General features: G+C 40.6%; 2 protein-coding genes and 1 long non-coding RNA gene across 54 annotated transcripts in view; 2 read left to right on the top strand and 1 right to left on the bottom strand.

The window, feature by feature from the left end:
- Positions 1-74,199: 74,199 nt before the first annotated feature.
- AKAP7 (A-kinase anchoring protein 7) lies at positions 74,200-208,769 on the bottom strand. 13 transcript variants are annotated; one of them, XM_070557131.1, is made up of 9 exons: positions 208,615-208,769; positions 204,192-204,323; positions 189,968-190,107; positions 181,663-181,799; positions 175,457-175,617; positions 150,060-150,172; positions 129,776-129,923; positions 76,005-76,214; positions 74,200-75,342 (listed from the first exon to the last, which is right to left on the bottom strand). In XM_070557131.1, the coding sequence occupies exons 1-8, from the start codon at positions 208,631-208,633 to the stop codon at positions 76,018-76,020; spliced, it is 1,047 nt and encodes a 348-aa protein (XP_070413232.1). In that variant the 5' UTR covers positions 208,634-208,769; the 3' UTR covers positions 74,200-75,342; positions 76,005-76,017. The 13 variants fall into 13 exon arrangements, with proteins under 13 accessions (XP_070413232.1, XP_070413237.1, XP_070413235.1 ...); XM_070557136.1 differs by lacking the exon at positions 208,615-208,769 and adding an exon at positions 208,257-208,470; XM_070557134.1 differs by lacking the exon at positions 208,615-208,769 and adding exons at positions 206,778-206,825; positions 208,257-208,411 and having other exon boundaries at positions 74,200-76,214.
- Positions 208,288-227,665, top strand: LOC103549627 (uncharacterized). 3 transcript variants are annotated; one of them, XR_011522114.1, is made up of 5 exons: positions 208,288-208,386; positions 214,612-214,751; positions 216,176-216,420; positions 218,336-218,483; positions 224,426-227,665. It is a non-coding gene; the product is annotated as an uncharacterized lncRNA (long non-coding RNA). The 3 variants fall into 3 exon arrangements; XR_011522113.1 differs by having other exon boundaries at positions 216,292-216,420; positions 224,426-227,663; XR_544576.2 differs by lacking the exon at positions 216,176-216,420.
- A 21,411-nt stretch (positions 227,666-249,076) lies between these two features.
- The window catches only part of EPB41L2 (erythrocyte membrane protein band 4.1 like 2), a 204,878-nt gene continuing 188,163 nt past the window's right edge, over positions 249,077-265,791 (top strand). For 12 of the 38 annotated variants that reach the window (XM_070557127.1, XM_070557123.1, XM_070557118.1 and 9 more), the window contains exon 1: positions 249,077-249,296. The gene's annotated coding sequence lies outside the window, so the exon portion shown is untranslated. Of the gene's footprint in view, positions 249,297-254,324; positions 254,411-265,173; positions 265,491-265,791 lie in introns of those variants that run through there. The other 26 variants (XM_070557116.1, XM_070557109.1, XM_070557105.1 and 23 more) reach the window with 12 other exon arrangements.

Here is a 265,791-nt window from a genome sequence, read left to right as displayed (position 1 = left end):
GTAAGGCTCGGTCCCAGCAGCTCTCAGTGACTTTGAGGATTCCAGGTCTCTGCTTCTATCATTGATTTATTTTGAAAACGTGATTTGTATTTTTTTAATGTTTAGTAATTCTAGATCCTTTTCCCTCCTGGCTTAGATTATCAGTAATCGCTGTTTAATAACCGTTTGCCTTTTTGATCAATGGAGTCAAATGGAAAGGTTGTTATTCTATGAAAAAACAAAGTGTTTAAGCTCAAAATAACTTCAGCTTGTCTTTCAGTTCTAAGCATGAGAAGAGGACTCGAGGCTTCTCAGAAAGAGATGTGTCATCACGTCTGCATGTTTATAAATAAATTGCAGGCATGGGGTGTGTGTGTGTGTTTGGAAATAAATCCTCAGGCTTCATGCTCCCTTTTCAGCTCAGCTGAGAAACTGCTTCAGAAAGCTACTATGGCTGAAAAAATCAGCCATTTTATGTTTTGTTGGGTATTCAGCCTTTTTTCTGGGTCTAAACATGTCTAGAAAGGAACTCTCAGGACAGCTTGCTTCTTCACCGCTCAGATCGCCCCAGCATCGTGAGCGGACATAAACCAGAGATCCCCAACGAGGCCAGGCTGTGGCAGCCCAACCCCCGTTCTCTGAGGACAGCGTCCCGGAAAGTTCAAGGGCAGCCACGGGTGTGCGGCCACATCCTCCGTGCCCCGCGTCACGGCGCTCGGTGTGAGCAGCCTGCAAGTGTGTTTGGGGAGTCAGTTCCCCACTCCCCTTCCAACCACACAAACAAGAATGTCTCCTGGTTTCCTAACCTGCCATCCTCCTCATTCATTCTCCCTGCAAACCCGGTAGGGACAGAAACAAAGCAGAATGAATCTTCCCACAATTATGAGCAGAAACGTAACATTTTAGAGTTAAAGAGGGCCTTAAACATGACTTCTTCTGTGCTTTGCGTTTCACCCTGGAAAATTCTGCTGTTCCGGGCAGGCACGCCATCGTCATTTCTCTCCCTGTGCTCCTGGAGCAGGTGTGCTTTGTAGCCATTAGCAATGCAGCTTCTCCCTTTGCACAACTTCAGTAGTGATGTAAGCCTACACACGCATGCACACACATGCACACACACACATGCACATGCACACACGCACACACACACTGACTCGGGAGGTGGGAGTGGGAGGCATTATGAACTGGAAGGGAGGATAAAGTACGGTGATGAATCAAGTCCAGAGTCAGCTGAGTAACACTTTGGGTCCCATGGAAGATTCTAGAAGCACCATGTTTATGGGTTGGAGAGGTGACTGGCCAAGGCTTCAGCTGGAGCAACAGCTGGAGCAGCCCGTCACCCCAGGGTGCTGCAGAGTCTCCTTCCTGCTCCAACACACAGCCTACCCCTTTAATTACACAAATTTAAAGTAAGTGCACATGAGTCTTTAAGAAAATTGGTAAACAACTAGAAGAACAGATGTTGTAGCCTGAAAGGAAGTATTCATTTTGGTAATTTGTGTGTATGTGTGGCCAGAGCTAACTCTCAGCAGATTTGGTTTTCGTCTTCTCCAGGACACTATTTTTCTCTGTGTGGAATTATTGCTTGTTCCTGGCGAGATTCCACTGTTCACTTATATTAGTTTGCTAGGGCTGCCATAACATAGTATCACAGACTGGGGGCTTTAAACAACAGAATTCTTTTTTTTTTTTTTTTAACAATGCTGTTGTTTTGAGACGGGGCGGGGGGTGTGTGTGGTTTTTTTTGTTTTTGGTGAGGAAGATTGGCCCTGAGCTAACATCTGTTGCCAATCTTCCCCTTTTTGCTTGAGGAAGATTGTCACTAAGCTAACATCTGTGCCAATCTTCCTCTACTTTGTACGTGGGATTCCATCACAGCATGGTTTAATGAGTGGTGTGTAGGTCCAAACCCAGCATCTGAACCCATGAACCTCAGGCCACCGAAGTGGAGTGCATGAATTTAACTACTACACCACCAGGCTGGCCCCTGGAAATTCATTTTCTCATGATTCTGGAGGCTAAAACTCTGAGAGATAAAGGTGTGGGCAGGTTGGGTTTCTTCCAAGCCCTCTCTGCTTGGCTTACAGGTGGCTGTTTTCTCCCTGTGTTTTCATACAATCTTCCCTCTGTGTGTGTCTGTGTCCTACTTTCCTCTTCTTATAAGGACAGCAGTCCTATTGGAATTCGGGTCCACCCTAATGACTTCACTTTAAATTAATTACCTCTTTAAAGACTCTATCTTCAAATACAGTCACATTCTAAGGTACGAGGGGTTAAGACTTTAAGATATAAATTTCAGGGGGACACAATTCACCCCATAATGTGGCCTGATACATGCAAAATGAATTGGACTGGGCTCATGGCATCTCAATCTAGACAATGAGAAAGAGAATTGATAGTCCCATCCTATAAATAGGGGTGTGATTTGTGACCAAAATGTACTAATGCTAGGTCATTATATTCTGATAATTTTTCTGTTGAGCCAGAAGATGTTGCTTTGGGCAGAGGTGGGAGATTCACCTGAAGGGGTTGAACATGCTCACTGTCGGTCACCTAGGAAGTGGTTTCTTGTAGAACAGGAAGTGAAATCCAGAGAAGGAAATCATAGCCCAGGAGAGCCTCAGAAGAACTGGGTCCGAAGTTCAAGACGTGGACTCAGATGTGCCACACTCCCGCGCCTGGTATGAGTCACCCTGCTCCATGGAAGAAGCCCTGTGGCATTTCTGCAGATTAGAGCAAAATTTTTGCTGGTTAGAGCTATTTAGAGCAAAGCCACTGGTAAAGAGAGCTTGTCAGCAGCTTCACTTTAACCAGTGGGATTAGCAGTCACTGGCCACATTTGCCCAGTCACTGGCATGGGGTGGGCAGGGGGTGAGGGATACGGGCAAGGCCCTGGACCACAGCCTTGCCAACAACTCTGCTTGATTTTCATCTACTCCCTGGGGTGACATAGCTTTTTTTTCCCTAATTTAAAAAAGTTTTAAATGTAGTAAAATATACATAGCATAAAATGTATCATCTTAACCATTTTCAAGTGTGCAGTTCAGTAACATTAAGTATGTTCACATTGTGTGCAACCAATCTCCAGAACGTTTTCATCTTGCAAAGCTGAAACTCTGTCCCCATTAAACAATAACACCGTTTCCCTCTCCTCCCAGCCCCCAGCAACCACCATTCTACCTTCTATTTATAGGATTATGACTACTCTGGGTACCTCGTATAAGTGGAATCACACAGTATTTGTCTTTTTGTGCTGGCTCATTTCACTCAGCATAATGTCCTCAAGGTTCAGCCATGTTGTAGCATGTGTCAGAATTTCCTTCCTTTTCAAGGCTGAATAATATTCTACTGTGTATGCACACCACACTTTGTTCATCCATCCAACCATAGATGGGCGGTGGGGTTGTTTCTATATCTTGGCTACTGTGAATAATGCTGCAATGAACTTGGGTGTACAAATGTCTCTTTGAGACTCTGCTTTCCATTATTTTAGCTATCTACCCATAAATGGAATTGCTGGATCATACGGTAATTCTATTTTTAATTTTTTGAGGATATGTATTTATTTTTAAACCAGGTAATACATTACCTGGTTCAAAAATCAAAATGATATAAAATGCTTTAGGCTAGGAAGTCTCAATCCATGCCCTTTTTCTCATCTCAACCACATATATCATTATCTTCTGTATCATCGTGGTGTCCATTTATGCAAATATGTGTATACGTTCTTATTTCCAAGACCACAGGTAGCTGTGGTAAGCAGGATTTGGGCCCCCATGGTCTTCACCCCCTGGTGTCATGTCCATGAATATGTTAACATGTCATGGCAAAATGGACATGGCAGAGGGAATTAAGGTTATGGGGCCTAAAATAAGGGGATTATTGTGGGTTATAGGAGTGAGGGCCAAGCTAATCACTTGAGCAGCATAAGAGGTGGGAGAGGTTAGGCAGAAATGGAAACTGGAGATTCAAGCATGGGAAAACTCAGCGCACCACTGGCTTTGAAGATGTAGAAAGGGGGCCATGAGCCAACGAAGGCAAGCAGCTTTAGAAACTGAGAACAAGGCACCTTTCCTCACTGACAGCCAGCAAGGAAACAGGGACCTCAGTTCTACAGTTGCATGGAACTGAATTCGGCCAACTACCTGAACAAGCTTGGAAGCAGGCTGGGTATGGAAGTACCGGGGGTGAGAGGATGGGTGTTACTGTACATAAGGTGCTGTTGGAGCAGACGCCTGAGGAAGGATAGCTGGATATTTGGAGGACAATGTAGTTCATCTCAAAATGCTGCTCCAATTCATTCCTTAACGATTCAGCAAATGTTTATTAAGCACCCACCGTATACCCAGCACCAAGCTAAGTAGTGACACTGAAAAAGAGCATGTGACATAAGGTGTGGTCTTGGGTCTCCTCCGCCTTTTAGGAGTGCATAGACTGGAAGGGAGAGATTAGCATGTAAACCAATAATTACCCAACCAGTTCAATGTGCTTTGGGCAGAGCTCCACGTCCGAGAGGGGATACAGGAACAATGTGATGGTTCCTCTGAAAAAGCTTCAGAGAAAGTGTCACTGGAGTGGAGTCTAAAAGGAGAGCAATTGTTTCCCAGGAGGTGGGGAAGGGCATTCTGGGCTGGAGGGAGCAAGCTGCTGGAGCCGTAGGTCATTCAGCAAGGATGCGGCAGAAGTTCCAGAGGGGATTGTCAGAGGATGGGGGTTGGGGAAGTCAGGGCCCATGTGGAAACCCTTAGATGTCACACTAAGAGTTCACATCATGATCTGTAGTGGATGGGGAGCTTCCAAAGGATTTTAAGTGAGATAATAGGATCGTAAAAATTACTCCAGCGATGAGATTTGAGGCTGGACTTAAGGGAATCAGGCAAGAGAACCTAAGCAGAAACTTCTGTTGGCTTGACTTTCCTCTAGATTAGTACTATGGATGGAACCAAAATTTGAGAGAGAAATATTTAATAGCAATATGGGGAAACCTCTATGCAGGAAAAATTATTAAAATCCAGCTTTACAGGTTCTCTTCTTCCCTTTGGCTACACAAATTTGATCAAAGATACATTTACAATTACCAAAGATTTCATGCCATCACAGTTACCACGTCATTGACAGTTACCAAATCGGATTTCCTGTGCCTTTCGTTCTCAGGTTAAGCTCAGTGAATAGCGTCTTCTACTCTGGATTCTTCAACAAAAGACAAAAGCTCACGAACATGGATGGCGTCCTTAAAGAGTCATCTTTTGAAGTGCTTTTTCGTATTGTAAATGTGTCTTTACAGGAGCAGTTTGCTGTGTGTCTATAAAAAGTATTGAGCAGGAATCATTTCATGCTTGATAATTGGTTTTCTCTTAGCCTGATGCTCAATCTGTTCCTTAGCAGAGACTACCTATACTTTCAACTGAAAGATGATGTTCAGGACACGGTTCTGTTGGGGTGGCTTTTAAGCCAATAATTCTTTCCACACCGGTCAACACACCAAAGCTTCGTGGTGGAGAACTCCATCTGCACTTCAGTTATTTTTATTTTATTTTGTTTTCTCTCTCAGAATGAGACCCTTTAAAAAACCATAGCTGGGGGAAGCAGGTTGAGAAGCCTACGGTGTGTGACACATTTGGGTAAGTGCTATTGACTGTTCCGACCCCAGCAGAGGCAGAGGTCCTGGATCTAGTGAAGCCACTCGCCACAGCCTCTCCCCAGGCTCTGCACCCCATTTTGCACTTGTACTTTTCTGTCCTTGAAGAACAGCTCCAACTTCATAAGAGGCAGACACTGTAAGACCCAGACCCATTGTCAAACCTCTGTAAATCAGGCCACTGCAGCCTGGGGGTGAGGTCAGAGACAAAAGAGTATTTTCCTAATTCCATAGCAACTTGTTCTGCAGTCATTTCAGTTCCCCCAAACTTCCTTCCAAATAGTTCCAGAAAGTTCCAGGAGTATCTCCTATATGTTTCCCAAGCTAATTCCCTGAGCAACGAGAGTTGTCTTTTTCCTCCTGCCTGTTCCACCTCACAATCGAGGTGGGTCTTGTCGCTGTTGACAGGAACAGTTGCGACTCTTGCCATTGATGCCAGCTCCACTGCTGGTGCCACCAGGCCGGGGTCAAAGAAAGCAGCTCAGGCGCCAATGAGGAGAATACTACTCAAGCGTGCCGGCCCCTCACCTCCCATCACCACCTCCTGCAAGGTGCTTTCCTGGTCATAGCCCTTTTCATTTTTACACGCAGCAGAGTGCAGCCGGCTCACTATATGCCTCGGGCGTGACGCCGCAGGGCTGGCCGGGAAGTCCCCCTAGAGACGGACATCAGCCGTCTTCTAAGCAGCTTGGGTCCTTCTTCCCCACCACGTGTTCTTTCTCCAGAGGACCTTTGACCCTCAGGGAAAAGACACTGCCAGAGAGCCCACTGCAATAGGCTTATGTAGGCGTTTCCAGGGATGAAATCGGGGGAACAGAGGAAAGCCATGGAACCCCGCCTGCCATCCCCAGCAGTCAGAGGCCAGGCCTCATGTGATGGCTGCGCCCCTGGGCTCTGCACTCAGCCGTCTGTGTTCTGACCATGCTGCTGCAACCTTGGGCAAGTTACTTAACGCTTCTGTGCAGCCGTACCCTCATCTGTAAAACTGGGATGAAAACAGCACTATGGCACCGGGTTGCTGCAAGAACTAAATCTGTTGACTCATAAAATGGTTGAGAAACAGTGCTTTATGGAGAAATTACAGGAATTTAGGTCACTTGATCGAAGCATGGAATTAATTTCTATTTTTAAATGGTAATTCCGCTGTTTGCTTAGCATTTATTTCCTTTATGGAGTAATCGCAATACACATACATAAAAAAATTAAAACATTCAAAAGACACAGAGTGAAGACAACCATCCTTTCTCCCCCATCCCAGCCAGTTAGATCTCCCCGCCAAGACACAATGTTACCAGTTTCTTGCACACCCTTCCTGGGGTGCACTGTGTGACCACACACCTCTATGTGTTTTTGTGGCGTAGGTTTACTAGCTGACCTTTGGTTTAGAAAGGTGACTGCACGGACAGTGATCAACTCTCCTACAACTTGCCCTGGGAAGCCGACCATCTGGAGGAAGAGCAGATTAACCCCAAACCAAACGGGGCAGAAAGGAAACAATGCTGCTACCAGGGAGCCCGGAGAAGGGGAAGTGGGGGAGGCAGAGGTGATGCTGGCTGGCTGGAACAGCTCTTAGAGAAGCTCACAGAGGCTAAAAGAGGGATGTAGATCCTTTTATGTCTGTGTCTGTGCTCCAAACCATTCAGAATCTGATCCAAAAGTGTAAACATTGCAAAGAAACTTGGTGTTGTCAGGATGATTTTGTTCTATGATGTTGGATATGTGCAAATTAACATTTTCTTTTTCTAAACTAAATTAAATTAAGCGCTGGGCCTAGAGGATGGTGCCTGAGATCTGTCATTGTCACAACATCCCTCTTCAGGGAATATTTGAGACTGTTTGAAAAAGACCTTCTGGTCTCCGGGCTGCCAAGGCCCCATGGGGATGCCCATTGGTCCATTTACATGGAGCCCTGCTCCCTCCATGCCTTGGCCAAGGGGATCTGGTTCACGCACGCAGACAGGCTCAGGACCCACGCCACCTCCATCTGGGGTTCTCTGTGCACACAGAGCCTGAGTCTCCACTTGCAAACACAGGACAACTCCCCACCCCTCCCACTGAAGGCTTTCTCTCCAGTCTCGGCTCCTTCCATGCTGTAGTCCCCATGGCAGCCAGAATATCCTTGGCCGTTCTTGTTGGTTGTTTGCTTGCTCTTTGTTAAGGCTCACATCAGTATAACCCTGCTTTGAGAAAGACATTCATATTGGTTAACATAATACAATTTATTTCAACTTACCCTATGCAATTTGAATGCAAACTTCTCCATGACTTAGGTTTAAAATGAATAAACAGGATTTGGTTTATTTTTTACAAACATTTAAAATTCTTCCCTCAAAAGCTATTAAAACAGGCAGGGAGAACCATGAGAATTTACCTTTGGTTTACTAAAAAAAAAAAAAAAAATGAGAGAAGAAAACTGGTGCAAACATTGGTGCAATAAAGCAGTTTTGAAATGTTTTCGAGCCAGCTTAAAAAGTGTCCATAATTACAGTGTAATCTGGGGGCGGGAAGCCTGTTCACGCCCATGTACTAGTTTCACGGGGCCGTCGTAACAAATCACCACAAACTCAGTGGCTTTAAACAACAGAAATTTATTCCCTCACAGTTCTGGAGGCCAGAAATCCAAAATCAAGGCGTCCGCAGCACACCATCCAAAAGTCCGAAGGGAGAATCTTTCCTTGCCTCTTCCAGCTTCTGGAACCTTCTGGTACTCCTTGGCTTTCAGCAGTATTACTGTCTGCCTGTCTTCCTGAGGCCTTCTTCTGTGTCTTTCTGTATCCAACTCTCCTTCTCCTTTCTCTTAAAAGACACCAGTCTTTGGATTTAGGGCCCACCCTAAATCCAGGGGGATTTCAACTAGGGATCCTTAACTACTTACATCTGCAAAAATCCTGTTTCCAGTAAGGTCACATTCTGAGGTTCTGGGTGGACCTGGAATTTGAGAGGACACTATTCAACCCTCCACAACCCATGAAACAACTTCCTTAGCTATCTGTATTTGGTTAATATTGCATGTTGAGTGTTAACCTACATAAACCAAGATCCAAGTAATTTCCTGAATCTAAGTTAACACCTTCAGTTCATTTCGTCTGCTGAGGTCAATAAGAGAACTCAACACGCTGGCTGGCAGTATTCCTGATTTTTATTTTTTTAAAGATTGACCCTGAGCTAACATATGTTGCCAATCTTTTCCTTTTTCTTCTTCTTCTTCTTCTCCCTGAAACCCCCCAGTACATAGTCAAATATTCTAGTTGTCGGTCCCTCTGGCTCTGCTATGTGGGACACCGTCTCAGTATGGCCTGATGAGCAGTGCTGGGTCCACACCCAGGATCCAAAGTGGTGAAACCCCAGCCTGTCAAAGCAGAGCACACGAACTTAACCACTCGGCCACGGGGCCAGCCCCTGATTTTTATTTTTACAAGGACATTTTTATCCTAGTTTCTCCAGGTCCAGACAGGTAATTAATTATAGGACTAAGAAGTATACCTTCAAACACGGACAAAATAGTGTGCCATGGAGTCTGCCTGGGTTTCAGTTCGTATGCATAGAATAAGCTAAAACAAATTTGGTTGTCTCACATCCCTGGTAAACCCAGCAATAATATGCTCATTGCTCCTAGACAAAGACCTAACAGTAAACGTGAACTTGCATGGTCTGACCCCCGGGTCTAGCCAAATCCCTGACAAGGTCCCCCACAGTTCCATGCACCCCTCTTTCATCTCTCCTCACACACACCTGTGTTTTTACATCTATTTGAAAGATTATCTAAATAATGGCAGTGAGCCCAATGAAGGTGGAGACCAGGGCTGTTTTCCATGTGTCTCCAGCACCCAACACAGAGTACAGCACACAATCGATACTCAGTGTACATCTTTGTTGAATGAGTTAATGAATGAAATGATTACCTTGCCCACCTGTACTTTCTCATCTCACTTTGTTGGGCGGTCACCATAGATACAATCCCAGGCATACCTGAATTGGAGTCAGGGCAAAAAGCCTTTGGTAATCAAGGCAGCCTTGTTCCCACTGAGAAAATAATAAACCTGACCAAAAGCTGAACCTTGAGAAATAAGGACAAACACTGCTTTTGTACAGTCAACAGAGATTTTCACTGTGTGCTCTCACTTTTTTTCCCCTTTGGAAAATTAGCAATCTGCTATTGCCCAGGTGGGAGGTACGCAATGGAGAGAAACGACCAGAAGCTGGGCAGGGGGCCACGACAAGGAGCAGGGTATGATATCAGTTGCTGACTTCTGAGCCGGTCCTTAGAGGCCGCCTGCCAGGTTGTATTTGAATTGGTCACATCTTCCGGAGGGCAGGCATCCCCTTCTGTGCGGGAGGCTGACAGAGCTCTGTGCTGCACTGCTGCCTCCAGCTCCGAGGAATCCTTTGTTGGCCAAGCACCAGGAAGTCCTGGTTTCTACAAGGCAAGCAACCCGCTGTTTAAATTTATGTTGGCCTTCAACTGCCATGAAGGCAATCAGCTAAAAAGTTTATTTCAAGTTGAAATGCAAAGGAAACATCTTAAACGAATCCAGCTGTTTGTTTCAGTTCTCATTTTTTAACTGGTTGAGCCAAGCACATTGATTTTTCAGGGGGAAGAAAAAGGCTGCAGAGGTCCACAGTCCAGGGTATTGATTTTGGAGGGGAAATTCAGTCAAGTAACCAAAACGTCATTTCTGGGCAAGCGTCCCCATCTTTTCAGGTTTTAATTGGGAAATAATGAAGCCCTGCGGCTGAGGGAGGAGAGACCAGGAAATGATTTCCCTTCTTCCTGTGAGGGAGTGGTCCATTAGAAGCGGGATGCAGAGAAACCCCTGAGGCATTCAGTTTTGGTCTCTGGACTGTGAAGGAAAGTGGAAATGTCCTTTTCATAATGTAGAAAATTCTAGCTCAGTGGTTTTTTAAAATGCAGATTCCCAGGTCTCCTAACGTCTGATCCTGACGTAGCAGACCCAGCATGGGAACCAGGAACCCACACTGAAGCAAGAATCACATCGAGCTCCCTGAGAGAGGGACGTCCTGCTCAATAGCCATCACAACGCTGCACCAACTTGTTTGTGTCATGGCACACATTACAAATGGCAGTCTCTGCACAGCACACTGGTTTTTTGTTTTTTGGGGGTTTTTTGAGGAAGATTAGCCCTGAGCTAACATCCATGCCCATCTTCCTCTACTTTGTAGTGGGATGCCTACCACAGCATGGCGTGCCAAGCAGTGCCATGTCCGCACCTGGGATCCCAACGGGTGAACCCCTGGCCACCAAAGCGGAACATTGGAACTTAACCCCTGCGCCACCGGGCGGGCCCCAGCACACTGGTTTTTAAGGAGGTTAAAAAAATAAAAAAATAGTCCCTGATTATTATGGTAATTGTACTGATAATTAACTGAATTCTTCAGAGAAGGGAGCAAATATTTACTAGCAAACATTACCTCTACCCCACCTACCCCCTCACAGGCATCTACACCTAAACCGCTCACGAGCCAAGTCTCCGGGATTACTGGCTGAAGGTGCCCGAGGGCTGAGGCTGACCCAGGGGTGGGCCCCCAGCAGAGATGAGATCCAGTGGACTGTGTGCAGACCAAGAGCACCCAGGTGTCACTGTGCATTGGTGATTCTCAACCGAGTGACTTTGCACCCTCCCCTTGGTCCCCACCCCGACTCTGCCGTGCCAGGGGATATGTGGCAGTGTCTGGAGACATTTTGACTGTAGCTCCCAGAACTAGCGCGTCAAGGCCAGGGATGCCACTAACCGGCCTTTCACGTACAGACCAGCTCCCACAAGGAAGAATTACTCGGCCCCAAATGGCCATCCTGCCGAGGCTAAGAATCTCCATTGACAGGCAGTGAGAGGAGAGAGCATGTCCAAAAGAAGGAGAATTGTTTGTTTCCGTGAATGACGGTGCCTGGTCAAAGAGACCGTACTTCATAAAGGTCGAATTGGAAAGAAATATAGATGTAAAATATTGTCTGCTGGTAAGTGTTTGAACATCAGAATTGGTGACTCTGAGGGTCTAATCGCAGACCATTCCGCCCAGACCCGGGCACATCAGCCCTACAGCAACACGCGGAGCAGTGGGAGCGGGCGGTGGTGGGGTAACGCCGTTCTTTGAACCAGCAGCACTTTCCCTTTCACAGGAAATAAACACGAAAGCTGGTTGCAGAGAACATGTATCCTTTTTTCTCCTAGTTTTATTGAGATATAATTGACATGTAACATTGTATTTGTATAAGGTACAGAACATAATGATTTGAAACGTGTAAATTGCAAAATGATCACCACAGTAAGTTTAGTTAACATCCATCACCACGCACAGTTAGACATTTTTTTTCTTGTGATGAGAACTTTTAAGATCTACTCTCGTAGCAACTTTCAAATATACAATCCAGTATTAACTATAGTCACCAGGCTGTACATTTCATCCCCAGGCCTGATTCATCTTATAACTGGACGTTTGTACCTTTTGACCTCCCCTCACCCATTTCCCCCAACCCCACCCCACCTCTGTTCTCTGTTTCTTTGAGTTCAATTTTTTTAGATTCCACGTATAAGTGAGATCACACAGTATTTCTCTTAAGAACGTGTATTCTTTATCCTAGCTTATAACCTGATATTTATCCCATGCCACTTAGTGCTTCTGAGACATTATAGAATTCCTTGTTTTCAGAGTAAAGAGATAATGGCTGCAAAAGCAATTTGTAACAGAGAACTCCACTTGCTGAATTCATTAATAAAAACAGAAACGTATTTTCACAGGGAAAAGCAAAAGCATTCCATTAGACTTACAATTTCCAAATCTAAATTCCAACGCTGACTCCTGTGCATCTTCCAGGGTCTTCCATGCACCTGGAGCCCTCAGTCCGGGGGACACTAGCAAATTCCCAGCCAGGCCTCGCCCTGCCATGAGCAACCTCGAGGCTCAGGGTTGTGAAATTGGGCCCCTGCCTCTGCCTAACCACACCTGCACCAAGCTTTTTTGATAGGACTACTCAGGACAGGGCAAGACCAGCCGAGGGTGGTATTTCCTTCCAGTCTGAACACAAATGGAAAAAGAAGACACTCTGTTGTCAGGCTCACCCACTTCCCTTCCCTTTGAATTTTTGCCTGAGAAGGTGGAAGAAGAAAACTAAAATTCTGCTCTGCCGTTTTCCTCCATTTCCATTTCCCGGTTTTACTCCTCAAGCCAATTAGCATGGGCTGCACTTTCCCTCAAACCCTCTTCTATGAGCAGATTCTTCTGCTACTCTGCCCAAGGTCAGGAGGACAGGCTGTGGCCCTTCTTTCTTCTTCCCCACACCAGCCTCAAGGCCAAACTTAATGACATAGGGACAGCAGGAGAGAGAACCCGTAAGAGGACCTAAGAGGAGAGACAGTCTTTAGTATTATATCTGTTATATTAGGTATGGCTCTCACTTATGAAAATCACTTATTATCACTAAGTCAGAAGGACATAGTTACGTAGTTAGCAGGTGGTGGAAGCAGGATACAAACTCAGTTCTCTCCCACCAAACATGTACTTCCTGTTAAATCTGTTGACAAACACCAGTGGGAGAATTAGAGTCTGCCTCTCATGATCTGTGTCACCCCTCTGTGCCTCAGTTTTCTTATCTGTAAAATGTAGATGATTATAATCACGCCTGCTTCTTGGGAATGTTATAAAGATCAACCAAGTTAATACACAACAGCGTAAAGCATGATGCAAATGGCAGGAGGAAATATTGCTGTGGTCGATTCTGCACCCACTACATTGGTGATAAGAAAACTCACTGTCACATACGGTAATCCTGGGTTCTTTTCCTCCATTGTTTTCAGAAATTATTCTGCCTCATTAAAATCTCCATTAACTGAATGAGGGATTGGTCTCTGAGGTCATTATCTGAAGAGATATTGCTATTTCCACGCTGCCTTTCAGACTCCAGTCTAAGTGTTTGCTCAGAAAGGGTATCTCCTCGTTCCTAATAGCTGCAAGCTGGACTGGTCTCGTCATGGCGATTACCCCTAAAAGCATATGTCACCAAAAATTATTTGTCTCTGTGAGTATAGTGTGAGTTTTCTTAGAAGGAGATTTACTTTCCAACTAGGCTTCATTTAATGTATTATTAACAGAATTTTATATTACCCTGGGATATGTCATCACCGGTCTTCTCTGAGGAAACTGTGCTAGCAGTCCCATTGTTACTCCTGTCTCTCCTTTGTATTCATCGTCTATACTGTGCAGTTAATACTTAAGTCATCAGCATTACCTCCCATAGTGGACACCTGATGAGCACCCCTCTCCTTCTGCCAACCCCTCTTCTGTTCACAGAACACATTTTCACCAAGGGAAATCCTTTTCAAGAGGTTGGGGCTGGATCTCCAACAAAACAGAGCCTTTTGCAACAGTGACTGGCTCAGTGATGGGCACATGGTAGAGCCTGGGGAGTAAGGGTCTTCCCAGGGACTTTTCTGCTAGAGATTTCCAGAGAAACATCTCCAGGGAGTTCCTAAACATTAGGGTGGGAGCCTTGATTTCTGGAAGCCATTTTGCCAAGCACCTGGGGAACGCCTGTCCAAAGAATGAAGCCCAGCAGAGACAAGGTGAGACAGAAAGACTGAGCCAGACTACAAGTCTAGTATTTTGACGCCACAGACATAACTATGGTCAGTGGGACACCATCAGTGAGGGTGGTCTCGACACTTGAAGTCCCCACAGACTCGTTGCCTGCTGAAGGAGAGTCATGGCACAGGGATGGTGTTAATAACCCCTCATCCCTTCTTTCTTTAACTCTTTCATGGAGGCTGACCTTGTTTTCCTCTTGGGTTTGAGTAATAGCTTGCACTTCTACAGCCCAGGGGAACCGGAATGCCTGGATCCTTGTGCGACACTGGAAAAATCCCTTATGCTCATTTAACTTCATTTTCTTCATCTGTCAAATCGGAGTGATGGACACATCTTGGAAAACCACTGTTAATCTTATGAAATCGCTCTGATTCTTATGTCCTCATCATTCCCCGCCTTTGTCTCATCCTCCTGCATAAAGCATATGCTCTTTATGTGCAGAAATAACACTTTAAACTTCTTCTGTGTCTTCGTACATTTGGTTTTGCATCTCTCAGAGTACTTCGGTTGGCGAGATTAAAATTTTTTTGAAACAAAATTACTTTTTTATTAGTAAATCAATTGACATAGAGTGGTTAGAAAGTAGGACCGGGTTGAGGAACTCAGAAACTTCCAGTCACTAGAGTAAACTTTCCCAGACTGCACTAATAGCTGGAGCAGAGACGCCATCAAAAGTACAAGATAAACCACAGAAGGATGATCAAGGATAACAATTCCTTAGCACAGATTACCTAATATAAATCCTTTAAAAACTTACAGTGTTTCCTCATTATAGAGATAGCAACAATTTCTTTAAGGTTTGGAAAATATTTTTAAAAAGAAAAGAAAAATTTTTCATGATAATTTCATGCAGAAAAAATTTAAATATTACAACTTGATCTATTCTTTTCAATCTTTTTTACTATTGTTTTGTTAGTCCCCAACTAAGGAGCAAATGGTATGCCCTACAATTTTTTCACTTAATATTATGAACACTTTTTCATATTAGTGTTTGAAATGATGATTTTTGATAGTTACGAAATATTCCACCGTGTAGGCAAACCATAATTTATTGAATTTCCCCTGCTATTGAGAGACATTTATTTCTGATTTTTCCTTATTATAAATAATACTCCAATGAGCATTCTAGTATATAAATATTTGTGTGCATCTTCTCTTATTTCTTTAGTTGGTATTAATTAATTAACTCATAAGGATTATGATCATGATGTATGGTTAATTAATTTAATTAATCTACCCAAATGAAAAAAAATTGAGAAATTTAATGGCCAAACTTCTTGAAAAGGGTTTCAGAGCAAATTCAGAAGCAGTTTCTACGCTATTTCTTGTCAGGAACCTAATTTAGAGCTGTGTGTGGAACATTAATGAGCAATTTAGTAGACAATTTTGAGAGAGGCCTCAGGGACGTTTCCTTCATTATAGGCCTACAGAATCTGGTGGAAATATCCTCAGGATTAAATCTCAAAATGCTACGGATGCTCAGAAATGTGCTGTCTGCCCAATATTCTTTCTTACAAGAGTTTCACCATCTGATTTTATGATCATGTGACATTAATAAATATTTCACCTGTATACCTTGCTGTATAATTTACCAGTCAATTTCTCATGCACTATTGGGTTCCTACAACAAATGTTATAGCAGGAAGATTGTATCTCATTCCCAGGTGAAATAACTGAGGATCAGCATTATCTTTCAGAAAAATAAATCTATGTCAAATCCAATCCCCACTTTTTGAAAGTCTCTGTGATGCGCCACTGTGTTACATGTATTTTCCTTTCATGGTGTAATCCTCCGTGGTAAGAGCACTCCTCAGCCCATAGCCTGAGACCCTTCCCAAGGTGGCCCCAAGCCCCCTCTCTACCCTACTCTCCTACCTCTTCAACTTCTTGTCTCCTGACCCACCACACCTGCTCTCTACACCTCCTGGTGAGCCCTTCCTCATGCCTGGAGGCCTCTCCCTCCTTCTCCTGATAAACTACTCTCATCCTCTTAGACTGTTTCAAATGGTACTTTTGCAAAAAACTCTTTGAACTCTTGAAGGCACATGTTTTTCAATTAGAGTCCAGAGCCTCTATTCGTATTGTCCCACTGTTACAGCACTTACGCATCATCTTTGCAATGTATCTGATTACACGTGCTTTTCTCCAACTAAATGCAGCCTCTTTGGGGAAAAAATCATGTCTTCTGTATCTCTGTAATCCCAGCACCTAGGCTACTGCCTGGCACACAGTGGGTGCTTTGTTGAATGAATGAGTTTGGGGGCAGGGCCTCAGGTCCTCAGTGTCTGCTGATATCGTCCACGGATCCAGCGGAAGCTCCCAAACCGCTGCAAGAATAACAACACTTGCAGAAAAGCAGCAATGTACAAACACACAGCAGCGTTCTTCTGGTTGCATGCTCCTGCCCTCCATCAGAAGTTTGATAATTTGAAGCAACGCATTTAAAGTTAATTCTTAAAGGAATAAGAAAAAGGATAAAAATCCCAAAGCATAATTTCATATGGCATGTGGTAGAAGGAGTCCTGGGCTGGAAGCCACGATGCTTGGTTTTTGTCTTGGTGTGGCCACTGTCCAGCAATTAACGAATTAATTGGCAAATGCAGCACCTTTCCAGACTTGGCTTCATCATCTGAGAACAAAGAGACTGCATGAGGTGACTCTAACACGCCTCCAACTCTATTAATTAACTATGAAAACACTCTGATGTGCTCCACATAAAATCAGTCAGTTTATATTATTCTATGATTTGGTTTTCTCATAATTTTTTGTCACTGTAAATTTTCACTAAAATTACCTAATTCATATTTGGTAAAAGTTTTTCTATGTGTGAGGGGGAAAACAATAAAGTACTGCTTCCCAGAGTCTCCATCTGAATTTTCTAAAGCATTTCCCTCTGCCCAGGCCAGGAGGCTAGGTCCTTCAGCTTACATGTGTGTGACACGGATCAGGTGTGGCTCGAGTTCAGAGGCGCTTCCTCTAAGAGAAAGAACAAATAATCCATCAGGCAAGTCTCCTTTCCCTGTATATTAGCCAGACCTGCCAACCTGCTATATTGTCACAGAGCCAGTTATGGGCCAAGTGAGCTTGGGAGCTGCCCAGGACGCTGATCTATAAATGACATGAAATCATTGCAGAACAATTGAAATACGCAGCATAACTGAAGCAATGAAAATTGGCTCCATCAGAACTGAAATGGACAGTGCATTTATGTGAGGAAAAGGAAAACCACTCATCAAGCATTTTTGCAGTGCACCCAAGAAACTGCACTGTGGGCCTCGCCATCTGCAGGCCCCCCCATCACACTAAGTCAGCCAGTAAACGCTTACCTGTGGTCAGCAGAGTCAGCTGACATTCTGAAAGATGATGTTGTCCACGATGTGGTACTGTTTACAGGGATGAGTCATTTATTTTAATATTCCAAGTTTGGACAATTTACTACGCCTGCAAGTATTTGCCTGGTTTGGAAGAATTGCACATCATAAATTTATAAAGGCATCAAACTTTAATAAATGTAAAATTGGTTCCTCAACATCACGTGATGGTTACCTTGATGTGTCAGTTGGCTGGGCTATAGCGCCCAGGTCTTTGGTCAGACACCAGTCTGGATGTGGCTGTGAAGGTATCTTTGAGACATGGTTAACATTTAAATGGGTAGACTTGGAGTGAAGCAGAATACTCCCCATCATGTGGATGGGCCTCATCCCATCAGTCAAAGATCTTAAGAGCAAAGACTGAGGTTTCCTGAAGAAGGAATTTAGCCTTAAGACTACGACATAGAAATCCAGCCTGTAGGTTTTGGACTCAAGACCGCAACCCCCAACTCTTTGAATTTCCAACCTACTGGCTCGCCCGACAGATTTCAGACTTGTCAGCCCCCGCAGTAGCATGAGCCAATTCCTTAAAATAAGTCTCTCTCTCTCTCTTTCTCCCCAGATATATATGTGTATGTGAATGTGTTTGTATCCTATTGGTGCTGTTTCTCTGGAAAACCCTAGTACACTATACCTCTAGCAAGTTCCATCTGAAATAATATTTAAAGAGTGCCCACCTGCCAAGACATGAAGAAAGACTCTGCACCAGTGGAGGAGTGTGGGGTGCAGGAGGGGGAATGTGAGATGGGAGGCAGCCACTCTGCTTGAGGATCAGGCGCTAAGGCAAATTTTGTTAAGAAGAGGTAGCTTTTAGGCACAGCCCCCCAGGGTCAGGATAATCCATGCATCGATGTCCAGCGCATAGCCGCAGTCCCTGCTGAGCACGTTCCCGAGGCCAGGCACAGCTCTGAGCTCTTCACGGATATTAACTCTTAATCAGGACAGCAGCCCCAGTGGAGGGAGGAAATAGTTGTTTCCCGTAACACAGATGAGGAACGTGAGCCTCACGGAGCCCAAGTAAATTATCGACCTCATTATGGACCCAGGGTCTAGACTTAGACGTCTGACTCCAGAAATTAACCTCTTCGCCGAGATGCTAAAACTTCCTTCCTACAGACAAAGAAACGGTGTCTGCTGAAGAATCAACCGAAGGCAAAATAAACATTTGAACTGCAAAGAAATTAGAAAGTGTAATCGCTCTTCTGGTATTGGGGCCCAGAGGGTGCTCTTGGCTTTCTCACTGGTTCAGAGGTCAGGATACGGAAGAGGACAGAGAGTAACACTCACTGAGTGTGCTATGTGCAAAGTGCTTACGTCTATTTTCCCATTTAATCCCAACAATAGTCCATGGGAGTGGGGGAGCCATATTTTTTCCCATTTCCAGATTAGAAATCTGAAACTCAAAGAGATTCAGCAATTTGCTCCAGGATGAACATGTTGGAGTAGCAGATCTCAGGCTCAAACCCAGGTGCTCCCGACCTCAGTTTACGCATTTCCCAAGCACTGCACTGCCCCCCTCCTACAAACAAAATGTGCAGACGAGCACAGTTCACCATTGACTGTGGCGTGAGCATTCCGAAGTCTGACTGTGGTGTCTCAGAGTGTGAGTTTCTTTGGGTTTGTCCTGCTTGGAATTTACTCAACTTCTGAAATCTATAGACTTATGTCTTTTGCCAAATATGGGGGCTTTTCAGCCCTTATTTCTTTGAGTACATTTTCAACCTCACTCTCTCTCTCTTCTCCTCCCAGACTTTCAATGAAATACACGTTAAATCTTTTGTTATAGTCCCATAGGTCGCTGGGGACTATTGAATTTGTGTTTTCCAGTCTATTTCTCTCTGCTATTCGGATTGGGTAATTTCTATTGTTCTGTCTTCCAGTTCACTGATTCCTTCCTCTGTCCCCTCCTGTCTGCTCTTGAACCCATCCACTAAGTTTTTTATTTCAGTTATTGTATTTTCCAGTTCTAAAGTTCCCATTTCATTCTTCTTTATACCTCCTGCTGCTTTGATGAGACTTTTAGGGTTTTTTGCTGAGACTTCACTTTTTCATTTGCTTCAAGGTTGTTCATAATTGCTCATTGAAGCATTTTTTTGATGGCTGCATTACAATCTTTGTGAATAATTCTAAAATTTCTGACTTCTTGATGTTGGCTTCTATCAGCTGCTGAAATATGTTCTCCGGAATTCATTTGTTGAAGTCCCAACCTTCAGTACTTCAGAATGGAACCATATTTGGAAATAGGACCTCTAAGGAGGTGATTAAGGTTAAATGAGGTCATATGGGTGGGCGCTAATCTGTGTGACTGTATTTAGAGATAGGGCCTTCAAAGAGGTGGCTAAATTAAAATGAGGCTGATAGAGTGGAGCTCTAATCCTATATGATGGTGTCTGCATAAGAAGAGAAAGACAGCAGGGATGCATGTGCACAGAGGAAAGCCCACGTGAGGACATAGAAAGAAGATTAGCCATCTATAAGCCACCAAGGGAGCCCTCAGGAGAAACCCAATCTGCCAACACCTTGATCTTGGACTTCTAGCCTCAAGAACTTCAAGAAATAAATTTCTATTCTTTAAGCTACACAGTCTCCAGTGTTTTGTTATGGCAGCCCTAGCAAACTAATACAGCATAGATTTATTGCCTTTTTCATTAAGTTTGAGATCTCCCTAGTTCTTGGTAGAATGAGTGATTATCAACTGAAACATGCTCCTTTGGGGTATTATGCTATGAGACCCCAGCCCTTATTTAAACTTTCTGTTTTAGCTTGCTTTCATTAACACCGATCCAGCATAGGAAGGGGAGGCATGGCCTCATTACTGCCAGGTGGGGGAAGAAGTCCAAGTTCCCCTCTTTGCCTCTGTTAACATCTAAGAAGTCTCTTCATTACTATTGGCCAGAAGGGTGACCCAGCTCCCCACTAGGCCTCCACTGATACTGTCCTGGTTGTAAGGGTTGGATTGCCTTGTTACTGCCCACCATGTTACTTCCACTGACACCACAGGGAAGGGGAGTCCTTGTCACTGCTGGACAGCAGTGAAAGGCCTGCCTCTGCACTACACCTCCTCTGCCCCCACTCTAGCAGGGAGGGGGTGAGCGCCTCCTCACTGCTGGCCTGGGTGGAAGTCTAGGCTCTCCACGTGGTCTTCACTGATGCCACTGCGGGAGGGGGGCCTTGTTACTAAGAGGGGGTGAAAGCCTGGATTCCCTACTCAGCATTCTCTGGCACCATCTTGGCAGGGACAGTGGCGCATTACAGCCTAGCAAGGGTGGAGTCTAGAATCCCCACTCGAGCTGCTGGATGGGTGGGGGGAGGCTGGAGTAGAGTGAGTATGGTCTAAAAGTCTTCTATTTTTCAGGCTGCTCCTTTTCTGGTTCTTGGGCTAGAGAGACCAGGCTTTTGGGGGCCTTTTTTGTTGTTGGCTGCACTCATGGACATTTCTGGGATGATGGCTCCTTCAGTCCCTAGTCTGGGTTATATGAAGCTAAAAGAAAACCCAAAGAATTCACCTGTGTCTCCTGTTCCTTGTGTCCTGAGGCCCCTCAGCGGTCTGCCTTCTTCTCCCCACTCTTCGGGGTCTGCTTGTGTTTGTCTTATAGATAATGTCCACGGCTTTTAGTTTTACTCAACAGGAGGAATAGGAGGAACTATGTCTATGCCATCTTCCTGGAAGCAAAATCTTTGACCCATTTTTGAGCACCCAAAAAGCCAGTTTGTCAAACCATTTTACAAGACTTTAAGTGGAAAGGTAGTCACCACAAGTCTTAAAAAGGTTTTCAACCCATCTGTGGGCACCTTCAATCGAGTGCCACCTGTCACTGTCTTTTTGGATTTCTCTCTCCCTTTCCATTTTCTTTTCACTAGTCTTCCCCCTTCCCATTTAGAGCAAACCCAACAAATTATCTCGCCTATCCTTCCCCTAATTATTGGTGAAGTTTTTTGAGCATCTGCCATGTGTCCAGCTCAGCAGAAAGGGTCCAGCTAAAATCTTTCGTGACTCCAAGTGGAGAGAAGCTGCTGAAACATTCTTATCCTGCTGTTACTTAGGTGACCCTGACTCATTTCTAAACTAAGTCAGAGAAAATGATTATTTCAGATTCATTCCACATAATCTTGTAAAATGTTTCCACTGTAGAAGAAGCTACTGTGTGCTCTAAAAGATCAGCCACTCTAAGTCATCTTCAGAAAAGTGGCAACAGAAAGGAGGCAAAGGACTTCAGATTTGTGCTCGGCATCTTGTTGCTCAAGTAACATAATTGAACTAATGGGTTAAACTTTGAAATCTTCAGCAATAACATATTGCTACTGAAAATAATGGCTATTAGTACTGTTTAATTTCTTTGGAACATATTTAATATATTTTTCCTCTAAAATAAGTGGAGAATCTAGCATAACAGTGATTAAATGTACAATCTAATCTTTTAAGCACTAGATATAAATTACATAACAATTACCAATTACATAATAATTACCAATTACATAATAATTCTGAGTCATTTCCTATGTACCACAAAGTTTATCTAAGAGTAACATCTAGAAAGATGTGTTTGGTGAAATTCAAAAATCTGTATTCAAGTTCTCACATTTGAGCATTTTAACAAGAAAAACACTTCAGAGTTCTTACATGAAAGAAACATCTAAGGGTTTAAAAAAAAAAACAAACCAGATAATCAAATACTCCTAAGAACAGTTGAGGTAAAATTGTAAAACATTCCAATTAAATTTCCCATAAAGATAGGTCAATTTTGAAAGTGAGGGAAATATAATAGGAAGTGAAAGATACTTGCAGAAATTTCAGATCTTATATGTTTAAAAATCTCATTCCAATGAATGCAGAAAAGCATTCCTGGGAAGTCTACCCAATGCCGGCTCAGTCTCACCACTGAGAGTGACTGGGGACAAGACAGCTCCTGCTTTGTACTAGGCGGGGAAGACTGAAGATATGTATGCAAACAAGTTGGCAAGAACGTTCCAGCGGGTGCTAAGAGCTATGAAAAAATAAGAGAGACTGATGTTCTGGAACACAACTAGGAGAAGCGGAGAAGCACCATCAGAGATGATGGCCCAGGAAGGCCTCTTGGAGGAGATGGCTTCTAAGCTGAGGCTTGAAGTGTGTGACGACACCTTCTAGGCAGAGGTAGGAGCAAGTGCAGGGCTTTGGAGGGAACAAGCATGACGTGTTTAGGAACCTGAAAGACGCCAGTGCCCTAGAGCCCGGTGAGCAAGGTGAGAGGGGAAGGCGACGGTCCAGAGAAGGAAGCAGGTGACATCACCACGACTCTTCACACCACTGTGAGGACTTTGGATTCCATACTCCACACCATGGGAATCCACTGGGAAGACAGGGAGAGAAGCAGGTTAGAGAGATCCCAGGCGTTCTGGGATCCCTGGGTAAGCCTGAAGTGTTTTTAAGCATGTGGACGGAGATTCAACTAGGAAGTTGGGTGTATGAATCAGGAGCTCAGGGGAAGGATCTGGGCTAGAGACACTGATTAGGGACCTGAGTGTAAGGTGGCTATTTGTCTTGCTGTAGGTTCTCCCAGAAGCAGACTCTGAGACAAGCACTGGATGCAAATAGATTATGTGGGAAATTCAGGAGACTGGTAGGGAAAGCGGGAAGTGGACCAGGTAAGGGAAGGTGGTCACTTAAAGAGGCACCATCAAGCCAGTTACCAGAGTGGGTGCTGACCAAGATACTGGGAAAAAGTACAGAACACAAGGCCGGAATTCTCCCATCTGAAGACTAACTGCAAACGTCACCTGTCAAGGCTCTCCTCCAGCCTGCTGCACACATGAGCAGGACAGACTCCAGGATACAAGGCCCAGTGCTGAAGACACTGGCAGCTGGGAGTTGGCCAAGCTTCACTGAAGGATCCAAGGGATGAAGGAGGGTCTCTGACAAGGTCTGCAATATCCTTTCAAGACCGTGAAAGCTGGACCATCTGCATTTGAATCCCAGCTCTACCACCTGTCAGCTATGCGATCTCGGACAAGGTCACATGTAACTGAACCTCTCTGAGCTTCCTCATCTGTCACATGGGCATAGTATTAGCAGGATTCTCCAGAGAAACAGAAGCAATTATATATATATATATATATATATATATATATATATATATATATATATATATATATAAAGAGAAAGAAAGAAAGAGAGAAGGAAAGAAAGAAAGAAGAAAGAAGGAAGGAAGAAAGAAAGAAAGAAAGAAAAGGAGGGAGGGAAGGAAGAAAGAGAGAGAGAGAGAAAGAAAGAGAGAAAAAGAGAAAGAAGAAAGAGAAAAGGATGGAAGGAAGAAAGAGAGAGAAAGAAAGGAAGGAAGGAAAGACAGAAGGAAGGAAGGGAGAAAGAGAGAAAGAAAGGAAAGAAGGAAAGAAAGAAGGAAAGAGTGAGTTCTTCTGACGGATTGGTTCTTGTGGTTGTGGAGGCTGGAACGTCCCATGGTCTGCCACCTGCAAGCCGGAGACCCAAGAAGGCCAGTGCTGTAACTCAGTCCCAGTCCGAAGGCCTGGACCCCAGGGAGCCGATGGTGTCCATCCCAGTGCAAGGGCAAGAGAAGACCCATGTCACAGCTCAAGCAGGCAGGCAGGAAGGAAAAATGGAGTAGACTCTTCCTTCCTCCACCTTTTGATCTATTCAGACCCTCAACAAATCGGATGAGGCCCACCCACCCTGGGGAGGGCACTCTGCTTCACTGAGTCCACTAATCCAAACGCTAATCTCATCCAGAAGCACCTTCCCAGACACACCCAGAAATAAGGGTTAATCTGGGCACCCCGCGGACAGTCAAGTGGACACACAAAATTAACCACCACAGGGCTAGGACCACCTACCTCACAGCGACTGTCATACCTTAAATTATTTAACATACGTACACTGCTTGAAACAGTGCCTGGGGGCCGTCCCAGTGGCATGGCAGTTAAGTTTGTGTGCTCCACTTGGGCGGCCCAGGGTTCATGGGTTCAGATCCTGGGTGCCGACTTACACACCACTCATCAAGCCATGCTGTGGCAGCATACCACATACAAAACAGAGGAAGACTGGCACAGATGTTAGCTCAGGGACAATCTTCCTCAAGCAAAAAGAGGAAGATTGGCAGCAGATATTAGCTCAGGGCAAATCTTCCTCATCAAAAAAAACCCCAAAAAACAATGCCTAGCACGTGGTGCTAGAAAAATATTTGCCATTATTATTACCATCACCACCATCATCATTATTATTACTATTATATTATGTGTTATTTGGGGGTTGATCAAGATTACCTAGATCATTCATTTGAGAATGCAAATAAAGAAAAGATGACAGCACAGGGCTGAGAGCACTCCAACATTTAGAAAAGAAAAAGCTGAAAGAAGAATGAGAAGGAGGGATCAGGTAGGTAGGAGAAAACCAGGCAAATATGGTGACAGAACCCATGAAAAAAAGCATTTCAAGAATAAGCGAAATTCCCATGTGTTGAATCATGCTGAGAGTTCAAGCAAGATGAGATGGAGACATGATCCTGGAACTTAGAGCAAATCCTTGTACATTTGGAGCAGTAGGGTTCCACCCCGTTTGCTAGTATAGACCTCCCTTTAAAACATCTATCTTAGTTGACCAGGTCTTTGTGTAGACATGCCCTGGTTTTGACTGCCGGGCGTCCCCTCTTCTTTCTGTTGGCAGCAGCATCCTACTCTTCTTGTGAGATTCAGTATATGGACCCAGTGAATCTGTCCATTATGATGCTCTACCCTTTTCTACCACAGACATGGGCCAGCTCATCAGAATCCTCCCTGAAAAGGTACATTTCAGAATTTTGGGGAAATACTGTCTCTTTGTACTCTTGTCGTTAAGCTGGTGGGACATTAGTCTGGGGTTATAGACAGACAACTATCCTGCCTGGGAAATGGAGAAACCCACTAAGGGAGGCAATTATAGAGTCCTAATTAAACTGTTGGAGCACCCAGATGTAGCCATGCCTGAAGCCAGGTTCATCCTCAGGATTCCTAGAATTCTTAAGTTGGCATGAGCTAGATTTCAGTCACTGTCAGCCAAAAGCATTTTGACTCTATCATAAATATTTTCACAGTGATTATAATGTAAAAATGTCAAGTGAGATTTATATTTTGGCACATCCAAAGTCTATGCAAAGAAAATTGGAAAGTCAACAGCAGAGGAAGGGGGAAGCTGTGGAATTCAATTGGTGCATGTGTCTCATTGACAAGGCCACGCTGTCCATTCCCAAGAGTGAGCCCTGGGTTGGAGCTCTTTGTCGTTCTTGATCTTTATAGTCATACCTGCAGCTGCCACTTGCTGCGTGGGGGTGACAGACCAGGGGATATCAAGAAACCAGTGACATCAATTGGTCTAGTAGAATGTAGTAAGCAAGGCTCAGTCACAGGGTGGAATCTTAGGGACAAAATGTTAGTTCCTGGGGAACAATTGTGAGGGGGAGGCTTTTGAGAATAAGGCAAGCAGTGCTCCTGGGAGGAACTGGAGAAGAAGGCAGTAGCTTAATGAAAACTAAAAGACAGAAGGTCTGTTAGCAGTCAGATCAGCTTGAGTTCATCTTTCCAAGCAGCAGAAACTGTGTCTAGCTAACCTAAGCAGACAGGGGGTTTACTAACATGGTCTTGGCTAACTCACAGACTCTCAGGTAGTCCAGAAAATCAGGCTTGGGGGACATTGAGGCAGGGCCACATGCCGAATCACAGCACGGACCTGCTCCAGTGAAGATGCCAAGAACTGCTTCTGCCCTCAGACACCACCGGCTTTGGACAACAGAGGCGGCTGCCGCCTGCACCAGGGCGCACTCTGCACAGCCTCTGCTTCCTTATGTCACCAGCTTTCAAAGCAAAGTCTGTGTGAGCAAGGGCACCGGGGCCGGGGGGTGGCGGGTAAGAGGGTGGGGAGTGGAACATGACCGGCAGAGCCAACTTCATGTGCCCATGCCCCGGCTGCAGGGGAGGCTGTGCAAGTGAATATGGGGCATTGCCAGCCTCCATTGTGGCACATGAACTCTGGGAAATAATGTGGCGTTTTCTCAAATATAAGAAGGACGCTCAAATGATGAGTGGCCGAAAATAATGGCAAATACACCAGCCCCATTAAAGTCCAGTGTGGGCCGTGACTCAGAGTGTAGGCTTTGGAACAAGACGGCCTGGTTCACGTTGACAGTCTAATGTTTCCATCCTCTTTAATTTCTCTGAGCCCCATTTTACTCATCTGGAAAGTGGAGGTAAGGATAGAACCCAGCCCAGAACGTTGGTGTAGGCATCAAAGAAGGTGATGCTCATGTGGAGAGACAAGTTAGGACCCTGACGATGCCCAGCCTTTCTCTCTCCCTGCCTGGAGAGAAGATTCTGGAGGTGGCTTCTCAGTTTATTTTGCTCCCTTATCCTCCAAGGAAGGCTCTGTTACTGTCAAAGCTATTCTTAGAGTGTTTGTGATTCAGAATTGGGATAGAAGATAGGAAGGGAGACAACCCAAGAGGTGCGGAAGCTAGGACGACTGCTAGGGAAGAATTTTTCAAGGACTTTGGAGGAAGAAAGACTGGAGGATCCAGGGCCACTAGGAAAGTGGATAGGAGAGGAAAGGGGCTTTTTAGAATACTGCCCTTAAAAAGCGTATATATACATACAGATAGACAGATAATCTTACACGTTATGTATAATTTCTTACGGAATAGAGGAAATGCTAGTAATGAATATAGTAATTTAAAAATTATGTTGTGCCGGTTGGACCACGTTTCTTTTAGGTAACACTACCTTAAGACTGGATCAAGTGGATCAGAGAGTCATTAAGAAGGAAATGAAAATACAAGTAAACACGTTGCCTAGTGCCTGGCACGTCGTGGCCCATACACGGTGGCTGCTGTTATTATCAGAGCTGCATCAGAAAGCCAGAGAGAGACTTACAGCAGGAGCGATGAGACGTGAGCAGCCACCTGAGCCATTGAACTGGGACTCTGTAGGATCCTCTGAGGAGAACAGGATTGACGCCAAACCGTGAGGCAAGGTTGGGCGGAATCTGCTGCAGGCAACTGCTGCTCCCGTATCCTCATCTCCCAGCTCCCTGCTAGAAAGCAGGACTCCTTGTTAGGAGCTGAACTGTGCCCCACCCCCACCCCCGCCATCCATATGTTGAAGTCCTAACCCCCACTACCTCAAAATCTGACTCTACTTGGAGACAGTGCCTTCAAAGCGGTAACTGAGGTAAAATGAGGTCATACGGGTGGGCCCTAATCCAATCGGAAGGGAAAGAAGAGATTAGGTCACAGACTGATGGGTACGGAGGGCAAACCACATGAAGACAGAAGACATCCATCTACAAGCCAAGGAAAAAGACCCTCAAAAGAAACCAACCCTGTCGACCCTTGACCTCAGACTTCTGGCCTCCAGAACTGTGAAGAAATAAATTTCTGTTGTTTAAACATCCATCTGTGGTACTTTGTTGGCAGCCCCAGCAAATGATTACACCTCTAAATCAAACCAGCATCGTGGAAATTTTGGAGCATAGTCAGTGTGCCCCCACGGTACCTAGCCTGCAAGCCTGTGAGGCAGAGCGTAGGAGCTCAGTAAATACTGGAGGTGTCACCCACGTTGGTCAATGTCAATCTGAGGAAACAGTCTTCCAGAAACTAACTGGTAGAAATGAGTTTGACCATGCTTACTGATAATCATGATCACTAAGTAATAGAAAAGTTCTTTTTTTAAAAAAGAATGACACCTGAGATAACATCTGTTGTCAATCTTCTTTTTTTTTCCCCTTGGTCTCCCCAAACCTCCCCAGTACATGGTTGTACATTCTAGTTGTAGGTCCTTCTGGTTGTGCTATGTGGGACACCACCTCAGCATGGTCTCATGAGCGGTGCCATGTCCACGACCAGGATCCGAACCGGAGAAACCCTGGGCCTCGGAAGCAGAGCGTGCGAACTTAACCACTTGGCCACCGGGCCAGCCCCCAAAAGTTCTGATACAGGGAATATATATATATATATATATATATATATATATATATTTTTTTTTTAAGTCATTAAGCAAGAATTAATAATAGCCAACACCTATAGAAGGTTTTAACATGCTAGAAGCTGTGACTTTGCTATATTAGCTCATTTAATCCGTACAACAACCCTATCAATATTAAAATATTCATTGTCAATGTGAATATGATCACCATTCTAATATATCCTTATGCAAAACCCTTTGCACAGATAGATAAGACACAGAGAGGTGAGGTAGTTCTCCCAAAGTCACACAGCCAGTGATTGGCAGAGTCAAGATTTACAACGTGAGTCTACCTCCAGCATCTGCACTCTTTCCCATCATTCTAGGCTGCCTCACCAGACAATGTGTTTATTGCAAGATATTTAGAAAATATTGACAAAACATAAAGGAAGTAAAAAATACCTGAGTCTCCAAATTTGTGTATGTGTCCTTCGGCGACCTTGACAAACTGTAAAGTAAACCCCCACTTTCTGCCTGTTGACTCCTTGCCCAATCAGAGCTAAGTATTGTTAATGACATTTTGCCCTAATAAATATCAATGTGACTTTTATGAATGGCCAAGGGTTATAAAAAAAAATCATTGTTTGCTGAGTTTCAATGATCCTTGCATGTAACCCAATTCCTTTGTCATCCTTCCCTCAATATTAAAATTCTCATTATTAATATGAATATGATTAGCACTCTAATTATATATTTACATAAAAACTCCATTTTTCCATTTTTTCCCACCCACAGTTTTCAGGCTTGGCAGTCTCAGCGCTGAGGGTCAGGGTTTGAAAGCTGCTCGGGGCCCCCCACCAGCTTTATTTACAACCACACACAGTTCCCACATAGCTCCAGATGGGTCCTTAGGCCCTAGTCTACCACAGATTTCTCTCTGTAGTGCCTGAAGAGTGACCCAGATTTTTTAAATGCCTATGATCTCCTCGGAAATAGCAGCTGCTTCAAAGGAAGGATTTATTGTGGCGAATACAAACAAACTATTTCAGCTGGGAGCTGCTCAGAGATTTTATAATTTGCCATTAAACAGGATTCTCGGCGTTGGCAACGAGAAGGTATTCTCCCACACTGAACCATTTCAATCGATCAGAGTCCACCATGACGTGGCTGAGAAGCCAGAAATAATCTAACCATCCATCTAGCTCAGTAGATCAGAGCGCTTTAAATACAACGGGAGCGCTAAGCAGGCTGTGATAGGAGATAAGACCTCTGCACCAGCTGAAAACAGTGCTAATGTTTCCGAGCCTTTGGTCAAAGCACTTTTTCTATGTACTGTCTGAGGGCAAAAGCTCTATTTCTAGATTTCTTCAGGAAGTGTGATATAAAAAAATACCTATCTTATTGGAAATGTTATTGTCTCTTTCTGGGACACTCTCTGACTTACAACAGTGTGATATACCCTTAAGACAGATCAAATTTGTAGACCATGACTTTCTCAGCTTTATCTACACAACTGTGTTGGGAATAACACCTTGAATTCATTATGTTTTCAGATTAAATTTAAAGCCACAAATTTCTCACGCATGCTGTGCGAAACAATCTACTCCATGACACTTATTTGTTAAATAGTTGCACTGTGCTTGCTGGAAATCGCAGAGGCAGGGTTGTTGTTCTTGACTAGTACAAACAGATTTTTAGAGTGAAAAATTGAGATTTAAAGAGACCAAATAGGAAAAAAATAATTATTCTCCATTAGGCACTCAAGCCCACTGTTCCTATACAGACTGTATTAAAATCATCTTTAGTATAAGCACCTTCAAATTCTATTTAGTATTTTACATAAATTTTAATACTCCTAATAGTTTCATTAGGGAAAAACAATCTTTGGCCTAATTTGGCAGTGGCAGATAAAAGCTGTGAAAGTGGCAGGTGAGGTGGCATCAAGTTACTCTGCCTTAGAACGTGACACAGCGCCTGTGTCTCGCCCCTGCCTGGGGCCGCCATGTCGGGTCTCTCCTTCCTGGCTCTGTCCTTGGCCCAGTGTTAGCCACATCTGCCCTCCAGCTTGCTTTAGGCTTAGCCTGGCTCCCACCCCAGCCCTCAGGGAGGGATATCTGGGCAACCACTCCACACAAACTGACCTCAGGCCCTGGGAGAACTCACTCCGGCTCCCCTCAAAAGCAGGCCTCAGTCTCAATGCTCCCGCCCCCCCACCGGCTCTGCAGTCATCCTCCTCATGCAAGGGACTTACTGCTGCGAAGGAGTGAGAATCTGGAAAGCAACAAAGAAGCACGTGGATCAGAAATCACTGGTGGACATTTTCTCTTGGACGTCAGGTACAGGTTGTTGAGCTATGCCTGCTCCTCAGTTTGCAGCACATAATCATCAACCATCTACACAAGGTGTCCTTTTCGTGTTGCTAAAAAAATTAATTGAATCAATAGTTTACTTGTTATCTTGTTCTCACAGCCAATTCCCTTTCCTCTATTGCCCCATAGAAAACTATTCTGATGTGCTTATACATATTTTTTTGATTAAATCTGTTGCTGCAAAATGTTCATTGAGGGGTGTGTGTGTGTGTGTGTGTGTGACAGATCTCATTCTGGTGTTTCTCTTCTCACTCAGATTATTTTTAAGATTCATTATGTAGCGATGTATAACCCAATCTGTTACTTTTACAGCAGAATTCTCCACGTGCCCATTCTTCACATTGTATCTATTTCCTCTCCTAGTGAGCTTGCCTAGAACTCCCCGACACCACAAATAATGCTGCAAAGAACATACTCACACATGTCCCATGAGGAACTTCACGATCATTCCTTTAGGTCTGCACCCAGGAGTGGAATTCCCAGGCCATCCCGCATGGCGGACTCCATCAGTGCCATACCCATATCCTCCTGGCCTCCCCATCACTCACATAGAGGCATACTCAACTGCCCACGGCCAGCATCTGCCCTCCTTTGCCGGTGGGCTTTCTCAGCAGCCCTCAACCAACTCCTGATGAGAGTTATATAAAAATGCTCCAGCTCTTTCACCCCTTGTGTGCGAAAACTGTGAAGCTCTTATTCTGCACTGGCTCCTGGAGTCCCCCAGTCAAGCTCTATTAACCCACAGTGGTAACATATTTGAAAGCATACCCTTTATTGAATGCCTTAGCTTCTCTCTCACTCTTCCACTCTGTCACCAGAGTTTCCTGGGTTCATCCCCTAAATAAACCACTTCCCTTCAAACCCTCATCTCAGGGTCTGTTTCTGGCAGAACTCAAGCTAAGACGTAGGGGCTGTGTCTATCCGCCTTGACTAAGTCGTAGCAGGTTGCTCTGCAGAATGACTGCACAGATGTCACTCCCAACAGCAGTGGTGAGGGTGGCACCCATTTGCCACATCCTCCCCGACACTGGTGTTCCCCAGCCCGCTCACTTACCTCATCTAATTGCTTTAAAGTGATAGCTCATCGTTGCTTTAATTTCCATTTCTCTGATTACAAATCATTTTGAGCTTTTCTTCGTTTGGTGTGCTTCCATCTTCACCTCACCTTCACATTCTACAGCAAAGATGAATGATACCACCTAAAACTAGATCATCCATGTATATTTGAAGAGACCATATTCCAAGAGCTCTCTGTATGTTAACTCATTAATCACGACGCCAACCCCAGGTACTATTCTTATCATCACCCACATTTTGAAGATACACCAAAACACAGAGATGCTAAGGAACTTTCCCAAGATCACAGAGCCAATAGGTAACAGAGCCTGAATTTAAACCCACACTCAGGCTGAGAATCTGTGCTCTCAACTCCCTCACTTTGCTGCCGTTCCAAATTCAACATGTCAAGAACCTTTTTCTCTTCCATTCCACAGTTTCCTCTGAACCTGATTCCCCTTCCAAGCAAATCAATAACGCAGGGGTTGAGCCAGCATGGCTGCCTAGTGGTTGAAGTTCATCATGCTCTGCTTCGGAGGCCTGGGTTCAGTTCCCAGGTGCGGAACCACACCACTCGTCTGTCAGGAGCCATGCTGTGGCGGTGACTCACACAGAGGCACTAGACTTACAATTAGAATATACAGCTATGTACTGGGGTTTGGGGGAGAAAAAAGAGAGGAAGATTGGCAACAGATGTTAGCTCAGGGCAAATCTTCCCCAGCAAAAAAGAAGAAAAAAAGAATGCAGCAGTTAAGTCCTAGAATTGGGTGAGGGGTTCATTATTTAAGGAACCATAAATTGAGCCCCTTCAACTGTACAGTACAAAGGACCCTTGGTTAGCACAATCATTATGGAATGAAATATTCTGTGTAACTAAATATTCTGGTCAACCGAGGATTATGCATGGCTACCACATTGAAATGTAAAAAGTGATACCCTAAAATGATAAACTCTAAATTAGTTTTCTATTGCTGCTTTAAAAATTACCACACACTTAGTGGTTTACAACAATGCAAATGTATTATCCCACCCTTTCCAGGCCAGCTCACAAAAGCTAAACCAGTTCCTCTGCTTTGGGTCTCAGAAGGCTGCCCAAGCGCTCATCTGAAGCTGCCTCACCTGGGAGGAGAATCTGCCTCTGAACTCGCTCAGGTGGTTGGCACCATTCTGCTCCTCGAGGCTGCAGGGCTGAGCTCCTGTTTCCCCAACGGCTGTCAGTGAGAGTGTCTCTCCACAACTTACTGCCACCTGGGTTACTCGTCATGCCGTGACCTCCATCTTCAGACCAGCTATAGAGCGTCAGGTCAGGTCCCTTCATGCTTCTGATCTCTCTGACTTCTGCTGTGGCCTCTCTTCTCCAGTTGGAAAAATTCTCCGCTTTTAAGGGCTGATGTGATTGGACTGGACTCACCTAAAAAATCTGGGATGAATTCCCAATTTTATGGTCTATAACCACAATTACATTTACAGAGTCCCTTTGCATGTAATATAACATATTCTTAGGTTCCAGAGATCAGGGCATGGCATCTTTTATTTTGGGGGGTAGAGAGGGGGTATTGGTCACCACAAGATCCTGGCAGGCATCCGGGGTCACATTCCAAATTTCAATGGGAGTAATAATAATAGCTACCTTCTAGGGTGATAATGAGAATTAAATAAGTTAACAACTGTAAAGTGCTTAGAGAGTGTCTGAAAAGTGCTGTATAAGTGCTTGTGAATGAATGAATGATGAATGGAGCTCTGACTCTACTGGAAAGATTGGGAGTCTTGGTGATGAAGCTGAATGTTGTTGCTCATCGGCAAGATGGAAAGTTGTTGGTGGGTGGGAGGGTGGGAAGGGAGGAGTTTGAGAAAATCCCTGCTAGCAGTTTTGTTTAGCTGTCATTTGTTGTGTTTTGTTTTGTTTTGTTTAAGATTGGTACCTGAGCTAACATCTGTTTCAAATCTTCTTTTTTTCTTCTTCTTCTTCTCCCCAAAGCTCCCCCCAGTACATAGTTGTATATTCTAGTCGTAGGTCCTTCTGGTTGCGCTGTGTGGGACGCCACCTCAGCGTGGCCTGATGAGACGTGCAAGGTCTGTGCCCAGGATCTGAACTGCCAAAACCCTGGGCCGCCAAAGCAGGGTGTGCGAAGTTAACCACTCTGCCCTGGGGCTGGCCCCTAGTTGTCATTTGTAACAGGCCATGGTACCCATTATTTAGTATATTCTGGTTATTTGGAAGGTTACTAAGAAGGTAAAAATGTGACAGTGGTTGCTTATATAACCAATTTATTTTAGGGCCCAGTTATCAATAAATCTCCGCTCTGGCATGGGCTTGGCAGCAGACAATCCATGTGTTGCATCACACGCTGTGATGTTGCTACAGAGCCCCTACGCCCTTGCCGTGGTGTCCCAGGAAACAGAGATTTCCTGGCAAGAGACCACCATCCTGGAAGCTGAAAAGTGAATACAGGCTTTTCCCTGCACTCGATGGCACCTCTCGATCTCCACCTTCCGGTTCCTCTCTGCAGTCCCTGTTGCTGTGCGCAGGATAGGAGTAAGGAACAGAAAGCCCGTCTGTAATAATAACCCTTAGGTACCCTCCACCTTCAAAGTGGTTTCATTTCCTAAAGAAGCAGCACAATATGGTGGCCTCGACTCTTAACTTGCTACTTACTGGTTATTTGATTTTGGAAAACTTCCACATCCTAGGTAGAAAATGCGGTGAGTAATAACTGTCTTCAGCCACTGTTGGAGTGACGGCCAATGTAACTGAAGCACCTAACGGTGCCCGACACATGAAAAGGCACTCAGCAAATGGCTACCATTATCGCATATTATTTCTGGGGATGCCAGAAAAAAATAGGACACCAGGTAAATTTGAATTTCAGATAAATAATAAATTTTTTTAGTGTTTGTATGCCCCAAATATTGCATGGGACATACTTATATTGACATTACTTTTATCTGCTAAGTCTGACAGTCCTAATTCTTTCACTTGATCCTGAGGACAACCATCCAAGTAGGTATTGTCCCCATTTTACAGAAGAGGAAACCAAGGCTCAGAAACAGTAAGTGATGAGAAATGGTCACAAACACATTAAGTGGTAGAACGTGTTTTGGTTTTTTTAACATTGATTTTTTTTCCCCTCAAATTGAATACTCTTTAGTCTCTATTCCTTTCCACTCTCTTTATTCTCATCTCACCCCAAAGTGCCTACCACAGTCACCTAAACATGGGTGTTCCACGCCTGGACTGTTGACACGAACCAAGAATAAGGGGGCATGGAATTGCTGTGCTCTCCTTAAGTAGATGGACCCTCCCTCACTCCAAACAGGAGAACTGACTTTAAATACGTGGACTGAGATGGGGTCCATTAAAAACAAAGATGGATATGATTCTCTTATTGCTCGGTACTGGTAGACTACATGTTGACTTCCAGGCGATATTTAGTAAAGGTCTGCCGTGTGTACCCAGCAACGAGCTTGCTCAGCATAGATGTGATGTCGAGGACAGAGAGACACCTTCAGTAGGTCATTGAGATCCTCAAGGTCAGGAAGCAGAACATTTCCTGGTGTTTTGTATCTTATCCACCTATCCCCCACCTGCATCATTTTAACTACGTCTTGCTCCCCATGGCCTATCAGCATCTTCATCAAAGAGGGAATAGAAAAGAGAAAGTTCAGACTAAGTACTGACTGTTAACAAATCAGCACAGCTGAGGGTTAGGTTGTCTGTGGGATGTCACTAAGCCAGGTCAGTTACAATAACCACCAAGAGTTGGCCTTACCAATAACTATATTAAGAAGGAGCTGGGAGAAGAACTTAGAAATCTGCCTTGAATTGCCTTCTTTGGGGGACACATCAATTTTAAAACATCCATCATAGACCTAGAGGTCAGGAAGGATAAACCTCCTGGAGTCCCATGGTAGGGAAGCTCCAGGACAAGTGTGACCTCCATAAAGTCTCCTGCCTTGGGTCCTTTCCTGGCCTCTTCAGAAGAACTCTGATTTCTTATTTCTGCAGCACACCAAAGAATTTTTTTTTTTTGTATCTTGAGTATATACTCAAAAAAAATTAACACACTGGCACTTATATTTGGTGTCAGCTCAAGTGGCTAAAATAGAAACCCTCCCACAGAGGGGACAGAGTCCTGGGGGCCTTCAGATTTCGCGGCACCCATAAGGCTGACCCTTCATTTTCTACAGAGCGTTTTGCTGACTTTTTCACAACTATCCCCATGGCCTCTTCTTTGTGTACAGTGGCGCCCTTTTCTGCCTATTTTAGCTTTTATTTTCATTGATTTCCTTGGTTTGGTGGAGAGGCTGAACTTGGGGTATTATTTTTAATCTGCATGAAAGATTCTCCTTTCTCTCCTCTCTTTATTTACAGCATTCTTATTTGGCATCTCCAAGAAGGAAATCACTCTCGGGTGTGGAAAATGTTGACGGCATCCTGGAGAGTGACGGGCTCACTGGGCCAAAAAACTGCTATTGACGAGACCTGCATCTCAGCTCGTTTCTGCACACACAGACTGCAAATGTCTGCCGTGAAATTTCGATTGTTTGCTCTCAAATACATCTGCAAATTGCTTAGCTCAGGAACCAGTTTCCTTAAAGCAGTGTTTCTCAATTTGTGGGGCCGTGGACCACCCGCATCAGACGCACTTGAGGTTCTTCTGGTCAATTTCTGGGCCCTGCTGCAGATCTACTGAGGAATCAGAATCTGTAATTAACAACGATGAGTTTTTAAAACCTTGCCTTAGAGAATGTATAGATGTGATTTGAATGGAACCGTATGGTTTATTTCCTCCATGGGCTGCTAGTGTGGTCCAGTTAATAACTGCCTGTGACTTTATCACTTCCCTGCATTCTCTGGCTCATGCACCTAGGTCAAGAATGGATGAGAACGCCGCGTAGTGACCACATCCCAGAGGAACACTGGGCAGTGCTGAGGACCCAGGCTGGGCAAGGCCAGCAGTCTGCTGCAGCCCCAGTGTGCCTGACTCCCTGATTTCTCCATAACAGGTTCAGTACTGCAGGAGCCTGTCGACTGAGCTTCCATCTGATCTTCGCCTAAGGAAGGAGATACAAATGCATAATTGCACACAATAAATGAGAATTACATAAAGCTTATTAAAAAAGTAACTGAAGCATGAATATATATGCTAATATATTGAAACTACAAATTGAATATCCTGTGGTTTTTCTATTAACTTTCAATCCCTCTGCATTGAGAATCACTGAAATCATTAGTCAGATATGATGAAAGGAATTATGTTCTTCCTGGTCTGGTCTGGATTTTTTTCTTTGTCTCCACCTGCATTGTGGTCTGCTCCTCTTCTGTTTGAGGCTGGTCTCATTGGAATGCTCATTTCCTCATTATATGACCCTTAATGCCAGCATCCCAACATTTCCAGGCTTCCTGTAATTGTTCAAGGTCTGGCTTTTAAACACTGAAACAGCATCAATTGGATTTCTGTGCTCTATCTCACTCCCTGATTACACAGAATTAAATCTGTTCTCTCTGAGTCCCAATCTCTTCGAAAAATGTCTTTCCCCAGAGAAAAACGTGCAGTTCGCAGTCCGCCCCTCGGCTCTGAGCTTGCTGCTGGTCACCTGTCACAGGAGGCCTGCGTGTCTCCTTAGTCTGGCAGGTGAGAAGACCTTCTAAATGGAGCCCCCTCCCCTAGAAAAATGTCCTGTCTACACAAAAACTCTTCATTTATCATCTTTCCTGTTACCAAGCGCGCTGAAAGTCACTCGAGGTGTTCCTGCCTCTAATGCATAGGGCACACTGCCGTGGCCGGCACAACCCTCCCAGCCTGTCTGCAGGTGGGAGAAGAAGCGAGACTTTCCCTTCCTGAAGGGGCCCAGCCTCTGCCGTGCACCCAGCTAGGACGGTTACACAGGGAGTGGGAAAAGCAGAAGCTCATAGGAAGCTTTTTTATCTAGTGGGTATTCTTCCCAGGAGGACAGGCGCGGGTTCATGATACCTGCAGAGAAGACACTACTCCCGTTCGCTGTGTGAGTGATGAAGAACTCACCATCCAGGGAGATTAGTAATAGTGCTTTGGCTGCATAAGGAAGAGGCAATGATGTTGAAGGAGGCGTCCCTCTCCTCCTCCCTTGAGAATGAGTATAGTTAATAACCACACAGGTTCAAATAGAGAGAATCATACGGGTGGGAAGAACCAGAATGTTCATCAAGAATTAAGCCATCATTGTAATAAGATGGTAAAAATAACACCACGAGTGGAAACACGGATGCATACTAGGGTACGCTGTAGGTACTGATGGATTCATAACGCAGTCCTCCAAAGCAGGAAGTTGAATTTTAAACTGTTCTTGGATTTTGTTCAAATTCAATTTTCAAAAGGATGAGGTGCTATAATTGTTTTAATCACTCCAGAAATTAATCTTTCTCAAGAATGGTCTATTCCTTAAGGAAAACACTCCATAATGAAAGGCAATAAAGATCTATAATTGCATGAAATGAGAATTTTCTAATCAATTTGGGCAGAGAACTGAATCAAGTGAGAAAATCTGTGCTGCAAATCTTTGTTCCTCCAATGGAACAAAGCAGCAGGAGGGCCATGTGCATTGGGTTTCTGTTTGGGGTTTTTTTTTTTTTTTACTAGAATCATTTTAACGATACTACGTAGGCCTGAATTACCAAAACAGAAAGTTGATTCACTGGAATAATCTTCCTCATGGGAAGAACAAAAAGTATCATCCCCATGACTTAAAAAAAAAAAATGGATTTAACTATGAAAATCTCAGGTTTCCCCTAAGCAGGAAACAGAGACAAATGTAAGTGACACAAGGGATCCAGGATACTCATTTATTCATGCAAGAGACATTTATTTGTCCCAGGAGCTGGGCCAGCCAACCCATGTAATGGCCATTCCTTTTCTTTAGTCTTTTGAATCAAACACCAACGCGTGCTTGCAGAAATATTTTCAAAGATAAAGATATTTATAGAGTAAAATTCTTTCCCCTTCCATCCCACCCCAAATGGGCATTAACAACTCTTGGTTAATGCCACTAACAATTTCAGATAAGTCCCTCTGTACTTCCTTTACTTAAGTAATCATATGCACATATCTTTTTCATTTCCTTTATACTACACATATTATAAACAATAGTATGTATGTATACATATTATTCTGTAACTTTTTTCTCTTTATTATAATTGATATATGTCTAAGACAATATATAGAGATATACCTCATTGTTTTACTTAATAACATAGTATTCTATAGACTAAAATTCTATCATTTAAAAAATTCAATCATTATCTTATTGACAGAACTTCATTTTCTTCCAGTTTTTGTAAATAAGATTGCCATAATAAACATTGTATAGTGTATACATTTGTATGGAAATAGTTCTTTTCTGTTGAATACATTCTCAAAGATGTCATTGTTATGTTAAAGATATATGCATTTTTTCACAATGTAGGTATGTATCAAATCACCACGATGTACACTTTAAATATCTTACAATTTTATTTGTCAATTATACCTCATAAAGCTTAAAAGAAAAGATATATGCATTTTGAATTTTAATAAAAATGCAGATGACTTTTATAAATTATGGCAATTTACAATCACACCAACAATGCACTTGTGGTCAGCACTTCATTCTATCACTATTTTTAATTTTGGAATCTAAAGGTTAAAACTGGTAGCTCATTTTTGTTTTCATTTATATTTCCCAGATAAAGTTTTGTGTATTTATTGGATTTTCTGCTTCCTTTTCTATGGACTGCTTGTTGATATCTTAAGGCCATTTTTCTATTGGATTGTATGCAATTTGCTTGCACATTTGCTAGAAGCTCTTTGAAATATAATCCTCTGTTATATGTATTGCAAACATTTTTTTCCAGCCTATTTGATTGTTTCTCTTCTGACTTTTTTTGTTTTCTTTTGCCATCCTGAAGCTTTTAATTTCTCTATTAAAAATTCTCTCAAATTTAATTATTTATTCCTTTTTTTCTGTCTTAAGAAGTTTACCCCCACTACAATTTCCAGCCCAAAAATATACAGACATTCTCTGCGTTTTGTAACCTTTGCAACTGTGGGTTCCTATGACATCTTTCAGAGCCAGCCTTTGACTATTTTTTCCCCGAATCCTTTTCTACATACTTCTGCATACTCTCTTCCCATGCTCCATTCTCTGAGTCACCCTGGATTTGGGAGGAAAGGAGGTTTTCCTTGTTTTTGTCTGAAGACTTGATCTATTCTATCAAAGAAGAAAATAACACAGGCATATTATCAGCAGGGGCACCTTCACTTTACAAACGGGCTGGAGAGAAGGACGTGTGCCCTGCAGGGAGGGTGAAGTCATGACCCACGGCCCCATCACTCATCACCTCCTACCACACACCCCCCACTCCCACACAGTAAAACATCACAGCATTCCCATACACCATGGCATGGACTTCAATTCCTTCTCAATAAAGCACCTGTGGCAGATGATATTTCTCAATGGCATGACTGTGTCTCCCATCCCACATGCTTTCCAGAACCTTGTTGCTCCCCACCAAGAGATGGAGTGCAGCTCCCCTCCTCCTGAGTCTGGGCAGATTTGTGGCTCACTAGTAACCAACAGAACATAGCAGAAGCAACTCTGTTGGCCTTCCAAGGTTAAGTCAGAAAAGATGATGCAGCTTCTGCCTTCTTAGCTGAAATACTCACTCCTAAAGGTGGAACACGTGGCCTTGAAGTTTCAGACACTCAAGTGCCCTGAGGCCACCATCCTGTGAGGGAGCCTTGCAGAGAGACCACAGATATATAAAGGAAGAGAGAGACAGACAGATGCCCTGGCAGTCCCCAGCAGCTCCAGACCTCCGCTGTCCCAATCACGGTTTGACTATTCTTCATGGGAGACACTGAGCCTGAATCACTCAGCTGAGCCCTTCCTGACTCCCTGAACTACAGAAAGCAATAGTCATCATAAAATGTTTATTGTTGCTTTAAGCCACTAAGTTTTGGGAGGGTTTGATAGACAGCAGTAAATAATTAGAATGGCCTACTAGATAGTGACGACCAAGGGAAGGGAGTTGTTCATGAGCTCAAACTTACTAACCATCTCTTGCCTAATTATACGTGAAATTTTAGTCATCTATAAGTGAGATATTTTTAAACAGGGAGCTTTTATGGGTTCCTCAAATCACTCAGTGTTTTTTTTTCACCCTTAGATAGAATGCTGGCTCTGCTAATTTTCCAGAAAATTATTCCCTACCTTACCACCATGCCCCTGGCCCCAAAAAAGCATAAGAAAACTGAAGAAAGGATCTAGACCTGTGTCCTGGGGCACATGGAACTGCCTACATATTGTCTTCTGGTCCACATCTGTCCCTCACTTGACATGCGCAGGCAAAACCCCTTTCAGCAAATGTCAAGGGATTGTCTGCGCTAGGTAAGCCCCTTAAAAAGTGTGAAGGAGACATAATTTCTTTATAAATCTTTTTATATTCTTAGAGGCATTCAAAACTCTGATCGCATACACACTTCATCTTATTTTTTCTTCTTCCCCCACATACACCATCTCCAAGGTAACCCATGTTAGCCATTTACATGTATCCATGTATCCATCCATATTTTTATCTGTGAGCAAATAACGCTATACAGTCAGAGGTACACGTCCATTAGCATATAAGAAGCAAATGCTTTGAAACTTGTGAATCACACAGGCTGTGTTAACTACCGTAGAGCTAACAGCGAGCCACAGCTCCAGGCCTTGTTCCTCCCCATGTGCACCTCGATGCAATTTCCCCTGACTTCGCTCCCTTCTCGCAGGCCTGACTTCAGTTCAGGTCACTTGAAGCCAGGACAGTACTACTTATGTTTTCATCTCTTCATCCCTCTTTCTTTCCTTGCATCATGTTCTTCCTAGTAATGTTTATTGTTATTCTTTTGATTTCTTTTCAGAGATTTCAGGCAGTAAAACAGGTAAAAAGGTGGATACTTAAGCAGGAACGTGAGAGGAGTAGTTGGCAAAGACCCTTGTCCTTGATTTGGAGAAGAGGCAATGCCTCACTGATGGGCCCACTGACTTCTCCGTCAGTAATCGCATGGCTGCTGCTGCCACGTCCGCTACACACATTCCAGGAGGAGAATAAGAAAAACATTATTAGTTTTTCCAGCTATCATTGTCCTATTGTCACCATAGCGACAGATGTTCTGTGAAATCAGCTGCTTTATTGTGAAAACAATGTAGGTTGAAAACTGGCCTTGGGGAAGTTGCAAAGAACAGGAGATTCAATTCTGTTGTTCTCCCCTGTGGGTTTTCTTTGCTATATTAGCTTTTCTTTTAAACATACTTTACTGCAAGACAATACAATAAAATAAAATAAAATAAAAAGTCAAAGGGTCATCTTTTAAATGTCTTCAGTGTTTACTTGATTCAACAGTATGAGAACAGGTCTGGGTGGGAGACTTGAAAGCAAAATCAAATATGTACAAATCCAAAAAACTCCAAAGCAGCCAAAGAAACGATAATGGTTACCATGCTGTGTATCGAACATTGGCTGACGCAATTTTATCCTTCTGAACATTAAATTCTATTTCTGAACCAAAATTAGGAATAAAAACACATACATCTGGAATCTAATAACCATCCCTTTAACTAATTAGAGCCCTGATTCATTGTAAATGAGATCATTCAGAATCCAAATGGCTGATAAATAAAACCAAATAATGGCACAATCAACCTTCTAGTCCCAAAAAAGATATATACATATCCAGGAGAGAATAATACAATGGCATGAAAAGAAAGGAGTAAGAAATCCGTGTTATCATCACCAGTCTGCGCCAACAATGAATTCAGCAGACATGTTACCTAGTAAGCATGTTTTTACAAGTTGTTAAGAGTGTTTCATTCATTGAATAAGTCATCAAGGTCAGAGAGACGTCTAACAAGATTTGATTTCAAAGACGTATGAAAAATTCCTGGTCCTTTGCATGAAATTACCCAGGAGAGAGTGAGGCAAAAGACAAAGAAGTTCATCCCATCTGGAAACCTTAAGAACTAGAACATAATTAGATGGTAGGTAGACACAAGCGTAGTTTCAGTTTCTAATCGTGTTACAAACTCAAATTAGAATTTAGGTATATTGCAAAGACAAATTTATGAACTTCTCTAAAAAGTTATGGATATCAAGTTGAGTACTCGCACCGTCTATCAGCCTATGTTCTTGATGCTAAATATCACCATATATGGTCATTCATACAGACAAAATTTTAAATTAGGAAATCAGAAAATTTTGAAAGCCAAAGAATGACATCTAATAAGCCTTAAGGAAATATAGGACTACATTTACATATTTGTTATTCTAAATCCAGCTAAGGAGACTTTCTGGGCTTACAAGGCACTGGCACCAAAAACCTAGGTTTGAACCTTGAATCTGCTCCTCACTAACTGTGTGATTTGGACAAATTCCTACACCTCTAAACTTCTGTTTCCTTATCTACAATATCCACCTCACCATGCGTTGTGAGGGTTAAATGAGAGGATGCACGCAAAGAGCTTATTTCAACTCCTGGGACACAGAACTGTTGATACCAGCTCAACACAAGGTTGACATAAGGGAAGCCATGTTGCGGAAAAGAGACCATGTTGTAACTTTGAATGACCTCTGACTAACTAACCCAGCTGGATATGCACCCTCTGGAAGATCCACCTGCTCTGTAGATTTTATGACCTCTGCTTGTGTATACACCTCCCAGCTGCAATAAGATGATAACTTCATTCTTTTGAGTTCCTTAAGAATGTGATGAACCACGAACAGAGTCTATGCTGATGGCCATCATCAATGAAAATTGAAAGATCTGGTGTGGCAACTCCTGGGTCAACATTCCTAACCCACGCCCCTAGAACCCACAGGTCTACATAACTGCTTCAAGATTCTCTGACCCCCCTTAAGATAGTTCTTTTGGACACTGGCCGGCCATCTTCCCTCTTGCTAGCAAGCTGTAGTAAAACACCCTTTCTCTGCCACCATCTTGCCTTTTGTCTTTTGACGAGTAGATTGTGCCCTTTGTGCCCTATAACATTTTATTAGGGTTATAGCTGGCATTCAGCTGTGCAATCACCTAACAATCATAACCGCTTTTTTCAAACCTTAGGAATTTCTAGCTAACAATATCCTCTGGGCTTCACATCCACACTAATGCCAAACAAGGCCTGAAATCTCTATATTTCATTATCTGGTATTTCTGACCAGGATTAGAAATTATCATAGAAAATACTTAAATCTGAAAAGAGTTTCTTTTGAGAGTTTGCAATAGTCTGAGAGATATCAGAACAAAATAACCTAACAAGTAACAAGAAGAAAGAATATTGGAAATAAACTCATGTGCTTAAAATACTTGTGTCCATGATAAATATTAGCCTTACATCTATAGCATCACATTAAAAGAATATGAATGTCAATTTATTTGGAAACTAAGTTGCCTAGGATTTAGATCCATAAGTCAATGTCATGAGTGAATGTGCTCCTTCAGCGATCTGAGGAAGAAGAACAGTAATTGGGAAATAGTGAAGAATTATACAATTATATTACATTTATTTAATCTAGTGAAGTTGACAGATAACTGTTTATCTCTGAAGTTGGTTTCTGAGAAATGAAAAGAACACAGGGAACATGTAGAAAAATCAAATTAGGTTTGGTGAAGAGCTTTTCAAAAGACAGGCTACTTCCGCGCACAAAGCCCTCCCCATCCTGAGCCTTATTATTTCAGAGCCGCATCTCACAGGGTGTGAAGGAACACAGTTTGGAAACAATGTGTCTCAGAACTTTTGAATATTACAATTTTCAAAAGAGTTCCTGGAATGTCCTCTGGATGAAACAGTCCACTCATCAGAAGACATCTTTGGCATTTTCTGCTGATTATCACATCAGATCTTAAAAGGTTGAAGAGACGACATTAGGAAAGCGCCTGGAGATGGTGGTCCGTCTCCGGTTCACATACCCAGGATGCTTCACTGCTTCCCACGCCCTTGGCTGGGGACACTTCCCCCGCCAGCTCTGACCTGGAGGGCTTTTCTGTGACACCTGAGGACTCTTGACCACAGTCCACTTCTCCACCACTGCAGTCTGCAAAGTACCATTTAGCTTCCGTCCTTCACACTTGTTTTCTCCATTACCAGAAAGGCAGTAAGGGATATGGCAACCGTGAAATCAAGTAATTGTCCAGCTGTCTAGGGGTAAAGTTAAATCCCACGTCTGACCTAGGAGAAAACATACTCAGACACCTGTTTTGAAATAAGCCGTCTCAACTTTATCCCCTCTCTCACAGAGGCAAATCCCACTCTTCTCTAATCCTGGGACAAATAACTCCATTTCTGATATCGCCAGGATACAAACTCATTATATGCAATCCCATTCAGGATCTGGATTAGCCCAGTGTCTCCTCGAAAGGGTCTCTTCTTGTGGCTATCCCACGATGCTACTGCAGGCTGGTGCTACAATGGCAACACCCAGCAGACCCATAACCATGGCAGCTCCAGGATTTCTCTGCGCCCCCTACCACCTGTCTTACCTGAGACGTTACCCAAATGAGGGGCTGGAACACCGACTGGTCTTTGGGATGGAGACGTGAGATTCCTGTGAATATCGAACTTCAAGGAGAACGGATTTCCTTAGGAAAGTTAGACAGAGAAGCTTGGGAAAATCATTACGCTGTGCCCCTCTCTTTTCAATTAAAATGTTTTTCTTGGGAATATTGGTATGCAGAGTACTTGGAATTAACGTGCTGGGGAAAGCATGAATTCTGAAGCTCAGTACATGTTTACTCACTGACCTAATCTGTTCATTGCATTAAAGCTACACTCACGTGTCCTAAAACTATATTTTATACTACGCAGAAAGCTCAACCCTTCGAACTCTCTTTGCCTTTTAAGACTTACTCTGGACTCAGTTTTAATTTCCGTCCAGACTTGTCTTTTTGTCTTGAAAAATGTCTCTATTAGAAATAAGTCTTTAATATCTCAGACCTGAGATCTGGCCCTTTTGCCAAAGAGAATATTCTTGAACTAATTTCTAAGAAAGCCTTTCCCCAAACACCCATAACCTGTGCCAAAGTGGTCTGGCTCACTGGGAAAGATTTCTGGTAAACATTCCCCAACATCTGGATATTTGAGCACCAAGGTTAATGAGTTTGGCAACACTTTTGTCATTGTTCACCTTAATGGTTATGAAAATCTGGACCGTGTTAAGGACCAGTAAAAGCTAAGTGCTTTTAGCGGAAATTCAGTAAACACAATAAAGGAGAATAATACGCAGTTCCCAGAAATGCATAACATGGGTATTTTTCCAAACACAGGTCTGATAGCAGGTTTGGAATCTGGTGAGACGCGAACACTGCTCCCTGGATTCTCTGATTCTTCAAGGATCACCTGTTTCCCTTCTCCACCTCTCTCTGTCTGGTTCTCACCTCCCTGGGGAATCCCAGGGACAGGGGCAAAGGCCGCCTAATTCACCATCAGACTCCGAGGTCTGTTCATGTTCAAGCTTACACTGATGGAGCAATACTGACGAGATGAGCTAGTTAATATACATATTTCCCTCCCAACTCAAGATCACTCTGAGCCTAAACAGGAAGCCGTGAGGTGTTCAAGACAAATTGTCAGTGCTTTCACCGTATTAGAAATTCTCTGGTAGCAAGAAGAAAACACATTTACTTTGTTTCTGGAAGCAGTGGATTGTCCTCCCCACGTCTGTCCTTCTTCCTGCTCTTAGTTCTTTGAGCCCTAAATAGATTTCCAGCAACCCACTCTTTGTCTGGACTTAGTGACATCTCTCATTAAATAAAAAACAGATATTCATAAAGCACTGAACGTTTGTAAAACTAGAAGTGGTAACAGCAATGCTATGGGACTTCTCATAGTTAACACTAAGAAATCACAAGTTTAAAGAATTTATATTTTTGATGTCTTGAAAGTAGAATTAAGTTCTAGATGGATAAGATAAAAGAAATGGCATGTTATATGTACTCCAAAACATGTATTGACCAAAATCTTTTAAAATTCACTCAGCTTTTTTCTTTTTTCTTTAACTTCAGGAAATAAGTTTTAACTTCCACTATAGAAATAGATTACGATTATCTAAAGGAAACAATATTGCTGTAAGTCAGATGTTCTCTGGGTTATTTATTTGTGCAAGTCCATTGTGTTCATAAAAAATGTTGTGAATATTTTCCATACTGAAATTAGTGTTGTCATGCTTTGTGACATAAAAATTTATGGCTTTAATTAGCCATTTATATTTTGTAGAGCATCCAGATATGTTTTCTGGAAAGGAAGGAAAGAAAGAAAGAGGAAGGGAGGGAGGAGGGAGAGACAGAGGGAGGAAGAAAAGAAGGAAGGAAACAATAAGGAAGGAAGGAAGAGAGGGAGGGAGGAAAGGGATTTGGTTCTGTCTGCAAATAATCCATTGCCCTGTCTTTCCACAGAGCGGAATTAGGCAACTGTCCAGGCACACTCATTAGATTAGTCAGGAAATAAATATTGTTAATCCTTCTCATTGATTCCTAAATCATATAATCTGTCCTTAATATGTAATGCATCAAATTATTCCCAACTCTAAGTTCTCTTTGTTCAAAATATTAGTTATACATTTTCATTAATTCCTCCTTTTTTATTAGGCACATGAGTCACTTTTGCTGGGACTCACCAGGGAAAAAAGGGATCTGAATAACGCAAGTGGATATTCTCGTTTCTGTTAAAGTATAAACTCGTACAAACTTTCTGGAGGACAAATGAGCAATGTCTACCAAAAGTCTTTAAAATGTGAATCGTTGTGACCCAGAAATTTCATTTGTACTATTGTAATTGAACAAAATGTGAATGTTTAGCCACATTATAGTTACTATCACATTTTTTTTCTTAACAGGAAAAATATTGGAAGCAACCTCAACATCCTACAATGGAGGCAATCAGTTGAGTAAATTGATTGTAGTCCATGCAATAGAATAATACACAGCCATTAAAAAGCTACAATATAATATGCTTAGTGTTAGAGGATGACTTTCAAAGGGTTAAAAAAGTGAATGCGTCAAAGGTTTTATTTAACTCATTAGTTAATGAGGGAACAGTAAGATGTTAAAACTAGTCCAAAGGGCATTTGAGATGGTAGGCATTTATAAGCAATTTAATAAGCGAATGTTCAGATAAGAGTGCTGGGTTAGAAACAAAATTAGTTAATGTCCAAGAGAGCAATGAAACATAGACTTTGTGATTATCACTACCCCACGCCCCTAACCCACCAGCCCAATAGAAATTATTTGCATCTCAGCACAAATCTACAAGCTAACCTCTACCTCTACTGAGCTGTAAAATAGTCTGTCCAGGCAAGAGAAAATCAGTCAAAGTTGCAAGCCCAGCAATGCCCTGGAAAGAGGCCCACTTCACTCTTTTACCTATTTCTAAGTTTCAGATAATTTTTCTGATACTATCTCTTAGTGTTGATGTGAGAATCGTGTGTGTTTACACATGCAAAGCATATAGAACAGTGCCTGGCACAGAGCAGTCATTGGCTATCATCATTAACATCATCACAGCTGTACTTTTGGACTTTTGTTTATTAATTAAAAATCATTTGCTTATAAAAGGAAAGGAGACAACATGGATGACAGAGGAGAAGTTTTCTAATGAACCATATGCGATATATTGAAAGTTAAAAAAGTCATCACAGGACTGAGTCTTTTCTAAAAGAGGAAATTACAACATTCTTGGGGAGTGCTATTTCACGCTACTTGTCTCTAGAACATTGTGGGCTTAAGAGGTGGGAATCAACAACTGCTAGTGACAAAATTTAAAAGGTCTTGAACATTTGGACCAAGAATGAGTCAAACTAGGCAGTGGGAGGCAGGGAGAGAGAAAGCTTTCTGGAAGGCATATCATTAGCAGTAAAGAAAATGAATTTGAAAGCAGCTCAATGGGGGTTGATGAATAAGCTTCTCCAGGTAGAAATGGTACATGGAAATTAATTTTATAATACCGTAATTACTCTTTCAAGATTTATAAAATGTCACTTTCGCTTGCTTTGTTTAACGTGTTGCCTCAATTAAGTTGTTTTAATAAGTTTACAGCCTATTATAACAGCCTTCATGGCTTCACTTGCATCCTCAATTCCCCTGACTCTGTTTTCCCATAAAGTCTTAGGCTCCTCAGTCACGAACTCTTCTACCACAATGAATTCAAGAACCCTCATGGTTTGGCAAGTCTCATTTACACTTCAGGATCTGTGCAGGAGATCATAGCCTGCAAATCTCTACTTCCCAATTTCTATCATAAACATGAGTTGCAAGAAATAGTCTTCATGGAGGGTTGGCTAAAGGTTAAGAAAGCTGTTCACTCCAATTGCTCTTATTTTAGCAAAATAGACTCCTAAGAATCTGAATAGAGTTTTGGGCCCTAGAAAAAATGCACATATTCTCATACATACAACATTTTGTGTATAATTCCAGGAGGGCTATTGAGCCACTGAAATCTCTCTATGGGTCACTTGAGCCTATGTTAAGAACTGCTGTTTTAGTCTTGTTTGTTTAATCTTTTATTACAGAGAACTTCAAACACACAAGAGTAGACAAGAATAGACAGAATGGTAAAATGAACCTCCTTGTATGCGTCACCCAACCCCAACAGCCGTTCGTCCCAGGCCAATTCTGTGCTGCTTCTGTCTTAATTTGTCCTTAAGTCAAGCTAGACCATCAGATAACCATACATCTGAGATACATGATTGGCCCCTAGACTACTTTCGCCAAATTACCCTCAGGCATGATTATAACATTGGAATGCCTTGATGAATACTCCAAGTGACTCCTAGAAAAAATTTGCTTTTATACCTCTTATAAATTCGTGTCAGGGAAGTTATCTACTCCATGCCACCCCATCTCCTTCCGGAGCTCATTACTGGGACAATCAATGCTTCTCCTAAACTATTTCCGTGGGATTACCTTATGAATATTACGAATCCTGTAATTGATCACTTGCTGTTAACGTTTTTTGGTGGGTAGTTTAAGTATTGGTTGTGACTGTCAGTGTTACTTCTTTTTTCATTATATTAAAACTCATTTCTGGCACAAAGGTTGATTTTTGGTGTGATTATCATGTATCCTACCATTTTGTTGAACTTTAAAGTTAATTCCTAGAACTTTTCTGTAGAGTCTTTTGAGTTGTCTATGTACGATAATGTAGGATTAGTGTGTAATAATGTTGTCCAAATAGCAACGTTGAGACTTCCTTTTTTTTTTTTAAAGATTTTTTTATTTTTTCCTTTTTCTCCCCAAAGCCCCCCCAGTACATAGTTGTATATTCTTCGTTGTGGGTCCTTCTAGTTGTGGCATATGGGATGCTGCCTCAGCGTGGTTTGATGAGCAGTGCCATGTCCGCGCCCAGGATTCGAACCAACGAAACACTGGGCCGCCTGCAGCGGAGCGCGCGAACTTAACCGCTCGGCCACGGGGCCAGCCCCGAGACTTCCTTTTTATTGTATCTTCTTATTAATCCAGTTTCATATCTTATAGCATTGACCAGAAATTCTAGTGTTATTAAATAATAATATTGATAAAGGATCACCTAATATGTGTCTGATTTCAAAGGGAATGTTTTTGAGTTACACCACTAAATATAGGCTCTAGGTCGTTGATTTCAAATTGATAAGCTTTGTCACATTAAGGAATGTTCCTTCCAAATTTACTTCACAAAGAGATTTGTTTTATTTTATTTAAACAAAAAACGAGATAGGCCTGGCTCAGTTGTGTAGTGGTTAAATTTGCAGCCTGGGGTTCCTGGGTTCGGATCCCTAACGTGGACCTACACACCATTCATCAAGCCATCCCACATACAAAATAGCAGAAGATTGGCACAGATTTTCCCTCAGCAACAATCTTCCTCAAGCAAAAAGAGGAAGATTGGCAACAGATGTTAGCTCAGGGCCAATCTTCCTCACCAAAAAAAAAAAAAAAAAAAAAAAATCAACGACCAAGATGGCAACAAATCCTTTCCTTTGTTACATGGTTTCCAATTCTTTGCTTTCAACAAAATTAAAAGAGACCTAATCAAACTAAGAGACTATTTAAAAAAGAGAGAGAGAGAATTCTCTCAAATACTTATGTGACCTGCTTTTAGATGAACATATCCATTTTTAATTTATTCACTAGTGTTGTTATTTCAGTAAGTTTCCTAATATTAGATTTAACCATTATTGTATTCCTAGAATAAACCTCATTGCACATGGTAGGTTACTATTGTACGTACTACTAAATTTTACTCAACTTTTTGTTTATGGTTTTTCACATATATTTCAGTAAGTGCGGTTGGTCTACAGCATCCTGTCTGTATCTATTTAATATTGAACTGATATTTATTTCATAAAATGAAGTGAGCAATATTTAATCTTTTTCTCTATTCCAAGTTCTTTTTTTTGCATGGGAATTAACTGATCCTTGAAAGTAGGAAGCAATACACCTATAAATCGATCCAAGTTTAGGGTCTTTACAGGAATATGGATAAGTTTCTCAGTTGATTCTATATTTGTGTTTTTAAAAATCGCTCAATTTTTTAAAAAAATCTTAATAAGTGGTTTTACTTTCTAACTTATGCTCATTTTTGTTAAAATGTAAAGACTTAAACTATGCCCTTAAAATGGGTGATTTTTACAGTATATAAATTATACTTCAATTTAAAACTTGAATCACAGGGAGGAAGAGTGTAGAAGGAAAAATCAGAACACTTTTGGATTTCCCAATGCTTAAAAAAATTTAAGCCTTCACATTTAAATGTAGTCTGATAGATTCATACATATTTCATTTTTCTTCTATGATTTAAAAAAAAACTGGGAAGATTGTTGTTTAAAGTAGTTATAATAAATTTTGCTGTAAAAAGCCAATTTTGTCTTGTGCTACGATAATGAAAGCAGCATAGAGACTGGGATGTATGAGTGGCCAAACGTTCACTGTCATTTATTCGTTACTGTAGCATAGAAGAAATTGTAAATTTGGTGCCAAGTTCTAGTGTGAATCCTTCTGAGTCTGTGCTAAGGTATATTATGTTAAAATCTACAGTACATGTTATTGTGTTACATTGTGTTTGGTACATAGTGATTGTGAATTCTATTCATTTTTTCGCATAATTTTGGTGTCCTATTGAGGAACCTATTATCAAAATAATCAGTAGGTTGTCAAGGGAAATGGAAAAACTAATTACTTTCTTTGGTAAACACAGTGTGAATCATTCAGAGAAGAGGGACATCCTAACTTGTTCTTTCCACATTCATGCCAAATTTTGAAAAAGAGAATTGATAACCAGATTGGACACATAGCAGAATTCTGAGTAAAAGAAATTATATTAACTGTGTGTCTGGTGCAAGATTTTGTATCCAGTCTCTGCTCAATCTAATAGAATCCAGGCCTCAACCATGATTTAAGGAGTCAGAGAGATAGTTAAGAAAACATTTGGAAGAACTTCGAAGCCTTCTGAGGACTGAGGACGTCATTCAGAGATGATCTTCAGCATCACTCCATCACTGAAGAACTCCTGCTGCCAATTCGGTCTTGGTAACTGAATCATTATAGAAAATAGATGCTTCGTTACAGACATAAATGTTGCCAAAACTTTGTGACATCTTTTGCAAGATTGTCAGTTGACATGCAAAATTCTGCCTTCCTAACATTTTATAACTAATAGTAATAGCAAACAAGATTACCCAGTTCACTGAAGGGTCTTGTTATACCTTAGCAAAGACTTGGCTAGATCTGAGAATAAGACGAATTGAGATCAAACTTACTGGCCCAATGACAGGGGCAAGCAGGGCCCGCCAGAGAGCTATGTCCAAAAATGGCAGTCCGTCACTTTGGTGTCTAGGAAACCCACTTCTGCAGGAATCCGCTAGGAAAATCTCAGACTACCACCTCCTCGTCATCATCCGGCCGTGGTTTACAATAGAAGAGTGTGCCCCTTCACCGAAGGCCAGTCCTTCCTTGTGTGCTTCTTATCCCATACCTCAACCAGCGAGAAGCCCATCCCTTCTCTATTCTACGTCTCCAAGCTTTGCCTCTCCAATCTGTCTTTTCTCATCAAAAACAAAAAAGAAAATCAACAAATTTCTTCTCCATCTATTCCCCTCTCTCTCTCTTCCTTTCATAACCAAATTTCCCAAAATGGTGCCCATTCTCATCATGTCTGTGGCCTCATCTCCCCAAGGATCCTCTCCTGTTCTGCTGTGGCTCCCACCCTACCACTCCTCCAGAGGGGCCTCAATCCAGCTCAACAATGTTACTAAAGCCAAAGGACATTTTCAGACCGCATCTTACTTGTCCTCTTGGCTGTGATATGTCTCTCAGCCACATGACCCTCTCCCTCTCTCTCCGAGTTCCAATCACACTGGCTTCCTTCTGGTCCTCCAGGTCTACATTTCGTACTTGCTGTCCTTCCTTGAACTGAGCCCCTGCTAAGAGAGCTTACCACTAACTTATAAGTTTTGATGCATAAGAGTTTTGTGCATCCCATACCCCCAGGGCCTTGCACACCAGAGGCATTCAATATATATTTGTGGAACAAATAAAATATTCTAGCAAGAAGCGTTATTCCAGTAATATTCTTTGAGCACCCTCTTTGTACACAATTCTTCAATTTCTGTAAACTCACCACCATAATTGGACATGAAATCTAAGGAAAATTGTCTTTGAGTAATGGAAAAGAGAATGGTGGTTTTAGATGGCAGGATAAGGTCAAAACCCTAAAGCTAAAAAGTCCTTAGAGGCCATACAACACACACCCCACACAAACACTGTTGGTCAGCTGTGGAGAATACTGAAGTCTGGAAATTTAACTAGGTTCCATAAGGTCTACTAGATACTGGGTAGCAGACCTGAAGCTCGAACCCAGCTGCCCAGCCAGGGCTACTTCCACCACGCACAATCGTGATGATGTTTCGGTGATGGACCACTGCAGGGGGATACTGACACAAACATTGCATTTACAGTCACTGTGTGTTTCCCCTGACAGCTTTGATTTAAAACTTGGTCAGTTTCAACTCTGTATGGAAATGGAATTCCAAATATGGAATCAGCCAGGTGTCATCCACAAAACAAGAGGTCTAAAGTTGGTTTTTTAGTACCATTTTTTGGAACTTCTTCATCTCAAGATTTTGCTATTCGGCTGAGCAGCATCAGTTTGTCTCCAGATCTGCTGCCAGGAGCCCTAATTCTGCTTTGGCTTCACTCTGGTCTCTCTATAAGACCTGAAGCATACTACCGCAGTGTTCATTCACATGTCCATTCTTCCGCTTATTTGCTCACTCCGCAGGCCTCTTCTGAGCACTTTGTATTTGCAGGACACTGTGTTGGGTGCTATGGAGGACACAGCAATGCGTGAGATGTTGTCTAGTCCTCAACAAACTTGGGAAACAAATGATAAAGGAAAAAGCAATTTGCATACTTCAGGATGTAGATTAGCATGTAATCCAAAGATCTGTAGGAAAAGAGGGAGACACGGAAGAGAGGAAATCCTAAGAAAGAAGGAAAAACGACTCGCTGAAATGTGTTCATCCTGGATGAGTAGTTATCCCCAAGGTCTGGGTTATGGTGATGTGACCTGAGAGTGATCAATGAGATTCTTTAACTGTAGCGCAACGGAAAGAGCAGAAGGAGACCAAGATTGAGTCTCGTGGCTGTCGCACACTTATTTTGCACCCATTTGGCCAGTCACTTAACCCCTCACAGCCTCAATTTCTTCTTCTGTAAAAGCTGGTTAATAATATACTATTTTACAGGATTGCTATAATGTATATAAAGTGGTCTTTAAATTCTAATGAGCACATACATGTATTATTTCACACCTTACCCTGCTTTCCCATGGGATATTGTTAGAACCAGCTTCCGAAAAGTCTGCTAACTATGAGTCAGGGACTACCCTTACAAGATTATCTAGGCTGAGTTTCGGGAGAGTATACATTGGTTTTTCTTTACTATCTAGGAGGCCTTATATAAGGTACTGGAGTCACTAGACTCTCTCTTCTTCTGCAAAATAAAAGTAATAATACCTATGGTACTGGATTCGTAGGGTTGAAATGAGAATCAAGAAAAGTAATATGTTTGGAATAATTTAAAAGGGTAACTGTTAAGTATTAAGGAACAGAAAGAAATTCACCTGCCCTTAAAATAAGAAATGTTATACTTCTAGGTCTACTCATTTTCCCCCAGAATGCCAACACTATGAGATAGCACCATTAACATTTTGATGACCATCTTTCAGGAATCTCTTTACGCCTCTAAAGCCCCTCACGCACCCTTTCCACACACACACATACACACACACACACACACATTATTTCACATAAATGGACTTTAACAATATATGGCTTTAAAATACACGGTCACCTTCCCTTTATATCTGACCCTCCACAATGCATCTTCCAAAAGTAAGCTCAAGCTGAATCTTCTCTATTGAGCCTCTCCGAAAGACTGCCTTCACCAGGTAGTTCTTCTTAGGCTCTGGGCTCCATAGATCCCTCCACGATGGCACCCATTGCTTTATGGTGCTTCCTTCCTTCGTGACTGTTACATTCTTAAAAGCAGGGACCATTTTTTATCACCACTTCATGTCCTTGGCATTTGGTATGGTACCTGATACACTGTAGGCATTGAATAGAGAGTCGAGCAGTGAATGAGGGAACAAATGGATTAATGAATGAATGATTGAATGAATGAGTGAACTGGTACCTAGGATGCACACCAAAAAAATTTTAAATAGTTCCTTTCTAAATTAGAAGGCAAATTATAAAATTATTTTTACTAAGTCCCAATTATGTGTACAGACCACACTAAATATGTATATGTATTTAAAGCATATATATGTGTGTATATATATATACTATATATATAAAACATATATAATTTTAAATTACACGTATAGTCAAATCCAAAGTGTAAGGCTTGTGAAACCTCAGTAGCATTTTAATTGGGAATCATTCTTTCTGGTTCTAAATCTTGTCGGGGAAAATAGCGGATCAGTTATTGGAGAGTTCACGTATTAAGTTTGAGAAGAGCAGTTGTTCTATGAGATTTTAATCCTTGTTGGTGACATCCCTGCTATTTCATTCTTCTCCAGGACAAAATCTACCAGCCAAGATTAGCTCGGGGCTTTCTAATGGAGAATAAATGTGCAGCACTTCTAAAGTTTTACTGTACATGGCAATCACCAGTGAATCCTGTTCAAACGCGGATTCTGACTGAATCGATCTGGGGTAGGGTCTGAGGTGCTGCATTTACAGCACATGTCCTGGGGTTGTCTGTTTTTGTGAACCATGGACTACCCTTTGAGAAGACAATAGAGAATAAGAAAAAGTAACTGCTGTCAACTTTATTTACGATGACAATATCCCAAGTCTTAAATCACTATCAACTTAACCACCGCCAATTGAGACCTCAGTTATTGGATTTGTTTTATGAAAAGGAGGAATGAAGGTATGTTTTAGCAATTAGTGTAACAATTGACCTTGAAATAACTGAGCTCAAATATTTATTACTAGTTCACTCACCCTTTTTATTTCTTGAATGGTTTCTATGGAGAACTAATTTAAAACCAGAAAATCTTACAAAATTTAATTTCGAAATATCATCACCTTTGCTACCAAACAAAACGTTCTATCCAGACAAGCATATTTCCAGAACATCAAATTTAATGTACAAACTAGTAAAAAAAATATCATATTCTACATGCAGCACAACTCTAGAGACTATGAGCTTAATTAACACTGGGTTTCCAGCTCAGCAGAACATACAGACAAACCATCTCAAAGGGAAAATTCCTTCTGTCTAAACTGAAAGCAAATGCTTCCTAAAAAGACTGTATTGAATCCACAGATAAATTTGTGGACAAGTGATGTCTGAACAATATTGTCTTCTAATTCATAAACATAGTATATCTATTTACTTAGATCTTTAATTTCTCTCAGTAATGTTCTGTAGTTTTCACTGTACCAATCTTATACCAATTTTATAAAATTTACTCCTGAGTATTTCATGCTTTTGGATGCTATTATAAATGATTTTTTTAAAATTTTAGTATCTAATTATCATTGCTAACATGTTAAAGATACAATTGAATTTTGTATACCGCCTCTGTGTTCTCCGATCTTGCTAGTGCGTTTATTAGCTCTTCCAGCTTTTTAATAGATTCTGTGGGAATTTCTGTGTATATAATCACGGCATCTGTGAATTCAGATCATTTTAAGTATTCCTTTCCCATTTGTATTCCTTTTATTCTTTTCCTTGCCTTGTTGCACAGGCTAGAAGCCCCAGTACAATGAGAAACAGAAATTATCGTGAGAGTGGACATCTTTACTTATTTCTGATCCTATGGGAAAAGCACTAAATATGATGTTAGTGGTAGCTTTTTAATAAATGCTCTTTATCAGAAAGTTCCCTCCTTTTCCTAGTTTACTGAGAGATTTTTTCAATAATGAAAGAGTGTTGAATTTTGTCAAGTGCTTTTTCTGTGTCTCATGAAATGATCATATGGTTTTCTCCTTTATTTTGTCAGTGTAGTAAGTTACATTGATTTTCAAATATTAAACCAACCTTTCAATCTCAGTGTAAACCGTACTTGACCATGCTTAGTATATACACAGAAACACACACACACACATACACATACATTGCTAGATTTTATTTGCTAAGTTTTAGTTACTTATTTTGTGTCTGTCCATGAGGGATATTGATCTGTAGTGGTTTTTTTCCTTACATATTCTTTGGTTTGGGTATCAAAATTATGCTGGCTTCATAAAATGAGCTGAAAAGCGATCCCTCGCTTTCATTTTTTGTAAGAGTTTGTGCAAGATTGGTACGACTTCTTCCTTAAATATTTGCTTGAATTCGATAGTGGAGCAAAGTAAGCCTGAATTTTTCTTTGTGGGAAAGTTTTTTAATTATGAATTTAATTTCATTAATAGATATGGCACTATTCCATTTTCTATTTTTCTTGAGTCAGTGCTCATAATGTGTATCTTTCAAGGAGTTTTTCCACCTAAGTTTTCAAATTTATTGGCATGCATTTTTCAATTTTCCTTTATTATCTTTTGAATATCTGTAAGATCTGTAGAGATGTTTCCCTTCACTCTTAGTATTGGTAATTTTGCACCTTCTTTCTATTTTCTTGATTAGTGCAGCAAAAGTCTTATCAACTTAATTGGTTTTTTTCATAGAATGAGGATTTGCTGTTTTTTAAAATGTTCTCAATTGTTTCTACATTTTCTATTTCATTAATTTCTGCTCTTGCTTTATTATTTCCTTCTACTTAGTTTGGGTTTAATTTCTTTCTCTTTTTCTAACTTCGTAAGGTGGAAGTTTAGATCATTGATTTGAGATCTTTCTTTTTTCTGCTGTAACATTTAAAACTATAAACTCCCTTCTAATCACTACTTGAGACATAGCCACAAACTTTAATGTGTTTTATTTTTATTTTCGTTCAGTTCCAAATAATTTATAATTGCTCTTGTAATTTCTTCTTTGATCTGTGGATTATTTGTAAATTTGTTGCTTAGTTTCCAAATATTTAGGCATTTTTTCAGACATCTTTCTCTTATTTCTTTCTAGCTTAATTCCCCTCTGGTCAGAGAACATACTGTACAATATTTAATCCTTTTAAATTTATTGAGGGGTTTTATGGCACAGAATATAGTTTATTTTGGTGAATCTTTCCTATGTATTTGAAAAGAATGCTTATTGTGTTTTTCTTGGGTGGAATATGCTATAAATGTCAATTTTGTCAAGTTGGTTGATAGTGTTAATTCAGTTCTGTTCATTTTTGATTCATGTATGTTGGAGCTGTGTCATTGGGTCATACATATTTAGTATTATTTTGTCTTCTGGGTGAATTTTCCCTTTTATGAAATTTCCCCTATTATAACATGACCCATTTCATCCCTGACTATCTTTCTTCTGGAGTCTACTTTGTCTAATAGTAGGATAGCCATACCGCTTTTCTCATATGTAGTGTTTGCATGGTATATATTTTCTCATCCTTTTACTTTTAATGTATGTTTATGATTAAGGTGGGCTTATTGTAGACAGCATATCATTGAATCTTGCCTTTATATGCAATTCAATAATATTCACCTTTTAATTGGAAAAATTAACTTTAATTGGAAAAATGTGTGTTTATGCATACATTTACCATTTCTTGTGTTCTTTACTCCTTTGATTAGGTCTGAGTTTGTATCAGTATCATCTTCCTTCCACATGAAGAATTTTCTTCAACATTTCTTATAAGGCAGGTCTGAAGGCAACTAATTTTCTCAGCTTTTGTTTCTGAAAAAGTTTCTTTTTGCCTTAATTTTGGGAGAATATTTCTGCTGGTTATAGAATTCTATGTTGACAAATTTTTCTTTTGGCACTTTGAGAATGACTTACATAGTTTCTGACCAGAAGTCAGCTGTCATTCTTGTCTTGTAACTGGTTTTCAGAAATGTATATTTGCCTTGATGTGGGCTTAGGTGTGTGAAGGTGTGGATATGTGAGTATTTATTCTGTTGAGGTTTGTTGAGCTTCTTGGGTTTGGGGGTTTATAGTTTTCATCAAATTTGGAAACTTTTTGGACGTTACAGTTTTATTTTTTTAGTTCCCTCACCTAACTACAGTGTTCTTCTTGGACTCCAGTTACAAGTATCCCAGACTCTTTGATATTGTCCCATAGGTCACTAAGCCTCTGCTCATTTTTTTCTGATTGCTTTTTTCTATAGATTTCATTTTGGATGTATTTTATTGCTGTCTTTAATTTCACTAATCTTTTCTTCCGCAGAGTCTAATCTGTTGTTAATCCTATCTAGTGAAATTTTCACCTCAGATATTATATTTTTCATCTCTGGAAGTTCCATTTTTTGATCTTCCTTTCAATCATTATGTTATGTTTTCTTTTACATACTTTACATGGTTATAATTCCTGTTTTAACAAGCTTATCTATTAATTTCATTTTGGGGTCTATGTCTCTTGGCAATTTTTTTCATTGTCATGGGTCACATTTTATGCTTCTTTGCATGTCTAGTAATTTTTTATTAGATGCTGAACTTTGTGATTATGAGGGTGTTGAGTATCTGGAGTTTGTTGCATTCCTTTAAAGAGCATTGGTCTTTATTTTGAAGATAGTTGGTCCATTTGATCCCTTTGATCAGAAAAACAAGCTTTGTTTCTAAGCTTTGCTAGAATGGTTCTAGTATAGGCTTCATTCAAGAGATAGTTCAGCTCCACTACGAAGGCATCACCATGTTGAGATCTCCACTGGGTGTCTCAGGTGATCACTGAGGAAGCTCCCCTCTGCCTGGCCAGAGTTTAAACTTCTCCCTGTCCTGTGTGAACTCTGGGGGTTGTTCTGCTTACAGCTCTCCAGCCCTTCTTAACCTTGTGGAGTTTCACTCTACCCATGTGTGGCCTAGCACTTATCAAAGACTCAAGAGGACCCCTATACAGATTTCTGGAACTCTTCTATGTTAGCTCCTCCTTTTCCAGAACTCTGTCTCACAACTTCCAGCCATCATAGCTTCCCTGAACTTTGAGCTCCATCTTCAACTCAGTGAAGCCACCAGTGTTTTGCCAGGGCTCCCTTCATCTGGAATTTGCCTTTGGGTGAAAGCTGAGACATTTAGGATGTGTTTCTCTCCCCTTAAGGATCACAGCCTCATGCTGCTTGTTGTCTAATGTCTGAAAGACAGTTGTGTTATATATTTTGTCCAGTTTTCAAGTTGTTTATGGGAGAAAGTTATGTCTGGTCATTGCAATTTCATCACGGCCAAAAGTGGAAGTTTGAAGTAGTTTTTCACGAATGACATTGTGAGACCAGGCAATGTGTTTAGAAGTCCAGATGATAAATTATGCCTCTTATGTCTGAGAGGAACAATCCTTGCTCTACCCAGTGAGGGCTGAAGGGAAGGCAGCACCATTTTGTCACCTCAGTGGTTTCCACCTTTGGGATGGAAGAAACAACACCACCTGCCTCAAGGAAGCATTCTTTCAAAGGAGCAGCAGAGGCATGCATGGCAGAGCTTAGGGAGCGAGTGGTGGAGCCTCAGAAGCTCTGCCAGAAGAATGGCAGAAGAATGGCAATAAACAGCATCTAGGGCAGCAAATACTGGATGAGGCCTCTCAGCAATTCCTGCAGTGTAGGGAGGGATGATCTGGCAAATAACTGACTTAGTTTTACAACAGACTAGATCTCCAAACCTTCACTTCCAAAGCCATAGTATATTGTCTTTTAGGTCTAGAAACCATGGGAAAACTATTATTCTCAATATGTAAATATTTATTCAGAAATATTTATTGAGCTTTTATGTGAATAAAGAAGAAGGTCCTGTCATTGAAGGCTTCCAAGACACCTGAGGGAGAGACAGCTGCATTAAGCCGATGATTATGAGTGTGTTCAAGTTGTAATGAGAGCATAAAGAGGAAGCATTTACCGCTGTTTGGATAATGGCCAAACTATACAATTCAAAATCAATCTTTCATTATAAGAAAGGGGTCATACAGTCAGAAGAAATATGGTCAATTTGATTTGCCCGGTGAGGTATAGATGACTGTCTGCCTATTTTTCAGTCTTTAGTGCAGTACTGTATCTTTTTCCAGGGTGAATGACAAACCAGTGAAGGCTTTCCCCGTCTGCTGAGCACAATGGTGATATAAATAGAAAGCACATTTCAATGCTTCTTGGTTACTGAACTACTCTGCTTCTTGGTCACAAACTTTTCATTATATCAGACATGAAGTTTTTAATAAGCAAATAGAGAACACAGTCAACCTCAAAGAAAATGCAATCGAAAATTAAAAATGAAAACAAATCCATTTGTAATTATATCATGTTTTAAAGATAACTCTAGGAAGCACAGAATTGAGCCCGTTAGAAAACCTGATCAATCCAAACAGCTTGATATTAACAATTTGAAGAAGCCAAGCAAGTTTTCTATAGCCTTTCTCCAGGCTCTTGTCCATCTTATACACCCCACAGCACGTCTGCTTCTCTATGGGAGCACACCATTAAAAACACAACTGCAAGCCAGTTTGCAATGTAGATTGTTCCCTGACAGCTACCTCTTCCCAACCCCCACAACACATCTGAGTGTGAATGTCTGTGTGTATGTGTGTGTGTGAGAAGGATAGCTAGAAATGGAGAATGCTGTTTCTATTGGCTCAGCAGGTATGGAACTCTCTATCTGCTAAATACGTTTACCTCAATGGGAATTCCAAAGCACAATGTTAATTCCCTCCCTACGTAATGCTTTCCGTCATATGAAAGAGCAGAACTCAGCAGCAAAGAGAAGGTATTGCTTATAATAGAAGTGGGAGCACATTGATGGAAGCTGGAAATGCCCCTGAGGCAGAAAAATATAAGCCGTGGCTCTTCTCACCTCTTACAGATCCAACTCCATTTAGTATTGCACATAATTGTGCTGTGCAGCACAGCCTGCACTGAATAAACCATATGACAGCTTGGAAGGTCAGCAGTTTTCCAGGGAACAAGGAAATATGCTGCTAAGGATTATTTTACCAGCAATAGAAGTAGTTCGAGTGCCCAACTAACAAAAAAAATTTAATTAAAAACTGGATAATTCTGTTTCCATATGCAGAGACTAAGGGAGGCTGTGGGGAGGTGAGATTTCTTCCATCATGTTCTAGGGGACATATACTTGAACATGCCCAAAATAGAAAAGGCAAATCAGAATACATATGCTCTAAATAGATGAAGCTCTTGTTATAGCTGACGGAAAACAGCGTTTCAGCAGTGTCTCCATCACTGCTCCACTTCTGTTAGGGTGTCAAGATGCTAGCCATAGAAGTTCTGTGGAACGAGTCCTTCCTATCTTCTACCTTTATCTTGTATTCAGCAAAGATAAATGTTCTTCTACAAATAAAAAAATTATTTATGTATTATGTTAACTGAAAGGAAGCAGACTTGAATGGGCACATACTGTGTGATTCCATTTATGTGACTTTTTTTTTTTTTTTAGACAATAGCATTCTTTTTTTTTTTTCAAAGATTTTATTTTTTCCTTTTTCTCCCCAAAGCCCCCCGGTACATAGTTGTATATTCTTCGTTGTGGGTCCTTCTAGTTGTGGCATGTGAGACGCTGCCTCAGCGTGGTTTGATGAGCAGTGCCATGTCCGCGCCCAGGATTCGAACCAACGAAACACTGGGCCGCCTGCAGCGGAGCGTGCGAACTTAACCACTCGGCCACGGGGCCAGTCCCTATGTGACATTTTGGAAAGAGCAAAAATATAGGAACAGACAGCAGATAACTGGTTGCTAGGGGTCCAGGGTGGAGGGAGAGTCTGAATACAAAGGGAAGCTTGAAGGTATTCTTTGGGATATTAAAATTATTCTGTATCTTGTGTGTGGTGGTGGTTATAGGAATACACGCATGTGTAAAAACTCATAAAACTGTACACTAAGAAAGCGAATTTTGCTGTGTAGAAATTTTTTAATTGGTTTATAAATTACTTGAGTGCCTGTTTTGTACCAATACAACAATGAGATTTTCCTTGCTATAATGACGCTGGATTTTCAGCATCTCATATACAGTCTTAATCAGCTTCATTATTGCATTGTTTCTTCAGCATCATTAGAACATTATTACAGCATTATTATTTCCAGCATCATTACGGCATTGTTATTTCAGTGTCAGCTATGCTTCCTAAGCCTCTGGCCTAAGTAAGAGAACTCAAACTAGAGTAATTAATGGTTGGTGTGAAGCATCCACTTTTCCCATTTTCCTGACTTTGACTTTGTTTCTCTAGCTTTTGGGCCACGGTTTTAAATACGCAACTAGCAAAATACATAGTGAGCAAGATACGTAAAGAACAGGATATTGTTATCTTATACCAAAGATATGCCTCACCACAAATTCCCTTAATTTTTCCTTCTCTCTTCCTTCTTTAAAAGAATAAGCAGAAATTGTAAGGAAATTTTACTATTTGTATACTTTTGAGAAACAGTTTGTCCTGTAACTGGGTATCGATGCCGTGACTTGAACTTGGAGGACATTATGCTAAGTGAAATGAGCCAGACAGAGAAAGACAAATGCGGTGTGGTATCACTTATAGACGGAATCTCTCTATTTTTTAAAAACCTATTTCGTAGAAATGGAGAATAGAATGGTGGTTGCCAGGGGCTGGGGGAGGGGGAAATGGGGGGATGTAGGTCAAAGGGTGCGCGCTTTCAGTTGCAAGCTGAGTAGATTCTGAGGATCTAACGGACAGCATGGTGACTATAGTTACCATTTTCTGCTTTGCTGTTTCTGGGCACTGGAGCCCAGTCCTGTGAATCCTGTATTAATAGCAAATCCCTGAGGTAAACCCTAGGGGAGAAGCTCTCCTCTCACGGTGTGTCTTGTTGTCTCTCACTAAGGATCTCTGGACTCCTTCCATAACTCGCTCTTCAAGCTTAATATTTGCGTCTCTGCCCTTGAGAGCAATGTGTTCCTCCCTCTTCCTAGTTGCCCTCCACCGCCTGCTATGTTGTTTTTGTCCGTCACGGTGACTCCATTGATCCCCTGCTTCAGAGACTCAGAACTTTTCTTGAAGGCTTCCCTGTTCTGTCTTCTGCCTTCCAGTTTCTTAGTCTCTGACATTGGCTGAGTCCCTTAGTCTAAATGTTGCTTGCATCTCCCAGTGTACACTGACATATCAATATTCTTCCAGAACCTTAGTCATACTCTCCAAAGGAAGCATCTTCAATGATTTCTTGGGTATCCTTCCAGAAGTTCCCCTGTGTATACATGCTTTCCACACACACCTTTGCAAAACATACTTCTGAACAGGCACATATTATTCATATTGGCCTGTGCTTTGCATTTTGCTTAATATACTTACTGCTCTTTTTTTTTTTTTTAAAGGTTGGCACCTGAGCTACCTGTTGCCAATCTTCTTTTTTCTTCTTCTTCTTCTCCCAAAAGCCCCCCAGTACATAGTTGTGTATTCCAGATGTGAGTGCCTCTGGTTGTGCCATGTGGCACACAGCCTCAATGTGGCCTGATGAGCGGTGCCATGTCTGCACCCGGGATCTGAACCAGTGAAACCCTGGGCTGCCGAAGTGGAGCATGCATACTTAACCACTCAGCCACAGGGCCGGCCCCTGCTTACTGCTCTTTATATTCCAAAATAACTGTATCCACTTGATAACTTTTAACAGTGGCATAATTGATATGGACGATAACTTATTAATCAGACCTTTATTGACGGAGCTTCAGTTGTTTTCTTTTGTTGTTATCGTTGCCATCATAAGCTATGGTGCAGTAAACATGCTTGTCCTTGCGTGTTTGCAAACACATGCGAATATAATTATAGAAAAATTCTTGAAGTGGAATTAATTGCTGGGTCAATACTTTCAGTTTATTTGTCTTCATAAATTTCACCAAATAGTACCCCCAAAATGTTGTATCAATTTATATTCCTACCGAAAGGATGCAAGAGTTCCTGGTTCGCACAACTTCACCAACCTCATATATTATCAAACTTTAAAATCTTTACTTAAATCTTTACTCTCTGATAGGGTAAGAAAAAAGATACCTCACTTTTGTTTTAATTTGTTTTATTTAATTATTAGTGAGGTCCATATCTTTGTGTATGATACATAATTTTGGCTAATTTATATCTTTTCCTCTGAGCTGGTTTTGCCCATTCTGGGATTGGTCAAGACCTTCCCATGGTGCTCTGGGTCCTCAGGAAACCCAGCAGGCCGCGGGGCACAGGCTCTCTTGTGCCTCCTCAAGCCCGAACGAGCCCCACCACCGTTTCTACTCTCACAGATGACCTTCAGGACAGCAGCCAAGGGTCACTTCTGTCCTAGGCTGGCCACCTCTCTGGCACTTCCACCAGAAATGGCACAAAGGATGGCTCTACTCTCAGATTCCCCAAACTTAAATAGAGAAGAGATCTGTGTCACCCCAACCAGAGACAGACAGGGGAGACATGGAGGACACGGCCCTGCCTACGCCCCTCCTTAGTATCCACTGTGTCCCCCCCTCCCCACCTCTACGTTTGCCACTCTGGGCACTTGCACTGGGCTGAGGGGAGGGGAGCCGGACTCAGTAAATCATCTTGCTGTGATCAGTTTGTTGAACCAACAGGACTGGTGACATTATCCAAATACAGCTTTGTTTTTGTTTCCCATCCCTTTAAACTGTATTCAGCGCGGGAAATCTTACCCTTCCCCAGATAAAATTCCCAGCAGTCCCTCGGATTTTTTTTTCCCTTTTGTATTGTATATATTCTCAGTCACTTTAAGTAATACACACCATCTCTTTTCTGTCATCAGAATGTCCAGTCCTGGCAACAAACTCCACTGACCAGGCGGTGACTCTTCTCCTGGCCCCTGCTTGGGGCATGGGGGCTCAAGGCCTGGAGTGGGGAAGGAGGTGTGGTCCTCCCTCCTTGTCCTCCCACCTCACCTCCTCCTTGAAGCCCTCACTGCTCTTTCACTCCCTGTAACAGCAGAAGCTCCGGCAGGGAGGACCCAGAAGGGGAGAAAACACTGCTTCCTTGGCTGGGTGGCTTCATGCTCTCAGGACCCAACACTTGTTTCAAGCCAGCATTTCTGAGTGAGAAAACAGGTGATGGAAGTTTCCCCTTTCTTTGTGGGCTCCTCAGGGATTCCTGCTAAGTCCAGCCCTTGACCCCAGAGGATGCAGCTCTGCTCCCAGGGCCCCGTGCTCCTTGCCCACTCCTGGTGAGGCCTTCCCTCTGCTTTCCAGCCCCACAGCAAGCCCCCACAGGGAGCAGTCGGGCACCCTGAGCCTGCAGGCCGGTCCCCAGCAGCAGCACCCGCTGAGGAGCGAGTGCACACTCACTCTGGATTTATTTCCCAGGAGGGAGCCATAGCAGCCACAGCAGGTGTGGTGGTCTCAGATGCTGAGGCTTCATCCTCTGTGTCCCCAACCAAAGGTAGCCCAAGGTGAAGGGGCAGTGTCACAGAGAAACACAGCTGGACAGAAAGCAGTAAGCAGAGGTCTTATGCAGTAGCTGCTGCCACATGGAGAGAGCTGAGCTCCAGCCAGATTTGCACGGAGGTAACTGGGTGTGTGAACCGGAGAATGAGGGAGTGGGAGGCGGAGCAAGCAGGGGCTTGAGCAGAGTCAGGGAGGTAAAAAATTGCAAAGAGCCGCTAAGACAGCGGGTCAGTGTAAATTCTGTGTCTGCTAACTGGCCCCATGGAAGTTAGGTTCTACCCTCTCAAAGAGGGAAGGAGACAGAGGCCCTTTCCTCCCTGATGGTTACATTTCCAAGGAACGGCTTTCAGGTCCTTGAGAAAGACACTCCTGGGCTGTAGGTGATACATCTATTTCTCAAAGGGACGGAGGGAGGATTTACAGTTGTAAGCTTTTCTCCGTAAACGCTCTAAGAGAGGGAGGTCAGGGAGCTGTCATCAGGTGTTGGCTGGAACAAATAGTAAAATTCTTTTGGCAGCCTTGACCTTTTCCAGACAGGAACTCAAGGGCAGCTAGGTCATATCAGACAGAACCCTCGGCTGCTGGAAGCCATAGTGGAGTCTGGTCAAGCCCCTTAGTGCAGGTATTTTGGCTGGAGTCATTCCTGCTGGAAGTCCTTGCAGTTCTCAGCAGAAGGAAAGCACAAGATAGAAAGCACAGCTTGCTCCATATATGTCCCCCTCACACAATTCTTTCTTATCTCTTCCTCGTGTTCACGACCTCACTGAGGGGTCTGGGCATCACTCCCATGATACATGTGACTATGGGAAAGGGTCTGTCCTACACACACATCGATTTTCTATATCTAGCTTCCTGGTGCCCCAGTGGAAACAACAGTAGACAGAACCCGGTTCCAATATCCTGGTACGTTGCCAGACCTATGGTTTATACCATGAATGGGACCATTGGGAGCTCAAAAGCCAAGAATTTGAGAATCAGCCTCCTCTGCTTCTCTTTCTATTTTGGTTGTGGCCTCCCACCAAAGACAAGGTCTTATTGAAATGAGGTGAGTGATGGGGAAAACAGAGATTATAGAGAAAGGAATGAATTCACCTATATCAATGTGCTGTGTATCATCCCATCAGATGGGTGTTTTACATACTGAGCACACAGCCCAGTATCTGGCTAATAGGAAATGTCAATAAATAAATGAATGAATGTATGGGCCCTAGAGTACTGCAATGTTTGTGCTATACTTCGTTCTGGGTGCAACACAGTGAGTTGTCTGATATCTGAATAGTTTAGTTTTTTATTTTAAAGCATCATTTCAGATTTGATTTATAAGAATAAATGTTTATTATATGACATTTCGAAAATACTAAAATGCACAAATTAGCAAGTTCACTCACTTGTAATCCCAATCTCAGAACTCATCACTGTTAACATTTTATATACATAGATAAACAAATATTGTGTATATTATTTAAAAACAAAAATACTAAACTGTGTAATACTAAACTAAATTATATGATGTGGATTCATATCGCCCAAAATGGTACATCCTCCTGGATACCACGGTGTTTCTTTTTTAAGTGCAAATTGGCTCAAGTTTGCTGCTGTGTTTCAGTTTGTTTTGTAGGTCCCACACTAGTCAGCTGTTGCCACATAATGCTGTATAACCAAAACCCAGGTGGCAGAGAACAATGAGCACTTATCTCTCACTTAAATGTCTGTAGGGGCAGGTCTGCCGGTCACAATTGCACGTGGCTAGGCTTGGCTCCGGGCTGCAGGTTTGGTTCAGCTCTGCTCCACGACTCCAAACTTGAAGCATTTTCTTGCTTCACATCCACATGCATCCCACCGGCCAACACAAGTCACGTGGCCAGCACACCATCAATAGGACAGAGACATATACTCTGCCTTTGGTAGCATTAACATAAAGTCATACGGAAAAGGATACAGGAAGGGAATTGGAAACAATATTCCAATCTACCCCAAGCCTAAACATCCTTATTTACACCATTTCCTTCTAGTTAGGTCTAGGATATTTAATGATTTTTTTTTTTAACACTTCATTATGGTAAGCAACAAACTGTAACATTCATTTAGCCTGAGCATGGAGGATAGACATTCTGGATGCATTAAGGACTGGTCATTTCTCTTAAAACATAAATTCCGAACCATCCACAATCTACAGTGAACGTGACATGCTCATTTTCTTCTATTTTTCAATTTTCTTTCATCTGAACACTCCATTGAACTTTTCTCTGTATTTCCATGTGTGTCACTGAACTCAGGAAGCCATCTTTCTCCAGGTGTCAGTAGAGCCCTACAGGAATAGGTCTTTCCTATTTCTCCAGCTGAAATCTTTCTACTATGCCTCTCAGGGAAAATGAATATTTTTCTTATATTAAAACACTTCTATATTTCTAACATATTGCTAATATTTCTTATATTAAAATATCTCTACATCTGTTTATCATAAGCTTTCTATCTTAAGCATATAATGTGAAATATTTAACTTATGTTTTAAAGAAATGACCAAGAAATAACCCTGTTATTATATTACCCAATAATAATGTTAATTATGTCATATTGTTTTAGAATTTGAAGGTCATCTGTTTTCAATCTCTAAGTCTGCCCAAAGAATCAATAAACCAAGAAAATTCACAACTACCATCGCGATTGGTCCATTCAGCCATTTTCCACATGTTGTAACTAAGTGTTTGGATCCATGTCACATAAAATACACAGGTGGTTTCATCTTCCTATTTCTATCTGATAATGTGTGCGACGAGCCCCAGGGGGGCTGGCCCCGTGGCCGAGTGGTTAAGTTCGCGCGCTCCGCTGCAGGCGGCCCAGTGTTTTGATGGTTCGAATCCTGGGTGCAGACATGGCACTGCTCATCAAATCATGCTGAGGCAGCGTCCCACATGCCACAACTAGAAGGACCCACAACGAAGAATATACAACTATGTACTGGGGGGCTTTGGGGAGAAAAAGGAAAAAAAATAAAATCTTTAAAAAATAAAGAGCCCCAGGGAGCACGTCCTCTTTAAGACCTAAATTACCTCTTGATAGAATGGAGATAAGAAAGAGCATTAACTCTGTTATGTGCTAAGAGAGCACTATTTAAGAATGTGCCCCCCAACTGGGGGTTATGTTGCCCTCATCTGGTGGGGGTTTGGGAAATGTGTGGGGCATATTTAGTTGTCACAATAACTGGAGTCTGCTACTGGCATTTAGTGCCTGGAGGCCAGGAATGGTAACTTCCTACAATGCCCAGGACCGTCCCACACTACAGAGAAGTGTCCAGTTCAAAATGCCAATTATGCCTTGTGTTGAAACACTGATTTAGTGGAGTGTAGCCCGTATTCATCAGGATTTTTAGTTGCAAACAACAGAATCAACTTTAGCTAGTTTAAGTGGAAAAGGAACTTTACAGTAAAGGATATTCAGTAGCTCACAGAATCTCCATAAGATCCAGAGAATCAGGCTGGATTGCCAAGTAGCAGGAAAAATGCCCCCTTACATGGCCAGCTGCTCCAGGGGAACCCTGTGGCCACTCCCTATGCTCTGCAGCGTGTACTAAGTACACAGCCTACAGGATCCCCAGAGAGCACCTTTGCCACAACTGTCTCTGAGAGCTCACTATCTCTCCACCATCCCTGAAGAATGGACTGATTCCATGTAGGGTCTCCCTTTTGCTTGGTGGAACCCAGGCCACATGTCTGAACCCCAGTGACAAAGATGCTGAGGATGTGGGTTCTCAGCCTCCACCTCAGGGCCTCTACTCTGGGGAAGCAGGGCTCACAAGGTAGGAAGCTCCCCAAACGTAGGGACGGTGTTCAAAAGGTGCTGGGCAGTCACTAAGTGTGACAGATGTCCACAAAATCATCCAAAGCCCTCATCACACTCCCCTCCATCAGACATTACCCAAGCGTGGACCTGCTAAAAATAGCTTCCCAATTTGCCTTCCAGGATCTTAAGAAGATATACTTAGTCTCTCCCCACTGTTGCACATTCATTCTATTTTCTCTACCTAAATTACCATATCAGATATTTTTTGGATTGGTACATACACATCGCTTCTATTTCTTTTTTCAGCCCTGTAATTCCCGTCCCGCTATAAGACTCTTATTTCTCTGTCCTCTCACCTCCTATAACTTTACGTATCCCACAGGAGCATTTGCAAAAAAAAATTTTTTTGCTATGGGTAAGATAACATATATGTGGTTAAAAAAAAATTAGAAAGTACAGCGCACTTTGATTAAAAGACAAAATGGTGGCAACATTGTACCCAAGCGGTTTTGGGCAGGAAGTGTGGGGAGTAATCTGAAGAGTAGTACCAATCTGCTATCCGGTTCTTTAAGAAGAAGCGTTCCATATACCATAGAGCTGCTTGAGTTGAAAGACTGAAAGGAGATGTCCCAGAATATAACACATAAATACAGGGCAGTGTCATTAGATAGTGGCTTTTCAGAAACAATGTGAACCACTATGGGGAAAGCAACTTTACTGGACACGATGAATTGATATCTCAGTTTTGTTGTTCCTGTCTTTGATGCTATAACAGAACTTCACAGCCTTCCAATAAGAGATTAACGACAGAATACAAAGAGGAATAAATCTGCAGTTTGAATTTTAAAATCATCCCAAATTGCCTGAATTTATCAGTTATGGATGCAAATAAGAGGTTTTGAGGATATTAAACTAGAGATGATAACAGCACCTTCCTCCAGCTCTCAAATTACCTTAAGATAAACAAGCCTATTATCCCCAAAACAGTGATCCAGGAAAGAAGTGCAGTAGCTAGTATCAGAAGTTTAAGTTCACTGACTCAGAGTGAATTGCTCTAATCTTCATTTTTCCCATGAATGAAATAATCCAGGGGTTTGTCTTGTTAGCATGAGTGCTGCTACCAAATTCATGCAGGGAGTAGGAAACATTTGTTTTTAAGTACACTGGGTTTATTTATTTTTTTATATGAATTCTTTCCACCTGGAAAAATTGGAGTTCAGGAATGCACCTACAATTTGTTCAAAGATAAAATGATTTTAGATGAGATTTGAAAGTAATGAAAATAACGGATGATGACAGATTATCCATTCATCAATTTATGTTTGGAAATACTATAGGTTTGTTGACTTTGATTCTATGATGAAATAAATTCTTACTTTGTTCCATATATGGTAGCTGGTTTATGCATCGGAGACCCAGTGCAAAGGTGCAAACACGTCCTATTGGTCATGTCTGAAATGACGTCTAGAATATGAAGTCAAAACTGCATTAATTACCTTCTCATTGGAATATATGGCTGCTAGAATGACTGAGTGGAGGCACATTTGGGATTTTAGAGTGAACAGTTTGAATCTTAAGTATGCTCCAGATACAAATCTAGATTATCTCAAAGGTCTGTAGTTAGTCTAGACGGAGAAGTAGATTAATGCAATAGTAATCTGATTCTACAAATGAGACCAAGTTCGAAGCTGACAGAATCTTGTCCTGCTCTTGAAAATATTACCTTTTTGACATCCCTTAAAATATTTATATAGGATCTACTATTTTTCCAGTCACTGGAAATGTTGGAATGAGGCTATAAATGTGAATACGTGCCACTGGGGTTTCCCTCCTAAAGGTGACAGCCAACACAAGTGAAACAGAATGCAAAGTCTTCTTGAATTCTAAGCCTCTTGCTGCCAACAGTTGCACCAGAGTGGCCCAATCAAGAAGGCCTCCCACATGGGTAGATAGCTGAGATGGTTGGATCAGAATGCATAGCATTGTCATATAGTCACAAAGAGTCTAGCATCCTAGGAAATTACCTGGCCAAATCAGCTGGCCAAACTATTTCAAATTATAGATTGGCACCTGAGGCCCAGAAAAGTGAATTGGTCTGCAAAAGATGACTTGTCAGTGGTGGACCCAGGTCTGGAAGCCACTCCACCTCCTGGACCAATGCTCTTTCACCAACCATGCAGAGCTTCCTGTCAAAAGACAAGGCTACATAACACGCAGTACCAATTTAGGACAACATATTCTGGCCAGGTGACCCAAGAAGCAATTGTTCTGTGACTCCGATTAATGAGGAAAAAGTCATTTTGAATATTTCAGATCCCAAACTTTGATTTTTGCAAATTAATGTCTTCTTAGATTTTTGAAATGGAACCATGAAGAAAATTTGTGTTATCATATAGTTCCCATAAATAAACCTGCTTAAATGAAGATTTCATTGATAAGGATTAGAATCTTTAATCCCTAAATTCACTATCTGGGTTTTTTTTCCCAGTCCCATCGCCTTAGCTGACCGCTCTCATGTATGTTCACAGAACTCCAGGATTGCGAGGGAGCAGCTTGTTACACATCCTCAACTTGTGAAACGTATTGTCTTGTACTTGGTAGAGAGAGGAAGTGTTGCTTTGTGGAAAGGGTGTGGCTTTGAAGTAGAACAGACCCAAGTTTAAACTTACGCCTACCTTTTTTTTAGCTTTACAGTCATTTCGCTTTATAGCCATTTAGCCATGTAGAGCCCCAGTTTCCTATGTGTAGAAGAGTACTAGTAACTTCCTAACAGGGTCACTGAAAGGAAGAAATGCAACAATGAGCCCAAACATCTGGCAGACAGCCAGGTGTTTAACAAATGGAAGCTACGATGAACTAAAGTACCAGTAAGACATGTAACCCCAGACTGCAGAAAGGATACTGTCTTAGCCTTTCAAAGAGCATCCTCGAGGAAGAGCTCCTTAAGGATAAAGATATTTATAGCCATATGCTGAGAAGTGCTATTCTCCTGAAAAACTGTTAGCTTCAATTTTAGGAGAGTGAAAACAGCCCTGGAACTTTGAGACGGAGCCTGGGGCGTAGTTCAGGTCCAGTTCCCCAACAGCACTGTGGATAAGGCACTCAAACTCCGTGAGTCTGTGTCCTCATTTGAAAAACAAGGCAAGCCCCCAAATATCCTTGCCTCCTCCCTTAGGGTTTCCATAAGGAAGGTGTCTGTAGACAGCGGAGCCCTCCACCCCTGAAAGGGGCTCCATCTGAGCAGCGCCAGGGTTTGTGCATCTGGATGGACCTGCTCCTTTCATCTCTGCCACGTCGCCACTTCAGCGACACAAGACTAGCAGTTCATGAGATGCTCTCTAGATCTTCTTTGCATTTAACGTTCTATTGTTAATTCTCTGTGAAGCTGACTGATGTGAAGTGATTTAAAAATCTAAAGTTGAAGGTGCTCTGACAACTGTGCTAAGTTACCTTGAAGGATGAGAACAGAAAGGTGAAGAAACACTGACACTCCCAGAGCTCTTGTTCATGACGTCATTACACCAACACAGAACCAACAACTTCGAAGAGCCAGGAAGAAAATGAGCAAAGGCAACAAGGGAAAACAATACGTTTATTAAGAGGCATGAAAATGCATAAACTCACTTATAAATAAATGTAGTATAATTTACCCAGTGAAAAAATAGTTAAAATCCATGAATAAACTGGATTTTATATTTGAAATGACTACATATTTGATTTCCAATAATTTCCCCTCCATCATGATCTCTTGGTAGCAGCAATTTTACAAATGACTATAGAGAAAGCTGTTACCAATGATTATTACGTGGGGGGAAATTTTTCAAGAATTTTATTTAAAAATGAACCAGTGCAAACAAATTCAGATTATAAGGAACATGGTAAGACCTGGGGCTTATCTTCAGAAAAGTAGAAAGTAAAAATCCTAAACATTTATTCATTAAGAAATGAAAAAGCAAACTACATTTTGATCATTAAAAAATAATACATACGGATATTATAAAACATTCTTAACCAGTGATTGCAATAATTACATTTATAAATTTTCATTCAAGTACTAGATTCAAGAAACATTCAAATTCCCATTAAAAGTAACTCAAGATATAGACACATGTGGACAATGCTTCTTTTGATTTAATAACAAAAACAATCATGTCAACAAGAGGCAAGTGATCTTTAAAATACTGTATCTTTTTATCTGTAAATTATTTTTCACAGTCTGTATATTTTATATGCAGGACCCAAAGAACATCTCACAACAGCTAATTAAGAAGTCCTTTCTATAAATCAACTCTTGATATTACAGAAACAAACATTCCAAAACACAAATTTAGCTTAAAAAATAACAGGGCAGAATCAGTCTTCTTTGTCAAGAAATTGTTAATTCCTTACCAGATGTTGGTTTGCCGCTCTGCAGACACTATCAGAAAACTCCTTTGGTATTTACCAAAGAGCTATTTAATAAACTGAAAAGATTTCATAAACTATGGAACCATGATAGCAATGCAGAGCTCATGTCAAAGCTGTACTGAAATCAACGTCACTTCCTTGATCACTGCTGTTAAGGGATCTTCCTTCCAAAAGCTCCCTCCTAATTTTGGCCTGAGTCTCAGGCTTCAGTAAAAGTTCCTTTATCTGTTTCACTTTGGACTTCAATCTCATCCTTTCTCGACGCAAAGCTTCATTAAGTAAGTCCAGGATTCCAATAGGTTTCTTGCCTATGGGGAAAAAAATTATATAATACATTTTACATAGAAATGCCAATGAAGAACATTAAATATGACACATTGACGTATCAAAAGAGGGTCAAAAGAGAGTTAAAAAGAAACCTTGAAAATGTTGCCCACATTTTATAGAAAAGGTTGCATTTCACCAAAAATATATCATTTACATGAAACAAATTTACTGTAAAGAAAGATCACTGCATAGCAACAGCAAACATAGGACAAACATGAAACACTATGGACAATAATTTCAACAGTGATTATTTTAAATTTAGCACTTGTTAGCTGTGTGTTTTGGCCTCAGATATAGTAGTCAAATGCCCTGCTGAGTAATATAAATGGCAGTATTCCATTTACGGCAAGGCCCCTTCCACGGCCTTTAATTTGAGTCCACGAGGCAACCCAAAGTCCCCTCTCCCTTGGCCATGGCTGAGGGCCAGTGAAACTTGGGCTGTTCTTTCACAAATAATTTCCTCTGCTAGTCTCGGCTCTCCATTTCTCTTCTGTTGTTTCAGAAATGCACACACATCGCTCATGAAAGTAGCAGGCAATCTCCACACACTGGACAAGAGACACTTAAACAGCACAATGCAAATTAGTCCATTGACTCAGCAGAGGCGGGCAGGGACGCTTCTCCTGGAGCAGTGGGGGCCTGCCTGCATTCGGGTCTCATTTCTTGTTGTTGTCACTGTCAGTGCCATTCCTATCAGCCTCTTCCGTTTTCACAGAGCTCCCATCCCCTGGCTTGTTTTTGTTCTGTGTTTCTTCCAGATACTGCTGGACAGCCTTGAGTACCGCATTCTCCACCAGCCTCTTACTGAGTCTTACCAGTTCAGCATCATCAGGCTCCCCTCCATTCTTATCACCTACATTCCACAATAGAGAAGAGAGGTCACTGAGATCATATTGCCATGGAAACCCAGCATGCAAAGGCCGGCTATTTTAGTTAGTTAAAATGAGCAAGTGTCCTTCAGTCTGGTAAATTGGGTCTATAAATCCAAGGATACTGGCTTGGCATTTCATTTGGTATTTGCAGAAGCAGGAGACTGCCTATTCCTGAAGACGTCAGGTTGAAAAGTAGTTCATTAGCCCCGGTCTAGAAATACTTTACCTAGCAATGCTGGAAGTTCCCCAGTTCTACATGGAATTTTTGTTTGTCTCGTCCAAGGCTAACTCCTACTATTAAAGTCCATGTGCCCAGCACCTGGAGCCTCAGACACGTGAATTCACCAACCAGATCTGTGTCTGCTTCTCCTTCTCCACCACCAAAAGTCAGGTAATCAAAATTTCCCTATCAGCTAACTACTTAGGATCACTAAATTTAAAATGTTTAGCCCAGAGGTTGGTTGTTAATAAACTTTCAGCATTCCCATGAAGACAAAGGTTGTTACTACTGCTAGGAACTGGTTTAAAATAAGTTTGTAAAACTAATCACAGGCTATCACTGCAATTTAACAAGTAGGAAATTGTTCAAGGAAGAGTTAGGATTACGAGAGTAAGTTACTAGATATTGATATTTTACAGCCATTTTGCTTCCCTGCTCGTGATGATCAAGGTTTAATTATTCCATTTTTCATTTTACTGTAAAAGGGCTGGGTCTCATCTATTCTCATGCTACACATTTCCCTCATTCTCTTCCCTGTCTTCCTTAACTGAGGAATAGAACAAGAGGGCTCATCTCTCATGTCCATTCAGCCCCTCAACTATTTCCACCAAGCTATGGCCCCAGAAAGGCAGATGATTAAAGGCAGAGATATCTGAGCACTTAAATATTAAGCAAATAGTAACAAATCTCAAGGGAGTGACAGACAGCAATACAGTAATAGCAGGGGACTTTAATACTCCACTTTCAACAATGAATACAGGATCCAAACAGAAAATCACTAAGGAAACATTGGACTTGAACTATACTTTAGACCAAATGGACCCAACAGACATAAACAGAGCATTCCATCTAACACACCAGCATACACATTCTTCTTAAGTGCACATGCAACATTCTCCAGGACAGATCATATGTTAGGTCACAAAATAAGTCTCAGCAAATTTTGAAAGACTGAAATCATACCAAGCATCTTTTCTGACCACAATGGTATAAAACTAGATATCAATAACAAGAGGAAAACTGGAAATTCACAAATATGCGGAAATTAAACAACATGTTCCTGAATAACCAATGAGTCAAAGATTAAATCAAAAGGGAAATCAAAAAATATCTTGAAACAAATGAAAATGAAAACACAACATACCAAAACTTATGGGACACAGCAAAAGAAGTGCTAAGAGGGAAGTTTACAGCAACACATGCCTAGATCAACAACAAAAAAAATCTGAAGTCAACAACCCAACTTTATATTCCAAGGAACCAGAAAAACAAGGACAAACTAAGCCCAAATAGCAGAAGGAAGGAGAGAACAAAGATCAAAGCAGAAATAAATGAAATAGAGAATAGAAGTATAATAGAAAAGATCAACAAAACTAAGAGTTGGTTTTTTGAAAAGATAAACAAAATTGACAAACTTTTAGCCAGACTGACCACGAAAAAAAAGAGAAGACTCAAATAAAATTATAAATGAAAGAAGAGACATTACAACTGATACCACAAAAATACAAAAAAATCATAAAAGACTGCTATAAACAATTATATGCCAAGAAATTAGAGAACCTGGAAGAAATGGATAAATTCCTAGAAATACTTAACCTTGCAAGTCTGAATTATGAAGAAATAGAAAATCTGAACAAGACCAATAACAAGTAAGATTAAATCAATAATCAAAAACTTCTCAACAAAGAGAAGCCCAGGATAAGATGGCTTCACAGGTGAATTTTACCAAACATTTAAAGAATTAATGCCAGTTCTTCTCAAATTCTACCAAAAAACTGTACAGGAGAGAACACTCCCAAACTCATTTTATGAAGTCAGCATTGCTCTGATACCAAAGCCAGATAAGGATACTAGGAGAAAAGAAAGCTCCAGGCCAATATCCTCATGAATTTAGATGCAAAAATTCTCAGCAAAATACTAGCAAAACAAATTCAAAAGCACATTAAAAGGATCACACAGCACAATCAAGTGAGACTTAATCTCTGGGATGCAAGGATGGCTCAACATATACAAATCAATCAATGTGATACATCACATTAACAAAGTCAAGGATAAAAATTGTGATCATCTCAATAGATGCAGAGAAAGCATTTGACAAAATTCAACATCCTTTCATGATAAAAACCTCAACAAATTGGGTATAGAAGGAACAAAATTAAGGAACATAATTAAGGCCACATATGACAAACCCACAGCTAACATACTCAACAGTGAAAGATTGAAAGCTTTCCCTCTAATATCAGAAACAAGACAAGGGTGCCCACTCTCACCACTTCTATTCCACATAGTAATGGAAGTACTAGCAAAAGCAATTAGGAAAGAAAAAGAAACAAAAGGCATCCAAATCAGAAAGGAAGAAGTAAAATTGTCTCTGTTTGCTGATGACATGATCATGTGTGTAGGAAATCCTAAAGATTCTACCAAAAAACCGTTAGACCTAATAAATGTAATTCAGTAAAGTTTCAAGATACAAAATCAACATGTAAAAATCAGTTGCATTTCTATAACAATGAACTATCAGAAAAAGAAATAAAGATAATTCCATTTACAATAGCTTCAAAAACAATAAAATACTTACGAATAAATTTAACAAAGAAAGTGAAAGATCTACACACTGAAAACAGTAAGACACTGATGAAAGAAATTAAAGGAGACACAAATAAATGGAAAGATATCCCATGTTCATGGATCAGAACGGTTAATATTATCAAAACGTCCAAACTACCCAAAGTCATCTACAGACTTAATGTAATCCCTATCAAAATTCCAACGGCATTTTTCACAGAAATAAAAAAAATCCTAAAATTCACATGAAGCAACAAAAGACCCCGAATAGCCAAAGCAATCTTGAGAAAGAACAAAGCTGGAAACATCACACTTCTTGATTTCAAACAATATTAAAAAGCTATAGCAATCAAAACAGTACAGTTTTGGCATAAAAACAGACACAGACCAATAGAAAAGAATCAAGAGCCCACAGGGCCAGCCCTGTAGCCTAGTGGTTAAGTTGACGCACTCTGCTTTGGTGGCCTGGAGTTTGCCGGTTCAGATCCTGGGCATGGACCCAGCATGACTCATGCAGCCATGCTGTGACAGCATCCCATATAAAGTAGAGGAAGATTGGTACAGATGTTAGCTCAGTGACAATCTTCCTCAAGCAAAAAGAGGAACAGATGGTAGCTGAGGACGAATCTTCCTCACACACACAAAAAAAGAGCCCAGAAATAAACTCATGCATATATGGTCAACTAATATTTGACAATGAAGCCAAGAATACACAATGTGTAAAGGATAGTTTCTTCAATAAACGGTGCTGGGGAAACTGGATATCCACATGCAAAAGAATGAAATTCAACCATTATCTTACACCAATCACAAAAATTAATTCAAAGTGGATTAAGGACTTAAACATAAGACCTGAAGTCATAAAACTTCTAGAAGAAAAACATAGGCAAAAAACTCCTTGGCATCGGTCTTTGCAATGATTTCTTTGGATATGACACCAAAAGAACAAGCAACACAAGCAAAAATCAACAAGTGGGACTATATCAACCAAAAAAGTTTCTGCACAGCAAAAGAAACAATCAACAAAACGAAAAGGCAATCTACAGAATGGGAGAAAATATTCGCAAACAATATATCTGATGAGGAGTTAACATTCAAAATATATAAGGAACTCACACAACTCAATAGCAAAAACACAAACAATCCAATTAAAATGGGCAGAGGACTTGAAGAGAGATTTTTCCGAAGACATACAAATGGCCAACAAGTACCTGAAAAGGTGCTCAATATTACTAATCATCAGGGAAACACAAATCAACACCACAATGACATATAACCTCCCACCCGTTAGAATGGCTATTATCAAAAAAACAAGAGATAACAAATGCTAATGAAGATGTGAAAAAAAGTGAACCCTTGTGCACTGTTGGTGAAAATGTAAACTGTTGCAGCTACTATGGAAAACAGTATGGAGGTTGCTTAAAAAATTAAAAATAGAATTACCATATGACCCAGCAATCCCACTTCTGGGTATCTATCTGAAGAAGATGAAATCATTATCTGAAGGAGATATCTCCCATGTTCACTGCAACATATTTCACAATAGCCAAGACATGGAAACAACCTAAGTGCCCATTGATGGTTGAATAGATAATGAAAATGTGATATATATATATATGTGTGTGTGTGTATATATATATCTCCCCACAATGGAATATTATTCAGCCATAAAAAAGAAGGAAATTTTGCCATTTGGAACATGGATGGACCTTGAGGGCATTACGCTAAGTGAAGTAAGTCAGACAGAGAAAGACAAATACTGTAAGATACCACTTATACGTGGAATCTAAAAACACCAAACTCATAGAAAGAGAGTAGAATAGTGGTTGCCAGGCATTGAGAAGGGGTCGGGAAATGAGGAGATGTTGGTCTAAGGGTACAAAGTTTCAGTTTTAAGATGACTAAGTTCTGGGGATCCAATGTACAGCATGGTGACTATAGTTAACAATCTGTACTGCACTTAAAAGTTGTTATTAGAGCAGAGCTTTAATGTTCTCAGCATAACAACAACAACAAAATTATAATTTTGTGAGTTGAAGGATGTGTTAACTAACCTTATTGTGGCAAACATTTCACAATATGTACTATGTGTATCAAATCATCACATTGTACACCTTAAACTTACACAACGTTACATGTCAATTATATCTCAATAAAGCTGAAAAAAAAAAGAGAAAGAATTAGAAAGCTCAGACATTAAGGTCAGCTCAGTTTTGGAACATGACTCATGCCCTGAAGAAGGCAAAAGCCCAAGGTTGCACTCGCACCCCTGGGTCTGGGACGGGAGGATACAGAGGCTGTGAGCTGAAACATGGACATTATTGTCTATCCTCAAGGACTGAAATACAAATGCACATATGCCAAGGGTGAAAAATGACTCCCAACCCTCCTTCCGAGCCCCACCACTTCTATTTAACATATCTGGGACCAATGCTGCTTATAAGCATCATTTTTAGCAACATCCAAGCAGAAGAGCGATGGGCTAAAGACCCACCTAGACACACTACCAGTGGGAGGCCTTAGCAACTGACTTCCCCTCAAAGACGGCAATATGACACCCCAGACCTATGATCAAAAGTCCTAGATCAAACACTTGCAGTGTAAAATATGCTTAGAACTGAGTAAAATTTAACTCTGTGATATCTATATAGAAGTCACTAAACATAAAAATGTCAGGATGTTATTGAAAGATAAAGAAATTCATTACTAACACCACCTTTTGGGGCAAGTTAAGACTATTTTTATTAGTTAGAATGAATGAGTATATTGCCTAATATTTGAAGGATTTTATCTTACTCTTACAACACAGTGTTTATACTATATAGATGACACCTCCAAAGGTGTCACCTGAAATGATTTGTATAAAGGCTTTTCAAATTTAAAAGGGAAAATCAAACTTCAAATGAAGGAATACTTGTTAAGTACCCTTCAAAGACACTGCACATGATTCTGGACATCTGCCTCTACTTGTGCCCTGTGTCTAGGCCAGAGGTTGCCTTCCTGGGGGTTGGTTCTGACCCTAGTCAACTGTAAGATAACATCAGTCATCACATTACTGATACATCATGAGTGAGATAACAGGGCTGTATCTGAGTCTGATCATAACTCAGTCTCCAAGCTGCCTCTCAGGTTGAAGATGCTGAGCTTCTGTGATTTCTCTCAGTCCACAATGAAGGGTCCCTGTTCCTTCAAACATGAAGAGATTTAAAACACAAAAGTCTTCCCACAAAAAATTAATTTTCTCTTCTGACTTTCCTATTTCTGTTCATGCTTTTACTATTATCCAAGTCAACCAAGCTCAAAACAAGACTGTCGCCATCTTTGACGCCTTCCTTTCCCTTGTCAACCCACTTAACCACCAAGCCTTACCAATGTGCCCTTCACATTTCCTCCCTTATTCAATGCATCTGGTAGGACACCTCTAGATTAAATGTCCAAATATGCATGTGAAAAATCTCCAACCACTTTGATTGATGAACCTGCTTGGTATGCCAAAATATCCAGTTTATGGGGCAAATACTGACTACCCACAATAACAAACTGATTAAACAATCAACAAAAAAAAATAAATAAACTTATAAATGAATCTTCCAGATCAGTCCAGGATTCTTGCCTTGCCTTAGGATTTCCACAAAGCTTCCTCAGACCATCACCATTCGCCTAGGGAAGAGCCTATCAGAAGGCTTGTCACAGAGCCCTGAAAGAGCACAGCCATTCAAGAAACGTGTATTTTCACCCAGTGAGACCTTACTTGTGTTCCCACTTTTAGCAGACTTACTCAACTTACTTAAAAAGAGGCGTCTGAAGGTTAAAGTTATACCTTATTTTCCTTCCGCCCACTACTTGAATAAAGCTATCTGTCGCCCACAGTGACCTCTATGACAAACCACCACCTTCATTTTCCCTGCAGCCTAGTTAACAATGGCAGTTCAACACGCTGCTGCAATTTTTTTTAACAACAAAAAATTATTTATTTGCAACACAGCCCAGTGCCCATCACTTCAAATCAGCACAGGGGTAGAAAAGAGTCAAACTACAAACAAGCTAGCTTCGCTATTCCAACAAAAGAGCACACAATCTTGAAAAAACTATTCTTTCTTGGTCTACCTAGGTTACTTAATATCATACCTACTTAAAATGACAGGTTAAACTTTGTCTTTGACATAGTATTTTTAGAAATCTCCCCAGAATATCTTCAATCAATTTCTTAGGAGAATACTGAAAATATAAAAGAAAGGTAATGAAAAATTCTGTTAAGTCCACCAAATATAGGACTATCTTTAAAAGAAGAAATTTAAGAAACTTTTCATCAAACTTCAGGTAAGCAATTCCACTCTCTGTAAGAGTTGTAACATTGTTAATCCCTGGTATGTACCCATGATTCTGTTTTTTGCTTCTATTACCTGGGATCTCCGAAACCAAGCCAGCGCAGAGATAAAATTTATTTTTGTGGTCATAAAAAATAAAATAAGTGGCCTCCTTTGTGGTATTAAGAATATTTTCTACCTACTAGGATAATTTAAGGTCAACATTAATGTGGTTCAGCTGACCCAATGTGCACCCTGATCAATTACTTAATTGATGTCACGTAAAGGGCTCCAGAAACCATCACCACCTCCACCCACTGCCAATATCTAGCTGCCTATTTGTCCTGATAAGAATAAATCATGCTAGTAGTTTGTAAAAGAAACCAAAAAAATCTTCATTACAATGCCACGGAAGACCAAGGGAGAGAGTACAACCACATTAAAACCACTCATCCCAATCAAAAGCCCAGCAAGTTATTTTGTGGGTATCAACAAACTGATTCTTAGGTTTATATGGTGAGGCAAAAAAAACCCAATAGCCAACCCAATACTGCAGGAGAAGAACAAAGTCAGATGACAGGCACCACCTGACTTCAAGACTTACTGTAAAGCTACAGAAATCAAGACAGTGTGGTATTGGCAAAAGACTAGACACATACACCGATAGGACAGAATCGAGAGCACAGAAATAGACGGACATCAATATAGGCAATTGATCTTCGAAAAAGGAGCAAAAGCTATACAATGGAGCAAAGACAGTCTCTTCAACAAATGGTGCTGTAACAACTGGAAATCCACATGCCAAAAAATGGATCTACACACAGACCTTACTCTTCTCACAAAAATTAACTCAAAATGGATCACAGACCTAAATGTAAAATGCAAAACTATCAAACTCCTAGAAGATAATGCAAGAGAAAACCCGTATGACCTTGAGTACGGCAGTGACTTTTTAGGTACAACACCAAAGGCACAATCCGTGAGAGAAATAATTGATAAGCTGGACTTCACTAAAATTAAGAACTTCTGCTCTGTTAAAGACAATGTCAAAGGAATAAGAAGATAAGCCACAGACTGGGAGAAAGTATTTGCAAAGAACACATCTGACAAAGGACTGTTATCCAAAACATACAAAGAACTCTCAAAACTCAACAGCAAGAAAACAAAAAACCTGATTTAAAAATGGGCCAAAGAAGTACATAAAAAGATGCTCGACATCACTAATCACCAGGGAAATGCAAATGAAAACCACAGGGATATATCATCCTATACCTGTCAGAATGACTATCATCAAAGACAAGAAATAACCAGTGTTGGCAAGGATGTGGAAAAAAGGGAAGACTTGTGCACTGTTGGTGGGAATGTAATCGGGGCAGCCACTGTGGAAAACAGTATGGAGGTTCCTCAAAAAATTAAAAATAGAACTATCATATGAATCAGCAATTCCACTTCTGCCTATTTATCTGAAGAAAATGAAAACACTAACTTGAAAAGATATATGCACCCTCATGTTCATTGCAGCATTATTTACAATAGCCAAGAAAGACATGGAAGCAGCCTAAGTGTCCATCGATGGATGATGGATATAGAAAATGTATACACACACACACAGGAATATTATTCAGCCATAAAAAAGAATGAAGTCTTGCCATTTGTGATAACATGGATGGATCTTGAGGGCACTATGTAAGTGAAATAAGTCAGACAGAGAAAAACAAATACCATATGATCTCAATGTACAATCTAAAAAAACCCACCAGGTTCATAGATATAGAGAACAGATGGGTGGTTGCCAGAAGTGGGGGGTGGTGGTTGGTGAAATGGATGAAGGGAGTCAAAAGGTTCAAACTGACAATAAGTGATGGGGCTATAACGTACAGCATGGCAACTATAGTTAATAATACTGTATTGCATATTCAAAAGTTGCTAAGAGAGTAGATCTTAAAAGTTCTCATCACAAGAAAAAATTCTGTAACTATGTATGGTGACAAATGTTAACTAGACTTATTGTAGTGATTACTTTATAACATACACAAATATCGAATCATTACGTCATACAACTGAAACTAATATAATGGTATATGTCAATTATACCTCAGTAAAAAAACGGGCCAAAGACCTTAATAGACACCTCACCAAAGAAGATATACAGATGGCAAATAAGCATACGAAAAGATGCTCCACATCAAGTGCCACAGGGAAAATGCAAACTGAAACAAAAGTAAGATACCAGTACACACATATTAGAATGCCCAAAATCTGGAGTACTGACAACACCAAATGTTGGCAACGATGTGGAGCAACAGGAACTCCCAATCGTTGCTGGCAGAAATGCAAAATGGTACAGCCACTTTGGAAGATAGTCTGGCAGTTTTTTACAAAACTAAACATTTTCTTAGCATACAATCCTTCAATCATGCTCCTTGGTATTTATCCAAAGAGTTGAAAACTTATGTCCACTCACAAATCTGCACACAGATGTTACAGCAGCTTTATTCATAATTGCCCAAATCTGGAAACAACCAAGATGTCCTTCAGCAGGTGAACGGATAAATAAACTGTGGTAAATCCAGATAATGGAATATTATTCAGCACTAAAAAGAAATGAGTTACAAGCCATTACAAGACATGAAAAAACCTTAAATGCATATTATTAAGTGAAAGAAGACAATCTGAAAAGGCTACATACTGTGTGATGCCAATTATATAACATTCTGGAAAATGCACAACTATGGAGACAGTAAAACGATCAGAGTTTGCCAGGGGTTGCGGAGGGAAAAGACAGGGATGAATAAGCAGAGCACAGGGAACTTTCAGGGCAGTGAAAATACTCTGTGGGATACCATAACGATGGAGACATGTCATTTATACATTTGTCCAAACCAATAGAATGTACAACCCCAAGAGTGAACTGTAATGTAAACTACAGACTTCGGGTGATGATGCCGTGTCAGTGCATCATCATCAATTCTAACAAATGTGCCACTCTGATGGGGAATGTTGACAAAGGGGGAAGTTATGCATGTGTAGGGGCAGAGGGTATATGAGAAATCTCTGTACCTTCTTCTCAATTTTGCTGTGAACCTAAAACTGCTCTAAAAAGAACAAAGTCTTAATTTTAAAAAAAAGTTCTCACTTGCTTACATCCCAACTATCAAAACCTTCATTTGGTATCTGAACTCAGGCTTCCTAAACATCTTCCCATCACTTGCTCAATTGGCCCTTCTTATTCCTGCAGTGTAATTGTTCCTCCTTAGAAGCAGAATTTTTTTAACTGAGCTTACCTTTTCTTTCATCTACCTGGATAAAAGGAGACACCAAATATAGATCATAGGCTATTCCAAAAGTTGGGGTGGCACACTCAGCTTCCTTGCACACCACCCACAACTCATCTGTGATGAGAGACAGATCAAGAATTGTCCCCAAGTGCCCATTTAAACTGACACTGTCCTTGGACCCTTGTCTGCCAAAAGCATTAGCTGCAACCCCCCAGGAGTGCCTGTGAGTGCCTGTAAATAAAGCTCCCCTCCTCTTGTCAAATACCAACCTCCCCACCTCTGACACACACACCAGAAAATTTTAGAATTAAAACATCAAAATCAAATTTTAAATATTTTCTAGAATATAAATTTCAAAAAGGAAAGAACCATGCCTTTGTAAGTTTTATTCTGGATTCAGTATCACAGAACAAATAGAAAAAGGATGATGCTTCATATACAAAGGATGACCCCCAGGGGTTCTGGAGACCACTACACTGCGTGGCCCTCCATCTGCCCCACGACACTGTTTTTTAAATTGGGGTGGGGGTGGGGGGTGGAATGCAGTTAAAACGAATATCAATAGTAGCCTTCAGGGGAAATGAAGGGAAGATACAGTCCCCAACAGGCAGTCCCCCTGCAGCCTGAATGGGCGGGATAGGATCCAGGCAGCCCCAGGCAAAGCTGTCATGATGACAAAGAGTTATAAGCCCTCTGGCCTTTTGTTAACACAGCTGGACCAGCACCTCCAGTCTTCACTTCCCTCCACTGTGCCCGCCCCTGATCCACACATCCTGGCAGGAACCCCAAATCACATGGCTTAGGACGATTCCTATGACTTGTCCCCTTAAGACTGTTCTTCACATAGTCACATCAGAGATGGGACAAGACATCTTCACTGGATGTTTGTAGGCCAACCAGCCTACCAGAGAACTCTCTCCAGACATCACTTAACAGCCTGCTCGGGAGTCTCTTTTCAGTCTGTCACGTCAGTTCCCTGAGTCCAAGTTATGATCCACGCTGTTCCCTGTACGATGTCGGCTGTGATGCTGTCATTTGTTACTGGAAACCTTGGTGATGTGATGGAACTACCAGCGGTGACGTGACAGAGCTCCTGATGTGAGTAAGCAGGGAAACATGACATACACACGAGTCTGAAATCTAGCTCTGCCGTTTCTGTCTGCACAGCCTCGTTCACAATCTCTGCAAACCGACACTTCCCTTCGACGGGCCACTCGTGAGGTAGCGCACCTTGCAGTGCTGTTGTAAGCATTAGAGACAAGGTGCAGAGAGTGCCTGACACTGTGTCTGGAACACAGCAGGCTCCCAAAACATCGCCCTTGCTTTATTAGTACATTTTATACAGGTGTTATGATTAAATCTGAGTCCAATTTATTTTAAGAAGAATGTGCTCAATACCTATTAAATGCCAATCAGTAATATACTCAAACACTTTATTAAGTGCCTACTATGTGTCATTACTAAGTATTTAAAAATAAAAAAGATATAGTCTCTGACGGACCACATAGAAGTCCGTCTGGGAGGATGACCAATAGACAATGATTGCAAACAACAGGCTAAGTGCTTTCACAGATATGTTCAAGGTCCAGTGGAGGAGACATTTCAGCTGCCAGTGAATAGGAGTTTCCAGGCATGGGGGTGAGGGGGGCGGGAAGGCTTTCTGACATAACAAAGGCATGAGTGTGTACACAGAACAGAAATGCTCCACGCATCTGGGGAACTGGAGGTACTTCCATGGGACTGAAATAAGGAATTCAGAGCATCAGGGGCAGGGTGGGGGTGGTGCAGGGGAAAGGTGGTGAGCGAGCAGCTAGGATGGAGGGCTCTGCGTACCGTGCTATGGAGTCTAGGTTCATTCTACAGGCAATAGGTAGCTATGGAAGGATTGTAAGCACAGCACATTTTAGAAAATTCACTGTGACAGAAATGTAGAATATGGAAGAAGAACTAGAAAGGGGCAAAAATAGAGACAGGTTTTTGCAAGAGACAAAAGGGAAACAATGAGAGCCTGAACCACGGTAGATGGAGTAGGAAAGTAGGGGGCCCATGACAGAGAGAGTTAAGAAACGGGAATACTGGACCACAGGGCCAGTTTAACTAAGGGGGAGTATTGAGGAAAGAGGAAGGGGAGGGCAAAATATACAGAAACGTATGAAGAAATAACGGCCAAAAATGTTTGAAATTCAATAAAAACTATAATCCTAAAATCAAGAATCTCAAAAAATATCAAGTATGAAGAAATGTGAAGAAAATCACACTTAGGAATGCCATGATCAAATTGCTGAAAATCAGTATTAAGAGAAAAATCATAAAAGCAGCCAAAGGAAAAAGGATGCATTACATACAGAGGAACAAAGACAAGAATGGAACCATGGAAGCCAAAAGACAATGGTACGGCATCTTTAAAGTACTAAAAGGCAACAGAGACTGTGCTACTCAAGCACATTATCTTTCAAGACAAAGGTGAAAGAAAGATTTTTTTTTTTCAGACATATAAATGCTGAGTTAATTCATCATCAGCCATCCAGCACTGGAAGAAACATTAAAGGAAAAGCTTTAGGCAGCAGGAAAATGATACCAGATGGAAATCTGGATCTATTCAGAGCCAAGAAGAGAACTAAAAACTGTGCAGATGTAGGTAAAAATAAAAGACTTTCTCTCATTCTTAATCTCTTTAAAAGACAAATAACTGTTTTAAACGGAGTTTATAAAATAGGTAGAAATATAAAGGATATGGCAATAATAGCCCAAAGACTGGGAGGAAAAATAGAAATCATTGTTGAAGGTTTCTTATGCTAAATGTGAAGTGGTACAATATTATTTGAAGGCACATCATCAGAGGTTAAAGATGTATATTTTAAAACTCTAGAGCAACCAATAAAGTAAACATAGAAAAGTGGCAGTAACTAAGAAACCAATAATGGACACAAGATGGAATCCTATAATTTTGTGTGTGCGTGTGTGTGTGAGGAAGATTGGCCCTGAGCTAACACCTGTTGCCAATCTTCCTCTATTTTGTTTTTCTTCCCAAAGCTCCAGCACATTGTTGTATGTCCCAGTTGTAGGTCCGTCTAGTTCTTCTATGTGGGAGGCTGCCTCAGCATGTCTTGATGCGCAGTGCATAGGTCTACGCCAAGGATCTGAACCGGCAAACCCCGGGCCGCTTAAGAGGAACACACAAACTTAACCACTATGACACCAGGCCAGCCCCCTATAACTGCTTAATACAAAATAATGCAGGAAAAGAGGAGAGAAAGGAAGAAAGAGCAGACGGGAACAACAAGCAAGGTGGGAGATTTAAACCCATCTGTCTTGAGAATCATAACACATAAAATGGTATAAACCACTTTAGAAGAAATCAAAGGGAAATTGGAAAATATTTTGAACGGAATGAAAATTAAAACACAACATATCAAATTGGTGGAACACAGTTAAAGTGGTACTTACAGGGAAATTTATACCATTAAGTGCTTATATTAGAAAACAAGAAAGGTCTCAAGTCAGTTATCAGACCTGCCACAGTAAGAACACAGAGGAGCAAATTAGCCCCAAAGTAAGCAGAAAGGAGGAAATAATAAAGGTAATAGCAAAGTGCAATGGAAAACAGATAAACAATGGAGAAAATCAAGGAAACTAAAGGCTAGTTCTTTGGGAAAAAGTCAATGAAATCAATAAATCACTATCCAGACTGATCAGGAACGAAAAATAGAAAATACATATTACCAATATCAGGAATGGGAGAAGGAACATTGTCCTCAATTGTACAAAGATTAAGAGAATAATAAGGAAATATGAACAATTTTATGCCAATAGATGCAACAAACTAGATGAAATGAACAAATTCCTTAAAAGACACAAACTACCCAATTGTATTCAAGAAGAAACAGATCACGTGAATAGTCCCATATCAAAGAAAGTGAAGTCATAGTTGAAAATCTTTCAACAAAGTAGCCCAGATGGCTTCACTGTTGGTAAATTCTAGTGAGTATTTTAGCAAGAAATTTTACCAATTCACAAAGTCTTCCAGAAAATAGAAGAGGGAACACTTCCCAGTTTGTTCTGTGATACCTAAACCAAACAGACATTGTGAAAAAATAAAACGGCAGACCAATATCCCTCATGAATAGAGACAGAAAACCCTTAAGAAAATACTACCACATTAAATATAGCAATATATAAAGAGTATAATTCATCATGACTAAGAGGAGCTTATTCCAGAAATGAAAGATTGAGTCAACATTTGAAAATCAGTCAGTGTGACTTACCATACTACAGACTAAATAAGCAAATGTGATCATCTATACATTCAGAAAAGGAATTTGACACAATCTGATACCCATTCATGATAAACATTCTTAGCAAACTGAAAAGAGAAGGAAACATCCCCAGGCTGAAAGAGCATCTAGGAAAACCTACAGCTAACATCACACTTACTGCTAAAAGACTGAATGATTTTCCCCTAAGGTCAGGAAAAAGGTAAAGATATCTGCTCAAACCAGTACTTCTCAGCATCGCATTAGAAGTCCTAGCCAATGCAATTAGGCAAGAAAAAGAATAAAAAGCCTCTTGATCAGAAAAAAAGTAGTAAAATTGTCTTTATTCACAGATGACATGATCATCTACCTAGAAACCCTAAAAAAAACTACAAAAATGGGGGGCGGCCTGGTGGTGCAGTGGTTAAGTTTGCACATTCCGATCTTGGCAGCCCAGGGTTCACCAGTTTGGATCCCGGGTGAGGACATGGCACTGCTTGGCATGCTATGCTGTGGTAGGTGTCCTACGTATAAAGTAGAGGAAGGTGGGCACAGATGTTAGCTCAGGGCCAGTCTTCCTTAGCAAAAAGAGGAGGATTGGCAGTAGTTAGCTCAGGGCTGATCTTCCACAAAAAAAAAAAAAAACTACAAAAATCTTTTTAGCAAGGTCACAAGATATAAAGGACTAAAGTTTAAAAAGTCAATTATATTTCTATACATTAGCCATAAATAACTGAAAATTGAAAATTAAAAAAAAATATTTTCAATAGCATAAAATGTGAAATACTTAGGGACAATTCAACCAAATATATGCAAGACCTAAACACTGACAACTACAAAATCTCCTGAAATTACATAAGACCTAAATAAGTAGAGACAAACTATGCTAATTGATTGAAAGATTCAATATTGTTGTCAATTTTCCCTTAATTGGTCTATAGATGCCAAACTATATCAATCAAAACCCCACCAGGCTTTTTCATAGAAATTGACAAGTTAATTCTAAAATGTATATGAAAATGTAAAGGAACTAGAACATCAAAAACAATTTTTTAAAAAGAACAAAGTTGGAAGACTTATGCTACCTGATTTTAAGACTCACTATGAAGCTATAGAAATAGAGACATGTGATACTGGCATAATGATAGACATATAGATCAATGAAACAAAACGTAAAATCCAGAAACAGACTCACAAACATATGGCCAATTGATTTTCAACAAGGGCGCCAAGACAATTCAACATAGAAAGAAGAATCTTTTCAAGAAATGGTGCTAGAACACCAGTACAGCCATATGCAAAAAAAAGAACCACAACTCTTACCTCACACCATGTATAAAAATTAATGCAAAACGGGTCAGAGACCTAATATAAGAGCTAAGAGTATAAAGTGACTAGAAGAAAATATTGAGCTTCTTAGCGACCTTGGATTAGGCAAAGATTTCTTAAATAGGACACCAAAAGCACAATCTACAAAAAACAAAATGACAAATTGGGCTTCATCAAAATGGAAAATTTTGTTCTTCTTAAGACACTGTTAAGGAAAAACAAAGCAAACCACGGACTGGGAGAAAATATTTGCAAAACATACTCATTAAAGAAGGCATATCCAGAATACAAAAAGCACTCTCCCAACTTAATAAGAAGACTAACAGCCAAATAAAGAATGGCCAAAAGAATTGAAGGTTACTTTAAAACAAAACTACAGATGGCCCACAAACACGTGAAAAGATACTCAACATCATTAGCCATCAGAGAAATGCCAATTATAGTCAAGAGATACGGCTACTCACCCACTAAAATTAAAATCACAAAGATTAAAAGATTGACAATATCGGGGCCGGCCCCACGGTCAAGTGGTTAAGTTCCCACGCTCCACTTCGGCAGCCCAGGGTTTTGCAGGTTCGGATCCTGGGTGCAGACATGGCACCGCTCATCAGGCCACACTGAGGCGGTGTCCCACATGTCACAACTAGAACAACCCACAACTAAAATATACAACTATGTACTGGGGGGATTTGGGGAAAAAAAACAGGAAAAAAGAAAAGATTGGCAACAGTTGTTAGTTCAGGTGCCAATCTGAAAATAAATAAATAATTTTTAAAAGAAGATTGACAACATCAAGTCTTGGTGGGGATATGAAGCAACTGGAACTCCTGTGGCTGGTGGGAATGCAAAAATGGTATAGCCAATTTGTAAAAAACATTGGGAAATTTTTTATAAAAGTTTTTCTTATGAAAGTTACCCATATTCTTACCATGCAACCCAGCTATCTCACTTCTAGGTAAAATTGAAAGCAAGTGGAATGCAAGCATATGTTAAACAAAAACCTATACATGAATGTTTGTAGTAGCTCTTTATTCATAATTGCCCCAAACTAGTGCATGAATCAATAAGCCGTAGTACAGCCACACCAAGGAAGCGTCCTCAGCAACACCAAGGAATGAATGCTGATAGACGCAACAGCACAGATGGATCTAACGTACATCACGCTGAGTGAAAGCAGCCAGTCAAAGGCTGCATACGGTCGATTTCATTTATGTGACATTCTAGAAAAGGTAAATAAAACTACCAGTACTGTAAACAGACCAGGGCTGGGCATGAGGGCAGGGGTTCACTCTAAGGGGGCACGAGAAGATTTGGGGGTAATGGAACTGTTCACCTCTCGACTGTGGTGGTGGTTATAGGACTCCTTGTGTTGATTAAAACTCAGAACTGCACATAAAAAAGTGAATTTTACTGTACATAAATTATACCTAAATTTTAAAAAATACTAAAGAGAACAGTTTCTTCCCCACGACGAGGGACCGTTAAGGGACCTGTTGGGGTCAGCCTGTGGACTCACTGAATGGACTGGCGCCCTGTCACTCTGCATCTGGCATGCAGCTGGTAACGAGGATGACTTTCTCAGCTCCACTCTCTGTTCTAAGATACACATCTCAACTGTAGATTCTGCAATGCCTCCCATCTGCAGGCCTCAGACCCTCAGCTGCTTTCCTTCGGAATCAAATTTTTCTGTTGTGCTCAATATCAAAATCTGACGAATAATTTCCAGTGAAACAGACTGGGGTGGTTTCCAAGCATGAATAAGACCCAAATTGTTTTAATTCTCCCCTTCAGTGTATCAGACATGTATCGTTTGCTCCAATCTGCTCAAACAGTGCCAACTAAATTGGTACCCAGTACTCTGATTGACAAGTGATCATCAACACTCTGTTGTTGACATTTCTTTCAAGGGCACGGTGTTCACTGTGTTTTGTTTTGCTCACTTGTTTTGCCTCATATGGTCTGTATGCTCCCCTCTCCTGTTCCCTATCATAAACTGCTCTCTCTTACGTACAAACCCAGGGTGTGTCCTCCCTGAATTTTGATTCCTATATTTGTCCCACTTGGAATGTGAGTTCTCAGGATCCCTGATTGTTTGGACCACTGTACATCCTTCTGTGCAAAGCTGACTGAGAGGTGCAATTTTGAGCACGGATTAAAAAAGCAGACATTCTAGACACAAGTCCTAGGCTAAAGGAGTATCAACGGAAGTATGACTATTGTTGAAAAATTATTCTTATGACAAAGAAGAAATACAGTTTCCAATGTGTCAAAATAAATTTTCAAGTCATCATGTTCTTGTCTGGCAGGAAAACAAGGAGGCCAGAAAATGAACATTGTTTAGAATCTTAAAAGTATTATGTTCACATAATGTATTATCATCTATTTTAAGAGACTTCTGCATGAAATTTAAAAGCATGACTAGTTGGAATTAATTTTCATTTGTTTAGCCAACAGACCTGCTTACAATAATATGTACTTTTTTTTTTGGCTGATATTCTGAGCTAGGAGTTGATTCAAGTAGAAATAAAACTCACTTTCCTGTTCTCAAAGCAATGTTCACCAATGAGCAGCGTAAACATTGCCATCAATCTAATCTGGTGCATAAATCACAACTGTAGATATCACTTTGCCTCTTTTATAAGTAATAAGGACACACGCAGATGGGAAGTTTCTACAGGCCGAGAAAATGCCCATGGTGCCAGGTCACTAATGGCAATAACAAGAATACTTCCTTCCATTCGTTTAGATAATGCTTCACACTTCCAAAGTGCTTTCAGAAACATTATCTCATTTGGTTCTCACAGAAGGCTTATGAGGTACAGGAGTTGTTATTTCCCTGATGTGACAAGTAAGAACAATGAGACACAAGAGGTTACATCAATTGTCTAAGATCACACAGTAGAGGTGACGGGAGTCTGCAGCTCTCCCTCGAAATCAGGAAGATTACCTCATCTAGGACACCCACCCCCGGGCAGATGCTCCACAGCTCTCTGGAGCACAGCCACCGTGAGGAAATGGAAGTACGCGTGAGAAATAAGACATAATTTAATGATTGGTTGATTGGGAAAGAAAATTTTGGAAGGTTTCATTCCCAGATTGAAATGTTTAGAGTAAATGATGGATATCAATTAATGCAGGACAATCCCTTCCTCCCTCCCTCCTTTCCTTCCTTCCTTCCTTCCTCTCTTCTTTTCTCCCTTCCATCTTTCCTTCCACACACACTCCCCGAGCATCCTCTATTTGTGACAAGCATTGCTGCTATGAATACAGAAATGAATCCGACATGGGCCCTGCCTTCAGGACTCCAGCAATTCAGTAGAGGTAGAAACACATGTTAAGAAATAAGAGATCAAAAATGCTCTGAAGGAAAGATGTACCATATAGAGTGGGTACACAAAGTAAAAAGTGGTCAATTCTATCCAGGGGAAAACATCGAAAGAAAGCTTCATGCAGGAGGTGATGCTGGAGCAGGATTTTGTAAAATGAGTAAGTGTTTATCAGGAGGGCCAGGGTCGAAATGGTACGGCAGGGAGGTAAGACCAGCCTGCTTGTTTGGGTAACTGTGGAGCTTGGTCTAAAGTGACTGATGAGGTGGGAGGGAAGGAGAAAGATGAGGCAGCAAACGTGTGCAGGGGAGAGGCTGTGAGGGCTCCTGGAGGACATACCGAGGAGCCTGCACATCATTTATTCCAGAGCGCCTACGATGATCAAATTACACTTCCAGATTCCGAGACGTACACAGGTTATTAAGGCTTGTCTTCAAGGAATTGCTTATTTCAACCCATGAGGTATAATGCTAAAAGAAAATTCGATTTTCAGGACACTGCTAATGTTTAAGAATATAAGCTTGGGCCTCAGAACATTCCTATTATTTTATAGGAAAACATCAGTGTGCCCCAGTGATTTTGCTCCACCTTGTTTCAGGTTCAGTTCAAATGACCAGGCACTACGCTTAGTGAGAGGGCCCAAAATACAAGCATCACTACAATGTGATCAAGGGTATCATAAATGTTTTAAATATCACAGGTTGAAAGAAATATTTTTTTAAAAGTATTCAAACATAGCTCTTTTGAACTCAGCTCTCTAATCCTAAACCAAACCCTTTTCGGATGAGCATGTGGAATGAGTTTTACCCTGCAAAATTTTCACGCTAATTATTCAACTAGCCAACATATAAAATAAGTTAAAATGGCACTGTTTGTTTTCTTTGATGGCTTCTGAAACCTAATTTTAAAGTCTGACCATGAACATCCAGGTGCACAGAACTAACTAGTTAGCGTATTTTGCTTGTGAATATGAGCAATCTGTGGACCGAGTCAATTGGGTATTATAAAAGCAATCCTAGTGAGTCAGGTAGAGAATGGAAAATGCTAAAGAAAACATGAAGAGAAGAGGATTAATCAGGAAAATAAAATCAAGAGAAAACTGATAATTTAAGGTCATCCTTTTGCCATTCTTCTCGGCACATAATAAAAATAAAGAAAGAAACCGAGCACATACTTGAGCACTGAGTTCTAAGCACTAAAACTCAGTTTTCCCACCTGTAAAATGGGGCCCATCATCATCCTGCTCTCCTGTCCCCATGGGACTATTGAGAGGCTCCAAGGAGGACAGTGTGAGTCCCTAGAGAGGGGAGAGGTCCCAGGGTCCGTGTCACTGCTCACTCCCACCCCCTACCACGGCCGCCCTCGCCTGTACTGCCACTTGTGTTCCTTAAACGCAGTCTTGTCACATTTAAAAGAAAAAAACTGAAGCGTGATGAACTCATAAATTTATTGCCTTAGCCTCAGGAAGAATGATTGAAGAAAGTAACTTAGGATATACGTTTATCTTCTCAGTGACCTAAGACCATCAATTTACTAGAGATTACAAAAAGCATTCAGACGAAAATCAAACGGTTTTAAAGTTCTCTTTGGTGATATCTCCTGGTCATTAAAGTTCTCTAAATACATGAATTCTTACTCTAGGAGATGAAACCAACATTTAAACCTGTTGAGTGATGCGCCGGTGGGATGCAAATGTAAATTCACTTCTTCCATCAGTTGAGTTTGGTTCTCAAGCTCTTGACCTCTAACTATGGAAGAATTGCCCCCAGTCAAAGGAATTTCAGGAATCGGTAAGAAACATGCACACGTGGTACCAGAGTAGACAAGGAGCAATCACTGTCACACTGGGCTTCCTCTCCAGGCCACCCGAAAGGCGACTTGATGTCCCAGGCAAAGCAGGGCACCGAAAAGATGGTTAGAAGGAAATCAGAGATGATCCCAGTCTTGCCCCCAATCATGCCCACTGTTTCTCTCTGAAGAGCCCGCCCCACTGCAGCTGCTTAGAGTCGCTTCCCAGGAAAGGAGGAGGCTGAGGAGCCACGCTCCTTCATCACCAGCGTCTTCTAAGACCCAGCATCCTGCATATCGAGTCCCAAGACTCTGCACACTTACGTTACGTTCATAACACAAAGAACCTAACACTGCTTTATTCCATTGCAATAATTGTATTTATGGATCTTTTTATTAATGACAAGCCTACCTAATATTAAGTGCCTATTATGTGCCTGGCTTTTTTTTCACACGTTTAAATCAAAAGCTCACTATTATTATCACTCTGTTACCTACGAGAAACCAAGGGTCAGCAAAGCCAAGAGACTTGCCCAAGTCTGCACAACTGAAACATGACAGAGTTGGGACTCACACCACACTCTTGCCATTATACCATGACGCTGCTGTACATCTGGCCATTGGAAATCTATTCCTATGATATTGTCTATGACATTTTTAGCTCTAAAATGAGACTTCCAACCAGAAAATATTTATAATGCGTCCTGTTACATTATCGAGTCAGAATACCTGGACTAGAATCCTAGCTCCTCCATTCGCTAGCTTAATCCTGCAAAGGCTCACTTTCTTTATCTGGAAACCAAGGATAATAGCAGTTCCCTACCATAGGGCTGTTGTGAAAATCAAATAAGGTAATAATACACAGCACTGAACACAGCGCTCCCCTTACAGTAAGTATTCAATAAAATTAGCTACTGCTATTACTGTTTTGATTTAAATGAAAGGGATACCACGATCCTCTTTCAATGTGTAAGATTACAAGGCTATTTGTTTATGAGCTCTCTGCTATACATCCCGGGAGCAAACAGGATATGGGCAAACTACCCACTTTATACAGTATGTTTCTTGAAACAATGTTGGAATAGTTGCAAACAAGAAATTTATGCACTCTTCTCTATAGCTTGCATGTACATTCTTCTGTGACTAAGTCATGTTCCTTCCTAGGTAAAGAGAAGAGCTACTGCTATTGATCTTGCAGAAGGCCTCCCAGCAGACATCGGAACAGATTGCAGCTCAAACAGTGAGATACAGACGGTTTTCAGTTTCTAGATGCACCAAACTGAAATGTGAGGTGTTAAAAATAGTGATTTTCTGTATTTGAACATCACATCTGATAAAAATAATCATATCAAGTTTAGTTTACATGCAACTTTCCAGGAACATATCTACTTCAGAACATACGTTAGGCACATGTGGTAAATGTCATACCCTTTGTGCTTGTTTCCATCCATTCACCCATTCATTGTCCAATCCCAACCAGATCTGAGATAATTAACGGCAAAAAAATGCAGTGAAAGATACACTATAAGTAAAACGTAAAAATCAGGACCAAGAAAAGACATAAATTATAATAGCAAGTAAAGAATGGAGGGAAACAGAGATCACAGAATTGCAGATTATGAGAGCTGTGGACTGGATTCTGAGTTTCCCAACATTCAGAGGGCAAGGGGAGGCATGGTGGTTCTCCTCGTCAAGAGTCAAAAAAGCAAACCATGGTTCCTCAGGATCAGTGACTACTCCACTGCTGACCACCCCCATAGGCTCCAGGCCACATCCACTTCATAACAGGTTGCCCCAAATCCCTTCCTCACCCACCCTCCACCCCTTCTGGTAAGAGCGTCCACTTCACTTCTCCCCTTCCAATAATGGCTCACCTTCTATATGGCTCCAGCAGGGCTGCTGGTCCACCAGAGATACCACTGGTCCATATGGTGCCCCATGTAAACATGTTTAAGGTGTCTCTTCCTCAAGACACTTCATTTCTATCTCTTGGGAATTTTGCATAATATACTGCCTTTGTTAGTATATAAAGGTATTTCATGCCATAATACATAAATTACAATGTCTTTGACATATATAGTATCCTCCAGGGTTGGGCAGTTTACAACCTATACCTTCTCTTAGATTTTATATATGGGAATTAGGAGAAAGAAACTCATCCTACTTGAATATTGAGCATTAAAAATGCTCCCCAGAGCTGCTGGAAGTCATATCCCTATCATTGAGCAAAGCCTGAGAGGTGAGAACACAGAAACTGAAAGGAGAGATGGAGGGTTGACAATGCCTGTAGGTCAGTCTCAAGGTCAACTCTACCGTTCTCATTGCTCACATGCATGAGCCAATAAGTTCTCCCATTTAATTAAAAAAGAATAAATTTGCCTTGATATATGTGACTTCAGACTCTATCCCCTCACTGCCTGGACTCTTGTTGCTGCCCTTTTCTATATCTGCTCTGATCAACTGGTTCCCAGACCTTTTTAAGAATTCTTCCAACTTTTCAGCTCCCCACCGAACACTCCACCAACTGCCTCGGCCTCCTGGCATCAGAGCCTTTGGTTTCCTTTAACCCCCAAAGCCGCGAGCGCTCAGCTCATCCTTTCCAAACCCTCATGTCGCCCAGGTGCAGGTTAACTCCATCCCAATCTCATACCTAACCTGTCCCTAAATCATACTTTGACAGGGAACATCACTAATCTGGCAGAAGAACTGGTTTAAAGAAATATTCACCAAAATTGTATGTCAATTATACTTCAATGAAACTGGGGAAAAGAAAGAAATACTCATCAAAAAATCACACTGTAAGACTGGCAACACATACTTAACAAACTTTAAAAGAATACACTATTTTTAAAGAATTTTCATATCCTGTTGATGAATTAATTTAAAATAATGTGTTCTTTTTAAGTTTGTTAAATTTATCTGGGTGGGATTTTCTTTAGAAACATCTTATCAACGATTAGTTTGAATTACTGTAGCATACCTATTTTTTTAACTGTATTTCTTTTGAAAGATTCACATGTCTATATAATTTATAAAAACTTGCGGAATTTTATACACCATTAATTAATATCATTATTATTTTTGTCCCAAAAGAAATAAGGGCCACAAATTGACAAAAACTAAATGCTTACCTTGGAACAATGGGAAAAAAAAAAAGATATTGTGAAACCAAAGCCCACACCTGTGTGCCAGGAACTAAACTACCGTCTCTGAGCTCTGAACCCACCTTCCCCACTAAGCTTTCTGATGCAGGAGCTGGAAGGCAGCAAACAGTCTCTCTCCCCGGCTAGCTAGATCCATCAGGTTCTTCCATGAAGGGGCTGCAGAGGGACCCTGCACAGCTGCACAAGGAAGAGGAGCTTGCCCTTGGGGATCTGCTCACTGCTCCCGTCCCTGGTGTGGCCCCAGCTATGGCTCGTCCCCCTGGCAGCAGCCAGTAGCTCCAGCAGCAGTTGGTTCCAGTTTTCATCTTTTTCCTCACTCCTGGAATCAGCCTCATTGCATTCCCACAGAGATAACAGCAAAGCTGGCCAGTGTCCCCTCCTTAGAAGCCAAATCCTAGCTTCGCAGGTCCCTTTCCTGTATTCTGGGGCTCCTCCTGGGAGACAGGAACTCCTCCTTGAAGGTCTGGGTCTCGGCTCCATGGGCCACCCCACCTCCAGTGACCCCAGTCTGAAGGTTTTTGTTGTTCTCAGTATTGCCTTTCACCCTTTATTCCTCGAAGTCTTGTTTAATTCCCTACGTTAAATTCTTTCTGTTAAAATCACTGGTGTAATTCCTATTTTCCCGACTGGATCCTAACTGACACAAACTACTTCTGTATTTTTCCCCCACAATCTCCTTTTCACAGAGGACTAAGACATGAATGACAAAGGCAAAGGGTGCAAAGCTGGGAGCAGATATGAGGCTGATTTTTTTTAGAAAAACTGTATATTTCATGAACTTGCTTCCCCATAAAACAATTTGTTTATGGCTTTTGATTTAATATACAAATTTCATGTAGTTCTATGTATACATTTTTAGGTTCTATAAAACCTAAAAGTCTATAAATCTAATTTACATTGAAAATTAAGTAAAGTATAGAGTATAGTATACAGTAGTGGGTACACGATAGCATCACAATGAATTTTTATCTTAAATTTACTACACTCATGTTAGAGACAATTAATTTAAAATAAATCTTAATTTGGACAAAATATTGTCATAAAAATTTTGTAATAAAGACAACCATACAATCGGCAACATACTTTAGCTTGGTATCTCTAGGACTTACTGATACCAACTGCCAGCTGTTACTATCAAGTTCAATAATCAACATTTGATGTGGTAAACAGATACAGCAATGTACCTAGACAAGAGCTCTAAGGTGTATACTATATTTCTGTTTTAAAGCAAGTTTGTTGATCCTTAAGGTACTAATTTAAAATATCCATTTAATAGTTATTGTAAAATAAGAAATAAAAAGAGGCATACAGGTTTTTTTTATATAAAAATTTTGGTTTTCTCTTTAAAGAAAGAGTTTGGTGGCTTAAAACAGTTTGAAAACTCTTCCTGAAAATATCCTCTTTTAGGCAATGTATTAAGAATTATTAATGCAAAATTTGACTATGATAACTTCTCTGTATTTTAGGACTCCATTTCAGTATTTTTATTATTTAAAACAAGGGTTATTGGGGCCAGCCCAGTGGCATAGTGGTTAAGGTCACGCACTCCACTTCGGGAGCCTAGGGTTCGTGGGTTCAGATCCTGGGTGTGGACCTACACATCACTCATCAAGCCACGCTGTGGCAGCATCCCACATACAAAATAGAGGAAGATTGCCGCAGATGTTAGCTCAGCAACAATCTTCCTCAAGCAAAAAGAGGAAGGTTGGGAACAGATGTTAGCTCAGGCCAATCTTCCTCACAAAAAAAGAAAGAAAGAGTTATTGTAAACATATTTAGAATACTACCCAGTTTAATGTATCTTTACCATTTGGCTTCTAAAATCACCACAAGAAAATGTGTTAAAACTAACACTCACTGTCCTGATTCTGCCCCCTGGAGCCAGAGAGAATAACTCTTCCTTCCTTCCACATTAAAGAATTCTCCAATTTTTTTTTTTTTTTTGAGGAAGATTAGCCCTGAGCTAACATCTGCCACCAATCCTCCTCTTTTTGCTGAGGAAGACTGGCCCTGAGCTAACATCCGTCCCCATCTTCCTCTACTTTTATACGTGGGACACCTGCCACAGCATGGCTTGACAGCTGGTGTGTAGGTCCACACCCGAGATCCAAAATGGCCAAGCCTGGGGCCACCAAAGCAGAGTGTGTGAACTTAACCACTGGACCACCAGGCCAGCTCCTCAAATATTTTAAGACAACTACTTCATCTGCCTTCTCTCCCCTTTGCTAAGCAGCTGGAGTCCCTCAGCGTCCCCTTAGGATGCAGTTTCCTGGCTCTCTCCATCCTGGCCTCCCTCCTTAGGAACACTCCCGCTCGTCAGACTCCTATATAAGGTCTGACTGCTACAGATCCAGACAGAAAGTCTTAGATTAACAGATCGTCTGCTTGCCAGTTTATTAGCTATCACAAACATCAATCATAACTCTGAAAAGCTGAGCTTCACAGCTAACTTTAGCTGAATATTTTAAATGCTTAGAAAGCGTGAATTTCATTTTTGCTCTAACAGTCAGATGTGAGCCATCAAATTGAAACTTGATGTAATGTACACAGCAAATGCCAACACCAACTATCTAACCACAAAGTCAGAGGAGTGGCGCCGGGAGGGGCTGCTGAGACACGTCACAAAGGTGGGTCCCCCTTCCCGTCAGATTCCGTCTTCTCTCTCTCATCAGCTTACCAGCTGGGCGAGCTCTGTTTCTCTTGGGAATGTGAAACTCTCTCTCCATCCACTACAAGCATCTGGTTTTTACATCGCTTTCTCCCTGGTGCTATAATTTTTCTGTATATATGTCTAAGGTCTACAAACGCCCTTGACTAAATTCATCAGTTTTGGGGGCAGTGTGTAGAAACAGAGAATTATAAGCCTCAAGTGTCTTCAACTCAGCCTTTAGTAAAATTAATATCATTTATATCCTAGTTAGCATAGATTTTAAATTAAAACCTTACTCATTCTTCACATTTTCATCACAGAGTTCAGTTTTTGCCTATGACTATTTGCTAAGGGCAAAGAACATTACTATATAACAGAAAGGCTGGTCTTAATAGTTCCAAGGTCTGTTAACTTGTACCACTGACATTATAAATGTCTGTTATAGGAAACTTTATTTGCTGTTGTAGAAACTGTGTTTGCCCATGTCAAGCGGTAACCGCTGCCTGTGATAGGAGCTTGAGGTAACTTCCATTCTGGGGGCGATTAACTCGCTCTCACTGGACTTGGCTGACGTAGCTACATAACTTCCCCGGGACGGAAGGGCTGAGACTGAGAGCATCCAGAATGTCTACCTTGGCTTTTTCGGTTCAGGACAATAATACACACTGGGATCCAACACACTCCTTTTTAAAAGTCACATAAATTAAAGAGAAATCCTCCAACAACAAGGACCATGTATCATCACGGTACCTCCCATTAACTTTACAAGTGCAACGTGCTCAGAATTTCCCAGTGGGATGTGCTCAACAACACTGATTGAAGGGAACTGATTTACTCTTCCTAACAGCTCGCACTCAAGGCTAAGTTTCACTGCCACTAAAATGGAACACGAAGCTTCAGAAGAAATCAGAGTTTCACTTCTTTACTAGGTTTGGAAATATTTGTTCCAGAATAGGTCTACTCTTACATACACTGAGTGTCCTCTAGAATAGTATCTGAAGCCATTGGGTTGTACAGGTGACAAAAATGTAGCTCAAGCAAGTTTAAGCAAAGAAAAGGGGAGGATTTATTGCTTCGTGTAAAGGAGAAGGTCTTAGTCATGGCTGAACTCAGAGGCTCAAACAATATCAAGACTGTCTCTTTCTCTCTCCTTCTCAGGCCTCTTTCTTCTGTGCTGGTTTCACAGTCAGGAAGATTCCCCCTCACTCCCTACCAACTAGAAATCTTACGCTTAAATCTTTCCCACTCAAAATCCAAAGGAAGACAGACCCTGTACAAATCTTAGGGAAGGCTCCAGTTAACTCTGCTTGGACCACAGGTCTCTCCTAGGGCAGGAAACAAGGCATCATGATAGACAGAGTCCCAAAGAGAAGGAGAGGGACCCCCCAAAGGAAAGGATGCTACACAGATAAATCTTGTCAGTCCACTCAACAATTCAAGATCAGAAATTCTAAGTCCATTTGTTCCCCTCCTGAGCATGATGAAAATAAACCCACGGTTCTGTCGAGCTGACGTCTAAGGTGACTACAGTTACACAGTGCACTCTCATTTGTTACAGAGAAATTATATTTACTGGGCCTATTATACGCCAACCACAGTGCCAGGTATTTTATAGACAGTGGCTTATTTAATTCTCACAATGAGTAGACCTTTGAGATGAGGGCGCAGAGGCTTAGAGAAGTTACATAGTAAATGTTAGAACCAAAGATGCAAGCTGAGTCCATCTGCCTCCAAAACCCCCTGCTCTCAGCACTGAGAGTTTGGGGCTCTTTTGAGTTTCTTTACTGTGGGTATCTGAAGTTTGTGGATGAAAGCTCCAAGACCTACATATTAGGCAGGGCCGACTTAATTAAACAGAAGGCAATTATCTACAGGAAGTGATTTATCAGATGCCCTGAAAGAGTTTTACTAGTTGCCGAAATTCCTCCGTTACAGATTATTTCGGACTAAGTCAATACCACTGCTTAATTTATCATTTTTACCAATACTTCCCAAGAGCACTTGGCATAACTTAGTCTCGTTAAAATGCAAATACCCCAGGAAAGGGCAATATACGAAGCTTTCTTCTATTAGCCAAAAGCTTTATGTACATCAGCTTCCCCACTCCTTTTTTACATGGCCCCCAGGAAAGAAGACACAGGGACAGCTCATGTCACTTGCCTGACAGGGCAACTGGGTGGAGCTCACAGCAACCAGGGACTGCACAAGGGGCTGGGAAAAGGTCTACAGTCTTGCTACTCCCAATGAAAGGTATTCAACATTTGACCACAGAATCCAGGCAAACTCTAAAAAGGTCTGAGAACAGCAACAAAAGGAAGTTCAGTCACCATATAACCTAGGAATTAACAAAGGGGCCCAGGGAGGTAGTAACCATTAGCATTTGCTTTCATCTTCCCCTACTTTATTTTAGAATCAAAAACCTCTTGGGTGCACATTATTTAATAAAGTAAACATCTAATCTTTAGTGACTATGACTAAATGTTTTATATTGCACACCGTCACTGCTGCTACCCCAACATTACCCAGAGAAATCACATGCAAAACTTAGTCTCTGGTTACACAGAGCACCATGATCTGGGTGCACTTCATAGCTCCAGAGGGGGGCAGCAGATAATGAGCAGCTCGGGGTCCCAGCCTCCTACCTGCTCTTGGCCCCACAGCACCCCTGGAGGACCATAACTGAGAACTCCCCCAAACTACTGGCTTTCAGCCACTTCCTCTCTTAAACAGGACAGTTGGGAAGTATTTATTTTCTAATAGTTTCATTTCATAAGCTGTTTTCCGAGTGATCCTGGCATAGCACCTGTCACACAGCACACACTCAATACATTAAAAAGAAAAGGAAGAAGAGGAGGAGGAGAAGGAGGAGAGAGGAAGAAGAAGGAACCGAATCATATCTATAATATTTATTTCCTAGACTCTTAGCTATAAGAGACAAATGGGGAAAAAACAAATAAACGTTCAAGCTGTTGGTAGTTTACCACCGCTTCTTAAATATGAGGAATTGGGCCCAGAGATGTCAGCAGCTTCCCAGTGTCAGACAGGATGTTGGTGGCAGAGCTGGGTTTATAGTCCAGGTCTCCCTACCACGAGTCCTGTGCTCCTTCTACAGTAAAAACCACCTTCCAAGGGATGGGCCAGTGGTTTTCAACAGGCAGAGCAGAACTAGAGTCACGCTCTGTCCCCTGCGTGCAAACACATTTCTACGGCAAAGAAGGAAAATGAGTGTTACTGCCCCTGATGGGAGGTTCCTCATCACACACTTCCTGGGGCCTGTGCTGTAGCACCCAAGTGAGAACCTGTTAAAATGTTTCTCTGGTACATTCAGTAACCAGAGTCATTCCAAATTCTGTCCCTTGATAGGCTGGACTTATACTGAAGTTCTCTCATACTCAAAACCTAACAGGAAATGTGTATCATTCTCTTCACTAACAAACATTTAGAACATGCCTCCTCTGGGTAAGACAGCATGTTAGGGTCTGGTGTTGCAAAGAGAGGTATACGACCTGGGTCCTGTCCTGTGTATGAGGTGTTTGAAATCTGAGGTGTAAGGAGATAGAGCACACACACTAAAGATAACCTCAAAGTCAGTGCATTGAAGCACAAATGAGAAGAGCAAAGCGTAAGGCTATAGGATTTCTAGGAAACCTTCTGGAGAATTGGAAAATCTAAATACAGACTTCCCTGAGTATAACTGAACAATAAGCACCATAGTAATTAAGGTTCAAAAATGGAAGTATTCACCAGACATGAAATTAACACTGTTTACCTCAATTTATATATTAATGTTATACCATCAAATTCCAAATCATCAGAAACAAACTATCTTGAGATTCCACTCACATTTATGAAATGGATACTATAAATGGTCCTGCTAAGTCATTCCACCCAAAAAGACTATATTGAAACATAATTTCATATATAAAAGTAAAATGTGTGCATTGTTAAAATACACACTTCTAAAATTAAAATATGTCTTGTTAAAATACGCACTAATACTATTTTATTTTCAGCGTCACAGAATGTCAGGGCTAGAAAGTCAAGAGCGGTCAGTGTATCCATTCACTAGCTACTCCCTTCTCCCCTCCAGCATCACTAGTTGTGGCTCCTCATCCTGTGCTTAAATGCCTCTAGGGACAGGAAGCTGACTACTTCATGAGGCAGGATGGTTCATCTCTGGACATTCACCTCTTTCATTCTACATAAAAGCAATGTACTCCAAAATGGGAAAATCTGCAATAGGAAAAGAGCAAGTGAAACGTTTTCTAATTAGTTATAGAGGTGTCTACTTCATCATTAAGTTTTCTTTTGAGGTTGACTTAATGAGATAGATAAACTGCTTTGGTCAGGAAGCCTGTGCAATAACATTCCTGCTCACGGCCATTCCCTCTAGGAAGCTCGCCTGGAGAAATTAGGTAATTCAAAGAAAACAAGTCTTACAAAGAATTCAGCAAAAACTACTTTGGAGAATATCTACAACATTGTTAATCCTACAATACCTACAGTAATGTTTAATGTCACAAACGTTCCTGTGTAGCAACAGAAAGAGCTTAATCTTCCAAGAAACATGTATTTATTGCCAGTATATTCTTACTTATTGTGGCTAAAAAGCATACAGTTTGAGAAAATGTTCAATTTCTTGAATTTAAACAATAAAGGCCTAGTTATTTCGTGCTGCATTAACTGATAAATAAACCATGACGAGCTCTCCTGCATGTGGCTCTTCACCCCATTATCAAGGTTCCTGCCTATGAGACAGTTAACTTCCCACACAAACTGAGGCCCCTGCACAACTAGTTGACCACAAAATCATTTGTTGGCTATCAGTGGATTAAAATAGTAGCACCAATAAATCAAATAAATGAGAATCCTTTCTATCTACCACCACCAGCAACAGGCAAAAGAAGAATAAAGTAGCAGCGGGAGGGCAGGGGGGGTCACTTGACTCTTACCACTTGGCCAGCTGGGTATGTCCTTTCTGTATTTCTGCAGGACTATAGAGGATGGGCTTCCAAGGTCACCTGTGTTTTGAGAATGACATCCACAAATTTAAACCTTCACCAAAAACTCATTTAATTCTCCATAACGTGACCCTCAGGAGGTACATTCCAGTGCCCTCACCTTTCATAGCAGAATTAGAAAGGTGTAGGCATTCACATTTTTGTCCTCTGCCCCTAGTAGGTCCTCAGCAAGCTCGTGGCTCAGAGTGGGGATACAAAGATGAATAAGACTCAGGAGGTTCCTGTACAATCCAGCAGCAAGATGAGAAAAATGCTGGCGCTCCCAGACATCTATTACGGATTCTTATACATGTTATCAACACAGCTTACGGACAGGATATCTACAGTTAGTGCTAATTTACATGTTTCCTGAGGCAGGCTAGCTAACAAATTCTCTGCCACTTTTTTTCAGGTCCCCTTTGTAAGTACTGTTGGACACGTATTACCAGCAGCACAGCAGTGTCTGGCAGAGAAACTTCTCTTTAGACCATCTTTTAGCAGAGAAATTAGACCCAGAATGAGAAAACAGCTGATGAGGTGCATGAATGGAGTGTGGAGCAGACTAGGAGGAGAAAAACAGTGAAGCAATGACAAAGCCAAAGAGATGAAAGAAGGATGAGGAGAGAATGGGGAAGCCCAGGGGGCCAGTGGGGAAGGGGGCACAAAGGCATTGATTCTACCCGTAATTGGCACTTCTGGACTAGAACTTCACTTCAAGCTCAGTGTCCTGTCTTCATTTTCTTTTTAAAATTTTGGCATTTGAGAAAGTAAACCCCCAAAGCAGTATATACCACTTCCTGTGAACCAATATGAAGAAGCACTGTGTGTAAAACACAAGACTTTGCACTCCAATGATCAGATAAGAAAGACAGACAAGAGCAAATTCCTCATTGAGTCTAAACGACTTCTTCAGTTGGAGCCAAGAAGGCTGCTCACTGACAGGGCAGGAAGAGGCACAGAAGGAAAGCAGGTGCTCCTGGGAAAACCCGGAGCAGAGGGATAGGACGTGGAGGTGGGTAAGGAAAGAACGCACTGTCCCTACATCTGTCTACATCAAGGGTTTTCAGACAGGGCTGGTCCTCAAGGAATGAATCAACCAACCCAAGCTTCCGGAACCACAGAGAAATCATTCTCACAGATAGCTGAAAAGTTTCAGGCTGCCAAACAAATGCCGATGCTCATTGTTAGAAAGTGAACGATTTGGTTGTAAAGTCATCCCGGGTTTTAAGATCAGGATCATCGTGTAATGCACAGTACCATTTGCACAAGTCAAATTCAGAGCACAGCTTATTGGCTCTTGCTAAACATCAGAAGCTCTGTAGTCTCCCAACATTTACTCCAAAGCATTCTCAGAAGATTTCTTGTAAAAACTGGCTGATTTCCCAAGTGAACTGGGATAGGATATGTATTAATTTTTGCGAACCTGTCCCTGGCTAGTTTCCTGAAGAACAAGCATCAGGAAATATGAACCAGATGTGGACCTCTGAGTAGCCGAAGCAGATACCATGAGATTCTGTAGACCTATTTAGATTTATTTAAATAAAACAGTGACGGGACAGAAACGGGGCTGCAAATTTAGTCAGTTACGACTGTAACCATTTTATTGAAAAAGAAGTAAAAATTCTATATTTGGGGGCAACTGGCATAAGGCAAATCACTCAGCACACGAATGAAAATGCAGGGACTGTACTGAACCGAGCTGAAATCAAAGTGAATGCACAGAAGCCAGTGAGGAAAACATTTTACTGCAACTGTCATCACTTTAAGTTCCGTTTTCTGGACCAAAAGCAGATGTGCAATCTGCCTGACAGCTGTTTAAAGATATTCACTGAGGTTTTTGCTGGAAGCAAAGTAGCCCCACTGTTCTGAGTGGTCTTACAGATACACCTGAATCCCCTCCATGGAGAACAAAGCAGAGGACACACGAAAATACCTGAAAATGCATAATATACATCATTTTAGAGCCAGCTTTATTCCTCCATATGTTCTTATTGAGCATTGCTCTGAAAATATCCCAATTTCAGATAAGAAAAATGAAGTCTGACTTGTACGATATATCAAATCGTATGCCATGACTTAAAGAAACTCAGAACCAAACTCTGACTCTAGATAGTGTGATAAAAATGACCTGTAAGAATACCAACACAAGAAAATCAAAAATGAGTTTTCAGTATTTTGTATTTTTAACGTAGCCTATTTATTGAGTTACTGTACTTTTACAGTTAATTATTAACTGCACGCCTACCAACCCTTTTAAGAAACACACAGGAAAAATCACAGCTCATTATTCTGCTCTTTCCCATAAGAAAAACACCAAACTAACCCTAGAAGACAGCTACACAGAATAATCCAGCCCTAGGATTCCGCACCGTGCATATCACACTTACTGATTTTTTCCTCATCTCTTGAGAAAGGAAAGCAGCAGAGCTGACCCATGGCACTGGCAGTGTCTTCCCTTCCCGGTGTTTCTCTCCCGGGGCACCCCAAACAGAAACTGCAGTGTATCCCACGGTCTGCGAGCACACCCTGCCTCTTCCACCCCAGGAGCACACCCGAGCTGGGGCGCCAACACACAGCCGGCGGAGACAGGAGAAGGGAGTCGCTGCGGCGAGCAGGCAGGCTCCACCTCCCAGGCGGTCCTCCAGTCCCGCAGCCGCTGCTCCGGACGGCAAGCAGGGACAGAAGTGGCCCTGTGCTGCCTGAGTCTCACCAGCTGTGAGCTCTGGGCCTCGGAGGCGTGCCACGTGCCCTGTGTAGATATCTGTGCGTGTCTTTAAGAAAGGTAACTGAGAACAGACCACACTGAGCGCTTTCTCCTACAGACAAATACAGTCATTACACAGGGTAATTCAAAGGAAAAAAACCCGTATTTTCTATCTGCTATTTATAGAGCAAGAGCTTTCCTTTATCCCCAGGAGATTCTTGTTTCTTTGTTCGTTTCATGTTTAGGGAAACTGACATTGCAGAACACTGAAAACGTAACATGTATGAAGTCCCACTACCTAACAAATGGCATGAACCGTAGAAACGACAGGCAAAGGGGGAGAGGGGAGAATATCAATTGTGATCTGCACTTTACAGTGTCTTTTAAAGCTAAATGTCTGTTTTCTAAAACACTGCCTTGTTCCTCTTTTAAAGCATTAAATCCATACTATAAATTCTGAAGTTATAAAGCATCAAATATGTCAACAGCCTAGAAAATTCCCCAAATCTAGAAGCATCACTGAGAAAAAGATCAGAGATAAGAGCATCTTTCTGAATGAAACCACAAGGTGATTAAGCAAAGTCAGGGACAGCAAAACAACTAATTTCAAGACATGATAATGTTCTGAACTTCATGACATGAGATAATTGATTTCATGTAATTGTTCAAAATCTGTTCTCCCGTGTAGGGAGCAGCCTTGCTTGATGACATCATGGGAATGAAAGACTGCTCTTAGTACCAGACGTTCCACCCAATTCCTTACTTTATCCTCTACTTCTCAGCTAGGCACACATGCCTAGTTCCCAGGAGCTGCAGGGAGAGGGCACCGTATGATAGGAAAACTTCCCATGGGCCTGAAGGCCCTGTGTTGACTTTCACACTTGTCTGAACAAAGAGTGTGCAGTTAGGAAGAATAAAAATTATCCATTTTTTTAATGCTAAACATTACCGTTTGTCTTAAAGAAAGAAACATTTGCCGTGAACACTCTTCACTGAGGAAAATGAGTAACTCCTGGCATTCCCCAGTCACCAACATGGGTGTTGTGATAAACCTTTAGAAGAAGAAAGCCAGAAGTTTGAGTCCCAGGTCTGTCAGGTATTAACAGTTATGAAACTCTGACCTCTTTGTCAGAGTTTTGATATCTTCATCTATAAATCAGATAAGTTCATGACAAAGTTTTAATTTGTTGTTGCAAAGTTGGCAGAGTGCAGGAGGAGGGGAAGAAGAGAATAGCTTGTCCACGCACTGAGTCTGCACGCATTTCAGTTTTCTCCACAGCAGCTAGCAAGCTCAGCTCCTCCTCTGCCAATTTCTTGCCCCGCTAGCTGCCATCTGAGCCACTGCCCATGTTATGCACGTGGCCTCCAAGCAAAAAGGCCCCTCACTCAAATGCAGCATCCAGGAAGAGCAATCTGTGAGGAACCCAACTGACTTCACTTTATTGATTAGTCCCTGTTGGCACTACTTCTGAAAACATGCAGTTAAGAATAAAATATATAAAATGTATCATTGGCTAAGTCACAGTGTCTATCCCAGGATAAGGTAGGCTATATAATGTTAGGGACTTTTTTTCATGAGCATGCAAGTGAATTAACCATACTGAAAGATTAGAAAACAATTGAGAAATTCACAATAGGAATTTCAAAAGTGGCTTTTAATTGTGCAAATACTTAGCACATCCTTTAACCTGAAGGAGGAGATAGAGTCTCATTTCATGATCCCTAGGGTTTAGCTCAGCTCTGAAAGGCTGTAATTTCACCCTGTAGGTTTATGGCTACTCCTAGCCCGGGACTTCCAAGAACAGTCTTCACACTGCACAGTTTTGACTTTTTTCAATAGGCATGATCCATTAAATACACAATTAAATGTGATTTCATTTCCACAGATTTCACAAGGTTTTCATATATAAATTTTCAACTTAAAACAAGTGAGACATTCAGGTGCCTGGATTTTTTCATTTAGAAAACAAACCATATACATGTTAGGTATACTGGTGGAAAAAATGGTTTTTTTTTCTGCCATTCCATGTCCCCCCTCGAACTGGAATGGTAATTCATAAGGACCTAGAAAGTAGCCATCCTTTACCCAATTATTCAAGTGTGTAATTTACCTGAATAGTATTCCTCTCTCACGAAAACAGTCAAGTAGTAAGTTGAATAAGAATAAACACTAACATGTACTGGACACTTACTATACACCAGGCACTCGCTAAGTGCTTACATTTGCTCATTCACGTAATCCCAGCCACAGCTCCAGGAGAAGGTACTACCACCATCCCCATTTTACAGATGAAAAAGCTCAAGCTCAGAAAAGTAACTTGGCCAAAATTTCTCAGAGAGTATGTGACAATAATGGGATTTGAACTCAATTTGTCTGGCTGCATAAACCCTGAGTGTCTGATCCCAGAGTTCTATATTGTTAAACACAATTTGTGTGTGGCATCAAGTATCTACTTGATGAAAGAGCTTACTACAATAACAGAATAATGTGCAGAAAAACGGTTATTTAACCAAGCTCTATGGTCATAGGTTTAAAATGGCTTCGCTTCTCATGTTTTGTCACCAAATCTCTTTATCAATGGTGCTAGAGTAATATAATCCTGTTTTAAAACCAAGGACCTAGGGGCCGGCCCATGACCAAGTGGTTAAGTTCGCACACTCTGCTTTGGCGGCCCAGGGTCTTGCTGGTTCGGATCCTGGGCGCAGACCTATGCACCGCTCATCAGGCCATGCTGAGGTGGTGTCCCACATGGCAGAGCCAGAAGGACCTGCAACTAGAATATACAACTATGTACTGGGGGTCTTTGGGGAGAAGAAGAAAGCGAAAAAAAAAAAAAAAGAAGAAGAAGATTGGCAACAGCTATTAGCTCAGGTGCCAATCTTTAAAAAAAAAAAAAAAAGCAAAGCAAAAAACCCAAAGACCTAAAGAGAGATCCGTTATTGGAGCTGCCAGCCATGCCGTGAAGAGAGATGCGAGCCAGAGTATGGAGTGCTCTGAATGCTCACCAGAATGGCTCCTGAAAACATTCATCTTCCAGGAAAAAGAGCAACCTGAACCATTCACAAGTAATCCCTGGAGTTTTATGGGGCTTTATTAGGGGACTAACAGAGTCCTTTCAGTAATACACAGAGATCTACCACAACTAGAAGATTAAAAAAAGAAGTAAGGTTAACTTCACTGAGAAAAACTATCTGATATGATATCATGTTCATAAATTGAAAACCATATCCTTTTCGTGTTTTCTTTTCTCACAGGCCTGGCCATAGACACATCATGATTAGCATCTGCTACAGTAATTTGGATTTGTATTATAAGTGGCAGGAATAAAACTAAAAAGTATGAGGGGGTGGCAGCTGCCTCTTCTCGGTGTACATTGAAATATCAGCTCTGACTATTGTCTCTAATGGAAAAAAATAATTCTTAACTATGACCAAAAACTCTACTCTCTGTTTCATAGGTTGGCCTTGTTTTCTACTTATAACTTAACACACATATATATTTGGATTTCTGAGCAACCTTGCTGTAAAGTCTGACTCGATAAAGAATAAATCTCACTGTAAGATTCTGACTATAAAGCTTTACAGACTACCAACTCTTCTGGGACCTCCAATTCATTAATTAAAGGAAATCTGAGTGTGACAACGTATGGAAACACATGAGAAAGAAAAGAAAAAGTAAACGCCCTTTTATTCAGAAGAGTGAAGAGAAAGAGAACATTACATCATGAAGAGTAAAGAGAGAGGAAAATTGCTTTATCCCTACAAATTCTGGAGCCAACCCCTGGGAGACACGCTTTTAAGCTCAAAAGAGACACTTCAGGAAGATTTCATTATACAGCAGGTTGCACACTTACAGAAACTGTTATGCCAAGAAATGTCACAGTTTCAATGAAAATGTATGCAAATTCAAGAAGTGCTGGACAACTTATGTTTTGGAAGGTGTCGCAATTTTTTATATTGCCATCAGGGTGCCAAAAGACAAACAATTATTCCGGGCCTGAGGAAGGTTGGATGGGCATATCCAATAGAGTTATTCTGTTTCTCTATGTTACTGTAAAACCCAATTTCAGTTCTCAATAATCAATTCACAATAAGCATACATCTTCCTCATGTCCCAAACCCACTAGATGCTCCTCATTGTTTAGCCACTCTGCATCTCTGTAGCCATTCTGTAAGCAACGGGCAAGTTCTGAAACTACATCATTAACTATTTGAAAGTGGTTCTTTATGAGTGTCTGTAAAGGAAAGAGTTTGAAAAATCATAACAAAAAACTTTAAGGATTATCTGTAAATCTCACTGTTAAAGTCATGTTTTTAATAACCAGGGAGAAGAATCTTGGTCTAAACTGAGAAATTTGGGCGCCAAGAATCTTTCCTTTTTTTTTTTTTTTAACCATTATTCCTACTTTAGTCCATATTTTCAACATAAACTTTTTACTTCTCTTTCCAGTGCTTTAAGTGTTTTTCTCTAAAACTGAAAGTTATGGGTATTTGTGTTTGCAATTGCCATATGCTATACAATTCCAGTATGTAACTGGAAAGAGAATGTATTTTTTCCTATAAAACAAAAGGAGAAAAAAATAACGCACCACACACAGTGTATGTGCATTTAGGAAATGGGAGGAAACAAGCAGATAACTAGAGCTACGGAAGTCCTTCGTTACCAATCCAGAACAGTCCTTCCTAAATCTCTGCAGGGGCATTCCTGCTTAGTGCCAATTTTCATAATGCCTCCTCCATGCTTATTATTCAGTCAGTTCTTTTCTATTTATTGGCCCAATCTTAAACAATGTTTGTAGCTGAAGCCTTTTCCTTAATTAGTGAGAAATAAATTAGGGAGGAGAATTTATCTCCCTGTTCAGAGAAAAGACAGCAGTAGCACTCACGAGGCAGGAGCCTGGAAGATGGGCTGACAAGTTACATCATATATTTGGACACCTCCAATTTATATTATACCTTTTTATCAATCCAATTTGATTCTAGGCACTATTTATTAAGCACTTAGTATGCGCTTCTATGAGAATCTAATCAGCTCTTGGGGTGAAGGAACTCTTGAGTGGAGGAGCACAGCCAGAGTAGGTGTGAGAGAAAGCCGGGGCCCAGGAGAGCAGGAGGCCCATGTTTGTAGGCATGCCCAGAGGGAGCAGGAGGGAGCTCAGCCTTCAGCCAGTGGTAAATCCCATTCGACAGTTTTATTAAGGCAATGAGTAACAGGGGAACAAAGGCCAGTAACAGTCATCTGTTCTAGACAGAGAGTGTTCAGTCCTGCTCTTTACAGTCTGTCCTTCTTTTCAGGCATTAACAATGAAATCACAAAAACTGACATGAGTTACTCACTCAAGGACAAGTTAAACGTTTGGATGTTAAAACCTATTTAAAAAAAATAAAAAGGAATACCAAAGAATACACTTAATCTGCTGGCCAGTATTTGTGTTATGTGGCATGGTTGCTTTCTTATTCAAGTGCCGTTAATCCTTTAAGGCCCTGAGCCTTTCAGAGAGAAAGCAACATCTTTCACAGGAAGAAAAAAATGAACTTCAGAAAAGTCAGTAGGACCCAATGAGTAGTTTATTTGCAGTTTAACAATGTAAACAACACAAAATTTGGTCCTATAGTTTCTAACTTATTGGGGGTTTTTCACAAGTCCTAATTATTCTGTATGTGGAATATCCTCAATCTATATTTAGCTCTGAAAGTCGTCCACTTTTTGACCTTGGGCAAGACAACTGTCAGTCACTAACAACAAAATAGCAGAAAGAGAAATCAAGACTATAATCCCATTTACAATCACAACAAAAAGAATAAAATACTAGGAATAAATCTAACCAAGGAGGGAAAGATCTATACACTGAAAACTATAAACATTATTGGAAGAAATTGAAGAAGATACAAAGAAATGGAAAGATATTTCTTGCTCATGGATTGGAAAAATCAACATAGTTAAAATTTCCATACTTCTGAAAGCAATCTACAGATTCAATGCAATCTCTATCAAAGTCCATGACATTTTTCATGGAAACAGAAGAAAGAATCCTAAAATCCATATGGAACAACAGAAGACCCCGAATAGCCAAAGCAACTCTGAGAAAAAAGAACAAAGCTGGAGGTATCACACTCCCTGATTTCAAAATATACTACAAAGCTATAGTAATCAAAACAGCATGGTATTGGCACCAAAACAGACACAGAAATCAATGGAACAGAATTGAACACCCAGAAATAAAGCCACACATCCATGGACAGCTAATTTTCAACAAAGGAGCCAAGGACATACAAAGGAAAAAGGAAAGTCTCTTCAATAAATGGTGCTGGGAAAACTGGACAGCCACATGCAAAAGAATGAAAGTAGACCATTATCTTACACCATGCATAAAAATCAACTCAAAATGGATTAAAGACTTGAATGTAAGACCTGGAACCATAAAATTCCTAGAAGAAAACATAGGCAGTACACTCTTTGACATCGGTCTTAGCAGTATCTTATTGAATATCATGTCTTCTCAGGTAAGGGAAACAAAAGAAAAACTAAACAAATGGGACTACACCAGACTAAAAAGCTTCTGCAAGGCAAAGAAACCATCAACAAAATGAAAAGACAACCCACCAACTGGGAGAAAATATTTCCAAATCATATATCCGATAAGAGGTTAACATCCAAAATATATAAAGAACTCATACATCTCAATAAAAAAAAAACCTAACAACCAAATTAAAAAATGGGCAGAGGATCTGAACAGACATTTTTCCAAGGAAGATATACAGATGGCCAACAGGCACATGAAGAGGTTCAACATCACTAATCATTAGGGAAATGCAAATCAAAACTACAATGAGGTGCAGAAAACTACACCTCAAGCCCATCAGAATGACTATTATTAAAAAGACAAGAAATAACAAGTGTTGGAGAGGATGTGGAGAAAGGAGAACCCTCATATGCTGCTGGTGAGAATGTAAACTGGTGCAGACACTATGGAAAACAATATAGAGATTCCTCAAAAAATTAAGAATAGAACTACCATACGATCCAGCTATTCTACTTCTGGGTATTTACCTAAAGAACACAAAAACACTAATTCAAAAAGATATATGCGCCCCCACGTTCATTACAACATTATTCACAATAGTCAAGAATTGAAAACAACCTAAGTGTTCATCAACGGATGAATGGTAAAGAAGATGTGGTACATAAAATGGAATACTACTCAGCTATAAAAAAAAAAAGATGAAATCTTGCCATTTGCGACAACATGGATAGACCTTGAGGGTATTATGCTAAGTGAAATAAGTCAGACAGAGAAAGACAAATACCATATGATTTCAGTCATATGGAAAATTTTTAAAAAACAATAACATAAAACAAACAGATAGACACAGAGAATAGATTGGTGGTTACCAGAGGGGAAGGGGAGAGAGCAAAAGGAGTAACAGGGTACATATGTATGGTGACAGATGGCAACTAGACTTTTGGTGGTGAATCTAATGTGAGCACAGAAGTTGAAATATAATGATGTATGCTTGAAATTTATATAATGTTATAAACCAGTGTTACCTCAATAAAAAATTAATTAAAATTTTAAAAAGACAACAGCCACATTTCCTACTATGTAAAATATTTGAAGACTTCAAATAAAAGGTACTTTAATACCTCATCACATTAGTATTAAAGATTTTTTTCCCTAATAACACTTACAAGGATAAGGAAGAATGAAAGTGAACCTCCAAGATAATGAAAAGAAAATTCACTTATACTAGATGAAATCCAGTCACATGACCCACATTTGGTGGGTCTCAGGATCTGTCATGACCCACCAGGGCCCAAGCTGACATCCGTCTGATAGACTCTGTCAGTATTCATTCTGGTTATAGACACCTCTAATTAGTTTTGGTAATCATCAGAACTATATATAAATACCCATAAAACCAAAATGCTGAGTCTACTTTCTGTTGATACATTTCTTCATCCACATCTGAAATGTCTACCTGTTAGGATGCATTCAGCTGCAAGTAACAAAAAACTCCTGATTCAAATAGTTAAAAAAATAAAGAAATGTCATCATCTCCTATAAGCTAAGATAGAGTGGCTCCAGGGTCGGTTAATTTGGTGGCTTAAGAAGATCATCAAGATTCACCTCCCTAGTCTCCCGTATTTGGCACATGTGCTTGTCGTTACCTAGTATCCCCGGTGGTGAGGATGGCTGCTAAGTCCAGGTATTATGTGTACACCCAGCTAAAAAATATGCCATTCTCTTCTCTATGAATCTCTATGGATCAGCAAAAAAACCATCCCCTGAGGTCCCAAGCCGATTTCCCCTCACCTGTCGGAATTGGGTCACATGTCCCTTCCTGAACTAATCACTGTCGAGAAGAAGGTGCCCTGAAGCCCACCGCCTCATGGGGAAGGGGGCGCTCTGCCAACAGGGAAGAAGGCGGGAGAGAAGTGACTCAGAACAGGCAAACCACCAGCATCCACTGGAGTCTTATATTTAACTTTTAACAAAAATGTGATATCCACTGTTTAGTCAACTAAAATTAGGAAAGTGATTGAAAGGGTCTATAAATAATTTTGTACAGCAAAAAAAAAAAAGGAAAAAGCTCTAAAAAGGAAATCATTGAAAAAGAGTGTCATGCTAGTTAAAAAAAGCTATCGTATACAGATAAATGTATGTCACACTTAGAAACTAAACTCCTGCTAAATGCATAGTTGGAGAACAAGCAGCAAAACTGTGAACTGCCTTTCTCTAAACCTGATTATGCTAAGACTGACTTCTTAAGCAGAAGCTTTTGCTTTGATCAGAGCTGTTAGCAATGAAAATGTATTTGGCAGCTATGGTCCCCTTGTATGAAATATAACACTTGTGATGATGAAATGTAGTGTTCTTCACTCATAGCCAGAATCATGACAAAATATTCACCTAAATATCCCAGTCAAGAGAAGATCAAATAGAACCACAATTCATGAATTGACACAATGTTGTTCTCTCAGTTACACTTCGTGTTTTAGGTATTGTATGTAAAACATATCCAAGTCAGATAACATAACAAAGGATTTTTATGACTTAATGAAAAAAGAGAATTTAAACGTCATGAAGGGAAATCAGTACACTCTGTGTTTTTTAAAGCCTCGTTATCCCTCTGTTTTTACCAGGACAAGTTTCTCTGTAGAAGCAGCAAACTTGAATAGCCAAGGAGCATTTTTATGCCATTGCTGTCCAGATTCCACAGACCAACAAGAAACAGCACACGGATTTGTCACATTTGCTTATACAACTTCCACAACCTGGGGCTGGCCCAGTGGAGCAGCGGCTAAGTTCACACATTCCACTTTAGCGGCCCAGGGTTCACCAGTTCAGATCCCAGGTGCGGACATGGCACCACTTGGCAAGCCATGCTGTGGCAGGTGTCCCACATATAAAGCAGAGGAAGATGGGCATGGATGTTAGCTCAGGGCCAGTCTTCCTCAGCAAAAAGAGGAAGATTGGCAGCAGATATTAGCTCAGGGCTAATCTTCCTCAAAAAAAAAAACCTCCACGACCTTTTCTCTCTCTGAGCCCCTTTCTTTAAGGTCTTCTTCCTTCCTCTACAATCCTTATCTCAGGTAACTAACTTTTTAAGTTTTTAAATGCACCAATGTTAATCACATGCCAATTTAGGAAAAGCATTAAGAAAAATGCAAATCCATAATAACCTGAAATGGGTGTTCTGATGTTAGGAAAGTAAGAATACTGTTGCAATAAGTATTCTAATACAATGAGTATTGCTATTAATATTAATAACTAACATTTTTATAACACTATATGTCAGGCACTGTGCTAAGCACTTTTAAGACACTAACAAGCATTTTTAGTGTGTTGGAAAAATGTACTCAGACGCAATTAAACAATGTGATGGGCTAGTTGGCCCTACCTTTTGGCAACTGGAAGGGTCTCCCAGCACGAATTTCCTACATCCTAATGGCTGTGTTTAACCGCAGACCCTGCACATCAATCATTTCATTTAGGTAGTTTTTCTTTTTATTTGGAATTCAATATTTGCTTTCAGATTTTCTAAAATACACTTAAAATTGAAGGCTCTACAAATAAACCATGAAATAACGTAAATTATTATTGCATCATTCCACCAGCAATGCTTAATTTGTCAGATAGATAAGCCCATCCCCGCGCCCCGCCTCTGTAATATGGGGGGTTCCTTGGGCAGCTCACAGACATCATAAAGTTTGAACCCGGGCCAACAGATGGTTGTATTTCAAAACAGCCTCAGCCACAGCTGCCCCTTGGTGTTAGCATCCAGATTAATAGCTGATACACCAGTTAAAATATAGTGAGCCATCACGAAGATTAATTCTCTCCCTTATCCTAAAGCTTCTTCTAACTCAAGCAAAGGGAAAGAAATAAGTTAAGATCTCCAACTATCAGTTGCGTTTCATTTTTATTAGGGGCATATCACAATGAAACGGGAAACACTTTCTTATTAGAAGACATGTTTCCACAAAGAAACACTGAAAAAGAAGACAATTAGATTACAAAAAGGAACAAGATCAGCATTTGAAATATAGTATTGGAACACGACCAAGGTTCCACTTTTAAGAACATCATGCTTTCTAGGTAGCAGGACGTTAAGACCCAGTTAAACCAGGAGGTTCTTGGTTTTCTTCTTTTATCCCCAGCACAGCACACTTACCAGTGTACCATTTGAATGATAAACTACATGGTCACTCAACTTCTGTGTCATAAAATACATAATTAAATACCCTGTACTCAGCTTTGATTAAATTACTTGATAATTTTTGAACAGAGAAAATTTTCAACAGCTAAAGTTTTCAAGTGAAAAAAAGAATGTACATTTCTCTCAGATGATATACTGTCTTTTCACTTTTCCCTCTTCTAACATGCTTGAAATAGATTCCTCTTAATCAGTCTAAGTAGAGATGAAATTTTCTTAATCATCTCCCTGTCAGCCTGTGCAAAAGAAAACAAGATAAATATTTTGGTCCTACCCACCACAAAAGAGACATTCCTATATTACACACGATCAATGTCACATCATAATGATTTTTACATGAGTCATTTCATATAGAAATGCTATTGTCCGTCTGGGGTATGTTTGCACTTGTTATATTTTTACCACAGAATGCCTAAATGGAAATTAAAGAGGGAGGGAGAAAAAAATTAAGAAGAGAGGAATCACAGGTTTATATTTTATATAGAGACAGCTGAGTAGCCATGAAAATGAATTTGTTGGAAGAAAAAGTTGGAAATATTGATCGAAATTAAGTTTGAAGAGTTGTCTAAGGATTAAATTTTTTCATGGCTTCCTTGGACCATGAGCTCAAGAAGCAGGTCGTAAGTGTTTAGGCCTCAGGACTTTTTCACACTGTTAAAAATCACTGACAATCTCCCCACCCCCAAGAGCTTTTGTTTATGTTTATCAACATTTTTCAATGTTTATCAATATTTACTGCATTCAAAATTAAAATAGAATTTAAAATTTTTTATTTATTAATTCATTTCAAAATATCAATACACTCCTTATAATAAATAAGTGAAACATTACCATAAATGTTTTTATGTAAAACAACTACATTTTTTAAGTTAAAAAATTTTATAGTTAGAAGAATGACATTTTACATTTTTGTAATTTTCTTTAATGTCTGGCTGAATCAAAGCTTCATCCTCATATCTGATTCTGCATTCGATCTGTTGCAATATGTTGTTTCATTTGAAGTATAAGAAAAATCCAGCCTCACAAAGATATACGGTTGGAAAAGGGAGGAGAATAATGCCTTCTCAGATAACTGTGGATATTCTTCTTTCATAGTATACCCAAACTCAACAAGTTGTAGTCTTAAAGTTTAGTCGTAATGTGGAATCTTAAAACTTATCAATGAACTTTCCATTCTCTTTACAGTCAAATCTTTTGGTCTATCTTGAACTTTTAACGGATCTTTTCTCCATGCGTGTCTTTATTACAACATATATTGGCCATTTAAAAAATATTGATTCATTAAGTTTTGCAGAGCTTCCATATTCTGACATATTTCCTTATGCAATATCAAAAAGACCGTATTCATTAATATCGGCCCATTTCATGAGGAAAGTCTCTAAGTATGGATTGCCCAGGAGCGCGAGGAAATTTCTGGGGGTGATGGAGATGTCCACATCTTGATGGTGATAATGGTTTCATAGTGTACACATATGTTAAAAACTCATCAACTTGTACACTTTAAGTATGTGCAGGTTTTGTATATAAGTTATACCTCAGTAAAGTAAAAATAGTATCATAGAGAAAAACAAGCTGGGGAAATGGAGTTCATTCTTCTACCCTGTGCTCTCTACCTTTATGTATAAAATTTTCCATAATAAAAAGCGGGAAACGTCTTTAAGTTTTAAGAAACTGTCAAACTCATGGTCATAGACTAGAGTTTTCCAAAATTCTTATTTTAGAAAATAAGAATATTTTAGAAAATAAGAATTTGCCTGAAAGCTTGAATTTTACCATTAGCAGTAAACAATGTCACTTGTCCTTGATGTGACAGGTTTATTTATTTTCAAGAAAATGTATGCCAAATACCCAAGTGTGAAAAGGAGAGCCTGTCTGTGAGTCATTCGTCAAGAAAAAACAGTGTTCCATGAAAGTGGCTACTGTAGCTTGTAGCCTAACAACAACGCAAGTGCTTTTCCTGCTTCAACACGCAACAGAGTGCTTCCTGCACACTTCTCATTTTTGCTACACAGAATATTAATAAGACACATATGGACACAGATTAGATCCAATTAATAATTCTTACTACTCAGCAAGAACATTCTTAGACAAAATTGGCTTTTTAAAAGAAAATTTTAACTACAACTGCCTTGATTCATACTGACCACACACAGTTTTACCCACCATTGTTTTTGTATAATCTATAAATGTTACCCAGAAGAAAAGGCAAATAATATCTTAGTATTATTATAAAAATAATTTTGCCCTCACAGACCCGTAAAAGTATCACAGGGAAGGGACTAATGAACCACACTTTGAGAACTACTGAACTAAAGCACATTTTAAAAGAATTTAAAACCCAACAAAAGTGTAGCCTTGTGAATTATTAGAACATTAAATCATTCATAAGATAAGCACAGTGAAACACATTTTTCTACAGCAAAAAGTAAATGATTCACACGAGAAAAATAAACATTCAAGTACATAATCTATTGCCGGTAAGTTTCTCCACTAAGTGGACCTTTGAGTGGGCACACGGCATTTAAGCAGTACAAACATTTTCAAACTAAACATTTAAAAAATTTATTATGTATCATTGATCTGACAAAGGTTGATATTTAAGGATTCTAGAAAGCTCAAAGATTTTTGTCCTAGCTATACCTTTCACCCAATGAAGAAAAATTGTCAACTTCCTTCTCCCTCCACCCCTTCCTGACACAACCACCAGTGGGTCAATTACACTGACAGTATTATCTTCCATAAAGACCCTCATGCCTACACACTGAACCTGGGCAAGATCCAGAGCTTCTGGAGCTCTGCCCTGGCCCCTAAGAGTAAAGAAGTATTGAAAATTAGGACACCAAAGTCAGAGCTGAGGGTCTCCCCAGATGCAACCCCAAAAGTCCTTTCCTTTTGGCTGAACCACCACCTAGATACAACGATTGGCAATCCCTGGGTGGACCAGGACAAGCCTTTAAGACTGACAGGATTGGTCTAAGCTGCCCAAGTCTCTGAAGGGTGAGTCTCAAAAAGCAGGAACACTGGGAGAGAATAAATTCATTGACTCAACTCACTCAGAATTCTCATAGTGTTTCAGCCCATAAAGTCTGAGTCTGGTTTCTTGTTGGCCTGACTTGTTTGGCACTGGATACAGACTGAAGTCACTATAGCTGTGACGATTGCAACTTACCTGACTATGACTCTTTTCCTCTTCTGTCACCATATCCTTGCAGACCTGCATGCTTCTAGCTGAGCCAACGGTTGGCCCAACCCTAACCCCTTATCACCTCTGTGCTACAGTCAGAAACTAACTGGACGTCTTATCTTTAGGATCCAATCGTGTGTCACTAAGCTGAGTATTAAACTTCACCCTCTTTTTATCCCACATCTATCTAACTCAGTCTCCTTTATTACATATTCACTGCCTCCCTATGTGTGACTAAGCCCATCTTCTTTCCTACATCCCTCACCAACTCCTCAAACACAAACCTGGCAACCTCCCCCTCTGGAGCTTCCTCAGCTAACCAGATGCAGGCTCAACCACCACGGTCTCTGTGGGGCGCCTCCTGTCACTAATAGTGCCTTCCTGCTGCTTCCCAACCCATTGCTTCCTGTCCCCTGTAAATCATACTTATTGCTCATGGAAAGTATCCTTTCTCTACTATCCATCTATCTGCTCCTCAGCCTCATCCTATTCTTTCCAGGCCCAGCCACTCGTCACACCCACACTTTTCTAGAAGGTAAAATTATAAGCTTCTTCCACTGCGACCTTTCGAAGCCCATTATTGTTATGGACAAAGCCCTACTCATCTATTCTTCCTCCCTCTCCATTTCTCAGAGGTAGTCTTAGCTCTCCAGTGCCTCTGTGTCACTCTTAAGGACTATGTCTTTTTTTTTTTTTTTTTTTTTAAAGATTTTATTTTTTCCTTTTTCTCCCCAAAGCCCCCCCGGTACATAGTTGTGCATTCTTCGTTGTGGGTTCCTCTAGTTGTGGCATGTGGGACGCTGCCTCAGCGTGGTCTGATGAGCAGTGCCATGTCCGCGCCCAGGATTCGAACCGACGAAACACTGGGCCGCCTGCAGCAGAGTGCGCGAACTTAACCGCTCGGCCACGGGGCCAGCCCCAGGACTATGTCTTATACTTCTCTGTATCTCATGATACCCAAGAAAGAAGTATACACATTGTACACGTTCAATAACGTGTGTAAATTAACGATGAATAATTATTATTAAGCAAAAAAACAGCTGGGATTCCCAGAAAATCATTGTTTCCACCTCTGCTTGCAAAAGTTATAAAGAAATACACTGGCCTGCAAAAAAGCACCTTCTAGACCTTTCCAAATTCCCCCATTGCCTCCTATAAGATATGTCTGACAGGTGAAAGTAAACCAGTGTTCGCAAGCACTAAATTGCTCATCAATCTTACAAAGGGTGTCATTTAGTCGATTACCCTCCCTAAGGAAATATAAATGGAACATAGCTGCCTGGGAAGAATTAATTCACTCAACTCCAGTAAGTAGCTCACAGAGAACAGCTTTCATCACCCTAGGCTATCTGACCCATATTTCATTCCTGTTCCACCAGGAAGAAATGGTTTTTTCCTTTTTTTTTTTTTTTTGGAGGGCGTGAAGATTTGAATTTTAGCTAATTGGTGCTGTTAGGTTTGTAAGGAGTTGCAGCCCAATATTAAGTAGGCATAATATCACCCAAAGTTTTGATTATGAGAGAATTAAAATGTAGTACTTTTTCTTATATCTAAAAATGTGAATGTTGCCTCCATATCCTAGCAAACTCCCTCAACTCTCCACATAAATGTGGACGATGGCAGCAGACGGAGAGGAAAACGCTCAGCCTGGACATGTGCAGCAGGCACAGGTAACAGCAACAGCTGGCAGGGGGCCCAAATTCAGATGCATTCGGGAGCCAAGCAGGTAGGGTCAACAAGTCCAGCAAATTGTATAAGAAGAAGAACAGAGCAAGGAGGGTGATAAAGGGCCAGTGTGCCTACCGCCCGTCCAGGAAATCGCTGCTAGGCAAGAATGTGGGATCAGGTGGCCACACTTCCTCTTGTTCAGAAGGCACCACAAACTCAGACATTTTTTACATAAAATCACCCCAATATTGGCAAGTTATTCAAATTAGAAAAACAAATGAACAAAAAACCCTCTGCCAGTCAAGCACAACATGAAAGGCCGCTAATTTTCCATCGTTGGAACATATACAGTAAGGTTGGTGGGGGGTAAAAAATATTATAAAAATCTGTTCCTAACACTAAATCCCTACTTCACACCCTCTTTTAGTAACTGGATTTCCGCGTTAATCCTCTGTGTCCAAGTAATCATATTAATGAACATACCAGGTCGATTAAAAGCTCAAATGCAACAACAACCAAAAACAAGAAGAAAATAAGAATGAATATGTATCAAATCTTTGGCTTAGAGATGACTTAGTCATAACAATTACAGAAATCACAGGAGACCTTTACTATTTACTTATAATTTAACAAAAATTCAAAACATTTAATATGAAAAATACCTTGTGACCAAAATTAAATGCAAAATAAAACCTGGAAAATATTTGAAGCCAATATAGCAAAGAAGTAATTATCTTTAAAAAAAAGCTCATAAATTGGTAAGAGATACAAGAATAAACTCCAACTCTTTATGGACAAGGATAATTTGCTGTTGCCCGTTCCTAACCCAGCGCAAAGCCTGCGGGACGAGGACTGAGACAGCTGCAAAACCACATGTGGGGTTCCAAGAGGGAAACATGCACAATAAGATGAACTCTGGAAAAAACTTAAAAAGCACCAGAGGAAATCCAGTGTCACAAAAGACCCAACAAATAGAAGAATTCATACCCAAGGAAACAGAAATTTAAAAAATAAGAAAAGAACATAAAAAATTAACTATATTGAAATCCTCCAAGAGATAAATGAAGGAACAGTACCTGTGAGACAAAGAATAGAACAGAAAAATATGAAAAAGAATCAACTGGAAATCTTAGAAGTGAAGCATATGGTCATTGATGATAAAAAAAAAACAAAAAAAGATGCCCTGAATGAGACAGTTGAAAAGAACATCAGTGATTTGGAATCTAGAACTCTCCAAGAATGTGCCATTAACAAATTAAGAGATAGGAAATATGGAAATCAAACAAATTCTCTCCCCAGAAAAATTCACATGTCCCTATATATAAAGTTTTATGAACAATTCCAGGAGGTTCCCAGAGTCCTTGGAACCCAACTTCTACCCTAGAACTCTGACTGCAAACTATCTCATGATCTGAAATCTATCCCACTCTATTAATGCACATAATAAATACTGGTTCAAGGTTCAGGAAACACACACTAAATTTGAGTTAGGATCAAATCAAAGAGAGGCTAAATCAATGTAAACCAATTAAATCTGATCAAGAAATGAAATTGACAAAGATAGTGTCCCAAATCCTGCTAAATATCCTCTGTAACAAAACTCAGGTAAGATCAAAAAACTCCATAGTTATCCATAGCAAATAAAAGAACTCTAATGTGTATTAAAATTAATTATAACAATAATTATTGTTTTACATGCAGATATTATTTTAAAGTTCATATTGGCATCACAAAATGCGACAGAAAAAATAGAGTATTATAATAGGCAAAACCCCATTTTTTAAAAATAACATTAAAGTCATCGGTGTGGGGATACAAGATCGGCGGAGTTAGAAAGAAGCTAAAATGCTCTAAATTAGAAAAAGGTGAGAGATAAAGAAGCTGCCAGAAAAAGCCAAAGAATTGACTAAAATAAGGGAAATTTTAGAGACTAAGCTGGAAAAGAGCAATAAAAGAGAAAATCCAGTGGCTGGAACCTAGTGATTCGGGGGGAGCTGAGCAGAGCTGCCTCATGGCAGTACAGGTGACGCAAGCTATTCCACAACATCCTCAGTAAAATCTACATATTGCTTGTTTATTTATTTATTTTTTAGTGAGAGAGGCAATGAAGCACTGAGTTCTCTTTCAAGGTTGACCTAAAGTAATTACAGAGAATATATGGAAAGCTAGCCAAAATCTCCGTTACACAAGAAGGGTTAACTTCGCCTTTTAGAATGAACCTAAGCAGGAATGCTTGGCCCTCATCAAAGCTTTGACGGAAGATAGCTCTCTTAGAGATTCTTAAAACATGAAAATTTTCCTTAAAATAGACTTGAAATGCTTTAGAACATAAAGTTCAAATGACATACTGAATATCTTCTGTTTAACATAGCTAAGATCTTTGGAAGGTAAAATGATGACTTCTCTGAAGATCTCTAGTGAGAATTTGGACATAAAATTGGGTCTCTTGAACATTTTTGTAAATGCTTTAATAAAGTGCAGTATTAAGATTCTTTCAGGATGTGCATTTCCACAGGTTTGTTTTCTTCAAGCTGATGGGGACAAAAATTATCTTGGTTGAAGACCTTGAAATATTTAGATACATGTATTTATCTTCTGTGAGTATTTTCATGTTACTTCAAAAGTATACAAATTGAGTGGTCTTGAAGCTCACAATTTTATAAGAATAGTGCCTGGTTTGAAATAGTAAATTTGAATCACAACAGATCAGGTTCCTTTGAAATACATTCACATCACAAATGATGGGGAATAGCCCTGTTCTGGTTAAAAAAATCTTCATTTGGTGTGTACACTTTCCACTTGGAAACACCATTGTGTATGAGTCTGTCTCATTGCATGCCATCTCCCTGAGAGGTGATGGAGGCATTTATGTATGAATCTTTGTTTCCCCTCAAAACATGTTTTCCTTAGGGAAGAAATTGAAGGACAGGTTTTCAATCTTTGCAGACCACCTGCAAAGGCTTCCTCTTCTCAGAGTGAAACTTTCTGGCCTGGAACATTCTATTCCTGATTAAAAGCAGCAGACATGACAGTGCCTGGTGTGGATGGTGTGGTCATGTAGGCCTTCACTGGAGAAAACGTTTTCTTCATATTCATGAAACAAAATTAAACTGAAATGCATTTTGAATCAACTTTCAAGTCTTCACTGTAATTATATTTCAAGCACAAAAGTATAAAAACTATAGGTACTAAAATCTTGACTGATAAATATGAATACTAAATATGTTCTACAAAATCTTCAATGTATGATTTCCAAAGCATAATATTCAGGAGGATATGTCATTGAGGAAAAAAAAAAGGACAACTAGCCCTAAATATCTGCCAAATAAAAATGATGTTAAAGAAACAAAAAATAAAGATAATAAATAATTTTGAAATGGCACTCACCAATCACAATTGAAGACTCACAGTGATAATAACCATTACTTTGTTTTTTCTTCAGCATGGAGCAAAGATCTATGCGATGTACCACTTCTTCTCCAAATCTGTGACTGATAAATTTTTCATAGAATTCAGGGTCTATTTTTTTCACTCCCTTGAAATGACAAAACAAAACCACATCAATCAGTCATTTCATCTAGGCAGCCAGTTCATATTTATATCACGTTCTTCAAACCTGACATTATGTTTTGGTATACAGTACTGCCTACTGGCATCTGAAAATGGATACCACAGAATTGTTGTAGAGTTGTTTTTAAAGTCTCTGCTTGGGATGAGTTCTATTAATAAAAAGTCATTAAAGAGTGTTGGGTTAAATTTGACAGCATTCAAAACTTCATATACTTTAAGCTTCAGAAATAATAAAGTATATCAACTTGAAGTTTGAGATATCAAGAGCAGAGTAATCATCTCCAACAACAATGGAGAGATGGGTGAACTTTTAAAAAGTGATAAGCATCCTAACATTTTATAGTGTGTAAAAGGTTTCAATAAGATGGATCCAACTGCGAAACTCCTTATGTGAGAATCATCTGAAAGACAAGTAAAGGTTATCTGAATTGGAGTAGGGTCGGTGGCTCTTCCAGGTTCTTCTCCACCTGCCCCTCCTGACTCTCAGTGCTTTTCAGAGCAGGCAGAGGGCTGCTGGCTGATCCCAGAGGAATGCCCTGGGACACTGCAGGTTCCCAGCACTTGGGAAAGAAGGTCTCCCCTCCCCTTCCTACACAGCGGTCCTTCATGGAGTCTCAGACCCAAAACAGTCTGTAAGATGGCAGCACAGTACTTCACAGGGCAAGGTCACTGGCTGGCCATGTGTGAACTTTTCCTTTTAATTTATAATTTTTTTTATATTACCCTGGCAATACTTGCCATTTGTTAAAAAGTTGAAAATATGAAGAATCTAGAAAAAAGAAAATAAAAATCACTTATGACCCTGCTATTTATGTAGCATACATTAACACTGGGGAGTACATCCTTCAAGTCTTTTACTGTGCATATATATTATTTTCAGAGTATATTTATATATCTTGCTAAAATGTAATTAGAATACATATTTTCCCTTTTTAGTCATGAAAATTTACTACAAAAAAATTTCAGAGATATAAAACCAAAAAAATTAAAATTAAATCACCCCAAACTCGTACTACTATAATTTTGTTATGTATTTTATTTCTCCTTTGCAAAAAAAGCCCTTTCGTCTTTTTTATAGGAATGTGGTCATGCCCTGAATACTGTGATAATCAGCTTTTTCTTTTCATGTAATACGTCACATCAATAAATAATACATAGACGTACAAAACATTTTTATGTCTCCATACTACTCCACTGTATGGAGATACCATAATTTATTCTTCCAATTCTCTACAATTGGACATTTAGGTTGCTCTTGATTTTTAATATTATACTTAACACGTTTTTGTTGATACACGTTTTTGCTCTGTGTCCAAACGGAGCTCCTGATCTTTCCTGACTGCTCCCCTCAGACTTTCCCATCTCAGTCAACAGTCGCTCCATCCTAGCTGATCAGGCGGAGAGCCCTGGGGTCATCCTTGACTCCCCTCTTTCTCTCAGCCCCACCTCCAGTCAAATCGTGGTGCTGTTCCTTCAGAACACATCCAGTCCTCACCAGTCCCTCCTGCCGCAGCCGCCCAGTATTATCCCACAGCTGCCGCTTCTCCCACTTCCGCCTCCTCTACAGCCAGTGAGCCTACGAAACACACATCAGATCAGGCCGCTCCCCTGCTCAAAACACTACACAGGGTCGCCCTTTTCTCCAAGGAAGAGCCAGATGCCCCAGCGCAGCCCAGCCGTGAGGTCCTGCTCTGCCCTCTCGTACTTCTCCGACCCGGTCTCCCGGGTTTCCCCTTCTCCCCTCTCCCGCTCCCTGCCTCCTCGCTCTTCCTTGACCACGTCAGGCACAAGCCCACCTCCAAGCCATTGCCCTGCCTGTTCCCTCTTCCTGATCGTTCTTCCCCCAGAGATGCCCAGGCCCATCTCCCACCTCCTTTCACTCCTTGCTCAAATGGTCCTTTCTTAACAAGGCCTCACCTGACCACCCCTCTTGGTTCCTACTCCTGCCCCAGAGGCAGTCCCCAACCCTCTCTACCCTTCTCTCTGTACCCATTTATGTCTATTTTTCCACAGCACTTACAGTCTTCTAACATACTGTGTAACTTACTTTATTCTGTTTATTTGTCATTGTCTGTCATTCTCCGTCTCTCCCCATTAGACTGTAAGCTCCGCATGGGACAGGATTTTTGCCTGAGTTTTATTCACTGAAATATCCTCAGTGCCGATGACAGTGCTCCACACGGACAGGGCTCGGTAAGTAACTGTCATCAAGGCAAAGGAGGAGAGTTTCAAGAAGAGGATGGCTAACAACATCAAATGCTGTTCATTCACAGTTCAGCAAGAATGAAACCGAGTGGGTTTCCTTTGCTATGGGGAGCAGAACGCCTCGAGAGAGCCGGCAGAGCACAACGCAGAGGGGCAGTCAGAATGTGAGTTCCAACCCTGCCTCTGCCACTTCAGCCATGTGGTTTCACTGCCGTTTCCCCACCTGAAGAAGGAGGTTAGCAAGAGCACCTACCTCAGAGTGTCAGACAGACTAAACAAGCGACTTTATAAAAGTGCTTAAAACACCAAAATACAGTTAATACTAAAATGCGTGTGTGTGTGTGTCTAATTATCATTAGTGAAATTTAGGGAATAATTTTTTTTAAAGATTTTATTTTTTCCTTTTTCTCCCCAAAGCCCCCTGGTACATAGTTGTATATTCTTCGTTGTGGGTCCTTCTAGTTGTGGCATGTGGGACGCCACCTCAGCATGGCTTTATGAGCAGTACCATGTCCGTGCCCAGGATTCGAACTGATGAAACACTGGGCTGCCTGCAGCAGAGGGCGCGAACTTAACCACTTGGCCACGGGGCTGGCCCCTACGGAATAATTTCAGGAGAGGTGAGATCTCAGAAATTTTTTTTAAAAGTTCTGAGTAAATGGAAACTGACCATTCTTATTTCTCTTTTAAATGATTTTTCATCTGTGTGTGTTGGTGGGCGTGGGGAAGGGTCCTTTAGACCACACAGGAGAATATTAGTGATAACTTAGCAGAAAAAGGGGGGCCTTCAGTTTTCAAGAGACCAGTGCCAGCACTGACTAGCCACTATAATCCCCATTTCAGTTGTGTAAGATGTCATTACTGTTTTAAGATAAGAAATAAGGGAAACATAAGAATCGCTCTAATCTCTTAGGCTAAGTAATTCAATTTTAGCAAAAATTAACACCAACTATTTTGCAAGAATTCTTCACAGATGACTTCCAATAAGAATCTTGAGTTAATTTTTACTAGAGAGTGAAATGGAATTAATTTTTTAACTCAATTTATAGAGAGAGCTGTGGTTCAAAGAGGCATGAGGCCTCAGGAGGCACTAATATTGTATGCCCTGGTCAGAAAACACCTGCAATAATAAAGAACCTAGAAATAGATGGGACTCTGTTTTGTCTGATATATAATATGATTTTCGCTCTCTGAAGAATTTTTGTTTGGCAATATATTTCTTTATTTTTTTTTTCAAGCTCTTTGTCCCATGGCAATATATCTCTTTTCTAGTAAAACCTATCTGAATCAGCCTCGCCATCCAGCTGCAGCAGGTGGTATTTCTCTTTCTTAATAAACAAAAGGACTATTGTTCTAAGAAAATAAATGAGTACATCAAAATTGGGTACCATTTAGGTTAGGCTGAGAAGCCTCCTACTTTCTGAATGAATCCGTTGAGTTGCCAAAATAGTCCCCAGAGACATCATCCTGCAAGGTTATATTTTAAAGCTACAAAGGCTGGGTGACAGCATTATTTCCAGATTTTGGATCCCCAAACTATTCTCTGGTTCCCTTCCTCATAGACTCTTCCCCTGCTACCTTGTCATTTAAAGATCAATAGAGGTCTAACATGTTAGGACAGCTCAAAGAAAATCACAAAAATGGTTAAAGCCAGGAAAGTCAGACCTGTAAAGGCTAAGAGAGTTGGGAATATTTCAAATGTAGAGAAACAATATGGAGGCTGTCTTCAACAAAACCATGCTAAGGGTGTTGCAACCCTGGAATTCTGACTATGCTTGGTGATTGTCTAGTACTGTGTGTGAAAATTATTTTTGCCTTGAACCTGACAGCGCCAGGGTATGTTTTTAAGGCATTCACCTTTACAATTGTACCCAATATAATGGACATATCAATTATGCAACATAACATTGACAGAGAAAATAGGAAGTTAAATACAGGATATCAGACTTTGAAACAATAAATTAGTGGCAAGAAATATCAAACAAAAACCTTTTACAACTATATTAATTAATCACCAGAAATGAGTGATGTTTCACTTCCCTTTAGGCTAGTTTTAGTCACAGTTTAGAGGGAATTATCAGTGATGTTCAAAGCCACATGATAACCTTTGATACAATGGACCATGAAACCCTGAGGAACTTCTCTCTCGGCTGTAACTTGGCACCCAAACAGCCAATACAGAAAAAATGTCATTGAGAGCATGATGAGTATTTTTAGAATCATCGAATGGCTGCATCTGATAAGAAATGGAAATTGTCTACCCAGGAAGCACTCAACATATCAGTTACATTTAGCCAAATGATGTGTATAATCTAATATGCATCAAAGAGGGCTGACTTATATCATTTTGCATCCAATTCTATTTTCAATCTAGGAAGTAAAGAGAGCCACGAAATACCAAAATTCACAGTTAACAATCTGAATGTGAAAATAATTCATTCAAGGTTCGGAAAGATAAAATAGTTATTATTCAACTTTGATTTCTATGACAAAGTTATTGTGATCAGAGGAATGATGAAATGCCAGTTTTATTAAGAAGATTAAGGCTTTTGTATAGTAGAAAATAATTTCTTATCTTGACTTATTACAATAATCACAACTTCCATCATGAAAATATAAACAGGCTGCACCTCAGACAAAGAAACCACGTGTCCTATTGATGCTAAGTTTGACATTCCTGTACCTCTGCTGTGTTTTCCAATAGTTCATTGCTGTGATGCAGTGGTTATAAAAGAAATGTACATTTCCTGTGATAATGACAAAATTCAGAATGTAAATTAAGAGCCAAACCAAACTGGCTTGTCATTTGGGGTATTAGCTGCTAAATAGGAATTGTCATCTTTGACACTCAATTCATAAGTGGAAAAAGGTTACCTATCTTTAGTGATACGATATTGGTTAAAAAGCTAAAATCATTTTTAATAATCACTTTTAATGAAAAGTTTAACTTTCCATGAAAAGTTACATATTGGTGATTAAAAGCTATAAAAATATTATATATTGACATGGGACTTCTCAGGAGCACATCTTACGTTACGATTCTTAATGACCCCTCCATCTCTTGGCCTAACGACATTTTTCGCTATTATTTGCACTATTTAGTTTCCATCTTCCTCCTGGGACAGACTCCTTGATCACCTCCTTGTTAGCTGCTCTTCCGTCAGCCCCTCTTGGTTGAGATAATGGAAGCCTTTCCATTCAGGCTCAGTTCCACCCAAGCCTGTTCTTGACAGGGATGGATAAAGGAGTCTTCACTGCACCAGCCAACGGGCCCTGGAAAGGCCTGGTGACTTCAGATCCAGGCCCAGCGACCCGAGTGAGAACTGCCTGGCAGCCCTCCATCTCCTCTTCCTGCCACTCTGGGTCAGCCTACGGGGCTGGGCTCTGCCAGGGCCCCCTGTCTGGCATGCCCATTTCCTGCCTGGCTGAGCCCCTGACACCTTGCCTCGTGTCTGTTAGTAAATTTAGATAGGAAAAGGAAGAAGTGATGGAAAATAGAAAAGATATTGGTACTTTGCTCATTGTTTTGGACCAATCCAAAAAAATGATGCTTTCTATCATCTCTATAATGACAATAATAAAAAATACTTGTATAGTATTGACTATGTAGAGGCTCTGCTCTCAGAACTTCTATTAACTCACTTAATAATCACAATAACCCTACAAGACTGGTACCACTGTCATCCCCAGATAAGGAAACTGAGTCACAGAGAAATTAGGTCACTTACCAAGGACACACAGCTAGTAAGAGGTAGAGCTTGGATTCAGATTCAGGATAAGTGGAGAACACAGATAAATTGAAAAGAATAGAAAGATAATATTCAAGCTCTTCACTATTTAAAATATTAAAATTCTAAGAATATTAATCATTCTTAAGATATAATCATATGTACTGTCATATTTCTAAAACCAATGTGAAAATTACTTTGGGAATCCCTAGCATTTTAAAATACCTGCCTTTATATAAAGAACTCTCGCAACTCAACAACAAAACATCAAACAACCCAATCAAAAAATGGGCTGGAGACATGAACAGACATTTCTCCAAAGAAGATATACGGATGGCCAATAGGCACATGAAAAGATGCCCATCATCGCTGATCATCAGGGAAATGTAAATCAAAACTACACTAAGATATCACCTTACACCCGTTAGAATGACAAAAATATCTAAAACTAATAGCAACAAATGTTAGAGAGGTTGCAGAGAAAAAGGAACCCTCATACACTGCTGGTGGGAATGCAAACTGGTGCAGCCACTATGGAAAACAGTATGCAGATTCCTCAAAAAATTAAAAATAGAACTACCATACGATCCAGCCATCCCACTACTGGGTATTTATTCAAAGAGCTTGAAGTCAGCAATCCCAAAAGTCCTATGCACCCCAATGTTTATTGCAGCACCGTTTACAATAGCCAAGACGTGGAAGCAACCTAAGTGTCCAGCAACAGACGAATGGATAAAGAAGATGTGGTACATATATACAATGGAATACTACTCAGCTGCAAAACAGAACAAAATGATTCCATTTGCAATAATATGGATGGACCTTGAGAGAATTATGTTGAGTGAAATAAGCCAGCGAGAGGAGAAGAATCTGTGTATGACTCCACTCATATGAGGAATTTAAAATTATGGACTAAGAACAGTTTAGTGGATACCAGGGGAAAGGTAGGGTGGGCACAAAGGGTGAAGTGGTGCACCTACAACATGACTGACAAACATTAATGTACAATTGAAATTTCACAAGATTGTAATCTATCAATAACTCAATAAAAATAAATAAATAAATAAATAAATAAATAAATAAATAAAATACCTGCCTTTAATATGCCGTATTGCTATTAATAAATCAAGTGATAATTATATGTCCATAGTAAATGAGTTTCATAGAGGGAGGTAAGAATTCACAGATGCTACTTATACACAGAAACAATTATCCAACAATAATCCAGCATTTAGAAAGAACTCTTCTTGTACTGTGAATATCCAAATAATCAAGTAAAATACTGGAGAGATTGTCTGCGTTTTCTAAACCAGTTCTTTATTTGAAAATACGGTATTTCTCAATTCTTCATTTTCCTTTACGCTGGAGCATCTACACAGCTCACCGTGGGGTTATTTAGGTAGACCATGTCCTTAATCTCTCTATTTATAAACTTCCTTTTAACACTAGTGCCTTGTTTAATCTTGCGGCTTTAGAGAAAGAAAAAGTAGAAACTCTTTACCCTAGCACTGTATCCAACATTTACAATATTACACCTTTCAGCAAATAATAAGTAAAAACATAGCTGCCAGAGCTACATGTTTTTAATCTACTGCTGACAACTCCTTCGACCTACCCTACCGCTTTGAGAGGAGCTAGCTGCTCTTGTGGCATCAACTGGCAAGGAAAGCAGTCACAGAGCGACGGTGACAAGCAACCCCTCACAGCATAAGCTACTTCACCAAAGCCACTTCATAAAAGAGAAGATGCTGTTTCGCTTCCTGGGCCTGGAGTTTCTTTCCATGAGGTGCTGGCATCAAACAGAACAGAGGAAGAAACATGGCTTCGGTTCACATTTAGTTTATTTACTTTAGTTTATTTATATTGACTAATGACATCTTAACCAGAGATAACAGGTCCACGGTACCCAAGAAGTACTCAAGGTTGCAGGCTCAACACAGTAAGTACTGGAACATTACAACACCTTTATTTACAATACAGTCTGTTCCCACATAAGCTCATTCTTGGTCTACTTAGCAAACCCCCTCTCAATTCCTCCGCAAGCCTTCTCAAGTTTAGAATGAGAGATCACGTGCAGTTTGGCCATATAACTTTATTATATTTGCATGTGGCTTTCCTCATTCTTACGGAAACAAAGAAAGGGTGTCCTAAAGGAGGCATCCAAGAATGTTTCCTATCAGCTCAATCTCTGCTGGACTCTCAACTCCCCTTGAGCAAACTCCAGCTGTGTTCCTGGCTCAGCACAGTCCTGTGGTCACTCACATAAACAAGCTACAACCCACTCCTCCCTATCACAGCTGTTTTCCTAATATTTTGCTTTTTGGAGCAAATAACGACATGTTCTCTTGACTTCACCAGCATGACCATTTATTTCTATAAACTAAAGATAAAACATAAAATATCCCCCACCTTGGGGCCAGCCCTGTGGTCGAGTGGTTAAGTCTACACACTCCCCTTCGGCAGCCTAGGGTTTTGCCAATTCGGATTCTGGGCACAGACGTGGCACCGCTCATCAGGCCACGCTGAGGCAGCATCCCACATAGCACAACTAGAAGGACCCACAACTAAAATATGCAAGTATGTACTGGGGGGATTTGGGGAGAAAAGGCAGGGAAAAAAAAAAAAACACTGGCAACATTTGTTAGCTCAGGTGCCAATTTTTAAAAAAAATATTATTTAGAAAAATTAAAATATCCCCCACCTCAAAATTTCTCACCAAATATGGTCTATACACTGACAACTTATTCTAAGATGTTTTCCTCCTTCATTGCAATGGCTTCCCCTTCTAATCAACACTTCGCAACATTAAACCAGTAATGCCAGCAAGCCACCGGTGTACAAAGTTCTCAAGATCGCAACCAGGAAAGCGAAGAGTGAAACTGTTATGCAGAAGACCATTCAGAAATAAGCTCACAGAAAAATCCTAACGAATAATTTTAGCTTGTCCTACAACACTGGCCTACATACTGTGACATACTTACATTATCACCAAACGTGTTCTGCTTTTACAGCCGAGAGGTCTAAAGCGTGGAGCCTTTCACCTAAATTGGTTAGATTATCTATAGACAAAACTTCAGACTTAACTGTAGCCTCAGATGCCATCCAAATGAGAGTTAAATACCCAGACAGTGTAGAAGAGACTGTACATTGGCAAAATTTTTTAAATGCATCCACAGACATCACGAATGCTTAGCCTTGGAATGTTAAACAAGAAAGTCCTAGAGCATTTTTGTAGCTCATCCTGCTCCTTTGCATCTGGCACTTGCTTCTTCTCTCACTTTCTTATGAACTAATCAATTCCCTTGACGCCCCTCCCATCAACATTCTTCCTTCCTTTCCCCCACTCCCCAATCTGAACAGAACACCGTACTTCAGCTAACTCATCCTCTTTCAATCACCCTGGCATATTCCCTGCACACCCCTTAGGAGAGAAGCCCCTACCTAACAGAGGAAAGGGTCCCAACAAGGATGTTACAAGAACTGAATGAGGGAGTGGGAAAGAAAGTGGGCACTAAGACTCACATTGAGCATGCTATTGGTTAGGAAATGGAACAAGGAAGAAAGGTGCTCAATGATACAAGCCTTTGCACTTTATTTGGTTGGACATGTTCCTTAGATATCATGCTAGACAAAAGAGAGTTTGGTAGGAAAAAAACAATAATTAGATATGGAACAGTTATTAAACATATGACCCAGGAATCATGTGTAGCCTTTAAACCAATTTCAAAATGAATGTTTCTCTCCAGGTAGAGCAAGAAATATATCCAAAGACTTTCTTTTTTAATATGACACACATTGTTCTGCAAAATGATTTTATATATAACATGCAATTAGAATCTTTTGTCCACACCTCAAACTTAATCAAATATTTAAGTGTGAACTCTCCTCTTGGTATACATTTGAAACACAGAATTACAGGGATTACATCATTTTTCTAATGGACTCAGAGTCAGTATATATCTATGAATATTAGATTACATATTACTTCCAAAAAAGTAGCACAGTAAAAAAAGATATCAGACCTGCCAGTAATCTTCACACAGCCTTTTCTTTTAGAGATTTTAAAAACTGAGGATCTTTTCAAAATTTCAAGAAGCACTTCCAGACTAATCATATAAGCAGTGGGTTTCGTAGGCAGAAAAAAAGTTAAAAATAGGAAAGCTGACAAGAAGCAAGGAGTTGGGATCTTAGGATGATAGTATGCAAAAAATTACAGACACTAGCATATTCCTCTTTTTGCTATTCCTAGTATGTGCTATCATAGTGGGCAGGGCCCCAGGAAAGCTAGACCAGCCAAACCTGACACCATCCCCTCCATGTCCACCCCACCTTGTACATCTTAGGCGGCTGCCAGTAGGAATACTTGTGATAGAAAGTTAGAACCTCTTGAGAAGTATGTTTGACATGATTTCCCTATCCAGTCAGCTTACGCCCAGATAACCACTCCCCCAACTTAATTCCATCAAATTAAGTTCTAGAGATATTTGCGCTGGAAGTCCAAGAGCCCAAAGTACTCAGTTTACCATTCTCTGATTCTCAGGGTAGGTCAAGGAGAGTGAGGAGGAAGATGGAAGCCAAGAGGAAAAAGTCATGAAAAATGGAGTGAGTATGAACAGAGAGAGGAAGTAGCTAATGTGCAGGACTGGTAGAGGGAGTCACCAAGAACATTTTCCCAGGTAATGGCTGATTAAGATCCCACGGTAGTACTGGAAGCCAAACATGAAATTACTATGACAGAAATGTTCTGGTCTAAATGAAGTTATATAACAAAATATTATAATCAAATTCAGCTGTAGGGAAGGCAGTCCCCAAGGAAGGAAGAGAGGTACTTTCATACTCTGGCCATCAGTTTGAGGGCAGTGGAAAGAGACAGTGTATGTGGAAGGCCTTAAAGATGGGGCTCCAAAGTGGTGTCACAAACTTTGCCAACAATCAGAAATGTGCCATTCAGGTAGGTTTTGGAGATACACCACTTACTGCAGGAACCGAGCTGGAGTTCCCGTAGCCAAGCACAGCTAGCCCCTTAGGAGACACGGGCGACTTTGCTAGGTCTTCAACCACAGATAATATGAAGTTTGGCCCTCGCAAAGAGGTCAATAACATTTTTTTCCCTTAATTTACCGAAGTAACCAATAGAAAGAGAACTGAGCAATTTAGTAATTCAAAGAATTAGTATTATTCTATTTAAGGTACCTCTCCTGGAGAGAAGATTCTCATGAATGGTCAAAATAAATCAGCTCATATTTACGAATGGAAGTATAATTCCAATGTAAACTAGTTATGGTTTTGGGTCACAATCTTAGTTTCCCCTCAAATCTAAGTGGAGCTCTCAAGGAAATTATAACTTTACCTTCTTTTATTATGCAGTTCATTATAATTAACAAGAGCTGGTTGGCCAGTGAGCTCGGCCACCCTTTCTAATGGTACAGAAAATTTTATTGCCACCCAAATAATTTTAGCTGGTTTGCTTTTATGTGACAATCCAGGTGGGTTGGAAATTAGCTACTATCACTTATTAAACAAGCTAATTCTGTATCAACACTATTCTGGAATAAAGTTTAAGTTTTCTTGACTGCATGTTCAATTTTGCCTTTAACCATAATCTATCCACTGTGAGGCCTGCCAGTTTCCCACAAGATCATTATGTTCATTCTGTCCTTGACTAGGAAAATGACTTTAATAGAGGTTTCAAAATGTCTAAAAATGACTTGAGAAAAAACTTTTCCCATTACTTATGGTAACAGTCGAGATAGAAAATTCATATTTTAATTTAGTTAAGGCAAACCCATGCAACTTTAATTTGAATACTTTGTTATTGCATCTTTTAATACCAGTTCTAAAACTCTGTTTCTTAAGTTACATTTAAACCAGAATTTTGCCTGTGGATACAAATGCTAGAAAATAAGTAAAAGTGTCCAGCAAGTCTGGATGTTTGAAGCAAAAATATCATTTGAGCCTGAATTATCAAGATCAGCACTTCCTGAACCACGTTCTGCCAAACACTCGTACTACGAGATGGCTGATGAACAAAGGACTTGCTGGTCAAGTACATTTGCGAAACAACGCTGAGGTAGACTAGGTAACTATTCAAAGTATTCACTGCCCCTCCTTGTGGTGTCCCTTTCCTCAAGAGAATTATACACCCTGCTCTGTGGAACTCCGAAGGGATCACGTAACACGGCCAGTAAAATGTGAGCAGGACTGATGCGTGTCACTTCTTAGCAGAGGCTTTAAGAATCAGCTTGTGATTCACCATCTCTCTTTTTCTTCTGCCAAAAGACCAGCAAGCTCCCAGAAGAAGGCTGTCCAGCCAAGGTCCTGAGTAAAGACAATGTGGAGCAGTGCCACACGTGACCATGTCTGTGAGCAAAGAAATAAACCTTCACTGTCATAAGCTCTCGAGATTCACAGTAAACATAAGCACTTCAGAGATCTTAAGAAGTCCTGAAATAAAGGATCAGATTCATTTTACTGAACCTATCATTGCTAACATTCATCTGATCACAGAATCCTTGCCTCACATAAAACCCTAAGAGAAAAATTTCAGGAAACATTAATGAAAATATTTGTTGCAAATCTCCATTCCACTTTGCACCAATTTAATATTAGGTTTGCTGTGTCATTTATTCTAGGGTTTTCAAAATTTTCAAAATCTCTAATAGAATCAAGGTCAACCAGGAATCATTTGTTATTCTAACATTAGTCAGTTTCTACAATCCTTTTAAAATGCTTTCTGCTTATTATTTCTCATATGCTAATTTTTAAAGGTGTATAATGTACTAAAAGATTTCAAATGAACATCTGGTTTAGCAATATCTCCAATATTATTGGATATCTCCAACTGCTAAAAAATATCTCCAACTGTTGAATAGGATATTTAACAATCTCCAATTGTTACCTTCTATGGAAATAAACTAAACAACACAACAGCATGAAGTTGAAAAATGTATGAGAAACATAAGTGAAGTCACGTGTTCTAAATAGTGCTCTTTGACACACACTAGATGACACAGTTGACTAATAACACCTAGAATATCTCAGAAGAAATTACAATTTCATCTCACAGTAGATTTCACTGAATTTTTAATTTTGAAAAACCATTAAAAAGAGATGTGTTGTGTTTGTTTAATTACTGATTTTTAAGTAAGAAAAATCCAAGGAGAATTCCATACCCTAGCCTTTGGCCTAAGTGTACCTGGTAATATGAAAAGAGACTCAAAAACCACTAAAAACTGTGAGTAATTAAGTCATTTGGCATTGGGAGATTGAGAAATGGGTCACTGAAACAGCCTGCTTTATCTTGTACCAAGCACATTTTTGAAACAAGCTTTTGTCTGGAATAAGAAAGGCTCACTGATACCCAGGGCATCTAACGTGGCCTTGAGGGCTGGGGTGAAGGAAATGCAGGACAGTCTCACAGGCCTCTCTCTTGCTACAGTGATGGACCACTCCTTAAAACACGGGCCACGTGAAAGGCGGCCGGCTGTGCCTTTGACCACCAGCCCTGAGTTCCTTCTCTGCCACAGAGGCCCTCCCCTCCCTTTCAGAGCTGGTGCTTCCATCTCCCCGGGCCCCCTCTCACACTTTCTGTGCCTTCTTACAGTGGAGCCCTCACCCTCTGGAAATGACAATTTGCTAGTGATTTCTGAGATCTGTCACCAGAGGTCTGCTCCTCACTCTATAGTCCTCGCCACCCTGAAGTAGCTTCTCATGCAAGTCCTGCTGGCCCAGTTGCTTCTGGCCGCACTTGCACATAATTTGATAATTACCAATTTCTCTATTTCCTCCTTTCACTAAAGATGTAGTTTGTGATATTTTCCCCATTGTCTTTATTGTTCTGTAGGTTTTCAAGAAGAAAGATGGAAAGATTCACATCTAAAATGCCAACGTCTTCCTATCAAGACGTAAAGACCTTTCTCCTTTCTGTCATTCTCCTTCCATGCACACAAGAAAGCCAATCTACAGTCTAGAAAAAAATTCTCTATGTGAAACCAAATTAGCCTATTTGGTCAAAATGCTTACCTTATAGAAATTTCAGAATAGCACAGGAGTCAAGAGTCATCGAGACCAGGTTCCTCCTCTCACTGTGAGTAAACAGAGGTCAGGAGAGGTATGAGATTTGCCCAGGGCTAAACAACGGAGCTAAAACAAGAAGACTCATTCTCCTTCAAATTTATTACAGACACTCCTTCGAGAAGGAATAGTCTAGGACTGTTGAGTTTTGAAATGGTTTATAAGGGCCCATTTATCATGCAGACCCAAGAAAGTGAGTGGCAGCCAAGTTGTACCAGACCAGTTAACAAAATCCTGAGAAAATGTGCTACCTGATAGATATATAAGAGTAAATAATGGGGGGAGGGGTGGTGAGGAAAGATGACAGTAGGGGCTCCTGGCTGGCGACAGGTGTAGAGGAAGGTTGATATGTAGCCAATCTAAAGTGTAGAAATTTTTAAGTACAGTCTTGGTCCTGTATATTCAATCACTGAATAATTCAAGGCCTGGGTTTCCCGTTAACTGCACCATCAGAACAGAATTTTCACCATGCACTCTCTTTTCCCAGTTCCCATTGTCACTCCTACTGATGCCTGCCTATATCCACTTCCCCCCTCCCCTCGACCCACCATCATATGGTCCAGTAACCACCCCTCCACCTGGGTTATGTGCACTCAAAACAAACTGGTCTACGTGAAAGTAGTAGCTAACAATTTGCAAGGTCATCATTTCTTTCTTCTAAAGTTCTCTCATCGTCTGACTCTGAAAAGCTGCAGCAAGAAGGTGCCGATTAATAAACCACAGCTTTGACAGTTAAGTTCTGAGTCAGTAACTTGAAAAGAGGCACAAATCAGGAAAGATATCTAAGAAGCTCAGAAAATAATTTATGCTTAAAAACAACTGATCTTCCCATGAAACCTTTACTCCTGGAGGAATCTAGATCCGCAGGAAGATGCTCGTTTGATCTGAAACTGGTCCTGTTCTGCCACCAAGTGTTAGCAAACACTTCTAACCAACCAGCTTCTGCACAGAACACACATCACAGAAATGACAGAAACACAAGGTCACACAAGGAGAATAATACATCCAAAAGGATGCACTATAAAAAGCACAGAGCTGAACAAGCAGCACACTCACCACGTGAAACAAATATATTCTAAGGAAACTGTACAAATAACTTGAATTTTAGTCACTTTCAGAGATACAGTAACTTCATAAAATTTTCTGAGACTTCATTTGATGTAAAAAACTGTAACTCTGAAAGCACAGTGATAATCAAAATAGTTCTAAAATATACAATAACTAATTTCGATACCCTCTCATGTGATATAACCCACTAGAATTTCATGAAACTAAGAATACACAAAACTGACACATTGACTAAATGCCTTCTGGTGTTAGAAAAATGTGTAATTGCCAAGAAGAGTCTTCTGTTTCCAGAATCTAAGTTAGGCAACTCAGTTCTCTAGCTTGGAAACCAGAATACCATGCTGTTGGCACAGGAAGTTCCATGTTAGGAAACTTGAGGGAGAGTTTCTATATTTTCAAAATTCTGAACACAATCTATAGAACTTTTGATTACCCCACTGGGCTTTTGGTTACTTCTACTGAATGCTATCACTGGCAAACAGGTACCTACCAGAGGATGGTACCCCAGAATCCAAGGACTTCTGCAGCCAACATTGAACATCACTGGGAAATCTCGCACTAGCTCTTTATGACCAGCCCAGGGGTGGGGAACACTCGTGCCCAGCGCCAGATGTCTGTCCACATCTTTTATGTCAATGAGATGTTTTACCTTCATGAACAGACCAATTATTGCTCCAACTGTGAATCTTTTTTTTTTAAATGTCAGCATGAATAACAGCTTTTTAGGTCATTAAAAAAATGACACTGATTATATGGTAAAAAAAAAAAAAAAGTATCAGTTGAGGTACTACTACGGAATAACTGGTTTCACCTCCTGGAGATGATAATGAATGGATCCTCTATCTTACTATCTCAGAATTTGCCTATAATAGTCCAGAGCACTCCTCTACCCAGAACTCCCCTTTTTACCACTAATTAGATGTCTTTCCCTATGACAGTACCTATCCCAACCACAGTACCACTAGTATCTTAGGAGAGCACCAGTATCTACTCACCACATAAAATGGTTTCCAGACAGCCTTCTAGCAGGTCAAAGCAAAATGCAAGGAGTATACCAAATGGCACCTGCCTTCAAAACGGAGCATCTTAGCAGGAGGTATCATTTGCTCCTTTCTAGATTCTCACTATCCATGTACCACCCATCCATACCAGAAACTCAAGGAACGCTCCTCAAGATAATGGAAGACCTTCAGGTTCTCTGCATCCAGTGGCTTGCCCTCATCCCTGAATTGTGGAGCGTCTAATTTGCCTGCCACCAGTTCCTTCTACGCTCAGCCCACAAAGGCTCCACTCTTCCTGGGAATCCCAGCAAACCCCCAATGAATCAAGACAGGAATGCTGAGAATGTCAAGGGGGATTTACTATATTCTGGGTGGCATTAAGGTCAGCTGTATTCACTGATCCACCAGAAAAATCATGGGCAATTGTGGGGACCCACTTTTTGCCTCTGAAATACACTGAAGCACCTGAAGGTGGGTGCAAGGCAAACACAAGGAAAGTATTGTCATACGATTTTAATTACAGCATATATTCTACATTTTATTTATGTTTTTATGCTATTACATAAGCATAAGTCTCTATTTTAATAGCTGCTTAAATCATTGACATAATGTACCATAATGGACATAAACATCCCCTTCTTGTTATGGAATTCATTTCTAACTTTTCCCTATTATAGATAATCCTTCAGTAAACATCTTTATACATAAAGAATTTCTTCTTTTAAATTATTACTTTAGGATAATGTCAGCAGCATGAACTTCACAGTTAAAAAAATACAAATATTTTAATGTGTTTTGACGTGAATTACTTAATTCACAGCTCAAAGGGCCATACCAATTAGTAAGCCACCACTCATAATCTTTGATGGTCCTTCTACCTCAAATTTGTCCTAACAAATGTTCCTCTCACACAACGTGGTTAGGAGTATAAATTGGCACCATTATTTTAAAAGGCAATTTGAGATATTTTTGAAAAGTTAAAATGTACAATACCCTTTGACTTGGAATTCCCTTTCAAGGAATTGGTTCTTTGAAATACTGGCATATCTACACACGGATGTTCACTGCAGCATTTTTTTTTTGTTTGTGCAAGCAAAGAAACAGAAATCAACATACTTATTCATCAAGGGGAGAATACTTAAATGATGATAAATCAAAATAATATAGAGACGTGACCCTATTTCTGTTTTAAAGGAACTGTGTGCGTGTATATGCATCTATGTGTATTTGCAGTGCATGGGAAAAGGTCAGGAGGATAGACTCGTAGTGGTCACCTAAAGAGAGAAATTACACTGAGGGGAAGGCAGCGGCAGGGTGGTGACAAGGGAGAAACTGTATCTTTCATTCCACTGGGCTGTATGTATTGGGGTTGCTTACAGTGAGCATATATTCACCCAATACTTTCATCATTAAAATAACTTTTAAAATAAAATAATAAAGTACTTGAAATGAGACCAACTTCCTGGTATTTGAGTGAAAAAACCCTATTATTTCACACCTCTCTTTCTCTCAAGCTCCTTTTATTTCATTGTCAACCTAAATAACACAGAAAGCTAGCAATACATTCTACTGCTGACTTCATCAATGGCCACTCCCTTGTAAATGGTGGACCCAGAATAAAAACCCAAAATAGAATTAACACTGAGAGAGAGGACTAGCTACTTGGAAATGTAAAAAAGTTAAGAAGAAAGAGATTGAAGAACCACCATTTTCAAAGAGTCTACATTCCAAACCACAAAGCACAATAAAAATCCACTTTTTTGTATGCCACCTTTTCATATTGGCTTTAACTTTTATCCTGGAACCAATGACTTGCTGCATAAAGAAAATGCTGGATATTTATTTAAGCCTGCAGGTCTCAGTGCATACTACCCTGCAGACCATCTGGATGAGAATCACCTGTGGCACCGACTGACCATCAGAAGTCAAGGTCTTTCGACCCACCTCCAGATCTAAAGTCAGAGGGTGGAAATCTGCAGCTTCAACAAGCACCCCAGGTGACTCATGAATCCCAAAGTTCAAGATGTACTTTCATAAGTATTCAGAATCACTGACCATCACAGGGGTAAACAGGAACAGAGTCACCCCACAAATTAAAAGAAAAAATTCTTATTTGGCTTTCTGCAAGAGTAAGATCATAATTTATTTTCTAAAGATTAAGCATTCCGATCTAAACAAAATGCCATCTGATTTAGATTTCATACACCATTGAAGCAGGGACTGTTTCTATGTTGATTATCACCCAAGGCCCAGCACCCAGTGTCTGGCCCACAGTAAGGTACTCAAGAAATACTTGTTGAATTAATACGATTTGCACCTGGGAGCTCCTCACATGTAGAAATGAACGTGGAGGAACTGGACTTGGCCAGTGGGAGGGAAGAATATGAGACTGAGAACAAGATGAGATGGATTCTAGACAGGGCTCTGCACCTGAGGACAATGTGACCTCATTCCATCACTTAACCTTTCCACATCTCGTCTCTCTCTTCTATAAAGGGCAGGAGTAGATTCTGTGACATTACTGCCTAGGAATCATTGAACACAGTCTGAAATGTTGAAACAGCGATTCTAGAGCAGCTTAAACATTCCTTTGACAGACGTCCTTGGGTGCTCTCATTTCAAAGTTAATATTGCAAAGACAAAGAAACATTTTGAAACGCAGATATTACCTTCACCACTGATTTGTCATTCTGTGATTAAGTTTGAAACCACTGGGAAGAGGACAATCCATTTGAAAGCAAAACGAGAAAGATAACGAGCAAAACAATAAACCGTCAGTCTATGAGTTTCATCAGTTATTCCAAATTTCAAAATCTATTATTTACACAAATTATTTTTACCTAAATATTTTGGAGTGGTACCTAATATAATTATTATTGAGTTTGTGGCATAGTTATCCCCCAAAAAAAACCAACATGCAAGATATCTTTTTGAGGAGTTATTTACAATAGTTTGTAGAAAACTCATAAGCACGGGATGGTCAATCACCCAAACACATGTTTTAAAACACCAAAAAGACTTTCTGAGCACAGAGACATTAAATACAAAATGTGTCAAATTTAGAAAAAGGATCTACTTACTAATAGACATGACCTTCATTTACAGAGCTGCAAATCAGTCTTAAGTGCAGCAAAGGGTCATAGAGAGCAGGAGAAAACACTAATGTGCATGCCCATCTCCAAAACTCTGGAATATCAGAGCAGGTCAGCAGGCGTCTTAACCGGCATGAGAAAGTCCCTAGGCTGAAATGGGAAAAACAATGAAGGGTGCTCTTGGGCTTCCAGGAGAAATGCTCAGGAATCCAGAAGAAAGTCAAAAGTTATTCCACCCTCTGAGGGAGGAGGGGATGGCCTGGGAAGGAAGAAAGTCACTCTGAGACAAAGGGAGTCAAAAGACACGTCCCTTGGCTTGTGTCACTGTCGACCATCCTCAGGGAGAAGTACTTTAAGTACCTGGGGTGGCGGGGTCCCTCAGTTACCCTCTCACCCAGTCCCTGGAACACTTGCTCCAAGCCCTCAGTGGAGGCAACTGATGAAAGAGCAAGGTGATCTTCTGGAAACCTTGAAAGAGCTACATAAAGGAGGATAAAAAGTCTTGTCCCACCTGGAAGAACCCGGTTGCAGTGAGCAGCACCAGGGTATGCAGGCCAGCGGAGGAAGCTCTGAGAACAGCAGGCTACAAATGACCGTAAGCAAAGAAAGCAACAAAACAGAACCCTGGCAGCACCCTGAGGCTCTTCAAGGGATGTAGCAGACATGGCAACAGACGAAGCAGCAGTAGATAAAGGATGGTCGGGTATGCAGTTGATAGCCACCATGGTAAGGGAGGGCACAGCTGTTACAAGCCCCGTGGAGGCTCGGGAGCCAACTCAGCGTCCTGGGAACTGGAACCAAACTGACTTGGGATCCCAGGAGCAACAGTGGTAGGGTATGGGAAAACTACTACAAGATGTCACTCATGCCCCCAACCTTGCCAAAGGCTGGTGTGTCCAGTCAAACAAGGCTTGCCATAAAAACATCCACTCACCTTCTTCCGGAGCCATGGTACTTTGGACAATTTCATGAAGGTCAAATGAGGCTTAAAACTTCTGCTTTCCCCTGCCAAGATCCCTTTCTCTTGAAATGTCCTTTTTGCAGCCTCTACAGAAAATAAAAACAAATACAAAAATGCCACTGTTTAACAGATGGCTGCCTTTAATTATAAAAATGGCAATTCAAAAAATAAATTATTTTATAATGAAGATTATATATGTGCCTGAGTTTTTTTTTTCCTTAAAAAAGAGGAAAGAACATGTGTATGATAAACACATTATAACAGGCAAATCTACAGTGATTTCAAACTTTGGGTAAAGCAAACAAAAGTAACTTTAAGAGGGAATATTTAATAAAATAACTGTTTGGCTGATATGATGCTGATTTTCACTGAACATCCCAGTGGTGTCCATACGTATAAAAAATAGTAGCTTCTCTGTTGCCCTTCTTATCTAAAACTTCTCCTTCTGACCAAGATGGAATAACAGGAATTGGATTTACCCTCCCATCTGAAACAACCGAAAAATGGACAAAGTCCACAAAACAATGGTTTGCAAGACATGGTACCTCAGGCAGTGAAGGTCGGTGATCCCTGAGAGATGAGAAACAAACAAGGTGAGCCCTTCATTGCCCCAGCTTCCATCATTAAGCGTCTAAACCTCTGTGCAAGGAGGAGAAACCCAGACAGAGCCCAGTCATCTCACCAGGTTGAGGAAAAAGAGCTGAGAGTAGGAGAGACCAAGACATCTAGAGCTCACAGGACAGAGTACAGGAAAATTGACACCTGCACAGATCCAGAGATCTGCAAAGGGTCCCCCTAGGGAATTCAGCTGAGTACTGACCAGCACATAAATGTGAGCAAACTACTTGAGGATAGAGTAACACATTTGAAAGGATTAAAGGGAACCATGCCCAGCACTCACACAGGGGCTGGAATACTGTTTGCTCCCATCAGCCAGACTGGAAACCTCAAGACTCACGGGCCATGGATAGAATAGACGGGAGGGTCTGACCTCAGTATAAGAAAAACTAGCCCGGGACTGGTGCTGCTCTAGTCCCACCCAGAATCTTAGAAGCAGGACCCAAAAGGGAGAAACTGTTCTCAAGTAACTTGTGTGCCAGAACAAAGCCCAAGAATATTTATAGGAATAGGAAACTATCCAGCACCGAATGAGGTAAACTTCACCAATGCCTGGTGTCTAATCAAAAATGACCAGACACGGAAACAAACAGGAAAATACGACCCACAATGAGGAGATAAATCAATTAACCAAAAGTGACCCAGAACTGACACAGATGTTAGATTAGCAGCATCAAAACAGTTATTATAACTGTATTCATGTTTGTGAAGTAGAGATATGCAAGCTATAAAAAAGACCAAATCAAACTTACAGAGATCAAAACTGCCATGTCTGAGAAAAATAAACTGGACAGAATTAACAGATTAGACATTGCAGAACAAAAAAAATAATTAACATGAAAACATAGCAATGGAAACCACCCAAAATGAAACACAGAGAGAAGAAGGAAAGGAAAGGGAGGGAGGGAGGGAGAGAGGGAGGGAGAAAGAAAGGAAGAGAGAAAGAAGGAAAGAAAGAAAGAAAGAGAGAGAGAGAGAGAAGGAAGGAAGGAAGGAAGGACGGAAGGAAGGAAGGAAAGAAAGAAAGAAAGAAGGAAAGAAAGAAAGAAAACAATAGAACATCAGTGAGTTGTGGGGAAACTTCAAGAGACGAGAGAAAAGAAGATGAGAAAATATTTGAAGAAATAATGCCTGTTGGGAAATGGGAGTTGCCACAACCACAAGGGAAAATATTGGAGCAGTAACTATTAAAATGTAAACTGCACAAGCATTTTGAACCAGTTATTCCAATTCCAGGAAAACCCACAAAAATACAAGTATCAGCACATAAAATTCTATACAGAAGATACTTAGCATTGTTTGAATCAGCACAAGCTAGAAATAACCTTTATCCATAAAGAAGTGGTTGCTGAATTACCATATGGCCATACTAAGGGCTGTCATAATAAAGAGTGAATTAGAGCTGCCCACATTGTCCTGAAAAGATGTCCATGATCCATGAAGCAAAAGGGTGAGTTGTATGGTTACTACATCTATAGCATGATTCCACGGTCTGTTTTCAGAGAGAGATAGGGAAAGAAAATAATTCTCTCTATTTATGTTTGCATTGGCATAGAAAAACAGGATAGAAGATCCGAGGATGGGAGTTGAGATTGAAGAAAGGCAGGGGAGATTAGTAACGTTTTCTTTACGAATCTGCATATTGTTTGGTGGTTACGATGAGCATGTATTACTTTTGAACGTATAAAAATAAAATAAGAAGCACAATAACAAACTGATTCTACACTAGCAATGTGACGTTGCTACGAGTGCTCAAGAATCGTACCAGAATGCACAAATAGGGGGACAGAATTCTTTGCCGTTCGTGTGAAGATTTCATACTTTTCAAAGGCCTTTGGTAAACAACTTCTCATTTGGTCTTTTTACCTCAAAATCAGGTAGGGCTAATATATAAGTCAAGTTTAAAGACAAGAAAAAGGAAACATAGGAAGTCCATGCTCAAGGTCACACTCTTTGTTGCTAGTAGAGAAGGACCCAGAATCCAGGTGCCCTCACGTCTGCTCTGGTCATGTTCCACCCTACAATCCTAGGGCTGAGAACTCAGCTTGACCCCTGGGATCAGCGAAGGGCACAGAGCTGCCTCAACAACTCAGTGAGGAAGAGGAAGGCAGAGGAATCTGCCTCTTCCCACCATGGCCACACACACCAGTTTCAGGCAGAGAAGCTTCCCTGTTCTACACCTTGAGCTTCTGCTCTGAGTATCACTTCATTGTTTAAAAGGATTCCAACACTCACCAAAAAAGTTTGAAAACCAGTGATCAAAAAACTTATATAGGGTCCCTTCAGTAGCAATAACCCCACCAAAAATGTCCGCAAAAAAAAATAGAAACTGGTGATACATAGGGCACAGGATGTCTTTGAATCTCAAATAAGACCATATTCAATATAAATGTTTAGTGAGAAATTGTCCCTTTTAAATTCAGTTATTTTTGATCAGTGTTAAATGTCTATTTTCTAACAATTAAAAACCATGAACCCGGGGCCAGCTCCGTGGCCGAGTGGTTAAGTTCGCGCGCTCCGCTGCAGCGGCCCAGGGTTCAGATCCTGGGCACAGACATGGCACCGCTCGTCAGGCCACGTTGAGGTGGCGTCCCACATCCCACAACTAGAAGGACCTGCAACTAAGATATACAACTATGTACAGGGAGGTTTGGGGAGATAAAGCAGAAAAAAACAAAAAAGAAGATTGGCAACGGTTGTTAGCTCAGGTGCCCATCTTTCAAAAAAAAAAACCATGAACCCAGTAAAAGATTATTTAATGTTTCCAGGAAATGTGTCCTCAAAAATAAAAGACGTTGGAGCCAGCCCAGTGGCATAGCAGTTGGGTTCACACGTTCCACTTCAGTAGCCCAGGGTTTGTGGGTTTGGGTCCTAGGCACGAACCTATACACTGCTCATCAAGCCATGTGTGGCGGCATCCCACATACAAAATAGAGGAAGACTGGCACAGATGTTAGCTCAGTGACAATCTTCCTCAAGCAGAAAGAAGAAGATTGGCAATAGATGTTACCTTAGGGCCAATCTTCCTCACCAAAAAAATAAAAAATAAAAGATGTTTTTAATGCAATAGTAGAGTCATAAGAATGCTTTAGTTTTAACCAACAACTCTGTTGGAATCTGGAGATTACTAATGATGCGCAAAATTACAACAAGAAATACTTAGATGAAAACAAAACCAAACATATGTCCATTCTGCCTGAATATTTCTTACATAGTGTGAGACTTCAGCTTTCTTGCCTGGGAACCTAAAATGAAAAAGATGGGAGAATGATCAAAACAAAGACATCACATTATCCTTTCTGCAAAAATGAGGAGTTTTGCTAAAATGACTGGTCCATATGAAAAGAATAAAATAACATGAATATAATTCACAGAGAAGAGTAAAGTTTCAAAATGGAAATATTTCCACCAGAGGAGAATTAAATGGCTGCATTTTATTTACCAATGACCTAACTGTAAGTCCTGCCAGTGATACTCGGTGTGGGGGCTACTGTGCTGGACGGCACAGAGGACACAGAGCAGGGAAGAGAGCCTGCAAGTCACAGAAGAGGAGCTTCTGCATGTCAACCAGCTCAGTCCTCAAGTGCGTGGAGCACTCGCCTGGCTCCAACAGGTGTTCAACAGCACCTGCGGAATTTGAATTGAGCATCACCTTTGTGCTGAGTGTTCTATGTATGCTTTATCATCTGCTCCTCAAAACAACTCTAGGAGGTAAGTTACTATTATTGCATCTTTAAAAATTAAGAAACTGAAGGGGCTGGCCCAGTGGCGCAGCAGTTGAGTTCGCACGTTCCACTTCTCGGCAGCCCGGGTTCACCAGTTCGGATCCCAGGTGTGGACGTGGTGCTGCTTGGCATGCCATGCTGTGGTAGGCATCCCACATATATAAAGTAGAGGAAGATGGGCACGGATGTTAGCTCAGGGCCAGTCTTCCTCAGCAAAAAAGAGGAGGACTGGCGGTAGTTAGTTCAGGGTTAATCTTCCTCAAAAAAAAAAAAATTAAGAAACTGAGACTCTGAAATGTTAACAGCTTATTCAAAGATCACTCAGCCAGGTAGCGGTGAGGAAAGAACTCGAACTCAAATCCGAGTGACTACAAAGTTCATGCTGCCTCCTACGTGAAGAATCCAAAATCTTCTTTCTCCTTCTAAGAAACATTCTCAAACAAAAGGCAAAATGTGGTCAGATTACCTTAAAACTTGTACAGCAGATATGCATTTCAGATGACACGCCCAGATTTGATCATTCCTTCATTCATTCAGCAAATAATTACTGGGAGCCTACTCTATGCCAGGGACTGTTGTAGGTACTGGGGATACAACAATGAACAAAGCGAACCCCCTGCCCTCGTGCAGCGTCCATGTACATTGGGTGCCACAGGCAAATATATAAAACAACGTCAGGTATCGATCAGTGATACAAAGAAAAACAAAACAGGTGAGGATACACCAAGTGATGAGGAAGGAAAAGGGGTGCTCCCCTAAACGTGGTGGTCTGGGAATCCTGCTCGGAAGATGAGACATTTGAGCAGCCCCCGAACGAGGTGGAGAAGAGAATGGAGTGCGTGTCTAGGGGGACAGTACTCGTGGCAGAAGGAACGTCTTGAGGGGAGGAGAGCTCGGTAGGTCCAAACACAGTAAAACGGTAGGATCACCGGAGCAGAGTGAGTGGGCATTTGGGCAAGAGGTAAGAAATGGGTTTAGAGAAGTAGGCAGGGTATTATGGGGCATAGCAAAACTTCTGGATTTTATTCTATATGCGGTGGGAAATGTTGAGGGTTTTAAGCAAGGGAAATTCATGTGTGGGTAACTTTCTTTACTCATCTATAGTTCATCTAGAATATATATTTCTTCCTGGTGGAAGAAATTTCCTCTCAGGCAATTTGAACTCTCTCCCTGGGACTGTATTTCAGTTGAATGGGAAGGCAGCTAACAGAATCACAGTGTTTTACATGATGGGGGGGTCAGGGGGCAGGGTCTTGGGTCGCCATCTGGCATCTCCTGAGACATGCACCAAGGTTGGTTTTTGCAGCTGGACCTTGTTCCCACATATAATGACTCTCTGAAATCTCTGTGCCTTCTCAGGTACAGAAGCCTTCATTCTATTGCTCACCACATCAAACCAGAGCAAGCAGCAACTCAACGGAGCTGTCTGAGGCCCTTTACCACCTCCTTGCTACTCTTCAGCACACAGAAATAGCAGTTTCCAGGCCAAGGTGGAAGAGGTCAGAACTCTACAAGGCTACACCAAACCTCCTCTCTCCTCTTCGCCTCCACCGCCACTCTGGGAGCACAGGGAATTCTGGCCTGGCTGCCCCTATGGACACTGCTCAGGAACGAAGCCCATGTCACTCCTGCTCTCAGACTTACGTGGGTCTCTGTTGTTTCGTTCATGGGCTGATGGAGGGGCAAGAACTCACACTCTGGCTTGACCTCTAACTCTCTTCTTCACCCAACCCAGGGAATCTTTTCTAGCATCAGGGCAGGAAAACTTATCATTATGCTTAGCTGTGGAAACCCCAAAGCCTTCTCTCTATTTCTTCTGCTGTATTCTCTCTCTTCTGAGAACATGGGTACCACTGCCTGAAAAGGGGCTAAGCTAGGACATGGGACACAGGAAATAAAAGGAGAAAAACTCAGTATCTCAATATATTATCTCACCACATTTTCAAAATCTCACCTTATTTTACTTTTGTAATATCTTGCTAATGCTAACATAATGCTCATATCTTGCACATAAATGCTAATATGTGCTAAATATGATAGTTCAATCACAATTCATAAAATTGGGGCATGTCCTAAAAATCCTTCACTGCTAGTCACTGCCGTGAAAAGGTTTTCCTTCTCTCTTCTATACAGAAAGTTAAACAATAGACCATTAAAATGGCAAGAAAACACTGGTTTTAGTTGCAAGCAACAGATGACAACTTTGGCTGAGTTAAGCAGGAAGGGAATTCATATAAGGACACTGGGAGGACTAACGTACCAAGATGAAGGCTATGAAGCCAAGGAGATGGCCAACATTACGGTGGAGAACAGATCCACTGACACCACCATCTCTTCTAGCTGGCATTACTGAAACCAGGCACAGCACACAAAGGGCTAGAACTGCTGCCACCTGCCTTAGACTGGAGGTAGATACCACTGATGACACAACCTATCTGCATGGTCCTTCTTTGTTCAGGTTGCTAGCTTCTGATTCAAAGATGGGTCAAAGCAACATCATGTTCCCTTGCCCTTGCAGCAGAGGAATCTGTGACAGAGTGTATCTGACGTGGAGATGGTGGGGAAGAGTTGAGATGTCGGGCAGCCAAAAAACAAATTTAACAGTCCAGCATACACATGTTTTAAAACAATAGTGTATTCAGGGGCTGGCCCAGTGGTGTAGCAGTTAAGTTTGCATGCTCTGCTTCGGCAGCCTGAGGTTCACCGGTTCAGATCCCGAGTGTGGACCTACACACCACTCATCAAGCCATGCTGTGGCAGGTGCCCCACATATAAAGTAGAGGAAGATGGGCACGGATGTTAGCTCAGGACAAATCTTCCTCAGTAAAAAGAGGAGAATTGACAGTGGGTGTTAGCTCTGGGCTAATCTTCCTCAAAAAAAAAAAAGAGCATATTCATAACAAGTACTATTATAATTAACATATCAACATTTAACTCATATAAATTACAAACAGGTATATCTTTTCCCAACTACCCTGTCATAACCCAGCTTTGGCCCTCTCTATTTTGGCATATTCTCAACTGTTTTAAATGGAGCTAGAGCTAAAATGCTAGGCTGAATCACACAAAACTGTCATTTTTATGGGTCAAAAACAGTCAAATATTGACAACATCTGACGGTTTAACATACACCATGGTGGACTAATTTACTAAGTTCCTAAGATTAAACTGAAGGGATTAGGGCATATTTTCTAAGTCTTCAAGCATTTGAAGAATTAGCACATAGAAGAGTTTCTGTTGCAACTTAGCAACATGTTGATACCAACCCAAAAAACAGAAATAGCATGAAAGTGTGAAAGCAAAAATTCTTTTATTCAGTTATTTACTGAGCATACGTGCCCAGTGTGTGGCAGGCACATTACCTGCTGCAGACAGCAAACCCGTCCTGCTTTCATGGAGCTTATGGTCTCAGGAGGCAGAATCCAGCCCAATAAAGAGAAGGACTTAATGATGTTCAAATTATTAAAAAATACAAGAGATATAAGGAAAGGAGTTTTGTTAACAGAAATTAAAATAGTAGGCATTTGTATTGTTCATTATTATCTATATTAGTTTTTACATATTATCTTATTTGATATAACAATCTTATTAGTAATTGATTCTAAAGAAATAACATTTTTCAATTTACTGGTTTCAGTTACATCAAATTTTGACCCAATAGTTCTCATTATTCACTGGGCTAGAAATCTTTGATGACGGATATCTATTCACAATGCTGTTTTAAATAATATTTGTCACAAAGCTCATTTAATTTTTATTAACTCGTTTTTCCAAAACAGTACATTCTCTAGGTACCAGAAATAGGGAAAAAGAAAATGCTGCCTTCTTTTTGAAAAGTACTTCTTAGTATTGATTTTATATTCCTAATAGCAGTATAATCTCTTGCTCAGCCAGAGGACTAGGTAATGGTTATAGAAATATCATTCTTGAGATAAGAAGAGTTTTTACTAGTATGAGAATCACATGTCATTTTTCGTCTCTGTTAACTTATGTTCTGGAAGAGAAGCTTATGAATAATTTAAGAGATTGTTCAATTCCTCCTAGTACCACAGACATTCCTCAAGCACTAATGAGAAAATCCACAGCGAATACATCAAATGTCCTTCAAAAGTCAGCTAAGAACGCTTCCTACATATTACCATTTACCTCATAGCTCAAGATGCAAATTGTCTGAAGAACAATTTCTTAAAAACATATTTTAAACACTAGGAGACTTTGCTATATAAAAGAACACTGAAATGAATAATTTAATAAAGAAACAATACTTCTGTGATCCTGAACACATACAGTTTTATCTTTTCTCTTTGTTTTGTGCATTTATTCAAAAACATTTACTGAGTACGCTAGGTACTGGGAAGTTTTACCTGTTTTTTAAGTTTTATATATATATTTATTTTATATAAGAAGTTTTCTTCAGGTGAACTCTTTCAAACACGTAGCAACAATAAATGTATACCTAAAATGTAAAAGAATTGCTAAGAGTCATCTCAAAGCAATCCGCAAGAGATCAATTTTAATAAAATCATGTATTTTTAATTATATACCCTTTCTTGCAAAGCAAATATTTTTTCTCCTTTTTTTCTCCATTTTGCCATTTTTTTCCTTCTTTCTAAAATTGTGAGCGATGTTTATATGATAGCATGATCTATAATTTGAGGATAATCACAGAAAGGTTTATTAATAAGAATAGCCTACAACACGAAATGTAAAATTAAGTGGTGCTAACATATTCTTAAGCTTATAAATTCTATTTCAGTAAGTGGATGCAATAGAAATAAGTTAGATTTTAGTTTTAAAAAGACTGATTCGTGATTAAACAATACACCGTCCAACAGCAGGCGATAAGTTCTTTCCCTGTTTGCCAGGTGGAGGATACTTTCTAATGCCATTTTAAGTTACAGTAAAATTATGTGACATACAATGTGAAAAATCTCAATAAAATTTGAGAATCACTTTTTAGTCATCTAAAACTTTAAAGAAGTAAAAGCGATACAATTGTTTTTGTCATTCCTATGTTATTACTATTTAAAGGATTCTTGTTTCCATATGCTGTTTAAACTGTCTCATTTCAGATGGTTTTACTTAAGTCATTTGAACTATATGCTTCGACATAAAGGCTGACATAATGCTGAAACCAACTTCCATTTAAAATTTTTACACTCATTATTTTAAATAGATATTTCTAACTGATGTCAAATAGGATTTTAAAACATTTCATTCTTAACAACAAGCCTTTAAAATTACACCTTAATGCCAGAGGAATCCCATTCATTCCACTACAGGTGAGGTGAAAGGGAACCAGACTGAGCACTCGAACACTAGCCCAGCTCTCCTATGATTCAACCTGTGCTCCTGCACAGGAGCCCAGAATAAATTCTCCCTCAGGTCCCTTCTCATCCTAACAACCAGCTAGTCCAAGCGAACTTTCAGAGAGAGTTCTGGTATTTCATCTAGAGGGAATTCTAGACACCAGGTCTGGATTTTATGCTCATAAAATCATGTTATTCAAAGATTTAGACATGAACGTGAATGAAGGAAGAGAGACCATGTAGGATGAAATGTGCTTTCAATTAGACTTTTATGTTTACATCACACATGTTTTTCATTGGTCTATACATCTATTAAAAATATATTTCTTGAGCTGCTATTACAGAACAGGCTCTGAGACACAAAGATGAAAGATTCGCTCCAAGAGCTTTCAGTCTAGTTGACAAACATAGAGTTCTAAACAATCAAATGCAATCAAGTGTTACACTTTCTGCAGTAGACATCTATCCTACAGATGGATTGGAGGAGAAAACGGTCCTTTCTACTTTGAAGAAGGAGAAAAAGCCTTTATTTTGGAAGTGGCACTTGAAATGAGTCCTTATAAAACATCAGTAATACAATCTTAAAAAGAAATTAAGAAAACAATTCCATTTACAACAGTATCAAAAATAATAAAATACTTCCCAATAAAATTTACCAAGGAGGCAAAAGACTTGCACACTGAAAACTACAAAATGCTGCTGAAAGAAATTATAGAAGACAAATAAATGGAAAGACATCCCATGTTCATGGATTGGAAGACAATATTGTTAAGATGTCAATACTACCCAAAGCAATCTACAGATTTAATGCAATCTCTATCAAAATTCCAATAGCAGTTTTTGCAGAAATAGAAAAATCCACCCTAAAATTCATATGGAAGCTTAAGGGGCCCAGAATAGCCAAAACAATCTTGACAAAGAAGAACACAATTGGCGATCTCACACTTCCTGATTTCAAAATTTACTACAAAGCTATAGTGATCAAAACAATATGGTACTGACATAAAGGCCGATGGAACAGAATACGTAGCCCAGAGACAAACTTTCATATTTACGGTCAAATGATTTTTGACAAGGATGCCAAGACCATTCAATGGGGAAAGGACAATAAATAGTGTCAGGAAAACTAGATATACACATGCAAAAGAATGAAGTTAGACCCTTACCTTATATCATACACAAAAATTAACTTAAAATGGATCAAAGACTAAACATAAGAGCTAAAACCATAAAACTCTTAGAAGAAAACAAAAGGGAAAACCTTCATGATGTTGGATTTGGCAATGATTTCTTGGATATGATAACATAAGCACAGGCAACAAAATAAAAATAGACAATTTGGGCTAAATTAAATACTTCCGAAAAAAATTTTTAAAGTTTTAAAAAGTTAAAAATTAAAGCTGGGAAAAAAACCCTTCTATTTAAATGTGATATAATAAGTCCTGAATTTGTTCAAATGCACCATTTACTGTAAGATTACTGATGATTAATTAGTACAAGATTCATAAATATTAAGCCAATAAACTACATTCAAATATTTTTAAATATTTTAAATATTGTTCAGTGACTATAGAGTTTCAGTTTTGCAAGATAGAAATGTTTCTGGAGATTAGTTACACAACAATGTGAACACACAACACTACTGAACTGCGCACTTAAAAATGGTTCAGATGCTAAATTTTACGTCATGTATTTTACCATAGTTAAAAATAAATTTTAAAAAAGATCAGCGATTGCTCTCTGATAACGTTAGGCGTGTAAAGGTGTTCTATGAGATGGCAGCAGTGGAAGCTAAGGCTTGAAGATGTGAAATGGCACAGAGCATCAGGGTACCTGCAAGAGGTCCAGGACATCCACAACAGGGGTGCAGTGTGAGGCAACACAAGAAATAAGGCTAAACAGACAGGAAGAGTCAACAGCTGACATCATCAATGCCACAGTGAGAAGAATGGATTTTATCCTATCTCCAACAGAGAATCGATATATTCTTTTAAGCAGGGAACATAAAAATGATTCATTTTGTGCAGTGAAAAATACTCTGGAAACAAAGGAACAGACTGGAGACAAGAAGACTATTGCAGAAGTAGAGATAAGAGATGAAAAGAGCTGGATCTGAAGCACAGCAAGAGGAACAGAAAGGAAGGAATGGATGGGAGGGATACTTAAGAGAGAAAATGTACAGCATTTGATGACTGAATATCTAGAATGAGTGAAGACGGGTTCTAGGATTTTACTTTGTCCAGGTGTTGGGGCAAAAAAGCAAATGACTGAATTGATCTACCATTGGTGTTTGCCAGCCAGGTCAAACAGAAGAACAGAAGACAGGACACCTGAAAGAGCCACCAAGAGTGATGTACCATGAGGCCTTGATTAGCTTAAGAAGGAATAAACCATGTTGGCCAGGAAGAGGAGATCAGAGGCCTCAATAAGGTTGCAGAGCATGAGTAGTAACAGAGAGGAAATGAAATAGCAAGAAGGGTGGGAAGAGCCAGCCCTTCGGCCTAGTGGTTAAGTTAGGCATACTCCACTTTGGCAGCCCACATACTGAAAAATAGAGGAAGATTGGCATGGACGTTAGCTCAGGGCAAATCTTCCTCAGCAAAAAGAAGGAAGGATGGGAGGTTGTGGTGACAGACGACTATATCCAATTTAAAGAAAGAGAATGGCGAAACTAGGGGGCCAACTTACTATAACCATACTCAGTTAGTTGTGTATTTGCAAAAGTGGTTAGATAATGCACTGCTAAAACCCGCCCTATAGATAACATCTCTGATGCTTAGGTCACCATGGTAACGGGTGCTTGAGTTTTTCAGGAACTGAGAGCTGCCTCCTTGTTCAGCAGGTTAAGTTCAGGCAGGTTAAGACCACTGACTCATCAGTTGGGCCCTAGGTGACCCTTTGATGTCAAGAAGTCAAAAACTCCACCCTCAGATCATGGTAATGCCACCATTTTGTGAACATGCAGCTTGACTATGCTTGCACAGCTCATCAATTACCTTACTTCTCCTTACCACCAATCATCTTTAGACCACCTTGCTCCCTACTCTATAAATATCCCTAGTCCCCATTTTTGGGGAGGCAGATTTCATTCTCCCGTCTCCTCACTTGGCTGCCTTGTGAATAAACCCTTTCTCTGCTGTAATCTCCTCTTCTCAGTGATTGGCATAATCATGCAGCAGGCAAGACAAACCTGGTTCAGTAACAATAGTTCTGGCCAATGACTAGTCAAAGGTCTCACTCTGCTTATGAACTACTGGAGTGGAGTACAGGTGTGGGAGGCTACCATCAAAGAAGTCAAGGGATTTTAAGATAAGTAATAGTTATGATAGCAGTAGTGGTGGGTGGGTATTTATTATTGTTATTATTAAGGATAATAGCTACCATCTATTTAACACTGTATATGTGCCAAACACTGCTAAGCACTTCATGTATGTTATCTCATTTTATTTTCAGAACAGTTACTATTACACTCATTTTCACAAATAAAGGAACAGAAAGGTTAAGTAAATTGCTTAAAGTCACTCAGCTGGTAACAGGCTGCACAGGGATGCAAAGTCAGCTCTGACAACTCCACAGCTCACTTTGAGCCGGGATGGTTGGATGGTTGTGTTCATGGTGCTGCAGCAAGCAAGGGTCCCACGTGAGCTAGGGAACAAAGTCCTTAAAAAGCAAAAGGGAATATTCAGACAAGAGCAAAAGGTAGAGGGTAACAAAACTCAACAGCATGAATCACCATTAAGAAAACGCTTTTGTGTGACCGTAGAACGGGAACAAAGCAGCAGAGAAGTAAGAGCACTGGATGACACCTCTGGGCCCCAGGGCATGAGACGAGCAGCCTTCACCCAGAGGAAGCTCTGAGCTCAGATTAGAGCCAGGCCGCAGCTAAGGCAGGGAGGACAGGGGGCGAGGGGGTGCTCTGGGAAACTGTTTCGGAGTCCAGCTGATTACTTACAGTGTAACAGACGAGAACACAGAATCGTGGGAGTCGGGGGACGAAATGAATGAAGGGGGCCAAAAGGTACAAACTTCTAGCTATAAAATAAGTCCTAGGGATGTTACATACAATGTGGTGACTATAGTTAATAATATCATATTGCCTATTTAATTGTATAGCATATTTGAAGGTTGTTAAGAAAGTAAATCTTAAAAGTTCTCATTACGAGAAAAAATAAATTTGTAACTACGTATGCTGACAGATGTCAACTAGACTTATCGTGGGGACCATTTTGCAATATATACCCATATCGAATCATTAGTTATATACTTGAAATTAATGGAATGTTACGTGTCAATTATACCTCAATTTTTTAAAAAGTCTAACAACAAGGGAATAGTAAAACAAATTATGATGCAATGGAATATTACACAACCAGTAACAGTAATGCTTTTAGAGACTATTTCATGATGATGATAATGATAGCTAACATTTCTTGATTGAGCATTTACTCTGTACCAAATACTGTTCTTTATGTTTATTATATGTCACACATATATATTATAATAAATAATAATAACAATTTTAAAAAGAACACAGAATCTGGAGCCAGATTGCCTAGATTTGAGGCCTGGCTCTACCACTTACTAACAAACTACTTAGCCTCTTTGTGCCTCAGTTTCCCTATCTGTGAAATGGGGGTGATAAGGGTCCCTATCATAGAGTTGTTAAGATTAAATGAGTTAATATTTGTAAGATGATTAGAATAACATCTGGTACAAAGTAAATTCATTTAAGAATTTGAAAATCAAGTAAAATAAGAGTGGATATAGGGAATAAGAATATGCCACCCCAAAATTTATGCCACTTGGGCATTAGCATTATTTTGAGCTAGAGGCAAATGAGAATCCACAGATAGAGAAAGAAAGCTTCCTGGAGCTGCCTCACTTGACGAAAAGCAGAAACTTCTGCAAAAGAAGACTGACAAAAATCCCCTCTCCCAGGGGAGTTCACAGCCAAGGTGGGCCCGTACAAACCAGCCTTGCTCCAGCAGAGCTCCCACAGATTCACCTTCCCACAGGCTGCACACCCTTGAAAGCCTAAAGCCCTTTTCCTTCATCTTGTCACTTCTCCCCAAATGTACTGTTCCTTTGTTAAGATGCTGTATCGGGCCGGCCCAGTGGCACAGCGGTTAAGTCTGCACATTCCTCTTTGGCGGCCCAGGGTTCGCCAGTTTGGATCCCGGGTGCAGACATGGCACCGCTTGGCAAGCCATGCTGTGCTAGGCGTCCCACATATAAAGTAGAGGAAGATGGGCATGGATGTTAGCTCAGGACCAGTCTTCCTCAGCAAAAAGAGAAGGATTGGCACCAGTTAGCTCAGGGCTAATCTTCCTCAAAAAAAAAGAAAAAAGATGCTATATTAGCCCAAGCTCTAACCACTCTTTGTGTTACTCTTCAGTGAGGTTTCTCCCACATGATGTGTGCTGCACACATTAATAAACCATTTGTTTTCTCTTTTAATCTTCTGTCAGCCTAGTTTTACAGGGTCCCAACAGGAGAACTTGGAGGGTAAAAGAAAAAAACAATTTTCCTCCCCTACAGGGACAATGGAAAGGGTTAAAAGATTAGAGGTGAGAAAGGAAAGCACCTGCAGGGGCCTGCACAGAGGCAGGGCAGGAAACAGAGGCTCTGCCGGTCCTCACGATGCGGGGCTGTGATTCAGACACCCTGCTGGGGAGAAACGCTGGTCTTGGCTTGGTTCTCAATGAAGTGCGGCTACGGTGTTCTGCTGCCTCTGAAGACAGCCTAGTCCAGGCCATGGAGGGGAAGGGTCGGCAGGCTGCTGGGGTGCCCACCTGCCTGTGGGGGTTAGAAGTCCACGACTTCATGTAGGAACACAGTACTCTAGAAGGGCCCAAAGGTACGGGCAACCGAACAGATGCCCCATAAGGAGCAGAAAACACAGGGCATATTCTCTCCATCTTTTGGGGTAAATGACAGTTAAAATAAGAGAAAACGTGATGTTCAAATGAACATCCTTTCATTTTTCCTTTTAGGTGATAAACGCACTTGGAATCTTTTATCATGCTAACCAAGGGGACTTCTCTCATTTAAAAAAAAAGGATTTGCAAAGACTATTATAATTCCAGCAGGCTAAATTTTTAGCAATCTCTCAATCCCATGCACTTCTTAACAAAATTACATTCTGTCGGAAAAAAAAGGAATGAAATCCCATATTCATCTCTTTGCAAAAAGCTTTTCAGCACAATTTCATCTTTGTAAAATGTGGAGAAATACCATATAAATGCATAATTTCCAATATCTTCTTAGCTCTGTAAGCTACTATGTAATGCTAGGAAAGGAGAAGGTGACATTTTATTCTGGAAAAACAGGATCACTCAAGGTCAAGGTAGGAAGCTGAGCCACAGGGCCTCTGATGCCATACACCATACCTGCCCCCACAAGCAGCTACCGCCATAAACCTATGCGTACACGGTGTGCAAAGATGGGCTTGGTCTCTTCAGCCCACCAGCATCCACCAAAAATGACAGTTAGTAGCAGCATATTGGGATGCATAATTCAAGTAGAGATGGTCAAATTTCATAGATTCAGATCCTATTAGTTCAAACGTACAATCATTTTCTTCAATTTTACACGTTAAAAATTTGAAATTGCTCTTTATCCTGCAAATTTTCAGTAATGAGTTCAAATAGTAGTGTCTAAAATTCAGTCCTTTTTTCATAACTATGTAACACTTTAAGAATTTATTTCTTTGAATTTGTAAGTCTAAAAACCCTATGAAAATTAGGTAAACCAGGCTATTCGTGAATTATACTTTTCAACTGTTTTTCAAGTTAGTTTTACTTCATCATCTGTACATAAACTTAACTTCTTTATAAATACTTTAATAATAAAATTTATTTTCTTTACAAATTCTCCTGCTTTCCATTACATCAAACTGGCTCTGTCGCCACAATTTTGAATGAATATGACTTTAATATTACCGTATATGCATATACATAGTTTATTATAAAGTTTAAAGGAATGTAGTAACCTGGTCAATGCAACATGTTCTTCTGAAAGTTAGAACATATTATGTGAATAAACACCTTACAAAATGACACAGAAACAAATACTAAATTATTTTACTGATATTGTTGGAATAACACAATACTAACCTTGAGGCTTTTTTTTTTTTTTTGGCTGAGGAAGATTCACCCTGAGAGAACATCTGTTGCCAATCTTCCTCCACTTTACATGTGGGTCACCACCACAGCATGACTGACAAGTAGTGTAGGCCTGTTCCCAGGATCTGAATCCATGAACCCAGAGCACGCCAGTCTTAACCACTATGCCACAGGGCTGGCCCCCCTGAGGCATTCTTTTGAAGATAAATCTAATGGGAGACAACAGCAACATGGCAGAGTGAGCAGTTTCTTTTTCTCTCCCTCTTCAAACTGCAACTAAATGGACATTCATTGATCAGCAGAGGACACCCACACAGCACATCAGGATGCCTGAGAGACAAGCACAGCTATACATCTGAAGGTGGATGGACAACCCCAGGGGAGGTGGTGGAGATAGGTAAGCACTCTCCAGCCCCCGGCAGCCCTGTACATGCATGCAACTGCTCTCCTGGCTGGAGCACCCATAGCACCACTGTGGCCCCAGGGGTGGGAGCGGGCCTCAGTGCAACTGCAGGAACAGGTGACAGTAGCCCTGAGCCCCTGCATGATCACTTCCTCATCCAGTAGGAGAGCCCACAGTGCTGCTGTGGTCGCCAGGGAGTGGCTCAGGCTCTGGACCCAGTGGGGAGGCCCCGCCTACCAAGCACAACAGTCAGTGTGACCTAGGAAGAGACAGTAGCAGATGTGAGCATCCAGGCAAATGAGTTCCCGGCCGCTATGAATGCCCATAGTACCACTGTGGCCCCCAAGTGGAAAGAACGTCTCAGCTGGACTATGCAAGTGGACGGCAGCATCCCTGAGCCCCAGTGTGATTCCTTTCCCATTGAGTGGGCAAGCCCACAGGGCTGCTGCAGTCCCAAGGAGTGGCCTAACCTTGGACAGGCACAGCTGACAGGGATCATGGTGGGCTCAGAATACACAGCTCCTGCCACACCCCCAGTGGCAGCAGGTGGAATCTGTGACCAGATACTATCACTCTGCAAAGGCACAAATCCACCCCATCAAATAGTATGAAGTATATTAATACTCCAGACCAGAAGGAAAAAGAACACCCAGAAACCAATCCTGAAGGCACAGAAATCTACAATCTAAATGACAGACAATTCAAAATGGCTATCATAAAAAAACTCAACAAGTTACAAGAGAACTCACAAAGACAGTTCAATGCAATCAGGAACACAATAAATGAACAGAGGGAATTCTTCACAAAAGAGATTGAAACTATAAAGAAAAACCAATCAGAAATGTTGGAGGTGAAAAACACAATGAATGAGATAAAGAAAAATCCAGGACCCTTACATAACAGAGCTGATATTATGGAGGACAGAATTAGCAATTTAGAGGATAGGAATATAGAAATACTTCAGATGGAAAAGGAGAGAAAATTAAAACTAAAAAGAAATGAAGAAATTCTCTAAGAAATATCTGACTCAATTAAGAAATGCAACACAAAGATTAGAGGTATTCCAGAGAGAGAAAGGAGCAGAGAGCTTGTTCTTGTTCAAAGAAATAACAGCTGAGAACTTCCCACACCTGGGGAGGGAACTGGAATTACAAGTAAAAGAAGCTAATAGAACTTCTAATTACACCAATGTAAAAAGACCTTCTCCAAGGCAAATATTAGTAAAACAGGCAAAAGTCAATGACAAAGAAAAAAATACTAAGGGCAGCAAAGCAGAAGAAAATAATCTACAAAGGAACTCCTATCAGGCTTTCAGCAGATTTCTAAGCAGAAATCTTACCGGCTAAGAGAGAGTGGAATGATATAGTCAAAATTCTGGAAGACAAAAACTTTCAGCCAAGAATACCCTATCCAGCAAAATATCCTTCAGATATGATGGAGAAATAAAAACTTTCCCAGATAAACAAAAGCTTAGGGAGTTCATTGCCACAAGACCCCCTGTACAGGACATAATTAAGAAGGTCCTCATACCTGAAAAAATAAAAGAAAGGGTTTACAAAGCCTTGACCAAGGAGATTGATAGGTGGACAAAATCAGAAAATCGCAACTGTCTTATCAGAACAGATTGGCAAACACTTAATTGTATATTAAAGATAAAGGGAAGGAAACATCAAGAATAAATAATTGCTTGATTTTAACCACAAACCCACAACACAAAACAGAGTAACTTGTGACAACAATAACTTAGAAGGGAAAGAGGGAGGGGATGGAACCTGCTTAGACAAAGGGAATAACAGGCTATCAGAAAACAGACTATCCCATCTGTGAGATCTTTTATAAAAACTTCATGGTAACCACTAAAAGAAAATCAGAACAGAGGCACAAATGATAAGTAAAGAGAAAACTGAGAAAATCATCTTAGAGAACCACCAAACTGAATTGGCAATTTGAAATACATGGGACAAGAAACAAGGGAAATACAGAACAACTGGAAAATACTGACAAAATGGCAGCATTAAGCCGTCATATATCAATAATCACTCTAAATGTAAATGGATTAAATCCCCCAATCAAAAGACACAGAGTGGCAGAGTGGATGAAAAAACAAGACCCAACAATATGCTGCCTCCAGGAAACACATCACAGCTCCAAAGACAAACACAGGCTTAGAGGGAAGGGATGGAAGATGATACTTCAAGCTAATGGCAAACAAAAGAAAGCAGGTTTTGCCATACTTATATCAGACAAAGCAGACTTCAAGATAAAAGAGACAATGAGAGACAAAGGGGAGCAGTATATACTGATAAAAGGGACATTCCACCAAGAGGACACAACACTTATAAATACATATGCACCTAACACAGAAGCACCAAAGTACATAAAGCAACTATTAATTGACCAAAAAGGAGATATTAATAGCAACACAATAATATTAGGGGACCTTAACATCATATTTTCATCAATGGATTGATCATCCACACACAAAGTCAACAAGGAAATAGTGGAACTAAACAAAAAACTAGACCAGATGGACTTAATAGATGTATATAGAACACTCCATCCAAAAACAGGAGAACATACGTTCTTCTCAAGTGCACATGGAACATTCTCCAAGACAGACCAGATGTTGGGAAACAAGGCAAGCCTCAACAAATTTAAGAAGATTGAAATCTTTTAGGAAGCATCTTTTCTGAACATAATGCTATGAAACTAGAAATCAAACACAAGAAAAAGGCTGGAAAAATGACAAATATGTGGAGACTAAACAACATGCTACTGAACAATCAATGGATCATTGAAGAAATTAAAGGAGAAACCAAAAAATATCTGGAGGGGCCAGTCCAGTGGTGCAGCTATTAAGTGTGCACATTCTGCTTCAGCAGCCTGGGGTTTGGATCCTGGGTGTGGACATGGCAGTGCTTGGCATGCCATGCTGTGGTAGGTGTCCCACATATAAAGTAGAGGAAGATGGGCACAGATGCTAGCCCAGGGTCAGTCTTCCTCAGTGAAAAGAGGAGGATTGGCAGTAATTAGCTCAGGGCTAATCTTCCTCAAAAAAAAAAAAACACATCTGGAGACAAATGAAAATGGAAATATAGCATACCAACTCACATGGGATGCAGCAAAAGCAGTCCTAAGAGGGAAATGCATAGCAAAATCGGTCCACCTTAATAAACAAGAAAAATATCAAATAAGTAATCTTAAACTATACCTAACAGAACTAGAAAAAGAAGAATAAACAAAGCCCAAAGTCAGCAGAAGGAGGGAAATAATAAAAATTAAAGCAGAAATAAACAAAATTGAAACCAAAAAAACAACAGAAACTATCAATGAAACTGAGAGCTGGTTCTTTGAGAAGATAAAAAAAATTGAGAAACCCTTACCCAGACTCACTAAGAAAAAAAAAAGAGAAGGCTCAAATAAATAAAATTAGAAATGAAAGAGGAGAAATTACAATGGATACCACAGAAATACAAAGGATTATATGAGCATACTACAAAAAACTATATGCCAACAAAGTGGACAATCTAGAAGAAATGGATAAATTCTTAGACATACAACCTCCCAAAACTGAACCAAGAAGAAACAGACAATCTGAATAGACCAATCACAAGTACAAAGATTTAAACAGTAATCAAAATACCTTCCAAAAAATAAAAGTCCAGGACCAGATGGCTTCTCTGGAGAATTCTATCAAACTTTCAAAGAAGATTTAATACCTATCCTTCTCAAGCTATCCCAAAAAACTGAAGAAGACGGAACACTTCCTAGCACATTTTACAAAGCCAACATCACCCTGATCCCAAAGCCAGACAAGGACAACACAAAGAAAGAAAATTTACAGGCCAATGTCACTGATGAACACAGATGCAAAAATCCACAACAAAATATTGTCAAACTGAACACAGCAATACATTAAAAGGATCATACACCATGATCAAGTGGGATTTACACCAGAGACGCAGGGATGGTTCAACATCTGCAAATCAATCAAGGTCATATACCACATTAACAAAATGAGGAATAAAAACCACATGATCATCTCAATAGATGCAGAGAAAGCATTTGACAAGATTTAACATCCATTTATGATAAAAAACTCTCAATAAAATGGGTATAGAAGGAAAGTACCTCAACATAATAAAGGTCATATATGACAAACCCACAGCCAACATCATAGTCAATGGGGAAAAATTGAAAGGAATCCCTCTGAGAACAGTAACAAGACAAGGGTGCCTACTCTCGCCACTCTTATTCAACATAATACTAGAGGTTTGGGCCAGAGCAATTAGGCAACAAAAAGAAATAAAAGGTATCCAAATCGGCAAGGAAGAAGTGAAACTCTCACTGTTTGCAGAAGACATGATTTTATATATAGGAAACCCTAAAGAATCCATTGGAAAACTATTAGAAATAATCAACAACTGCAGCAAAATTGCAGGGTACATAATCAACTTAAAATCAGCTGCATTTCTATACTCTAATAATTAACTAACAAAAAGAGAACTCAAGAATACAGTCCCATTTACAATCACAAAAAAAGAATAAAACATCTAGGAATAAATTTAACCAAGGAGGTGAAAGTCCTATATAATGAAAACTGCAAGACATGATTGAAAGAAATCAATGATGACATAAAGAAATGGAAAGATATTCCATGCACATGGACTGGAAGAATAAATATAGGTAAATTGCCCATACTACCTTAAGCAATCTAGATTCAATGCAATCTCACTCTGGATCCCAATATATTCTTCACTGAAATAGAACAAAGAATTCTAAAATTCATATAGGGAAACAAAAGACCCTGAATAGCTAAAGCAATCCTGAGAAAAAAGAACAAAGCTGGAGCAATCACAATCCCTGACTTCAAAATATACTACAAAGCTACAGTAATCAAAACAGCATGATACTGGTACAAAAACAGACACACATATCAATGGAACATAACTGAAAGCACGGAAATAAAACCATACATCTAAGGACAGCTAATCTTCAAGAAAGGAGCTAAGAACATATAATGGAGAAAGGAAAGTCTCTTCAATAAATAGTGTTGGGGAAACTGGACAGTCACATGCAAAAGAATGAAAGTAGACCATTACCTTTTGCCACACATAAAAATTAACTCATAATGGATTAAAGATTTGAAGGTAAGATGTGAAACCATAAACCTCCTAGAAGAAAATATAGGGAGAACACTCATTGAAATTGGTCTTAGTAGGATCTTTTTGAATACCATGTCTACTCGGGCAAGGGAAACAAAAGAAAAAATAATAAATAGGACGTCATCAGACTTAAGAGCTTCTGCAAGGCAAAGGAAACCATGAACAAAACAAAAAGACAACCCACCAACTCGGAGAAAATATTTGCAAATCATTATCAGAAAAGGAGTTAATCTCTAAAACATATAAAGAACTCATACAACTCAACAACAGAAAACAAACAATCTGATCAAAAAATGGGCAGAGGATACGAACAGACATTTTTCCAAAGAAGATATACAGATGGCCAACAGGCACATGAAAAGATGTTCAACATCACTAATCATCAGGGAAGGGCAAATCAAACCTACAATGAGTTATTACCTTACACCTGTTAGAATGGCTATAATCACCAAGACAAAAAACAACAAATGTTGGAGGGGATGTGGAGAAAACTGCTGGTGGGAATGCAAATTGGTCCAGTCACTATGGAAACCAGTATGGAAATTTTTCAAAAAATTAAAAGTAGAAATACCATATGACACAGCTATTCCACTACTGCCTATCTATCCAAAGAATTTGAAATCAACAATTCAAAGAGACTTATGCACTCCTGTGTTCACTGCAGCATTATTCACAATAGCCAAGACATGGAAGCATCCAAGTGTCCACCAAATGATGAACAGATGAAGAAGACATGCCATATATATAAATGGAATACTACTCAGCTATAAAAAAGACAAAATCGTCCCATTTGCAACAACATGGATGGACCTTAAAGATACTATGTTAAGTGAAATAAGCCAGACAGAGAAAGACAAAAACCATATGATTTCACTGATATGCAGAAGATAAATAAAAACGCAGACAAAGAGAACAGATAAGTGGTCCCCAGAAGGGAAGGGGGTTGGGGAGTGGGCATAAGGGGTAAAGGGGCACATATATGTGGTGACTGACAAATAACAATGTACTACTGACATTTCACAATGTTATAAACTATTATGACCTCAATAAAATTTTTTAAAAAGTTTAATGAAGTACAATACAGACAAAAATTCTGTGTACTGAACGTTGTGACTACCTGAACACTATATAAATGGAGGCTCCAACTAAACTCTAAGGAAAAATTTCCATATACTTATTCAAATATTTAGATTTCCTATAAAAGTGCATAAAAACTATCATCAAAAGCAAGAAGACAATATGCACACAAAAAACTAAAAGCAAGTACAACAAACAGTGATAATATGAGGGATACAGAATGTTGTTCTCCCTCTATTTTCCATTTTTTTGTAATGTTTTGTTTAAATTTGGGGGAAAGTATATATGTTTTTAAGCAACTGTCTCTGGCATCAAGAAAGGAACTGCATCCAGGGGCAGCGGCCTTTTCTCAAATGACAAACCAACATCCTCGGGTTCAGTCATATTAAAGCTGGTGAGACTTTGCATTCCTCAGCACACAATGGGTCTTTCATCAATATTGGAAACTGCCTTTGTGAGAATATTTGCTAAGAATGGATGGAATTCTCAATGTTGCAAGCACCCATTCCATTATTTGAAAGAACAATGAATGAAAGAATAATTAAAAATGCTTCTTGAGCTCAGAGACATTTATATTACAAAAGAAAAGATCTAAATCCAGCATTTTCTCCAGAGAAGTCAGAAAGAAAAGATTAAGTTTGTTAACTGTGGACATCAGTACCCAAATGATTTGCCATCAAAACTGTTAGAATTGCCTTCTCCTCAGCCAACTCGTGATTTTAGGTTCTACTTGACTGACAAATATTGTTTGTTTGCATGTTTGTTTGTTTATGCATACTTTGCTCCACAAAAGAAAAACTTAACCAATAATGAAACGAAACCTGATCCTCATGCCCCCCACCCCAAAAAGAGGAACACTTTTGAATGGGTAGCTATAAAACTGCATGAAGACATTATTAAGTGAAAAAAGTCTGTCTCAAAAGATCACATACCACAGGATGCTGTATAAGAAACCTTAAAAGTTAAAACCAATTAAAAACACATATATTTGGGAAGAATACAAGGAAATAAGAAACACTAGCTTGAGGAGAACAGTTATATTGAATGAAGGAAGGCCAGGGGACGGATTAATGAAAAAGACAAAGTGGTCAGATTACTACCAAGGTCCTAGCTTTTGTTTTGGGCAGTGGATTCCCAGGTGATAATTATATCATTTTAAAATAGATCAGTAACAGATAAAAGTGGACCAAGCATGGCCCAATGATGAGTGTGTTATGAACCAAGGATTACTGAACCCAAAATAAGATGACATACAATGACTTGATGTGACATGAAACAAAATGAAAATAAAAACTGTTTACAGCAAGTAGGCTAACACTCAACCTAACACTCTCTAGATCAAACTCAAAAGTCACTCATCCAGGTGACGTAATTTTCTGCTTCAACCTCCCTAACACTTTCAATGCACAGAGTAACACGTTCTCCAATGGAGGTGAAACCTTCTACAATCACTGACAGACCTTCTGCTCAGAGAGTAAAACTGAAACAGGAATTAAAAAAACTAGCCAGAGGAAAATGTTGCTGCTTCATCTACTGACTCTGGAACGGGGCTACCAATCCCCACAGGCCTCTGAATGAGCAACTGGTGATTCATGTTCCTTCATTCAACACTTATTAAATGCCAACTACATGTGACATGTCAAGATAAAGCACTGGGATCCTTCAGACTGATGAGTAGGGCAGTCCCAACAAATACTTCAGTCCAGCCCATCACCTTCCAGATAGCCCCGGGACCAACACAGTCCTCAGGTGGAAAAACCAAGATAACTCTTCAGGCCTTTCGTGTAGCTACTTACATGCACAGCAAATGCTGAAGCAGCCCACTTGTAAAGTGAAAAATCAAAAGATATCAAAAATCTATTACAAGAATTGAGGGAAAAAAAAAAAAACGGACTCTTCAACGATGAGATTTCATTGTTGCTGAGTGAGTGCGTTGGTGTTTGTCTTACCTGCTATCTGCAAGAGCAGCCTCACGTGATCCCCTTCCACGAGCTTCACAAAGCCGACCTGATTCCCAAATGTGTCAACCCCTTCAAAGGGCAAGGTCAGGTCTTTTCCTTGGAGAATTTCCTCTACGAATGGTTTTAATTCCCAAAGAGCATCAATACCACTGCGAAGAGATAATATATTTTTCAGTAACATACCAAGTAATAAAATATACAAAACCAAGCAAAATACAAGTAATCAGTTCTAGAGAGATAAATTAATTTTGATATTTGTACTATTTTAAAGCTCAAAATACCTTCAAAATCTAATCTATATGATTAAAATTAACTAATACTCATTTTTAAACAAAAACTATGGGAGAAGTGAATGACATCTTTACCTAATTATAAAATATATTAAAGATATGAAAGATACAATTTTATAGTTCACCAAGAAGTTTTTAACCAAGGAAATACTGCACGGACAACTCAAAAAAAATTACTGATAATACATTCCAAAATGGATTAACTACAAGAGCTTATATTAGATTATAAGGAAGGTTCTAGATTGTTGCTAAAAGTACTAATGCTTATACAGTAGTTACTATTTGCGAGGCACTCTACTAAAACTTAATATACGTTAACTCTTAAAATATAATAGTCTCCATAAGAAGAGAATTTACTGTACTTGGATTCAAATAAAGTACAAGTTCATATTTACCAATGGCGGCTATGTTAGTTTGTCATTCCTGTTTGGCCTATGTGACTATAGGGCTACTGTGTGTCTCAAATGCATTATTTTTCTTTATAAAAACAAATGTTTAGTATACTAATAAATTAGACATTATCAGGTTTGGAATATTTTGAAAATTAGGATCAATTATTTCCATCTCGAAGAGAATTTTGGTATAGGTATTTATTAAGAGCAAAAAATTAAAATCTCACTAGAGGGCAGCAATTACCCAAAAAAGAATTAAGTACATTCTCATATTGTGGAGAGAGCTTTAAAACACCCTTCCAGTGAACCACCATTAGTTTAAATTATCTTCATCAGTGATTTTTTTCATCAGTAATTACAAGTCAAACGTGTGAAAAAAGTTTTTCAGTATTTTTCAATATCTTCCAAATTTTAAATTAGTCTTCATATAAAGTTTTAACTGATTTGCATCCCCAGCTTCCATACGGAGTCTCATTTCTCTGTCATGATGTAAGGTACAACACTTCAAAATACCTTTGGGAATGTCAGCATTTCTCATTGTACTTCCAAATCCACACCCTAAATCCCATCTTTCCTAACTATATTCATGCTCATCGGAAAAGACACAGTGTACACACTTCTACTGCAAGACCGTCCTTCGCTGTGTACCATGAGATAAAGCATGCGAAAACAGAACAGCCACTTCTGGCTCGTCCATTGGAAATTGGGGGAATTCAAGACGCTCATTTTAAATGAAACTGTACATTAAAACAGACCATGCTAAAGCTTAGGGATTTTCAGAGACAGTGAATTCGATATTCCATTTTTCTTTAAAGAAATATAGATGATCTAAACTCAGTCCAGTTTTTCAGTTCTCTAGTAGCATAAATCAATAAGTTTGTCCTAATCAGATGTCATTGACCATAGAGTGAGGAGGAGTCAGCGTCTATTGGCAAGTATCATTAACTTTCAAATTCTTTTAAATAGAACATCTTTTCAAGAGCAGTTTATGGAAAGACTTCTTTATTTACTCAAATGAGTAAAAAGCACATGTATGTAGGAAAAAATTCTGAAACTGGAGTTCAGACCCAAAGGTTGTGTTTCAAATTAAGACAGGACAGCCATCTTTTCAAATCAGCGCTGGGTTTGGCCTGATATGTTTCTATTCCTTCTACAATGTGCGGACACAAAGGACCTTAGGCGATATCTCCTGAAAAAATTCATGATTTAAAGAACATGTCTCTGCACACTGCACATCCAAAGCATTGATCAATACTTTATCAAACACCTAAAATACGATACTAGACTTTGAAAAGTAAGAATATAGGACAAGAAACTGACAATCTAGATGTCTAGCATATTACACAGTATAGGATAACAGATTAAAGACTTAGAAAATCCTTCATAATGTCTTACCAGAAAACCCAGCCAGTGTCACTCTCACTATACGGCTGCCCAAAGTGAGGCCACACCTTGAATCTCACCATCACTCAAAAGTTGTCACTTCTCCCAAAACACTTCCCTGGTTCCCCAAACTAGAAGTAAATCTTCTCTCCTTTGGAATTCCATTAATATTTCACATCTTATGAAACATACCACTTTTTACCTTCTTCTATAGTTCTTTGGGTTCATATAGTATCTCGTCAACTAAACTGTATAATCAATGAGCACAAGATCCATTCCTGACTCAGCTTTGTTTTTCCCCAAAGCTCTTAGCTCAGTCTCTTGTACATGGTTGACAGATAATATTAGCTGAATTGCAAGGTACCATCTTTGTATAGTAAACTTTAATTATTTCTTAGATTTTTCATTATAACTCACTCAAGAGTCATTACTAACCTGCAAGCATCCAGCATCATCTTCCAGTAGAGACACCACTCCCAGTATCATAAAGTAGCATGAGAGTGCTACTTTAACTCTTCAAACACAAAGAGGACTTGCTAGGCATTTAGTTTTTTAAGCAAAACTGAAATGTATTTGCAGACAGACAAGGTGAAACCCAGCGCTGAAGACCTCAGAGCGCCCCTGTGCTCTGTACGGTAACTTTGACAAGTGAGGCTGCAATTTAGGGCAGGACAATGCTTCCCAGGTCAGGACGGCCCCATGCACCACAGCTGGTTTAGTGAGAGTGCTGCCTGCCCATAAAATGCCCATAGCACTCCTCAGTGATGTGACAACCAAAAACATCCCCCGAATTTTCAAAGGTCTCCTAGAGAAGGTAGTCCACCTCCACTGAGAAATGTAAACATTACAATACATGGGGGACATACCCGCCCCTTGCCCCAACCCCGCTGCACACCACGTAACAGCATTTCTCGTCAGTTACGTGTCACCTCAGCAGAGGCCACTGGGCTACAGGAGGCCACTCATATTCCAGCAGACTGATCTCTCCCACTTCTCTCAGGCACTTGTGCTCTCTTCTCCCTCCTGTCCCCATGCCGCCCCTCTCCCTCTGCCTCTCCATCTCACACACACTCTCCATGGAATAAAAAAGAAAACTGATCAGTTCTGGCTTCTCCACTGACCAGCATTTGCTTAATTCCTAGGTCTCTTGGTTTCCTCATATGGATAAGAGACATGACATTTCTCTGCCACCTGACTCAACAACAGTGTTTAGAGAATAACATGAAATAATGTTTTTATGAGGGATGAAGGCTAAGGAGCAGAGACTGAAATACGCATGCCATAGCCCAGACCCATGTCTATAAATTTACCAATCAATGGTAACTCAGTCTTTCCTGGTTTAAAAAAGGTGTCTTTGGGGTACAACGATTCAGTTCATTCAAATCTCCTTTCAGGATTGTTTTCGCCTTCCCTCTCCCTTGTCCGTCCCAAGGAATCCAGCACGGTCTTGTAAGAGAAGTGAAGAAGTCTTTGGTCTGCTTGCTGTTTGGGTCCTCAGAGATCCCTGTTTCGGGGGACTGTCTGGTTGTATCCCTGGGTGCCATATATTGGCATCCACAAGAGCACACTTGTTCTTTCCGGGCATTGTACCAGCATGTACTGCTGAAGCACAAGATTCCTGCCAGAGTCTCTGATCAATAAGCATGGTTACTCAGCAGTGTCCTTGTTCCTCATCCAGCTTCTTCTTTTCCACCAATTCTCTCTGAACTTCCAAGACCACCCACCAGGGCACAAGGGAATTTCTAGATCCATCTATATGTCTTGATAGTCAATGAGGAACTGAAGGAACTACCTCAGGTCCATCTGCTAGAAATCTTCCTCCACTCTCATCTGCCACCTAGACGGCACCACATTCTTCCAGCTTAGTAGAACAGGAACTGCTAAAGAGCTCGAGCTTTCCCCTGCTACATCCTGAGAACCCCAAGCCAACATGAGTGTCTCTATCAGTCCTGGTTCTCTCCTCCAACACTGGTGGGGGCCAGGGTTGGACAGAACGCTCAACACCAAAGGGAGCCGGGACATGGTGTCCGCTTTTGCTCACTCTGCCCAGCACCATAGAGGCCTCACCCTCCTTCCCACCCTGGACAGCTAGCCTCAGAGCAGCCACCTGCAACCCTCCTCCAAGCTGTCTGTGCTTCTCTGCCCACACTGAAGTTTCTTGGAATTTACTGCTGGTTTGGTCTCTCCTACTTGCCGCCCCAGCTCAGCATTTCCTGCTGCTCTTGCTATTTGTGTTGGTTAATTTTATCTGTCACCTTAGGCCACGATACCCAGTTTTTGGTCAAACACCAGTCTACATGTCACCGTGAGGGAATTTCTTAGACGTGATTAACATTTAAATCAGAAGACTTTGAGTAAAGCAGATTATCCCCCATAATGTGGGTGAAACTCATCCAATCAGTTGAAGGCCTTAAGAAACAAGACTGAGGGCCCCCAAGGAAGAAGGAGTCTGCCTCCAGACAGCCTCTGGACTAGAGACTACACCATCAACTGCTCCCTGGGTCTCCAGCTGCCAGTCAGCCCTGCACACTGAGGACTTGCCAGCCCCCACAATCACGGGAGCTAATTCCTTAAGATAAGTCTCTCTACATGTAGCTAAAGCTAGAGATGCAGATATAGAGAGATATCAACGTATCTAGACATCCACATAGATACACATCCTACTGGTCCTGTTTCTCTGGAGAACCCTGACTGATACACCATTCTAACACAGACAGGGCACCACTCCTCTCTTTCTGGCTTTCATTTTCTTGCGTTACACCTTCTTTGGTTTCTCTTCTTCAAAGAGCATCAGAGTATTTATTTTTATTTCTGATTGGCAAAGTGACCAGTGAAAGTGAGCCAAGTAAAATCTTCTAGCCCTCTCTGCCATTGCAGAGTGCTCGAGACCTGCTCTTGGACAGATCAGGCTGGGACAGATCAGAAGACTGATCTCTAAAGACAGGAGCTTTGGGGCTGGCCCCAAGGCGTAGTGGTTAAGTTTGTGCACTCCACTTCCGCAGCCCAGGGCTTGCAGGTTTGCATCCTGGGTGCAGACCTACACACTGCTCCTCAAGCCATGCTGTGGCGGCATCCCATATACAAAATAGAGGAGACTGGCTCTGATGTTAGCTCAACGACAATCTTCCTCACCAAAAAAAAAAACTAAAGACAGGCAGTTCTATCTGTTAAAAGACATAACTACAAGAATCATAATGTAGCTGTATGTTTTGAGGTACTAATTTATTGTTTTCTCTCTTTTATTTTCCCTTTTCCTTATCCCCTTCCCAATTCAAGCCCTGCTCTTAATTCCCTAGAGAATAGAGAATAACATAAAATAATATTTTTATGGGTGATGGAGGCTAAGGAGCAGAGACTGAAATATGCTTGCCATGGCCCAGATGGAATGTCAGGATGGAAAACAGAAATCGCCTGCAATCCATTTTGGCTTTGGTTTTCCAAAAAGCATAAGCTTGAGCTTAACTGAGAAGGCGCTACAGGAGGTCACAGGGAAAGAAGCAATCCTAAGTACAGAAAGAGCATCCCAGATAACTGGGGAGGACCGAGGTTTCTCCACTCCGAGTTGAAAAGGAGCAACCAATGGCTTACACTCGACATTTATGGACAACTCTGGACTTGAGGGTGGGGAGGGAAGTTCATGTACCCTGAGAACAACTGAGGTCAAAGTGAAGTTGGCCACTGGCCTAGTGGAACCACAGCTCTAACAGCCAATAATATCAAGTGCCCACCAGGTGCCAGGCCCTAGACAAGAGTTCTTACATGTCTTGATGCTATTATTTTCTCCATCTACATAAAAAGTAAACGATTTGCCCAAAATCAGGCAGCTAATAAGAGGGGCTGTGCTGTGCTAGACTCCTGATCTAAATGGTAAGACTCCAGAGCCCTTACACAGCTAACACGGACAAAACAACCACATAGGCAAGGGCCACCGTTGGTAAAAATAACAGAGTTAGAAAGTCTAGACTAAGAGGAATGTTTATATAGCTAATTCCATGCATTGACTATTAACTAGAATAAATTATAATAAAGAAGACTTCTTTAGAATTTCAACGCCTCTTTGGATTCTGCTGTTTACTCATATTAAAGTAGTAATCTGGAAAACAATATTCAAGAAAAACATATTACTCACTTGTGTACTTCACCTTCATTTAACAGCTGCATCACTAGCAGGGTAAGATGAAAAGAACCTTCGCTGATCATTGCTTTGGCCAGTTGCTCGTCTTGCTCTATTATTGCATTTTGAAGGATCTTAATTCCTCTTGTAATCTAATCACATACACACAAAACAGAGATTAGGTAAGCAAAATTTCCTTACGGCAAAATGTAAATCAAGAAGAAAAATAAGCAACAACCAAAATTAGAACAATGTCAAGATTCTCCAACCAACCAATGCTTAATTGTCTACTTGTTCTCAAATATCCTGGATGGATGACCTGCAAAGCTTAATAGGATGTCTAAGTTAAAAAAATCCCAGAATGCTTGTCTATCTTAAGAGCATTGACCTCAACACCCTTATTTTACAGATTGGGTCACTGGTTGCTTAAGTGGAACAACCTTCAACGACCAAGCATCTTTTCAGAAACTTGTCCTTGAACATACAGAATGACTCACAATAATTATGATCTTTCCTAAAAATAGTTTTATTCTTGTCACAGAAAGGTCAAACCAGCAGACAACATTCCATTTCTGTTGCAAGTAATATTGATTTGTCCCCAAGTGAATGTGTGTGAGAACCCATTCTTCGTGGCCTTTAAGATTTTTTAGTACAGCAATAATTTCAACAGGAATGACTCCTGTCATCTTTCCAGACACATGAGGAGGGGCATAACCATGGAGAGGGACGAAGAAGTCCAATCACGTATGTTAGAAAAACCATTACAATCTGCATCCAAGGGAAATCCCTGCTCCCTCATCAGCCTTCCCCTCTCAGGGTCAACCCTGAAACAAGAAGAGGAATGATGCCTCTTCCCTCCTCCATTTCCAGCGAGATCCAGTTCTAGGCAACCTCTAAAGGTGAGTGTATTGGAAAATAGTTTGAATATGAAATAGCAAACTGAGCCCGACCCAGGGAAGAGAGAGGGCATAGAACCCTGAGGTACGAGAAGCCCTGAGGCAGCAGAATTAGCCGGAGAGAAAAGGAGAAGAGGTGGGGCTGGCCACAGAAGCAGAGTCCACAAAAGGGCAGCAGAGAAGAGAAAAAACTGAATCCTGAGCACAGCAAACAGTTCTGATACTAGAGTAGCTATTTTATCCTCAACAAAGTTCCCATTATCTGCAGAATGTGACTGGGCAAATCACGAGATGCTGTCCTAGATGTGACTTCCCAGGCATCTCTACAATAAAGCCACGTCACCCAAAATAACCTCAGTGTTTCTCTCTTCCTGGTAATCTGGAGGAGAGTAACACAGCAAAGGGCATCTTCCTGGCAGGAAGTTACATAATATCAACTAACATAATACTTCCCAAGGCAAGATGCCACTTCTATGACGCCCAACAGAAGAACACTGATAGCCTAATAAATACAACGCTCCTAACATAGCACACAAAGATCTTATAGTCCGAGTTTCCTCTCCTCCATATGGATAAAACTGAATTCTAAACTCCTCGACAGCAATGTCTACTTCTTCTACCCCATGTCTCACCACAGTGCCTGGTGACAATAATAAAAACAATACTTAGACCACAAGGGCAGTAACTAACCTTTGCTGTGCAGTCACTAGGTTCTAGGGACTACAGTGAGCATTTCACACAGCTTATTTCACTGAAGCCTCTCAACAATCCTACAGTGTAGATACTGGTATTATCTCCACTAAAATAAATTGAAACACAGAAGGTTAAAAAAATCTCTTCAAGATCATATACCCAAAACACCAAAGGAACTTGAAAAGAGAATAAGTTGCAACACACGAGAAAAAATGAAGGAGGTACCTGGCAGGAAAGACGCAGAAGGAAGAGAGGAATAGAGGAGGAGGAGGCAGGAGGAAGAGAGGCAGCTAGAGAGTGATGGAGTAAGAGCTACAAGGAATTTGTTTGTCTTCAAGAGGAGACAAGGAGAGGAACAGAGATGTGGGTGCTCACCTAAGAAATGAAACATGAAGGGAAAAAAGACACTTAAAAGAGATTTCTAGGAAGTCTTACTGGATACTGCAGAATGGAACACAGTGGCCCTCTCAAAAAAAAAAGCCTTTACTGTAAGTCTGTATTACTCTGCAATGATTTTAAATCTGAATTTTTGAGGTTTTTTTCAGGTGCAATGAATTGTGCTAAGAGTGGCTGTCAGGAATAACAAAGCAACTCAAGAGAGTTCAGGTCCCTATGGAAAGGACGAGGCCTGGGGTCAAGTAAACCACAGGTGCTCAAAAATGTGAGACCTCAAAACAACACTATTATATCTTCAAGTCTTAGCTGGTACAGATGGTAATTCTGGTTTAACTGATTATGAACAAGTGACGTAGGATGAGAACTTCTTTCTATAATACAGAGCAATGCAAATTAAGGGTGTTGGGCTTGTGTCAGAAATCCAGGATTTCAATTCCAGGTTGGCCACATGTGTGACCCCATAAGTCACTACTCTCACTGAGTCATGGTTTCTTCAGTTGTAAAATAGGAATGTCAAATTTGCATTGCCAAACTTACAGGGTTGTGTTAAAAGCAGACAAGCTATCTGAAAGTACTTTGTAAGATCTACAAATATAATTTACCTAACCTAAGGTATGCAACACAGCCACAATTATTAAAATCAGTCATTCTCCACCCTGGCAATTCTGCCTCCCAGGGAACACGGGCAATACCTGGAGACATTGTGGTCGTCACAACCGGGGGTTGCTATACTTGCACCTAGCGGGTAAAGTATTTGCATTTTCATGAAAATTCAGTCCTCATTCTAAGCTCAAATACTAATTACATATAAATCCAGTGCAATGCTCAAAAAATTCCATCCATTTGTACATTCAACATTTTAGTGCAATGTCCTACATGGTAAAATAGTTTTAGACCATTCGTATCTTTGAATTATCCAGTAGCTTGTAAAATTGCAAATTAAAAACTGTAAAACACTTTGAAGACTATTTCTCTGAAGTCACAGAGTACTTATAATGCAGGATTAACCTCAACCTATGAAAATTCTGAAGACAATCTAATCAAGTAATACATTTCTAACTATGCTTTGATGCTGCAGATTAATTTATATATTCCTAGATATCATCTTAAGATTTTTTAAGTGCTTTTTTATTCCTAATTACATCCTTAAAAGATAAAAAGAAAACCACTTCAGAGTCTTCTCTGTATGTCATTTTAAAAAGTACCCATGTCATTAAGGGCAAAAGAAAGTAATTTTTACTGCTACTGTTTAAAATTCTGTAAAGCCATTAGAACTTATCTGTCATCATAATCCCCAGCCATTGGCAATATCGCACAACACACATTTTCAAAACCTAATACTACAGAGGCATATTTAAATATGACATTGAAAGAAACTTTTAAAAATAAAAGCTTTATTAAAATCTTATACATTTCATTCATTGAGTAATTTCTCTGTATTTAGAGAATAAAAATAGACATCCATTTGCTAAACTTCACCACTAAGCCATATTGCACTGCCCAAAAACAACACAATAAGAAAATTCATTTTTATATCTTTTAAGCTTTCTAACTGATTCAAAGCATATACGAATTCAAAGCAAGTGCCTTAAAGTTAGCGTGCATGAGGAAGAACAGTCTCATTCCAGCGCACAGTAGGAGAATGTCTTGGACCTCACCCTTGGACATCATTTTTGGAATTTTTCTAATCTGTTAAAACACATTGTTCCTAAATTTGCTGCCTCATTAAGATTTAACAGAATTATCACATCAATTTGCTACCTAACTCTTCTTCAAAGCTGAATACTCTCATTTCTCTTGCTTGTCTACAATCACGGAAAGAACTTGAATACTTGATGACATAGCAATAACTGGAGTAAGAGTACAACACCATCCTCAAATAGGAGGAAAATTTTCTACATCCACCAAGTGCTCAACATACATGATAATCAAATACTTTCACAATTACATTTCCCAGATAGGAAAAGAAGGCACAAATCTACTTTCATATTTTTATAAAACCAATAATTTTCACATTACAAAATGATGAAATACAGAACAAATATAACAAATGTCTTTTAAAAACCTCTAAAGAAAATCATATTTTGCCATTAGTATAAAAACATTATTTTACAGAAAAAATTAATACACTCCTAATTTCAATCAGCTTCTGATTCTTTCTGTGCATTTTTTCAATACTGACTTACCTTATATTATTACTTCTCATAAGAAAGTGTATAAAGCCAACATATGAGTAAATCCAACTAGAACTAATAATTTAGCAATTCTAGCCAGTTAAGAAACATTTAGGATTTATCATTACTCCATTAAATTTTTTTCTTCATTTTATTTTTTTTTTGAGGAAGATTAGCCCTAAGCTAACATCTGCCGCCAATCCTCCTCTTTTTGCTGAGGAAAACTGGCCCTGAGCTATCATCCATGCCCATCTTCCTCTACTTTATATGTGGGACGCCTGCCACGGCATGGCTTGATCTGCATCCAAGATCCGAACCAGTGAACCCCGGGTCACCAAGGTGGAATATGCAACTTAACCGCTACGCCACCGGACCAGCCCCTCTTCTTTATTTTTATTGTTAAACTAATGTTTAATTGCAGGTAACAGAGAAACACATATATTCATATATTTGCAATTAGATTATTTTTACATAGCCATTGTAATTCATTTTCCAATTCTATTTCTTAAAAATATGAAATCATGGGGCTCGCCCCGTGGCCGAGTGGTTAAGTTCGCGCTCTCCGCTGCAGGCGGCCCAGTGTTTCGTTGGTTCGAATCCTGGGCGCAGATATGGCACTGCTCATCAAACCACGCTGAGGCAGCGTCCCACATGCCACAACTAGAAGGACCCACAACAAAGAATATACAACTATGTACTGGGGGGCTTTGGGAGAAAAAGGAAAAAATGAAAAAATCTTAAAAAAAAAAAAAGGAAAAGAAAATTAAAAAAAAAAATGAAATCATGATTTTCCGTTAATAAAGAGTTCCAAAGACCTAAGAATGTGTTTAAAAATCAAGGACTCATGTCGGTCTGAATACTTTTTTCTTTAAAACTAGATGCCAACAAGTAGAGGCCAAAAGTAGAGCAGCCCATTGTGAATGTGCGGCTCCCGAGCCTGTTTGCACATCAGTTGGTTGGAACTTGGAATCGAGTCTCCCATTGAAAGAGCGTTATAAATGCCGCTTCTTTCCCAGGCCTTCCCCCAACAGCTCTTAAGTAGTTTAAAAAGCAAACTAACATTAGACACCTCAAAACAAACAAAAAAGGCATGCATACAAAACATGCAAATGTTATCTCCTAACCTGGTCCCACTCCTCCCTCTCCTCCCCATATTTGTATGGAACTTTCTGTTCACTACAAATAAGTCTCTGAGAGGGAAATATTAAATTATTTGGTTTCCAGGTTACTTAAAACCTGTATTCCCCACTATGAAAAGTCACCCTGCTCTCTGGGAAACAAACTGCTATGGAACTTATATTATGAAACCAGCTTCTGTACCATTGCATTTATTATCTGTAAACGTTCTGGTTGTAACTTGGTCTGCCAGAAACACATCTTCCGTCCTGAAATGACGGCATTTTGTGTGTGCGCCCCTACTCTCGCCAAGCTCTGTTCCAGGTACTGGGAATGAGCTGAAAAACTCTGTGAGGAAGACTAACAAGTGTCAAACTGCAAGGGTGACAAGTGACAAGAAGAAAACTGTGAGCCTTTTTTTTTGGTGGAGGGGTGACCTAGTCAGGGTGGTCGTTGGTGGAGAGGTGTGAGCTAAGATTTTGGCATTAGCAAAACCCAGAGGAGAGGAAAGAAAACTATCAGCCACAGAAAGCTGTCCTGCAGCAGAGGGAACTCGGCATGTTCAAGAAAGGCCGGAGGGGCTCAAGCAGAAGGAGCAAGGGCTGAAGTGGAGAAGGCCAGACCATGCAGGACCTTCCAGAATCCAGGAAAGCTTTGTCTTTATCCTAACATCCCTGAGGAAACCCCAAAGTATTTAAGCAGGTAGATGACATGTCCAGATTTGGGCTTAGAAAATAATCATTATCACTTCCATTTCACAGCTGAAACTGAAGCTAGAGAAATTAGGTGACCTGACCTACAGCCACAGTGGGGTTTGTGACCCAGCCAGTGTTCAAACAAGGTGCGCTTGACTCCGAGGCCTGTGCTCTTCCCACTTTCTACACAACCTCCCAGAAGCTGGGAAGCAGAAACCAAAGCCACAGCCACGTCCAGGGAGAAAACTAAGAGTCACAGGCAGTTCTCTCCCACCCCCTTCCTCCCATGACCTTTGTGGCCCCAATCCTGAACCAAGTGGTGGAAGGAAAGAATTTCTCTACGCTCTTGCCTCTCAGGCCCCTGCCCCACCTGCCCCACCCCACACCACATCACCCCACCCATCTTCACTGGAAGAGGCAAGAAGCCAGAACAGGGCTAGAAGGGGTGGGGCAGGCTGAAAGAGTCATGCAGAGCTGCTGTTGAGACCACCATGGGAGCCAAGGATGGAGGTGTGCTGGGAGAAAGAAAATGAAGGGCCCACTCACAGCAACTCATAGAAGTGCTCACCAAACTTCTATAGCAACAGACTCTAAAGTGGAACAATCTCTATGCAACAAATCAAAATAAGGAAACTAGTGGGAACGGCCGGATGGCGTAGTGGTTAAGTTTGAGCACTCCACTTCAGTGGCCTGCGGTTCACGAGTTTGGATCCCAGGTGCAGACCTACACACCACTCATCAAGCCATGCTGTGGCAGCATCCCACATACAAGATAGGGGAAGACTGGCAACAGATGTTAGCTCAGGGCCAATCCTCCTCACCAAAAAAATAAAATAAAATAAAAATAAGGAACCTGGTGTCTCTTGCAATCACAAATCCCATGTCGTTGAAGAAGTCACTTTGCCTATTTCACATCCAGTCTCCTCAGGACCTGCTCCTGCCTGACTGCTCAGTTAAGTGGCACCACCTCTGACTTCCTGCTCTCTTCTAATTCCCAATGCACACGTGACCCTGAACTTCAGAGAACATCTGTCTGAATAACTCGCAAGTATTTTCATATAATATATAATTGCTGACTACACTAAACTTTCTATCACCTGACCACTTTTAAGGACTATTCCACTGTTCATGTAGAATAACACCTGAATATATCAGTAAAATCAGAATATGATTCTTTACTGCATCAAATTCTAAAATCTGGTATTACTAGCTAACACAATTTCTCTGTTCCTACATCTTCTCTCCCCAGCTAAATGGTATCTCACAGACTAGATATTTCCTAGAATTCCCCAACAGAATTTATTTTTTTTCTTTTGATGTTTATTTCTTTGATTTCAATTTCGTTTGCTTTGATTTTTAAAAATTCATTAGCATTCCCTAGGAACACTCTAGTGAAATAAGGGGAGAAGCAACCTGAAAATGTGCCTAGTGAAAAAGATCACAGCCCACAATGAAACAGAAATTCAGACCTGCATCTTAAATTGGGCTAAGATGTAAAAACAGTCTTTCAAGTGAGGAGTTCTTTCCTATGGCATTTTAATTCCTACCTCCTCGCTTTAATTAGATACTGTAGTTTTCTCTCTCAGCCACATACGAGGGTTTCTTAGTATGGGCCAATTGGCTGGTCCCATTTCCTATTATTCAAACCACATTAATTTTTCAGATTCTTAATAGAGTTCTACCAAGTTTATCGTGCAATATTAAGTTGGTGCAACAACGAGTAATTTTTAACGAAATTATGTTACAATAATCATTACCATAAACAGGACTAAGCAGCAAGAAATCCCAGGCCACTTTCCCAGCAGGAATTTCAGAATCTTTTTCTACCTGGTCACTGCTCCCTGCTTCTGACAGTTCCTCTGCTATGGTGAATAAATGCTTAGAATCTTTGACATGCCCTCTGGCAAGACTTTTCCAAATGGCTTTTGCAAAATTGTTTAAATATGATTGTTTAAACAATGCTTTTCAAGATTATTGCTTAAATATATTCTATTATTTAAATAAGACTATTTCAGGGCTTAGTGGCCTAGTGGTTAAGTTCCCAGCTGTCTGCTTCAGTGGCTCAGGTTCAGTTCCTAGGCACGGACCTACACTACTTGTGTGTCAGTGGCCATGCTGTCGCAGCAGTTCACGTGAAAAAAAAGAGGATTGGCAACAGATGTTAGCTCAGGGCAAATCCTCCACAGCAAATAAATAAATAAAACTACTTCCTATATGATATGGTTCAGCTAAAACACCACCACAGACTCTTAACAGCTGAGAACAAGTGGGCTTACAAGCCTTTAGTGTAACTTATAAATACAATTTAGAATAAAACTTCATAGTAAAAATAGTTTTTAAAAAAGAGCACCTCTTTGTTGGTGATTGGAATAGACAGGAAATAGTTGGGTTGATAATCTTTTCGCTTTTTTTTCCTCTTCTTTATCTGCTCTTTACTGATCCGTTCATTTTCTTTATTTTTCTCCAAATTTCTTTGAGGTACATCAAGGACTGGAGGGAAAAAGACAAACAATAACATGTCTTACGCATTTAAACAAAGATAATGTAGTCAGAACAAAAAGGAAATGAGTACCATATAAGTAGCAATCATTCATAATAGTCATTTCAAATCTAAAGCAGGAGTTGGCAAACTCTTCTATACAGGACCTCCTAGGAAATATTTTAGGCTTTGCAGATCACATGGTCTCAGTTGAAATGACCCAAGTCTGCTGTAGACAAAACATTGATGAACAGGTACAGCTGTGTCCCAGTAAAACTTTATTCACAAAGCAGATGGTTAGCCAGATTTGGCCCACAGGCCACAGTGCACTGACTCTAATCTAAAGCACCATTAATAACCACTCTCTTCCCCACCCCATGAATTTCACGATACTTGGAAAGATCATTTTTTCACCCATCCTGTATATGTATATTTGTGACTTCTATAACATAACCACTTGTAACAGTGCCACTCAAAGTTCGGTTAGTGGTCAATGTCAAACTACAAACTACTTGTTGCAAAAATTAAGAGACTGCTGTAGAAGCTTTCATAGCAATTAGGCAAAGTAATTTTGTCCATTGAATTTTGGTTTCTATTTTGTAGGTCATTTTTTTACATCATTTTTCTAATCACTCATTTTTTACTGTATTTTCCAAAAACCATCAGTTGGCAACCAATGGGAAATTTCAGAAAAAAAACAAAACTGGCCATGACCATAGATAATCTGAGAAGCACTTAGTGTGCTGCTTTTTAAAGTCATCCTCAAAAGACTCATTTACAACACCCAACAATTCTAATTATGAAGCTATGCCTCCAGAAATAATTACCAAATCAGTGTGAAACGCCATTGTCTCCCTTTTACAGATTCTTTCAGGGCCTTCCACATGCATGCAGAACCACCCTTAATTGAGTTTTCAGGCTGTGTCTTCTTGAACAGTAGCTTACTGTTCAAAATGAAGTGCCTCATAGAAACTTTGTAAAAATTCAAATATAATTATATTTTTTGAGGTATGATTTTGGAAAGGGGTGGGAGGGAGGAACCACTTTACCTTACATTCAGTCCTATAAGTTTGGTTCCATCTTTGGGTGCAACTCTAACAGACCATGGTGACAGCCTGCACACAACGCCTCGAGAAGGACTGTGGGAAAAGTCTAGGCTGAACCAACAGCAAGGCCTGTGTGCGTAAACAACCTTGATCTAACTAGACTCCTTCTTTTACATGTAATGAAACAAAAGTGAAGAAAAACTTTTAAAATCTGCTCAATGTCCCCGAGTCCGATCTGATACCTAGACATTTTAACTCTCTCCTTCCAGTGTACTTTCTGCTGGATCAAACTGCTTCTCTCTCGAAGCATAAGTAGTTACCGCCACACATAAAACCAAAGAGCAGAAGCAAGTGTCCCTATTCTGTTGTTCTTGAAAATATTAATAGGAAACAATTTTTAAATAAATGTCACAACTAGTATTTTAAAATACTCACTTCTAAGAAAAATAGTAGATTATGTTTAAAATTTAAAAACTAAGGGTGTGTGGAAATAGACATGCTGTCTTTCTAGGACTAACACATATTTGTGAGACCTAGACGACAGGGGTGAATTAAGAGCAAGGTGACCTCGGTAGTAGGTCTACCCGTATCATGATGAGTTAAGACAAGGTTACCTGGCGTGCTTGTGCATCCATTTCACTACCGCATTTCTCAACTACGTGCCTAATGATTAATGTGGTTAAAATGATAAAGCTTCACAGAGAACACACATATTTGAAATATAAATTATGATTAGCTTCTTTGATACACATGAGCTTGTTGAACTTGAAACATTCTATTGCTAAGAAAAAATACACAGCATTCTCATCTGTATTATGAAAATTATCTGAATTGCCTCATATGATGCCACTAGGTTTTATTTTCTATGCAATTTTTTTAATATGGAAAATCAAATCAATATGTTGTTGAGTTGCACGTAATTTTATACATCTGAGAAACAGTCCTACATTTGATTGTAGCAACATGAACCAATGTAGTAATTTTAAACAGAAGCCACAAATGTGCTAATGAAGTATCACATATTTCAAATCCACTTCTAAATACACTTTTAGCCCACTTGCATCTGCTCTTAGTAAATTGGTCCTCTGGAAATGGAAGCCAATTTTAATATAGTCTGGAACCAGAGTGGCTAGGTTGGAATCCTGGCTTCCCTACTTACTAGTGGTACAATCTTAGATAAGTCACATAAAACTCTTTATCTCAGTTTCTTCCTCTATAATCTGAGAATAATAATAATGGCTACCGCATGGGGTCATTTTGAGGATTACGTGAAGTAACACATGAAAGCTCTTAGACTTCTTTCTGGTGCAAAGTAACCACTATTATTAACTATTATAATTATTAGATATAACCCAGGGCTAAACAGGGAGATACATTGGTATCTGCTAAGATCATTTAGAGGACTCCAAAAAGAAACTGAGATGATTTATAAACTATCCATTGTTTTTATTATCCAGACCACTTGCACCCTCTATGAGTATGGAAAATATACAGCAGTCTTGAATAGTTTTTTAAAAATTAAATGTAACAGTGAAAAAAATTTCAAAAGAAAAACATCCATTTTTTAAGTAAAATTACAAACTAATTCTAAATAAGTTCCCAGCATCCTCCTCCTTACATCTCATTGGCCAAATCAGGACACAGGGCTAACCCCAGGCATTGCAGGAAGCTAGGACAGCATCTGGCAGTTATTGACCTACGCCTATGTGAGGAAAATAATCTACAAAAGGAAAAAGGGAGGGGTCCACTGATGGGAAGGCAACTAGCAATGTCTGTTTCGGTCCTATAGAGGCAGCACGAAAAGGGTATTGACCCAAAGACTAGTCTTCCAACAAGAATCTTTCCAATATGTCACTTCATTTCTTTACCTGAGAACTGAAAAAGCTGGTCAGTCCTTGGAGAAATAGGTGATTCTAGGTCTGGGGCATAACATGTACGAGAGGAACCCAGAAATTCAAAGACATCTGGAACCATGTCAGAAGGTCTCTAGAGCCAATTTGAAAGTCCCCCCACTGGCCAAGGATGGGACAATTTGAGCATCAAATAGAATAGTAACTTCAATGGTGTGGAGTACATGAAAAATGTTTAAATCCATCAGTTCATAATAACACTCAAAAGAAAAATTAAAACCAAAAACTCACAGGTCAGCTTTGGAGGAGTCTAAAGAACTATTATTCTAAAACTCTGAAGATAAAGGGGGGAAAAAATCAAGCATTTATTCAGCTTTTCCTTATAACCAAATAGTCACACAGGAAACAGTTAACTAAGTAAAGTTCTTCTTTATAGAAATTTTCAGCTAATAAATACAAAAGGCTAGAGTTAGAATATCAGCATTTTGAAACCCTTAACAGAGTATGGATCAACCCAAAGAACATCAAAGGATGACCCATGAGATGGAAAGCTGATGGGGAATTTAATAATGCATCAGGTGACAAGACGGGAAGTCAGCAATCAATCTTAACATCACAAAAAGGCAAGACAACCAAACATTTTTTGCCTCCTGATATCCCACAGCAGGAAATTCAAAACACTTTTGGAGCATTCTTGCCAATTTTCAAAAACTCAATCAAGCCTCCTAATCTAATTACCAGTTTACTGGAAATATAAAGGACAGAGAAACACGTTAAATGACCATAATATGGGAACTTCTACACAATCTGATTTCTTCAACAATAAACACACACATAAGGAAAAACCAGACGTGGAGATCCACAGATGAAGAGACTGAAGAGATGCAGCCATCAAATATAATGCACAGACTTTGGTTCCTGATGCAAACCAGTTTTTAAAACATTATGACACAGAAATGTGAATACTGACAGGATATTTGATGAGATTAGGAATTACCATTATTTTGTGGTGTGGTAAGGTATTTTGGATATATTAAGGATTTTTTTTAATTCCTTATCTTTTAAAGATACATACTAAGGTATTTACAGATTAAAAATGATACACCTGGGATTTACTTCAAAACAATCCAGTGAGGAAGAGGTGATTAATATATGAGGCTCATTCCACTATTCTACTTTTGAATATCCCTGAGAGTTTCTATAATGAAATGTTTTTTTAAAAAATAAAGAAAAGAAAGAAACCCAGGGGTAGGAAAGGGACAGCTAGGGGTCTCTTCCAGTTCTAGTTTTCTGTGATCTGTGATAAAGGTACTAATAGTTAACTAACTGTACTAACTAAACCATACTAACCTGTACCAATGAGGACATTTCACGGTGAAATTGAAAAAAGAATGGTGTCCAGGGCTGGCCCCATGGCCTAGCGGTTAAGTTTGGTGCACTCCACTTTGGAGACCCAGGTTTGGTTCCTGGGCGTGGACCAATCTCACTGGTTGACAGCCATGCTGTGGCGGCAACCCACATACAAAATAGAGGAAGATTGGCATGGATGTTAGCTCAGGGCAAATCTTCCTCAAGCAAAAAGAGGAAGATTGGCAACAGATGTTAGGTCAGGACCAGTCTTCCTCAGCAACAATAACAACCACAAAAGAATGGTGTCCAAACAAATAATCCAGCTGATTTTATAACCTTTAGTTCATCTCAAAATTAACATAGTAGAAAGAGAATCCTGAACCTATAATCTAGTTTTCCTTTGTCAAACCACAAGTATCAACCCACTAGTGTGTTATGAAATCAACTTAGAAGATAATAAAAAAGCACTTTTTAAAAACTGGAATGGAAATGAATGGACTACAGTGGGGTGGGGTGGGGTAGAGTGGGATAGAACAGAAGTAATAGAGACAGTACACTGCTTATGGTAAGTGCAAATAGTGCTTCATGAAACCTGAGTTATTTGCATATACAGTGTACTGGGTGGCACTGTAAAATGTATTCCTTATTGTGAACATAAGACATAGAGTGCTTTTTGCTGTCTTTTACTCAATATGAACAATACTAAGAGGAACAGACTTAATAACATGGTATTTAAAAGACTGCTGAAGTTTTCAGCACTTCAAGTTGTTCGATACCTTATCTCTATAAAACTAAACTGTCTTCCTCTCTTGCAGCAACTTCTTTTTGCCACTTCAAACATTCCCTAAGTCCATTTTGCAGACATCCAGAGAAAGAAAATTATAATCTCCGGAAGTATTAGTTACAATGTGTGACAACTCTAACAATTCTTGTATCATGAGAATGACAGAGTAAAACCCCAATTCAGAATACAACCTCTTGGTAAAAATAAAGAAATACAGGGTTTTTCTAAATTCCCTTAGCTTTCTGTAATAACTATTTCACTTTTCCTTTGAACTGTATTATCCAAAATTTTCTTTTGTTAGGCATCCCAGACAGGGCAAAGTTTAAAATTATTTGATGAGATCTGGGCAAAAAAAGAAAAGAATCCTAGATTTATTACTATACTACAGTTTTATTTACCCTTGTAATACGTTTGCTTTTTTTAATTCAGTGAGTTCTGCTGATTTATGACCAACTTGTGACACGCTGAGTCCAACATCTCTTTTCTCTTTTTTGCATGTCTTCCTTGCCTTTTATTTGTAAAGTTTACTTATACAGCCAGAGCATAAAATATCTTTTTTCCTTACTGAACCTCATTTGATTTCTAACTTTGAAATCATAATCTAAGTTCTAAAATACAATTTGCTATTATTCTTTTTATTTAGTTCATATGAAAATATAATGAGCAAAGTGGTCATACAATATCTAGTTTACTAATAAAAATATGAAAGATCAGTGACCATAGAAGCAAAATGTGGAATGCTTTGGCCCTGCACCCTGCATCTCTCCCTGGATTATTTAGAGTAACTTTATTGTTTAGCAAAAAAAAAAAATCATCAGTTGCAGTACAGCTTGCAAACCCACCTCATAAATTTAATTGATTACATTTGTTAATTTTCATAATGATTTCAGTAGCCATTTTAATGTGCTCCAATGAATCTGGTCTTGTTGGCAAAGGCTGTAAGTCTCTGATCCATGCATTTGGTTTTTTACCTAAAGCATAACATGTCATTTTATGTAAATTACCCAATTTTTCCTAAAGTTTTATTTATTACCTCAAACAACTACAAGGGAGTGAGTTATGGGAGAAATTAATTTAATTAGCTAGTCCATCTGTTGTTGCTGGTTGCTTGTGTGCACACTTGCTCTTAGCCAAAAGGCTGGGAATGAACTAGATTTCGTTTTGACATTCTTTTCTTTTTTCTTGTTGTTACTTAAACAGTCAAAATCTTTGAAGTAACCATGCTCAAAACTCCTTAATTATATGACTTAGAATATTGCCTTCTATATTTCACAGATTTCCCCTTACTATCTGAAGACTCTCTGGTGAATTACTAAAACTTTCTAAAAAAAGTAATTTTACCTCCCTCATTAAGTTTCTGTGAGGATTACGTAAGAAAATATAAAGCACTTAGCAATGTACCGAAAGGATTCACTGATATTATTTCAAAATATTGCTCTCAAGGGGAAGATTTTTTAAAATATTTAATTTAGCAACTATATTTAGGCAAAAAATTTTGGTGAGATAATTAATACAAATTTTCAGAGGGTAGTTCTGTGCCACACACTGTCGTAAGAACTTCACATGCATTAATGAGTTGACACCTGCCAAGAATCCTAAGAGATAGCTACAATTATGCCAGTTTCCTAGATCAGGAAATTGAGCTCAGACACTTGCTCAAAGTACACAATAAGAAAGCGTCAGAGCAAATTCTGACCCTTGACAGTCTGACTCCACAGTCCTCACTCTTAGTCACCACAGTTTAAGAACTTTCACAACTTTCACTTGATTTAAGAATCAAGAACTTTCATAAAATTTGAAGATCAGAGAAAGGAACAAAAAAATTGCTCATAAACCCACTATCTTAACACAATCACTATGAATTTTGGTGACAGATCACATAAAGTATTTATACAATTGTAAGCAAATAACACATACATTTTTCCCCTACTTTTTCACTTTGCATTTTATATAGGAAATGTTGCCTGTAACATAGTTTTCAGAAATAACATTTTCAGGACCAGCCCTGTGGTGCAGCAGTTAAGTTCACGCACTCCACTTCAGCAGCCCAGGGCTCCCTGGTTCGGATCCTGGGCACAGACCTACACAATGCTTGTCAAGCCATGCTGTGGCAGGTGTCCCACAAATAAAGCAGAGGAAGATGGGCATGGATAGTAGCTCAGAGCCAATCTTCCTCAGCAAAAAGTGGAGGATTGGCGGTGGCTGTTAGCTCAGGGCTAATCAAAAAATAATAATAATATCTTCATAATATATAAATGCATAATACATAATTTAAGGCACTAGTATAGCTTACTCAGCCATTCCCTAATTTGGCCATTTTGGGGTGTTCCCAATATTTTTACTATTTAAAAGACACTGTGACACATATTTATGAGTAAAACTTTTTTCCACAAGTAAGACTATATTCTTGTATTGGGAATCTCATGAGCAGTTCTATAACACGTATGAACATTGCTGGAGATTCCAACAAACTCCATTCTAAAAGGTCTGTAACAGTACAATGTGGGTATGACATTAAATCAATAAGTATTATTTTTAAAAGATATTACCAATCTGGTAAGTTACAATCATATTTTAATGTGCATCCTTTGATACTTGTGAAGTTGAATAACTTTCCATATATTTATTTATTTACTAACTGAATTTAATCTTCTATATCATTTGCCTAGCACCAATAATAGTATCTGGTACATAGCAGGTACTCAATAAATATGTGTTCAATGAATTAATGTATCTAAAGGGCTTTTTCTAATTTTTATTTGTTTTCTTGTTTTTTTTAAAAAAAAGGAAAAAGATGTCAACTCTTTGTATTATTTGGGACAAATATTTGCCTTAAGCCCTTTCAAATCAAAATTTAGAATATGTATAACATGCTTCAACAAATTAGAGAGGACACAGGACATAATTTATCCTTTTTGCAAAAGTGACTCAGGCTAATCACTCACTCTAGCAGGTATTGGGACTCAATTTTATTTGATACAGCATTCTTTTATAAAAAAATTTTTTTCAGGTAAAGGTAAGTTCCAATCAATATTTTAAAAGGCTTAAGAGTTGAAGTATTTTTTAAAATACAACTTAATAGATTTAGCTAATAAATAAGCAATGAAATGATAATTTCCTTTATCTCTAAAACCACCAGTAATTACAGGGTTAGAATTCTGTGTGAGGTAAAATAGGATTATAATCATTCCAACATGAGGAGAACTGAATTCCACACTTAGAAGAGACACATGACTGAAAACAAAAAAAAAACAAATATTTCATTTTGAGTCTTGATTTAAATGTGGCTAAACAGTTAAGGACTGTGATTCTCTTAAGAGAGTCGAGTCCATTAAACGGAAGCCTCCACGAACCCTCATACACTGCTGGTGGGAATGCAAACTGGTGCAGCCACTATGGAAAACAGTATGGAGATTCCTCAAAAAACCAAAAATAGAACTACCATACGATCCAGCCATCCCACTACTGGGTATTTATCCAAAGAGCCTGAAGTCAGCAATCCCAAAAGTCCTGTGCACCCCAATGTTTATTGCAGCACTGTTTACAATAGCCAAGACATGGAAGCAACCTAAGTGCCCATCAACAGATGAGTGGATAAAGAAGATGTGGGACATATATACAATGGAATACTACTCAGCTGCAAAACAGAACAAAATCATTCCATTTGCAATAACATGGATGGACCTTGAGGGAATTATGTTAAGTGAAATAAGCCAGCAAGAGAAAGATAATCTGTGTATGACTCCACTCATATGAGGAATTTAAAACTATGGACCAAGAACAGTTTAGTGGATACCAGGGGAAAGGTGGGGTGAGGGGTGGGCACAAAGGGTGAAGTGGTGCACCTACAACATGACTGACAAACATTAATGTACAATTGAAATTTCACAAGATTGTAACCTATCAATAACTCAATAAAAAAAAGAAAAAAAAAAAAAAAACCGGAAGCATCCACGAATTCCCTCTGTGGGAGCACACTAAGCTATTCCTCTCAGCAGTAGAGTGACTCGCCTCAACTCCCGTTCGACTCTCAGAGGCAGGACTAACGGCAACCCCAAACGTTTTCCGGAAAGTTTACTGGGTCTCTAACCGATTGACCAATGACACTTCCCCCTGGAAAGAGAACAGACCCACTCAGGTCCAGGTCAGCAACTCACTAACGCTGGCTTTCCTCCCAGAATGCGTCCAGAGAGAGCCAGGTGTGGCTCAGGTTGTACTGCCTCCTCAAAATTTCTACAGGATTTTCTTGTGTACATACATTTGGATATTTTACTTCTAATGTATATAATTCTAACATATTTTATATTTAATTCTAACAATAGTCTAATACATTTTATATTCTAACATGTAATTCTAAGGGCCGGCCCAGTGGCACAGGGGTTAAGTTTGCCCATTCTGCTTTGGCGGCCAGGGTTTGCCGGTTCAGATCCCGGGTGCGGACCTATGCACCATTTGTCAAGCCCTGCTGTAGCAGGTGTCCCACATATAAAGTAGAGGAAGATGGGCACGGATGTTAGCTCAGGGCTAATCTTCCTCAAAAAAAAGTCAAATATAATTCTAGCAAAACAGACTCTTCCCAAAAAGAAAACTGACAAAAAAATGTGTAGACCCATTTCAGCCAACCAGACCACAGGACACCTGATGATGGCACTGCACCCCCACTGATGTAACACAGTTGACAATGAGACCCTGAACCAAACATTCGGGGAGGAGTTTTTTCCTTTTTTGGTGGGGGGGAAGATTAGCCCTGAGCTAACATCTGTTGCCAATCCTCTTCTTTTTACTGAGGAAGATTGGCCCTGAGCTAACATCAGTGCCCATCTTCCTCTATATGTGGGACACCTACCACAGCGTGGCTTGACAAGTGGTGCATAGGTCCACACCTGGCATCCAACCCGGCGATCCCCGGCCTTTGAAGCAGAATGCTCAAACTTAACCACTGCACCACCGGGCCAGCCCCTGGGGAGGAGTTTTCTTACTGGCAAGGATTCCCCTTCCCACGATGCTCTTTTTGTTAGCCCTGCTTTCCTCATCCCTCTGCCAGGGTTTCTATCAACAGGAATTTCTTGGCAGTCAACTCTCAATTTCCACCCACCAAAGCAAAATGAAAGAACCAAAGGCAACAACCAGGAACCAGAGAATTTTAAGGCTGTTGTCCACCATAGAGCCAGAAGACTGGTTAAATTTCCATGTTCCTAAATGTAAGAGAAAGCCACATTAAGTCCACTCACGCCACAAACTAATTACCCTGTGTTTTGGACACAAACACTTTTACTATATCTATCTTAAACCGAGTTGACAACAAAACTCCCAGTTTTCGGACATTTCTATAAAAATCTCACTTCGAAAACCTAGTTAGTAATTTCTGGTTTGCAAAGAATTTTGGTATCTGTTCCTTGGTGTTTTACTAAATGCTATTATAAAAATGAAGGAACAAGTTGTCCCCATATAACAAAGGGATATGTTTCAAAGCTTTTATAGATAGCTTTTGTGCATTATTTTACATTTTTAATTGCCTTCTTACACATGTTACCTCTTTTGATCTGTCCAGCAACATTAGGAGGCAAGCAGGAGGGAATTTTCTGTTTCACAGTTGAAGAAGCCCCGGTCGTATAGATTAAGTGTCCAAGGTCACACAAGCAGAAAATGAAATAACCAAAACTTAAAACACAAGTTCCCATTTCTCTCATTACACCACACTGACTGTGTGTAAGTTGGAGCTTGGAATGTGAAATCTATCTTCCCACAAAAGTAACATCATACACGGTGGCTTGGAGTTTAGACTAAACCACAGACTTTTAACTCACAAAATCTGAACTATCGAAAAGTGGTATAATCCTATGTAGCTAAAAGTGGACTTCTGCGCACTGACCTGAGCTCCTAACTTACCTAGATAACAGCATTTCTTTGGGAAGAAATATACCACATACTGCAGAGAACAGATCTTACTCGTACGAAGGATTGGCCAGTCTTCCCAATGCCCATCCTCTGAAGCAGCAGCTACACCATTCAGAGCAGGAAAGGACTGCAGAGCCACAAACATCCCTTTCCTTCTTCCTGGTCCCAGTGGCCACTGTTTCTCCTCACCAGCGGAGATATAAGAACACAGCAGCTACGGAAACAGCATTTTCTCCCTGGGATTCTGGTGGTATCCACCTCTCCATGCCTACTACGGTTGTTTGTTCACATAGACCAGATCTGTGCAAGATGTGCACAGCTCAGAAGCACCTACACCTGCACAGGTGAACAAGGTCCATCTCCCACTCCAGTCCAACTAGGAACACTCCAGCCGGACAGAGTCAGAGATGGAACAGAGCTCAGAGGGACAGGGGATGCCCACCATGCGCAGGTAGGCATGATCATTCAGAAAGCTGCTTTTTGAGCAACTTATTTGCTCAAAAAGAAGGGAATTAAGAGAAAAACATGATTACAGTCATGCACTGCATAACAACATTTCAGTCAACGACAGATCTCATATAGGATAGTGTTCCCATAAGATTAGTACCATACTGCCTAGGTGTGTAGTAGGTTATCCCGTCTAGGTGTGTGTAAGTGCACTCTATGATGTTGGCACAACGACGAAATTGCCTAACGATGCATTTTTCAAAAGGTATCCTCGTCATTAAGTGACCCATGACTGTAAATCCTTGGTATTCTTGCCTCTGGTCTCCAAAGGGTGTCTTCTTCTCCTTAAAAGATACACTAATTCTTCAAAGCAAGGTTCCCCTAACAGTTGTGAACCTACAAAAGCTGTTCTTCTCTAAAGGCCAGCTGAAAAGGAAAGGATGGGAAATCCTACGTCGACAGAGCAAATCCCTCTTCCTCCTTTTGCTCCTTGGATTATGGAATGGGAAACACTGATTAGTAAATTATCAGAGACTTAATCCATTTTAAGTATCCCTCTCTCCTTACATCTCCCCAAAACATAAATCAGGTTCGCTGCATGGGAAGACAGCAAGGCAGAGAGCAATGTGGTTTCTGAGACTGGCTGAGCACCAGATCTCATGGGATTTAAGTTTAAAAAAACAAAAAAGATTCCCTGGCCCAACAAATAGGTGGACAAGAGAAATCTGTTCTTTTATATCACCCCACAGCAAATTCTGATGATCAATGAAGTTCAAGGACAGTTTTGAGGAAAGAACCCTGCAGAGTTCATATTTATCCCCAGGATTCTACATTCGCCAAACCTCTAGGAAGTCTTCCAGGACATCCAGGAGAGACGCCCCCCTCACACCCTCACCCCATGTACTCCCACAGCATCCTCTATGGCATTCATCTATGGGATCACAGCTGCCAACGTACTGGCTCCCCAGTAAAGCTGTGAGTTTCTTGATCATGTTTCAATCTTGTCATGTGTTTCAATATTCCCAGTAACTGGCATTAATACCTAGCATTTGTCAGGCATCCAATTGTGGGGGATGGGAATTGGCCACTCCAAGATATGTCTCTTTGGCATGAGGATTATTTTGGGCTGGTTATTTTTAAAAACTGCAGACCTGAGAGAAACTCTGAAAAGTAAAAGTTACCCTTTGTAAGAGACATTTACATTTGTAATGGAATCTCTGTCTGTAAAGGTTTCTCCCTCTGTGTACCAGGAAGAAGGGGGGATGACCTTATCTCTAGAAACTCTAATCAATGCAGAAGGCAAGGACTTAAATCTGCATAATAACCTTACTCTTGTTTACTGTTCTTTTCTAGTAATCTCCCATAACTGACTCCCCCTACACCTAACATCCTCCTTTGTAGCTGAAGATGGTATTTAAGATGAGAACCTCCGCCATTTTGCCAAGTCTCTCCCATGTATACATGTTATAAAGCTTTGCTTAATTTTCTCCTGTTATTCTGTCTCATGTGAATTTAATTCACAGCCTGGCCAGAAGGACCTAGAGTGGGTAGAGGAAATGTCTTCCTCCCCTACACAATCAATGTTCAACAAAGAAATGACTAATGCATCACAAATCTCAGATTCTAATTCTTTATAATTGTGTGAAGTTAGTTAATTTACTTAACTTCTCTCAGTCTCATTTTCTCTCCGCAAAAATGAAGAGACTGAACTAGATAATTTCTTTTTTTTCTTTTTTTTTTTTTGAGGAAGATTAGCCCTGAGCTAACATCTGCTGCCAATCCTCCTCTTTTTGCTGAGGAAGTTGGGCCCTGAGCTAATATCTGTGCCACCTTTCTCTACTTTATATGTGGGTTGCCAGCCATGGCATGGCTTGATAAGCAGTGCATAGTTCTGTGCCCAGGATCCAAACTGGTGAACTCTGGGCAGCCAAAGTGGAGTGCACAAACTTAACTGCTGCACCACCGGGATGGGCCCTAGATAATGTCTTATGGAGCCTCCAGGTGCAGTCAACAAACATTTGTGGAATACACAGGTGCTTTTCCTTTTTCCTGTTCACAAGTAACCTGAATAATAGGCAAATCTGTCACCTTTTCAGCAGAACTAGCCGCAAATATCATGTACAGTATTGTTTTTACAGTGACATGAAATTCAGATTTAGATTTTTACAGAGTTTTAGCAGAATTTCAATCAAGTAAGCACTGGTTCTCTGAAGTTGGTTAACGGAGCTCTCAAAGACTGAATCAATCTAATAAATGCAAAATAGATTAAAAGTTTAACTATTTTCAATGCCATCCTGTTAAAGCTCCAAAAAGCAGAGAGAATGTCTGTCTTGTTCACTGGTGACCCTCCCAATGCCTAGCAGAGTGCCTGGCTCATAGCAAAAGGCAATAAACATTTGCTAGAGGAATGGGTACTGCTGACACTAGTAGGCTCCAGAACAACTGAAGAAAGCAGCTATAAACCACAGCATGATCTGAGCCATTATTTTCTGAAGTAGCTTTTAAACTACAGAATGAGCTGGCCCAAATTTGTGAGACTTGTCTTAATATTATCTGTGATAGCTCTGACATTAGAATACCAACAGATAACAATTAACAACCCAAACTCAAAAACATGACAAGCATTTAAGGTGAAGTAATTTATTAAGAAAAAATATATATAATCACTAAATTTATTATTCATTGCTTCTAAATACAGATTTATATAATGAAGTACTTACTTCCACAATCATCTTTAATGTCTATAGTAGCAAATGGCATATCTGCCAGAGAATTCATAGTATCAGCTTCAAATTCTTCTGACATTTCCTCTTTTCTTGACACATTTTCACACTCATTGGAATCTACTCCTCCTTTAACACATCACAAAAAGAAAAACTGCATTATTTAACTTATTTAACACATATCCTAAACTAAAACAACTCAACTAACTGAATTCAATATAAATTAATATCTGTTAAGAAATGGTCAACTTGTATCCAAATATATTATAAAGCTATTTATATAAATATTATTTGTACCATATTCTACATCTCTATAAATGCATTTTTATGTTAAACAGTTTTAATTATTTTCTAAAGCGCAGTAGTCTACACAGGGTTAGATGAAGACAGAGTTAATCAATAATCCTCAAGATCTTTTATAGCTATATTTTCCTAATTCTAAAACTACGTTTTTCACGTACCTTTGGAAAACAAACCAACAAGATTTGTCAGTCTTTTTCATGTTTATTTTTAACAATGTCACTTACGTCTTCTCATTTGTACAAGTTCTGACCTTTTTTTTTTTCAGTAAAGACCTTTAAGTTTCTTCTCTCGATTATTACATAACATTGGAAATTCAGTTAAAAATATACGGCTCTAAACATGCTTTTCTGTAAATTCAATGATTAAAAAGCAAAAGATCTTATAATTTCCCCGACATCCCTCCCATGGGCATGTACTAATATTAAAGCCACATTTCACATTAGGTCTTTGTTTTGTGTCTTGTTATGGGTGGAACAATCACGACTTGGGTGGAGGTTACGAGAAAGAGAGCATCTGTTTAAACTAATAAAGTTAATCGGAAATTTATCAGTAGGTGGTCTCCCCAGCACCATTATTCTCCACGATTTTATTGACAGACACAAATGTTGTTTAAACTAGGATTGAACAAAATCCTGGGATGCTTATATAATTTTTACTGTACACATTTACTAGAGACTAATTTACCATTGAAAATATTAAAGAAGTCATTTATTCCAATCTGTTGTAATCCTCTATTCTCAAATATAATACCTAAAAAACTCACTCCATTAAAGAATATGGTTTACAACATACAACACAGTAACTATCATGACAGGTCACAGTTAACATATATACCAAGAAAGCCACATTTTTATTGCAATTTGAGCGATCTCTACTATTGTTCACATATATACACATACCTACTTTCTAGATAAAAGCAAAAAACAACGAAACTTGTGTGTTGTTTTTTGTATATCAATTAGTCGTGTTCAACCCCAAAATCAAAAAAAAAAGTAAAAGCACATTCTTTTGTTTGTTTGTTTGTGGAAGATTAGCCCTGAGCTAACACCTGCTGCCAATCCTCCTCTTTTTTGCTGAGGAAGGCTGGCCCTGAGCTAACATCCGTGCCCATCTTCCTCTATTTTATACATGGGACGCCTACCACAGCATGGCTTGCCAAGTGGTGCCATGTCCACACCCGGGATCCAAACCAGCGAACCCCGGGCCACCAAAGAGGAATGTGGGAACTTAACCCCTGTGCCACTGAGCCGGCCCCAAAAGTACATTCTTAATAACGCTATTTACATTACAGTTCAAACTATATTAACTACGAGTGCCTGGCACCCAGGTATTCAACAAATGTCAGTCACATCATACACTCACAACTATTTGAAAGATGTGAGAACAAGTAAAAGTTTCCTTTCTATTTTTATGCTTGCAGTGAAAAACATAAATGCAGCTTCTACCTAAACAAAAGTTTTACTAGATCAATGCATATCTTGTGCCTCTGGGCACAAGCAGCTACACATACAGGATCATCACTGACCACGTAGCTTACACCTGAAAAATGAGCAACTAAATGCGCAATTAAATATGCAGAAGGCCAAACGAAAACCAAACAAAATGAAACAAACCCAACTTCTGTTCTTCTCTATTTTATTCTTATTCTAAGAACTTAGTAATAAGCTCAAGGATCTAATGTGCACCATGGTGACTATAGTCAATAATACTGTATTGTATACTTGAAATTTTCTAAGAGAATAGATTTTAAGCATTCTCACCAGAAAAAAAAAAGGAACTGTGAGGTGATGGATGCGTGAACTGGACTGCGGGAATCATTTCACTATGTATACTTTTATCAAATTATCACGCTGTGTACTTTTAAATATATATAATTTGTCAACTATACCTCAATAAAGCTGGGGGGAGGAAAAAACGCTGCTAAGTGCATTAATAGCATAAAGATGAGGTGAAACTGATAAACCACACTAGAAATAACAGCAGCAGCTGACATTGGAGCACAAACTACATGCCAGGCACAGCCGGAAGCACTTTACAGACAGAAACTCATTTAACCACACCATCAGGGAGCTACTATTACATATTCATTTTACAGACTAGCTGATTAAGTAACTTGTCCAACGTTACAGCTAGTAGGTCTTGGGGCTAGAATTTGAATCCAGTCATTCTAGGGCCAAAACCTGCCCTTTCCAGCAACAGAGTCTGCTGCCTCTTCATGCAGCTTATACCACTGTAAACTGAGGCAATCGTCAGGATCAGGAGCCACGAAAATGTTCTTACCGCTTTCTGGGTATCTGTCCTATATGCTGAAATAGATTCACCACGGCTCTGTTTAAACAACAAAGCAAAAGTGGAACGACTTAAACACCTACCGATGGAAATGGTTAAACAAAGCATATTCACTCTAGACAACCAAGAATGAGGCTATGAAGACTCCAACAACTGAGAAGTTTATAACAAATACTGACTTTTAAAAAGCAGAAATAGGGGCTGGCCCCGTGGCCGAGTGGTTAAGTTCCTGCACGCCGCTTGGGCGGCCCAGGGTTTCACCAGTTGGAATCCTGGGCACGGACATGGCACTGCTCATCAAGCCATGCTGAGGCAGCGTCCCAAATGCCACAACTAGAAGGACCCACAACTAAAAAAATATGCAACTATGTACTGGGGGCTTTGGGGAGAAAAAGGAAAAATAAAAACCTTATAAATAAATAAATAAATAAAATCATAAGCACACATAACAGTGCGTATGCCCTATGATTTCCTGCAGGAAAAGGCTAAAAGATACAAATTATTTCTAAATCCTGACATAGCTGTACTCAATATATTTGTATTTTTTATTTCCGCTATTCGAATGTTTTAAACGGAGTTAATATTACTTTTAAAAGAAAACAATTAATGCATATATTTAAAATATATAATAAAACTCTACATTAAATGTATGCTGACATTCAAATAAATGGGTCCTTCCGCAAATGGCTTCATCAAACACAGTCCAAAATAGGAGAAAGGGATAGACAGTTTGCCCTCTGTCACACAAAATGCAAGTTTCCTCTGTGGATAATACGACTTTATCAAGCAAGACTCTCTTCTATTCCTCCACTAGGCATACTGTGTGTATATTCCCAAGGACTAATGGAAAGGGTCAACACCATCCATGTTCACCCCGGCTTAGCTACCAAAAATAGAAACGTCTTCCATCGAGATAAATGCTGAGACCTGTGTGATAAACAACAAGTCACCTGACCCCCAAGCTTTGGTTTCCTCATCATAAAAAGAACACAAAAGTACACCCCAAATTGCTAGAGAGAAATGGACAAAATAAGTTAATAATATCTTAAAAAGGGATGTGAGAAGACAGTAGCCTCCACAAACATCTTTGTGAATATGACCAAAAGAACGAGAGACGCTATCAGCATCCTGCATTGCAAGGCCACGCACTAAGCCAAGGAACTGGGCTGTGAATCCTCTCTGACAGCCCCCTACCCCTTCTCCCCTATAAACGCGACTCGAAGACTCACGCCCTCCGCACCCACCCACCAGGTTCTAATCATTTCGTTCCCGTAACAATTGTAAACTGTTTACACTACTTAACAGCTATTATAACACATTTGAACACTTCAGTGCTCCTTTATCTTTCTACACCCTTATATAAAATCTCGCAGAAAGCACCTTTTCTCTAATAGGTTTTTGGTCCCCTTCACCTAAAATCGAACCCTAACTCACTCTGCCCAGAAAGTTCACTTCACAGTAAGTGCTGACCTCAGCTGGAAACCAATTCTGGGCGGTCCTACAGATGTGGCGCCAGTTTAAAGAGGTCATTTCTGAACCTACAATCAGGTCCTAAATGGAGCAGTGCAGCGGTCCCGAGCTTCACTGTTGGCGGTTTAGGGTAAATATCGAGACTGCCTGCGGTTTGCGGACCACACGAAGCCCGGCGGAGGGCGGTGTGGGCATGAACTTTGTACCGAAGGTCACAGGATCAGAACGCGGGAAACAAAAGTGAAAGCGGGCGCCTCCCGGCGCGCGCTCGGACGGGGCCCCACGGCGCCGGGCGCCCGGGCTCTGGGAGCGGCGGGGGGCGCCGAGGCGGGCCCTCCCCGCGGCCGCGCGCGCTCACCGGCTCCGGGGCGCTCCATGGCGGCGGCGCCGGCGGGCGGCGCGTCTCGGCAGGCGGCGGCGGCGGCCCGGCGCGGCGGCCCGGGGCTGCGCGCGGGCGGGAGGCGGAGGCGGAGGCCGAGGCCGGGGCGGGGCCGGGGGCCGGCGGGCGGCGCGCCGGGGCGGGGCGGGGGGCGGCCGCGGCGGGCGGCGGGGGCTCGGGCCGCGGCGAGCAGGCTGGCGGGGACGCGAAGCGCCCCGAGCAGCAGGCCGCGCAGGAGCTGCATGCCGGGCGGACGGGCGGAAGGGGCCGACCGGGGCGCCTGCGGGACCGGATCCGGCTGGCGGCGCGGGGAGGGCGCGGGGCTCGGGGCTCCCCGGCGGCCGCCGCTGCAGCCCGTGGGTGTCCCGTGCGCGGCCTCGGTGCGCCCGCGCTGGCGGGGCTGCGACGGGCGCCGGCTGAGCGCGTCCCCTGGCCCGGCGTCTCCGAGCATCCGTGCGTTTCGTTTTGCCGAGAGCTTTCAAAACCCAGAGTTCTGATTACAGAATATCTGGAAAGAGCGAGATGTATAGGAACCAGACCTCGTCCATCTGTGTAATTAGATATTTTTACTTTGCTTTTTTAAAAAAGCCAAATTGTGGTGAAGTCACAAATTTTTAACAGTTTTCTCCCTAGAAATTAAATGGGAACCAGTTACTGCACGGGTGCGAGTAAAATGGGAGAAAAAGCAATTTAGTTAATTAAAAAAAAAACCTTTTGACGTTGGAACAGAATTCTCCTGGATTTTTCTTTCAAGTGCAAAGAAACCATGCAAGAAAATTAGGTGCATACCTCAGCAAATTAATGTAGCCTGTTTTTCGAATAGTAACACTTGGCTTATCCTGAGCGGGTTCGCGTCCTGGCAGAGTTTTATTGGATGGGGAGTGAATGTTCAAAAGGGAGAGGTGGTAATTGCTTGGGCAGCCTCAATTGGAAAACACGCTTCCACATATACTGCTGGTGATGGTAAAAAGGCCTAAGCTCCTGTGGGGACCTGAAATTGGCCACCCCAAGATATGTCTCTTTGGCATCACGATTATTTGAGGCTGATTGCTTTTGATAAACTGGGACAGGGAAGGAGGAATGGAACTTGCCCTTCGTTAGGACACATTTACATTTGTAAGGTAAATCTCTGTCTGTAAAAGTTGCCTCCCTCTGTACCAGGAAGAAGAAAGGAGATGACCTTCTCTCTAGAAACTCTTAATCAATACCAAAGGCAAGGACTTAAATCTGTATTTTGTTGTGCTTGTCTGGTAACCTCCTGTAACTGACTTCCCTCCCCCTCCCAACGTTGGCATTTCTTAAGGATTAAGCATCTTTCCTTAGGCTAGGAACTGATTGCTGCTGCGTGACTGCCCAGCTCCAGACAATCCACTTGCCTCCTGCTACACCCACCGAGATAGCAGACCATTACCTGCTGTGTCCATCAAGCAATGTGCCGACAGGGCAATCTTGTGACTATTGTGGGAGGGACATTTCAATCACATGTGAAACACCCTGTTTGGGGGTATATAACCACTCTGTGCACCCCACTTCTTCGGTGCCCTTTCTTCCTTTGGGAAGAAAGGCCCCGGGCCATGGTTCCTCATAAAGCTTTGTTTAATTTTCTCTTGCTGTTCTGTCTCATGTGAATTTAATTCGTTCTCCGGCCAGACGAACCCACATTTGGGAAGAGGAAATGTCTTCCTCCCCTACACTCCTCTCTGAGAGGAGATGTTAATATTAAAAATGAGCCAAAGGTCATGGGCATCACCTTTGTGGGGGACCTGGTCTGGTTCAGGGTGGTTGGTGATTGCATCTCTCAAACAGTTAAATGCTTCTGAACCCACCTTGAGTTCCTCTGGGCAATTAGTCGGTGACACTAGAATGGGGATGGGAGCAGACCTCGACACAACCACATTAGTTGACATAAAGACGGTACACAAGAAGTCATAAAGCCTGTTACTCTGATTTTAAAAGAATTCTAGCAAGTTGAGTATTTGGTTTGCACACGCATAGCAGTTATGCGCTGATTAGAGGGGAACAACAGGTTCCCCTAACATTTGTTTAATGCCTGAGCTCGGCCCTGAGGATGTGCAGGTGAATAGGACAGGTCTTCTTAAGAAGCTGATCCTAGTAGCAGAGGAAGAAACGTGAGTAACTGCAATAAGCAGTACACTAAAAGCTGCAAGAAAAAAAAGTGACCCATGTTAATATTGAAAGGGACCAGAATATGCCACCCCAAAACATGCTGCTTTGGCACAAGGATTATTTTGAGCTGGAAGCAATTGAGAAACCGCAGACACTGGAAGAACTCTGCCCTCCTCGTTTCAGCCTAAAAGGGCATAAATTTCCCTTTGTAAAGGTGGCAAATTTCCATTTGTAAAAGTTTCCCCCTCTTCCCGACCAAGAAGAGGAGAATAACTCAGCTGCATAGCAAACCTTACTAAACAACCGTTATTTACCATATGTGTCCTCATCCGCCACCTGAAGGCAGAGACAGTTTTAGAGGCTTTGTGCTCCCTGTGCTAAGTACTCAGATTTGTCAAAAGAGAGCAACCCACCCAAATAAGTTTCAAAAAAGAACCACCATCAAGAGTAATCTCAATGTGCTAAAGCTTCACCAGCCTGAGGGTAAAAATTAGCTGGCATTTAGATTGATATGTAAATCTTGAGAGCTAAATGAACGTACCTACTCCTGCCAGAACTCCAGCCCTTGTGAAATCCCTCCAAAATACCTCTGGGGTTCCAGTGTCTGACATCACCCATGAATCATTCCAGGCTGCCACCCGCCCCCATCCTGATACCAGCTCAACACAAGGTTGCCGTAAGGGAAGCCATATTGTAGAAAAGAACCGTATTGTAACTTTGAATGAGCTCTGATTAACTAACCCAGCTGGATATGCACCATCCAGGTACTGTGTAGCAGGACATACATGCTCTGTAGATGTTATGGCCCCTCCTGTCACTGAGTAGTTGCCCCAAGAACCCAAGTGTGGGTTTGGATATTTTAAATGTTTTTCCAAGTTGTTCTTTTTCCTTATGTTAAGAAGATGCAATCACCAACCACCCTGAACCAGACGAGCTTCACCACAAGAGCAATACCTATGACCTTTGCCTTAGTTTTGGTGCTAATATCTCTCCAGGAGGAGCTTAGGCCTTATTCCCTAACCTGCAGTGTATGTGGAAGCACATTTTCCAACTGAGCCTGTCCAAGTGATTACCCATGTCTCCCTTTTGAATACTCATTCCCCGTCCAAAATAAATGTCCCTGCTTCTCTTTGTTCTGGGGCACCCTGACTCTGGAAATGATCCCTCAGTCTCCTATTTGCTGCAAACATGCCTTACTTTGTGAGACAACTACCTCTGTGCAGAGTCTGATTTAACTTGCCAGGAGGGAACTCACTTTGGTTTCGGTAACACTCCCAGCTATGATAAGTTGATAACTTTGTTCTGAGTTCCTTAGGGATGTGATGACCCCCAGGCAGAGCGTCTATGCTGGTAGCCATCATCAATGGCAACTGAAAGATCTGGTGTGGCGACTCTGGCTGTTCCTTATAATTAAACTGGGGATCAAATGTGTTTCATAAACTAATCTCTAAACTGTCTGTGGCGGTGACTGGACAACTCGATCTCCAGAGTTACGGTGGCAAAACATGAGTGACTCTGTTTCATTCTATGATCCCTCTATGCCCACCCCTTTTGATGCGGGATCGGTGAGCTGAGGAGTCGAAAGAAAGATTTCTTAGACTCTCAAGATCTGGCAGTAGTGCTCTTTTATTTAGAGAATAGTGTGGAATAGCGTGGGGACAGGACCCATGGGCAGGCAGAGCTTCTGGTGCTGCCTCTGCTGCCCCCGCTGGCATGGGGACAGAGCCCATGGGCAGGCAGAGCCGCTGCTGCTGCCCCCGCTGGCATGGGGACAGGACCCATGGGCAGGCAGAGCTGCTGCTGCTGCCCCCGCTGGCATGGGGACAAGACCCACGGGCAGTCAGAGCTCCTGCTGCTGCCGCTGCTGCTGCCCCCGCTGGCATGGGGACAGGACCCATGGGCAGGCAGAGCTGGTGTGTGGGGACAAGACCCACGGGCAGTCAGAGCTCCTGCTGCTGCCCCCGCTGGCATGGGGACAAGACCCATGGTCAGGCAGAGCTGGTGCGTGGGGACAAGACCCACGGGCAGTCAGAGCTCCTGCTGCTGCCCCCGCTGGCATGGGGACAGGACCCATGGGCAGGCAGAGCTGGTTCGTGGGGACAGGACCCACGGGCAGTCAGAGCTCCTGCTGCTGCCCCTGCTGGCATGGGGACAGGACCCATGGGCAGGCAGAGCTCCTGCTGCTGCCCCCGCTGGCATGGGGACAGGTCCCATGGGCAGGCAGAGCTGGTGTGTGGGGACAGGACCCACAGGCAGTCAGAGCTTTTGCTGCTGCCCCGAGTTGAGGGTTAGGGCTAATTTTATAAGGCATGGGTACATGACTTATTTTTACTGGAAAAAAAGAAAAGATGATGTAAAAAGTCATTAAATGATTTCAGTGCAGATGGGGTCTGGTTATTGTGTGGTCATATAACTTTAGATACGAATCTGGCCATATAGATCGGCATGCAGGTGAGGATGCCCCGGGCTTCTCTCCCTGGGGCAGTCCTAATTCATACCATAAAAAAAGTCCACTGGGTCATATAGTTTGGCATGTAGGCCAGGTCACCTTGGGCTTCTCTAGCTGGGGCAGCCTTAATCCACATCACTTTCAGCAGGAAGTAGACAGACAGACAACGACCCCCCTGTTCCTGTTACCAGTATATGCTTATGCTGGGTTACAACTGACAGTGGGGAGTTGCTGGTGCTGTAGGGGAGGAAAACAATTCCTCTACCCATTTTAGGTCCTTCTGGCTGGGCTACAAATTAAATTGACGTGAGACAGAATAACAGGAGAAAATCAAACAAGTTTAATAACATGTATACGTGGGAGAAACCTAGGAATACTGATCAACTCAGCCATCTGGCCAAAGCTGCCACCTTAAATATCACCTTCAGCTAAAGACAAAGGAGGAGGTTGGGGATAGTGGTTTGGGATTTCAGAGGGGAGGAAGGCAATTTACGTGGAGATGGAAATGTTTGTTAAACAAGTTTTGTTGGGCCAAAAATGGGCTTGTTGCTGCCTTTCTATCACACCTATTTTACATTATACTATAGCTATCTTATGGCATTAGCTCTTTCCTGGAACAGGCTTTCTGTGTTAAATTCTTTTAGGCAGTTTCGGGAAAGCTCAAATGTTCTTCCTGCGTCTTCTGAGCCTTTGTTGTCTTCAGCTCAAAATAATCCACATACCAGCATGGCACATCTTGGGGCAGCCTGCCCTGAACCCCATCAGCACCACTCATGTAAAGAGTAATCTTTACTATACATATTGAACATTTTGTTCTTATCATCTTTAAACTAAATCAGGGTATAGGGTGTTGCTCTGGTCTCTGATGCATATCCAGTAAAACAAAAGATTATCAGGAACTAAGACCAGATATCTGCCCCCACCCAGAGACCAGATGCCTCCCCTACCCGGAGACCAGCCCAGTAGTCTTTGTTCTATAAGGTGGTTCTTTCAGACGTTAGCCATCTTCCCTCTTGCTGGCAGGCTGTAATAAAACACTTTCCCTCCTACCACCTGGCCTCTCTACTGTTGGCATTTCTTGCGGCGAGCAGACAGGCCCCCCTTAGGCAGTAACAACCCCTTGCCTCACCAGCTCCACTGGTTCAGTCTCCTCTCCAGGAAGTCCTCCACTCTGACCCAACCTCAGCTGCCTGGTGGTTCACCTGGCCACAGTGGATGCTCTTAGTTCTCAGGGTGACAATCTCTTGCAAATGAGGAGACCAGTTCCTCCTGTACGTGTTACACTGTGCTTAGTGGGTAAGGCAGGGTGAGTGGTCCGACAGGAGACTGTTTGAACCTCAAGAGCTACAGAATCCATTGGGAGAGCATGTTCCTTTTCCCACGCAGCACTTTTCTCCCAGTAGGACAATGTACACTGCCAGGATAACTGGCTTGGAAGGATTCCGGTTCAAGCTACCACATCACTCCTATTCCACGACCCTCCTTGACCTTCACTCTTGCTACATTGGCTCATTCCTCCTACAAGACCCCTTCCTATAGGGTGAGTTCTCTCTTTCTCTTGTGTGATATGCTCCAGTGCCCATGCATTTCTTCCAAACAGTTGGTGCTGTTTTAGTTCTTGTTCTAAGAGATGTCAAATGACAAAACTAAAACAATTGAGCAACCAGTTTGATGTTCTTTATTCAAGAGAATACAACCCATACACTGGGGGAGCGCACTGCCTCACAAGCAGTGGCCACTCTTTCAGGGGGATTTTGGGCAAGAGTGAGTTTATAGAGCGTTAGAACAGGCAACATGGAAAGGGGGCCTGTTTGGCTGGGGGTCGGGATTTGCTTATAAGGCTAGCAGGTCCTATATTTGTAGGGTAAGGTGAGCCAGCTAAAGCTGAGTTGGAGGATTGTGATTGGTGTTAGGTTTCCTTGACAGTGAGGCGTTTCCAAGATGTACATGCTGACTTAGGTTTAGATTTGTGGCCTGCATTTTGTGGGTCCAGATATACGAATTAACCTTATCAAAGGTTCTTTGGTCCTCCCAATAAACTACAGCTGTAAATGGTTATCAAGGAGGATGAAGCTATGCAGTTTTCCAAGACATGGTAAATAGCAGAAAGCCAACTGGGACCCTTGGTGACCCAGGGTGACTCAGGATGACATTCCGTTTTGTTGGAGGAGGAATATGTGTTTAATAATAAAACATGTATGCTTTTCAACTAATGTTTGAGTATAATATTTGTTTAAGAAATCACTGCATCTATTTAATAATAGATTTCTTTCAGTAGCTAGACACAAAGGGTCTTATAATATTAAATATCAGGGTGCAACATTTTAAATTATTTTAAATATTTCTCACTTAAAATGTAAAATTCCTAATTTTCGTGAGTGACATGTTGTTTTATACAATTTTTAAACAGAAAAATTCACAGAATAAAACTTAAAATTATCTATAATACATCAACTGGAAGTATATTTTTGTAGATATAGATATACATACACACACTGCTGTAGGATATATTTTATAAAAATGGAATCATGTTGCATATAGCTTTGTAACCTGCTTTTTTCTTGGCAATATTGTGACTAATTTCTCATATCATTGACTGTTCTATACTATAATTTCAATGGCTGCATATTAAATCTTTATATAAATGTGTCATAATGTATTTGATCAATCCCCTGTTGATTGTCTCTGTTCAATCTTATTTAAATTCATCTCAATTTTTCATCATTAAATGCTATGATAAATAGTTTTTTCTATAAGTCTTTATATATTTTTTATTATTTCCTTAAAATAAATTCCCAGGAAGAGGCTTGATAGGTAAAAGATTATGAATCATTATAAGGTTTTGAAACATATTGCCAAATTATTTACCAATTTATATGCTTACAAGCAGTTTATGAAAGTTTATGAAATTCTGCCATTATAAGTTCTTCCCTCCTTTTCCATTTTTTTTTCTTTTTGAGGAAGATTAGCCCTGAGCTAACATCCACCACCAATCCTCCTCTATTCGCTGAGGAAGATTGGCCCTAAGCTAACATCCATGCCCATCTTCCTCTACTTTATATGTGGGACGCCTGCCACAGCATGGCTTGACAAGTGGTGCCATGTCCCCACTCAGGATCCGAACTAGTGAACCCCGGGCCGCTGAAGAGGAGCGTGAGCACTTAACCACTGCGCCACCAGGCCGGCCCCCCTCCTTTTCCATTTAAAAGGTACAAAGGTTTGTTATTTTAACTTGAATTTCTTTAATTATTAATGAACTGAATATTGTTTCATATATTTAAAGCCATCTGCATGTCTCTCAATAAACTTTTGCTTATTTGTCTTCTAGGTTGTTTATCTTTTTCCACTACTTCATAAAAATCTCTCTATTTATTAATGATTTTAAAGCCTTTGTCATATATGTTAAAAACATTTTCCCTATCTTATTGTTTACAATTTCTGTACAGTCGTCTTTGGCATGCAGAATTTGAAAATTGGTAGGTAGTCTTATGTATTAATTTTTGTTAGTGGTTTTATTTCTTTGCTCTACTGTTTAAAAATATATTTCTTGGGCTTGCCCCGTGGCCAAGTGGTTAAGTTCACGAGCTCTGCTTCGGCGGCCCAGGTTTTCACCTGTTAAGATCCTGGGCGCAGACATGGCACCGCTCATCAGGCCGTGCTGAGGTGGCATCCAACATGCCACAACTTGAAGGACCCACAACTAAAATATACAACTATGTACTGGGGGGATTTGGGGAGAAAAAGCAAAAAATAAATAAATAAATAAATAAAAATATATTCCTTTTGCAAGACTATTTATAGAGCCTTTTACTTCTTCGTATCTTTAATATTTAATTCTTTAATGAATTGGGAACATAGTTGATTTACTGTATGAGAAATAAGGGCTTTATTTTTTCTCCAAAGATGCCGTTGTTCAAATGCCATGTGTTGACGTAAAAGCCATAGTCAAGAACTTCCAGGGCCTTTCCCCACATGAAACATCCCTTCTCTGTCACTTTTTGTTAGGTCATACTTTCAGTTAGTCACTTAATCTCACAAACTAAACCATGCTAATATATAAGTCCCTCTGAATTATTTTGGCAAAATACTGTACACCTTCTATACATACACAGGCAGCCACTTTATTTGCCATTAAACTGCTTTAATTTCTATTTGACAATGATCACTATCTAAACTGTATTATCCTTTGACTGTTCCCTTGTCCATCTGTCTTTCCTCCTAGAATATACGGTTCCTGAGGGTAGGCTTTTCATAGTCGTCACCCAGATCCTGGCACACAGGCATTTCTAAATAACTATTTGTTGAATTTGTTATTTATTTAATGAATTGACTAGAGATTGAGTCAATGCTAAAGAGATGAATGATGGGAGTCAAGGATGGAGATTTTGGAGGTCTGACGGCCTTTGGCTGCTGATTTCCCCACTCATAAGACCAGCGATGCCTGTGGACATTTATCCCACTGTCAACAAATTATTACATTTGTGGATATTGATTCAGCATTTACACAGCTAATTCACCTGCAAAGCATTACCTCTGAAATGCAGAAATATGGAAAGTAAATAGTAATTTCAGCTACTAATTATTGGCACTCTGCCTATTTCCAACCCAAAAAAAGAGAGAAAGTAAACAAGCATATCCAATTACAGTATGGTCACATGTTGTAAATCTGAGCAACCAAAAATAAGCCACAAATCTATTCACCAAAATAAGTTATTATACACTGTCTCAAGCTTCAATTTTGTTCATAAATATAATTTATTTAGTAAAGCAAATACTCGTTGACTTAAAAAAATGCCACTTGGAGAAAGGACAACTTCATAGCACACAGAAGGTTTTTCTGAAATCATGTCACGTAGGAAATTACCTTGATGCAATGTGGCCTCCCAGTCCACTACCAGGCTAGCTGTCATGGAGAGCAGGGAACAGAAGCACTCTCAGACCAAACCAAAATGCTTGCATCACACGGTTTATTCAGTCAATTAAAAATTCACAGTGGGAAGCAAGGGGAAAGAGGGGAAATCAACACACTTAGGATTGGATGTGATTGGGATGAATGGGCCACACTACCTGAATCCCAGAGTATGTGATATTCATGCATCCCGTCTCTCTCTGCTGCCGCATCAGTCTTGCCTGCTCATGGTGTGGTTATGAGGACCAGAATCGAGCTTCGAGAAAGAGGGCCAATTTAAAGAAGCTTCCCTAAACCACTGACGCATACGTGCTGTACTGGAAAGATGCCGGGACAAGTACTCCTGGCCACAGGTGCCTCATGGTAATTAGATACCCCTTGGTCCTTCCATCCCTTTTAACATGCGTCTACGTTTAACGTGTACGTGCTTCACCTACTCACCACTGATCTGTACGTAACACATCTTAGTTCATTTGTCCCATCTGTTTTCTTCTATAACAGATCTGAATATTCTCAAACAATACACCAAGTGCATGTAACAAATCTCTAACACTGACTGGTTAATCTGCTGCTATTTTCGAAACCTCTATTAGTCACCTTGGATTTCAACTTGGCATCAGAAAACCTCCAGAAAGTCTGACCTTAACTTCTGGGTTTCATTTAATTCTCCTAGCAGTGAATAGCTCTGATTCTGTTTCCAAGGTAACAGTAAAAGGAAGAGGTTGTTTACCTGTCTAGATTTTCCTCTCGGGGTTCTAAGGTTTGTACTTTTCCCACCCACTTAACTCCTTATTAAAACTCCTTTACTTGGAATGTATCTTTTTATTCCCCCTTACTCTTCTTAATTCCCAAAAAAAAAAACACAATGTAAAATGAAGGGACTACAAAGTGGAGTTCCTCTGGCTACCTATTTATCCAAAAGTCTCAGCTCCCTGTTTATACCTAGGTCTAACAAGTGTCCTCCTTCACCTTCCTTTCTGCTCTCTGGAGTTCTTTGTGGCAGCCCTGCCATCTGAATTTCTGTAGCAGACATCCACAAAAAGTATTACCTTCCTTTCCCGCCCCAGGACCTTCGTTACAGGTAGAGTGACCACCTGTCCCGGTTTGCCCAAGACCAGTTAGTTTTAGCATTGAAAGTCCCATGACCTGGGAAACTTCTCAGTCCCTGGCAAACAGAGAGGATTATCACTCTAACATGGACCAACAGGAATGAGATATGTGTCCAAGAGTGAAGATTTTTACGGACTGAGAGAGCCAGGAGAGGCGAGGAAGATGAGGTCATATTTGAGACCAAATATCAAAATTAGTGGATTAAGAAAGCAGGAACATAAGGGGTAACTCATTTCACGCTTGGGGAGGCAGGGCCCTGCAAGTAGATACAAAAGAGAGTGGGTCTACTAGTTTGACTGGTTCAAGGGGCAGAGGACTGGGAGAGAAGCCTGGAAAATTAGGTTGGGACCAGATTATGGAAGGTCTTAAATGCCAGCCTAAGCAACTGGGCCTTTATCACATAAGATTGGCATTGTCAAAGAACTCTGACCTTGGAACTGACGTGGGGAAGGATGGCTTTAGAAAGACAAATCTTTCAGGTCTGGGCAGGATTTATTGGAGATGGCAGAGTCAAAGTCCCAAGTCTAGTCAGTTCACTGTGGTACTGCAGTAACACAAGTGTGAGGGGCAGAAACCTTAACTAAGGTGTTAGCCTAGAAATAAAATGAAAGTGATAGATTTAAGAAGTTCCAGGCCAATCGTTGGTGAAAGTTAGTAATTGATAAAGTGGAGAAAGAGAAAGTGGATTGGCTTGCACTAAGACACTAGAAGTGGGGTGAATTGGGTGTTCCCAGAGCAATCCAAAATGAAGAGGATGACAAGTGAGAGGATGGTAAAGAGGGACGAGTTGAGTGAGCAAGATGGTAGAAAGTGTGTGCTGGGTAATGGCACTCTTCCTCTGATCTCTCAGACGTCTTCAGTAAAGTCGATAACTAAATTCTCCAATCTTAAGTGTGAGTGATTTTGTTGTGGAAACTAAAGACTGGGCAGCAGGGGGCTGGACTTTCACACGCCATCCGAATTTGAGCCAGTTTAGCTCGATCTTGAGGAGCAGGATCTGAATTCCAGTTAAATGCCCACGGAAAGAGAGGGACAGTAAAGGGGAAAAACTGATTGAGTAATGTTGGGGGTATAAAGTCAGAACACCATGAACGCGTTGATCTTAGATAGGAGGGAAGCAAGTTAGGATAGATGGATCCTGATGAGTATTTGGATAAAGTAATGGTTAAAGGAGCTACTTTCCAAAGGTGTCAGCTTTCTTGATGAAAATAGGTGGTGAAGTCATTTGCTGGGAGAAGAAGAAGACAGTGAGGGAAAATCTCGTTGATTTGGAAGTTTTACAGATGTACAAGTGGTCAGTGAAACTATGGGTCTGGCTGACGTCACCCAGGGAGAGTGTATGGAGTAATTAGGAGACTGTGGATGAAATGCTATCACCATCTTTGGGATAACAATCTGAATCTTTTTATAATACATTTCATCAGCTTCCTGAATTATCACTAATTACATTTCTTCCTTTCTGGGTAAGAATAAGAAATAATCACTGTAGGAACATGATTCTTTTTCTTCAGTCAAATGAAAAGGGATCATTTACGTATCATAAAGAATATACTAGTTTGTGTCATTACTCAGAGATAATGATGTTCTTACACTCTTGGTTTTGAGGTCATCTCTATTTCTATACACTAAAGTAATTAGAGCTCCTGACCACGTTTTGGACAAATGCCAAATTGGGAGATTAGGCTTAACAGCTCTAATTAGGCTTCCTGAATTTGATTAGTGCTGGGGACTAGTTTCTCATTTGATAGTTTATCTTACAAGAATTCCTGGCTGGAAGCTGTGTTGTTTTCTTGGCTACTATTTGTATCATGTACATCATGTAAACCATTATACTTTGATGAATCGCTGTTGTTACTTGCTAGTAAGATCTTCTGAATACTAAAAGGAAAGTGTTAAGAGCTAGGTCAAATTCCAATTTCTGGATCAGCAGGGCTGTGTATTATTTGTTGGTTTCATTGTCCTCCTAATGTGTTAGACAGTATTGAAGTTTTTGTTTAAGCTTCTCATTGTCCATTTTAAATGTGGGCTATAATTCTATTTTCAGGGACACATTAACATAGATTATATTAATAGGATATTAATATCTGGGTTAGCAGACTTCACATCTTTCCAAATTTAGTCATCTCATTGCTCACTTGACATAAATATTCCTCGTTTTTCAGTTGTGTAATTGATATTTAAAGCAGCGTCACACAAGACATCATTGGCAAGACTAATCTTATTTGCATGCCAATCAGAGTAAAATTGACAATTATACTGTGAGGTTTTCTTTGAATAATGTAAGAATTAGATGATACAAGAAATGGAAAAAAAAATGGAAAAAGTATAAAAGTCCCAGAAAGAAAAAGAACTGGAGTTAGAGGGGATTTGAGTCTATTCTGCCTTAACCAGTAAAGAATCCCCTTACAGATGGCCATCTGTTTGCATACGTTCACTACGTAACAGCTCTTTGCCTAAGGGTTTCGTGGTCTCAATTCAAAGAATATCTGTCATTGTCTATTGATCCAGCTACATAATGAGAGAAAGCCACCATAATTATAATCAACAGAACTGCAAAAATCCATGCACCATGAGGTACTTTTACCCAAGGCCCTCTGACTGTCAATCTTTATAGTAACATAGTCCATTTTACAGATATAATTTCCATACATAAATGAATAACATGTAATAGTTAATGCCATTTTTTATTTAATATTTTTTCAAATAGCTATTTCAAAAAGGTATTCTTATATATAGCATAATTTGCTCTATATTATAATGGTTTGTTGTATTATATCATCATTTGTTTAACCAGTCTCAAAATCTTGAATTTGAAATCTCAGAAATCTCTAAAGTTTGTCTGTGTTTGGCTTTCCAATAGAATGTAATCACACATATTCTTGATTTTTTTCTTTCTTTTGTATTATTCTCTTGACACAGACACCAAAAGTAAATTTAGCAAGTTAAGATTTTATGACTTTTTTTTTTTTATCAGATTGCTCTACAGAAAAAAAAAAGTGGTGTAAGAAACCTCTGCTCCCCAGGGCCGGCCCCATGGCCGAGTGGTTAAGTTTGGGCACTCTGCTTCAGCGGCCCAGGGTTTTACCAGTTCAGATCCCAGGTGTGGACCTAGCACCACTCATCAAACCATGGTGAGGTGGCGTCCCACATAGCACAGCCAGAAGGACCTACAACTAGAATATACAACTATGTACTGGGGGGCTTTGGGGAGAAGAAGAAGAAGAAGAAGAAAATAAGATTGGCAACAGATGTTAGCTCAGGTGCCAATCTTAAAAAAAAAAGTCCTCTGCTCCCCAAAAGTGCTCACTGCATTGTGTTTATTATTCACTTGGTATTTCTTACTTGTTTACAATTGCACTTCTTAAATCATCAGCAATGCTGAAATTTTTTTATTTATTTTTGTGTGTGAGGAAGATTGGCCCTGAGCTAACATCTGTGCCAATCTTCCTCTACTTTGTATGTGGGATCCTCCCACAGCATGGCTTGATGAGCTGTGCATAGGTCTGTGCCTGGGATCTGAACCAATGAACCCCAAGCCACTGAAGTGGAGCATGAGAACTTAACCACTACACCACGGGGGCTGGCCCCCTGAAATTTTTCTAATGGTCAAATATTTGTCAAGTGCCTAATATATTGCCAAACATTCACTGGGTCTTGTAAACAGGCTTCATTGTCCCTAGGACACGTGGGGTGGGTAGAGCATGGACCCTGAAAACCAGATTGCTCTCTGTGATGAGCTTTTGAGGCAGGCCTCCCAACCAATTGCCTACCAAATTAAATATGAGTTCCTCAGCTATCCATTCAAGGCCTGCCACAATTCATCTCTACATACTTTTTGGCCAGGGGAGTGTTATTATTTTCTGACACCTTTCAAATACATCAAGAAAACTAATAATTTGCTATTCCCTAAGCATCCTTGAAGACTTCCAACAACTATATTCTAGCGTATGTTGTAAGCTTCAGCTGAAATGTCTTCTTCATTACCTGTAGAAAAGATTTCAGTCCTTCCTTGACTGTCCATCCCATATTTCCCCCTCATCTGATCTTCCCAACCAAATCGGAACATTCTCTACCCTGACATTCCCCCGTGCTTTATTTGCACCTCTTTTGGGGTAGTTAAAATATTCTACCTTCATGACAGGTAAGCCTCTCATTGGACAGCCAGCCCTTTAAGGGAGCCTAGCGCTCTGCTTGGTATTTAGGACAGACCAGGGGTTTTTTGCCTGAAATAAATGACAAGTGGACTGAAACATGTTTACACACCAAGGCTTTGTCTCATCTATGCTATATAAGTGAAATGGAAAATCTAGGAAATTTCCAGATAACTTAAAACAATATTTTTGAATCAACAATCTAGTGATTTCCTCACCAAACCCTTTGAGTGGCTGCACTTTTATCAATCTTTGCCTGATTTTCTCTGTGCAGATTTGACTTCCATCACTCCCAAGGTTGAATCTCAAAGTATTTGGCCCCAAGAGCTTGAGCCAGTCCTGACAGAAGCAAGAAATTCATCAGCAGCTTCCTTTCACCGAGTGGAAGGCCTTGGAGTTTCATGTGAAAGTTTCAGTCCTGGTCCCTGGTGCTCCCTCCACAGTGCCTGCGCTCCTTGGCTGTTTGTTAAACTCGCTGATTTCCTTGCCTTACTTTAAATTGATCGAGACCCCCTGTAACATCTCCCTTCCATTTTTTTCCCCTCTACTAATATGGAAGTGATACTCTCTGTGTGATTTTTTTAAAGGAGTTATCCTAAATACTTAACAGGGATACTTACAAAAACCTAAAGTTAATATCTTTACCTTCTTCCCAAATAATACTAGGACCTTAGAAGGTTTTAACTTTAATCAATTATATGCTATTATTTCCTAATAATTTCAATTCTCTCTGACCATTTTTAAAAATTGTCTGTCTGCAAATCAAAAGTACACTAAGATACCACCTTACACCTATAGAAATGGCTATAATCATTAAGACTAAAAATAACAAATGTTGGAGAGGGTGTGGAGAAAAGGGAACCCTCATACACTGCTAGTGGGAATGCAAACTGGTACAGCCACTATGGAAAACATTACATAGATTCCTCAAAAAACTAAAAATAGAAATACCATATGACCCAGCTATCCCACTACTGGGTATCTACCCAAACAACTTGATATCAACAATCCAAAGTAACATATGCACCCCTGTGTTCATTGCAGCACTATTCACAATAGCCAAGACATGGAAGCAATCCAAGTGCCCATCGACTGATGATTGGATAAAGAAGATGTGGTACGTAAATACAATGGAATACTACTCCACCAGAAAAAAAGACAAATTCATCCCATTTGCGACAACATGGATGGACCTGGAGGATATTATGCTAAGCCAAATAAGCCAGTCTGAGAAAGACAAACACCAGATGATTTCACCCGTATGTGGAATATAAACAAATACATGGACAAAGAGAACAGTTCAGTGGTTACCAGGGGAAGGGAGAGTAGGGGGTGGGCACAGAGGATGAAGGGGAGCACTTCAGCACTTATGAGGTGACAGATAAGAAATAATGTACAACTGAAATTTCACAATGATGTAAACTATTATGAACTCAATTTTAAAAAAGGTATGAACAGAAAACAAAATTGTCTCTTTGTCTCTGGAGCACTATAGTTTTATTTTATGGATCTAGGCATGAATTTATTTTACTTACCTGCTGGAGACCTTGGGTTTCCTGAATCTGAGAATTGATATCTCTCAACAATTCAGGAAAATACTCAACCATTGGTTCCTTTATTATTGCCTATTGTTATTATAATCTCTTTTTTCCTTCTCCTAGAACTCTAATCGAGTTATGATAGAAATCCTAACCTTGTCCTCAATCCCTTTCAACCTTTCTATATTCTCCATTTCTCGGTCACTCTGAGTTTCATTTTGGGTAAGTTCTTCAAAGCTTTTCTCCAGGTCACTAATCCTTCCTTCAGCTTTGTCTAATATGCTGTTTACCCAGCCATGGAGTTTTGAATTTCAGGTATTATGTTCTTCATTCATTCATGGGCCTTTATTTGGTTCTTTTTCAAATCTACTTGTATTTTTTTCTAGTCCATTGCTCATGTTTTCAAGTTTCTCCTTTTATTTCTTTAAACATATTAACCATGTTATTTTATAGTCTATACTTGACAATCCTAATATCAAAAATCTTTGTGGATTTGACTATGCTTTCTGGCTTTTTTTTTTTTTCCTGGATCACACTTGTATTTCCTTTATTTCTTAGATATTTTGTGATTTTTGATTGTGAGCTTGTGTTGGACCTTTATCTGAGGAAATTCTTTGAAGCCTGTTTTGGAGTTACCTTCCTCCAAAAAGGATATGGTTTGTTTCTATGTCACCAGGGGGCACTATTAGCCTGGAAAAATTTAAATTAAATTCTTTACTTGGTGTTTTACACCACATACGTAGGATTGCCAAATAGAATACAGGATAGCCAGTTAAATTTAGATTTCAGATAAACAATAAATAAATTTTAGTGCAATATTTGGGACATATAGTAAACAATTATGCATTGTTTATGTGAAATTCAAGTTTAACTGGATAGTCTCTATTTTTATTTGCTAAATCTGGCAATCCTACCCATAGGTAGGTTGAATTTGGTTTCAAACTGACATAAGGACTTGCTTGAGTTTATGAATTTTCAGGGAATTGTTTTTCTCATTCTCCCAGGGCAAAGGTTGAGACTGGTAAATTTCCAATGTCTTCTTCTTTAAGGTGGATTTATTTCTTGCTCACTCTTATACTGAGAGTGTCATTCATTAGAATCTCAGATCTATTCAGCGATCTCCCATAGATCCTAGCTTTATCTGCTATCCTCTGCACACCATGTAATTTTCAAAAATGTAAACTCAAGGTCCATTAGATTGACCCTTAGGGTGAAAACCAACTTCACAGATCACTTACCTTTCAGGAGCTTTTTCTTTCTTTGTTTTTGTTTCTATAGATTCCTTACCATCTTGCCGGGTCCAGGAAGCATTTAAAGATATTTTTACATAGTTTATCCAGTATTTCTAGTTGTTTTTGACAGCAGGGCATCAGAAAGAAGGTGCGGTGAGGGGAGTCACTCAGAGTATCTCAAATGATATTCTCTCAGAATCAGAAGTCTTCAATCCCTCGTTCTTGCTAACCCCGAAATCTGGTTATTTCTGGTGTCTCCTCCAGTTTTAAATTCCTTACCAGCCATCGGGTGTAGTCCAGAGTCATTAGTATCATTTGACTTTGCTTTCCTCCTCTGCAAAGACTAGTGACCTGTCCGGTGACAGAGCGTGGGACCTTGCTCTGAGCTCCGTCTGATGATTTGGTCGCAATATCACATCTATTTCCTGCCAGTGCTCTTTCTCTGAGGCTAGAATCTACTTCTCTGTGCCCTAATCTCTTGAGGAGTTTTCTAGAATTCAGGGCAATCTAATGCTGCCACCACCACCCAAACTTGTCTTCTGAGTTAGTCCAAAGGAATCCCGTTCTGATTGCTGCATCTTACCTGCAGTTCCTGGAACCACACCTAAGACTCCTTGTGGGATTAGCCTTGGATTAGTTTTCTAGCTGCCTTTAGGAAGACCAGTTTTCAGAGGAGGGTTAGACTCACATGGGTACCACTGCCTTCATGGGTGAGTGGCCAGCAGCTTCTTTCTCTTCCCTATCAGTGCCAGTGTCACAGTTTTAACTTGTCTGTCTTCTCTGCCCACCCAGCACTGTACACTCTTAGTACCAGTGGCGTACTGGAGCTGGCTCGTACCAGATGGCGAGAACCAATCGTCAAACATCAGGAGTTTTGAGAGCTGGTGATTAAGCCCAGCTATTATCAAAAATTAAATTATAGAAACTTTTAATTAAGTAAATTATATTTAAAACAATGGTAAGTAGAAAGCTCTTAGAAGAAAACATAGAAGTCAATCTTTGTGTCTCGGGTTAGGCAATGATTTCTTAAATATGACACCAAAAGTGTAAATGACAAAAGAAAAAACATAAATTGGCCTGCATCAACATTTAAGTGTCATGCTTCAAAGGACACTACTAAGAAAGTGAAAATAGAACCCACGCAATGGGACAGAATATTTGCAAATCATATATCTGATTAGGAGCGTATATTCAGAGTATATTAAAAAAAACTCCTATAACTCAATTATAATAATAATAATAAATATATAACTCAATTAAAAGATATCCACAGAGACAGAAGGCAGATTAGTAGTTCTCTATAGCTGGGGAGGGGTGAGAAGAATGACTGGTAATGGTCACAGGGTTTCTTTCTGGAATGATGAAAATGTTCTAAAATTAGATTGTGGTGATGGTTGCACAACTCTGTAAATACACCGAAAACTACTGACTTATACACTTTAAATGGGTGAATCATATGTGTACAAATTATATCTCAATAAATTCTTAATAAAAAAGATAATATTCAAAACACACCATTGTCTAATTACTAGTATCTATAGGTTTCAGGTTATTTATTAAGAGATGGTGTCCAAGCGACTCCAGAACATGGGATCAAATTGTATATGATATTAAACCAGCAAGGAGTGTTTGTCTCAACTAATATCTTGTTTATGTCTTTATGTCAGACAGCCAGATGGCAGTGAGTGATAATGCTCTGTACTAATCCCTTAGGAAGACTAGTTTGCTTGAGATTTAGACACAAACAATAAGAAATATAACAATACCACAAAGCGCGTCGTGACAAAATGATTAGAATATGGCTTACAAAAGATCTGGTCACTTATCCTGCTGTACTCCATCAATAAATATTTGTTGAGTATTATAGAAAATGCAAAAATGAATTAGACGCTGTTCCTGCATGCAGTCAAGAAAATAGAAACCAATTTAAATATTTAAAGCTAATGGCATTTAATATAGAGAAGTGGGTACTTACAAACTTTTGAAAGAGCTTAAGGAGAGAAAGTCAGGGGAGCTGTCACCATCTTTCAGTTTCCAGAAAACAGAATCTGAAACTTCTTGCTTTCATGCAGAAGTCAGGAAGATGCAAGAGACGGAAATCAATAATCATGGTTGCCCGGCAGCACTGGAGTGAAAGGCTGGCAGGGGACTACGGAAGATGCTGCAAAAAGTCACATCTTATGTTCACATGTCCACTACCACTGCTGGGGAAAGGAGGATGGCTTCTACCTCCCTTCTGCCTTCTAATTCTACATCTCATTGGCAGAATTTAAACTGTATTGGGAACCCCCCTGGCAAGGGACTATGGAAAATGTAGTTTCCTTTCATCCAGCCCCAGAAATGAAGACAGAGCATCCAAGGGAATGAAAATGATGCTAAATACCAACAAATAATATCTGACTCATTACCCTCAGGGTAGTCAGGTAATTTTCTGAGACTGTACATGGTATGAGTTTGGGATTGTTTCTTAGTGGCAGGGGATGCAGTTTGCAGAAATTAATCTTCTCCTCAGGTGGGCTTGACATCCCTTGAACCCTTGGACTCCTGGGCACTTTACCTAGCTGGCAAAGTTGGTTTGAAGTTTGTTGGGAGTTTCTCTCCCACTCTCTGGCACATGTCTTGAGAAAGAGTACTTGTGAATTCTTCTCATTTGGTCCAATCATCATGTCACTAACGTGGTGGACCAGTGGAAAGTCCTGCGGATGGCAAGGTTGTCAAATTTCCTGTGGATTAAATTATGACAGGGAGCTGGAGACTTGCTGTAGCCCTGGCATGGGACTCCTGTGTGCTGCTTACTCCTCTGGGTAAGTAATCTGTTTCTGGTGGTCTTTATTTATTACAGCAGAACAGGAGTCACAAAACGAGAGCTTGTTTTAAATAAAGTTTTATTGGCTCACAACCATGCCCGTTTATTTACTACTTGTCGTCTATGGCTGCTTTCACGTTACAACAGCAGATTGAGTATTTGGACAAAGACCTTACCGACCGGCCAAAACATTACCCTCAAACAGAAGATTAATAGAAATAAAACGAGTTTTAAATTTACTTCTAAATCAAAACTATGGCCCCTTTATGAAAACTAAACACTCTAATGTATTTATAATAGTTAAAACAAAATGCCTTTTTCTGAGAGTTGAAATAATCAATGCCTATTCAAGTGAACTTTTCCCCTCAGCCTCCACATTCTAGTACAAGATAGCTAGCACTACGCACCTCTCTTAACCTCCAACAACAAAAAAAACCCGGCCTGCTTAGAATATCTATGTGTATTCTTTACACCACTGGGCAAAGTAACTTGCAGTATTTGATTGACAGTCCATTATTACTTCTAATGAAGTACATTTTAAAAAACCTCTTTATTTGCCTGTCCTGAAAGAGCTCCAATGCAAATTTCTGCACAAGTCAGGACCCTCATTTGAAATTCACAGGGGTCATTGCTGAAGTGCCATTGACCTGAGTGAGGAGAGGCTGGTATACAGTATAGACCCAGAGGTCTGTGTTAGCAAGTAAACACTCTCTCTCATTTCAAAATCTAGCAATGGGTGGGGAGAGGATAATGGCAAATATCGATTCTCTGACCTTTTAATTTCCACTGCCACTTGCAGAAGTTTTTCTTATATATTTGAATTCTCATTTCCCCATGATAATTTGCAATTATATAATGTTTTGTAGGATTAATGAGTACTTTCAAAAACATCTCATTTGATCTTGGAGCCAGCCCAGTGGTGTAGCGGTTAAGTTCATGTGCTCTGCTTTGGTGGCCCGGGGTTTGCCAGTTCAGATCCCAGGCGTGGACCTACGCTCTGCTTACCAAGCCATGCTGTGGCAAGTGTCCCACATATAAAATAGAGGAGGATGGTCACAGATGTTAGGTCAGGGCCAATCTTCCTCAGCAAAAAAGAGGAGGATTGGCAGCAGATATTAGCTCAGGGCTAATCTTCCTCAAAACAAAAACAAAAACAAAACAAAACAAAACAAATCTCATTTGATCTCCATGTCAACCCAGAAAGTATTTTCTTCTCACATTTCATAGATACGGAGACTGAGGCTCAGGGAGAGTCAGTAAACCATCCAGCTTCATGGAGAAAAGGACCAAAAATAACAAATATTTACCAAGCATCCACTACCTTGTAGGCACTAACCATATTCACCAAGCGTCCACTATATTGTAGGCACCATCGTAAGCCAGAACTCACCCCTTGATTTTTAGACTCCAAGTCCAATGTTCTTACTATCACAATTTATTAATCTCCATCATTGTGAATACTCGAGATGGTACTGGTGGTGGTGACTTTTATTCCTTGTTTTTGTTTTGTTTTTTGAGGAAAACTGGCCCTGAGCTAACACCTGTTGCCCATCTTCCTCTATTTTATGTGGGACGCTGCCACAGCATGGCTTGACTAGCAGGGCTAAGGCTGCACCCGGCATCCAAACCTGCAAACCCCAGGCTGCCAAAGTGGAGCGTGCAAACTTAACCACCACCCCACCTGGCCGGCTCCGTGGTGGTAACTTTTAAACACATAAAACTATACCAAGCACTGCTCCCAAACTGAGAATAAGATGAGTAGGAAATAGGAGACCCATGTACAAAACTTTAAGGTAAATGCTGTTTATAAAGTTATTGAATGAATGGCATTAACAATATGCTTATATTACTGCACAAAGAATTAAACCGAAGGACAGGAAGTACTGTTAAAAGTTTGGTTGTGATGTGTGAAAAACCTAACCACAGGAAGTTGTAAAGTGTCTCTAGTTAGTTATTATTACCATTAAAGAGCAAATATCTTTTGGGAATGATTCGAATACAGTGCTACTTCAAGTCAGCATCTGTATGAAATGTTTCCCTTCTAGTTCTATTACTCTACCATACCATCTCTAATAGGGTGCCCCCCCCCACCCCACACCCCACCGCCATCCTCCAAATCAGTTGGGAAAGAGTTTGTAATATCAGATACACATGTATTTCTTTTTTTTTTTTTATTGAGTTAATGATAGGTTACAATCTTGTGAAATTTCAGTTGTACATTAATGTTTGTCAGTCATGTTGTAGGTGCACCACTTCACCCTTTGTGCCCACCCCCCATCCCACCTTTCCCCTGGCATCCACTAAACTGTTCTCTTAGTCCACATTTTTAAATTCCTCATATGAGTGGAGTCATACACAGATTATCCTTCTCTCGCTGGCTTATTTCACTCAACATAATTCCCTCAAGGTTCATCCATGTTATTGCAAATGGAACGATTTTGTTCTGTTTTGCAGCTGAGTAGTATTCCATTGTATATATGTACCACATCTTCTTTACCCATTCGTCTGTTGATGGGCACTTAGGTTGCTTCCATGTCTTGGCTATTGTAAACAGTGCTGCAATAAACATTGGGGTGCATAGGACTTTTGGGATTGCTGACTTCAAGCTCTTTGGATAAATACCCAGTAGTGGGATGGCTGGATCGTATGGTAGTTCTATTTTTAATTTTTTGAGGAATCTCCATACTGTTTTCCATAGTGGCTGCACCAGTTTGCATTCCCACCAGCAGTGTATGAGGGTTCCTTTTTCTCCACAACCTCTCCAACATTTGTTACTATTAGTTTTAGATATTTTTGTCATTCTAACGGGTGTAAGGTGATATCTTAGTGTAGTTTTGATTTGCAGTTCCCTGATGATCAGCGATGATGGGCATCTTTTCATGTGCCTATTGGCCATCAGTGTATCTTCTTTGGAGAAATGTCTGTTCATGTCTCCAGCCCATTTTTTGATCGGGTTGTTTGATTTTTTGTTGTTGAGTTGTGAGTGTTCTTTATATATTATGGATATTAAGCCTTTGTCAGATATATGACTTGCAAATATTTTTTCCCCAGTTAGTGGGTTGTTTTTTTGTTTCAATCCTGTTTTCATTTGCCTTGAAGAAGCTCTTTAGTCTGATGAAGTCCCATTTGTTTATTCTTTCTATTGTTTCCCTTCTCTGAGAAGACATGGTGTCCGAAAAGATCCTTTTAATACTGATGTCAAAGAGTGTACTGCCTGCATTTTCTTCTAGAAGCCTTATGATTTCAGGTCTCACCTTTAGGTCTTTGATCCATTTTGAGTTTATTTTGGACAGATACACATATATTTCTTGAAGTGTGCATGATCAAGCTCTGTGCAAACATGAGCAGGAGAAAGTATGCCTTTGGCATCTTGCTGAGGCTACATGCTATCAGATTCACCAGAGTCATTCACTTATTAATTTATCTCATAAACATTTATTAGATACACCCTATATACTAGATTTGTGGAGAATATAAAACAACTTAGTAAAATCTTTTCCTATTGAATCAATTTTGAGTGGCCTAGTCAAAACCAATGCTGGTGGCACATATGAATTATTATCTCCATTAGAAAGCCTAGATAATTCACAAAGGAAACTAAGCAAGCACCCTTTTGCCGTCTAGGACAGAGATCAGCAAACTTTTTCTGTAAACAGCCAGACTGTAAATATTTTAGGCTTTGTAGGGCCACATGGTCTTTGTTGCAGCTACTTAACTCTCCACCATCATGCAAAAGCAGCCATAGATAATACACAAATGAATGGACGTGGCTGGGTTCCAATAAGATTTTGTTTATGGACATTGAAATTTGAATTGCATATAATTTTCATGTCATACAATATTATTCTTTTGATTTGTAAAAAAAAAAACATTTAAAATGTAAAAACCGTTCTTATTTTGCAGGCTATACAAAAACAGGTGTGGGCCATACGCGCCAATCCCAGATCACTGAGATTACTATGCATGGAAGAAAATATAATCGTAGATGCACATGAAGGATGCAGGTGATACAATAAAATATCAAAAGAAATATAAAACTGAATGGTAAATATTTAAAGCATTTTCATACCGCGGGTTGGAAAGATGATAAAGTGTTACGTGGGTTCCATATCTGGGTGGAGCAGACCGAGCTCTCCTTAGATGAGTAATTTCAGAAGTTGGTAGAGAAAGGATATGAATGCACCCTAAAAGATGAAAAATAGAGACTTAATTAAAACTTTCAGATTTGTCATAGTTCTCAGCCTGATCTGGTCTGGAAGTTGAATTGCTTGCGACACAGGTCTCTGTACTTGGCTCCTATTTTTGTTTTTTAAATAACTGACCTTGTATATTAGTCAGGGTTCTCTGGAAAAACAGAACCAATAGGATGGAGCTGTATATATATATCATATATATACGAGATTTTTTAAATAAGGGAATGGCTGATGCAATTATGGAGGCTGAGAATTCCCATGATCTGCAATCAGCAAGCTGCAGGCCCAGGAGAGCTGGCAGTGTAGTGTCAGTCCACGTCTGAGGCCGGAGACCCAGGAGTGCCGATGGCCGTAGTCCCATCTGAGAGCGAGCAAAGACCAATATCCCAGCTCCACAGTCAAGCAGGGAAAACTTCCTTTGCCTTTGTGTTCTATTCCGGCCCTTGAGGGGACTGTGGGAGGCCCGCCTGCGTTGGGAGGGCACTCTGCTTTACCAAGTGCACCCATTCAAATCCTAATGTCATCCAGAAACACCCCCACAGGCACACCAGACATCATGTTTAACCAAATATCTGGGCATCCTGTGGCCCAGTCCAGTTGACACATAAAATTAACCATCACATCTGTATTTCCAAAACTGTGTGTCACTGTGGATAGTACGACAGAAAGTAGATAAATGGTGTATTGTGAGAAAATCTATCAGGTCTCTTAATAAAATCGAACTCTAGCCTTCCAAGGTTTGGGATGGAGGGAGGAGCTTCAAATGAAGGCTGTGGCTCGACCTTGGAGTGGGAGCTGGAGCTCACAGGCCTGAGTAGAGTCTGCAGAAATTCCCTGCACCCAACGCCTCCTGTCCCCTGCCTCACATCCTTTTCCCCCATTCTACTCCGTTGCTGCCGCAAACAGCGGCATGCAGTTACCGCCTGACAGCACCTTGCCTTGGCTGTGCTAACTCCCATTTTGTACCCTGAGGCTTCCCAGATAGGGTGGGCTGTCTGCAGGGACCTACCTGGCATTCAAGAAGTACAGACTGGAAGTGTGAGGGAATTAATGCCCCATGGGACAGCGCTTGGCTGGTGTAGGACAGGAGCCATTGTACTAAATCTTTTTCTCTTCCTTCCCTTGGTGGACGATTCTGAGGCTCCTTGGGAGCTCCTGGCAAGATAGCATCCTTCTATTGGCTTTCTCTCCTTTCTTATTTTACTCAGGCTCTGCTTTGAGGGTGAGTTGTGTATCCAGCATGTCTTAGTCTCCTGGGGCTGCCATAACCAAATACCTTAGACTGGGTGGTTTAAACGACAGAATTTACTTCTCACAGTTCTGGAGGCTAGAAGTCCCATATTAAAGTCTGGTAGGGTCGGTTCCTGGTAAGAGATCTCTTCCTGGCTTGTAGATGGCTGCCTTCTTGCTGTTCCCTCACATGGCCTTTTCTCAGTGTATGCTCAGAGAGGGAGAGCCAGCTTTCTGGTGCCTCTTTTATAAGGGCACTAATCCCGTTGGACCAGGGTCCCACCCTCATGACCTCATCTAACTCTAATTACCTCCCAGAGGCCCCATCTCCAAATACCATCACACTAGGGCTTAGGTCTTCAATATGTGAATTTGGGGAGGACGCCAATAGTCAGTCCACAACACAGGTAAGACATTCACCTTTCCCTTGGGGGATTACTGTCTTATTTTTGCTGGAACAACCATCCTGGCCTCAGAGGCCATTACCCATCTTTTAGGACTGTCATCAAAGCCTAGTGTTGGTAGTCATAATTAGTGAAATGCATCCCTTATTGAGAACTCTGTGGGATCTGAATGGTATTATTGTGGCTAATTGTAGAGGACATGGGCTATGAAATAAGATTCCCTCTTAGTTCTCAAGGGCTCCAGTGGGAGCCTGACTTAGACTTGCTGCTCTGATGATTGACACCAGAGTGCCCTAGCTCCGAGGTTCTCAACCCTGGATGAACAGTAGAATCACTTAGCGGGGAGTGGGGAGGTATTGAAAAATGCCAATGCCTTAGCCCAGCTCCAGAGCCTAATTTGGTTGTTCTGGTGCAGGGTTTGAAGCTTCAATATTCTTTAATTCTAGTGTGTAGCCTCTGAGGTGCGGGCGACTACCCTATGTGGGCCTATTGCAAAACTGCCCACTGCCCGCTGTGAGCTTTGTCTCTTGATCAACAGAGACTTTTAAAAGTGGCTTAACTAACTAACCTTAACTAAAGGTTTAATATGGGGCTGTAATTACCAAGAGGCCAAGCAGCAGTTAATTTGAAAAATTTTTTTGAATCACTCAGGAGAAAATAAACACCATCATATTTAAAATAAAATATTGTATACCAATATTCATACAGCATTTTTCACAACAGCCAGAAGGTGGAAACAAGCCAAATGTCCATCAACGGATGAATGGATAAACAGATTGCGGTACATACATACCATAGAATATTATTCAGCCTTTAAAAAGAATAAAATTCTGATACATTTACAACATAGATGAAACTTGAAAACATTATGTTAAGTGAAATAAGCCAGATACAAAAGAACAAATATTGTATGATTCTATTTATCTGACGTACCTAGAATTGGCAAATTCATAGAGACAGAAAGTAGATTAGAGACTACCGGGAACTGGTAAGAAGGGGGAATGGAGAGTTGGTACTTAACGGGTACAGCATTTCTGTTGGTGATGGTGGAAAAGTTCTGCAAGTGGATGGTGGTGATGGTTGCACAACATTGTGAATATACTTAATGCCATTGAATTGTGCATTTAGCAAAGCTTAAAATGGTAAATTTGATGTTATGTATATTTTACCACAATAAAACAAACAAAACCTCTTCTTTATAGGTGTGATGCCTCTGAATGAAGATTTAAGCTGCTCTGTGGTTGTGAGGACTACTATATCACTAATAACGAAAAGGTAGGTTAGCAACGGTGAAAGAGAAACTCCATCTAACAAAGGTGTTTAGGATGTATCAACAGCCTGAAGTCACTATACTGTGATGTCTTTGCAGGGAATTTTTCAATTTTTTAAATATCAGTAAGTATGTTCAAGCCTTTTAAAGAAAAAATAATGCTTTCTCTGTTTGGAATTTATTTTTCTGGAAATTTTGAAATCAAAATTAATGTTTGAAAATAAGAGTGATGAGGGGCTGGCCCCGTGGCCGAGTGGTTAAGTTCGTGCGCTCCACTACAGGTGGCCCAGTGTTTCGTTGGTTCGAATCCTGGGCGCGGACATGGCACTGCTCATCAAACCACACTGAGGCAGCGTCCCACATGCCACAACTAGAAGGACCCACAACAAAGAATATACAACTATGTACCAGGGGGCTTTGGGGAGAAAAAGGGAAAAATAAAATCTTTAAAAAAAAAAAAAGAAAAGGAAAATAAGAATGATGATGATCTCATCAACTTAAATCTGGTATCCTAGTTATAGATTTTTAGATACAACAGTAGGAAATGAGTAGTTCTCAGTTTTAAAGATTATCAGCCAATGATTAGCATAATGTTGGAGCAAGTGCTGTAAAGTTTGGAGATTATCATGCTCCTGGAATTTCTGACTCATGCTATAGTCTGCCATAAAGAGCAGTATAAAAAAGGATTTGTTCAGAATGAAGAAAATCACATAATTAGTTCTTTTAGTGGCAGTAAGAAGTACATATAGTAAGATAATTCTAGGGCAAAAGAACTTCCTGTAGATTCATTGTCACCAGCTCTCTTTTTCCTCCCTGTCAATTTATGCCAAATTTTACTCCTTTCCAATTTGGATAATGCCTCTCTTTCCTTGCAGGCTGTCAACCTGATTAATCTCTTTCTTACGCCTTCATCTCTCTCTCTCTTACTTCTCTGCCTCTCTCTCACATGAAATCCTCTTCCCATGGTAACATATTCTCAGAAATTATCTTGAACGTAATGAGAAAAAAAGTGACTCATGATTTCAACATTTTCTTTCCAAACAACTCTTCAGTCACAGATCAGCAGGAGAGGGCTGTGGAATGGATGTGAACAGTTGCGACATTGGGAGGCACTTCTCCAAGCTGTTTACCAAACTCTCCCTGTCGATGAGATTTTATGCTGTGCAAAAATTTTAGACGTGAATGAACGAATAAAGAGAAGAAACAGAAAAGGTCTAAAACATTCCGTTTATAAAGTCTTTTACAGAATGTCCTGGAGTCCTGCTGCCCTCCTGTGATGAAATTCCCTTCCACGTCTCTCTTCCACCTCAAGGTAGCTTGCCTCAGAGTTAAGAGGCTTTATGAGTGACATTCTCCCTTTATTCGGAAAGGAATTTCCTTAGCCTAAAATGCTTTGTTGGTCCAAATTACGGGCATCCTCTTCCCCAGTTTATGACCTTTGCCTACCAGTAGTGGCTCCACTGCATGTGTCTAGTGGGGGAGGGTTGGCACCCTGCATTTCCTCTCTATCTCCTGACTTGACTAAGGACTTCTAGAAGCTTCCCTTTCCTTCTCTGCTTACTTTGGACCTTGGGGAATCTTCACCCCAATTGCTGGGGCTACATTTTGGGGGAGGTGTTTTCCCATTGGTCAAAGTTGAACATCAGAATAAGTTTTCATCTAGAAGCAATGTCATCCAAGGAGGTGTGTTCCATAGGTATAAGTATAGCTATATGGTTGAATCACATTATTCATTCATTTATGGGTTCAATGTTATTTATATATTTATGTATCAAGTGACTGCTGTATGTTTTACGGCTTATATATAAAACAGATAAGAATTGCTGCTCTTATGGAACTCATATTCTAGTGGGGACAGTTAAAAATAAACATAAACAAGTAAAACAAGTTTTACAGGGATGCTAGGTGATTGGATGAAGTTTAGAGAGGTTAGGTAATTTGCTTAAAGTTACACAGTTTGTAAATGAAGGAACCAAGGCTTAAACTCAGATCTATCTGATCAGAATCCGTAATTTTAATCATCACTATTTAGTAACACGCTTTTTAGATAAATGTAAGAACAATATTTTAGTTTAGCTTTGCTACCTACTGTAAAAAAAATTTTTTTAAGTAGCAGGAGTCATTGTAAAGTTATACCCAAGAAAAAGAAAGCTACATACACTGAGTTATGAAATCTGTCCCTTGTATGTTTCTGGTTATCATTCATAAAACAAACGTTTAATATAGTGTGGCTGACTGATGGGCATGGCTTGAGAGAGCAGGAACACTCCTTAAAGAAAACAGGCCTGGCTGGGAGCTACTGTAAGTAGGAGACTATCTTCCTTTCAGCCCAATTTGTCCAGTCTGATTGATGGTCTTTCAGGAGCTGTCCCCAATCTGGGGAGGCTCCACTGTGTTTGGAGGGTTCAACTCGTGAGTCACCTGGCTTCCTCCGCCCCACACACTGTCCTTTGATATATTTTCAATGCATCCTCCATTTACAGCTCAGCCTAAGCTGATCCAGTTTGCCTTGTATTTTGGCACGTCCTGACCTCAGGCTTTGCTCCGATTCTCAGTTATTGTTCTCATCTCTTTTTCACAGTTCAGGGAATCAGCGGACAGCTTCTCAGGCAACACTGATTTATTTATGGGTCTTCTCCTTGTAGTTTTTGTTTTTAAGTAGCCCCCCACCCAGATCCATCCTGGTCTTCTGCATCCATTTGTAAGGCAACAGTTCAAAACTCTACATGCATTTTCCCATGAACACTAGAAAATCATTTGTCCCTCAGACACATCTATAAAAGCAGGTGGCAGCACTTTTGAACAAAAAGAACACAAGCTTTTAGAGTCAGAAGTATGAGGATAAAAATGAGCAAATATTATAAACCTAATGTATTGTATGCTCAGAATAGAGCTCAATAGATACGAGTTTTCTTCCTTTATTCATGACCTACTGTCAAACAAAATACACTCTCACAGCTTTCCCCTCCAATCCTGTCCCTGAAATAAACACATAGGCCTCTTGAGGATTTCTAGTGTTTTAAACGGTGGGTAACAATGGAAAAATATAAAGTATATGGGAAGTTTTAAAAAACTTTCATGTAACATCTCCTTAGACCCTGAGGGAGAAAGCCAATGGAACATACTGACATCGTTGGAGAAAGGGAGAAGGAAGCAAAATGGAAGAGAATAAAAGAAGGAAGGAAACTTTTACTGATCATACACTCAATGCTGGATGCTGTGCTAGGCACTGCCAGGTGTTATGTCACTTGATCATCCTGTGTTGTAAGGGTATCTCTGTTCTATGTAGAGGTGAGCATCATGGCTCCGGAAGATGAATCTGCCTAAGTTCATGCAACTTGTAAGCGGTGGAGCTGGAATTTAAAGCTATCTCTGTCTGACTTCTAAGTCCATAATATTCTAATATGTTTAATACACATCAAAATGTATATAAATAGTATCTTACATTATTATTAAAGTCAGCATTTATATATCTATCATAAGGTAAGCACTAAGTCATTGTTCTCCCAAAGAGTAATCTTATTTTTCAATCACAATAGTTTTAAATGTCTAGGCATGATTAATATGAGAAATTTGAGGAAAATGGTAATGGTAATTTAGTTTTGGTTTTCACAGACTTACGTTATAAGGAATTTATAATAAAAATACCTTCCTAAATGTAACTGCGGCATAACTTCCTCAGTTCTTTAATAGCTTCCAGATGTTTAGATCATTTTGTTTAGAAACTTTGTAAATTATCAAAGTTCTTTGCTGATTAAATAAGGCATAATAAAGTGAGTCTTCTCTGCCCCGTTAGATCTCATGATGTTGAAAACGTTTTTGAAGTTATAACTTCAAAGTAGTTTACAGGGTTGTAGTCTCATAATAAATACAGGATTATAGACTTTTCTGTATGATTATAAAGGAAATGAAATCAAAATCGTGACAAAATGGCTTCCCATGTTCATATCTCTTCCTTTAAATGTTTACCAACTGGCCAGCAAACTTGATAGGCTGAAAAGTCTTATTGACATCAAAGGATACGTTCTCCAGCACACAGGGTCAAGTGCAGCACGTTGTCAACTCACGGGCCACTGGTAACGGAGTTAAAATAAACTAGTTGGACTTGAGATAATGTCAAAGTGAATAACAATTTGTGCAGTGGGATGTAAAATGTCTAGATTTGTACGTTGGAGACATGGATAGTAAAGAGTTAACAACAGCTGAAGAACCAATGGAGAAAAAGGTGGAGAAGGATTAATGAGAATGCTCAGATACAATGGTACGCTCCAAATCTTGAGGAGGCAGAGGATTAGAGAAAGAGATTTGATTTAAAAAAAATAGAAATAAAATAAAATAAAAAGTCTTGTGACTGAAGGTGAGAGAGCAGTTTTTAAAATTTGATTTCTTTATTTTAAAGATAATCTATATCTTAAGGCTGTAGAAAATAACAACAACAAAGGGAAAGCTTGAAATTTAAATAAGTAATAATACAGCAGAGAGTGTCGTGTGTCACCATTGTCATTTGTGTGTGTGGTGAACTTGCACTAGCACCGCCCCCTGGATGGAGCTCTATGGCACAGCTTGTTTTTCTCCAATGCTCCTCACCAGCCTTTCCACCTGAACTGACGGAAGCATAAAAACACACATTTCTTTTCTAGAAGGACTTACAGGATGGCACTAAGCCAGAAAGAATGGATGAGAACTAAGACTTCAATCCTCTTCGAGTAAACCGGCTTTGAGAGTGTAGCTTAAAGAACTTTAAAGGAAGCATAGATTGTAAATATCATTGTAGTAGAAAATTCCACCTGCTTGGAAGTAACCTCATTATCTTCCAAACAATTGGTTAAATACATAGAAGTGGTTTTCAGCGGCTTTTATTATATTGTTTCCTGAGTCTTGCTTCTCATGGTTTCCTCTGGGAATTCTCTTTATTAAAATTTTTCTGTGATCCAACAAAGGGACCATGTCACCAAACTGGGAAAAAATAACCTGTTTACTTTGCTTAGCCTATTATTTTCTGTCTTGATTTGTCTTCTATCCTTTTTTGTTTTGGGGTTTGGGTTTTGGTTTGGTTTTTTGATGGATAACAAGGAGAATATAGCTGGGCAAGCTTCCTTTGCATGGGTAACTTCTCCCACAAGCCATGCATCCCATGTTCTGTGATTTTTTTAAAAAATACTTCTCACTTTAGAACCTACATGCAATGAGGGATATATTTCTTTGGGTGTGCACATGTACACTTTCTTGATTACTCACAAGAACAATCATATACAATTCACATTGGATGTTGTTCAAAAATAAAGAATATATACCTTGGGAATCGAGGTCATATAGATAGAAACACATTTCCCACCATGCCTGGAGACAGTTTACATCAACTCTACCCACATTCCATTGGCCAGAACCCACTCACACGGCCACACTTAGCTGCAAAGGAGGGTAGGAGATATAGTCAGTTTTATGTCCCAGAGGGAAATAAAATATAGTTTGGTGACTACATAGCTTTGTCTCTGCCATAATGTGTTCTTCTTCTTTTTTTTTTTTTAAAGATTTTATTTTTTTTCTTTTTCTCCCCAAAGCACCCCCATACACAGTTGTATATTCTTTGTTGTGGGTCCTTCTAGTTGTGGCATGTGGGACGCTGCCTCAGCGTGGTCTGATGAGCAGTACCATGTCCGCGCCCAGGATTCGAACCAACGAAACACTGGGCCACCTGCAGCGGAGCGCGCGAACTTAACCACTCAGCCACCGGGCCGGCCCCCATAATGTGTTCTTCTTATCAGCAAGTATCTGTTTTACCCTTTTTTCTACACAAAGAACATACTCACACCCTCCCTCCACAAGGAAACAATTCCCAAATCCCACATCGTTACCGAATCCAGCTCAGTACACAGGATCTCTGGGTGATGCACAATTTTCCCCGTCAGTATCAGATGTGGCTCCTCCCGATCTAGCAGGCTATTAACTAAAGCGCCAAATCATCTGTGTGGAGCCCTCACACTCAGTACTGTAGCAGCGGAAAATCTCTGCTTCATCTGTTTCCTTTTATTATTCCTACTGTTGTTAATTTATGCCACGTCACTTTTTTCCAGATTGGAGATTATTAATTTTATAAATCTTTTCATAAAACCAAATTTTGACTATAATGATCAGCCCTTCTGAATGTTTTTTAGATCTTTAATTTCCATTTTCATATTTATTACTTTCTTAGGAAATATTTCTTTCCTAAAGCTAATTATGTAAATTGGATGCTTATCTTATTAATTTTCAGCCTTCCTTCTTTTCTGTGTGTACATTTAAGGCTATGAATTCTTTCTAAGCACTATTTTAGCTGAATTCCACAATTGTTCTAATCACATCATAATGGTTTTAAGCATTTCATCACTTCTATTATGTTTTCTCCTTTCCCCATGAGTTATTAGGAAGTCCTTTCTCCAAATATATGGAGTTTTAAAAGTTATTTAGTTACTATTCATTTGTTTCATTTGAAATTTGAGACGAGTTTGAATTTGAAATTTGAAAGTTGAGACTTATTTTATGGCCTCGCACATAATTTTCATAAATAGTCCCTGTATACTTGAGAAGAATACATATTCTGCAGTTGTTGAAACCAATTTTCTACATACGTTTATTATATGAAGACTATCAATTGTAATTTTTTTTTTGCAGGAAAAGATTGGCCCTAAGCTACCATCTGTTGCCAATCTTCCTCCTTTTTTCTTCATTTTCCTCCCCAAAGCCCCAGTACACAGTTGTGGATAGTTGTAAATTCTCCTGGTTCTTCTATGTGAACTGTTGCCACAGCACTCAATTGTAATTTTTAAATTTTACATATTCCTACTGACTTCTGTCCTCTTGGTCCATCAAACATACTGATAGAGGGTCTTATTCTTCCCTAATGATAGTAGTTTGTTAATTTTCATTAGGAATTTTGTTCACATTCGCCGTACAGATTTTGAAGCTATGTTATAGGATGCATGTATACAAGTTTAAAATTTTTATGCCTTCCTGGTGAATTAAATCTTTTTCAATAATATTGATCTACTTCATCCCTAGTATTGCTTTAAACCTTAAAATCTATTTTATTTACTATGAACATAGCACTTCCAGCTTTCTTTTAATTACCATTTGCCTGGCTTATCTCTTTCAAGCCTAATGTAGTCTTCTGTCCTCAGATTTTAGGTGTGGTTTACAGAAACAGCACATGGCTGGATTTTTGAGACTGTAGTCTGCCAACCTTTGCCTTTTAACTAGACGTGTGACCCACTTATAGTGATGGTAGTTCACGTTATAATTGGGCTAACTTCTGCCATCTTATTTTTTACTTCCTTTTTTAAAAATTTTTCCCTGATTTCCCACTTCCGCAGGGTGAGGTGAAGAGGGCCAAGTGGTCAGTTTTAATAAGTATGTTATTTACTTGCTATTACTATTGATTATTTGCTATTGATTATTTCAATACCCTATTTTTAATTTTTCAAGTAACTAACATACATGTTTTATATTCCATGTCTGATAATTCCTGTAACTGTAGTTCAAGAGTTTGAAACTGTACGTTGTTAATTTTTCTGATTCTTGCTTATATTGGCTTGCTTATGCATGTGTTTTATGATTTTTTAATTGTAATTTATCTTCCTTGGAATTTTAACTGTGAGAATTCTTGGAGAATTTGGTTCAAAGTCAGTCTACCAGAAAAGGTTTACATTTGCTTCTGCCACGTGCAAAAAACTCTGAAACCCTGAAACCACCAGAGACGTGAAGATGACCCCAGGCAGAAGCCAGCCCTGTGCCTTGCAAGCACACACAGTACAAATAGCACCCACGAGGGGGGATGACTTTCCCAAAGGCACTTCTTCTTCTGGGTTGATTCAAGCCTGTACAAGACACAGGACTTGAGGAGCTGAATGGGGCCAAGTACTGCCTCACTTTCCACCATGACTGAGTGTCTTGCACAGGGCATGACTTTACCAATGTGTGTACAGGCCTGTGCCGGTGTTCACTCACCTTTTGGAATTTGCTCTTTCTCATAGATTCTGGCCTCTTACAATTGCTTTACCTTTTCTACCAGGCTCAGCTATGTATTTAAAAAATGTTCAAAAAATATTGTATCCATTATCTTTAGGTGTCTGTCCTGAAAATTTTCCTGTGAACACTAGATCTCTCAAAATGTGGGAAATAGAAGTTACCTCATCCATTTTCAATTAGGTCCGTGCTTTCATTCCTTCAACAAATATTTACTGAAGAATGTTTACAGGAGCCACTGTGCTTGGAACTGAAACACAATGGTACACAAAGCAGCCGAGGCCCCGCCTCACAAAGCACACAGTCCAGCCGTCCTTGGCCATCATTTTCTCTGTGTGTGTTTCTTCTCAGGGATTGCACTCTCCAGGAGGGTCTTCCTCTGGAGAGGGTGGGGTCACAGGAAGCAGGAGCATACACAGAACTGTAAAATCCCTATCCTTCTAAGTGTCTTCCTATTGGACACATTTGTGTGCCACCGAGAAACCCTATTTTACAAACCAGCCAATCAGGTCCGGGCTATGTAAATCCCCCAAGCAAAACCCATACATCTAGGGGCTTGCTCTTCTCATTTTTCTCCTGGTGGTTTTAAAAACAGGCTCTTGTGCTGCAACTACTTGCTCCTACCTGCTGAGGCCACTTCCAAATGATGCTCCACAGGCCAGCTTCCTCACAGTGTGCCCAGAGAATCTGGCTCTCATTGTCACGCCACATCAGAAGTTTTCTCTGCTTTTGCAGGGTAGCTCTGCCTGTCCAGCAAAGTCCAATGACATGCTTCAAGGTCATTTTGCCTCCTGCACATCTAATTAAGTGGGCATTGGAAGTCAGAGTTTCTCTTGTACCTGACCAAGCCCTTCCTCCAGTCCCTGTCTGGGAAAGAGCTTTGTGACTGCAGGTCTGCTGACCACAGGCCTGCAGGAGGAGTCACAGGCCAGTCCATTGTCATTAGAGTTTGGTGTCTGCCTCAACCATTTTCCATAGCTGGGCATCTGCCTGATGCCTGTAAAATGGGCATCCATGCCCATAAGCTTCTTTCCACCGACTCCTCTTTCCTCATACTCTAGGTCATGTCTGTGAGTAAGCCTGGACCTCTCTCAGCCCCTTCCCGCTGAAGATCACACACATGGAAGCCCTGTCACCCTTCTTTACTCATCACTGAGAATCATAGTAAAATGTAAACTTGCTCTGTGTTACTGTCTGAACGGCATTGGTATAAAATGGGACTCAATGATGCTTGTATATTGATATCAAAAATTGTTGTTTTATCCTCATATTTTATATATACTCTAAATAAAATGGCAGAGATTAAGGGTTGTCTGTGTTAGGCAGGGAGAACAATTTGGGGCCACAGATAGGAACCAGAATTCCTGATTCCCTTTACCAGCTTTATCATCTACCACACTGTGAACTCCACCACAGCATGGATGATGTGTTATTCATTTCTGTGTGTCCAGAGCATGGCATGAGGCCTGGCACACAATGACACTGAGATTGTTAAACTAAAATAATACATTTTTGTTTCATCCTCTCCAAATTTGGCTTTTTTTGGGGATTTTTATTGGGCCTATTCCATTTTTGCCTTCAGTTCTAGGGAGCAAGTGCCCATGAGATCCCAGAGAGAGCAACTGTGGAGATTCTGCTCCAGCTTGAGGGAATCAGCATGTCCAGGCCCCCTTCTCTGTCACGGAGCCAGATGGAGCAGGGGTGTGTGTGTGGCACAGCTCCAACTGCAACCGAGGGAATCCCTCAGTTTGGCAGGCTTGAGATGCTCATACCTGTTATTAGCAACAGTTGGGAGTGGCCTTTCAACAGGAGATTATCATCACTCAGTGTGACTTATGTGGAATAGGGGCCTTGTGATGCTTTTGAGGAAAAACCTGTGGAAAATTTTACAGCAGATGGAAAGGAGAAGGGTTGCTTGAGGGACAGACTCTAACAGTAAGTGAGAAAAACATGGCCTCTGTGGTGAATTGTTTACCAAGATGGCTGCCAACACGTCTTCCTATCACTGTACACATATTCCACTCCTCCTATCAAGTGGTGGAGTCTATGACCCCTCTCCTCGAATTGGGGCTGGCTCTCTGACTCGCTTTGACCGACAGAACAGGGCGTAAGTGATGTTGTGTGACTTCTGGGCCCAGGCCTTAAAGGCCTTGTAGCTTTTGTTTTTATCCACTCAGAAGCCAGGTGCCATGTAAAGAAGTCTGAGCTATCCTGCTAAGGGGCCACATGGAGAGAGAGATAGAAGACGAGAATCCACGTAGAGTCGAAATTGGGCTCCCCACTTGACAGGTAGCATCAACTGCCAGATGTGTGACTGAGACCATCTTGGATTCTTCATCCGCAGTTGAGTCATCCAGCTGATGCCACATGGAGCAGAGATGAGCCCCTCTGTTGAGCTCTGCTTGAATGCCTGCTTCAAAGAATCATAGGCAATCAAATGGCTGGCATTAAGTTTTGGAGTTAGCAAGCCACAGGTAACTGAAACAGCCCCAGGGATTGGCCAGGTGATAGAGTGGCTCCTATTGGCATTTGTGTGGTGTCTTTGTTGCTTATGGCTGAGGAACTGGGAATGCATGCATTTCCCATGAAGCTGGAGATTGCCTCAATCAGACAAAACATGAGAGTGCATTGTCAGGTCTCTCTGCCTGTGGACCACGTGAAGGAAGGGCAGGTTGTCAATCCAGAGCCACTCACATACTTCCACCTGGTTGGGCTTGGCACCCAGAAAGCAGAAAGATATGAGAATGAATCACCAGTATAGTGAGATTAAGATTTCTCAGGCGCATGCCTGTGGGAGTGAGTTGATAAGTAAAGGCACTAAGGAGGTCCTGGGTAAATTTCTAGTCCAAATTGCCAGACTGGCTTTAATTGCAGATGGTGCTCAGAATTGAGGCTGTGATGCTAAACATGGATGTGGTGACTCTCAGCTCTGGTATCACGATTCCTGTCTTGTTCTTTGTGTCAGGCCCTTGCCTGTTTCTCCAGTCTGTCTAGTGGGAAGATCCAGCCTTGCTCTTATTAGTCTGTTTTCCTGGGGATGAACGTTGTGGTCTTGAACCACAGCCTGCTAGTCCTGCCCCATGCTGCCTGCATCTCTGGATATCACCTGTTCAGAATTTTGTCCTGCTTGTCTGTCCAAATCCCTTTTCTGTCCCTGTTAAGACCTCCCTGCTTGCCTGGACTACCACCTGTTGTTTGCTGACATCTGTCTGGTACAGTACCATATTCCATCTGTTTTCTCACTTCCTTATAGCTCCTGGAAGTTGATTTTTCTACCTTCAGTTTCTGCCAGGCCCTCAGGAATCTGCTCCATTCCGTTGAAATGTCAGGGTCAAGTAAGGCTTTGTCCAAAACACAGAGTCTAATCCTTCTTCCACATAAAAGCATTTAGATATTTGTTAACAACCTTTCCATCACCTTTAATCATCTCTTTAGGCTAAATCTTGCTGCCTCCACATTATCAAGGTCACCCAACTGTGTATATAATTTAGCTTGTCAATATTCCCCTTAAAAGGTGGTATACAGAAGTGATCCCACACGCTTCAGTAGAAAATATAGTGGGGATATCATTTCTTAGGATAAGGGCATCACATTTTATTAATTATGCTTACATTTATGTTATTTTGCATTAGCCTTTTAAAGGGTTTCATCAGGGGTAGATCAACGTTTTATTGGCCCTAAAGCACATATAACTTTAGGGACTCTCCTTAATTAAAAAAAAATTATAAATATACAGTTAGTTTCAAGGCCTGTGAAAATGAGGGATACTGAAGCTTAAGTTTTGTTAGTCTCATTGTAAATCTGCTTCAAAGTTCCTAAGAATATTGTCTTGTAAAATGGCTGAGTCTTTTTTTTTTTACCAGAACTGTCCTCTAATCAGGTTTTCTCTCTGTATGAGTGGACCTTATTAAGTTTAGCTTGGGTCCTTAGCATATGGGGATTAAGTAAGTTAACACACCTGAGGGACTTACAACAATGCCTTGCACAGAAAGCATCCCATAAATGTTAGCTATTATTATTTTTCTTACTAGCAAGACCTTAGCAAATAATTTATCTTGCCAACTCTCAATTTTCTCTTTGATGTAATGGAGATAATACTTGCCCTGCCTTTTTCGCAAAGGTATTGTGAGGATCAAATGATAAAATACGTGAAAGTGTTTTGTTAACTGAAAAGCATCATACCCATGGAAGGTATCGTAACTGAGGTTTCATCCGACATTGTTAATTTTATAAAAGGTTATGCTTCGGAAAGAAAAGAAGACTTTGCCTTGGGCGAGGTGGAGTCACTAAAGACCTCAGTAGAGGTGGGAGGAGGCAAAGGACAAGAGTTGCGTACGTGGCAGATGCTGGAGGCAATGACCTGCACATCCCGTTTGACGTGCCAACGTTCAGGAAAGATGAAATAAGAATCTGAGAGAAAGTCGTGTAATCACACGAAAGAAGTGGGAGATGTCGTGTCAGCATGTGCGTGCGGCTTTCCACAATTTGCCTCAGCCTAGCCTCCAGCCGCTTCTGCAGCCACGGCATGCTTTGTAATTGAGGCTCCCAGGCCCCGACTGGAGAAATCCTACTCCCACTTTGGGTTCGGCATCAAAGGCCCTCCTCCACGGGGCTTCCCCAATCCCTCCTGTCCCTCCCACGGGAAGAGTAAACGGTTGCTTTTCAATGCCCTCTCTGTGAAAGCACTTCTTCCACTGCAGACCGAGGGGGCCCCAGCTTTCCTTATTTCCGGGGCCTCGCCTCGTGTCTGCTACCTAATAGGTGTTCAATAAGGGTTTAGTCAATGAACGCACGCTGAAGAAATAACTTTTAAAAGTTGACAGAGGGCCGGCATTCGCGCATAACAACGCCTTGCACGCCCGCAGTAGCAGGCGCCATCCAGGGAGCTCAGAGGGCGGGACCGACCCTCCAGCCTGGGTACCGACGACGGCGCGCAGCCAATCCCGCGGGAAGAGCTGTCCCGCCGGCGTGTGGGCGTGGCCTGGGTCTGTGGGCGTGGCCTGGACGCGGGGGCGGGGCGCGGCCCGCGGGGGTTTCCGCGCCGGGGGCGTGACCGGCGGGGCGCGGGAGGGGCTTCCGTCGCGAGGGGGCGGGGCCGGCGCGCCGAGTCCTCTGACGGCCCCAGCCGGGGAATTTCAATTTGAAACCGAGCGGAGGGAGGAGGCGGCGCGGCGGCCCGGCGGCTGGGGCTGTAGTGGGACGGGTCCCGCGGCAAGCGAGCTCCTGGCGTGCGGCGTCCGGGTGAGGAGGCGTGCGGGGCTGCAGCATGGCGGGCCCGGGATGGGGACCCGGGCCGAGCGACGGGTCCCTGTGGAACTGCAGGGGCGGCTCAGATTTTTCCTCCGGCTGCAGCTGGGAAGCCGACCCCGGGCAGGAAGCGGCGGCGGGACGGACCCAGCGAGGGGGAGGGTGGCCGGCCTTGGGAGCTTCTGCAGCTCCCTCTCTCCTCTCCGCCCCTTCACTGCCGGACCCCATTCCCGCCCCAGGGTCGTGTCCCGCTGCTCCAGGCCGGCTCCCCGCTTCCCCGCCCCGCTGTGGTCCTCTCTGCCCCTTTCCGGGGGCCCGGGAGAGGTGGGGGCGCCGCGGGGACGGTGCCGGCCCTCCTGGGTGCCGGGGCTCGGGGTCGCGCGTCCCGGGCCCGCCGAACGGCGGGAGGAGGAATCCGTCTCCATCCCGCGCGCGGCGCCCGCTCTGGGCTCCTGGCGCTGTGCGCGGGCTCGGGGGACGCGGCGGCGCCCTCCGGGAGGGTGATTCGGGGAGAGGAAACGCGGGCGCCGGCGCCGCGGCTCCCCGGCGGGCCGCGCGTGGGCACTGCGGGCAGCGGGCGAGGCGGTCCCCCAGCTCCCCGTGGGTCCGTCCCGGCGTCCGCCCGAGGAGCCGGCGCCCGGGTCGGGCGGGGAGGGATGCACGTTCTGCTCCCCGATCTTTACAATCCCAAACCCCAGGCCGTGTGCCCACAGATAGCTCGTTTCCCTCGCTGGGGGCAGAGGGCTGGGAGCATCTTTAGGGGAACTGCAGGAGACGGACGCGGAGGAGGACAGGACGGAGCGGGCTGGGAGGGAATGGGTGTCCGGGGCCCGGTCCCCAGCCCGAGACGCCGCCGCTGGCCGCCGGGGTGTCTGCGGGGGGCCGTCGGTCATCTGCTTCCCAAGATCGCTCACCTCCCCTGAGGTCAGGGTTTTCGGTGAGGTTAGAAGAGCTCTGGCCTAGAGTCTGTTATTTTGGGAGCCATCTCTGCATGCAGGATGCCTTAAATTGAATGCCCCCTCGCCACCACCTCGGCCCCTGTTTGTACGAGCCCTGGGTGGGTGGCAGGGAAGCTGGAACCCAGAGGAGCTGGGCATCTATTTTTTCTTTTCTGAATCACATCTTTTCCTCAGTTTCTTGAAGTTTCTGCATCTGAAGTGGCAAAGGTGTGCCAGGCGTCTTGTACTTCTCGTTATTTAAGCTGTCTTTCTTTTTTAAAAATGTAAATGACTTACAGTTTTTCCTTTATTCTTCCGTTTTCTTCAAGTCCCTCTGTATTTCTCCTCTTGTTTTTTTTCTTCTCTCACTGGAATCCATCATTTCTGTATTCTCTATTTATAGTACTTTATTGAGAATTAGAACTTTGGACCGTGTCCTATCACACTTCCCCTTGGGTTTTAGCCCTCGAGGGAAATTGAGTCAATTTCTTGACCGCAAGAGCTGGGATTTAGAATTCTCAGGCTTTGAACAGGTTTTACTGGGAAACGAATAGCACTTAATCCTGTCCGTTTCCGGGCTCTTTGCTGTGAGAAATCACTAGATTGTTGTTGCAGCCACCGATGGGGCTGCATGGCAATGCAATCTTGGATTGTGATAAGGGCCAACCCAGTACATCCATCAGGCTGACACAACTTTTCAAGAGCTAAACTGTGTCACCTGTCAGAGCTCAAGTGATCGGTCCTATAATTCAATTTGAGAACCACCGTCCAACCTCATCTATCTGCTCTTTGGAGGTTATTACAGGTGGTAATGGCTTGGAATAGTGGCATAGATTTAGGGCTGATTTAATCCTATCATCTTCCTCACTTGTTGGGCAGAATTCCCACTGAAGTCAGTAGTGGTCTTGTGTGTAGAAGGACGGCTGAGAACAAGAGGCTGCTCATTTAGCGTAACTGGAGGGGACAGTTTCTTTCCTTTTAAAACATCCTTCTTTAAGAAGGACCTAGTCATAACAGTTCTTTAATCTTTTGCCTGTAGTCCATGTAGAGTACTGTGTGCAAAGACCTTCCAGAGAAAATAGGTGGGTGAGTCTCAACTAGCCTCAAATTCTTGATATCTGAATTGGATGAGGCTTGCTTAAAACGGTTAAAAGTGGCTTAAAAAGATCATTTAACTAAGTTAGAATTTCAATAAAATTGTTACTAACTTGTGTAAAAAATTTGCACTGCTATGGAATATTTTCAGCTGGGTGTGTCTGTCAAACTGGGTGTGTGAACAACTGGATTCATGTATGAAAATCTGAAATTTAATCCCAAGTAGAAAGAAGCAAATTTGCAGATTTAGAGGACTTATCTGAAGAAGGGCCTGCCAAAAAATACCTACGCAAGTGTAAAACTGGGAAATTCAGATGGCTCCTGCTGTATTTGGAACCTGAGCTTTTAGTAGTTTGTGGATGGACAGGTGTTAGTGACTCTGGGCCCATCCTTAGATTTCGGAGTGCTCAGAGATTTCCACGTTAGCTTTGTGCTGATCTGAGTTGGTGAGCTGGTTAGGTCTTTTGCTTCTTGACATCATGTCCTTGTGGTCTACCGTTTCCAAATTACCGGTTCTAAAGAATTGAGTTTAGAAGACCTATCCAGTCCCCAGATTTTAAAAATAGATTTTTAAAAATTAGAACCATGCCCCCGTGTACTACCCAACCACTTGCTTTCAACTAAAAATATTTGTAAAGATGACAAAGCAGTCCTCAACCAAAATATTTATTGGTAAAATGACTCTGTAATTAGTAATATTGTGTAGTTATGTTTAACATCAGGTTTTACTCCGAATCACTGCTCTCTTATTACTGTGGCTAGAGAACTACAAAGGTTCTGTCTTTGCTGTTTTATTTATGAATGTGGGGTTTATATTTTTTATAGCAGAATGCTAAATATTTTTGAAGATTTGACTTTGTCTGTTTCCACAGGAAAGTATGGGCCTTTTTCTTTGTTTTTTTGTACTGAAGTAGTCTTTAAAAGCTGTGTGAGGACTTTTTTGAAAAGTATGAATTGCTGGTACTTTTATGAGGCAGTAAAATAGTTTCTAGGGATCGATACTGCTGAGAGTCAAATTTTGCAGTTCTAAAATCTATTGTTTACTTGGAGAAAACAAAGGAAATGTGCTGCGTCCACCACCCCACCTTTATTTAGAAACATTTCCAGTGGCCTTGTTTGCTTTTTCAGATTCAGAATTACTGTACCTAACCACTGGGTGCCCTTACAGATTTAAAAGCCTCAAGTAAATGTTTTTGCTGGCCTCAGTAGTCAGCAAATGCTAGCCAAACCGTAATTGACTGGCCTTTTATAGAATCTTGGAATCTCAGGGCTGGACCTTTAGGAGTCAGCAAATCCCCTTTCAGCCCTTGTCTGCTTCCCCCAACACACAAGCATTTCCAGTCTCTTTGGAAGGCCTGAATTAATAGAAGGTTTGTATATGGTTCCCCCACAGATTCCAGACAGAGCATCCTTTGGGAATGCCACGTTTTGGCACAAATCAGCAACTTGATACTCATAAGATTTCTGCCGTTCCTCAGACTGGGCAGTGCCCCAGACTAAAATCTAAAATGGAGCCAGGGCCTGGGATCATTAATTTTAGGGGAATGGACTCCAAGTATAAATTCTGTAGTTATTTAGAAGTTATAGATAAGCCAAAAAGGAAAGAAAGAAATCATCTCTAATATCAGCTAAAAACTAACAGTGATAAGCAGTGCTCTCTTTAGTTTTTTTCATATAAAGTGTGTATGTGCATGTGGATGTTCTATGAGAGAGGGAATACGTACGTACTTGTGCCGTATGTACTTGTTGTGTGGAACACCTATAACATTGTTTGTAGTCAATAAATTTGATGAATCAGTTCATTGAAGCTTTCTATGATTTATTGGAGGTGCTTTTAGGGGAGATTCTTTGAAAGTCAGAGCTGACGCCGTAGAACCCAGTGCTGTTTCGTGTCAGAATGTTGCGGAGGGAATATTTCACATAGGGAATTTGCTTTTCTTACTATTGGATATTGTTTCCCCTTGTTTTGTGTTGGCTTAAAAATCTCTGTGGGTTTCTTAGATGTGTGTTTTTCCTGTCTAGAAGGGTAGATCTATACGTTATTTTCCTAAATACCTAGTGTTTGGGATATTATTTCAATGAGAATTTCAATGGTTTTTTCAATTTTCTCACTTTTAAAGTGATATCTCTTACTCCTTAGCAGAGGAGTAGACCTCTCATGACCTATAAGTGCATTCATATTGCTTCTGGAATTTTGTTTTCAAAGATTGAAATTGGGCTAATTTCGTATTGCAGTTACTTTTAAAATGGAAGTGTTTCCATTTCACAGATTCTTCTCTGCATTTTGGTATTTTTTCACTTTAGCATATTAGGGCCATAAAGGACTAAATGTATGTGGATTGCCTCCCAAATAATTTTTATAGTAAAATGGAATAAATTTGAGGACTAAGAGTTATCTTTTTATTTGCTCTGTGAAGGATCTTCAGTAAGGCTTCGCTTTAGGGAGCCAAGCTGACCTTCCACATACGTAACTAAATTCTGTGTCACGAGGGTGGTTTCAGTCCTTTCCAGGTTCAGAACCAGAGCGGATCGAAAGGGTTCCACAGTGGTTTTGTCGTCGCTCATCTGTAGCACCTTACTGTCTGGGTCAGGCGGGGAAGTTCATGATATCTAAACGGAATCTTTCAGGCTATTAATTGAAAAGCCAGTTTCTTCTTTCTTTGCTCTTTTTATGGCCTCACTGTTCAAATACTTAAAAAGATGTATCTTACCCTCTAATTGCCTTTTTCCAAGGTAATTGTAATTTTAAAAACTTGTCATATAGGTCTGATTACCCAACTCTCTAATCATCTTTTCCAAGCCTTCAGTTCAGGTTTGCAGACCTCCCTGGACCCAATACCATGCTAACCACATGCTGAGTTTAATCATATTTTTGAGTTTTCTAAGTTCTCCCTCTGTGTACACATCCCTGTGGCTTGAAGACATTGAATTAGAATGTAGTTTACACTCCACCATCATTCTCAGGTTCTTTGCCTTTCTATCCAAACAGGCTACTTGTTTTTCACCTTAGAAGCATCCACTGGGAGGACAAAAGGAGTGTGGAGATCACTGAGTTGCGACTCTTGAGCTGGGGTGGTGAGTGGGGTTAGTGGGGCAGGTGTTGCCCAGGGTGGGCAACAGGGGTTCATGAACTGCCTGAGACTGTAAGTAAATTAGTTGTGTGTGTGTGTGTGTGTGTAGGTGAGTGTGTGAGAGGGAGAGAGAGATTTTGGGGAGCAGTTTTTGAAAGTGTTTTGGGAAACGAAAAAGGTTGAAAACTGCTAATCTAGTTCAGTTCTCATTTTTTGGGATTAGGAAATTGAAATCTTAAGAAGTATTCTTGTTTTTGTGTGTGTTACCCTATTGCCCTTTCATCATTGATCTGCCCCCTGCCCCTTGTGCTTATTTCTATTCAATTGAATTCTTGTAGTTGACCCCTTTTACTCAGTTGTCAAGGTTCAACTGAATTCTGATGTAATCTTGGCCTCTTACATTCTTACCTGTGAACTTAATGAATGGGCTTTTATTTCCTCACAAATTTCTTTGATAGAAATATTGATTAGAAGGGATCAGTAACAAGGCCACACTGTTGGGGGCTGGTTAGACTGCCACTCAGGCCAGTGTGACCTTGGGTAAATTATTTCTCAAAGCCTCAGTTTCCTTGTCTTTAGTATGGGGTTAACACTCATAACCTACCTCCTAGAGTTAAATGTGAGGATTTAATGAGCCAGTGCTTATAAAATGCTTCACATAGTGCCTGGCATCTGTGAGAATTGTTGGTTAAGAAAAGACTTAGTGGGTTGCTTGTGAATACGTGGTAAGCAGCTTTGCTGGAGTGGTCAGGGATAATTATCTGTGTGGAAGTACCGTCTTTGATATGAATCTGTCATTTCCTATGGCGAGCACAAGTTAAAACCAGTTTTTAACAGTTTCACTATGATAGCTCTAGAATTTTTGAACTTTTGGAAAACTGTGTCCTAACAAACTGTCTACCTCTTTTGGTAGTATACGAAAGAGCATGTATATGGCAAAGCTGTTCGGATCTAGTTTCGATAACATACAGGGAAGATATAGTCTTTTTTTTTTTATGTTGCCAGAGGTAACCAATTTGAGTGTAAAATTTGTATGCATATGCTTTATTACAGTTTCGGTAAGCTTGCTGAAAGAAAGCTGTTAGTGAGTGGAATTTTTATTGATAGTTTTTAAATCTTTGCATGTGGTATTAAAATGTGACCTTTATAAAACCAGTACATCTTTTTATAGGTCAAATGGACCTGCAGACGTGTTCTCCTTCAACTTAGTGTTTTAACTTTAGTTTCCAACATTAAGAAATCAGGAGGTTTCACATAAATATCTTTACTTTAAGCTTCTCTGAGAAAATCGGGGGATCTTGGGCCTCCTCGGGAAATGCTGGTCCGTGCGCCTCCATTGTGACAACCATCAGCGAGACCTTCGTAGTTTCTGTCCCATCTGGCATGGGTCATCTGCTCCCTGCTTTGCTGAAATCTCTCCCATTCCTTTTGTCTTACCTGTAGACCTTTTCATTCATTTGCATTAGCTATCTGGCTCCTTTAGACTATTGAGTCTGTACCCCTTTAACTAAATGTCAGTTAAAAGATGCAGAAAGGCCTAGATCTGTGTGAGCTTCAAGTAGGTGTTCCTGCCAGGGGGCCTTTCTTACCTCTTGGGCCAGCAGTCCTTCTCTGCTTCTCCCCTTGTGGAGGTTGACCTTTGGGTCACCGTCATTCATAGTTTATGAAGCTCATTAATCAGTGCCCAGCACGCAGTAGGCTCTTAGTGACATGTGGAAAGAATGCTCTTTCTAGTTTCCCCCTAGACTTCATGACTCATTGCTCATAAACAGATCCCTTGTTCTCCGAAGCCTAGTGTCACGCTCCGGCAGCCCATAGCTGTAGCTTATTTGTATATTATTTGGCTTTTTCAAAAGACATTCTTTTTTTATTTCATCGTTTAAGATTTTAATATGTATCTCCAGAAGATAGCTTTTTTGTAAACATATCTGTAATACCATCATTACACTAAAAACTCCTTAATATTGAATATCCAATTGTTGGTATTCAGATCTCCGATTATCTCAAGTAGCAAATTTTTAGCAAATGGAGATATAGTTGACGTGTAACATTATATTAGTTTCAGGTGCACAGCGTAATGATTTGATATTTGTAGACAAATGGAGATATAGTTGACGTGTAACATTATGTTAGTTTCAGGTGCACAGCGTAATGATTTGATATGTGTGGACATTGCAGAGTGACCACCACGGTGAGTCTAGTGAGCGTCCCTCACAACACAGACTTACACATTTCTGTTCTTGTGATGAGAACTTTTAAGATCTCTTCTCTTATTTTCAAATGTGCCGTAGTGTATTATTGACTAGAGTCACCATGCTGTACATTACATCCCCAGGACTGATTTATTTGATACCTGGAAGTTTGTACCTTTTGACCCCCTTCACCTGTTTTGCCCACCCCCGACCCCCCACCTCTGGTAACCACCAGTCTGTTCTCTGTATCTGAAATATCGGTGTTTGAAAAAAATTTGTTTGAGTCAAGGTCCACTTAAAATCCACACATTATGATTGGTTGATATATCTTTAAAGACTAATAAGCTATAGTGTCCCCTTCATCTCTTATTTTTCTTTGTAATTTATTTGTCGAAGAAACCTGAATTGGTTGTTCTGTATAGTTTCTGGCAGTCTGAATTTTGCTAATTTCAGCCCTGTAGCGTAGTTAACCTGTTTCTCTGTCCTTTGTGTATTTTCTTTAAATTGGTAGTTGGATCTAGAGACTTGGTGTAATTCGATTTCTTTCTTCCTTTTCTTTTTTTTGAGGGGGGGTAAGATTCCTCCCAAGGAGGTGAGATGTGCACTTCTGTTTGACACCTCTTGCTGGCTTTGCCTCCAGCCTCCATCGTGGCTGCAGGTGCTCTTGCATCAGCCGCTTCGTCGTCTGCCTAACCTGTACTGGACAAGAGTGTCTTATGCTAGTGGGTTGGCTTTGTTCTTGGTTCATTTTAAGTAACCCAATAAGGCCAGAAGCATTGATAATTGATAATTATGTGAAAAAGGAAAAATAACTATTTTGGAGCGTAGACTATAAGCCAGGTAGTGTAGCTCGTGCTTTACACGTTCCCATCCCCGTCCTTCCAACAGCCTCTCGAAGGTGGTACGCAGCTCATTTTACAGGTGAAAAACTGAGGCTTAAAAATCGAATAATTTGTTCAAGGGCACCCAGCTCGTGTGAGGCTAAAACTTCTGTTTCTTCCGCTGGGGGAGACCAGTTACTGCTTTTAATTGCTTGATGCTGTTACTCTGTAGAACTTGAAGTTTTTAGGAATGTGTTGGCATCGACAGCATCTGACTTGTATAAAAGACAAGCTTGCATTCCTAACTGGTTTTTGGCCTCCTGGTTTTCTTTTGTAAAGGTGTGATTTTGAAGCTGACCACGTACTACTTTTTATTGTGTAATTCTCGAATCCTGCTGGAATCTGGAGTACCCTTCTTCTTGTTTTTCACGTTAGTGTAATGTTTCCACATAAGAAAAATATATCAGCTTACAAAACACATCAAAATAAAAGGTGGCTTCCCCTCAGTTTTTGTCTTTCAAGCAGTGTGACATTTTGCTGCCTCATTTACAGTGCAAAGGGCGTTCCCTAGGGTGCTGGGGTGTGGTTCAGAAAGTCAGGGACTACCGTGAGGATTATAAGGAAAAGCAGCCTGTCTCTGCCCAAGTTCCCTTTGTGGACAGGTGTCTGCTCCCCAGAGGCAACCACTTTCACTTCTTCTCGTTTTATTACCTGGTGTGTTTTGTCTAAATAACGTGATTTTCTTGGTTTTTGATTTTCGCATTTTGGATAGTACTAGCTCGTGACCTTCTGCCCCCGTTGGAGGTGCCTCCTTTCCCATAACAGACCACGCCGCCCCCTCGTCTCCAGCTCTCCCTCATCCTGCAGCACACACAGGCCACGGTGAGGCCTTGTAAAGTGCTTTGATTGCACTTTTTTTTTTCTTTTACAACTTTTTGTTTTATCCTGAAGATGTTTGCCTTATTTTTTCCCTCATTTGCATAGTTTTCTTTGTACCCACCCTTAATTTAGCACTAAACTATGTTGAAAACTATACTGACACCCATTTTCTTTTTTTCTTGGGGACCTCCTTCCTGGGCCCTCCATCCTCTGGGACTGGTTTCTTTCTAGAGCTGCTGTGCAGCTGTCTTCTGGGAATTCCTTTGCCTTTCTTGCTGGGCTCCTGGTTCCTGGACTCCAGGCGCCTGTCTTAACTGTTACTTTACATGAGTACATCCTCTAGTAGTTTTCCAAGAAGGGCAAATAGGAGGTGAATTTCTTGAGGTCTTGCAGGTCTTAAAGCAACTTTTTACCACTCTTAAAATACCTTTTTGTGCTTTCAATTTGGATGCTTTTATAGTTTGGCTGGGTATAGAATTCTAAGTAAATGATTACTTTCCCTCCAAATTTGGAAGGCATTGAGATTCTAATTTCTGCTTTTGTTTGTGTGACTGGCTTGTTCTCTTTAGAAGTTTTCAGGATTTTCTCTGGGTGTTTTGAGAATTCCGTGTGGTGTGCCTTGGTGTGGGAGGTGTTCGCCCTGTGTGCTTGGCCCTCGCTCAGTGGCCCTTTCATCTTGGAAATGTTGTCTTTCAGAAACAGTGCTCTAGAATACTTTCTCCCTCCATGTTCTCTGTTCTTTCTGGAGCTCCTGTTTTTGGATGTTGAATTTCCTAGATTGACTCGCCAATTTTGTTACTTTTTTCTCTCTGACACCATTTCTTTGTCTTTCTCTTCTGCATTTTGCTTTTTGGGAAATTTCTTCAATGTTTTCTTCTAACCTGTCTACTGAGTTTTTTTATTTTCGTATTTCCCACTCTGCTCCTTGGTCACTGAATTTTCTTTTTGGGAGTGTCCTTTTCTTTGTCCGTGTATGTGGTATCCCGGCCCTGCCCTTCTTGCTGTCCCTTTGCACTTGCTTTCCCTCTGTCTGGAATGCTCTTCCCTCTGCTGCTTGCATGGCTTACTGCCTTAACTCCTTCAGATCTGTGCTTCCCGTGATCGTTTATTTGAAACCACAGCCCTGCTCCCACCCCTACCCCAGTACACCCTAAATCTCTTCTTTGTCTTTTCTTTCTTCCGTACAGTCATGTGCTACAAAATGATGTTTTGGTCAACAATGGACTGCATATATGATGGTGGTCCCATAGGATTAGTACCATATAGCCTAGTTGTGTAGTAGGTTATACTGTCTAGGTTTGTGTCAGTACTGTAGGGGAGGAAGAAATTTTTCTCCACCTTTCCAGGTTCTTCTGGCTGGTCTAAGAATTAAATTGATGTGAGACAGATTAATAGGAGAAAAACAAAGTTTAATAATATGTGTACATGGGAGAAACCCAGAAAAACCAAGTAACTTGCCAAAGTCCTCACCTTAAATACCATCTTCAACTAAAGGCAAAAGATGTTGGGGGTGGGGAGAGTCAGGGACTTCATGGGGAAGGAAGGCAATTCACAGGTAGGTGACAAGGAGCAAACATTTGGAAAACAAGTGTTTGGCCACACAGAAGCAGAAGAACACAGAGGGAGCCCAAGAATCAGGCTTTTCTAGGTTCCTGGCTGTCCACCACCTAGTTCATGTCGTGCTAAGGTGATAGCTGCTTCCTGAGACAGGTTTTTATATCTGAGGTCTTGTAGGCAGTTAAGGGAGAGGAACAAGAAAAACTTTCTGAGTCTTTTGTTTCTTAAAAATCATCAGCCTAAATTAATCCTCATGTTAAAGAGACATATTTTGGGGTGGCACATTTTGTTCCCCCTCAGTACATTCTTGATGCTCGCACAGTGGTAAAATCACATAATGATGTATATTTCTCAGAACATATCCCTGTTCTTAAGCAACTCATTATTGTAGTATATGTTATCATCTGATACGTTATGTATTTTACTTTTTGTTTATTGACTCTTCCTCCACCAAAATGTAAGCCACGTGAAGGCAAACATTGTTATCTGTTTTGTTTACCCAAGTATTTCTAGCACCCAGAACAGTGCCTGGCACAGGGTGGGCACTCTACATATTTAGTGACTGAGTAATCGGACCTCCTTGTTTTCCCAGTAGCGCCTCACATCTGCCCTCTGTGGGTCCCCTGACCCCAGAGCCTTTCTTCTTTCATCTTCGCTAGAGAGTAAACCTCCTGTCTTCTGGCTGCAAAGGTTTGCAGGGGGATGGGGAGAGAGAGAGAGTGGGTGAGTGTGAGTGTGTGTGAAGGAGAAGTTTCCTTCCAGCTGGTCTCCCGTTTCCGCTCTCTCCCCTCGGCCCTCCGTGGGGTCTGGAACCTCCAGTTCATAACGCTCGGGGCTTCTCCAGCGATCAGATTGTTTCTCGGCGGCCTCCACCAAAACAGGAATTTACGTTCCGGCTTCCTCTGCTCTGCTAAGTCAGTGACTTTGTACATCTGTTTTCCATCTTCTAGAATTTTGTTGACCTATCTCATCTGCTGGCCTGTCCCCTCCCATTTTTTTGTTTTTGTGGATTTGTGCCTTTTTTTTTTTTAATTTCCTTACTGTCATTTTAGTGTGGTTTTGAGAGGGACCAGAAATTAACTCATGTTCAACCCACTGATTTTAGGGTTTTAAATTGATAAAAATAACATTCCGAAGATTACTGTGGTACTCACAGTTTGGTAAGGGCTGCAGCCATAATAAAATTGTCCCTTTTCTTTTCATGCCAGATGCTGAGTTGACTTCAGTTATATATAGAGAAAAGTCAGGTGACTGAGTCAACATCCAGGGTGGGTGGGAGTGGAGAGCTGATGTGTCATTGAACCTGAAGGTGCTTCCCAGGACTAGTTCAGCAAGTGTATTGTATTTTTCTCCTGTGATATTTCAAGGATTAGTTCAGTACAAACGCATACAGATCTTATAATACACACTTGAACTAGATTTAAAAATACACAATAAAGAAAATTTGGTGAATATGTATCAGAAATGGCAACCTTGTTTTAGAGTTTACTAGATTTCTTAGTTTGCCTTTAGACTGACCCATGGTTTGCATGTAAATTTACATATTCTTTGAATATTGGTTTGGTGATGAGAGAAACCTTTGAACACATGTGGGTTCTGTCAAATACTTTTAGGGAGAAGAATTTCATTACTAGGGAATAAAGAGGGAGTAGGAATTACATTAATGTGAAGAGATACACGTTAGGGATTTTCGTGTATGGGGTTTGGGGAAAGTGAAACAAAAATGGAGGTTGTGAATGAGTTCGTGGCTGTGTGGTCCGAGGAAGCTCCGGTAAGGCCTGAAGTGTCGTGCGTGTGTGTGGTTAGTGTTGGTTAAGTCGCCCAGTGGCTTTTCGGGATTTATAAATTGAAATACTCTATTAATGTAGGAGACATTGCACGCAGGAGATGAGGACAGTATTTCCCTGACATGTGGTGGTATGTTCAAATGATTTGAGATGGTACACAGATGAATCTTTATCTTTTAATGCTTAATTAAAAGCATTAATATATTATATATCAGTGTGCATCAGAAAAATATACAGTGTATCTTCCAAACTGATTTTGTTGATATAAATTAGCATAAAGCTCAAGTAGGCATTTTTTAAGTGACTTAACTTAAAGATAAGTATTAAATAAATAATAAAACAGTGGCTGTGTGGATTTGGCAAAAATTCTGAAGTAATTATGTGAATAACTAAAGTTTGAGAAACGCTGGGTAGGTTCAAAATAGGATTTCCTTAATGAAGGTACTTTGATGCATTTCTTTCTCTCTCCTAATGGATAACAGCATAAAACTGTCTCTGGTGACTGGCATAGACTTATAAGGATTTTCTGTTGTTTCTTTTTTAAAATTCTATTTTAATTTGTAAAGTTTTTTTCTTTTCAAAATAAATCCTTAGAGTCTCATTTGATTCTTTTTTTCTTTTTTTTTTTGAGGAAGCTCAGCCCTGAGCTAACATCTGTCAGTCCTCCTCTTTTTGCTGAGGAAGACTGGCCCTGAGCTAACATCCGTGCCCATCTTCCTCTACTTTATATGTGGACGCCTGCCACAGCATGGCTTGATGAGTGGTGCCATGTCCGCACCTGGGATCCCAACCAGCAAAGCCTGAGCCAAAGGGGAACATGTGCACTTAAGCTCTGCCCCACCGGGCTGACCCCTCATTTGACTCTTAAAACAGTTTCATACCGTAGGTCTGACAGATAAGAAAAGTGAATCGGGAAGAGGTTGAACTTAATAACTGTCGTTCCGCAATTTAGTTCTGGAGCTTCAGGCACAGCCAGCGTCTCCTTGTGTCCAGAGCTGTTCCCGCTGCTCTGGGCTCTGGCTGCTAATGGAGTTGCCAGTTGGTTTTCTTGGAGAACTCAGGAAGCCTGCCAGCTTTTGTAGCTAGAGGGCTTGTCCTATGGCTTTCATGTGTTTGTATCTTGAGCCCGAAGGTAGACAGAGCTGGGTCTTCCAAAAATAGTTCCGTAAATGTGTCAACATTTTGAAATACTATTGAAAAAACTAGGAAGTAGAAGTCCTATGGGATTACTGGGCAGTGGTGCCAGTTGCCTTCACACGTCAGCCAGTGTGTATTCAGCCTTCATTTTTGGAGCCCATTTTTATTATGATAGTCTTTGACTTTTCCCCAGCATGCTCTGTTTAATTGCTTTTAGACTCTGGTAGAAAAGCTGCTAAATGAACATGTTCCTTGAAAAATTTTCTTTACTTCTCTTAAGGAGAAAAAGGAAATTTTTTTTTCTTAATAAAATGAATAAAAATTGTATGGGGAAGGTGAAAGTGTCAAGTAACGAGTTGGGTCTGTCCACCGACAAAGGAATCGAGGGTTTATCCTTGAGCCTGTAACCAGAACTGTTTTTGGATCTTGGCCATTAAAATCAACATCAGTAAAGCCTGCGTCTTAATTTCCTTAATGCCGAGATTGTCTGGTTTAAATTCCGCACATATGGGAATGTGAACACATCCGTCCTTCCCCGTCTCCCTCCGCCCGCAGACTGAAAAATAAAGGTATGTGGAAGATATTCTCAGCTTCTGCGGCCGTGGCTGTGGGCAGCAGCTGTGGTGCAGATGCGGCTCCAGCTTTTCTCCTAATTGAGGCCAGTTCACTTTCATCCTCAGTGCTGCAAGCTGAAATGGGAAGACTTGAGGGTGGATTCTAGAGCATTCTAAAGGTCTGTGATCTGTGTGTAACTCTGTGAGCACACATGAGAGCAATGAAGGATAATGTGGATCTTTTTTAAGGACCTCTTTTTTGTTGTTAGATTTTTTGAAGCCATGTTTTTACTGTATCTGATTATCTATTGAAGTGGTTTTTTGGAGAAAAGAATGTACCATTGTCAGTTATAGAAAAGTGTTTTTCTTTTTTAAACTTTTTATTGTGGAAAATCTGAAATATATTCAGAAGTAGAGAGAATAGTTGTATAATGAACTCCCTCTACCCTCTTCGAAGGTTCTCAGCACATGGCCAGTCTTATTTCATCTGTATTTCCCTTCCACTCCCTGATGCCACTGCCCCCCCCATTATTAGAAGCAAATTCTAGACATCTTGTGATTTCATTTGTAAAAGGATGAGATACGCGCCCCCCCCCCCTTCTTTTTGGCATGTGCTTCGTGGTCTCCAAAATCAAGTTCATGATGGTTACTTCCTTTGTAGAATTACAGAAGTTCGTGCATTTATGACATATTCAGTTGTCCTGCTTTTGGAATAAATGTCTGAATGTTCTAATCAGTGAAAACAGTTTCATCTAAATGTGGCATCGTGGACATGGGACGTGTGTTAGCCAGTGCTAAAAAAACCGAACAATTTTTAAACCAAATATGAACCAATCTTCAAATTCCACTATATTCTCAAGGTAATGTTGATGTTATGTATAAATATTTTTTCATTGCCCTTGCCTGTGTTTACACTAGATTTTAATGTTTTTAGATTTTTCTTTTTTCTTTCCTCCCTCCCACCCTCACTTCCTCTCTCCCCACCTTCTCTCTCTTTCATTCTTCTTTTGCGTAGCATAGTTTAGTAGCAATATGTTGGAACTAGACCAAGTGAAACATTTTTTTTCAGCTGACTGAATTTTAATGGGACTGCACAGTTGTTATAAAATCACATCACCCTGCCGTGGGTCTGGTGTGTCTGGCGGTGTAGGGGGGACAGCACCTGCCTCAGACATTGATCGTATGCTAGTTAGAAATCATATGTAAAATATTGGCGTTGTAGCTAAAGCTGTCAGTCCCTTAATAGTTGAATGCTTTTCCTGTTCACACAGGCAGGATTTTTATATTTGAGATAGTTTATTTTCTACTTTTAATGAAAATATAGTTTAGTGTATTTTCTTTGTAAAGACATTACATATTGAATTAATTTGTACTTTATTAAAGTATAGTTTAATATAATTTCTCTGTAAAGACATTGAATATTGCATTCGAACATATTGATAATAATAGGTAACATTTCTTGAATGCTTAATATGTGTTACTGTTCTGTACGCATATTTGCATATGTTCATTTAATCCTCACAGGCAGCCTGTGTGATCCTAGGTTTGCCTGATGAGAAAACTGCGGTCCCGTGAGGTTAGGTAACTCACTCAGGGTCACTCAGCTAATTAATGGCAGAGCAGGGCCTTCAGTTGTAGCTGTTGTCCTATATTATCCGTAAGAATGCCTAAATTACTTCTTCACACTCTGTTCCTACTTGCATTTTCCTCCCCAGAGGTGACAGTTTTGAGCCAGAGCCAGGTCTACCCTATTGCATCAGGGTGTAATTTGATAACCGGGGCTAGTTTCCATTCAGAAACTTGGAAGCAGTTAATGAGATGCTACTCATGTCCTGAGACTGGCTTTAGTTGCGAAGGAGAAAGGGGGAAAGTGGAAGCATGTAGCACCTAGGTGGTGACCGCTAGTGCCTGTCTTCTTTCTCCCCGCCTGTGTTCTAAAATGGAATGTGGCATCCATGTGGAGTGTTGACGGGTCACAAAGGAGTTGCTGAAGTCAGTAGTTCAGAGTGCCGCTGAAGGATCTCAAGCTTTGTCTTCTGTTGAGTATCTCGAAGTGCTAGGTCTCTCGTTGGAACTTGGGTCGTCATCGGTCTGTCCTGAAAAATACAGACCTCTTCAGGAGTTTGTCCTGGAGTGGCTGAAATTTTAACAAACCAGGTACCTGAAACTGTTTCTCTCCTTTTTTTTCCCTGAAAGGAGCAGAGGTTAGAAAGAAAATTGCTCTGTCCCCAAGTTCAGTCCGCCAATTACTCCAGTGACATCAGCCGAGTGACGTTGCTTCTTACGTCTTTCTCTTAAGTGGTTCAGATGCCCTGAAATAAGTTCTCATCTGTATAAGATGTTGTCCGTGGTGTGTTTTTGTTTGTCTCCGTGGAGAAAGTCATTTAAAGTGCTCTTCCTTACAGGAAAGCATAAACACAGGATTTTGGCAAAACATTTGATAAAGCTCTCACGGTAT

The sequence above is a fragment of the Equus przewalskii genome, chromosome 9 (assembly GCF_037783145.1).
Source record: "Equus przewalskii isolate Varuska chromosome 9, EquPr2, whole genome shotgun sequence".
Lineage (NCBI taxonomy): Eukaryota > Metazoa > Chordata > Mammalia > Perissodactyla > Equidae > Equus > Equus przewalskii.
Note: the sequence above shows the minus strand (reverse complement) of the source record. Positions and strands in the feature narration are given on the sequence as shown.

Coding starts and splice junctions, on each gene's coding strand:
- AKAP7 (XM_070557129.1), bottom strand. Junction 190,108..204,191: donor CATTAAAGATGATTGTGGAA/GTAAGTACTTCA, acceptor TTTTCCCTCCAG/TCCTTGATGTACCTCAAAGA. Junction 181,800..189,967: donor TTCCAATCACCAACAAAGAG/GTGCTCTTTTTT, acceptor GTATGTGATTAG/ATTACAAGAGGAATTAAGAT.